Raw genomic sequence first — 243,296 nt, 5'->3', positions numbered from 1 at the left:
GCTACTCGCCGGGACAGCCGCCATTACAGGACCTGGGACGGGAATCTCCAGAAGAGGAGACGCTACTCGCCGGGACAGCCGCCATTACAGGACCTGGGACGGGAATCTCCAGAACAGGAGACACTACTCGCCGGGACAGCCGCCATTACAGGACCGAGGACACTAATCTCCAGAAGAGGAGACGCTACTCGCCGGGACAGCCGCCATTACAGGACCGAGGACACTAATCTCCAGAAGCGGAGACGCTACTCGCCGGGACAGCCGCCATTACAGGACCTGGGACGGGAATCTCCAGAACAGGAGACACTACTCGCCGGGACAGGCGCCATTACAGGACCGAGGACACATCTCCAGAAGAGGAGACTCTATTGCAGGACGGGGGACACTACTCTCCAGGAAAAGAGACGCTGCGTGCCAAGACATGCCATACATGCAGGGACCTCTTACACCACACTGCTATACAACAAGAGACACTGCTCACCAGGACAGGCTCCACTGCAGGTGCAGATAACTCTAACACACTGCTCTGCAGAAAAGGAGATGCAATTCACCAGGACATTCTCTACCCGAGTGACGCTAACACACTACTCTCCAGAAAAGCAGACACTACTCACCAGGACAGGCTGTATTGCACACGCAATGCACAATAACACACTGCTCTCCAGAACAGGAGATACTGCAGTCTCTACTGCACATGCAGTGCACTATAGCACACTACTCTCTAGGAAAGGAGACATGACTCACCAGGACAGCCTCTACTGCGCAAGCAGTGCACTGTAACAGGACAGACTCTACTTCACACGCAGTGCACTGTAACAGGACAGACTCTACTTCACACCCAGTGCACTGTAACAGGACAGACTCTACTTCACACCCAGTGCACTGTAACAGGACAGACTCTACTTCACACGCAGTGCACTGTAACATCTGTTGAATGGGTTTACAGAGGACGCAATGCCTAAGACAGCGATCGTCACACTGTGGTGTAGTCTATGTTGCTTTAAGGCGCCAGCGATGTGAGTCATCACCGCGCATGCTTTAAGTAAAATGAAGCCTGCGCGGCACAGGTCAGAGCAGTGCCGGAGCCCCGAACATACAGCAACGTGTCTGTGTGCTCTTCATTACCAAGGGGCGGGGCCATGTCACAACATGAGCCCCCACAATACTGGCAACGAGGCGTGCATCTGCATGGTGAGGGCATTCACTTGCCGACCAGAACCGATACGCAACACATGTCGTAGTAACATCAACTACCATGCAGCTTTAGGGCGCACTGTGCAGGCCTGCTCCTGCTTGTACTGCAACAGAGTTCAGTGGATCAGAGGTACTCGCCATGCCATAGACCACCACTGTGACAGGTCCAGCTGCTGTGCCTGTAAGTTTGCAGCTTCTTTACTGGGGCACTTGTGCTCCTTCCCTTTGTTGTATTTTTCCTGTGGAGAGGGTCCTGCTGCAGTGAAACCTGTGGGTTTTCCATCACACCCATGCCCAGATAGTTGTGGTGGCCACAGGTTTGCTGCGAATGAGGTGGGGACACAAAATCTTTTTGGAAAGTGGTCCTTCAGCCCCTACCCTTGGCACATCATGGCAGCTGGTGGCCAGATTCCAGTGTCACTACCACGTGTTAACATATCTCTATGTGTAGGAAATATCTAGTGTGCTACAGCACATGGTTCTAGGAGGGGAATTGTTGTCAGTACCACGTGTTATGCGTATGTCTAGGTGTAGGAGATATCTAGTGTGCTAGAGCAGATAGTTCTAGGAGTGGCTTGTTGTCAGTACCACATGTTAGGCGTATGTCTATGTGTAGGAGAACTCTAGTGTGCTGGAGCACATGGATCTAGGAGGGGCATTGGTGTCAGTACCATGTGTCATGTGTATGTCTATGTGTAGGAGAAATCTACTGTGCTACAGTACGTGGTTCTAGGAGGGACACTGTTGACCGTACCATGTGTTATGCGTATATCTACGTGTAGGAAAAATCTAGTGTGCTAGAGCACCTGGTTCTAGGGGGGGGCATAGGTGTCAGTACCAAGTGTTATGCGTATGTCTATGTGAAAGAGGAATCTAGTGTGCTAGAGCACCTGCTTCTAGAAGGGACATTGGTGACAGTACCATGTCTTATGCGTGCACCTATGTGTAGGAGATATCTATTGTTCTAGAGCACATGGTTCTAGAAGGTTCATTGGTGTCCATAACATGTGCTATGCGTATGTCTAGGAGAAATCTACTGTGCTCGATCATGTGGTCCTAGGAGGGGCATTGGTGCCCGTACCATGTGTTATGCCTATGTTTACGTGTAGGAGAAATCTAGAGTCCTTGAGCACCCAGTTCTTGGCAGTTCATTGGTGTCAGTACCACATGTTATGTGTATGTCTATGTGTAGGAGAAATCTAGTGTGCTAGAGCACATGGTTATAGGAGTGGAATTGGTGTCAGTACCATGTGTTATGGGCATGTCTGTGTAGTCCATTGGAGTAAGTGATGCTCAATGTGTGTATCAATTGGGAGCCAAGAATACATTCCCCTACCCCTCTTTCCGGTGTTTCTACCTCCCCACGTCCATCCACAACCTCTTCTTAACCCTTGTCCCCCATTGGTTGCCTCGAGGTGGCCTGTTTGGATTGCACTTACAACTGAAGGCTGGGATGCTGTGAGCTTTAAACAGCTGGTGAGATAAACCTCTTTAGATGGTAAAGATGTCTGATGTATGTGCACATTCTTTCGCAAACCTGCTGTAAACGTATGTATGGAGTTAGACATGTAACAGACTCTGTAATTGTCTATATGCAGCTGTGCTCTGCTGAATACACGAGAACTCCTTTTCGACTCTGGTGCACCCAGTCTGAGTCATAAGTTCTGCCTTCCCTTGCACTTTGCAGACACTAGGTCGGGTTCAGAGTGGAGGTGGTTGCCTGCTCGATCCTGGCAGACTTAGTTTCTCCTAGTTCACAGCATGTTTGTATTTATTTCATGATAGGAAGGAACCTAAAATCAGAGTGTAATGGGTTAATGTTCTGCACTAGAAGTACAAGCAACTCAGATTATTTTAACCTCCTAATGCTCTATGCACAGTGTCCAACGCTGCAGCTTTTCGGCTGGTGCTTTTGGGAAGCTGCTGTCGTGGGATAATAAACACTGTGGGCCCGATTCAGGGAATAAATCTGCGCCGAAAATGGGGCACATGCGTGCAAAACGCACGCAAGCGCCCGTTTTCCCATTTATGGAATACATTGCGCATGGGTTACCTGAGACCTGTGTTGAATTCACGTGGGTCCAACATGTCACTGCGACATCACGAACGCCTTGCGTGAGACGCCCAGTGAAGGCACACACCATCCAGCGCAAACACCTAAAAAGGGGGCGGAACACGTGCAATGGGGAACAACAAGCGTAAATGTGGGTGTTACATGGGAAGTACCACAGTAAAATACTCGCTACGCCCACACGCGCGCTAACAACACGTATTCATGGAATTGAACAGGGCTCTCCTGTGCGCAGGAATAGACGCGATAATCCGGAAACACGTCTGCCAAGCAAAAGCAGGCATAAGCGTCACTGCGCACCTAAAACAATGCATAAAAAGCAAGCGCGAATACATACACACATATACAGCTATGATGAATGTACCATTCCTCGCAGCATTGCTCGTGGGACACCGCAGGAGGAGGAGGAGGATAGCCAGGCCCTGTATTTTTTTACCCAGGACCAGCCTTTTCGGGATGCCTGATGACCAGGTCTATGGCAGGTATAGGTTTCTACCTCATATCATCCTAGACCTGGGCCCTCATTACAACACCGGCACTAAACCATGGCGCTATTAGCACCATGGTTGGTGCCGGTATTGTAACGAGTCCGCCATGGTGAAATGGGGAAGTACCACCCCATTCCAAGGTTGGCGGGGCCGTACTTCCCCATTTCACCATGGCCCTTCCCCATTCCCATTTTTGCCCCATAGGGCATAATGGGAATGGGGAAAGGCGGTAATTACGGTACCGCAAATTGCGGTACCGTAATTATCGCCAGGGTCCCTTTGCGGGTCCCTGCAATAACGGCTGGTTCCAGCCGCCGTTGTGGGAATTAGGCGCTAAGGGATTACCGGTACCCTTACCGGTACTGGTAATCCCTTAGCACCAGGGTCGTAATGACCCCCCTGGTCACTGAATGGGAGGATGACCTCACATCACCCACCCTGTGCTCCCAAGCACTGAGCCCCTTGGAAAAGGTGCTCAATGTACTGCATTTTTTGGCCACTGGGTCATTTCAGCGGACAACTGCCATTGTTGGGGGTATTTTGCAGCCCACGCAGTCACACTGCCTACACCAGGTTTTGGCAATCATGACTGCACGCCCCTCAGTCTGCTCAGTCTGCAGGCACATATACATACCCAGAACACCTACAGAAAGGCAGGCCGTGGTCCAGGACTTTTATGGGGTGGCACACTTCCCCAAAGCGGTTGGTGCCATTGATTGCACCCATGTGGCCCTACGTCCACCTAGGGCCACAGAGCACATCTATCGGAATCGCAAGCACTGGCATTCCATCAACGTGCAGGTTGTATGTGATGCCAAGGGAATCATTACTTCTGTATATGCCAACTATTCAGGGTCCACCCATGATAGTTTCATATTCAGAATGTCACCCCTACAGCGTGCCCTTGAAGCTGGGAAGCATGGCAACACATGGCTCATTGGTGAGTACAAATGGCCCACCAATTGCATGCATGTGTCACGCAGACTAAACCACATCACTGACAACCCATCTCACCTCCACAGGGGACAGTGCCTACCCTCTGAGCACAAACATGATGACGCCAATACGGAACCCCACCACACAACCCCAGGTAAGATACAACGCAGCTTACATTGGAACTAGGGCCATAGTGGAGCGCACATTCGGAGTGCTAAAGTCACGCTGTTGCTCCCTTGACCACTCTGGTGGACAGCTACTGTATGCACCACCAATAGTGTGCAGGATCACAGTGGCAGCATGTGTCCTGCACAATGTTGCAACATAGCGTGGCGTACCGGTGGACATGGTGGTGGCCCCACATCTCCAACAACATGCGCGGCCACTGCACATGGGAGGGGAAAGGGCACGTGGCGAGGCTGCCCGTACCGAGCTTGTGGCACAATTTTTCACATAAAATCCAACCCCTGGGGGGTGCACACAGCCCTGGCACATGCCAGGTCACAATAGATGATGACAAAGGGACAACCATCTGTCCAAGCCTTCAAGCCTTACCAACCTGAGAATGTGGCCTCAGAAGTGACACATTGTCTGCATTCCCTAGCACTAAAAGCAACGCAATCTGGCGTGTACAAAAGGGACTCATGGAAGAAGGCGCTTCCAACCACCACCATGTCAAAGCAACCATCTAAAGGCTGGTATGTCACCTAAACTCCCACACAATTCATGTCACCTGCCCCACACAACGTTACATGGCATGCAATTCCCAAGCAGAGAAACAAATGGCCAACACATAACACTGCTGTCACAGAGTGATCAACAATCAACGGACCAAGTCCATGAATCAACCCACCATGTCAACTAAACCCAACAATGTACACAGGAACAATTGGCCAGTACAACATACAAGTCACACAGCACCCAACAGTGAAGCCCTCCTCCTGTGACCAGACATAATTGCAATCGTGCTACAATGTGCGGCGACTTGCGCATGTCACCCTTGTACATACGTGTGTCGCAGACACCAAGGGGATCATCAAATTGCATACAGCTATAAGGCCAAGACCAATGAAGACAGACAAACAAATAAATGAAGTTACCACACCAAAAAAGTATGGGACTACATGCACAAACCAAAAGGGACAAACAATCATTATCCCACTAGGGGTGTATACACATGTTGGACTTGAGACTGCCCACAGATATCATGGAAGCCCATTGCCAATGTATAAGTTACTTTCACACGATGCACTCCTTGTAAGCCCATGGAAATGGGAAGCAGGAGGCGCACATGTGTCTGGACCCCAAAGCACAAACAAGGAGGGTACCAACAAGAGACAAGCTTGCATGGGTCCAGCTGGAAACCACAGTGGATGCCTTCAGATGCCACACAAGGCAACACACTGTCACATAAATGCACAATAGACAGAAAAAGAAAAAAAAGATAAAAGTCAAAATTGCCCAGTTGGGACTTGGGGCTGGGGGGCACCCAGGAGCGAGGAGGTGCAGGGTGCACACCAACATCTACATGTGTGGATGATGTGTGAAAAGAAAACCCTCCATGGGTTAATGGGCCGCACGGCTATCAGGGATATGGAGACCTGTCGCTGCTGTCATCATACTCTGGTGGTGCATCTGAATTTGGAAGTGGCATGGGAGGTACACCACGTATGGTCCTGGTCTGGTCCTTGATGGCAGTGGCCATATGGGACTGAGATGCCTGCAGCTGCAACCTGATAGCTTGGAGGTCTCCATGAAACACCTCACGGGATGCACGCAGTTCCTCCATGATGGCACGAGTCATCAGTTGCAACTGCTGTTTAGACCACCTACTGCTGGATGCCTCGAGTGCAGCCAGTATTGTCCTGAGGGACCTATACTCCAACCTCAGGGCTTCCCTTTGGGCCCGACCCTCTACAGTCAAGGATGCGCGCAGATCCCTCAGGTCTGCCCGTCAGCTCCTGTTGCTGGCCAGCATGTTCAGCCTGTGTGAGGGGCACGTGGACCACAATGCCTGCTACTGGTGCTCTACCTATCTAGCAAAGGGATCATGATATTGGCCACCCTATCCATGCCCTTAGCCAACATTTCCTGTGAAGCAGCCTGTTGTAGTGCAACAGCATACATGGACTGCTCCCACACAGTAAAGGCAGTCGATGCACAGCCACTGCGTTGGTGGACCCCACGCCTGCCCTGGCCAAGGGAACCTGGGACCCTTCATGTGATGGTGCTGCCTGTGGCTGCAGGACTGCATTCCTTCCCTGATCAGCTGGCCCAAGCCCAGGAGTCAAGACTGTGGAGCGGGGCCCTGCAGCCGTAACCACCACAGACGGACGCATCAACACTGTCTGGCCCTGTGAGGGGTTTCCCCCCTTCAGACACTTGGGATGCAACAGGATCCACCCTCCATGCACTCACCTGCGACATCAGAGAGGCATCCATGTCTGTTTCACCACCAGAGCCATAGGCTTCTTCAGAGGCTGACTCAGACTGAGTCACGTCCAGGATGGCTTGCAAAACCAGTGGAATGTCATGGGCTACCACCCCACGTCCTCCACTGGTGGTGGGTCGTGGCTCACTATCCTGTACCTCCTCCTCTGCCTCCAGTGCCTCATCACCTGCACATAGACAGAAAAACACATGATTAGTCATGGAAACAGCATAGACCATACACATAGTCACCACAATGTCGACATGCAAGACATCAACCTGCCTTGTCACAATCACACACACGTACGCAGTGTCAATGAAAGTGATGGAAAGCATGAAAGAAGACATAGGGGCCCTCATTACAAGTCTGGCATTAAGGGGTTAACGGTGCCGTAAAGAGCGTTGGCGCCGTTAAACCCTTAACGCCAGATTACAAGCGGGTTGGTATTTTAACGCCTGCTTTTTGCAGGCGTTAAATTCCAAGCCGTAAATGGACCAGGCAGCTAATTACGGGACCGTAATTTACGGTGCCGTAATTAGTGCCTTCCCCATCCCCATTATGCCCTATGGGGCAAAAATGGGAATGGGGAAGGGGCCATGCTGAATGGGGAATTACTGCCCCACTCACCTTGTAATGGGGCGATAATTCCGCCATCCACCATGGCGGAGTTGGAAACTTAGCGGCATGGACCATGGTGCTAGTAGCACCATGGTCCTCCGCCAAGGTTGTAATGAGGGCCAGGGGGTCATTACGAGGTTGGAGGTAGCCATGGTGCTATTAGTGCCATGGCTAACCCTTACCGCATACCGGGTCCAGGTTCCCTGAATGGGGAATTACCGGGCCATTCCAACCTTGGAGGACCCGGTATTTCCCCATTCAGGGAACCCATCCCCATTCCCATTCGAGCCCCCATAGGGCTCAATGGGAATGGGGACCATGCTAACAACAGGCCCGTTAATAACGGGCCCGTTGTTAGCATGCTGGTCCTTCAGCGGCTCCCACTAAGTGCGCCTGGTAATACCAGCCGCCCTTAGCGGGACCCAATAAAGGACCTCATAATGCAGCAGCACCATTACCAGCGCCGTTAACCCCTGAAGGTGAGCGTCCCCAAATGGCACTACCCTCCCCCCAACGAGAGACAAAAATGGACTCTCCCACAATGGGAAAAAGGCTGGGACCAAGTGCGGGTGAGAGTAAATAGAGTTTTATCTAAGTCAAATAGGGCATGCAAAGGACTCTGCAAACTCTGAGAACGCTCTGTCTGACAATCGCAAAGACAGGCGTTTTTATTTACAAAACACGTCATTAGAACCTACACACTATAGGGGGCACATGATCATGGGGATTGGGTGGCGTCGACTAACTATAGGTGCAGCTGTGATGCATCGCTTCGTGGTTGGTGGACATCATCGCGGTGCCAACGTGGGGTGGGGAGGTCAGCCGGGCTCATCAGAGAGGTACCGGCAGGCCTGGCGTGGTCGGTGTCATTGATGAACGGTTTTCTTGGCTTTTTGCCCTTGTGGCCACACACACAACATTCATTCATTCATTTATATTGCTTCCAGTTGTCCTGTAAATCCTAGAATAGGTTATTCTAGAGGTTAATAAGACACAGGAGGAATGCACATTATGTGAAGTATGTGTCGATACATCAAGACACGGTTACTCCCATCCTGTTGACTGGGCATAATATGCCATGGGGTCTGGTCTCGGGGCATGGGGTGAGCTGGTCAGTTTTCAGGTCTCGTTAGAAGTATTGACAGATGCTCTTACACTGTGTTAGTATAATATTAGGTGTCTGTTTGACAAGGATCATTAATTTGGGGTGAACTGGTGGGCAATGGGACTGCCGAGGGTGCACCTCTGGCTGTGGCAGGGAGTTTAGGGTTAGGTTGTAAATACTTCAGGTGGCTGATCATGGCTGTGCAAGCTGCGGGGGAATGCGAATGCTTGAAGCGGCTCCAGTCAAGTTGGGGGAGGTGAGGCCGTGCAGCTTGCGCTTTAGCCTCCCCTGGCATGCCTTGGTGGGAGGGGGGATGGCATTGGGTGTGTGTGTGCGAACGATTTTCTACTTGCAAGCTGCACCTTATACAAAAGAGGAAGAAATGAGTACAATCCTTAGTCTAAAACGGAAATCATATGTTTACAGTATCTACACCTTTACATATTCATTTCGTGCATGCTAAATGACAATCCACCAGTAGTTTTGCCCATCACTAAAGATTAAGTATTCATATAATAGCAGCTTTCACATGAAAATGGTTTTAAACATTTGAGGTAGCATTAGGTTTGTTGAAGCACTCAGGAACGCGGAGCATTACAGTTAGAGATGGTAATACATTCTTCTCACATCGCTCATGATACTGCATGTATTTCTTTATACAATTTGTAAATGCTTACAGTGTTGCCGTGTTGGTGTTCCTTTGCACTTTAGCAGCATCGGTTAGTCATCACATAAGGACCTGGTATGGGTCTATTTACACCATATCTCAAGAGTAGACAGTATAAAGTCAGGTGCTATAGTTGTTTGTGCTTTACTTTGAGGTTTGAGCATGCTGTACATTTTACCAAATGATGGTACACTCACCAAGTCTTAAAGTGTCATTGGGTCTGGGTAAGGGGTCGTGTAGAAGAGACATTACCACACTGTATTATATATGTTGACAGTTTTGGTACAGGGTTGAGGCTTTGTTCTTTTGGGGACGAATTGCAGTTATTTTCCAAGCTGGCCCCGCTGTCCGGGTCACGCTGAGGACAGTGATTTACTGCGGAGGTGAATGATACAGTGTCTGTTCTGTGCTTGTGCATGTCTGACTGCTCGTGGGAATGGGCTTTGAGCGGATACGCCACGGAGCGGAGGCAACAGGGGTTGGAGAGAACTCTCTGTAGGTGGGGGCCATGCTGCAGTGTTCGTGGATTCATGTTAAAATGGAGTCCTGCCTTTCAAAATGGTTTCCAAGGCCTAGTATAATACAGTATGTTTGGTCGATGTGTCGGCCAGCGGTCAACCTGTCACCCGGGCCCAGGCGACAGGCGGGCCCCTGACGAGCCATGGACGTCACAAGGAGGGGATTGCAGGGGAGGGGGGTCTCTTGGACCTGTCCTCCCATACACCCCTTACCGCCAACCTCGTAATGACCCCCATGGACATGTGTGGGCAGGGCAAAAACACATTTGGTGCATGGTGCCCAGCACCTGCACCAACCATGGAGCACCTGAATGGCATAGTCCATATAGCAACATCCATGATGTAAACACACATATGCCACGTAGCATAGCCATGCTTTGATCTGCTAAAAGCATCAGATGTAACATGCATACCACTGTCACAGAGCCATGAATGAGGGATGTGACATGACATGTAACACAAAAACTCCATACACCTAAGTCCCACAAGGTGACAAGATGCAAGGCTGTAATTAAATGTTGAATGGAGAGACACACGTCCCATGAGTCCATGTCACATCGACACCAGTCAAGTCAAGTCAAAATGCATGTTTGAGGTGATCCCAGTGGATGTAAATGGGAGTGGCCTGTGCACCACAGGTGAACATCACACAAATAAAACACAACACACTGACAACCCATGGGAATGTAGCGGCCAGGTGGAAACGGAAGTGCATACAACATGTGTCAATAGCGTGAAGAGGGTTGTAGGTGTACATCCAACCTCCCCGTGGTGTATGGTGTGGATGCAGTGCATGTGTAAAACTGTCGGCTCAGGGGCCTGTGCCTGTGGACAGAGTTTGGGCAGGTGACTAGTGCATTCCAACATTTATCGTGGACGTCAGCAGGGGTGAGGAGTAGTGACAGCACAACACACGTCCAATCACCATAAGTGGCACCTGACCTGGATAAGGATCACCTCCAGTCCAAATCAGGCACGGAGCCCATACAAGAGGGAGGCCACTGTCCGAGAGAGACCCTCACCACAACTGATTGCAATGTCAGAAGTGATTGACCCCGAGTGAACAGTGAAGGTATGATCACAGTCCATGAGAGGTAAGCCAATGCGGATGATGGATTCAAAGTAACTGTGCCCATAGCTCCCAAATGTTCCTGTGGACATTGCACCATGAAGGAAATCAACAGCCGTACCCTCTGTGGCCCAATGCCAATATCACAGTCCTATGGAGATGCAGTACCCGCCCCCAAGACAAAAGAACAACCCACACAGTCCAGCTCAGGATGAGTTGCCGAGCACAGTGAGTAGGAGCACATATCTTTTGCTAGAAGACTTTGCAGTACCACACCACATGTATGACCAGTCCCCTGGAGACTGTGGGCTGCCGTGGGGAGGTGGGGAAAGGGAGGCCACCCCAGCGGAGGTTCCGCTGGCAGGGTGAACATTTGGAGATATCAGAGATGAGCAGAGAGAGGGACAATGTTGAGTGGCATGCGGTCACAGCCCATCAGACATCACAGGTTTGATCAAGAAGAGGGCCAAGAGGTCCCGGACAGAGGGTGTAACTGGAGGATTGAGCAGGTGTGCAAATGTCCATTGTCAGGGAGTGCAGCACATCACGCATGTGTAGGCTGCAGGACAAGTATCTGTCAGACCACCATGACAGGGTACACCCATGGTAGTCATGTGAAAGCATGCAGAACTGCCAGACAATGAACACACGGCCATGACGCAACATACACATGTCCTTGACATACACCCATCATCACTCACCAGACATTGCCTCATAATTTGGAAGGTCCCCCACACCCTGGATCAGCTCTGCATCAGTCATCTGACTAGTGATGTCCTCATGTGGAGTGAGTACTTCTTCCTCCGCTGCTGGTCCACCTCCAGTCACCAGAGTGGAGGAGTAGTTGGCACCCAGCTTATCTTTGGCTTGGTGCCGGAGGTCATTCCAGCGCTTCACTGCCTCAGAAGCTGTGAGCCTCTCAATGCCTAGGGCGCTGATGCGATCGGCGACACACTGCCATTGGGCCATACGCTGGGCGTGCGGATGAGTGCTACCTGCCCACACAAGCATGTCAGCCTCGTGTTCCTGCACGTAGTCCAAGAGGATCTGGATCTCCGCATCACTGAAGCTCCTCTTCCTCACCGTATGAGTCCCCTGTGTCATGCCTCCGGACTGAGCCTGTTTGCCTACTGTCTGCTTACCCTTCCTGCAGGGTTGTGCAGTCCCTGTGTGGCTGGGGCCACTTGGGTCAGTAGGGGCTGGAGCACTGGTGGCCGGGCTGAGGCATCAGCCATTGATGCCATGAGTGGAGGTGGCCCTGCAGGCATGTGTGCCTGTGTGCTGGTGGCAGGTCCCTGCAGCACACGCCTCCTGGCCTTGGTAACATGGACATGTGCCCCTTGGTCTCCCTGGGCCAGGGCCAGGGCCGGGACCAGTACAGGCATGGCAGGAGGACCCTGAGCCTGGGTGGCCGGTGCTGCAGCTGCCCCTGCAACTGCCGGACCCTGCCTGGTCTGGCCAGCAGATGGAACTGCTTGCCCTGGTTCACTGGCGCTGGTGGCAGGTCCCTGCACCACACGCCTCTTGGCCTTGGCAACATGGACATGTGCCCCTTGGTCTCCCTTGGCTGGGACCACTGCAGGCATGGCAGGAGGACCCTGAGCCTGGGTGGCTGGCGCTGCAGCTGCCCCTGCAGCTACAAGACCCTGTTGACAGGGGGGGCATGTCCCTCCCTCCATGGACCCGGGAACCCTGGATCCCTCGTCCACCTCTGCCAGTTCTAGCACCTCGGCTCCCTTGGCCACCTCTGCCAGCTCCAGCAGCTCAGCCCCCTCGGCCACCTTTGCTTCCCTTCCTACTTGTTCCCCTCCCAGTCATGGCACAGATGGAATGGTGCAATGGGGGTGCAGCAGACAATTGACCTGGGCTCTTGGAGTGAGTGAGCAGGGTACGTGATGTTAAACGTATATGCGTGCCCCAGCAAGGCTCAGTGTGACCCCTGGTGGAAAATGGACGGGTCACACAACGCTCAGGCACCCCAAAAACAAAAACCGAGGTGTAAGCAACCCCTTGGTAGCCCATGTGGGATGAAAATATTTCCCGCAGTACGCTGTGGCACCCAGCAACACAAAAAATGCGTACACGAGGAACACATAGGCTACTATGACCCCCAAAATGGGGTACGCGACACACGGGGGCAACCACAGAATGGAAAATGCGTGTGCAACTCACTGTCTGCCTCGTAGAAAGAAAAAAAAAAACACGCGCGTGTGCACATAGGCAACTACCCCGCCAAAACAAGTACGCACTGCCACAGTAGTGAACTATATGCGTGCGAACCGACAAAGAAGTAAAGTTCATGCGTCCGTCCGCACGAAAAGCACATACAGTGCACGGTTGTCCTGCACAGACCTTTAACCGGATACTGAATGGAAACGCCCAACATCCAGCACGCGTCACCTAACTTACGCGCTTAGGGCCTTTCCTCCGATTACACGCTAACTCGCTGTTTCCGCACGTGCGGGGTCACTCCGTTTCTGGCTGGCCACACGAAAGAACACGGTAGACCCACGCTCCTGCCTACAAAGCCATTTACCTGCCTCCAACTGCCCCGAGCTGCCTCCTAGAGCCACCTGCTGCTGCCAGCCCACTCTGTGGGCCTCATCACGACTTGGGCGGTAACGCCGGCGCTATCAGCGCCGGCGCTATCTGCCCTACCGCCAAACTCCCCGGCGCTAATAGTGCCGGATCACGAGTTCGCCGGTAATGTTAATCCCCATTCCCCATTGAGCCCATTTGGGAATGCCCCATTCCCCATTGGGCTCAATGGGGAAATTTCGCGCTAATACCGCCGGCGGATTTCCCGCCGGCGGTATGAGCACGAATTTTCAGCGGATTTCCCCCCAGCTCAGAGCTGGGGCGAAATCCGCCGAAGTCCTGATTTGGCGGACCCTTAAATCCGGCGGTAATAGCGCTACCGCCAGATTTAAGGGTTACCGGCAAAGTCGTGATGAGGCCCTGTGTGCCTGCTGCCCACATGCCCTGCATTTTGGTGCCTGCTCTGAAGCCATTGCCAGTGATCCTGTTGTTGTGACCATCTATGCTGATCCTGAAGACCCCTAACTACCATACCACTGCTCCAGAGCCCAGCCATAGGACCACCTTGCCCACCCACACCTGCCTCGGGGGTAGCCATGTCTGACCCAACACCATCTGAGGCAAGTGGCAACCCCCCCGGCAGCGCCAAAGAAGTTGACATCCTGGTGGAGCAAGTCCTGGGGCATTATGAAGCCCTCTTCCATGGACCATCAAAAGTCGGCAAGGAAGGACGGAGGAAGTTCTGGGTGGACATCGTGGGTGCCATCAACGCGGACAGGGTGGCATCCTGCAACTACCAACATGTCCATAAGCGCTGGGAGGACTACAGGTCCAGGACCGACAACAAGGCCTGGCGCCTCCTACAAGACTGGGGCTGTCCGAGTGGGGCGCCGGGGCCCATTGAGCACGGATGAAAAGAGGGTCCGAAGCGCATCGACCCAGCGCTGCACACCCAGGTCTTGGAGTTGGAGCTCCGTCCGGAGTCGACTGGTAAGTGTCCATGTGTTCTTATCCATCATAGTCCATGAGCATGTAGACGTGTGGTTGGTGTGTGCACCCTGCACTTATGTTTGGCATGCCTACTGTACAGATGTCCACGTGCATGTCCCAGGCACAGCTGCATGTGAGTTCATTGATGTATGTGTGACATCAATGATGTCTGTGTGTAAATGCCTGATGCGCGCATATATGTCACAACGTGCACATGTGTGCATCCCTGTGTGGGAATTGTGTCATGCCAGAGGTGTGACACGTGTGCATTTGGCAACATCATGGACATGCATGGTGTACATGTGCATGAGAAGCGAGTGTGTGAGTGGCGAACACTCCTGGATGTCTGTGACTCTTTGCTTTTGTATGTGGGAATGCCTCATGCTGCCAATTTCACTGCAAGTGCTCTCTGACTTGATGGATCCATGGCCTGCTTCATGACTGTCAAGTGATGTGTGTGAGTGAGATGTGTGTGTTCGATGATGCGTGTGAGGTGCATGCACAATTTGGATGTGCTGGCAGTCCCTTGTCCAAGGATGTGAATGTCTGGTGTGAATGACGGACATGATTTTTCATGTGTGAATGGCACCTCCCTGTGTGTAATTGTTAGGCAGAATCCTGTGCATTTCCCTTAGGGAGCACTGCAAAAAGATTAAGACTACAGGTGTTGGCAGTAAACCCAATTGTTAGCAGTCCGCACCACCCAGATTTACCTGGTAGCTGTGGCTGAGCAGTCAGACCTCTCTCAAGAAGAGTTAGGCAGTATATAGAGTATACACATTAGGTACCTAAAGACAGTAGCACAAGCAGACACTGACCAGAGCTTTGGTACAAAAGTATATAATTATTTATTTAAAAACACACTTGTAAAAATACAATGGCACTAATATGTCAAGCAAGTTCAAACACAGTCACTAGAAGTATATACACCTCCCTGATTAAATTATTCGACAAGTCTAAGTTAAGACACCACTTATTTGCAAACAGAGTTGAGCACGTAACCTTAGATGGCACTCCAATAATTCAGTTAAAAAGGGAGAGAAAAGGCAGAGTATGAAAATATCACAATACCAACACTTTTAAGGAACCACAGTAAGTCAAGAAAGGCAGGGTCTACTGTAGAGCAATAAGTTCATAGGCAAGGCCCACTCTGGGAGAGAGCAAGGCGGAATGTGCACCAGATCAAACAGTGGAAATGCACTTAAAGTCTTTGCAGAAAAGTCACAAAAGGAGTAGGAATAGTTCAGAAAATATAAGTTAGCAGGTCTGGGGCCACCCAGTATAGAGGACAAGGATTTAGGGGACACCTTGAGCACTCTGTAGAAAGGGAGGCCAGGCAGGACACAGTACCTTAAATGAGAAGGAAGCTCCAGCAGGGGCAGTTGTTCCCGGCAGTGGTTGCAGCTCAGTGTTCCAGTCAGAGGAAGAGAAGATCTCGTCGTAGAGGAAGTTTGGAGTCTTTGCACTGCCCAGGGATGAAACCAGCCGCGGAGTTCCCGATTAAAAGGGGCGGTCCTTTCATTCTCGGTCAAAAATTGTGAACTTGGCTATCTGGCCGCCGGGGTGCTTGGCACGGGCGATTCGACCAAGGCACACTTCTGGAAGCGAAAGAAGGCGAACTGGTTGTTCCTACCAGCACAAAGGGGGACAGACTCTCCAGATGAAGATCTTCCCTGTCGTTGGAAAGTGGCGAGTTCGTGCAGCAGGGCTTCACCGGTGGTGTCGTCGGGTTGCAGATAGCTCAGCTTCTTCCTCATCGGATTCTTAGGTCCTCTGGCGACTTCTGAATTCCAGTCCCAAAGGCCCTGCTTTTATGCAGAAAAACCCCCATTCATCAGCTTAGCTGTCAATCACACATGCTACTGGGCCAATCAGAGCAGAGTGTGACTTGAGTTGACAAGGCAACGCAGTACAGGGTGCCTAATCCCCCCTCCACTCCTCCTATGGAACCCAGACAGAGTGGCACCACTTGGAGGGCTTCTGTGGAGAAGCCCGCCAAAATAGTGGAACAAAGGGCTCGACCTTGGTCATAGTTACAAAGGCGAACACAAACGCCATTTTGGAACCGAGTTCTGGCAAAAAAAATCCCAACCGGTAAATGAATATTAAATAAATAAACCGGCGGGATGTTCAAGGCTATTTTAAAAAGTGGTAGCCTCGAACAATGGGAAAATCCTATAGGATTATATTCGCGGTCGAATATAAAAAGTAGTATCCACTGCCACCAGCCAGAAACTCATCGAGGGGGGATGGGACAGTGCCCCCTCGGGAACAGACCCAGGGGCAATCGAATTACCCCTACCAGTACTTCCACAATATGATGGTTTGTACTGGTTCTGTTCACAATTTGGGACTAGTAAAGCCAATGGTGACTTTACATGCCCTGGGAGACAGTAGTCAGTCCCAGGGTATGGAGTCTATGTTTGGGGGTCACATTTACACCCCTGTGTTACTGCACTTAGGGTGCTGTGTAAAACACATAGCAAAAACACATGAAGCCCTATGGAGTAAAAGACCCTATAGCCCATAAAACACATACAAAGTCAAAGGACACTCTCAAATCATGCCTAAGAGTGGGAGAAAAATAGTCTCACTCTTAGCAGGAGAAAAAAAGAAACCCCAAAAATCCAGCAAAGCTGCTGGGAGACTCACCCGGTTTGGGAAATTAGCCTCTAAAGAGAATTCTCCCTAACAGTATTGGACGGTGATGATGGTGACCTTTGACAGTGGCAATTATGTACTTTTGCATTGTGCCAAACACACATTGTTACGCTCCCTGGCTCCCACAGGGGCATCGGTCGGACCCGGACAGCTGCGGTCTCCACCAATGTGATGCGTAGTGCAGAGACGACTGACTGAACTGACTGGACTGGCCCTCCTAATCTTGTCTGTTTGATCCGTAGAAGTAATCTCCTTATATTCTTGAAAGATGAGCGCTCCATCCTGCGTGGATAGCAGGGTTGCGTTGATCCCAGTTACTTCACTGGTTTGAAGGCGTTGGGAGAGTTACGGAGAGTATTGACTCTGAGATTCCTGGCGTGGACCAGTAAGTATTAAGTTCATAGAGTTCAATATGTCCGATGTTCAGTCTTGTCCCCCCTTCCCTTCTTATCTTCTTATCTTGCAGCTGAGTTCGTGAGAAGATGACCTCGTAGCAGCTGGTGGCGCTCAGGTAAGAGTCTGTATTACCCGGTGTTGTCCGGTGAATGTTGCACGTGATTAATGTGTTGTTTTCTCTCTCTATACAGGTGCGGCACAAGGAGATGTGGAGAGTTATTGAATAATGCCTCCGGTGCTTATCAGGTAAGTCGCGGGACAAGAACATGTGGAGAGTTATAAAATAATGCCTCCGGTGGTAATCAGGTAAGTCTATGGTGGTGAGAGGTAATATTTGTTGGTTTTCTCGGCTCACCTTGTGTTTTCTTTTGTCCCCAGGTGCCGGAGTTCGGCAAAGAAATGATGGAGGCAGCGCCGACTCGAAAGATGCTATGAGGACTGGCGAGTATGGCGCGGCGCCACAGCTGGAGATGCGACGCGTTCCGAAATGAAGTTCTTTCCAGGTCCGGAGACGAGATGGATCCGGAAATCAGGTGAGGAATTCGAAATAAGTTTGATTTCTAACCTTGTCCTTTCTTTCCTCTTTTTTCTAGGAGCTCCGGATTCGAGGCGGGTGTGGCTGAAGACTGGATGCTGGCTGCAGGCACGGTGAGCGTTACGCTGCTGGATGCAGACTAACGCGAAGCGTGTGCTGCTGTTCGGGCGTGGTTTAAATAGCCTCCAAAGTAGTTCCAGGTAAGAAGTTCCCCAGAACCACACCCGAGTAAAAAATAGTCCCTGTAGTAAAATAGTCCCATCCAGGCCTCACGTTGGCCTGGACTCATTTGCAGCATGGTCTGCATGAGGTAAGTAAAGTCTATGAGCCTGGCGTCTATGTGACTGTCTTTTTTTAATATAATGGTTTTGTAGCTTATGGGGTTTTAATAAGTATCTGGATGCCTGCTCCCGGAGCTGATGGGCTTGGTCCTGATAACCGGGGGTAGGCATCATGACAGCACTCCCCCCCGCCCCAGGCCCCTCCTAAAGTTGCTCTTCCCCTTGGCCCTGGTTTATCTGGGAAGCTCCGATGAAATCTCTTCACTAACCGAGGTGCATGAACGTGGTCACTAGGCTCCCATGACCTTTCATGTGGTCCGTAGCCTTTCCAATCGATTAAATAAAAAAGTTTTGATTTAATCATCTTGGAGTCCAGGATATTTTTTACCTCAAATTCAGGCTCTCCATCTATCAAGATGGGGTCAGGTGGTTTGGTTAATCTTGTCCCTGGTTGAACTAGTTTTAAAAGCGAGACATGAAAGACAGGATGAATTCGCATATTAGAGGGTAGTTCCAATTTGACGGCCACCGGGTTGATAATGGCCTTAATGGTATAAGATCCCAAATATCTAGGATTAAAAGTTCGAGTTCCCTTCAGAGGTATGTGTTTTGTAGCCAGCCAAACCTGATCCCCAATCTGGTATTGTGGAGTTTCACTCCTATGTTTATCAGCATTTTTCTTGTATTTCTCTTTTGCTTGTTTCAAATGTTCTGTTGCCTCTTTAAAGGTTTGTCTAATAGTAAAGTGCAAATGACTGACTGCGGGCATTTCTAAGTGCTGAGGCGAATCGAGTTCAAAGGCTTGAGGGTGATGTCCGTATATGGTATAAAAGGGGCTTTGTCCGGTTCCTGAATGTACAGAGTTATTGTATGCATACTCGGAAATCCATAAAATATCTTTCCAATTGCTTTCGGTCTGGTGTAGCATGAAACGTAGGTACTGTTCAAGGGTCTGGTTGGTCCTCTCCGTTTGACCATCAGTGTGGATGGTGAGTGGTTGATAACCTTACGTCAATTTGTGCCAATTGACAACATTTCTTCCAAAATTGTGAAATGAATTGACTACCTCGGTCGGAGACCAATACGGAAGGAAATCCATGTATTCGAACAATGTTTTCGAGGAACTCCTTGGCCAAAATTGAAGCAGAAGGTAATCCCTTTAATGGAATAAAGTGGGCCATCTTGGAAAAAAGATCCACAATAACTAGAATGGTGTTAAATCCATTACATGGAGGTAGGTCTGTAATAAAGTCTAAAGACAAGGTGTGCCATGGTGTAGGTGGAATATCCAAAGGTTGTAAAAGGCCAGCTGGTTTTTCTTCTGACTTTTGTTTTGGGCGCAAATACTGCAAGACATCACAAATGACTTTACGTCTTTTCGCCAGGTGGGCCACCAGAATTGTCTTTTAATTTTAGCTTCAGTTTTTGCGATACCTGGATGTCCTTCCATCAGGGTGTCATGATAAGTGGAGATGACTAGTTCTTGTAGTTCCTTGAGCGGTAGGAATAGTCGCCCTTGATAGTAAGGTAGGTCATTGATGACTGAATAATCCGGGCCTTACTTTACCCAGTCCTGCAGGGCTGCTGGATCGAAGAGTTGTTGGATTTCTGAATTAATATCTTCGAGTGTCTGTAGAGTGGTTATGCCAAGAATTCTTTGTTCTGAAATTATAGGCACCGGTTCCGGGTTTACATATGCTTCTCCCATCCCTACTCGGGATAAGGCATCTGCCTTGCCATTTTTACAACCAGGTCGATAAGTGATTATGAAATCAAATTTCGGCAACGAACAGTGCCCATCGAAGTTGGCGCGATGATTGAGCTTTGGCTGTTTTTAAATACTGTAATCACCGATCACCGGAATTTGCAGTAATGGTATGCCTGGCACCAAGAAGATAATGCCGCCAAGCCTTGAAGGTGGATTTGATGGCTAATAGCTCCTTATCGGTAATCGCATAGTTTAACTCGGGTGCTGAGAACTTTCTGGACCAAAATGCTACTGGGTGAAGTTGACCGGTTTAAGGATCCTTGGGACAGGACAGCTCCCATGGCTAAACTGGATGCATCGGTTTCAACTATGTATGGAAGCTCGGGCGTGGATGCTTTAAGACAGGTGCAGACGTGAATTTTAATTTAAGCTCTTGGAAGGCCTTTTCAGCCTCTTCGGTCCACAAGAAGCGTTTGTTTTTTCGCAAAAGTGCTGTGATGGGGTGTACAACATGTGAGAAGTCCGGAATAAATCTGCGGTAGAAATTAGCAAATCCGAGCATGCTTTGTACCCCTTTAACTGAACTAGGTGATGGCCACTTGAGAATTGCGTCCACTTTTCGAGAGTCCATTCAGACTCCTTTTGGAGTCAGGATAAATCCAAGGAATTCAACTTCTGTAGCATGAAAACATTTTTTTTCAAATTTTGCATATAACTTGTGCTGGCGTAGTTTCTCAAGGACTGCACGAGCGTGCTTAACATGATCTGATTCTGAGGAGGAGTACACTAGAATATCGTCTATGTATACGACAACACAGACGTCAATAAGTTCACGAAGGACATCGTTCATGAAATACTGGAAGGCTGCTGGTGCATTGCACAACCCGAAGGGCATCACATGATATTCGAATAGGCCGTACTGAAAGGCAGTCTTCCATTTGTCGCCTTTCTTTACGCGTACCAGATGATAAGCCCCTCGGAGGTCTAATTTAGTGTAGATGCAAGCATCCTTTAATTGGGCTAGTAATTCGGGGATCAGAGGCAATGGGTAACGGTTTTTTACCGTAATCTGATTTAGTGCGCAGTAATCTATACACATTCTAAGGTCACCTTCCTTTTTAGGCACGAAGAATAAAGCTGAGGAAGCAGGAGACTTGGAGGGACGAATAAAGCCATTAGCAAAGTATTGGTCCAAGTATTGTCGTAGGTGAAGATTTTCAGGTTCCGTAAGGGCGTAGATTCTACTGCATGGAGGTTGTGCGCCGGGTATGAGGTCGATTTGACAATCGTATGAGGTGGTAATGTGTTGGCCTGTTCTTTTTGAAAAACATCCTGAAATTCTTGGTATTCTTGAGGTAAGTGCACGATTGGATTAGTGACTGGCCAAGCCTTTGTTCAAGGTTTTTTCCGGGTAACAGGTGTGTGCACAGTCCGGGAAGGTTATTCTCTTCTCTCGTCATTCAATACAAGGATTATGTGTTTCCAACCAAGGCATCCCCAGTATTATTTGGAACTGCGGGGCTGTCACAGTTATCCTTCTTTCTCACCTGTCTTGCTTGTTTTGTGGAATCATTTTCCGGGGTCTTCTTTCGTGCACTTTGGCACTTGTACCGGCCCGCTCGGCCGTCTTCGGGTTCCAGGATTCGTTCAGCTATCTTCGTCCAGGGCACGGGGAATTTCCAGGAACTCGGATCCAAGAGGCACACGGAGGAACCACGCGAGGTAAGGCAAAGGAACAGGAGATAGGGGGGAAGAGTAAGAAGGGAAGATCCAGGATACAAGGAGCAGAACAGTTCAAGAGCGAACTATGGCACACGTCAAGCCACATCTATCGGTAGCGTTGAGATGCGCGGAGCCGCAGGGGAGTGGCCAATTTATAGTACGTGCTGCATAGGACGTAAAGGTCGATAGACCGCGTCTTTTGAATACGGCCATGTTGGAAGTACCAGAGCATGTAACTCCCGACGTGCCAAGGACCAGGAAGACCAGAAGGGGCGTGATCGATGGATCATGACAGTGTGCCCCCTTCTAAAACCCGTTCCACCGGGTTTACCTGGATGAATTCGGTGGAACTTTCTGAGTAAGTCGGGAGAACTCAAATTCGAGACTGGTTCCCAAGTACGTTCGCTGGGTGGATAACCTTTCCATTCCACTAGATATTGAAGTCGACCTCGTCTATATCGGGAGTCACAAATACGAGAGACTTTATATTCCAACTGGTTATCAACAATTACAGGGCTAGGTCTAAGAGTAGACCGGTTGGTTTGGATGAAAGGTTTCAACAGAGCTTTGTGAAAGACTGGATGTATCTTCTTCCAAGAGTCTGGGAGTTGGAGTCGAAAAGCCACATGATTAATGATTTCTTTTATGGAAAAAGGCCCATAATACTGGGGGGCCAACTTATTCGGTCTGAGATGTCCTGGCAAAAGTTTCGATGATAGCCATACCTTGTCCCTGACAGAGTAGGAAGGCCCTGGTCGTCTCCTTGAGTCAGCATAGCGCTTAGTTTGGATTTGCGCATTCTCAAGGTGTTCCTTGGCTTTGTTGTGAATATTGATGAGTGTTTAAATCCAGGAATCGACAGTTGGAACAGGTGTTGGGTGTGGAAGAACAGAGGGTAAGACTGAAGGATGGAATCCTTGGCTGCAGAAAAAGGGGCTTGTTCCGATAGTCGAATGGTCTGAATTATTATAGGCAAATTCTGCCACTGGAATCAAAAGTGACCAATCATCCTGGACTTGGGTAGAGAAACAGCGAAGATATTGTTCGAGGGTTTGGTGCACTCGTTCTGTGATTCCATTGGTTTGGGGATGATAGCCCGAAGAAAGAGCTCGTTGAATTCCTAGTATCCTGCAGAGGTGTTTCCAAAATTGAGAGATATACTGTGGTCCTCTGTCTGAAATGATCTTGGAAGGGAGTCCATGCAGTCGGAATACGTGTTCCAAGAAAATACCAGCAAGTTCTGAGGAGGATGGTAATTTATATAGAGGAGTAAAGTGAGCCATATGAGTGAATAAATCAATGGTAACCATGATTGTGGTATAACCTCTGGACGGTGGTAATTCCACAATGAAGTCTGTGGCGATGAAATCCCATGGTCTTGTTGGTGATCTTGGTTGTAACAAGAGGCCTGCCGGTTTTTCGTTATCATGTTTATTTTGATTACAGACGGAACAGGATTGGATGTACTCTTGTACGTCGGTCTTCATCTTAGGCCACCAGAATTGCCTTTCGATCAAATGGAGGGTATTTGAAATCCCACAATGACCAGAATGAAGAGTATCATGGCAGAGTGTTATGATCCTTTGTTGTAGTTTCTGTGTGGGAATGACCAGGTTATTATCCTTGAACAAGTATCCATCCTTGGTTCTTAAATCCCATCGATTTCTTTCTGGTAGTCCCTTCCAAAGTTCTGAAGTTTGAGTTTGCATGCGTATATCTTCCAGGAGATTGTTTGCTTGAGCCACAAATATGGTATGAGGAAACATCTTGGGATAAGTCCGATCTTCCGGGGGTTCGTAGTCAGGTCGTCGAGAGAGGGCGTCAGCAATTATGTTTTGGGTTCCAGGAACATGGTGAATCTGAAACTGATATTGGGCAAAGAAGAAGGCCCAACGAGCTTGACGACTATTCCTACATTCCAAGGCTTGTAGAACTTGTAGGTTCCGATGATCCGTGCGGGCCTGGACCGGGAATTTAGCTCCTAGAAGTAGATGTCGCCATTCTGTGAAGGCCTGACGGATGGCTAGCAGTTCCTTCTCTAAGACGGAGTAATGGGTCTCACTTGGAGTCAATGTCTGAGAAAGGTAGGCAATGGGATGCTCCAGACTATCCTCGAATTGCTGTTTCAGAACTGCTCCAATGGCGTAATTGGAGGCGTCAGTCTCCACTATGAAGGGACGATTGAGATCAGGCTGAGCAAGGATGGGGGCTTGAGTAAACTCAGTCTTTAACTGTTGAAAGGCCTCTTCTTGTGTCTTGGTCCAGAGAAAGGGAACATCTTTCTTTAACAGGGCAATGATTGGTTGGACAATCTCGGAGAAGGAAGGTATGAATTTCCTATAGAAATTGGCCAAGCCCAAGAAAGATTGGATCTGTTTCACAGAGGTAGGTTTAGGCCAGGACAATATAGCCTTAATCTTGGATTGATCCATTCCGATGCCATTTGGAGTAAGGACAAAACCTAGGTAATGAACAGTAGAAGCATGGAAGATACATTTCTCAGGTTTCGCCAGAAGTTTATTTTCGCGTAAGCATTGTAGTACAGCCTTTACATGTTCTTCGTGTTTGAGAGGATCCCTTGAAAAGATGAGAATATCGTCCAGGTATACGATTACAAAGAGAAACAACATGTCTGAGAATACCCTATCCATGAATCGTTGAAAGACTGCGGGGGCATTAGCGAGTCCAAAGGGCATGACCAGATATTCAAAATGCCCAAAGGGTGTTCTAAAGGCTGTTTTCCACTCATCTCCAGCTCTGATACATATCAAATGGTAGGCCCCCCTGAGATCCAGCTTGGTGAATATAACTGCGCCTCTTACAGCCTCCAGGATGTCTGAGATCAAGGGCAATGGATAGCGATCCTTTAGGGTACACTGATTCAGACCTCGATAGTGCAGGCATGGTCTAAGTTCTTTGGTGTCTTTCTTGGGTACGAAGAACAAGGAAGCCCCTGAAGGAGATTTAGAGGGTCGTATAGTGCCGTTTGCTAAGTTTGTGTCCAGAGAATCGCGTAGGGCTTTTTTTTCAGGTTCTGACAGAATAAAAATCCTTCCAAAAGGAATTACTGCAGAGGGTTCTGTTTCGATCGCACAATCTTCCGGTCTATGTGGAGGTAATGCTTGAACAATGGCAGAGGAGAAGACATCGGAATATTCTTGGTATTCCTCCGGAATCCGAATGATGTTGGAAACTGAGATTGTTCCTTGATGAATTAGAGGAAGTTCTTCCGACGGAATAGGATCCACGATAGGGTGTATGCAGTGAGCCATGCAGAACTCTGAACCCAGGAACAAGGATCCCGCTGTCTAATTGATATAAGGGTTGTGTCTTTGAAGCCAGGGTATACCCAAAACCATGGGATAATGGGCTGACTTGATGATGTCAAGTTTTATCTTTTCTCTATGTTGGTTAATAGCAAGCTTGCGTTCCTTGGTCTGAAGAGTTATGGGTCCTGAAGAGAGGGGTCTTCCATCAATAGCTTCTACAGGTTGCATGATTGTCCGGGATTCGTAAGGGATATGATGTTTTAGAACCCATTCATGATCTATGAATACCCCCATCGCCCCACAATCGACCATTGCTAGAATGGGATGTACCTCTTTCTTGGATGTTGACAAGAAGACCTGTAGGATTACCAAGGAATTATGTCCAGGAGAGTTCAAGGATGGAATGGAGGTGGAGCACACTTCTCTCTCCCGAACCTGGGCTCCTTTTAGGATCGGGAGCTGGCATTTCCCGAGCGTCGTGGAGGGGCAATCGGACACTCTCTTACCAAATATTTGTGGGTCCACTGAAGGCCCCTAGTTGCATCGGTTCAGGCTCGTTGCTAGGACTAAGAACGGCTTTGGGGCTTGCGAGTGTTGTCCCTGAGCTTCTTTGAGTTGGTAACTTGGTCTTTCTTTTCTCAGCTCTTCTTTCCTGAATACGGAAGTCAATTTGTAACGCGAGATCCATCAGGGCTTGATAGGAATTTGGGCGAACCACTCTGGCGAGCTCATCCTTGATCTCTTAGTTTAATCCTCTTCTAAACAAGGTAAAACAAGCTTCTGAGGGCCAATCTGCTTCCTTTGCTAGTTGTTTGAAGCGAGTGACGTATGATAGCATATCCTGGGTACCCTGGTGGAAGTCTAATAGGCGTTCCTGGGCGCTGAAAAGCTGTTCTGGGCGGTTGAACATGGCTTTGAGGGCTGCTATAAATCCGTCATAATCATCCAGGAGAGCGTCCCCTGTGTTAATCAATGGGGTAGCCCAAGTTAATGCATTCCCGGAAAGATGTGAAATGATAGAGCCCACCTTAGCCCTGGGCGTAGAAAAATAGTAAGGTTTAAATGTAAAGTGGACCAAACAAGAATCTAGGAATCCATGAAGGTTCTTAGCTGAGCCGTCATACTTGTCAACAACCCCGCCTAGAATCACACTCTCCTTAGTAGCTGACTCACGGGATAATACCAGTCGTTTTCAGCTTTTAAGTTTTTCACTTCGGTCGTCAACTCTTGCATGCCACGCATGAGATCCTGTACAGCCGCTTCCATATCCGTATCAAAATCGGTCAGGTGGCGTCTCAATCTATCACAGTTATCCTTCTTTCTCACCTGTCTTGCTTGTTTTGCGGAATCCTTTTCCGGGGTCTTCTTTCGTGCACTTCGGCACTTGTACCGGCCCGCCCGGCCGTCTTCGGGTTCCAGGATTCGTTCAGCTATCTTCGTCCAGGGCACAGGGAATTTCCAGGAACTCGGATCCAAGAGGCACTCGGAGGAACCACGCGAGGTAAGGCAAAGGAACAGGAGATAGGGGGGAAGAGTAAGAAGGGAAGATCCAGGATACAAGGAGCAGAACAGTTCAAGAGCGAACTACGGCACACATCAAGCCACAGCTATCGGTAGCGTTGAGACGCGCGGAGCCGCAGGGGAGTGGCCAATTTATAGTACGTGCTGCATAGGACGTAAAGGTCGATAGACCGCGTCTTTTGAATACGGCAATGTTGGAAGTACCAGAGCATGTAACCCCGACGTGCCAAGAACCAGGAAGACCAGAAGGGGCGTGATCGATGGATCATGACAGGGGCTTTGATTAAATCGAACACAATAGTCTCTCGATGCCCATCTTGACCCAACAGTGTCATCTCTGTAGTGGAATGAATTACAGGCCCAGAGGCAATTTCAGTTCCATCGACTGTGGTGATGACATCTGAAGTGGTCTTTTTGCAAAGAGGTAGATTCATCCTTGAAGCCAATTCGTGGTCCATATAGTTTCCTACGGCCCCGCTATCGATGTATGCCCTTACTGCATGCATAAGTGATGGCTGCCTTGGATCAATTAGGACCATTGGTACAATTAGATGCAAGGTCTGAGTGTCCTTCTTTAACCTTGGCAAGCGGACCTCTACGCTTGTCGGGCATGGTCGTTTCCCGAATCAGGCTCTTTTTGGCTTTTGTCAGCGACTCTGACCACCTTTTTGGGTGGTTTTATAGGGCAATCCTGTAGAAAATGTCCCGAGGTTCCACAATGCAAACACAATTGCATCTGCCGTCTCTTTTCTCTTTCTTTTTGAGTTAAAGGTCGTTTAACCCCCCCCCCCCCGATCTGCATAGGTTCTGCTGCCTCTGTTCCTTTGGGGGTGATGTTGGGTTTAACCAACACCCGATTCTCGAACTTAGCCCGGTCAGCCTTTCTATTCTGAAGTCGGTGGTCTAACTGGACCACTAAGTCTATATATTCTGCACAATCCTGAGGTGGGTTCACAACTTGGGCCAAAACATCTTTAAGTTCTCCCGAAGTCCACGATGAAATAGTGTAATTCGTTTTACCTCAGGCCATCCGGTTTCCACCACCAACCTATTGAAGGTTGCGATATAGGTTAACAGATCCTGGTTACCTTGTCGTAGGGATAAAAGTTTGTTATCCAGGGCCTGTCCCTGGGAATGTCTGGCGAATAGTCTTTCCATGCTCATTTGAAAACCCTGAAAGTCCCTAAGGAGAGGATCATCCTCATTGACTAGTGGAATCGACCAATCAGCTGCACTGCCACTTAAATATGATAATACAAAGGCTACTTTGGCTTGATCATTTGGAATAGCTCCAGATCTGCATAAAAAGTGCAAGCGGCATTCGTTCATAAACACGGCAAACCTTTCTGGGTCCCCGGCAAAGCGTTCAGGTGGAGCCAAAGGAATAGCCCCTGGTAAAACCACTTGCACAGGATTGCTCGGTGAAACAGGAGTTGGATTTCCCCCGAGTACAGGTAGAGGTATTTGCCCAGCTTGGTTTTGCAGCAGTTGCCTAGCCAGATCATCAGTTCTCTCCTTTGAGACAATCAGTTCTCTCCTGAGGGCATTAGTCTCTTGCCGAGCGGCGTGCACCTCCGCCCTAAATTCCCCCAATAATTGGGCCAGTTGGTCAGTTTCTGAGGTTTCCATAACGCCCGGGTGGGGATTTGTAGAGAGGCGTCGCGTTCTGTTACGCTCACCTGACTCCCACAGGGGCGTCGGTCGGACCCGGACAGCTGCGCTCTCCACCAAAGTGATGCGTAGTGCAGAGACGACTGACTGGACTGGCCCTCCTAATCTTGTCTGCTTGATCTGTAGAAGTAATCTCCTTATATTCTTGAAAGATGAGCTCTCCATCCTGCGTGGATAGCAGGGGCGCGTTGATCCCAGTTACTTCACTGGTTTGAAGGCAATGGGAGAGTTCCGGAGAGTATTGACTCTGAAATTCCTAGCGTGGACCAGTAAGTATTAAGTTCATAGAGTTCGATATGTCCGATGTTCACTCTTGTTCCCTCTTTCCTTCTTATCTTGCAGCTGAGTTTGTGAGAAGATGACCTCGTAGCAGCTGGTGGCGCTCAGGTAAGAGTCTGTATTACCCGGCGTTGTCCGGTGAATGTTGCACGTGATTAACGTGTTTTTTTCTCTCTGTATACAGGCGCGGCACAAGGAGATGTGGAGAGTTATAAAATAATGCCTCCGGTGGTAATCAGGTAAGTCGTGGCACAGGAAGATGTGGAGAGTTATAAAATAATGCCTCCGGTGGTAATCAGGTAAGTCTATGGTGGTGAGAGGTAATATTTGTTGGTTTTCTCGGCTCACCTTGTGTTTTCTTTTGTCCCTAGGTACCGGAGTTCGGCGAAGAAATGATGGAGGCAGTGCCGACTCGAAAGATGCTATGAGAACCGGCGAGTATGGCGCGGCGCCGCAGCTGGAGATGCGACGCATTCCGAAATTAAGTTCTTTCCAGGTCCGGAGACGAGATGGATCCGGAAATCAGGTGAGGAATTCGAAATAAGTTTGATTTCTAACCTTGTCCTTTCTTTCCTCTTTTTTCTAGGAGCTCTGGATTGGAGGCGGGTGTGGCTGAAGACTGGATGCTGGCTGCAGGCACAGTGAGCGTTACACTGCTGGATGCAGACTAACGCGAAGCGTGTGCTGCTGTTCGGGCGTGGTTTAAATAGCCTCCAAAGTAGTTCCAGGTAAGAAGTTCCCCAGAACCACACCCGAGTAAAAAATAGTCCCTGTAGTAAAATAGTCCCATCCAGGCCTCACGTTGGCCTGGACTCATTTGCAGCATGGTCTGCATGAGCTAAGTAAAGTCTATGAGCCTGGCGCCTATGGCGCCAGGACTGATTCTTATGATGAGCCTGGCGCCTAATGCGCCAGGACTGAACCCAAACAGCCCCCAGCCAGGGCTGTTGGGGTTTTAATAAGTATCTGGATGCCTGCTCCCGGAGCTGATGGGCTTGGTCCTGATGCCTGGGGGTAGGCATCATGACACATATGTCCAGTATCCTGATGTATGTGTTCTATGTTTCCCTATCCACAGCGACAATGGAAGAAGAGGGATGCCTCCACCAGGCGTAGATGCAAGGCCCAGGTACGCTCCCAGGGACCGTCATCTTCCGGGAGTGAGGAGATTGGTGCTGCGTCAGAGACAATGGCAGCAGCTGCTGAAGAGAGGCCCAAGAGGCGAAGTTGGTCATGGGCTCCTCGACAGTGGGAGGGACAGGTGAGCCGGCACAGGGGCAATCCAATGCAGAAGACAGTGGGGAGTCATCCAGGTTGGTGGTGGAGGAGGAGGAGGCGGTCACATTAGCCCAGCCCATGGAGCACAGCAGGGGTGATGACATAGGTGTGACTGCTGCAGTCCAGAGTCAGGGACCGGAGGCAGTGCTGGTCGCCGTGGAGGTTCCTGTGCCTAATCCTGCCCCTGGTACTGCGACTGCAGCAGTATGCACATGTAGGCATGCCCCATGCTGTACCTGACTGCATGTGGCGGATGTATCCACAGAAACAGATCTTCAACTACCTGCGGATGAAGCAATTTGTGACTGGGTGGAACCGGTGTTAGCCATTATTGCAAGCTGTACAGGCAGCATTCGTGATGATGTGCAGGCTTCCAATCGGTGGCTCGCATATCATCACTATGAGGTCTGTCGCCTCATTAACTGGCTAGCACAGTTCATGGTCACGAATGTGCTACGTGTGCAGGCCACTGCTGTGACCTCTTCCTCCTCTGTGCGCCAGTTGTCCTCCCTGCCGTCTTGCAGCCCAGATACCACCGAGGCCCCCTGTGTACCTGTCCCAACCCCGGCGGCCAGTCTGGTGGAGACCACATCCCTGCCAGAGTCGGGAGTCGACGGAGGATCAGCAGAGGTGGTCACCGCAGCAACAGGACCAATGGCAATGGAGGAAGTGCAGGCACCAAGCAGTAGGGCACGTGCACAACAGGCACCAGGCTTTTTGGCGTCAGCAGGCTCGACGTAAGAGGTCAACAGGACTCAGGGCTCTCAACATCAGAGGGGCAGGTATCAGCCGTTGGGCAGGAGGGAAACGTGGACCGTACCACAAGGATGTCTTCCGTGTTGCAGCGAATTGGCCAGCAGATCGGAGCAGGCACAGGGGGGGCACGACTCACCATCGCCAGGGCGGAGAACACCCTGTGTTAGGCGGAGCGGCGGGCCGAGTCCCTCGAGTAGTCTCGCAGGGAGTTTGAGAGGAGCACAATGGAGTCCTTGCTGGCCTTCGAGGGGAGAGCACAGGCCCGCCACAGGGAAATTGACGCAGAGCTCGATGATGCCCTGGACGAAACTCCTGAGGGGAAATGGTGAGTCATAGGACTAGCCCGCTGCCTTTGTATATAGTTCTTTAGGAGTAGGTTTCATTTGTTATTTTTTTTTCATTTGGAGTTCATGGACTTTGCTCCACATCTTGTAAATATTTTTTCTTCATGGAGTTCATCAATGTTTTGGGATCATGGACCCTGGATATTTGTACATAGTTGGATATTTCTTATTTTTTTTTTAACCTTTTTGTTCACCATGGAGTAATGGTGTCTTATGATTTGTTTTTAGAATTTGAGATGCATCAATGGATAAGGACCACATTTTTCAGGTTTTAATTTTTTACATCCAATTATTTTTTGTTTTCACTTTCACTTTTATTTGGATTTCATTCATCATGATTTTACTGGTTGTATTTTTCTGGGTGTGAGTTTTATACATGTTCATTAATACATTTTCATACGTTTAAATCCAAGTGGTGTTTGCTCTCAATGGTTTGGTGGATGTTTCACTTTTCCTTGACTCTGTTACATGTCCCTGCTGTTGTGCAATGTTGTTCATGTGTGTGCAAACATACATGCATGCATGTGTGTTTGGTGATTCCCATGCTATGGTGCATGTACTGGGGAGCAGGACCAATGGCTGGGTGTTGGGGTGCACCGTGGGGGCGCAGTGTGTGGTGGCATTTTAGTGGAAATATGCTACATGATTGCATGTTAGGGCAATGTGTTGGGGGCTGGGGGGCATGAGTCGGGGCATGCCTGCAGGTTGGCGTCACTGGTGGGGGAAATGAGTCGTGGCCAGCCTGCAGGTTGCCGTCACTGGTGGGGGTGGGGGACGTGAGTCGGGGCCTGCCAGCAGGTTACCGTCACTGGTGAGGTTGGGGGACATGAGTCGAGGCCTGCCTGCGGGGTATGGTCACGGGTGTTGGGGGGGCCCTTATGGTGTGGGATGCCTGCAGGGTATGGTCATGGGTGTTGGGGGGGCCCTTGTGGTGTGAGCTGCCTGCGGGGTACAGTTATGGGTCTTGGGGGGCCCTTGTGATGTGGGCTGCCTGTGGGGTATGGTCACCGGTGATGGGGGGGCCCTTGTGGTGTGGGCTGCCTGTGGGGTATGGTAACGGGTCTTGGGGGGAACCTTGTGGTGTGGGCTGCCTGCGGGGTACAGTTATGGGTCTTGGGGGGCCCTTGTGATGTGGGCTGCCTGTGGGGTATGGTCACCGGTGTTGGGGGGGGGCCCTTGTGGTGTGGGCTGCCTGCGGGGTATGGTCACAAGTCTTGGGGGGGGCATTGTGGTGTGGGCTGCCTGCAGGGCATGGTCACGGGTCTTGGGGGGACCCTTGTGGTGTGGGCTGCCTGTGGGGTATGGTCACAGGTGTTGGGGGACCCTTGTGGTGTGGGCTGCCTGCGGGGTATGGTCACAGGTTTTGGGGAGCCATTGTGGTGTGGGCTGCCTGTGGGGTATGTCACAGGTCTTGGGGGGCCCTTGTGGATTGAGCTGCCTGCAGAGTATGGTCATGGGTGTGGGGGGGGCCCTTGTGGTGTGGGCTGCCTGGGGGGTATGGTAACAGGTCTTGGGGGAACCTTGTGGTGTGGGCTGCCTGCGGGGTATGGTCACCGGTGATGGGGGGGCCCTTGTGGTGTGGGCTGCCTGCGGGGTATGGTAACGGGTCTTGGGGGGAAACTTGTGGTGTGGGCTGCCTGCAGGGTATGGTCACCGGTGTTGGGGGGGCCCTTGTGGTGTGAGCTGCCTGCGGGGTACAGTTATGGGTCTTGGGGGGCCCTTGTGATGTGGGCTGCCTGTGGGGTATGGTCACCGGTGATGGGGGGGCCCTTGTGGTGTGAGCTGCCTGCGGGGTACAGTTATGGGTCTTGGGGGGCCCTTGTGATGTGGGCTGCCTGTGGGGTATGGTCACCGGTGATGGGGGGGCCCTTGTGGTGTGGGCTGCCTGCGGGGTATGGTAACGGGTCTTGGGGGGAACCTTGTGGTGTGGGCTGCCTGCGGGTTACAGTTATGGGTCTTGGGGGGCCCTTGTGATGTGGGCTGCCTGTGGGGTATGGTCACCGGTGTTGGGGGGGGGGCCCTTGTGGTGTGGGCTGCCTGCGGGGTATGGTCACAAGTCTTGGGGGGGCCATTGTGGTGTGGGCTGCCTGCAGGGCATGGTCACAGGTCTTGGGGGGACCCTTGTGGTGTGGGCTGCCTGTGGGGTATGGTCACAGGTGTTGGGGGACCCTTGTGGTGTGGGCTGCCTGCAGGGTATGGTCACAGGTTTTGGGGAGCCATTGTGGTGTGGGCTGCCTGTGGGGTATGTCACAGGTCTTGGGGGGGCCCTTGTGGATTGAGCTGCCTGCAGAGTATGGTCATGGGTGTTGGGGGGGCCCTTGTGGTGTGGGCTGCCTGGGGGGTATGGTAACAGGTCTTGGGGGAACCTTGTGGTGTGGGCTGCCTGCGGGGTATGGTCACCGGTGATGGGGGGGCCCTTGTGGTGTGGGCTGCCTGCGGGGTATGGTAACGGGTCTTGGGGGGAAACTTGTGGTGTGGGCTGCCTGCGGGGTACAGTTATGGGTCTTGGGGGGCCCTTGTGATGTGGGCTGCCTGTGGGGTATGGTCACCAGTGTTGGGGGGGGCCCTTGTGGTGTGGGCTGCCTGCGGGGTATGGTCACAAGTCTTGGGGGGGCCATTGTGGTGTGGGCTGCCTGCAGGGCATGGTCACGGGTCTTGGGGGGACCCTTGTAGTGTGGGCTGCCTGTGGGGTATGGTCACAGGTGTTGGGGGACCCTTGTGGTGTGGGCTGCCTGCGGGGTATGGTCACAGGTTTTGGGGGGCCATTGTGGTGTGGGCTGCCTGTGGGGTATGTCACAGGTCTTGGGGGGGGCCCTTGTGGATTGGGCTGCCTGCAGAGTATGGTCATGGGTCTTGGGGAGGGCCCTTGTGGTGTGGGCTGCCTGCGTGGTGTGTTCGCAGCTGATGGCTGCATGCGCAGGCCTTTCCACGCAATTTGGCTGGTGCGAGCGGGGTACCCAATTTTGCGGGGTGTGGACGCGGTACGCGCAGGCCTTTCCATGCAATTTGGCTGATGCTAGCGGGGTACGTGATTTCACTGGGGAACGCATGTGCCTTTCCACGCAATTTGTCTGGTGCGAACTGGTTACGCGATTTCGCTAGGGTACGCGCAGGCCTTTCCACACGATTTGGCTGGTGCAAGCTTATTACGCAATTTTGCTAGGGTACGCGCAGGCCTTTCCACGCGATTTGGCTGGTGCAAGCAGGGTATGCGATTTCGTTGGGGTGCAGACGGAGTACACGCGGCCCTTTCCACGCGATTTGGCTGGTGCGAGCGGGGTATGCTCCGATTTTTCACATGATTACGATGGGGGGCGGCAGGGGGATTGTGTTGGGCCACGGATGGTGCGGGGCCTTGCGCCGTATTGGGCATTTCACTGGCTTTTTCCTGTGCACTGGGGCGTGTTGGGGGCGTTACTGGCGCTTGTTAGGGAGAATTCTCCTTTCATGGCTCATTTCCCTTACCTAGCGAGTCCCTCAGCAGTTTTGCTGGATCTCTGGAGTTATTTCTTTCCACTTGGTAAAAGTGTGAGCTTTTCCCCCACTCTTACTTGTGTTTTGCTATGTGTTTCTACCTGTTTTTGGGATTGTGGGCTCTGGAGTACACCACTTCAGTAGCCCCCTTATTTGTGTGTGTCACAAGGCACCTTCTGTGCAGTGGCACAGGGTTGTCATTCAGACTCCCACCGACTCCATTTCTGAGGTGACTACTGTCCCCAAGAAAAGGGTAAAGTTACCATTAACTTTACTTAGTCAAATTTAACCACAGATCCAGTACACAACATCTTACATGGATTGCTGGAAGGGTTAACTCTTAACTCTTTCTATCTGTACCTCCTAGAACATTGTTTCGCTCTTTTAACATTTAGACATGGCTGGTGGCAGCGGTATCTACCCTAATTTTCTACCGCGGTTATCTTATATAACCGTGGTAACATTATAGGCTATTGTGTTAGCCTCAAACCTAAACCCGCTTGACCAAATGCCTTTTCTTTTGGCTCCGGTGCGGTTTATTCGCCATTTCTTTTTGTTAAAATCCTTGTGTTTTACTTTGCGCGGCAAACCTGGTTTGCCTTCTTTGTTCGCTGTCTTTTGGCGGGCTTCTACCTAGAAGCCCTCCTCAAGGCGCCTGGGTGTCTAAGTGGGCTGAATGTAAGGGAGGGGTGTAGTCACCCCCTGCACAGGGTATCCTAGGAAACCCAAGTCACACTTTGTCATGATTGGTCAAGGTGGTTGTCCGGGCTGGACAACCCCCCTGCTGGGTGATTGACAGCCAGGCTGTGTGAATGAGGGTTTTGTGCATAAAAGGCAGGTCTCTTGGGCTGAAAGTCAGAGAGTCGCCACTGGAACTACAAGGAACCAACGAGAAGTGGAGGAAAGGTCGACTGCTGCAACTACCCCGTACCGGGGAAGCCCTGCTGCAGTCCTGAGCTATCTACCCTTCAATGACTAAGAGGAGATCCAGTCCGGAGTCTTCTTCCCTTGAGCCTGGTGGGGATAACCAGCTCATCTTCTTCAGTCAGAGGTCGCCTTCATGGTCGAAATCACTGCACACTGCTGTAGTGGTCCGGATAGCCACCTGAAGAGCCTCTCCTGGTTTTAAGGAGCGCACCTTTTATTTGTTGTCACTGCTGCCGGTCTCAACCCTGTGTGGTGCGGACCCCCTCATCGTCCTTCTTGCTAAAGCTTCAGGAAAGCGTGCGTCTGCGGGAAACCAACAGGAACAACTGCCGTGGCACCAGCTTCGTTCTTTGAGAAAGGTACTGTGTCCTATTTGAGGAATCTTGGGGTGAAATCCCTAATCCTCTACAATAAGGCTTGTCCTTACTTTTCCCTCCATCTTATAACTTTTGCTTCCGAACATTGACAATATCGAAGTACTCTTGGCAACGTTGAATCTCGAACTGTCTGACTATGTGATCCTCGACAACAGGCACCCGGTGTCACTTCACTTTGGCTCCGGCTCTTTGACTCTTGAATTCCTGTCTATGTGTGTTCCGAGATTCTGTCTGCCTAACCAATATATTGCCTGTGATTTTTGCCTCCAACTCTCTCTGGGTATCTCGGGTGCTAAGTGTGTTTTTACCCCGGTAGCATTTCTTGCCACGGATACGCGTTTAACTAGTAGACCGAACTGTCAGAAGTGATCGCAATTGTATTCACGGTAACGCGTTCTGTTTCGTAACACCGGTCCATTCAAACACAGGGTACTTAACCTCGAATAATACTGTACAAAGTGAATTGGTTAGTTGTAGTATATTTTACGTGTGGTTTTTGAATTAATAGAAATGTTGTGTTAATAACAAATGGTTTAAAAATAAATGTACTTATATTTTTCTACCTGAAACCTTGAGTCAGTGTTTGCTTGAGTCACAGTAATTGTGGTCCCTTTGTGTAATCTCTGTTACTGCTCATATATCTTGAGATAAGCCTGGCTGCTCCGCTACTGCTACCACTGTAACTTAGTAGTACAGGCTTGTACCAAAGGTAAAACTTGTATTGCCACATGTAGTCTTAATTGTGTGTAGTGGTCCCTAAGGGCACTGCACAGGATTCTGCCTAACACTGGTGTACAGCAGTGAGGATTTGGAAGTAGAGTGATTACACTTAGCGTGCTGCTATTGCTTGGGTTCAACTAACCACAAGGTTAACACCACTAAATTCTATTTAACTAAGGAATCATGTCAAATATGGAAAGCTACACTGAAGAGGGTCTTGTGAACTACACTGCTGAGGTTTTGCGAACCATGTGTAGGGAGAGGAGTCTCTCTGGTAAAAGAAAGAAATCTGAATTGATTGCAAAGTTAATGGAAAAGCAAAGTCTGGAGAGTGGGTCAGAAGGGCCTACCCCTCCAGCAAGTGTGGATACTGATGTTTCTGATTCTGATAGTGTTCATTTGGAGAAAGTAGATGAGTCCTTGTTAGGAAACCCTACAACTCCTTTGCCTGCTGAGAAAGCACAACCTCTGTCCACTGGGACCCCCACAGGTCCTACACTTACTCCTGAGTTGATTGCACTTGAGAAAATGAGACTTGAATTAGAAGTGAAATGTATTGATTCACAAACTGCCATGAAACATCAAGAGTTAAGGCTCAGAGAAATGGAGCTGAACCATGAACTAGAGATGAAGAAATTGTCTGTAGAAAATGCGTCTCTCCCAGAGTCTTCTAGGTCTTCCAGCCCTAAGAGAACCCTATGCCAAAGGAAATGATTGGTATGTATGAGACTAAACTTGATGTTTTGGATTGGTTAGCAATGTTTGAGTACAATCATGGGATTCAAGGTATCTGAGGGAATCAGCTGATTCCTTGGCTTTTCTCTAGGCTTCCCCCTGTTGCAAGTGATACTGTAATGGAGTTGGGAGAGGAGGATAAACAGGATTATGAGTGTGTGAAGCTAGCATTAATAGCTGGATTTGGGAAGACCCCTTCCCAGTATCTTAAGAGGTTAAGAACCCTCAAAAAGCATGATGGTACCCCTTGGGCTACCTGGGTTTGTGAATGTTTGAAAAACTTAGATGGTTGGGTTAAGGGTTACAAAGTTAACACTTATGAAGGTTTGAGGAATCTTGTAATGTTGGAGTCTATTTTTGGATGTCAGTTCCCCTGAGCTTAGACAGCACTTGGCTGGTTCAAAGGAGACAGATCCTAAGAAACTGGCTAAGGCTGCTGACTTGTGGGGTGCCAACAGGGCCACTCACAAGGATTCTGGGGCAACTCAGAAAAAGGATGAAGGAAAGCAGCCAAAGAAAGACAACTCCAACAAGAGAATTCCAATAATTCCACCCCAAAAGAGGGCCCCAAACATAACCAGGGTAAGCCACATGGGAAACCGAATCAGGCTTGTGTCCCAAACCAGATGGAGGTCAGTGTAAGCCCCCAGTTCAGAGAGCATTTGGGAAATGCTTTGTTTGTTGGCTACCTGACCATGTGAAAGGAGATCCCAGATGTAAGGGTAAACCTTCAGGGATCAACACTGTCTCCTTAGCCTTCTACCAGGGGGATGAAGTACCTATGTCCAGTTGAAACTTTCAGTTACTAGCTGATGAGCCCATGAGAGTCTCAGCTAGTGTTTCTTTAGTGTCCTTGGGTCTTTGGGAACAACAGAATTTAGATGTCTATAAGGCAATCCCAGATAATAATAAAGAGTATTACAAAGATAGTGTTCTTGTGAATGGTCAGGAGACCCCTGCCATCAGAGACACTGGAGCCAGCATAACTGTGGTTGATGAATGTTTTTTCAAGGTGGAGGATGTTGCTAAGGCACCCAAACACTTAACCAAGTTAGTTGGAGGGCCTGTGCAAATGGTTCCCCAGTTACCAGCTCTCATCCAGTGTAATGACATGACTGTCAGGATACCTGTAAGCATGCAAAATAACGTACCTGGGAGGGTTCTGCTGGGTAATGACCTTACAACTCTTGGAGTTGTGTCTAGTACCCCCAGGGCCCCCAGCAGATGGAAGCAGGAGCTCACAAGGTCTGCAAGGGAGAGAACCTTGAGAGGCTCTCCTGGGGACATGATAGAGGAAACTATCACCCCAAGTCCACAGGACTTACTTGCTGCCATTGCAGGGCAAGGAAAGACCAAGGGGAAACCCAAGTCTGCCAGCAAGAAACCAGCAAGTCCTCCTGTGGCCAGACTGCCCAAAGTCACACTTGTGACTCCCACACCAGCTAAGGCTGAGTGTGAGGTTCAACCCTGTATGGTTAAACTAGATATTGAGGAATCAGATCTAGAAGAGGATCTTACCTTGGTAGGAGAGCTGGACCCTGTTGACCATCCTGAGCTGCAGTCTTTACTGGCAGAAGGTGGACCCAACAGAGAAGATTTCAGTAAGGGACAACGAGAATGTCCTACCTTGGAAGGTCTTCACGAACGGGCAACTTCTCAGCTCAATGGGACTGAGCCTGGGAAGTATTGGTTGCACTGGGAAGATGGCCTCTTCTACAGTGAACCAACTAAGTCAACCCCTGGAGACTGCAAAAGACTTGTAGTACCTCTAGTGAGCCGACTCCAGTTTCTGCAGTTAGCCCACGAGATACCTTTGGCTGGTCACTTAAGTTTTAAGAAGAACAAGTAAAGGCTCTCTCTGTACTTCTATTGGCCTAAGATGGGTTCAGAAGTTGACAAATTCTGCAGAGGCTGTCACACTGGCCAAACATCTGGCAAGGGTGGATCCAAGAATGTGGCACCCTTAGTGCCTCTCCCAGTGGTATGAGTTCCTTTTGAGAGGGTCGGGATTGACATCGTTGGTCCTCTTGACCCTCCCACATCTTCAGACAACAGGTTTATCCTGGTTGTAGTGGATCATGCCACTAGATTTCCTGAAGCCATACCTATGAGGACTGTTACGGCTCCAGCTGTGGCTAAGGCCCTACTTGGTATTTTTTACCAGAGTAGGTTTTCCTAAGGAGGTGATATCTGACAGGGGATCACATTTTATGTCCAACTACAGGCAGGCCATGTGGAAAACCTGTGGAGTTACCTACAAGTTCTCAACTGCCTACCATCCCCAAACCAATGGATTGGTAGAGAGGTTTAACAGAACTATGAAGAGCATGATAGGTGCTTTAGAAGAACCCCTTAAAAGAAAGTGGGACCTTCTACTGCCATGTTTTCTCTTTGCATATAGAGAAGTCCCTCTGGAGGGAGTAGGATGTAGTCCCTTTGAACTTCTTTATGGCCATCTAGTCATAGGTCCATTGGCCCTGATTAAGGAGGGGTTGGAGAGTGCTCCTTCTCCCAAGCCAGTCAGAGTGACTGACTATGTGATAGGTCTCCGGAGGAGAATGTCACACATGGTGGCAGAGGCAACTGATAACTTGAAGGCTGGTCAGGCTCTGGTCAAACATTGGCATAAACAGAAGGCTAACATGGTTGAGTTTACTCAAGACCAGCTTCTTCTTGTTATAGTCCCCACAAGGCAGAGGGCCATGCAGGACAAATGGATAGGACCCTTCAAGGTTGTGGGTAAAATTGGAGAGGTGAACTATCTGGTGGACTTAGACAAACCTAAGGAGGCTCCCAGAGTCTTTCACACCAACCGTTTGAAGGCATATGTCTCTCGACCTGACATAGGAGCTTTGCTTCTAGCTTCAGCACAGGAGGAGGAGAGTGAACCTCTGCCTGACCTCCTCAGAGGCTTACCTTTAGAGGAGCAAGTGGAAGGAGTAAATCTCTCTTCCAGTCTCACATCTGACCAGAAGGATGAGTATAAGTTACTGTTGAATCAGTTTGCCTCCCTGTTCTCACTTTCACCAGGCTTAACCCCTTGGGGCCATCATGATGTACTCACTGGTGTGTGTCTGCCTGTCAAAAGTAGGGGTTACAGAATGTCTGACAATGTAAGAACCCATATAAGGAATGAGGGCAGTAAGATGCTTGATCTCGGGGTTATAGAGCCCTCTACTAGTCCATGGTCTAGCCCAGTTGTGCTTGTACCAAAGGCAGGATCCCAGGAGTTGAGATTCTGAGTGGACTATAGCGCTCTAAATGCAGTCCCCACGACTGATGCCCATCCTTTACCTAGGACAGATGAGCTGATGGACAAACCTGGTGCAGCCAAGTACCTCAGCACCTTTGACCTAACGCCAGGTTATTGGCAAATAGCCCTGACAGACCATGCCAAGGAGAAAACTGCATTTTCTACCCCAGCTGGCCTATACCAATTCAAGGTAATGCCTTTTGGATTAAAGAATGCACCTGCTACATTTCAGAGGATAGTCAATCAAGTTCTGAATGGGATGGAGGACTTGTGTGGCATACTTGGATGACATTGCAGTGTTCAGCCCTACATGGAAAGAACCTATTGAACACCTAGGCTATGTATTGCAGACTCTGGAGCAGGCCCATCTGACCATAAAGGCAAGCAAATGTCAAATTGGTCAGAGTTCAGTGGTCTACCTTGGACATGAGGTAGGAGGAGGTGACATAAGGCCATTGCCTAGCAAAGTACAAGCTGTACAAACCTGGGCCACCCCTACTACTCAGACCCAAGTGAAAGCCTTTTTAGGTCTCATTGGGTATTACAGGAACTTCATAGAGAACTATGGGACCATAGCTTCTCCCTTGAATGTCATCTCTTCTCCCAAATTTCCTAAAAAGGTCAAGTGGAATGAGGAGTGCAATCAAGCCTTTAAAGGTCTGAAGAAAGCCCTTTGTCAAGCTCCAGTCCTAAGAGCTCCTGACTATCACCAACCCTTCATCGTACAAACTGATGCTTCAAATGTAGGTATAGGTGCAGTCCTTAGTCAACTGGATGAGAAAGGTAGGGAACACCCCCATTTGTTTCATCAGCAGGAAGTTAAAGGATACTGAGACAAGGTGGGCAACAAGAGAAGGTGAATGTTTTGCTATTGTGTGGGCACTGAAGAGGTTTAGACCATACTTGTATGGATCTACCTTCACCATTCAGACTGACCATCAACCCTTGAGATGGCTGATGCAAATGAAAGGGGAAAACCCAAAGTTACTCGGATGGTCAATCTGCCTCCAAGGATTTGATTTTTCCATTGAGCACAGAGCAGAAAGTCACCACCAAAATGCTGATGGTCTCTCTAGGATGTTTGTAACTGACTAAAGGTATGAGAACCACCCAGGAGTGGATTAAATCCTCCTGTCCCTTAGTCTGGGGGGGAGGGCAAGTGTTAGGGAGAATTCTCATTTCATGGCTAATTTCCCTTACCTAGTGAGTCCCTCAGCAGCTTTGCTGGATCTTTGGAGTTATTTCTTTCCACTTGGTAAGAGTGTGAGCTTTTCCCCCACTCTGTGTTTTGCTATGTGTTTCTACCTGTTTTTGGGATTGTGGGCTCTGGAGTACACCACTTCAGTAGCCCCCTTCTTTGTGGGTGTCAGACAGCACCTTCTGTGCAGTGGCACAGGGTTGTCGTTCAGACTCCCACCGACTCCATTTCTGAGGCGACTACTGTCCCCCAGAAAAGGGTAAAGTTAACATTAACTTTACTTAGTCAAATTTAACCACAGATCCAGTACACAGCATCTTATATAGAGTGCTGGAAGGGTTAACTCTTAACTCTTTCTATCTGTACCTCCTAGAGCATTGTTTCGCTCTTTTAACATTTAGATGTGGCAGTGGTATCTACCCTAACTTTCTACTGCGGGTATCTTATATAACCGTGGTAACAATATAGGCTATTGTGTTAACCTCAAACTTAAACCTGCTTGACCAAATGCTTTTTCCTTTGGCTCCGGTGCGGTTTATTCGCCATTTTTGTTAAAATCCTTCTTGTGTTTTACTTTGCGCAGCACACCAGGTTTGCCTTCTTTGTTCGCTGTCTTTTGGCGGGCTTCTACCTAGAAGCCCTCCTCAAGGCGCCTGGGTGTCTAGCTGGGCTGAATGTGAGGGAGGGGTGTAGTCACTCCCTACACAGGGTATCCTAGGAAACCCAAGTCGCACTTTGTCATGATTGGGCAAGGTGGTTGTCTGGGCTGGACAACCCCCCTGCTGGATGATTGACAGCCAGGCTGTGTGAATGGGGGTTTTGCGCATAAAAGGCAGGTCCCCTTGGGCTGGAAGTCAGAGAGCCGCCACTGGAACTACAAGGAACCAACGAGAAGTGGAGGAAAGGTCGACTGCTGCAACTACCCCGTACCGGTAAAGCCCTGCTGCAGTCCTGAGCTATCTACCCTTCAACGACTAAGAGGAGATCCAGTCCGGAGTCTTCTTCCCTTGAGCCTGGTGGGGATAACCAGCTCATCTTCTTCATTCAGAGGTCGCCTTCATGGTCGAAATCGCTGCACACTGCTGTAGAGGTCCGGATAGCCACCTGAAGAGCCTCTCCTGGTTTTAAGGAGCGCACCTTTTATTCGTTGTTGCTGCTGCCGGTCTCATCCCTGTGTGGTGCGGACCCCCTCATCGTCCTTCTTGCTGAAGTTGCAGGAAAGCGTGGGTCTGCGGGAAACCAACAGGAACAACTGCCGTGGCACCAGCTTCGTTCTTTGAGAAAGGTATTGTGTCCTATTTGAGGAATCTTGGGTGAAATCCCTATTCCTCTACACCAGGGGTGCACAACTGATTTTGACAGAGGGCCGAAAGTACCTTACATGAGGGCTATAGTGGGCCGAAAAGTAAAAGTGGGCGGGGCGGTAGGCGGGACATGTCAGGAGGCTTTTTCAACCCCCAATTTGTATTAAACACATGGAAAAAGATGTTTTTGAGGGGTAACGATTTTTATTGCATTTCAAACTTACATTTTGTACTACACATTTTCCATTGCTATCATTTATTTCGATTTAGTTATTGTATATCGTCTGTTTAATTAAGTTATATATATTTTATGGACCCTTGATTGGACATTCCGTTATTTTGGACTGCTATAGTTTGCTGTTTGGGTTACCCAAGAGGAGTATGGCCTTCAATGAGTCAGGTTTCCTCAAAAAAGCAAAGGATGTACATCTCCTAACTGCCTGTTTTAGCTTTATTATTGGGTTCACTCTTGGAGTGCAACACTATGCCCCATGACTCCCATCCCCAACCAAACACTATGCCCCATGGCCCCCTCACCCCCAACCAAACACTATGCCCCATGGCTCCCATCCCCAACCAAACACTATGCCCCATGGCCCCCTCACCCCCAACCAAACACTATGCCCCATGGCCCCCTCACCCCCAACCAAACACTATGCCCCATGGGCCCCTCACCCCCAACCAAACACTATGCCCCATGGGCCCCTCACCCCCAACCAAACACTATGCCCCATGGCCCCCTCACCCCCAACCAAACACTATGCCCCATGGCTCCCATCCCCAACCAAACACTATGGGCCTCATTACGACCCAGGCGGTAAGTTACCGCCTGGGTCGTACCTTTACCACCATGGCGTAAACTACGTTTACGCCATGGTGGTTGGCGGACTTACCGCCCCATTCCGAGGTGAGTGGGGCGGTAAGTCCCCATTTACCCATTTACCCTTCCCCATTCCCATTTTTGCCCCATAGGGCATAATGGGAGTGGGGAAGGCGTTAATCACGCCACCGTAAATTACGGTGGTGTAATTAACAACAAGGTCCCTTAGCGCCATGGATTTTAACACCTGCTAAAAGCATTTGTTAAAACCTCCATGGCGCTAAGGGACCTCGTAATCAGGCGGTAAGGGTTGGCGCTGTTTACGCCGCCGTAAACCCCTTACCGCCTGGGTCGTAATGAGGCCCTATGCCCCATGGCCCCCTCACCCCCAACCAAACACTATGCCCCATGGCCCCCTCACCCCCAACCAAACACTATGCCCCATGGGCCCCTCACCCCCAACCAAACACTATGCCCCATGGGCCCCTCACCCCCAACCAAACACTATGCCCCATGGCCCCCTCACCCCCAACCAAACACTATGCCCCATGGCCCTCTCACCCCCAACCAAACACTATGCCCCATGGCTCCCACCCCAACCAAACACTATGCCCCATGGCCCCCACCCCCAACCAAACACTATGCCCCCTGTCCCTCACCCCCCAAGCAAACACTATGCCCCCTGTCCCTCACCCCAACCAAACACTATGCCCCATGGCCCCCTCACCCCCAACCAAACACTATGCCCCATGGCCCCCACCCCCAACCAAACACTATGCCCCCTGTCCCTCACCACCCAAGCAAACACTATGCCCCCCGTCCTTCACCCCCAACCAAACACTATGCCCCATGGCCCCCTCACCCCCAACCAAACACTATGCCCCATGGCCCCCTCACCCCGAACCAAACACTATGCCCCATGGCCCCTTCACCCCCAACCAAACACTATGCCCCATGGGCCCCTCACCCCCAACCAAACACTATGCCCCATGGCTCCCATCCCCAACCAAACACTATGCCCCATGGCCCCCACCCCCAACCAAACACTATGCCCCATGGCCCCCAGCCCCAACCAAACACTATGCCCCCTGTCCCTCACCCCCAACCAAACACTATGCCCCATGGCCCCCTCACCCCCAACCAAACACTATGCCCCATGGCCCCCTCACCCCCAACCAAACACTATGCCCCATGGCCCCCACCCCCAACCAAACACTATGCCCCCTGTCCCTCACCCCCCAAGCAAACACTATGCCCCCTGTCCCTCACCCCCAACCAAACACTATGCCCCATGGCCCCCTCACCCCCAACCAAACACTATGCCCCATGGCCCCCTCACCCCCAACCAAACACTATGCCCCATGGGCCCCTCACCCCCAACCAAACACTATGCCCCATGGCTCCCACCCCCAACCAAACACTATGCCCCATGGCCCCACCCCCAACCAAACACTATGCCCCCTGTCCCTCACCCCCCAAGCAAACACTATGCCCCCTGTCCCTCACCCCCAACCAAACACTATGCCCCATGGCCCCCTCACCCCCAACCAAACACTATGCCCCAAGGCCCCCTCACCCCCAACCAAACACTATGCCCCATGGGCCCCTCACCCCCAACCAAACACTATGCCCCAAACACACTCAAGCATGCACCCATACAGACCTGAACCCCCCACCCCCCAAATCAGCACACACACACACACACACTCAAGCATGCACTCATACAGACCCGAACCCCCACCCCCCAAACTCAGCACACACACAAACATGCACCCATACAGACCCAAACCCCCCACCCCCCAAATCAGCAAACTCTCAAACAAGCACCCATACAGACCCGAACCCCCACCCCCAACTCAGCACACACACAAACATGCACCCATACAGACCCGAACCCCCCACCCCCCAGCTCCAAACCTCCACCCCCAACTCAGCACACACACACTCAAGCATGCACCCATACAGACCCGAACCCCCCACCCCCTCCAACTCAGCACACACACAAACATGCACCCATACAGACCCGAACCCCCCACCCCCCCAAATCAGCAAACTTTCAAACAAGCACCCATGCAGACCCGAACCCCCACCCCAACACAGCACACAAAAAACATTCAAATCAAAACATTCATACACATCCGACACCCCCCGACCCCCGCATCTCAACATACTCAAAATACATTCAAACACAAACATTCATACACATCAGACACACACCCCCACCCCCGCATCTCAACATACACACAAAATACATTCAAACACAAACATTCATACACACAAACATAAAGCAAAACAAACCCGACACACAAACACAAACAGATCACTTACCGGAGACGTGCTGGAAGGCAGGCAGGTAAGCGCAGGTAAGCTGGAAGTCGCTGGAATCGCACTACGGCTGGCATGGTCCAAGGCTGAAATGCCTTCCGGCATCAAGCCTTATGGGCCACGCCAGCCGTAGTGCTGGCCCTCCATTGGTGCAGCACACACGCATTACATGGCTCGTAGGAGCAACGTGATGCGTGTGTGCTGAGCCAATGAGGGCCAGTGTTTTCACCGGCCCGGAAGACAACAAAGACTTAGGAAAGTCTTTGTGCCTCGCGGGCCGGTCAAAAGGGCATGGCGGGCCGCAACTGGCCCGCGGGCCGTATGTTGTGCACCCATGCTCTACACTAAGGCTTGTCCTTATTTTTCTCTCCATCTTATAACTTTTGCTTCCGAACATTGATAATATCGAAGTACTATTGGCAACGTTGAATCTCAAACTGTCTGACTGTGTGATCCTCGACAACATGCACCCGGTGTCACTTGACTTTGGCTCTAGCCCTTTGACTCTTTGCCTGTGATTTTTGCCCCCAACTCTCTCTGGGTATCTCGGGTGCTAAGTGTGTTTTTACCCCGGTAGCATTTCTTGCCGCGGATACGCGTATCACTAGTAGACCGAACTGTCAAAAGTGATCACAATTGTATTCACGGTAACGCGTTCTGTTCATAACACCGGTCCATTCAAACAGAGGGTACTTACCTCGAATAATACTGTACAAAGTGAATTGGTTAGTTGTAGTATATTTTACATGTGGTTTTAGAATTAATAGAAGTGTTGTGTTAATAACAAATGGTTTAAAAATAAATGTACTTATATTTTTCTACCTGAAACCTTGAGTCAGTGTTTGCTTGAGACACAGTAATTGTGGTCCCTTTGTGTAATCTCTGCTACTGCTCATATACTCTTGAGATAAGCCTGGCTGCTCCGCTACTGCTACCACTGTAACTTAGTAGTACAGGCTTGTACCAAAGGTAAAACTTGTATTGCCACCTGTAGTCTTAATTGTGTGTAGTGGTCCCTAAGGGCACTGCACAGGATTCTGCCTAACAGCACTGCTTGCTGTTCATTGCACCAGGGCTACTGATGCCTTGGGAAATCCATGAATACGCGTGCTGCGCAATTGCTGGTTAGCGCCAGAAGGCACACGTTCCTTCTTGGCACGCAGTGCTTGCGCTGCTTCTGCGCTGGATTCTATAATTTGGCCCTGTTTACAGAAGAGTAATGGCAGAGCTTGTATATTGTTGGTTATGAAGGCTCTGCATCAATGAAGCTTTCTTGTTCCAATCACCTGCTTTTTGATCTCTGACATCATCTCAGGATTAATACCAGTTTGACATACTTATGACAACGCAAATAACTGCACAGCTTCTTTCCTGTATGATCCTTTCGTGGCTGTAAATGCAGCTTTACTTACACTTCATACACTTTTACAGCCTTTGCTGTGTCCGTGATCAAGGAGATGCCATCAGCTGAGGAACCCATTTAAAGTGCACCTCAGCGGGTGTCTGCCCAGCACGGATCCTTTGATGACGGTTCAGAGTTAAGGTGTGAGTGAAGATATTTCTGCATTCTGTGCACTAATGGGGCTTCACCCCTGAATGGATCCTCTGATGCCGGTCCAGTTGTGAGCTGTAAGTAAACCTTTGTTCACAGTCGGAGCACTGGTATTGTCACTCTTCAGTATGGACCTTTTGATGGCTGCTCAGCGCAGAGCTCTGTGTGAAGCGTTTCTCACACTTTGAGCACTGGTATGGTCGCTATCCTGTATGGGTCATCTGATGGCTACTATTCAGACCTGAGTGAATCCTTTCCCACACTCTGTGCACTGATATGGTCATTCCCCAGTATGGATCTTGTGATGGCTGTGCAGTGTTGAGCTCTGTGTGGAGCTTATCCCACACTCTGTACACTGGTATGGTCGCCCCCCAGTATGGATCTTCTGATGCTTACACAGTTCTGAGCTCTGAAGGAAGTTTTTATCACACTGTACACTGGTGTGGTTTCTCTTTAGTGTGAGATGCCTGATGAGACCTCAGGTTTGTTGCCTGATTAAAGCGCTTAGCGCATTCTGTGCACCTATAGGGTTTCTCACCAGTATGGGTCTGTCCATGCCTCTGCAAGGATAAGTTGGCACTAAATCCTTTCTTGCACTCTGTACACTGTAATCGTCGCTCAGCAGTATGGCTCTTGACGGGAGAGATTTGAGCTGAAACTAAAGCTTTTCTCACACTCTGAGCACTTGAACAGTCTTTACCCTGCGTGGGATTTCTGATGTATTCTCAGGTGTGTCGCCCAATTAAAGTGCTTATCACGTTCCGTGCACTCGTAGGACCTCTCCCCAGCCTGGATCCCCTGATGTCTGCTCGTTCCTTGTTGAAAGAAGCAGACGCCCATTGTATTATTTCATGTCATCAAACAGCCTAAACAATGAATAGACCTAGTGCCGAACTGTTCATTCTCTTTTTAGACCCACTCACGTATTGATTGATCCTGAGTGGAGCCATTTGTGTATTGCCTCAGCTAAATGCTAAGACTGGAAAGCAGGAATTATAAACTCCAGAATAGTTGAATGCTCAATAAATATAACAGTATAACCACTTCTGAGGCTTCACCAGTTAGAAGCTAGAAACAGACAAAATATACTTGTTTGAAGAATACTACATGCACAACAGGGGGCAACACTTCAAGTTGCAAGCTACTAGCCAGGCATAAAAAGGCACTCCCCACCTCGATTTTACACATCACACAATGGGCCTCATCACGAGTTGGGCAGTAACGCCGGCAGTATTACTACTGGCGCCATTAGCCCTACCACCAAACCCCCCAGCGCTATTAGCGCCGGATCACGAGATTGGTGGAACTGTTAGTGCCCATTCCCCATTGGGCCCATTCGGGAATTCCTCATTCCCCATTGGGCCCAATGGAGAAAATGGGCGCTATTATCGCCGGCGGGAAATCCGCCGGCGGTAATAGTGTCGAAAATTGGCAAATTTGCCGCAGTTTTCCCCCCAGCTTAGAGCTGGGGGGAAATCCGCCAAGGCTATGATCTGGCAGACCCTTAAATGTGGCAGTAATAACGTTACCGCCGCATTTAAGGGTTACCGCCAAACTCGTGATGAGGCCTAATGTCTTAATTCTCAAGAGTCAATTATCACTAGCTAATGGTGAGTGTAAAGGTTGAGCCCTGTGCACATTATAGAGTACAAATCTAGTGAAATGTGCCCCGTCCCCATACATTAATAGGTGAGACCGGGGTATGAAAATCACTTTCACTAGTTGAAGCATTTTTTGAGTATAGGAAATGTGTTGCTGAACTATAGACTTGTTATTGTCATCGAAGAGGAGGTAGAATGGAGCATCTATCTCAGTGCCAAACCTCATCAATGGCTGAAGGCCAGGTACCATAAAGACAGGAGTTAAACAAAAACGTAGTCATTCTTTTCCTTAAAACGTACCAATCCTTCACACTGCACAGATTATCAAGGAGAGTGTTCCAGTGGTTGGCAGATGGATTAGCATCTCCTACAAGGATAGATTTCCCCTAGGGCTTCCAAGTGAAATCTGGTCGAGAACGAGAGCGAAGCTCGAGCGTTGTGTTCTGTCACAAGGATCCCTGCAATGGAATACACCCTGTAGTTGATAGCCACCCAGTGTCCTTTGACACCACATGCACCATCAGAAAATGATTGGATATAGAATTTCAATGTTTTAAGACACTGGGGGGTCATTACAAGTACGGCGGTCTGGAAATAAGGGTGCCAGGAGCAAAGTACTGGCACCTTTTCCGGACTGCTGTACTACAACTGTGCCTGCCAGCGCCCATGCGTGGCAGGTCTGACCTGCCGGGCGCATCAGCCCCGGTAGGCACAGTTGTCATGGAAGCACCGGCATCGTTACTAATGGTGCCGGTGCTTCAGAGTTCCTATTTTCATGGAGTCCGTCCACAGGAATGGGGACTAACATTTTCCGGTACCTGATATCCCAGTGGCATCGGGATCTTAGGCGGCGGAAAGGGTGTTAGTCTGCCGGCAACGTGCTGATAGCACCAGCGGGTTACTGCTGGACTTGTAATGACCCCCACTGTTTCTTAAATAAATAAAAAGGTCTGATTCGGGAAGGTAGTCATTCCTCTTTGGGTACATGCAGACGCAGCTGGTCAGTTCTTTTAATTGATGGAATGTAAATATTTCTCATAAATATGTGCGCAAGTGACAAGAGTCTGGCGAGTGTGCCCCAACCAATGAAGTCCTGTTCCAGGGAGTCCTGCCTCAAAAACATTTTTAAAACAATGCAACAGCACACTTTCTTTGAAAAATTGGGTAAAACAACATACAGTTTACAAAAGTGCCATGCCACTGTAAGAACTTTTATCGAAAAAAGCACGAAAATATAGAAAAACTCATGGAGCAAAACATGGACTCCCAACATTTGAACGTGCAGTAAAAATCGGAAGATGGCTGCCAGAGAAGGGGCTTAGGGAGAGGGCAGACATTGGCTGGGGGCAGTATGACCCAGAGCCCAGTCATTGGTTTAAAGGAGAAAGACAGTTTGTAAGTGCAAGTGAAACTGTTTCTTCTTTTACCAAGGATTCCCGGCCTGACGACAGGGAATATTCATGAGCATGTGAATCCATGCCAGACCCCATGCTGGAGAACGGCCTATATGTGCTACATTCACTAAGGTCCCTGCCCGGTTTAGAAAGTACCACAACCAGACCCTCCAGCATAGAAATCAGAAGCCTGTCCAAATACAACTCCTCAATAAATACTTCCAGGAGCTTATGGGTGAGTAGCTCCTTGTAAACCCTGTACACTGTCACAGTCAGTCTGTCTATCCCCGGCGCTTTACCCAATCCCAGACTGTCAAATGATGCCTACGGGTTTAGTAGAAGTTACAAATGTAAAAATAAATAAATGACCATTCAACATCCTAAAATAAAATGCATCAAGAGATTTGTTTTGCTCGTCCCTTACCTTATTCAAGTTTGCTTCCTCTAACCATGCATTGGCCTGGGCATAGTCAAATGCCTCTCACGGAGCATACAATTCCTTGCAGAATGTTTGAAAAACCTCACAAATTCTTCTGGATAAGTGAACAACCCACCATCTGCATCGCCCACATCTGCACATGGCCTGCTCCAAAGGCAATACAGACTCTCTGTCCTTGCCAAGAAGAGCCCACATTCAAGCCTACGTCTCTGTGGCATCAAACAACTCAGCAGAACTCTTCAAAATCTGCAAGGAGCTGGCCAATGCTGCTGCAGTCTCTACCTCTCCTGTTCCCTCCCAGCCTTCTGTACAGCCTTGGCTTCCCATTTCATTTCTAAAACTCAGGACATCCTTGCCACCCTCTCCTCCTCCACTCCTGGCCCACCTGTGGCCGTCTCTCCTCCTTCCGGCTCTACCTTTCCCTTGTTCACCCCGGAGGATGTTTCTACTCAATTCCGATCTATGAAAGTCTTGTCAAAACAGGTTCTCCCCTGTTCATCTAGAGCCATCAAGGACCACATCAACACCCTTGCTCCACCCTTGGCAGATTTCTGCAATCACGCCTTTGTTACTGGAACCTTCACCTCCCCCTTAAGCACTCCCTTATGCCCCCCTCCTAAAAAAGCCATCAGCCAATCCTTCCTCTCAGGCTATCACCCGATCTCTATCACTCCTTTCCTGGGCAAACTCTTGGAAAAGCTGCCATCTCTCAGCTTAATCTGCACACTGAATCTGGTGGTTGTCTCCACGACCACCAGTCTGGCTTCAGAGCTGCCAGAAGCATGGAAACTGCTCTCCTGAACACTCATGACCTAACCTTGATTATAACCTTCCTTTTGTCCTCATTCTCCTCGATCTTTCCTCTGCTTTTAATACGGTCAACCATGCCCTCCTGCTCAATCGCCTCTGTGATAACCTGGGTATCACTGATTAGGAGCTGGCCTGGCTGACCTCCTTTCTCACTGACCGACCCTCTCGGGTCCAACTGGGGTCTTTCCTCTCTTCTATCTCTCTCTCTACTTGTCTTGTTCCCCAGTGGTCTAACCTTTCTCCCTGGATTTTCAACCAATACCTGGCACCTCTTGCAAATCACACTGACACTGAGGCGCATCAGAACACTGTGCAGTGTGAGAGCCTGGCACTGAGGCGCGTCAGAACACTGTGCAGTGTGAGAGCCTGGCGCTGCGGTGCAGCAGAGCGCTGTGCAGGGTGCGAGCATGACATTGAGGTGCACCAAAACACTGCAGAATGTGAGCATGACACTGAGGTGCATCAGAGTGCTGTGCAGAATGCGAGCATGGCCCCACAGTGCATCAGAACACTGTGCAGAATGTGAGCATGGCACCTCGTGCATCAGAGCACTGTGCAGAGTGTGAGAATGGCACTGCGGTGCATCAGAGTGCTGTGCAGGATGCGAGCATGGCCCCACAGAGCATCAGAACACTGTGCAGAGTGCGAGCATGACATTGAGGTGCACCAAAACACTGCAGAATGTGAGCATGACACTGAGGTGCATCAGAGTGCTGTGCAGGATGCGAGCATGGCCCCACAGTGCATCAGAACACTGTGCAGAGTGCGAGCATGGCACTGCAGTGCATCAGAGCACTGTGCAGAGTGGGAACATGGCACTGAGGTGCATCAGAGCACTGTGCAGAGTGCAAGCATGGCACTGCGGTGCATCAGAGAGCTGTTCAGGGTGCAAGCATGGCACTGCGGTACATTAGAGCGCTGTGCAGTGTGCGAGCATGACATTGAGGTGCATCAAAACACTGTGCAGAATGTGAGCATGACACTGCGGTGCATCAGAGCACAGTGCAGAATGCAAGCATGGCCCCACAGTGCATCAGAACACTGTGCAGAATGTGAGCATGGCACCTCGTGCATCAGAACACTGTGCAGAGTGCGAGCATGGCACTGCATCAGAGCGCTGTGCAGAGTGGGAACATGGCACTGAGGTGCATCAGAGTGCTGTGCAGGGTGCGACCATGGCACCTTGGTGCATTAGAGCACTGTGCAGAATGCGAGCATGGCACTGAGGTGCATCAGAGCACTGTGCAGGGTGCAAGAAGGGCACTGAGGTGCATCAGAGCGCTGTGCAGGGTGCGAGCATGGCACCTTGGTGCATCAGAGCACTGTGCAGAATGCGAGCATGGCACTGAGGTGCATCAGAGCACTGTGCAGAGTACAAGCACGGAACTGAGGTGCATCAGAGCACTGTGCAGAGTGGGAGAATGGCACTGTGGTGCATCAGAGCGCTGTGCAGAGTTGGAGAATGGCACTGTGGTGCATCAGAGCACTGCAAAGTGCGAGCATGGCACTGCCATGCATCGGAGCGCTGTGCAGGGTGCGAGCATGGCCCTGAGGTGTATCAGAGCACTGTGCAGAGTGCGATCATGGCACTGCGGTGCATCAGAGAGCTGTGCAGGGTGCAAGCATGGCACCTTGGTGCATCAGAGCACTGTGCAGAGTGCGAGCATGGCCCCACAGTGCATCAGAACACTGTGCAGAGTGCAAGCATGGCACTATGGTGCATCAGAGCACTGTGCAGGGTGCGAGCATGGCACTGAGGTGCATCAGAGCACTGTGCAGAGTGCAAGCATGTCACTGTGGTTCATCATGCTGTGCAGAGTGCAAACATGGCACTGCGATGCATCAGAGGGCTGTGAAGGGTGCAAGCATGGCACTGAGGTGCATAAGAGCACTGTGCAGAGTCCAAGCATGGCACTGAGGTGCATCAGAGCACTGTGCAGAGTCCAAGCATGGCACCTTCGTGCATCAGAGCACTGTGCAGAGTGCAAGCATGACCTCACAGTGCATCAGAACACTGTGCAGAGTGCAAGCACGGGACTGCAGTGCATCATAGCACTGTGCAGAATTCGAGCATAGCCCAGCATTACCTCACAACACTGTGCAGAGTGCTAGCTGTAAGAAAGGCATGCTATCAAATAGTAAAACAGACACAAGTGATCACAGTTCAAGGGTGTTTATTTAACTTCAATTGGGTTTGAAAAATGCCTATCTGAACCTAAATCTAAAGATGGGAGCAAGCTACGACCATCAAATAATAATAACAGTCCTAGTTGAGTCTGTCAAAATAAAAGGGCCTACACTAATAAACCTATTGCCAGTCCTTACTTCTAAATACAAATAGTGTTGGAAACAATGTTCTGCAAAATAAAGTGTTCACGAAATGATATGTCAGGATATTCAAGTAGTTGGCTCCCCCCCACATTTTCCGCACAGGACAAGGCGGCACATTCGAGTTTAGCACACTCTCTGGCTTCTCTAGCACAAAGATGTAGTTCAAAACCTCAACATCAGGGCCTTCTGTGCCAAAGTCTCTTTGCCATTCAAAGTCTCTTATTTCAGGGGGCCTGATGCAACACAACAAACATTAATGTATGTTCCTTTCTTCTTAGATTTCACACATACAACTTCTCATGTGATTTACTGTTCACCCTGGGACCCCACCGCCGTGCTCAGACCCACTTTCAGACAAAACGTTCAATTGGTCTCCCTCTGTTGCACTCAGACAAAACGTATCTACTTTCGACTGTGCGCAGGATTTTGATTGACCCGTCTCAGGACCACTTTGATTCACAATTACTCGTTCTCTTCTTGATATAACATTTTCTTACTTTCACTTTGCCAATTCTCAGCAGAATACCTTACAGAGACTTTGAACTGAGCACCTACACAGTGCCGGACCAATCTGTCAAAAGGTATTGTATCTAGATTTTAAAGGTCAAGTACTCATCGGCAGTTCAACTTTACTTGCGTCTCTTATCACAAGCGTTTTAACAATGTTCGTTCCAGCGCTCGCCATACAATGTTGTTGCTTGCAACCTTGGCTTTAAGACAGACCAGTCTTGTATCGGTCTCCCGAACTCACCAGCTGTGTTTATTTCAATGAAGCAGCTTTGTTCTTGGAGCCAAGGACGATACCACAGTGGCTACTGATTCTCCCCACCTTGATTAACACGGGAGGGCCCCAGGTATCTCCAACACATAATGCAGGGTTCTTCAGCCTGATTTCCTGGTCTTACGATTACGGTTCTTTGTCGAAAATATCAATGGAATTTCCCTCCTTGCGATCCCCTTTGGTTTTGCTGCCTTTCCTCTCTTACTCAGCTGCTGTCTCCTTGTGTGCTTTGCCTCGCACAGAGTGTGCTCTCGAGCTCTGCCTTTTATCCGAGGGGGAAGTGTAATGGAAGTCAGGTGTGAGTGATTGTCGATAATAGCCTGACCTCACCTGGCCATAGTATTGGGACATGTCAGGTACATAACTCAGGTGTTAGTCTGTTTTCCCTTAGAGCGGGCTGTCAGTGAGAAAGTGTGTTGTAAAAGGGGGAGCGCTTTGCAGAGTGTGAGCATGCATCATGGTGCATGAGTGCACTGTGCAGAGTGCAAGCATGGCACTGCGGTGCACCAGAGCGATGTGCCGGGTGTGAGCATAGCACTACAATGCATCAGAGTGCTCTGCAGAGTGTGAACATGGCCCTGTGGTGCATCAATGCACTATGCAGTGTGAGCATGGCACTGCGGTGCATCTGTGCACTTTGCAGAGTGAAAGCCTGGCACCGCGATGCAGCAGAGCACTGTGCAGATTGCAAACATGGCACCACATTGCATCAGCACAAAGTGTGAAATGGCGCTGAGGTGCATCAGAGCACAGTCCAGAGTGCGAGTATGGCTCTGTGGTGCATCAGGGCATTGTGCAGAGTGTGAGCATGGCAACTGTGTTGCATCAGAGCGCTGTGCAGAGTGTGAGCAAGGCACCGAGGTGCCTCACATCACTGTGCAGAGTGCAAGCATGGCACCACGGTGCATCAGAGTGATTTGCATAATGGGACCATGGCACCGCTGTGCATCAGAGCACTGTATAGATTGCGAACATAGCATTGCAATGCATCAGATTGCAAGCATGGCCCTGCAGTGCATCAAAACCCTGTGCAGAGTGCGAGCATGGCACCATGGTGCATCAGAGCACTGTGCAGAGTGCAACCATGGACAAGATATGCATCAGACTGCCATACAGAGTATGAACATGGTCCCAAAGCCCATTAAGTCACTGTGCATAGTATGAACATGGCACTGAGGTGCATCCATGCGCTGTACAGTGTGTGAACATGTCAGAAAAACAAAAAGGGTGACTGGTAAAGCCTTGATCACCCAGGCTGCCACAAATACTATCCTCCAGAAATTATCAAGGCCTACATATCAGTCAAACCAGACCATGCTAGCTGCACAGCAAAATTAATCAAAGAAAATAATTTTACTTTTCTATATCAAAAGTTAAAAATACAAAAATTGTAGATTGTTTATTTACACATTCAAAAGAATGTGCCTCCACATAAATACAGATAACAAATGATCAGACATCTATAGAATCCAAAACATCAATATGAAACATTCTCAAACCGTAGAAAAAAAACAACACAACATATATGTGTATGTATGTCATACATTAAACATATACAAATGAACACCCCTTTCAACTTGGGGGAAGCAAAACTCATTTACAAATTTTTTCACAGCACCTGCACCTATTTGGCAATGTGTATATTTCTTATGATATATAGTCTAGCTATGTGCAACCATCATCAAGACAAAAACAGTACTTGATTTCAAGCCCACCAGTGATAACCTGTGTTCATATGCGTCTTATATGAGGGGTCAGCAATGAGAGACAGACACAAGGTTGTTGTATCTTTACGTGAATATATTTTTAATAAATAGAAAATGGGTTGGAAAAACACTTCTCTAGCCCTATTCTAAAGAGGAACTTCCCTACCTACAAACTAAAACTAAGGATCTGTCGGTGTCAGGATGTCAATAACAGAAAAGCTATCCTTGTGTCCAAAACAATAAGAATGACTCCAACTAAAATGTTCTCTTGGGTAAAGACCCTTGGATCCAGAAGGTTGTCCATTCACTTGAATTCTTAAATACAATGACAAAAAGTCTCTTTAGCTAACAGTTCTTTAGTGTCTTCAATGGACTCACAAAGTTCTTGTTCAACTAAAACGTTCTGTTCATGCAAAACGTTCTGTAACAGTTTGTCTGTAAAATGTCTTGTATCTTGGAAGATTACCTGGCATACTCCCCTGCCAGGAATCTTTATACAATGTTCAGCTGCCTGCTGTACTCACCTGTCAGGACTTCTTTTAGGGTTCTCGGATCACCTGGTGTACTCTACTGCCAGGAACCTTGTACCATTTTCACTGCCTGGTATGCTCGCCTGCCAGGATTTATGTGTTTCAAAGTTACTTAATACAAATTCAGCTGCCTGGGGTATTCACCTGCCAGAGCTCTTATGTGGTTCACAGTTTCTTAATATACCACAATAGAATATACCATATGGTGCTTCTTTCTGTGGTCATATTCAACTCACATGTACTTGCTCAAACTTCTTCCCCACATTGGCATTTCATGCATCTGTATTGGATTGGTATTTGCCTTTATACTTTGTCTTGTCTGAATTCAAACATTCTTCCTTTTGAATCTTGCCTTTGTACTTTGCCTTGGATGCATTCAAACAAACTTTGCCTTTCTATATTTTCTGCATTAGGAATCATGTACCATTCAATCACTTGTTGGCACAGTTGTCAGAATGCCCCTGGGTCCACAAATGCTTTGGTCCGACTCACCACGTTCGAGTGTGCAGATGCTCCCCCAGCATCCGGCGCAGCTCTGCAGTCACACGCCAGTGCTCCTTCTCGGCCAGGGATAAAGTCTGCTGCCTCGTCGAGAGACCTTACCTCCCGGGGCTCCTGCCCTGCTCCCTGCATCCACTGCATTAGCACCTCGATCTTACCGCAACTTTTGAGCCCTGCACTAGCACTCTATTTGATCGTGCTCCAGCATTTAACTTACATTTCTCTTCTGATTGTACTACTAGCATTTTAGTTGATTGTGCCCTAGCATTGAACCCACATCTAATTTAACTGTGCTTTTAGCATTTTAGTGATTGTGCCCTAGCATTGAACCACATCTCATTTAACTGTGCTTTTAGCATTTTAGGGATTGTATCCCAGCATTTGAGCCCACATGTCATCCAACTGTGCTCTAGCATTCTAGTGATTGTGCCCTAGCATGTGAGCCCACATTTCTTCTAATTTGTGCCATTAGCATTCTAGCGATTGTGCCCTAGCACCTGAGCCCACATTTCACCTAATTGCGCTTTAGCATTCTAGTGTTTGTGCTTTAGCACTCTAGTTGATTGTGCCCTAGCAGATTAGCTGTGCATGTATTAGCATCTTAATCAACTGTGCCATAGCACGTTTTAGTTGATTATGCATTAGCATTTCATTTGACTGTGTAATAGCACTCAAGCCCAGATTTCACCCGTCTGCGTACCAACACTTGAGCATGCTACATACCGCTGCGCTGGTTCACGTTCCAACCCAGTGATACAGTATTACTGAAGCCCCTCCCTGCCCGATCCAAACTCAGACATGTTAACCTTGACCCTCGTCATCATGTTTCCATTCTGCGTGGTCACCCATGACATCCCATGCACAGGGTCACACTTCATCGCACACCCCAATGGCCTTAGCAGACCAGCATGCCAAAGACACCATCCTATCCCCTGTCCTACCCCATTCCTACCCAACATAACCCCCTTCCAGTCTGCCTTCACCAAGTCTCAAAGCACAGCAGATTCATCCAGCATCCAAAAAGTAACACAGACCACCCTCCCTGGCATGCCCACCTTCAAGAATCTCACTACCAGTAAATCTTACCCCAGCATAGGCACATCAAGACTCGACCGCCTCAGATTCAGAACACATATCTTCCCGACCTTTCCCAAGTCAGACAAGAAAAAAAAACAGCACCAAACCAGCCACTCATCTCACACACCCTATACCACCTAATGACCAGACCACTCCCTGCCCCAACGCCTCCTCCCCTCGCACCCTCATTAGAAAACCTTGTCATACATCTGAAACAATCAAAGGCGCACTAATCAACGCGAGATCCTTAGTCGCCCACGCCTTAGATATAGCCGACATTGTCTCCCTCAATGAACTTGTTTTCATAGCCATCACCGAGAATTGGCTCCACCCAGCCTCCGGCCCCGCACTAGCGCTAGCTATAGCTATACCCAACGACTATACAATCTACCGCGCAGACAGACAAACAGCCAAAGGTGGCGAGTAGCCATTATCGCAAAAAGCTCTCTTAACATAAGGCATATACAAAACCAATCTCTCCCATCCGCAGAACTGCTCATCATCAAACTATCCACCACCCACCTTATCTATAGACCACCAGGCCCCTTACTATCCTCTAACAACGACATAGCTCTCCTACTCTCAAACAACACCAAACCCAACTCACTACTACTCATCCTAGGCGACTTTAATTTAGGTTTCAACGATCAGAAAGATGGCAAAGCAAACACCATCGCCAACGCCATTTCTGAATTTGGACTCCCCCATCACATTTCACAACCCACACACAACAAAGGTTGCATCCTTGACTGGTTAGCTGATCTCAATTGCAATACCACCATCCTCTCCAACACACCATGCGCCTGGACCGACCACCACCTCATCACTTTCACCATCAACAAAGGCACTGAAATACCTGGGGTTCTCTTCCTAATGCTCCACCTACATTCACAAGAAATAGTAAAAACATCACAGTAGAGAAACTCCTCCCTCTACTCCAACCGATCATTGACCTCTCACCTACCAACACTAACCCCACTGAACTAGTAGAATTCTACAATACAACCATCCTTAAGGCCATAAACACCATAGCACCATTTAAACTACAGAAAGCCAAACCACGCACGCACCTCAATTCTTGGTTCACCCCTGAACTAAAAACGCTCCGTAAAACTAAAAGACAAGCTGAACTAGCATGGAAACAGACCCCTTCCACCAACAACAAGACATCCTACGCACTTGCATCCAATATCTACAAGTCAGCAATCATCCAGACCAAAAAAAAAACATGTATAATGAAAGAATCTGTAACGCCAAATTCAATACCAAAGAGCTTTTCAACATCCTGAGAGACCTTGAATCCCCCTCCCCCATTCCAGATACATGCACCAAAGACATCGCTTGGTGTACAAACATACAAGAAGCACTCCTAGGCAAAATTGCCATGCTACAAGCCAAAATTGAGTCAAAGAAAGAAAGCCTCACCTTCGCTGATAACCCCACCCCCTCCACCCACACACCACAAATGGACGATAACAATCTATTTGAATTCTCTGCCATAACTACCAAAGAGGTTGAAGACATAATTAACTCGCTGAAACCTTCCAAATGCCAAGGTGATATCTGCCCAGCCCCAGTCATCAAAGACGCAGCCAAACATCTTGCTCCCTTCCTCACATCCCTCATTAACTCATCGTTCGCATCGAGCACAGTGCCTAACAACCTTAAGAACACTTGGGTTCTACCCCTACTCAAGAAGCCCACTCTTGACCCTAGTGTCCCAACCAACTACAGACGCATCACGACAGTTCCGTTCCTCCTAAAATTCCTTGACAGAGCTGCCTACCTACAGATACAGAACCACCTTGAGAAAAACAATTTACTAGGTCTCAGACAATCAGGCTTCCGTCCTAAACACGGCACTGAGACTGCTCTGATTGACCTCAAGACACAAATGGACAACATCAAAGACAATGGCAAACTTGCACTCCTTCTCGACTTGTCGGCTGCCTTCGACCTGGTCAACCATGACATCCTTTGTAAACATCTAACCTCAGCAGCCAAATTCTCATACAAAGCCAATGCCTGGATCCAGTCCTTCTTGAATAACAGATCCATGAGAGTTTTTGCACCCACAGCCTCTGCCAAACCAGCCCCAGTCACATGCGGTGTCCCTTAGGGCTCCTGCGTTTCCCCCACACTATACAACATGTTTACTAAACCCCTCTTTGAAATACTGGACCGTCTGGGTGTCATCTACACGAATTATGCAGATGACACTCAAATACTTATCCCACTAACAAGCGACTACTCCACTGACAACACAGCACTCAATAACATCTACTCCATTATTCAAGAATGGATGGCCAAGCACGGCCTATGTCTCAACGCAAGAATGAGCTTCTTCTCCTAGGCTCCCAACCCAGACTCAATAAACTGGATAAATTATACCAGACATTCACTATCGACGTAAACAACATCTCTGTCTCCAACAGTGTCAAAACCCTCGGGATCTACCTCGACTCATCCCTCACACTGACAAGACAGATTAACGCCATCTCATCCACCACTGCTTACACTTGTAAGCTTATCAATGCCAGCAGACCGTACCCCTCACCCTCCAACTGTGCCACATTAGCTAAAGCGTTAGTTCTTTCCAAAGTCGACGGCTGTAATGCTCTATATCTGGGTACCAGGCAAAAAAAACATTAACAAGCTGCAAGTTATCCAAAGTAACGCCCTACGAGCAGCTCTGAACATACCCAAACATGAACACATATCCGACACCAGACGCTCCTGTCAATGGCTATCTATACCTCAGAGAATTGAACATAAAACGCTCTCACTCACACACAAGTGCCTATCCAACCAAGCACCCAAATATCTATCAGACAACTTCACACACCACATCCCATCCCGCCCAACCAGATCAGCTCAAACACACTACCTAACTATCCCCAGATACAAACTCCAAAAAGCAGGAGGCTCAAGCTTTCCCGTGCTTGCCACCCAACTCTGGAACTCACTACCACTGGATCTTGGATCTGAACCGTCCTTCCACCGATACAGAAACAGCGCCAAATCCTGGTTACTGACCAAAGAAGCCTAGAACTCCCAACTCTACAGTGTTTTTATCATACCTATTGCCTGCGACCATGTAAATTCAATCTTATTATAACTGACTTGTGCTTGCCACACCTGTACATTACATGTAACTGTTTGACAATGCTCTAAACGTTTGGTACTGTCCATCTATGGACCATGTTGTATTATATTGATATGTTTGTAATCTACTCAAGGGTCTGGATGCCTCAGGGCCAGGCGGCGCTATACATATAATAAACTAAACTAAACACAGCATCTCTCTCCCTATCCTGGCAGCCTTCTCCGTTTCACCAGCTCTCTCAGTGTGCCTCACACTTAGGAGACCCAGCGTGGATGGCAAGGTCTGCTTCTGCACTGCTTGCTGCACCTCTCTGCTCCATAATACGGTTTCCATTTTTAAACGTCCCTCTCATTGCAGGTTTGGAAAAACAACTATAACACATGTTGGACTTCAAGCTCCTGTCACTTTGCACAAAATCCCTTGTCCTCCTCCTAGTCTCAGTGTCTGAGTGGTAATGGGAGTCGAAGTCCATAACTTTCTTTGGGCTTTTAACTCCTGGATGATTTTTCTCACGGATTTCACAAAAAGGCCCATCAGGATTAGAGCTCACGGTTACCTTTGGACTCTTAAATGTTTTTTCTCCTGGACTTTACATGAAGGCACAATAAGAACAAAAAGGTGTTCGGTCATGTAACCGCACCCAGGGTCAGGATCATGTAGCGGCTGCTGTTCCCTGGCCAAATGGGAGGTTCCCACCGGGGAATCCATGACGACTCCATTGGATTTATCACATACTCTTCCCTTAAAGACTCGGCTTCCCGCGCTAAGGCTAACTCTTGTGTTATAATCGGTAGCCTACCCCATATGCAGAAGGGGTGCCTTAGTCTGTATTTCCCACTTCCAAATAGGATCTTCTGAGGAAAACCCTTCTTCTTGCCATGAGTAACTTGGGGAGTATGGAAGAGATTTTATTGGCATTTTTCTGGATTGTTTTGAAGTCTGTGCCAATTATATTTTTTGGAAAGTCCTGGAATAACAGCAGTGTTCATTTAAGTGGCCTCCCCTTGAACCATAATGGTGACTGGGGTTCTATGATAAATCTCATCTCCATGTACTCAAGTGACCTTGATCACGGTTCCCCTTCTCGGCTCACTGGAAGACACTAAATTAGCTTTTGCTGCCGTCTGCCTACTCCCGAGTCAATTAAGACTCTAACCGGGACTCTGCTCATTACTGTGAAATCCTGGGTTTTAAATGGGAGTGCTGGAGAAAGAAAATGACTAGTTGTTTCCAACGATGTCTCATTTAAATCATCTCCCTCCCAATGTCTTCCTACTACACAGCCAATTTCCATTGGTTCTTCCTTCTTATTGGAAGGGTATTGTCGAGCCAGGTGTCCTAGTTGCCCTCACGAGAAACACACCATGGATGGGGGGTCTTGGGACTTGTCCCTTTTCAGGTCTTAACTCCCCCTCTCTCTAATAATCACAGGCTTCCTTTCTCCTTTGGGCGTATCCCTCATTATCGGTTTAGAAGGACCCTCTTGGTTTTTATCTTTAACTGAATAAGGGGGGAGGAGGGGACTGGAAATTCCTCGTGTCCCTTTTAAGCTCCTCGGCTTTATGGAGACTCTTTAAATGACGGTTGGCTTCCGCAAAGGTCTGGGCTGTCTTGTAGCAAAGGTTAAACTGGGTTTGTTCAACTGAAGAACCACCTTTTGCAAGTAAAAAGGCAAGGGATTTATGAATTGTTCTATGGCGAGTGTTTCTAATACCTCCGGTAGATACTTTTTCCCTAGCCGTAGAGAAAGTATTTTGCACTCTGGCCGCTAGCTGCACTGGTGTTTCATCAGGGTTCAACTTGATACTTCTGAGCTTTTCTTTATAAAAATTGTCTGTTTGGCTTACCTTTTTCAACAACCCTTGTTTGATTTCATCAAATTCCTAGAGGGTTCAATAACCGATAAGAGTTATGAATTACTCCTCTCAGTAAGGTAGCCAGGTAACAGGTTTTTTATTCATTCTCCAAATGAAATTGTCAGGCACGATGTTCAAAATTGAGGAAAATGTTCCCTAGGTCTTGCCCTTCTCTATAATGTTGTAAGACCCTGTATAGTAATATAGGTCTATGGGAAGTTGCAGCAATTATATCCAGCCCAGCTTGGCATCTGGCCTTTTCCTGGATCTGATGGGCAGTCAGCTGGGCTATAAGACCTTCTAGGGTTGCCATTTCGATATTCTCTTCAGGACCTTCTCCCTCAATAAAAGAACTTTCTTGCTCAAACTGGACTGTAGCAAGGTCTCTAGCTGGTGGGTTGAGGAAGAACAATACCTCTCCATCTCTCTCAGTGTCTATTTCTATTGGTTCACTTATCCCCTGTGAACGAACAGGATCTGGTAACTCTTCATGTTTAACTAGGACTCAGGCGGGCCTACTGAGACTAGGGTTGATACTTTAAGAGGGGCTTGGAGGCAGATCTATCTCTGCTCCAACTACCAAACTTAACTTACTGTTGGGTCTTACATTCTAGTCTGCCAACTTGAAGGTATCTAACAAAGGCCAACCATGGCAAATAAGCTTTTGGTGATGTACAGGGAAAGCAAATCTTGTCAAGCTATTTTGTTTACGCTTACAACAGTGTCGTGGGGATTAATTTCAAGTACAACATTTTCTTCCTCTAGCTGCAGGATGATAAGCTGCATTATAGCAGTGGGTTTCCAATTTGTGTCAACCGGTTCAGCATCCCACTTCTAACACCATATGTGATGGGTCTTAAAAGAGAGACGGCCACAAGGTTGTTGTATCTCTAAGTAAAGACATTTATATTCAGTAATATTGGGTTGGAAAAACGCCTCTCCAGCCCTATTCTAAGGAGGAACTTTCCTACCTAGAAACTAAAACTAAGGATCCGTCTGTGTCAGGTTGTCAGTAACTGAAAAGCCGTCCTTGTGTCCAAAACAACCTATCCTGACCCTCAAACCTATAAACAAACAAAAGGTGCAAGAACATGGCCCTCATTACGAGTCGGGCGGTACGGGGTTAACGGCACCGGTAAAGGTGCCGGTGCTGTCAACCCTGTACCGCCCGATTACGAGTTCCCGTTGCGGGACCCGTTCTGCACGTCTGGTTTCACCAGACGTGCAGACCAGGTCCCACGAGGGGAAGAGGGCGCAAACAACAGGCCATCTTGTAATGGCCCGTTGTTTGCTCCCTCTCCCATTCAGCCCTATGGGGGGCTGAAATGGGGAAGGACCGGGTCCGGGTCCTTAGAGGGAGGAATTACCGGGCCTTCCGAACTCGGAATGGCCCGGTAGGTCCTCATTCTGAGGACCCAGACGTGATTTCGGCGACAGCCAATGCCGCCAATAGCGGCATGGCTACCGCCGAACTCGTAATGAGGGCCCATGTCTTTTAACTTGATGTTAGAAAGTATTCAAAAAGAAAGGTTTAAGAATCACTACAACTAATGTTCTCCAAGGTAAAGACCCAGATCCAGAAGGTGGTCTCCTTCCCCTGAATTCCTAAACAGGATGGCAAAATGTGTCTTTCGCTAACAGTTCCTTGGTGTCTTTAATGGACTCAAAAAGTTTTGTTCAACTAAAAAGTTCAGTTCAAGCAAAATGTTCTGCAACAGTCTTTCTGTAAATGTTCTTGTATGTAGATTACATTGTATACCTTTAACTCTCCCGCTCACTGCAGGTTTGGAAAAACAACTAGTCTGCATGTTTTAATTTGAGCTCCTGTCATTTTAAATCCATTGTCCTCCTCCTAGTCTCAGTGCCTGAGTGGTAATGGGAGTCGAAGTCCATAACTTTCTTTGGGCTTTTCACTCCTGGATGGTTTCTCCTCACGGATTTCACAAAAAGGCCCATCAGGATTAGAGATCACGGTTACCTTTGGACTCTTAAATGGCTTTTCTCCAGGACTTTACATACAGGCACATTAAGAACAAGAGCTGTTACGTATGAGTTATGGGTGTTTGCGTGGAAATTGGTGGCTGGAATAGAATGAGGTAGAAAAAAGGTTTCTTGACTTCTTCTACACGGGGGAATCATTATCTGACAATAGGCCATTCAGGTCTTGTGGTGCAGGGGATGTTTCTCATGGGAAAGCGGAGTTCAGTGGAGCATTATCAGTACATCTTCCTGTAGCAGTGTTCTACTAGGAGGTCCTCTAATAATGGTGTGTACTTTCCTATGTTGCCCATATGAACAATTGATGGGCAGTGTGCACATACGACACAAATGAACACAGGATCTTATTGGTGGGTTTGAAATCAAGTATAGTGTTTGTCTTGATGAAGGCCGCACATAACTGTACTATAGTTCATTTATAAAAAATATATACATTGCTAAATAGGTGCAAGTGCTGTGAAAAAACCTTAATTGAGTTTTGGTGAGGTGTTTAATTGTATATGTTGAATGTCCTACTATTGTTTGTAACTATATAAGTTGTGTTTTTCCTGCAGTGTGAGACCGTTTCTTATTGATGTTTTGGATTTTTTTGTTATTGTCAGTTGTCACCAGAGTAAGAGTAGGTGTCATTATGTATTAGTTTTGTCACCCTATAGATGCTTGATCATTTGTTTATCTGTTTATGGGGATGCACATTTCTTTGAATGTGTAAATTAGCAATCTACAATTTTTGTATTTTGAACTTTTGATATAGAAAAATAAAAATAATTGTCTTTGAATAATTTGGCCACGCCTCTAGCATGGTCTGGTTTGTCTGACACGTATGGAGTGTGAACATGCAATCAGGGGGATTAGAGTGCTGTACAAAGTTGGGCATAGAGTGCTGTACAAAGTTGGGCATAGTACCAACATGGATCAGTGTGCTGTACAGAAAGCAACACACTGAGGTGCATAAGAGCACTGTACAGAGTGCAAACATGCAGTTGAGGTACATGAGAGGGCTGCATTGTATGTGTGGCCATGCAAAACAAAGGAGATGATTGCTGGAAGGTTTGGAATTAATCCTAACCTCTGGTATTGCTCCAGGCAACCCTCCAGACCACTGTTCTTCAGCCTGGAAAGCCATTGCAGAAGGGGAAAAGACCATATGCAAATCAAGCTTGGTCCCACCCCAGTTGTTCCCATGCAGAGGGGACCTGGCCTAGCAGTTTGGGCTCGGCAGCCCCCATTTGTGGGAGCAGTGCTCCAGATAAGATTTGGAAGTGGGAGTATTTTACGCCCCATTTTTTAAAGTTGGGAGTAAAATGATTTTTTAGGGAGTAAAAATGTAAGTCCAATTCCCAATGAGAGTATTTTATAAGCAAGTACAAATATGTTTTAACTGAAAAACTGATTATTTTTTGTAATATGTATTTCTTTGCCCTTTGTTATTCATACACATTAAAAGATACATGTTTACGTCTTCCAATTAGGCTGTTGAAATAGTAGTTTCTTCCTGTGGTACCATGTGCACTACTGGTGCAAACATATCCATGGAGCTGTATGGGTGAAAGCAGGAGCGCACGATTCTACATGTCTTATTCCTATTTTTTGTTGGGAGTATTTTTACTCCCTATTTTTATTTTTTGGGAGTATTTGCCAATTTTTGGTGTGTAAAACTGGCTGATACACACCTTATCTGTAAGGCTGGGTGGGAGTATCTGACTGATTTGCATATGGCTGGACCCCTTTTGCAATGGCGCAGACAGGCTAAAAACAGTGGTATGGAAGGTTGCCCAGAGCAGTGCCAGTGGCTCAGATTCATTCAAAACCTACACCCACCACTTTTCTGGTTATAGTGTGTGGGCATTGCACTGAGGTGCATCGGTGTACTATAGACAAAGCGAGCAAGGCACAGAGGTGTATCAGAGCACTGTACAGAGTGTGAATATGTAATTGAGGTGCATCAGAGTGCTAATGCTTTGTGCGAAGCTGTACTCACAAGTGAGCATGGCACAGAGGTGCATCTGAGCCCTGTACAGCGAGTGAGCATGGCACTAAGGTGCATCAGAGCATTGTACAGTTTGACACACAAATTAAAAACAAATAAAAATGAATACAAACAGGGTACAATAAAACAAGTACCAACACACCCTATTCCATAGCCACATTTCAGTATTTTGCAGAATTTCAGGAGATCAGCTACCTGACGAAGAAAAGGATTCCAGCAGAAGACAGCATCTCCAGAGAAGGCTCTTGAGTGTAGAGTCCTGCCAACTCCGAACTGAGAATGTCCCTGAACCCACAAGATATGACCAATTTATTGGCAAAACTAACTGGGTGTCTGGGAGTGAAACACCGTAGGCGTTAGACAAGTGGGGTCTTAAAGATTATCTTTCAGAGTCAGTGCAAGCTATTCCACAATTGAGTTGCTGTAGTAGAGCAAACCCGTCCACCCAGTCGCGAACGGCGAAAGGGGGGCACAGATAGCAAACCTGCTGAGCGCAAAGGGCGGTTAGGAACGTACCACTCAAATTTAACACAGCTACTCTGCCCCATGACCATGCAAGGCCTGGTGACCAATGCAAAGCACCTTAAATTGAACTCGCTGTGCCACCAGAAGCCAATGGAGAGAACGAAGTACAGGGGATATGTGGACCGACCCATAAGGAGTACCCGTTGCCAGCTTGGCTGCAGCGCTGTAATCTGCAATCAGCCCCTTAGGTTGTGCAAGGTACAGATAATTACAGTAGTCCAACCTGCTAAGAATCATCGCTGCTACTACAGGTGGACGCAGCAGGGGAGAAATCAGGTGGAGCACTTTCCTAAGAATTTTTCAACTGGAAGGGCGCCTGCTGGCATACCGAGGAGACTTGGGGGCCCAGAGACAGATTGACCGACATAATCACGCCAAGATGTTTTACCTTTGTAGAAGGAGCAGAGAGCGGGCCCAGAGAAGGCAGCCAGAAAGAGGAGATCCAGGGTGAAGGATTGGGGGGTAACACACCACCAACACCTCGGTTTTGTCCCCATTCAGTTTCAGCCAATTTTGCCCCATCCATTGTCCCACTGCAGTCAGGCACTTATGCAAGCATGCCGACACCTCAGCCTGATCTAGATCTAAACGGATTAGTAACTGGGTATCAACGACATACGAATAGCACCTGATGCCGTAGGAGCGGATGAGGCAAATCAGCAGAAAGATGTAGATGTTAAAAAGGATAGGGGACAAAGCAGAACCCTGAGGAACACCACAGCGAAGAAGAGAAGATTTACAAAGAAAGAAAGGAGGGGGGGGGGGTGAAATAGTTTGGGATCTGTCTTCCAATAAAGAGCCAAACCAGGCCAATACCCAGCTCGATATACCGATCTAGCCCAGGCGGGTGAGCAGAGTAGCATGATCCACCACTGTGTCGAACGCAGCTGAGAGATCTAAGAGAATCAGGGCGCCAACACCCCCAGTCCCCCATCAGTCAACCAGACTGACCATGTCGACCTGTACGGAGACAAGAACACTTTCTGTCCCCCTAGCAGGGCGAAAACTAGACTGGGCTGGGTAGAGCATCCTGGATGACTCAACAAAGGAAGACAGCAGAGGAGACACCAGTGATTCAAGCAGTTTCATAAGACATGGTAAAAGAGAAATAGGGTGAAAAGTAGACGGAGAGGGATCAAGAGATGGCTTCTTCAAAAGAGGGATGACAAGGGCAGCCTTCAGCTCAGATGGAATAAATCCTGACTGGCAGGAGAGATTAACAGCGGTGGTGATTTCGCCCATCAGGTCAACATTTGAGATTTTATAGTCTATTGTATACTTTTCACTAAAAGGTTAAGACATAATTCAATAATACAATTGTTGCATTGTACCAGACCCAAAATGATGTTCTTTTCAGGACACAAAAGAAATTGCATGATAACACCACCTGCTGATAGTGATTGTTTGACAAGATTGTGTGTGATGTGCTACTAAAAAAAGGAAATAAATTAAATAGTTTAAAAAGAAAGGGAGAGGGGTTACATTTTTAGTTTTTTTGTCTTGAAAGATAGGTCTGTGTGCAAGTCAGAATTACTAAAGCAGCCACACTTATGAGGAAAATGTGTCGCAGGCAATTATAAAAAGGTTTATTATGCAGTCATAATTGTGTATTCTCAAGAGCCACAGGCCCCACCCAAGTGCTGGCTGTTGCAGGTCGGAGAGGTCAGAAATGAGAGGCAGACACGTGCTTACCGCCTGATGTACTTCTTTCACCAGGGCTTCCTTTTAAAGTGTTCTCAATATCTTTCAGTGTAGCACAGTTGCATTCCTGCACTCTATATACTCTCTTGGCGTGAGGTACTACTTGTTCCAACTCTCCCCACATTCACATTTTCATATATGGAGACTGCTTCAAGTTTTGTCTTTTAATTCCTTCATTAACATTCATTGGTTTGTGGCAATACTTGCTCCAAATCTTCCCCATATTGACATCTCATACATGAGGATTTGTGCACATTTTGTCTTGGTTTTCTACTTGGTCAGTATTCAAATAAAGTTCTTAATGGTTTCCACACCTTTGGTATGCCCCAGGGTTCCCAACAGCTCTAGGCGGACTGCAGTGTCTGGTAGTTCCTCCGGTACGTGGCGCGTTGTTGCAGTGAAGCTTTCACCTCAGGATGGCGTTCTCTGCTCTGCAGATCGTCTCTCAGCTCCTCTGCTGTCTCCATGTGCATCCACCGGTAAACCTGCTGCTTTTGGTTTTGACCGGGCTGCCAGCAGCTCTTCTGTTATTGCCAGTGGCCCAGCGGTCCTCTACAGGTGCCTGCAGGATCTTCTGTGGCCTCCCACCACGCCAGTAAACGTCGCCTGCAAGCGGCAGCTAGAGAACACCTGCTCTCATCAGCGCGGTCTGCTCCCGTGCCTCTGCTTCATTCCGTTCAGTTTCTCTCTGCGTTACAGATGCCAACACCATTTTAAAATGTCCCATGTATTGACTCCTTCTTCCTCTAGTACTTGAGGCTTTATGGGTGTTGGAGTCCATAGAGTTTATAGGACTTCTAAGGTGATTTTGTTTGGGATTTTTGTTAAGCACAAAAACATCAGAGAAAGGAAGTTTTATGTGTGGGTTTTGTACATATGAGGTATGAATGTTATCCTGCCTAGAATGTCTGGTAAGAAGGGGTTTTTACAACTGTAGGGATTTGTATAATGACAGCATGCCATCAGGAATTTAGGAATTATAGGGTTTTCTTCACATGGAAGGAAGAATACGGAGTCTCTCCTGATGGGGTCACCATATATCCTCGACAGCCATCTCCTCCCATGTGATTATCCCTCATAATGTCACCCCCAGGGTCAGGATCAGGTAGTGGCTGCCATCCCCTGGCCCCATGCGGGTAGATCTCAGGCTAGGAATCAGTGATGACGCCACAGGATTCATCACACAGGGGGGTAGCTAACATGGCAGGAGTGAGAGGGAGATGTAAGTAAAATCTCCCATTTTTAATGGGAATCTGGCTCTCCCACTGTCTTACCAGACATCCACGTCAGCTCCCAGGCTCTACTCTGACAAAACTGCTGCAGTCAAAAGCATATCAATTGCAAGAAATACACCTTAATGCACTACGCTGAACAGCAGTAGCGTCATAGCATTTTAAATAATATATATTGTTACCCAGCCAAATGGTATACTTTTATCAACTGTGTAAAGATGACAGAAGGAGAGGAACATGTCAGAGTTCAGCAATATATAAAACACGCTTTCTCCTGGATTTAGCCAGAATCTGACATTACTCAGCATATAACATGTTGTGTTGTAGACAAGAAGTGAGTGCACTTGCCGATAATATCGTATTACTGTAGGGCTGGAAACAATCTATTTGGGGCAACAAGCTCTCGCTATGTTTCTTACACCCATCCCGCATGGTTCAATGTTGCCGGGCACTCACTTGTCTGCAATACTACATTTTAGATGCTAGGAGGCTGGAAGCCCGATTTGTGTCTTCACGAGTTCTGAGGTGTAATTAATCAAGTTAAAGCATGTTGAACAGGCTGTAGCAAAGGTTGGACCAGATGAAGTCTCCAACTGAGCATAAAAGGTAGCATGGTCAGCTGCTGCTGATTTTTTTATCTATACCTGCGTATAGTAGCACATACGTTTGGAGGGTGTTTTGGTCGCAGATTGAAGATCCCGTCCTCCTTGACTTTGGCTGAGGAAGACCTATCAGTGGAGTCCAAACTAGGGCAATTAGTGAAGCCAGTGTGGCTTGGTGGATAGGTTAACATAACAGGCCTGGTAGAAGATAGATCCCGGGTTTCTGCACTTGTTAGGCACCTAGTTGTCCTTAGCATCAGCGTATACGATGCAATGGTGTTATTAATGATTATAGGCACACCTCTTATCGTGACAGCCTAGTGGTGCCTACAGCATTTCTGATGTTGACGATGGGTCTCAGGTGAATTTTGGGATTAACTGTGATTTATGCTGACTGTATGATTTTTCTGTCAATTTATATATTTCTCTGTTACTTCTATCTTGTTTGAATGACTACGTGCACATGTGTATGCTGGATTTTTAACTATGAATGCAAAGATCAGTTTTAAACTCTTGTGATGTCAGCACTTATGGTTTGTGTTAATCGTGGGTTTATCTGGGTTGGTTCATGGGTGGCTCCGGGGCCACATGTGCATGGGACGATGTCCTACTGATACACAGACAGTAATCGGTGCATGCCAAGTGTCACTAACTAATTTCATATACTTGCTAAGTCCTGGAAAAAGCATCTTCTATATGTTACTTGCCCTCGACTCTCCTGGTGAAACAGGGTGCCCTGGTGTTTTCCAGAGTTCAGCAATATATACATGCAGGAAGCGCCAAGATCTCTGGAAATCTACATAGGCGTGAGCCCGCTTAGTTGGCAAAGGTGCATGCTTTCTCTTCTGCCACTCTACAGTAAAGTGGATGCACAGTAACTATTTGCTGTGAACATTCCTAAGCCTGCAAAAGCGAGTAAAGTGAAAAGGAAAAAAAAACAACAAAGCCCCCCCTTCTCACCCAACATCCCTAATGGAAGCACACTCATGTTTCTAAATAAATGCGCTGAAACCTAGCACTCAAAATCATCTAATATTTTATTTTACTATATAAGTCTTGGCGTAAGTAGTCAGTGGGGCTCATTACAAGTCCCCTGGTATCCCGCTATATTACGGTGTGGCAGAGACGCAGCAAATCCCCAATCCCATGGAGTCGCATAGGACTCCATGGAATGAGGATGCCTCAATCACTGGTGCTGGTGATTGCAGTAATTGTCTGCTAGCTGAAATACCGGTAGGTCAGGCCTGCCGTTAGGTCACAGCCCCTACCAGAAGACAGAGTTTGTTAGTTCGGAAAGGTGCCGGTACACATTGTTACAGGCACCTTATTTCTAGCCCGGCAAATTCATAATGAGCCTCAACGACATTTTGCATTCCGATGCATTATAAATGCAGTATTACAAGGAATAGAATGCAATTTGGTGCGAGCCTAAACATCGGGATGGTTTATTACTTCATGTTTCACAGGGCACAACTCGAGATGTCTGCAAACTACCCTATGGTTTGTACTACTTGTGGATTTGAACACACCCCAGACAGCCTGTGATAGTCACCTGCTAGTAGTTATTGTTTCACATTTGTAAGTGCCTTTGATGTGAATTCCGCTTTTGGTGACTTTGACCTCTTGCCATGAAGAGGAGTATCTCCCCCCTCAAGGAGAAGATCACAAATTCTTTATGAGAAAACAAAAGGAGCTTTCTATTTTTCCGTTTGTCTGCTTGACATATCTGGGGGCTGTGGTCAGAGAAAAAACACATACAGCCCAAATGTCAAATTTAGCTTGTCCAGCAGTCAAAGAGTAGAAAGACTGCAGTGATTCTGTGAAACTGTTGCGTTTCTCTTTAACCTTCCCTTCTAATGACGGGAGGAAATGGCCTGTCCAAGGAAATTGGCATGTGCATTTCATTGAGAACAAGTATATATATTTTAGCTCAGACACTGGTCTTTGTTGTTAATGAGTTGCAAGAATGCTGACATGGTACATTATAAAAAAGGTAATTATTAATAACAATCAATCAATCTTCCAGGTGCTGTTAACCATCTCAATCCACATAAAACAAAACACATCTTAGGTGTATTCATCTTACAAACGATATCCACCCTTCATGAATTCTTTCTTCACAAAATACTGTACAATGGTTACAATTGTATTTTACTTTTCCAAAACATTTCTGTTTGTTCTTGGAATACATACAAATGTGCTGCATCGTCTCCACACTGAACAGGTAGATCCAACCTGAATCATGCATAGTGTATTGGTCTCATTCACAAAATGAGACAGAGGCCTCTCTTTGTGTGCCTAAAATGTAGGTTTTAAGACTTCAAACTAACGTGCTCGAAATTGATCTCAATATCTAGTGTATTGTGTAATCAAGAACAGAGTCACTGAAATGCTCCCTCGTATCTCACTATGTGTTTCCAAATGCATTCCTTGAATGTCTTTCTGTGCGCCTTTTTGAATAATGTTAATTATTAATTTGACTTGAATAGCACATGTGTTCTTCTAAAAAGATTATTCAAAGAAATGTGTTTTGGCTTGGCTTGCTCATACCCATGTCTTCAATTGTTTGCAGCTGGCATCTTTCTGCTTGGGTGTTCTGGCTTGGCTTGATCATACCCATGTCTTCACTTGTTTGCAGTTGGCATCTTTTTGCTTGGGTGTTCTGGCTTGGCTTCCTCATACCCATGTCTTCAGTTGTTTGCAGTTGGCATCTTTTTGCTTGGGTGTTCTGGCTTGGCTTGATCATACCCATGTCTTCACTTGTTTGCAGTTGGCATCTTTTTGCTTGGGTGTTCTGGCTTGGCTTGGCTTGATCATACCCATGTCTTCACTTGTTTGCAGTTGGCATCTTTTTGCTTGGGTGTTCTGGCTTGGCTTCCTCATACCCATGTCTTCAGTTGTTTCTAGCTGGCATCTTTTTGCTTGGGTGTTCTGGCTTGCTCATACCCATGTCTTCAGTTGTTTGCAGCTGGCATCTTTCTGCTTGGGTGTTCTGGCTTGCTCAAACCCATGTCTTCAGTTGTTTGCAGCTGGCATCTTTCTGCTTGGGTGTTCTGGCTTGGCTTGCTCATACCCATGTCTTCAGTTGTTTGCAGCTGGCATCTTTCTGCTTGGGTGTTCTGGCTTGGCTTGCTCATACCCATGTCTTCAGTTGTTTGCAGCTGGCATCTTTTTGCTTGGGTGTTCTGGCTTGGCTTGCTCATACCCATGTCTTCAGTTGTTTGCAGATGGCATCTTTCTGCTTGGGTGTTCTGGCTTGGCTTGCTCATACCCGTCTTCAGTTGTTTGCAGCTGGCATCTTTCTGCTTGGGTGTTCTGGCTTGGCTTGCTCATACCCATGTCTTCAGTTGTTTGCAGCTGGCATCTTTCTGCTTGGGTGTTCTGGCTTGCTCATACCCATGTCTTCAGTTGTTTGCAGCTGGCATCTTTCTGCTTGGGTGTTCTGGCTTGCTCATACCCATGTCTTCAGTTGTTTGCAGCTGGCATCTTTCTGCTTGGGTGTTCTGGCTTGGCTTGCTCATACCCATGTCTTCAGTTGTTTGCAGCTGGCATGTTTTTGCTTGGGTGTTCTGGCTTGGCTTGCTCATACCCGTCTTCAGTTGTTTGCAGCTGGCATCTTTCTGCTTGGGTGTTCTGGCTTGGCTTGCTCATACCCATGTCTTCAGTTGTTTGCAGCTGGCATCTTTCTGCTTGGGTGTTCTGGCTTGGCTTGCTCATACCCATGTCTTCAGTTGTTTGCATCTGGCATCTTTTTGCTTGAGTGTTCTGGCTTGGCTTGCCCATACCCATGTCTTCAGTTGTTTGCAGCTGGCATCTTTCTGCTTGGGTGTTCTGGCTTGGCTTGCTCATACCCATGTCTTCAGTTGTTTGCAGCTGGCATCTTTCTGCTTGGGTGTTCTGGCTTGCTCATACCCATGTCTTCAGTTGTTTGCAGCTGGCATCTTTCTGCTTGGGTGTTCTGGCTTGCTCATACCCATGTCTTCAGTTGTTTGCAGCTGGCATCTTTCTGCTTGGGTGTTCTGGCTTGGCTTGCTCATACCCATGTCTTCAGTTGTTTGCAGCTGGCATCTTTCTGCTTGGGTGTTCTGGCTTGCTCATACCCATGTCTTCAGTTGTTTGCAGTTGGCATCTTTCTGCTTGGGTGTTCTGGCTTGGCTTGCTCATACCCATGTCTTCAGTTGTTTGCAGCTGGCATCTTTTTGGTTGGGTGTTCTGGCTTGGCTTCCTCATACCAATGTCTTCAGTTGTTTGCAGCTGGCATCTTTCTGCTTGGGTGTTCTGGCTTGGCTTGCTCATACCCATGTCTTCAGTTGTTTGCAGCTGGCATCTTTCTGCTTGGGTGTTCTGGCTTGGCTTGCTCAAACCCATGTTTTCAGTTGTTTGCAGCTGGCATCTTTCTGCTTGGGTGTTCTGGCTTGCTCATACCCATGTCTTCAGTTGTTTGCAGCTGGCATCTTTCTGCTTGGGTGTTCTGGCTTGCTCATACCCATGTCTTCAGTTGTTTGCAGTTGGCATCTTTCTGCTTGGGTGTTCTGGCTTGGCTTGCTCATACCCATGTCTTCAGTTGTTTGCAGCTGGCATCTTTCTGCTTGGGTGTTCTGGCTTGGCTTGCTCATACCCATGTCTTCAGTTGTTTGCAGCTGGCATCTTTCTGCTTGGGTGTTCTGGCTTGGCTTGCTCATACCCGTCTTCAGTTGTTTGCAGCTGGCATCTTTCTGCTTGGGTGTTCTGGCTTGGCTTGCTCATACCCATGTCTTCAGTTGTTTGCAGCTGGCATCTTTCTGCTTGGGTGTTCTGGCTTGCTCATACCCATGTCTTCAGTTGTTTGCAGCTGGCATCTTTCTGCTTGGGTGTTCTGGCTTGGCTTGCTCATACCCGTCTTCAGTTGTTTGCAGCTGGCATCCTTCTGCTTGGGTGTTCTGGCTTGGCTTGCTCATACCCGTCTTCAGTTGTTTGCAGCCGGCATCTTTTTGCTTCTCCCATCTTCAGACCTTCTGGATTTCTTCTCTCTTCGGATCTTCTAGGCTTCTCTCTCTGCTCTGTCTGCACAGCTCTGGGTCAGAATCTCAACCTCCTTCTTGGCTGTTTTTTAGGCTGCTCTCTCAATTCCATCTTATGCCCTCTCTTTATAATGTCATCTCAAGTGCCAAATGCAGAGTGTTACATTTCTTTACTGGGTGCAGCTGTGGCCTCGGTGTCCCTTTTTTTAAAAATTCATAGTTATCTTATTCATTAAAAACTTCCCTTCACAATTGGGTCCTATTTGGGCCCCGTATTACCTTATCAGCCACTTGACGATTTCAGTGTCCTGTTGGTTATTTTATCAGATAAACGTCCCTATATAATTGGGTCCTACCCTTGTCTATCTTAGCTTATTCCTCAATGAGATTTGAGAAGGGACTTTTCCCAAACTGGGTATTTCCAGACTCTGTTAGCAAATTGCAAGATAACCTTCTTGGCCTTCCAGTTACTGAAAGTTAAATGCTGGATTTTCATTTGGCATGTTAGGCCCTTCACCACCCATCTTAATATATGCATCTAACCAATATTCACAAGAAGCAATCTTTTTCTAAGCACTTTAAAAAGGTGTACATGTATGTATTGAATTCGTAGCAACCCGAGGCCTTGTGCTGGCACTATAGTAATGATCTACGTTTCTCTAGTGAAGGCATAACCTCGGTATAGTACCATGTTTATGTACCCCATTGTTCTAAACTGGCTCTTTCCAATCTATATGTGAGAGTATGCATACCAGGTCTCACATGTATGCTGTACACACTTCTAATCAGCCAGATTCCCTTATATAGCCCTGCTCCTGGTCAAAATTCGGAATGTCATGGTTTCCATTTGGACTTCCATCATACAAAAGGCATAATACATGACACCTTGATGCCAAGCATGATGTGCGTAAGATTTACACATCTGCAAATGAGACCTTTTACCAGAGTGCCAACTAGATTCCAGGAAGAGCCTCCCGCTTGCATCAGAGCTAGGGGAATTAAGCCATCACGTTCTTCAGCAGCAGGTTATCTTTTGGGAGAAACTTGTAGTGCTTTCATCTCTAGGAATCCTCCATGTCTGAAAGCGCTCTCCATACGGCCGATGTTGAGATTTGAGGCTCAACGGAAGCTTTTATTGCAGTCTGGGCATTGCTAGGGCTTTCCCCCTGTGTGGGTCAGATCCTAGATCAGACTCGAGCTGCAAGAGAAGCTTGTTGAACACTCTGTACACTGGTACAGTTGCTCCACAGTATGGCCAGTGTGGCTTTTCTGATGCTGGGACAGATTCAAGATCTGGATGAAGCTTTTCTCACACTCTGTACACTGGTATGGTTTCTCTCCTCGGTGGGGTCTCTGATGAGTCAGCATAATTGATGCACAATTAAAGTGCTTACCACATTCTGTGCACCCATAGAGCTTCTCCCCAGTAACTCCCCACAAACTTTTCTTGAAATCTGTGAATGCATAGGGCTTCTCGCCAAAATGTGACCTTTGATGGTAGCTGAGGGTTGAAGGGATATTGAAGCTTTCCTCGCACTCTGTCCATGGATATGGCTTCTCGCCTGTATGGATCACCTGATGATTGGACAGACTTCAGCTACTAGTGAAGCATTTCTCACATTCCGTACATTGGTTTTGTCGCTCCCCAGTGTGGCTCCTCTTATGCCGGTACAGACATGCATGATGAGTGAACAGTTTCCCACACTCCAAGCACTGGAGTGTCTTTCCCTGTGTGGGATCTCTCAAACTCTCAGGTATGATGCCTGATTAAAGTGCTTATCGCATTCCGTACACCCGTTGGACTTCTCAACAGCATGGATATTCTGATGACGGCTCATCCTCTGTTGAAAGAAGCAAAGGGCACATGTTATAATAAAATGTCACTGGACAGCCTGAAAAATCTGTATACCTAGTGCAGAACTGTTCATTTTACTCCACACTCACATCTCACTGGGTGATCCAGAGTGAAGACATTCGAGTCTTGCCTCACATCTGTTTTGGTTTAACACCAATATAAACCATTCTGATAATTTGCCAAATGTACACAATATACTTGCTGGAAGAATTCTACACTGATTTACATGTACAATATAGGAGCACACATCTAGTTGAATGCACCCCACCCCAGCCCTCATGCACAAATTGGTTAGGCACTGTTTGATGCAGTGTCTTTCAGTGCAGGAAGTCTAGCTAAGACATACAGAATTATAGAGGAGCAGCCACAGGAATATATTCCACTTAGAGCGCAACCGGATAGACCTTCAGAGGGAAGCTCGAGCTGAACATAAAACCTGCAGGGTAATATACACCTAAGCTAATCGGCATCCTGCTATTTTGTCTTCCATTTTGCACACTATGTGCCGTCCCTTGAGACCAGCACAGCAGGGGTTGGAGAGTAACAACAGGAGGAGGTCCTGCAGTTTGGACGAGATAGAACATACAAAATAAGGTTAACCAATCCTTCCTCCCTCCCTCCTTCCCTCCCTTCCTCCCTCCCTCCCTCCCTGGCACGGATATGAGTCAATGGGGAGTAAGAAGCAAGGTGGGGTAAAGGAGTGTGGAGTAGGTTTAAATAGAGAGGGGTGCAGTGCATAGCAGATGGGTAGCAATCTCTACAGAAATGTTATGAAAAGTAGATGTTTCAGTTAGGGTTTTTATTGATAAAGGCTGATAATGAAAAGAAATGAAACGGTAATGCTGGGGTTTATTGAAGCACAGAGCACAGGTGCCTTCGTCAAACAGTGGCCACGTGGATAACACAAAGAATCATATCAGAAGGTCACCCTTGCAAAATGTCTCTTCTCATTGTAATACCATTTCTTTCCTCATCCTGGGCTCCTCATTGACATTCATAAGCATTGAACACCTCAACACATGTGCGAGATCCTAGAGCACCTTTCAACATAGGAGAGAAAACTCTCCTTACATGTGCAATAATAAATAACTTCTCATGAGGTTAAGTTAGTTACTTACCTGTAACTATTGTTCTCCTGCATGGGTCTGGCATGGATTCACAGGCCCATGAATAATCCCCGTCGTCAGGCTGGGAATCCTCGGTAAAAGAAAAAAAAACGTTTCACTTTAAAAATGAATTTCTCCTCTAAACCAATCACTATCCTATGGGTCATACTGCCCCCATCCAATGACAGCCTTCTCCCTTTGCCCCACCCCTGGTAGGCATCTTTAGATTTGGTAAGCACGTAAAATGGCACTATGAACCAAGAACCAGGGAGGTTTGCACGTGAATCCATGACAAACCCATGCTAGAGAACAATATTTACAGGCAAGTAACTTAAAACTTCTCCAGCATGGGGGTCTGGCGATTCACATGCTCATAAATAACGATTACACAGCAGTACATATACACAACCACAGGAGCTGGCAAGGCTCGACAGAAGCAATAAGCACTCACCCCTGGAACAGACTTGCCTCACACAAACAGGTTGTGTAGCACCAGCTGGCCAACTCGGGACTCCTCCCTGCAATCCCCGTTGACGCAGTGGAACCTTGTGAAGGCGTGCATGGACCTCCACGTTGCAGCCCTGCAGATGTCGAGCAGAGGCACACCAGAGAGAAACGTGGTCGCTGCTGCAATGGCTCTGGTGGAATGGGCTCTCGGAATGCCTGGCAGCCAGTCGTTGAGTGCATGATGCAGCAGGAGAGCCACCTGGAGATTGAGGCCTTCAACAAGGCCTTTCCCTGATTTACAGATCCAAAGTTGACGAGCAACTGAGAAGTCTTCCGAAAATCCTTTGTACGTGCCACGTAGAATTTCAAGGCACAAGCAGCGAATGCAAGGCCCAGAAAGGTAGCACCAAAGGTTTGTTGAGGTGGAATTCCAATGGTACCTTTGGCATAAAGGTAGGGTGTGTACACCGTACTAGCCTTGAAGCATGGAAAGACAAGTAAGGCTGATTGCAAGACAGGGCCTGAATCTCCCCGACCCACCTGGCCGAGATGATAGCCACGAGGAAATCCTTCTACCCGAGAGTAACTTCAGCTGAGCCCGATGCATAGGTTCGAAGAGCGCTCCCATGAGCTAAATCAGCACAACATTAAGCTCCCAAGCTGTGGCAGAATGCTTCACCCTACACTACAACTCTCATAATTCCTCCCCACTGTTTTTCGCAAAACCACTCAGACGAAGAAGAGGCAAGTCAGAGCCATGAAGATTGCCCATAGGAAGGGAGTTGTTTCTTACCTGTAACTCCATTTCTCTAGCGTTGGTATGTTTCATGGATTCACATGCTTGCATATTTCCCGTCGTCAGGCTCGGAAACATCAGTAACTTTAATATAGTGGTTTTCCTATGGAAAAACTTCGACACCTTGAGTGTCCCATCAACGTCTTTATGGGCGATTTAGGCAGCACCAATGGGACGTCCAGTATATAGCGCCGCCCCACGGCTTCCCTTCAGATTTTAACCTCTCCAAAACAAGAGGACGTTTGCCTGAAGGTGGAGGCTGGAGGGCACATGTGAATCCATGAAAGATACCAAAGCTGGAGAAATGGAGTTACAGGTAAGAAACTACTCCCTTCTCCAGCATTGGATCTTTCATGGATTCACATGCTGTGAATAGACTACGTAGCAGTAAGAAGACCTGGCAGTGCATAACAGGCAAACGGGACTCGTACGAAAGGCAATATAAACCACAACAGAAAGATAATACCTTCAGTCATTATACCAGAAACGCATGTGTAACAGACAAACCCCGGAAGCTGCAGGGCTTACCTTACTGGAACAGACGTTGAAGCACTGCACGTCCTCAGAATGTTGTTGAAGCAGGCAGTAGTGTCTGGTGAACATGTACGGCACAGCCCACCTCGCTGCCTGGCAAATGTCACTGAGCGGTATGCCCGCACACAGGGCTGCCGACAACCCAGTGGCTCGCATAGAATGAGCCCTGGGGGTCGACTGTAGAGGCTGGTTGGCCTTATTGTCTCAGAATGAAATCGTAGATGACACCCATCTGGAAATGCCTTGCTTCAAAAATCGGCTTCCCCCTGTTGGGAGGGGCCAAAAGCCACAAAGAGTTGTCTAGATGTCCTGAACAAACAAGTCCTCTCCAAATAGAACTTCAACGCCCTCTTGACATCCAAGGAATGCAACTCTTTCTCCGCTGGAGAGGAAGCCTTAGGGAAAAAACATTGGCAAAGCCATTGTGGCAATCTTGTGAAAGTCAGACGGAATATTAGGAATAAAATGAGGGTTCATAGCCAGGAGAACCTTGTCCCTCATTAAACACAGGTATGGAAGGTCAATTACGAGAGCCTGCAGTTCCAAGACCCGCCTGCCAGAAATAATAGCTGCTAGAAAAGCAACCTTCCAGGTGAGAAATTTAATGGCAGCCGTTGACATTGGCTCAAACAGTGGTTTCATGAGGCCGCGAGCACCAAGTTGAGGCTCCAAATCGGAGAAAATTTCTTCTTTGGGGGAAAAGTCCTGAAAAGGCCCTAGAGGAAATGCTTCATCAGAACTGGGACGTAGAGTTGCGCCGCCGTGTGAACCTGGAAATGGCCATCAACTGGACCTTAGAGGACAATGTCAGACCCTCCTTCGCAAACATGAGAAGTTAAGGAAGGAGTTGTGGAGGAGAAACCCGCAACGGCTGTAAGCCAGGACGCCGAGAACTCCAGGCACAGACTCTTTTCCACTTACGGGTGTAAGATGCGTTGGTAGACGGTGCCCTTGCTGCAGCCAAGATGCAGCAATATGCCTGAGGAATGGTCAGACTTCCAAATTCAGAGTGGTCAGGAGCCATGCTGCTAGGCGGAGAGAGCCTGTGTCGTGATGCCACACCATCCCTTGGTCCTGTGAAAGATGATCTGGTTCTGAACTTTAACGGGGCGGGTCGTCCCTCGCTAGATGAAGGTGGTCTGAAAACCAAGTCTGCCTGGGCCAGAACAGGGCCAGCAGGATGATCTTGCATGGAACCTTGCGAATCATCTGAATCATTTTCCTGACCAGTGGAAACAGAAGGAAGGCGTAGGCGAACAGGTCCGTCTACGGGATCGAAAGCACGTCCCCTTTCAAGTCCGGATGAGACATTCTGCTGGCGAAGAGACTGCACTACTTGTTCTCGGGGCTGGCAAAAAAGTCCTGAGGAGGAGTCCCCCACTTTTCGAAGATCTTTGCCACTAGGTCGCCCCCAGCCTCCACTCGTGCATCTGCATGGACTCCCTGCGGAGAGCATCTGCTTGAATGTTTTGAATCCCGGGTAGGTAAAACGCCTGTAGCTGCACCCTGTGGGCCACGGCCCAGATTGTCTGAGCCTCCCGGGACAGGAGGCGTGAATGCGTGCCCCCCTGCTTGCGTAGATAAAACATAGTCGTGGTGTTGTCGGTGAGAATCCGAACCACTGAGTCTTGAACAAAGGGAAGAAAAGACTTCAGCGCCCAATGAACCGCCTCAATTCCAGAATGTTAATATTGCAACGCTTACCTCTGCTGCCCTGCAGGAGTGCCAGGTCCGCACTGTCAGAAGTAGATTCCCCAGGCGCTGGGTTTAGTAGCCTTTGAGGTGGGATGCTGGACCCAAATCACTCTCTCCCCCTCTGCGTCACTGAATGGCAGTTGCCCAGCGTGCAGTATGGTTGGGAGTGATTTGGTGGGACCCTCAACGTGGTGGTGGTCAGATGGTTGACAGTCAAGGAGTGGGTCTGCAAGTAAACAAGAGGATGACGCAAGTATACCCTGTGTGAACTATCGCCCCCACCACCCCATGTTCCCCATGTGCACTGGTGTAGGCTGGCTGGTGGTCTGGCTCACCTTACAGGTAGTTGGCACGAGGCTTGAGGACCGGCATCCGGGTCTAGTTGCTTCAGTGGTGGTGGCCCAGACCTGCTGCGGCGCACTGGATGCGGTTGGTAAGTGTCTTTATGTGTGACCTTGTTGAGCAGCGGGTCCTGCTGGAATTTGTCCTTTTGTATAGTCTCTTGTGGTTGCAGTATCCTTCTGTAAGGTCTATAGCAATGTCTATAATGTCCGTTTACTAACTGTCGCCTTTCTTCCATTGTAGATGCAGCGAAACTAAAGGCTGATGTGGCGAAATGGAATGCTGATGCAGCGAAACTGAACAAGCCCCATGAGAGTGGGGCAAGCCTTTCAGGTGAACAGGTTGTGATAGCAGCTGCATGCAGGCTTTGCAAATGCTGCAGAGATAATGCTCACAGTGTTCTCTCTCTCTTTTCAGGTCCGGTATGCTGTATATCAGAAGAGTTCCTCTGGGGTCACAATGACTTCAGGATGCGGCTCGGATAGGTCCGACAGCGGGCAGTGAACAGCTGGAGCTGCTAAAGCTGGAAAGCAGGTCCGTACGGCGTGCCGACAAAGCGTGTGGGATACTGCTCTGATTACTTACCGGTAATCTTCATTACTCCTAGTCCTACTCTTCCTTGTCACAGTACTTAACTCATGAGGCCCCTGCCTCCGACACAGGACCTTCTTCTATTTCTTTAAATCCCTATAACTCCTCCCCCACATCCATGTCACTCAGTTTCATATTACCAAGCCGGAGCATGGGACCTTCCCCGCAGGGAGGGTTAGGACGGTTGTCAGTACTGTGACGAGGAAGAGTAAGACTAGGAGTAATGAAGATTACCAGTAAGTAATCAGAGAATTACCTCCACGTCCACTCTTCCTCATCCCAGTACTTACCTCATGAGGTATACCAAAGCAGCAACGGGGAAAAGGTCCCAATGAGACACAGAGCCAAAAACAGTGCAGCAAAACACACACCCACAATAACTCTTAATTCAAATCCCCACAGACAAAACTCCAACCACGAAGGAACCAACCCCCGAGTGGGAAAAACTCAACCGATAGCGGTTGATGAAAAGGCCTAGACCAGCCAAGGCGGCAGCCATAGAAACCTCTTGCAGAGAAAACCCTCCTTGCATCGACCCAGGAAGCCGCCAAACCCCTGGCGGACCGCCCCGGATCGTGTGCAGGCACAGGCAGGCCAGAAGCCACGAGACCCTGGAGATCACAACCCGGAATCACCGGAAAATGGAAACCACAGATGCGTTATGCCCAGCCCCAGCCGGACCACAAGCAATCAGAAGACTATCAGATTGGTGGAAAAAAGCAAACTTAGCCAAATACTCCAACACGTCCCGCCAGACATAATGTTAAGCCAAGCCACCTCCTCAGGCATTCTCAGATCAAGAAAGAAGTCAGGGAGAACCAGATCCTGAGAGGTGTGAAAACCGAGATACAACTTAAGGGAGGAACTTCGGACCACACCTCAGCACCACCGAGTCGGGCAGCACCCTCAGGAAAGGAGGGTGACATAAGAGCCCCAATCCCCCCAAGTCTACAGGCAGAAGCGAGGGCAATAAGAAAAGCAGATTTCAGTGTAAGATGTTTGATATCAATCTCGGAAATGGGCTCAAAAGGAGGCCCTTGAAGGAACCGTAATACAAGAGGGAGATCCCAAGGGGGGAGCCCTTTATCAGCACAAAGACGGGAAGAAGAATAACCCTGGAGCAACTTCCCCACCAACACCTCCCCGTCCAAGTGACCATCGGAGTCCCCCAAAAGGAATTACATAGAGGCCCGCTGAGAGCGAAGCCTGGAAATAAAACTGCCAGGCGCCTGTCAAAACCCCTCCTGGAGGAACTGAAGGATAGCAGAGAGGCCAGAACGCAGGGTAGGTATCCAAGACCGCCCATACCTGTGTCGGAAATGACCCCAATGCCTGCCGAACACCTTCAGAGTGGAGGGTCTGAGAGCATCCATTATGGACTCAACTACTGTCATGATGCCTACCCCCGAGGATCCAGACCAAGTCCAGCAACCCCAGAGGCAGGCATCAAGTTATTTCAAGCAAGCCCAACAACCCCTACTAGGGGCTATTTGGGTGCAGTCCTGGCGCCTATTGCGCCAGGCTCATATGGATAGTCAGTCCTGGCGCCAGGAACATAGGGTAAAACATACCTGCTGCAGACCATGCTGCAAACTTACCTGCTGCAAGAGCTCCAAGCCAAAGGAGGCTTGGAGGGACTACTTTAGCTAGGGACTATTTTTTTTTACTCGGGTGGGGCTGGGGAGGAATACTTACCTGGGACTACTTTGAAGGCTATTTAAACCACGTCCAAGGAGCAGCACACGCTTCGCGTTATTCTGCATCCAGCACTCACTGTGCCTGCAAGCCTGCATCCAGTCTTCTGCCATGCCCGTCTCGAGTCTGCAGCTCCTAGAAAAAGGGAGAAAGAAGGAGAAAAGGTTAGAACAAGAGCAGAGAGGGAGAAGGTGAAAGTGGATCTAGGTCATCTGGCCTAAGCCCCGCCCACATGGTGCCTTCCTGCCTGTCGCTCTTTTTCACCACTTAGCAAGCCCCGCCCACATGGTGCCTTCCTGATGGCCGCTCTGTTCCCCTACTTAAGAAGCCCTCCAGCCTCTTTTCCTTTGCAGATGGGGAGCAGGTGCAAGTGGATCTAGGTCACCTGGCCTAAGCCCCGCCCACCTGGTGCCTTCCTGCCTGCCGCTCTTTTTCACCACTTAGCAAGCCCCGCCCACCTGGTGCCTTCCTGAATCATGCTGTTCCCATCTTCATCTTGTATCCTGGCTTTCAACATTATGTGTTACTACTGACTTCTGCCAATTGTATTTGCTCCCCACTCTTGCTTCTCCACTCTTTTTGACTGCTTACTCTCTGTTCTCTCCTCCTTTCCCATCTCCCTTTTCTTATCTCCTCCCCTTACTTTCTTCTTTGCACTTACTCTATTAGAATTGTCCCTGGACCTAATATGATAGCAACCTCGTGTGTTTCCTCCACCCTCCCATTACTGTTTTTTCCTCCTCAGGCCTCCTCCAGCACTATCTGAAACGTCGTCAGGCCTAGTATCATAGTCGCTTGTTTTGTTCCTCCCCACCCTTTCTGCACCCTTCTCCCTCACCTTTTGTTTTTCTCTGGCTCTACCAGAAATGTTGTCAGGCCTAGTACGGTAGTTGCTGGTCTGTTTCCATTTCCTTCCCACTTTCTCCCTCCCTTCCTTATCTATGTCTTAGCTCTTGCACTATCTGAAATGTCGTCAGGCCGAGTACAATAGTTAATTTCTCATCCTTACTGTTCATGGCCAGTAAGAATGTCATTGTATTTTCACTTGTTTCCTCCCTTGCCTTGAAGCGCTTTGAAATACAATGTGTATAGGCGCTATATAAATAAACTATCATATCAGCAATACCTTTCATCCTTATCTGGATTCCCGATCCATCGCGCCTTCGAGCTGGAAGAAAGAAGTTATTTTCTGCGCGTCGCCTCGCCTGCTGCAGCGCCGCCGCGCTGAACTCACCAGCCTTCGCAGCATCTTCACATTTCACTGCATCCTTCTGCATGTTCCCGCCACACTCCGGCACCTAAGGGGAAGACAAGAACAGCAAGGTGAGCCAAGGGAATACACAGAGGTAATATTAGTTACCCCCCATAGACTTACCTGATTTTACCGCCGGAGGCATTATTCCCCAAGACTTCATACTTTCTCTCAGCGCCTGAATAAGGGAGAAAGCAACAGGTTACATATTGACATTATTTTATCGAACTGTGTTGGATAATACAAATCCTTACCTGAATGTTACCGGCTGCCACAAGGAACTCTTCGCTAGAGTCAAGCTGCAACCTGCAAGGAATCGGACAAGAGTGAAAGTCAGACATTTGAACTCTTACGAACTATATACTTACGGCGTCTTGCCAGAAATATCAGAGTCAATATTGTTCTGGAACTCACCAATTCCTTCGAACCAGTGGAGCAACTGGTTATCTACGCGCCCCTGCACTCAAAGCAGGATGGAGAGCTCATCTTTCCTAAACATCAGGTGAGACTATAAGAGGGGACATTAAAGGTGGTCAGTGGGGAGAACAGCGGGGGTGGGGGTTAACACTCAACTCCACGGGTGGTTAACTCCCTTTCTCCATTTGCAGACGAATACTCCTACGGGCCAAGCAAACGAAGTTAAGTGGGCTAGTCCAGTCTGTCATCTCGGCACTACGCGTAACATTGGTGGAGACCACAGCTGTCCAGTTCAGATTGACGCCCCCGTGGGAGCCAGGTGAGCGTAACAACTACAGGATCTGAGAACCCCTGAGATATCAACCTAGACTGAGCAATAGCCACACTGCCCATTGCATCTGGTGGACTTCCAACCGCAGATCCCCTTGAAGGGGACACGGCCACCTCAGAACCAGCCTAGGTTCCTAGGACCGAAGCTCCAACAGAGAGGGGAGCCAACTCTGGCGGGACCAGAACAGAGCTAACAACAACACAGTCACCCTGGACAATCTCATGCCCCAAACCACACGGGGCAGAAGGGGAATAGGCGGCAAGGCATAAAGGAAAACCCCAAGGCCACTGTACAGAGAGGGCGTCCATCCCCCAACTTCATAAGGGAACTTCTGCTGAGGCCGGGGACGCAAACAGGTCTAGAACCGGGGACCCTAATCTGACAGGTCACCGCAAAGACCTGGGCCGACAGGACCAGTTCCGCAGATGAGTGAAACCAGCGTCTGAGAAGATCCGCTTAAACATTGTCCACCCCTCTGATATGTGAGCCTACCAGAGACATCAGATGAGATTCCTCCCAGGTGCCTATCAGCGCTGCCAGAGCATTCAAGGAGCAGCCGGAACCCCTTTTGCAGTTGACATATGCCAAGGCTGTCGTATTGTCCGATCGGACCAAAACCGCCAGCCGTCCAGCAACTCCTCGAAGTACACCAGAGCTTGGATAATGGCACAACTCTTGCCAATTGGATGATCGCTGGCTCTCCCCAGATCTCACAACCCTTGAGCTGAGAGAACCCCCAATGTAGACCCCCCCCCAACCCATTCTTCTGGCATCGGTAGTAAGAGAGGCCACAGTAGGAAGGACCAGGCACACCTCAGCCTGTAGACCTGAAACCCCCCGCCACCATAGCAGGGAGACTCGCAGCGCTGGGGACACTGAAAACAAAACTACGAAAGCCGAGACGTCGGGAGCCAGTGGGAGAGCGTATAAGACACCAGGGGACGTAACTGAAGACGGGCTCAAGGAACTGGAAAACACGCAAGACACCACGTGCCCCGTAACTTCAGCAACAGGCGACCCGAGACATACTGCCTTCTGAGAACCCAGCCCAGAACAGCCAGCAAGCGCCCCCCCCCCTGCACAACATCCAGAGTATATTCCGCAAAGCCCCCACGTTGAAGCGCTCCGTCTGGACAAGCAGTGCAGGGCCTTCAGACCCATAAGCAGGTGACATCCTAGAAGGCATAGGGACCAGGAACACCTGCAAGTAGAAAACTTGACCCTGAACAGGGAGAGGAATGGGCAAGACGGTAACCCACAACAACCATTCGGAGAGAACGGACCAACGTCCTAACCATGCAAAAATATGGACAGGAGGAGACAGGAACGGCAACTGATACCCCCCCCCCCCCTCCGGAAGGAGCCCATTACCCAGGAAGCCGAACCACACCGGTCCCATACACCTCTGAGAAGATAGAGACGAGGAGCCAGGGAAAACCGCCAGTCACTGCACTTGCACCAGAGGAAAATCACAGGACTCTGAAGCAGGCCTGCGCCACAATATAACAGCATGCTTGTCAGCCGACAAAAAGATCCGACCTATCAAAAGGAAGATACAGGACAGCCCAGAAGTCCAGCAGACCATGGTCCCCTCAGCCGACAGAGAAGCCACCAGGCTGGCGTCAAAAGGGTAGAGTACTGTCACAAAGCGGGAAAAAGCAATCCATCCCGGATTGCAGACATCAAAGGCAACCCCCTACCTGGAGTATGCCTATACTGGAAAACCCACTGAAGTGACATCCCCCTCCACCGGCACCAGGGGCTCTGAGAACCCCTCTGAGCACAGACATGTGCCACCATGTGCCTGCATCCTGGGCTGTGTGTGTCTGAGGAGCGGGTGGTATGTGACATGCCTGCGACAGAACAGAGCCCCTGCACTTTCAAATACTCTCTGCCACTGTCACCCCACGACAAGAAGCAGAGAGGCCTCACAACAAAAGGGAAGGCTAGCCCATACTTCCAAGTGCTTGCCATCATTTCCAATAAAAATGTGTACACAGAGCATGAGGAAACGGCCTGTCGAATCTAGATGGCCAAAACAGGAGGAGAGGGGAAAAACATCAAGCCCAGCCCTCCCCTCTACTTACCTTCCCCCGGGCCGTGCAGGACCCGGGACACAATGCTCACGCTGCAGTCCAGAGCCCAGCAAAGAACCGAGCGAAGCAATCCGGCTCAGCTGTGACCGCAAGCCCCGCAGGGGGCCCAGGAGTCGTGCCGCACCTGAGGGAGCCGAGGGCCACGCCACACAGCCCCCCCCCACCAGGAGGCCAGCAATCAGTGCTCCCCAATGCCCCGCACCGGGAAGAAAAAGTCCAAAAATTAAACTGAGTGACTTGGATGTGGGGGAGGAGTTATTGGATGTGGGGGAGGAGTTACAGGGATTTAAAGAAATAGAAGAAGGTTCTGTGTCGGGTACTGTGATAAGGAAGAGTGGACGTGGAGGTGGTGATAATGGAACTTGCAGGGATAAGCGTTACAGTGCCTGGTTTGCAGCCAGAGAGAATGCAAAGCGTTGGGTGCGGCCCAGGGCGGGGTTTAAATAGCCCTGGGCTCCACCCAGCGCCACTAGACCACCATGGATTGTGGTACATGGATGTCTGGGGGCCATCTTAGGTCCTATGTGGCATCCTGATGTGGGTGCCATCTTGGTGTGGGCTGCAGTGCCCATACACTGTTGCTTTCGCCAGCCATTTGCTGGGTCCAAATCATGCCTACTGTGTGTGCCTGATCTAGGATCATGGTGTCAGCATGTGTTTGTGTTGGGATCATGACAGATATGCAACAACGCCTCCTCGGGGGACCACAGACCTTGCACAAGAAACTAGTCCAAGTGCCCACCGCAACCGACTTGGGAGGCATCCATGACGATGGTATAGCGAAAGTCCGGTTCCACCAAGGCCATGCCTGCCATGAGGTTGCTGCCGTGAGTCCACCAACGCAGGGCCGCTGCCAGGGCCGGGGAGACGGTCTGCGACCATTGGGATGCGAGAAACCCCTGTACAGGCCGCATGAACAGCCGACAATTGGAGATGAGTGGGATGCAGGACGCCATGGTACGAGAAGAGACATGTGCACTCGGACCATCACCGAAATTCCTGGTACAAAGGAGCCCACCAGGGACAGCAGTTTCTCGATCCTTTCTTGAGCCAGTTGGACCTGATTGGGCGCGGTTTGGAAACGAGCACCCAGAAACACAATTTCCCTGGAGGGCGTGAGACAGGATTTTGCAAAGTTGACCGCAAAGCCCAGACTCTAACAGGAGCACAGCTGCGCTGAGTGATGTGGACGTCTGCTGACGTGTCATCCCTCCGACCAACCAGTCGTCCAGGTATGGATACACATAGTGCCCTTCCCTGCGGAGGTAAGCCGCCACCGGTGCCAGGCACTTGGTGAATGTCCTGGGAGCCGATTTCAGGCCTAAGTGAAGAACCCGAAACTGGTAATCCTCGTCGCCTACCATGAACCTTAGGAACTTGGGCTGCATGGGGATGTGAAAATATGCGTCCGAGATCCAATGACGGCAACAAAAAAAAAAAACGGCTAAACCGAGCGAATGACATCCTGCAATGTTAGCATCCTGAACTTTTGGTGTTTTACATCTTTGTTGAGGGGCCGCAGGTCCATAATAAGGCGCCACTTGCCGTTCGGCTTCTTGATGACGAAAAACCGGGAGTATGTGGCTTTCCCTTTTTCTGATGCCCAAACCTTTTTGATAGCCCCTTTCTCCAAGACCCGCAGGTGTGGCTGAGTTATTCGCACTGGTGGAATAGGAAGAGGCAGAAGCCTGAACTCCGGGTGGCCGTTTTGGACTGCATCGAGCACCCATATGTTCGTTGTGATTAAACGTCACTCCTCGACATGGTGCGACAACCTCCCCCCTAGGCGACTGCCCTTGTGGCAGTCATTGTTGAGGCTTGGACTGACGGCCTCTTGAGAGGAAGAGGAGGACCCCCTCTTCCTTTGTCCTTGATATTTCTTACTCCACTGCGTGGACTGGAAAATCCGCCAGAAACCCTGGGTGAAATAGGTAGACCGACCGCAGCCTTTATCGCAGGAGCCTGCAAACCTGGCATTCCCAGAGACCCCCCCCCCCCCCCCGAAAGGAGCAAAAAGGGGGAAATCGACTGACTTCCCTGCAGGGTAGTCAAAGACCTTGCAGTATCAGAGTCCTTCATGTTTTTGAGTGTGTTGTCAATCTTCGCTCCAAAAAGCTGATCCCCCTCACATGGCATGTCCAATACCTTGTGCTGAACCTCCGGCCTGAAGTCAGTACAGCGCAGCCAGGCCTGCCGTCGGAGCACCACACCATTATTGATCTGCTTAAACCCAGACTCTGCCAGGTCAACCGCCATATTGATACAGTGGTTCGACACTTCCTCCCCCTCACGAACCAAAAGCATCGCCTCCTTCAGTTGTTGCTCCGGCAGGTGGTCCAGCCACAGCTCACGAGCATCCAACTGGCTCAGAAGAGATTGCAACGTCGTTAGCACCTGCACCGAGAAGACTGACTGCAGAGTGACCAAAGGATATTGAGGCGGGCCAGCCCCCAGGCCCCTTGACATGGACTGAAGAACCGGCTGCAGCCCAAACACCAAAGCATCCAGAAAAGGTCTTAATCCAACTCATATTGCAAGGGAGACTCATGCTGGAGAATGTCCATCGGAAATCGACGTGAAACCAGCCCTCGGTTGCCACAGCGTAATTCCAGACGACGGCGGGCCCACCGCCATCACCACCGGGGAGGCCGCCGATGGGGCAGTCACCGATGAAGCCGTCAATAGCACCAGAGTCCACTGGACCGACACCAGTGGGACTGTCGATGGGGCCGTCAACTTTGGGGTCTTCGACGGGGCCACACATCAAAACCTTCGCCATCGGAAGGTCTGTCGTCGAGGAGGACGTCGCCGGTGGAACCGATGACAATAGTTCAGGTATCAGCACGGTCTTTGGCACCGACCCATCCTTAACCTCAGAAGACCCCTTTGACGAAGACTTGGAACGTTGTCTGGAGGACTCAAGGCCCGAAGAAGAATGGCTTCTTTCCTTAGATGTCGACTTATGCGACGAGGCAGAGGAATGAGGCCGGGATCTCGCTCTATCCGTCGTAGAGACCTTACGATAAGGGTTCCATGTCATTTCATCACAGGATGTTTTTTCGCTGGGTTTTTTTACCGCAAATATTTTAATGAAAAAACCCATCGAATTATTTTACAATTATTTTGGCGGGGGAACCCCCCCAAACACCCATTCCCTTTAATTTTTTCTATTCCCAATCATCCACAACACATAAATATAATTTTCTAACCCCCAACCCCAAAAAATTCAATGTTTTTTTTCGTTAAAAATTTTGCGGTAAAAAAACCTGTCAAAAAACATTCCACGATGAAAGGACGTTGTACCACGTGAAGGTTCTGCCGACTTCTCCAGCCGTGCCGAGTCCTTCGGCTTGTCCTTCCTGGATGCTGCAGCCGCCGAAGGTGCACCTCCACCCAAATCAGACGCCGGCCTGGCTCCCGAGCATGGCTTCGTAGGTGTTGGCTCAGCCAAGCGCGCCCTCTGGTGCAATGACGACCGCTTGGTCGAAGCTGTAGAGGACATGCCCCCACGGGCAGAGCCTACCTCTGACCCCAGATAGGCCCCCTCATTTAGCCAGCAAATCAACCGCTGATTGCAGTCCTTGAAAGAATTGTTGGCGGAGTGATTGCGGTACAGGCAGTACAAACAGTCATCATGGCCATCCCCATAATACACATTTTTTGGTCTGCCGGTAGCACATGGCCAAAACAACAGACCCACAAATGACATGGCGGGCCCAGAAGCACTGGAACCAGCGAGAACTGCGTTGACAAGAAGAGCAAAAATACTTGGTGCAAACACGAGGGGATCCAACAGTTTGGTAGACGGTTGAAATCTGAAGGGATACCGCAGGGGCAGGGCTATATACTGGACGTACCATTGGTGCTGCCTAAAGCACCCATGAAGAAGTCGATAGGCCAAGTTTTTCCATAGGAAAACCACTATATTAAAGTTACTGAGGTTTCACAGCCTGATGATGGGAAATATTCACAGCATGTGAATCCATGAAAGATCCAATGCTGGAGAAACAATGTATCATGGATTCCTATAGGTAGCCTCCGTTTTGTCCCATTAACAAGGTTAGGCAGAGTCAGGCAGGGCTGGACAACCACTCACACCCGACTCATGTTAATTCTCCCAGCCAGTATAAAAGGTGGAGTACACAGGCACACTTTGAGCGAGCTGGGGATGCTGGAGGAAGCATGGAGGCCAGGAGGAAGGAACTAAAGCTGGATGAACCCTGGAAGGCCTGAGGAAGAAGGACTGCCAAAATACTGAGCCTGTGAGTACAGGGAAAGCTGCAGTATGGCGAGAGAGCTCTGTCTTCAGGGTGCAAAACCAGGGGCAGCTGGGGTTACCTGTCAGTGCCCAAGCCAAAGCTCCTACCCTGGGTCAAATACTAAAGCCCAGGCCTTTGAGGGGCAGGTGGCGAGTCCCTGACCTCAAGAAACATCCTATTTTAAAATCTGCAGCTCCCAAAACCGCCAGAATGCTGTTTTAGGGGAGCTGGTGAAGTGGGAGCGAAATAAGAACATTGCATTATGGAACTTGAAGTCCAGAGACTTTTTCATGGCTGAACTTTTGAGCAAGGTAGTGCATGAGAAGTAGCAGTACTTCCAGGGTGACGGAGAACCAGGCAGAGCAGAGCAACAGGCCGAGGGATGGAACCAAGGTATGGAGAAACCTTGGACACCCCGGTGAGAGATCGTTACCGCCGAAGGACCTTGAAGGTTGCACAAGGAAGCCTAGGTTGAGGCCCAGTCTCAGAAAAGGGAAGCCTGGGAGGCCTAGTGGAAAAATGAACTTTATGTGCAAAGCGGGAGGGTTCGAGCCCGGCTGAGGGAGACCCATGAGAAGTTAAGTGAACAAACTGTGATGGTAAATATAAGTAAGAAATGACTCGGACGAGACAAGAAAAAAACCACTTGTGTTTTAAAGATACCAGCCACCCTCCCGTGTGAACAGCAGCGTTAGGGAGGTGCAGCGGTAGTTCTGCCATCAACCTTGACTTCAGGATCAAAGCCGCGAAAAACAAAAATGAATTAAAATAGCCGGTGTGTTGATGAAAGCAATGAAAGTCTGGTCTGTGTTAAATGAAACTTGATGGCAACAGTATCCAACAAATGAAGGTTGCGCCTGTGCCGATAAGACGCGAGAGAAAGCAAAGCATTATAAAGAACTGAAAACTAAAGATACAAAGTGACGGAGTGGTTCAGCGAAAGAAGATTGCTTAATCGAAAGTCTCTGTGAAATGTCTAATGCCATAGAAGTGGCGGTAAGAGAAAGAAACTGAGATGCAAGATTTCAACTGTTAGGTTTGATCCCAGCATAGGGACACCAGGATGTGAGAGATATCTTTGAACTTTGAAATAAGTACTGTGCTCGAAACTACATCTACCATGAAGCCTTGGTGTAGGAGAGAAAAAGTTAAATTTTAGGAAAGAAAATCGATGTGGTCATGCCGAGGTAAAAGCAAAAGTCTTGCAGTGTCGAAAGTCTTCGACAGCGGAAGGAAAGTAAAAGGAGGCTTAAGCCTGACGGAGGGAAGCCTATGTAGGCCCACAAATTGGGATTGAAAGGTTTGAGCCCGGCGGAGGGAAACCTGTACTGAACTGTGGTAACCAGAAGGACACAAACTCTTGTTGAACTGTATTACAAGCTAAAAGGTGACCTGGGTTGGAGTGAGAGAAAGCCGAGAGGTCCAGCGGATAAACTAGTGCACTTTCGTGGAAGGCCAAGTGGACCCTGGTCCACAAAACAAACTGCATCCTTGCGTCCGAAGCCATAGTGTTTCAAGGTCCAAGTGTGCCACCTTACCCTGTGCTACAAAATGTGGGAAAGGGAGTTTACTCAGCCATCCTGACCTTTCTTTTGAACACCGATTTTCCTTTTTGCAATACACATTTATTGTATTAGAAAGAGGGCAGGCATTAGGTTTATCAGTATAGGCCATTATATTTAGACTAAAGACTGGCTAGGGTAGTATTTTCTTTTTGTTTGATGGTTGAGAATACTCCCATCTTAGTTATAGGGCAAGATAGGAGTTTTGAAACTTGCAGCTCGTGCCAGCGTCTACTTGTGATACCATGCCTTTTTCACATCACCCATAACAATGCCCTAAGAGCAGCTGTAAACATTTCCAAGAGGGATCATATCTATACTGCTAGAAAGAAAGTTCACTGGCTACCTATCCGAGAAAGAATCATCTTCAAAACTATGGCCACTACTTACAAATGCCTGTCGGACACAGCCCCAGGATACAGCTCTCAAAAATATAAAGTCCAATCGGCTAAACCTACACGATCCTCTTACTTATTGGATCCAGGTTAGACTATTGCAATGCCCTTTTTGTTGGAACCTCCTCATACAACATTACATCTCAGCACACTGGCTTCCTATCCAGGAGCGGATCATCTTCAAGTCACTTTCAGTCACGCACAAATGTCTCTCCAACTCGGCACCCAAATGTCACAGAAATTCTTCAAATCCCACTCCACCAGACCTACGTGCCTAGCATTTATCAGCTGCCCAGTCCTGGCCGGTAAGAACTGAACCGCTCAAATCCTGAGAGCTCCTCGGTCAAATTACCCATCTCTAACTGCTGCACCTTAACCATCTACCTCATATACAGGCCACCTGGCCCAATTGGCGCATTCGAGGCAGACCTATCGAGCCTCATAGCCAACAATACAAAAGACATCTCAAATACTATTACTAGGCGACCTGAATCTTGGTCTGAACGACCCGGATGACAAACCAGCACAAGCCATAGCCAGCATGCAAGCTGAACACGGCCAAACCCAAAAAGTGCACACCCCTACCCATAACAAAGGCAGGACCCTGGAATGGATCGCCACCTTGAACTGCGATACCACCATCACCAAAAGCACTCCTCAACACTGGACAGACCACTACCTCATTGACTTCACATTGTCTCTCAAAGAAGTCTGCAAAGAAAACACCATGGCACCACCACTGCCCACTAGAGCAAAAAAAATATATAATTCCTGACAACCTACTACCACTCTTACTGCCAACCCTTAATGCTCTCCCCGACCACCTAAACCCAGAATGCCTAGTATAAATTTACAACAAAGCCATGAAAAAAGGACTAGAAATCATTGCCCCACAAAAAATGCAAAAAAGCAAACAACAAGCTAACCTGAACACCTGGTTCACCCCCCCCCCATGTGAAAGAACTAAGAATGCGCAAAAGGAAATTAGAAAGTCAATGGCACAATACTCCCACAGAAGAGAACAAACTACAACTCAAACTCTTCGCTAACAATTACAAAAAATAAATACTTCTCACAAAAAAAAAACCTATTCAATGATAGAATCGGAAATTCCAGCTCCAACACCAGAGAACTATTTGCTATACTAAGGGAACTAGAATCCCCCATATCCCCACCAGATAACATAATCAAAGAGAAACAATGGTGCACCAGTGTCCAAAACGCTCTAACCAACAAAATCAAAACTCTACAAACCAAAAATTGCACAGAAAAAAGACTCCCTAACCCCCAACGCATCATCTCCCAGTAATCACGCCAAAACAACCAACCCATCAGGCCCGAATCCTTTCAGATTCACTAAAATATCCATCCTAGAAACAGAAAGCGTTGTAGCCTCACTTAAACCATCCAACTGTAAAGGCGACAACTGCCTACCCCAGATTATCAAAGATGCTGCCAGGGACCTAGCTCCCTTTGTAACCAAACTAATCAATGCATCCTTCTACTCCAACAACATACCAAGCAATCTCAAAGAATCATGGGTTCTGCCTCTCCTCAAGAAGCAAACCCTAGACCCCGCTATTCCCACTAATTACAGGCCCATCACCACGGTACCGTTCCTGTTAAAGATAATAGACAGAGTAGCATACCTACAAATTCAGCAATATCTAGAAACTCACAAACTCCTAGGGTCCTGCCAATCTGGATTCAGACCACAGCACGGTACGGAGACAGCTCTAATCAATCATAAAACCCAGATCAACGAAAAAGGAAACACTGCCATGCTACTCCTCCTCGACCTGTCGGTGGCCTTCGACCTGGTGGATCACACAATCTTGTGCGAACATCTGGCCTCGGCTGCCCACTTCTCGAAAGAGGCCATAGCCTGGATCCAATCATTCCTGGACAATCGAACCATGAGAGTCTTCGCGCCTCTAACCTCAGCAGACCCCATCAAAATAACCTGTGTGCGGTGTACCCCAGGGCTCCTGCGTCTCCCCTACCCTCTACAACATCTTTACCAAGCCCTTATTTGACAAATTGGACAGACTGGGTGTCACATACACCAATTATACCGATGACACCCAGATCCTCATACCCCTTTCAGGCAACTTCGACTCAAATACGGCCCTGGTAAACAAAATATACCTCATCATTCAGGCATGGATGGCCACACACGGCTTATGCCTGAACGATGAGAAAACCGAAATCCTGCTCCTTGGCTCTAACGCCAATCTGAAAAAACTCAGCCCCAACTACAAGGCTATCAACATCGATGGCAACATCATCACAGTTGCCAAAACAGTGAAAACTCTAAGCTTTCACCTAGATTCCGCCTTGTCTCTAAAAAAAACAAGTACATTCATTAGCATCTTCTACGGCATACATGTGCAAGCTAATCAGGGCAAGTAGAGCATTCCTCTCCCAAGCTAGCTGCATCATCATCACCAATGCCCCAATACTCTCCAGACTCGATTATTGTAATGCCATGTATCTAGGAGCCAACACATACATAACCGACAAACTTCAAACACTGCAAAACAATGCACTCAGAACAGCCCTTAAGTTACCCTCCAAGGAACACATCTCTTACAAAAGAAGAGAACACAAATGGCTCAAAATATGTGACCGCATCTCACTCAAAACGTCATCCCTCACTTTCAAATGCCTAAACAATGCAGCCCCCCTATCTTGCAACCAGAATAGCAAAGACAACTTCCACCCGTCCCACCAGAATGATAAATTCTTACTGCCTACAAATACCCCCATTCAGACTAAAGAAAACGGGCGGCAGTAGCTTCCCTATCATGGCAGCCCAACACTGAAACGCCCTCCCACTCAACATCAGAACAGACCAATCCTACTATAGTTTTAGGCATAACACTCTCACCTGGTTACGATCCAATGACCCTCAAGACTGGCCTGTCTCCTCTCCCACTTACAAACCATAGCCAACCTGACTGTATATATATGTACATCCCTTAGATGATCTACCGATATGTAATTAACTGTATGTATATATGTATATATATATGTAGATATTTTATGCAATGTAATGCTGTGCCTTATACTTATATATGTCCCCTATCAAGCAACTAAGTTTTTACAAACAAACAAACTGGAGCGTGCCCTCCCCACTCATCTCCGTTCAGAACAATCTTACTGGACCTTCAGGAAACATCTTAAGACCTCGTTATTTTCTAACTAAGTGACTGCTCCTTAATACCCTTGCTTGACCTACTTGCAACATATGCTAATTATCTTGCAAAACTATAATCAGAGCCTTGATGCCTCTATAATCAGAGCCTTGATGCCTCTGGGTTTAGCACATAGATAAATAAAAATAAACATTTCTTGAGGATGGTGAGTGTGGAGGAAAGACAAAAATCCAAAGGAAGCACATTTCAGACCAAGGAGCTAAAAGTGACAATGAATGAAAACGAGGGGATGTGCAAGGGTATGTAGAGAGGTGAGCAAAACCTGGAAAGAGGAGCAAAGAGAATGTGATGGTTGATACAAAGAAATGATGAAAGAGAAATAGTGAGGAGGAAGAGCATGAAGACATCTGAAAAGACAGACATAGAAAATGAGCAGTGAAGAAATACTAGCTGGAGTAGCCAAGATTGAATACACTATGGACAGCATGAGGGAAAATACAAGGTAAAGGAGGAAGGGCATCATTAAATGAACCAACATAAAGTGAACAGCAATAATTCAGTTGAGCAAGAACTAAGTTTGATGAAGACGTTTAGTTCAGGAAAAAGTCAGTAAGTGACAGGGTATTAAAAAGCTGGAACTGACAAATGCGAACGGTAGAAAATATTTGTGCCTGGTGCGAAAGTGTGGAGTCAAAACTAATACCAGGATTACACGCTCCTTCCAAAAAGGGAAGAACAAATATATAGCTATACGAGGGGCTATTGAAGTGGATGTCTGTCTTTTTGAAATTAAGTTTAAAAATAATTAGATGACATCCATGATTCATTGAAAGGTTTCCATCCCTTTCTTTTGGTGTGGATAACACAGCTGTTGACATATGCGAGATTGCACCCAGTCTGTAGTGGCAGTTTCAGTTCCCTCTGGTGTCATCCTATTCTCTGACATGTAGGATAAGCCGAGGTCCCTGCAGCGGACACATGACGCTAGCAGCTATTGCAAGCTATGACCAGTAGTCACAGTGTCTCTCACACTCACACTCTCTATCATGCTTTGTGAGTACTGTGGCCCAATCACTCCAAAGACTGAGCATGACGACGCTGATGAAGAGTGTGGATCAAGACCAGTAATTCAAAGAAGAGCTGCACCCTGGAGCTGTGGTCAGAGCAGTCCAATCGCGAAGAAAGTCATCCAGATGAAGCCAAGAGACTGGCTCAGATCAAAAAGCAAAAGCCATTGGCACTCTGGAGTCAGTTTGATAGATGTGAAGTGACCAGAAGTTACTGTTCGATGCCACCAAAGCACTCAGACCCCTGTGATAATCCCGAGGGTATTCTCACTCCTATTCCCCATGGTTCCTCTGTGCAGGTGGCCAGGGAAAGGCTATCACTCTTGGATCCCGACCCTGGGGGATGGACAAGCGATGGTGGAGGGTCTGTGGGAAGTGGGATGCGCTTGGGAGAGACATGGTATCCCTTTTCCTACTGACCAACCCACCCTTCCCCGCCTTCATGGGGTATCATAAATCAACTCCCCTGACTTTCTCCTATATAACTACTAAAAGTACTGAGACGAGGAGGAGGCAACCGGGAGTAATGAAGACTAGTTGCTTTTACCACTCTGGTACTGGGACGAGGAAGAGGCATGCTGAGAGTTGTAAAGGTCAGGCATGTCCCCTTAATGATGGTCAGGCAAGGCTAATTGTACCTTCGCAACTGCAGCCTGCCAAAGGCCTGCAGGTGTATACAAAGCCCCATCAGAGAGAAGTAAGGGGAGAACAGTGGCAGTAAAGGTGCAGCAGCAGAGAGGCCAAGAGAAGTAGTGGGGAGCTGTACATTTGGAACACGCTAACGGTTCAAAGAAGAGCGGCACGAGAGCTGGGGCTGTGTGGAACCGAATGAACATTGAAAGGGGATCCATGCCAGGAGGCTTCCCCTTTTTCTGCTGTTTCGAAGTGCTTGTTCTCCTGGGGACAGAAGCCGACCCAGGAGTGCCTGAGGGGCAGGAAGTAGAGCCCCGAGGCAAATACCTGACGGCCAAGAGATATGCGCTGCAGGAACTCACAATGAAGCAACCAGTGAGTTTCTAAGAAAGCAGAAACCTGGTATGCAAGTGTTTGGTCTTACACGCAAGATTATATTGTATGGAGTGGTCGCGTGAAAGTTCTCGAAGGTCTCAGATCCGAATCCTTCCTAACCAGCGAAAAATGGAACTTAATAATCTTTAAACAAGTGAGAATGACAATGCATTACTTACCGTAAAAGCATTTCTGATGGTTGTATCTGCTTAGATTCACATGCTGTGCATAGTGCGACATCCAGTGGTCACTGCGGAGTATTGCATTTTGTTTTCCGTAGTCGAAAAAGGGGACGTCGACAAGGCGTGTCTGTAACACTATCCCTATAGTGACGTGCAGTGTACCCACAATCCCTCACGCGTCGAGGTCCCTCTGTTTGTATTTATTCTGCCCAGAGGGAGCCTATTAGACGTGAGTACAGAAAAGAGAGATATAGAAGAAAGTCTATGTTCCTTCCTCCGAGCGGGGAGGAAGGGTGGGCGCACATGAATCTAAGCAGATACAACCATCAGAAATGCTTTTACGGTAAGTAATGCATTGTCTTCTGATGTTTGTTAATCTGCTTAGAATCACATGCTGTGCATAGACTAGCGAGCAGTACCCGGAGTTGGAGGTGGGTTGTGTGAAGGAACAGTAGAGAAAAGATGTCTTAATACTGCTTGTCCCACCTGGGAATCAGATCTAGAGTGGGTATCTAGACAGTAGTGTTTTGTAAAGGTGTGAACAGAACTCCAGGTTGCCGCCTTGCAAATGGACTCAAGGGGGGCATTTGCAATGAAAGCTATGGAAGCCCCTGTGCCTCGAGTGGAGTGTGCTCTTGGCTTGAAGGGTAGTTCTCTCTTAGCAAGAGAGAAACAGAGGGTGATGCATTGTACAATTCATCTAGAAATAGTGGATTTTGAAACTGCATCTCCTTCTCTTCCTGCTGCCACTGAGACAAAGAACTGGTTAGTCTTTCTCAATGGTCTAGTTCTTTCCATATAAAACATAACCGCTCTGCGAACATCCAGTGTATGCAGGCTTCTTTCCCCTATGTTAGAAGGGTTCTGGAAGAACGTTGGCAGTTCAATAGACTGTTTGACGTGGAATTTTGAGATAAATTTAGGTGCAAACCTAGGATGTGTACGCAACACCACTTTATCTTTGTGAACTGTTACAAAGGGGTCTAGTATAGAGAGCGCTTGTAGTTCACTTACTCTCCTAACGGAGGTGATGGCTATTAGAAAAGCAGTCTTAAGCGTGACGTCTTTAAGAGTTGCTTTGTGCATGGGTTCTAACGGTGACCCCATGAGTCTTGTTAGTACCACATTTAGGTCCCATCCGGGAGCAGGGTTAGCTATGGGAGGGTGAATCCTCTTCACCCCTTCCATGAAGGCTTTAATAACTGGAACCTTCCACCATGACAATTTAAGTTGGGAAGTGGTGTATGCGGAAAGTGCTGCTAAATGGACCTTAATAGAGTTAAACACCAAACCTGAGTCTAGAAGGTGAGTTAGGTAAAGAATAATTTGTGTTGGAGAGCAGTCAACTGGGTTGATGCTCTTTCCTCTACACCAGATGACAAATCTTTTCCATTTGCTAGAATAGCAGTGGCGAGTGTTCGGCTTTCTAGCCTCCCTGAGAATGTCCATGCATCGGAGCTGTAGGTGCCCAAATTCTATGTCCTCAGGAGCCAGGCTGCTAAATTCATGTTCTGAGGGCATGGGTGCAGAGTCCTGCCCTTGTTTTGTGACAGCATGTTGTAGTGGCAGGGAAGTTTCACTGGAGGGGATAGGGACATGTCCATCAGGTGCGCGAACCATGGCTGTCGGGCCCACATGGGGTCCACCAGTATCATGGTAACTTGTTCTTTGTGTAACTTGTGTACTATCTTGTTGAGAAGGGGAGTCAGGGGAAAAGCGTAAACAAATTTCCCTGACCATGGTATCGATAGACCGTTCCCCTTGGATTGGTTCTGGGGGTACCTGGAGGCGTAAACTTGGCATTGGGAGTTCTCTAGAGTTGCGAACAGGTCTATTTCTGGGAATCCCCATTACGTAAAGACGTTGAAGACGATGTCTTCGTGTAACCGCCATTCGTACTCCACTGGTAGAGGGAAATCTCTGCTGAGTTCGTCTGCCAGCAGATTGAGTTCCCCTGGTACATGTTGTGACAATAGGAACATGTGTTTGAGAGCCCACTTCCAGATGTTCTGGGCCAGCTTGGACAATCCTGGAGAGTGAGTTCCCCCCTGCTTGTTGATGTAGTACAGGGCTATGGTGCTGTCTGTGAGGACCATCCCGGTCTTCCCTTGCAGGTGAGTCTGGAAGGCTTTCAGTGCTTTGAAAACAGCTAGTAGCTCCAGTAAGTTTAAGTGCTTGGATGCTACGTTCGGAGTCCAGACTTTGTGAGCAGTCTGATGGGATAGTTGAGCTCCCCATCCTGTGATGTGGTTAGAGTGGCTTCCACTGCGGGGGTGCGAATGGTTTCCCTATTAACAGGTTTTTCTTCGACCACCACCGTAGCGAGAGAACCAGTGCCTGCAAGACCACCACTAGATCGTCCCATTGTCCGCTGGCCTGACACCATTGGCTGTTGAGCCACTCTTGCATTGGGCGCATGCGCAGGTGCACGTGAGGTACCAAATAAATACATGACGCCATCATTCCTAGTAAGCGCATTGCCTTGTGTACCGTCACCTCTCGACCGGGCACATATTGAGGGATCTGAAACAGCATGTTTTGGACCCTCTCGTTGGAGGTGAAGACGAGGCCGTCCTTTGTTCGAATTAGAGCCCCTAGGAATTGTTTGATCTGGCTGAGGTCTAAACTGGACTTCCTCTCGTTGATGGAGAAGCCCTGTCGAAACAAAAGGTCTACAGTCTTTTGGGTATTTGAGAAGCATGTTTCGTAAGAATCCCGTTATGAGCCAATCGTCGAGGTAAGGGTATACCGGGATGGACCACCTCCGCAGGTGGGCCACTGCCACTGCCAGTACCTTCGTGAATACTCTTGGCGCTGACGCGATGCCGAAGGGTAGCACTCTGAACTGGTAGTGTTTGCCTTCTATCGTGAATCTGAGGTATTTTCTGTGTGCTGGCAACATTAAAATATGAAAGTATGCATCTTTCATGTCCAATGTTGTCATGTAATCTCCTTGGGACAACAGGGGGATTACTTCCTGTAGAGTCACCATACGAAATTTTTGAGGCTTGACAAATTTGTTCGCTGGGCGCAGATCTAATACAGGGCACATGGTTAAGTCCTTTTTGGGTACAAGGAAGTACACTGAATAAATACCTTCCGTTACCTTGGATAGAGGCACGACCTCTATGGCTCCTTTTTCTTGCAGTTGGTCCACTTCTTGAAGAAGGCTGGCGAGGTGTTCCGGTGACATGCGTCATCCCCTTGGGGGTCTGTATGTAGGGGATTTGCTGAATTCTATGCAGTAGCCGTGGGCTATAGTTGATAATACCCAGCGGTCTGATGTTATACCCTCCCATGCTTGAAGAAAGGATGTTAACCGGCCCCCGACCGGAGAAGCATGGGAGGGGACCCGAATCTTGGAGTCATTTGGTGTTAGTGGCTTGGGAACCTCTAGGGGTGGAACCCCGACCTTTTCCCCTGCCACGACGTTGTCCTCTCTGGCTATACTGGCCAATGGCGCCTTGGTTGGGGGACCAGTTACCTGCAGTGTATTGCTGCTGTTGCTGCTGCTGCTGCTGCTGCTGCTGGCGTTGGCCTCGAATAAACCATTGGTTGCCATAACCACGTCTATTGGGAGGCCTAGACATTTGATCTAATGTTTTGATGGTATCAAATTCCTTCTTTGCATTTTCTAAGGCCTCATCCACAGCTTTCCCAAAGAGGTTTGTATCTTCTATGGGTTTATTGATAAGAGATGCCAGCGTCTCAGGCTTAAAACCTGAATTCCGTAGCCATACATGGCGTTTTAACAGGACCCCTTGGACTAGGGAACACCCAGCCGTTTCCTCTGCATCCAGAGTGTTCTTGATGATGCTTTGGTTGACTAGGGTCCCTTCAGTCACAGTAGCTAGTAGACGAGTACGTAGGGGTTCTGGTACTTCTTCAATTTCTTTACGTAGTTTGGCCCATTGTGCATGCGCGTAACTTGCCAGCAAAGAGTTGTTATTGGCAATTCTTGCGGAAAAGGCCGCTGAGGCTGTGATTCTCTTCCCTAGGGCATATAATTTTTTGACCTCCTTGTCTGGGGGTGCCTCTCTAGTTGACAGTGGGACCCCAGCCCTCTCCCTAGTGTTGGTTACCACTAGGGAATCTGGCACAGAGTGACCCCCTAAAGTACAGGGGGTCTGCTGGGGAAGGGCTGAATAGTTTTTCTATTCTGGGGTTCACCCCTCTGATCAGCACAGGAGTGGCTAAAGAAGGAGTAATCCTTCTTTTGATCGAGGCAAGGAGGGGAATGGTCTGGCTTACGGGGGGTTTTTCTTTAATGATTTTCTCAACAAAATCGATGTCTGGAGAAAGTTCCCCGGTTTCAATTTCAAAATGCGCCGCTGCCTTGCGCAGAAGCGCATTAAAGGTGGGCTGATCATCTATGGGCGAGGTATTTCTCACAGGCGAGTCTTTAGGAGGGGATAGATTTAAGGCTCCAGGGTCTGAGGACACTGATGGGGACTGCCAAGGCTGTGAGGCGCCTTCGTCTGGGTCTCCTTCGAAGCCCCCCCTCCTCCCTATCAGGGTTGATTTCAAAGTCTTCTCCCTGAGGATTTTCCTCTTCTTCATAGTCCAAGAACTCCTCCTCCTCCTGAGGGTGGGGGTCTTCTCCAGTGAGATCATATAAATCTAGCTCTTCTGGTTCAGTTAGCCTGGGATGCTTGGCCCTGGGAGTCTCTTCAAGTCCCTCTCGTGACCTTTTGGTTGGAAGGTTTTGGGTTTCTATAAACCTTTCCATCCTGTCCATACAGAACTGGAGTCTCTCTAGGGTTTCTTGAGGTACTCCTGAGCGGTCAGGGGGAGGGAAGCGAGGGTTTTCCGTTGAAAAACATTTCGACCTGTCCCATAATGTCGAAGCAAGGCTCCCCTCGCCTTCGGAAAAATCTTCCAGCAGGCTAGGTGTCCCTCTCAACGAAGCGGGAAGTTCCTGTCTCCCTTCTGGTCTTTTCGGCGTCTCCCGGGGCCTATGAGCAATAGCAGACGTGTCTTTCGGCGTCCGTCTTTGGCCATCGGTTGAAATGATCCTTGCTAGGCTTTCGACAATTGTGCTGCCTGTCGAGGGTAACTCAGTCGTCGCCGAGCAGGCGTCGATTGCTCTTTGCCGACGGGCGCTATCCTTCGGTGCGCGTCGTCCGGCGTTTTGGTGTTAGCGCCCTTATCTTGGGGTAGCCCGGTCGCAGGTCGCGTTTGCGAGGGGGGCTTCAGACTCTTACGGTCTGAGGAGATAGCCGGTGGAACCTGCGACTCTGCTGGCGCTGAGGCCCTCTTCATTTTAGACAACGAGGAGCCATGGGAAGTGTGTTTGTGTCCTTGTCGCCGGGGTGTTCATCCCCATAAGCAGGGCGTGAGCCGAGCTTGTCGGGCCGGGGAGGCGGACTTCGAGGAGCGTGAACGCTCCTTAGCGGGGTGTACGACTTCCGAAACGGACGTCGTGTCGTCACATTCCTCGTCACTTTCAGCAGCGGCAGGTGATGAATCTGACCTAGACATGGCGTAGGCCGCCCACCTTTTGACCCTACGGTCTTTTAAAGTTTTGGGCTTAAGTAGCTGACAAGCCGCACAGCCTTCCTCCTTGTGGTCGAGGGGCAAGCAACGGTTACACCGTTTATGCTTGTCTTTCCAGGTAAATTTGCCATTGCAACGCGGGCAAAACCTAAAGGGTGTCCTCTCCATAGCTGAAGGACAAATAGCATGTGACAACGACCCCGAAAGAAAGGGAGGGGAAAAGGAAAGGCATTCTCGAAGAGAAAACAATGTCCCATGACCCCACTCTCCCTACTGTATTTGGCCGTCGAGGCCAGGCCATGTGTTCGACGAACGCCGAGTAACCTCCTTCGTCGAAGACACCGCCGCCAGGATCTTGATCGGTGGTGAACAGTCTCTTGTACGACGTTGAAGGAGGGGATTATATATAAGAAGTTATGAGTGACCAAAGGTCTAATAAAGTTGTTATGCAATGTCTCTCGAGGAGCTCCGCGTATAGGCGACCAATATCTGGGCAGAAAAAAACAATCTGAGGGACCTCGACACATGAGGGATTGCGGGTACACTGCACGTCACTATAGGGATAGTGTTACAGACACGCCTTGTCGACGTCCCCTTTTTCGACTACGAAAAACAAAATGCAATACTCCGCAGTGACCACTGGATGTCGGACTATGCACAGCATTTGATTCTAAGCAGATTAGCAAACATCAGAAACTTTGTTATGGAGTGGTCGCGTGTACATGAAAGCAGGTTTTCGAAGGTCTCAGTGCTGGGCATATTTAAAGGCAAATTACAGACACGTTACATCAAAGTGAATTGAATACAACAACAAAATGATTTAAGGGAAAACCTTTGACAATTTTTGAATGTCAAACTGAAAACCAAGCTTAACAAAAATATATCTAACATTTTTCTTCAGTGTGGTATTCAAATTATGCTTATGAAGCTTTACAATTTAAATAAATCCACCATGTGTCAACTTTAGTACAATTGAAATAAATTCATTGTGTGTCAAATTCAGAAGTGAATGAAACTTAAATGGCAGACAAAATCTATGTTGAACAAACTTTGAATCAAAGAAACTAATATATTAAAGAGCCTTAACATGAACAGATTAACAAAGCAAGTAAACCCAGTGTACATTGGATGAGCGAAGGGAACTTTGAAGATTAACTTTATCGAGTGAATCAAAATGAACTGCCATTTTCTGCCAAGACATTTTTGTTGCACAAAGACTAATCTTATACAGAAGGTGCAAGATTGGCATAGAACTTTAAGAAAACTGGGTAACACCATTATATCATTGAAAGTGCATCTTGGGGAAGGTAACCTTGAGGTCTGAACTACTTATCGACTTGAAGACAGAGCCTCAATATATTTTTGGTCCCGATTCACAGAACGTTTTACTATGGGTTTGCACCAGTATAAAACGCTTCTGTGAATCAGGCCCAGGTGAAACTGTGTTTTGGAACTTTGGCAAGAGAATTTGAACTCAGGACAATCCTGTGACTTTTATTAGGACTGCTTTATACTTGTCTGAGAGTCTTTATCTAAGGGTGTGCTGACACTGTTACTTGGCTATTTACTGCCATTATTTATGCGAACGCAGCACTGCGAGCGCCCGCTCTTGCTGCTTGGTCTGCTCCCAGGAGGAGCGGAGCTTCACTTGGTCACGTGACGGATCACATGACTTCTACACGAAGCTCATATTGTCGGCACAATCACCCTTGTGGCGTTAAGCCCTGGAAGCTGTAAGGGCTGGGGCCACTGTTTAGCTGTGACCTGTGCCCTTGCCCCTGGGAACAACCCTCTGACTTGCCGACAGCTGATTGCCAAGTAAACGTGCGAGTACTATAAGACTATACAAAACTTCCAGACTGCTACCCTGGTTATCCTCATTATTTCAACTTCTTAAGTACACAGAGTGAGGGAGGAGAGTCGGACTCTGGCAGCTCCTCAAGCTGTCAGGCGTCCTTACCCTGTGAATCTGGACAACACAATTTTGTTTGGACTACTGGCTGCTATTTAGGAACTCTGCTGCCTATACGTCCTTAAATACTAACACCTATTTTATATTCAGAAGCATAACTCTAATATTTCTTAGTTTTAGATTTATTTGTGGATGTTCTGATATTAGTGCTGTGATTCTACATCCTTATTTCATGATCTAATTTAACTCGTATCCCTACTCAGTGCATTTTATTGAAATAAAATGTTTTTATCTTTGATATTATTGAAACCTGTGATTTATATAGAGGTGACATTCTTCCCTTGTTGGTTTGGGAACTGTCCATCTCATCCCTAGCCTCCCTCTCTGGTTCTCTAGTTCTCTCTGTGGATTTGTATTTGAATGACACATAGGGGTCTTAGAAGTCAATCAGCCACTACCCTTGATTCTCTGAAATCTGGCGAGGAGCTTCTTTCTCCAGATTCTAAAGAAGGTATTCTTCCTCAATCTTTCGCCACGGTCTCCCTAGGCAAACAGGACACTATCCAGGCTGAATTCCTTAGCACCCAAATCCTAGGTCCCCCAGGGGCTAATACTATTGTACATGTCCAGATCCATCCTCGGGACAAGAATGAGATCTTTAATACTATGGGTATTATTCCACGTACTCTGGGTGACAATAGCTGTATCTTTAATGGAAACCAGGACATCTCCATTGATGCTCAGGAAGAGCGACTAGCGGCTCCTCTAGCCCTTAATTTGGGTAATAAGGGTAGTTCCTTTGTGGGGGTTCCCCACAGTGTTGAACCAGACAATGCAATGGTGAATGCTCCCAAATGACTCCTACTGCTTTACGGCTAAATACATCGCTGCTTGCCGCCCAGTTGGTTGCCCCTGAACCTAAGCCTACAAATATCTCTGCTGTTATTAGTGCCCCTATTGCTCACAATCTTCTCATCTGAAAGATTATAACAATCACATGACCTCTCCCCCTAAGTTTTTTTTTTGGGGGGGGTGTCCTCCCCCCAGGTGGAATGGCAAACCAGACTTCAGATACACATTTGAATCTCTCTGTTCGGTCTTTAAAAGTCCCTTAAGGAAACCAATGCTTAATTCCTCTCAAAATAAACCTAAGCTAGGCTCCTTGGGGGAACCCATTCCGGGGAACGACATTTCTAACTACTTTGGGAAAAGAACAGCCACTAGCACGCTAATTAAACCTCCCCCTTCGGTCCTTTCAGTGGTCACTTTAGATCACTTGCATTTGGCAGAGGTGGTGAAAAGACTGGACACTGAGGGGGCCTCACATAATGATATTGATGATATTCGTATCATCGAATGTGCAGACAAAGCAATTGCTGAAAGCAGGTTAAAAATTAGACCGACTGATACTAATAATGTACCCAGCAGACATGTGATGCTTCATTCATGGGCTCTCCATCTGAACACAAACTTTATTGATGAGTACACTGAAAAGCAAAACTGGTTGAGAGAGGAGTCTTCTCCCAAAGCCGATAAAGGAACATCCCAGTGACTCTTTGCTGCATCACACTCTTAAAGAGGCTGATGAAAGGATAAGGCTTACTCAACCTACTGTTTCCGCTTTAAACATGGTGTTGAGCTTTTGTTAGTCTCTATGATAACATTTGGGCAGAGGTTAGATCTCATTCTCTCCTACTCTCGGAAATCTATGAGAGGCTAGAGGGGCTTGTTAGGTTTGAAGAGTTGGTGAAGATTATCAGGGAAGATAATCCTACAATTACCAAGCATTGCTCCGCTTCTCCAATGCCGCCTCAGCCAAACTCTGAGGGGAAACCTACTTTAATGGCCACGGGTTCGGCAACGGCTAGTGTCATTGGGCAAGATTTATACAAGATCCCTCGCCCTTTTCCCGCTCACCTTTCTGGGTTGGTTGTATCTGCTCAAGTTGCAACGATATTCTCTCTGCAGATTGAGGGAGAGGCCACTGCATATGTCTTAGGGGTAAAAGAATCGCAAAACACAAAGAAGGATGCTGCCCCTATAGATCTAACTAATTCGGCTGCCATGCCCAAGGACATTTTAGAGAGGTTGACTCCTCAATCTTCCTCGATATCTGCACCTGCAGTTGTATATCACCCCAATATTTCTGATGAGTCTAAATGTGACAAGGGAGCTGATACTATTTCTATTCCAGGTTCAATAGTTGTGCACAATCTGGAGAACGATCCTGTTCTCAGACTTGACGAAAGAAAACCTCCTCTAAGAGCCTTTCCCCAGTAGGTAAAACATTTCTTCAACAAATTAAGAAAACCAAAAATCAGAAAAATATTTAAAAAATGAATTTGTTTACAAATAAAGTTTTCAAAAATGTGGTTCTACCTACGCTCTTTTTTCCCCTTTGCTGCAACTGTGCCTCCTAAGGGGGTTTTGCCATCTGGGGGAGAAGGGGCGCCTTTCCCTATGGCTGTTACTGCTGGTATTTTGGCTAGTGAGGTCAATCCACTCCCTTGAAAACAGCTATAGGTATTCAGACAGATTCTCCTGTAAATATATCTGCTCCTGATGATAGCAACGGCTCTATGGCCCCAGCCATTGCTGACTCGGTTCAGGGTACAACCATGAGGTCTCTGACCCTGTAAAAAGTGGACTGGGTATTTCTAATTCTCAAAAAGAAAACCCTACTGAAACTTCTTCCTCTGTGAACTTACCATGTTCCCTCCATGTTAATCTTTGATGTGGCAAAACAACTTCTTCTGGATATATATATAGTGAAGTCCACCCTTTTGGTGGACATCAACCCGACTGCGGGTCCTGATCAGCCCAGTGGTGTTGACACTTGCTCTCTCCAAATACCTGGCCAATCAACTCCTTCTTCAGACACTCATATCAGCCTGCCCCAATCAGTTATGGGGGGCCGTATGGTGGGATTCAGAGCAGTGGGGGATCTCTATGTTCCTGGGATTTTGGGCTCTGCCCACTCAAAACCTATCAATTTAGGACCCATGGGTAGCCAGGAAAGATTTCCGATGGGCCCCCATTTAGTTCAGAAAGGGACTATACTACGGAGTGCAAGGGGCCCGGAGTCCCAAGATAATCCACTAAATCAATTTAGTAAGGATATCTCGGACTCCCTGCCTCAAACCTTAGGAAATAAAGAACACCTGGATATCCTACAACTTGTAAGTCTCTGGGGTAGTGACATGCTCATGCGTCTTAACCGAGGGAATATCCTTAAAATTCTACATCAAATTCCAACACTATCTTTGGTCTCCAGCTATGATCTAGAAAGGGGTTTTTTTCCCCCCTAAGGGCCGTAATAGATCTCAGCAATATTGTTCTGAAATCATAATGGGAGAAATAGAGGGTTTTAAGGAGCTTGGTTTCAAAATAAAATTGGTAAAACCAAGTCAACCACTCTATTTGCATGAAAGATCTGAAGAGTATAGGGGAAATCTGACTATGGTTTACCACCCGGAAAGGCTCTCTCAACCTCAACGGAGGCATTTCTAGGCCAGGAATCACGGAGACGCTCGAAATTGGGCCCAGGTTACCTCTGGACTATGGAACTGAGTTTTTACTATAAGTCCAGTCTCTGTAACAGAGAAAACAGACTAATAAATTGGCTTTCATGTCCTGGAATACAAGGGGAAATGTACATCTCCTCACTAATACTAATACAGTAGATTTGATTAAAGGTACTGATTGTTTCTATCTGCATGAAACCTGGTTGCTCCAGTCTCCCTTCATTGATGGCTTCGGAATCTACTCTCAAAATGCTAAACCTAGTGTGGGGGGCGGGGGGATGAAGAGAGCCTCAGGGGGTCTACTTAGTGGGCTAAGGTGTTCTCTGGGCTTCCGAAGTATGATTATCCCTGATATGTCATTTGGGGTTCTGGCAGTGGAAACTGCATCTAGAGAGGGATTGATTGACATTCTACTGATTAACATTTATTGGCATCAAGGACTAGCTGTCCTCTCGTCCTTTTTGGACAGCCTAATGGCATTGATCCTAGCCAGGAGATCTGTGACTATTAGGGGTAAAGTTATTTTGGCAGGTGATTTGAATTCTGATTGTTCTACGTCCTCTGACATGGACTATGGGGACCTGGGACAAGATTTGGAGGCGTCTGATCGGGGGGGAGAGGGGGTTGAGGTCAGAAACATGTTTGGGGTAGACTTTGGAATCTCTCTATGGAATCGGTGGGTTTGATGTGTTTGAATGGTACTTATGATTCTACCCATCCTCTCCCCCTTACTTGGCAGAGAGGTCCTTCAACCTCTACTATAGACTATTTCTATGTAGACCATTCTCTGTTACCTCTCTCATCTGAAGTCCAGGTACTCTTTAATTCCTGGAGTGATCATGGGTGCCTGACTCTTTCTTCCCTGTAAAGAATTGCCCTCTGGGGGTCCTCGAATCTTAAAAACGGTGGGACAAGGTACGGGGGTACGCTGCTCGCCCTGAAACATCAGTCTTCTCAATGGCCAACTCCTCTCCTCGCTAAACCGTACTTCTCTTTTGTGGAAACAGGTGGTCTTTAATACTCAACAATATGATATATTTTTGAATGTTCTCCATAGTAGTTTTAACGAGACACTTAGAAAGGGATGCTCTAAAAAAGACCATCTCCACAGGTTCGATGAGGAGCTTGCTAGAGAAAAGACCAACGTACATAAACTCCTTAGAGAAACCCAATTGACCAGGCCGCCAGAAGCGCTAAGATTAAATCTATACGTCAAAAATATAAAAACTATCGTGTAGCAAAAAAATTCTCTAAGTGGGGGCTACCGGCAGGCCTACTCAATCTGATTATGGCCATGTATGAGAATTTGGGGGTCCATATAAGGATTAATCTAGAAGGGACCCTCTTGAGAAGAATTAGAGCACGTATAGGGGTAAGACAGGGCTGCTCTTTGGCCCCATGCCTTTTTATTTGATATCTGGCAGATACGGGGGAATTCCTTAGGGATGCAGGACTGGTGAGCGCAAAATTGGGAGATCTAAGGTCTTCGTGGTTGGCATATCCTGACGATTTTCTCCTTTTTGATCAGACCAAAGCCGGCTTACAAAGACTTATATGCAAGTTCGAAGAATATGCTATAATAAATGGGTTAAAAATCAACCCTAGTAAAACTCGCATCATGGTCTTCTCAAAAGGAAAAAAGGGAACAAACAAGTCTGGAAAATTGGCGGGGAACAGATTGTTAGAGTTCAAAAAATTGTCTATTTGGGATTGATTCTGGCTCAACCCTCGGTTGGTGAACTCTGACATTCTATCAGATATAAAGCCTTACCTCTTATTTCTCAGACTATTAACATAAGTATGGTAGGTTCTCTTTTAAGCCGGTGGTCGACTTTTTCAAAGGAAAGGTTTTTCCCGAAATTAATATATGGCATGGAATTACACTACTTGGATGTCCATACTTTTTGGGATTCTCTTGAGGGTATCTTTTGTAGAAAGGTTATGAAACTTCCCAATAGTATTCTAACAGTGGCTATAAGGTTTGAATTAGGCTTTGTATCACTGCAAGCTAAAAGCCTTTGGCGGGTGCTGGCACTTTTTCGTTCTCTGCTCTGTCCTGAAGAGGACTTGTTTTATGTCGATTTGGGCAATGTTCTTCTCTCACAAGGTTGCTTGGATTGCAATGTTTACCTTCTGAAATTCAGAGACCTCTGTGATGGGACTCTATTAGATCTGTCTACGGACAGGGATACTCCGATGACTAATCCAGACAAAGTGAAAAAGCTCCTCTATTCCCATGACTAGATTAGTACAACCGAAACATTTCATTCATATCCTTCTCTCTGTGATTTAAAATTCGAACATAAGAAGAGAGGTACTATGTCCTTTATCTTGACACAATTTCCCAATCGCTATTATTACTCTCTCTCCTTTTGAAATTTAGGTGGAATATTCTCCCTACTAAGGTAGTCTTACACAGAAGGAAAGCAACTAAAGATCTAAATGTCCTCTGTCGTTTGTGTCATGCGACAGGGGTCACTGAAACTCTCCGACATTTGTTTTTAGACTGTGTTGCACTGAAAGATTTAAGGGCACTTTTATCTTGGAAAACTCAATACTTTGGGACTTCTGTGGGCGGAAATGTTTATATGGTCAAGATGTCTCAATCTCAAATGTTAGAGGGCCTTGCGGTTGCAGGTTTTTATCAAATCTCTAGATCTTTACGCATCCTTGGTTTGAGTCTCTTGTTTATATGCTTTTTCAACTACAGGCCTTCTACCTCTGCAATGACTCTACTATTTGAACTATATTAGTTAACTATGAGTGTCTGTTTTGTCCTGTCCTGTATGTACTCAGAAGTCACATTGAATTTTTACATTGAATTTACACGAAACTTGTTTTTTTATATCTCTGTGCAATGATTGTATATGCTATGTATACATTTTAGAAGGTGTTTAAGGTTTTTGTTGTACTGCTAATCTACAGATATGCGTTTTCTCTGTTTTCTATTCATTAAATGTAATTGTAAAGGTTTCTTATGTAAACCATACACAAATAAAATAAGAAATAAATAAAAAAATGCTTTTGAAAGTTAGCTGAACCGAAGCTGGGTTCAGGACAGAGCTCTAAACTTTATGCTGACACCGTTTTGTTTGTTGCTGACATCCCTAACTTTGTGTCCAAAACCTATACTTGCCCTCACAAATAATCTTTACAGACAAATTCCTAAACTGAACTCTTGGACTTTTGACTTTCCTTAGTTTTGGCTTAGTAGGGAAATCCCACCATAGTATAGGGCAAGATAGGCCTTCAACAATCCTGACATTCAAGTTAATAAATATCTTCTATTTGAATTTTGAGTCTGTTGTCTGCGTCCTTCTTTATGATGCCTTCACACTCCACTCGACAGCCTGGGACTTGGCCGGACACTGGATCACCAGGACAAAAAGGGAGCCTGTGGCCTCTTCACAGTCAGGAAGGGACTACCCAGGGCTTTTAAAGGGATCAGCATTCTGAACCGCTCAGCCAGATTGTAGTGATGATACCCAAAAAACAGGGGTCTCTAAAATCATAACTAGGCAAGAGCAGGGTCGGTCACATACCAGATCATTGTCTTGTGACTGGACCTGCCCCAGAACTGAAAAGGTGTATTTTTTGGTTTTTATATATTGCGCAACATCGTAAGCAAGCCACTTCAAAGCTCAAGTGCCCGGGTGGGGAGGAAATGGAAGGAGAAAAAGGGGTCTATAACTATGACACACTGCAGGTGGCATTTAGGGATATCAAACAAAACAAGTAAAGCGACAGCTCCGGTAACAGAGGCAGTCCAGATTATTAGCAGCTAAGTGACTTCTTGCATGCGTGTACTCCCAAGAGGGGTTTTTCTAGCAACCAAATCTTGAGCTCCCTTTTGAGTTTAGGGTAGTGTTACAGGCTCCGGAAAAAAATACAGCCTGACAGGGACACAGTCATCTCTGCTCCCATCTCCCATTGAAGCTCTATTGCTGCTCCACAGGCAGTTTCCAGCATACTGTGGCCCTGGCGCATGGCATCACCCAGGCACGCTTCTCCTGCATCCCTTTACAGGTGTCCTTCACCGTGATGAGAGATGTGCCACCACATTGCCTTCCCCACAGACCCTGTAGTCCTAAATCAGTTCATGGCCGGAATTCCAAGCAATTGTGGGCTTTCCAAAAGTGGTTGGAGAACTGGACTGCAGACGTATGGCCAGCCCAACAGATAAGGTGTGTATTAGCCAATTTTACTAGTCCCAGAAATTAAAAATAGGGACTAAAAATACTCCCAACAAAAAATAAGAAAGCCATGTAGAACCTTGTGGCCCTGTGTTCCGCCACACACCTCCATGGATATGTTTGGACCAGTAGTGCAGGTAGTACCACAGGAAGAAACTATTATTATTACTGCCTGATCCAAAGAGGGAAACATGTATCTTTTAATGTGCATACATAACTGAGTGCAAATAAATATTAGAAAACCATTTCCATTTTCCAGTTAAAACACATTTTTAACTCACTTACAAAAATCAAGTCCAATTATCAACAAGAGTTTTTTTTATGTTCCCTAAAAGGTTATTTTATTTCCAACTTTAAAAAATAAGGAGTAAAATACTCCCAATTCAAAAAATCTAGAGCACTGCGGGTGGCCAGTGTACCTCCCATGGCACACAAGCATGTCTTCATCAACGGACACATGCAGCACTCGACCCATGTGCAGATGGTCTGTGATGCAGACATGCTCTTCACACACATGACAGATTGTCGGGCTCCACCCAGGACTCCATGGCCCTAGCCCAGAGCAACCCAACACAATCATGGAGGGACAAATGCAATGCATGGCTGCTGGGCATGTACATGACAAAACATCCAACGTATAACATTAAGATAGAGGCGTTATGTCGACAGTTCAAGATACTCGAAGATTTTAAAGTTGATCAATCATCATGTAAAAAATGAATTCATTATATCACAAACAATTTATTATATTACAAACACAAATGTTCTCTAAAACATACATATACTAGAATAACAAAGCATTGGTGATTGTATGGTGTATTGCAACAATCTACACAAGTGAAATAGATAGTATACAGACACAAGAAGTTGTCAGAATGTTCGATACAATAGATGGATTCCGGTTAAAAAAGAAATGAAGAACTCGGTTATCGGTTGATGTTCTATACTCTAGTTCGTCTTGTGCCTATGTAATATACAGGTTATGGTCTCGACATGTTTCTGTTCTTTTCTAGTAAATAGCAAACATTCTTCAGGAGGTTTCACCCAATTCACTTTCTATCACTGTGATTTTAGCCATCACTGGGCTTTGATAGATATTATATTCTCTCTTGACCTGTCAGTATAAAATCAAATGAAATAGTGTAAGCTATGAATGCTTTTGGTCTATTTCGGTTCATACATTGAACAAGGAACCCAAGTTTACAGGTATTTACCTGAACTCGTTCTGTGGCAAACAACACTGGAAGTTATTGTTGGGAAGACTTTTGTGTAGTCTTTTCTTGCACTCTATAAACAAGCATAAATAAAATGCTTTTATTGTCGCCTATTCAACTATAATGCTACTTATCTCTACCGTACTTCCGTAGTGCCATACAACCACCTGTTGGCTGGGTCTCTTGATTTTACTCTGGGTCTTGGCTCCCGGGGATGGTGAGGAGAAGACCTGGATTCTGAAGTCAAAGCAATGGGGAATGTAATGTCAATTAAGCACTGTATGGTATTATACGATGTTCTAATAATCGTGAATGTCCTATATTACTGGCATGACAATACATCACCACACAAGCGCATAACCAGTGCATAGCTGAACACACACGTCACTGCTTGGAACCGAACCAGAAGTCACTGTGCATTCAGAAAGGGGTTGGGGGTTGACGGTGGATGTCACCCCCCTAGTGGGGGCCCAGCACTGACTTGTACAAGCATCAGAACAAAAGGACAGTCAAGACCAATCCACCTCCAACTCTTTGTGATGGCCATTACTGCCCCTTCAGCGGATTACTACCACTAGCTGCCAAAGCACAGACTGCACTCTGCTAACAACTCAGGGCGCCCAGATGAGTGGGGGAAGCCCCCCAGCCATTAGAATGACTGAACAGTGATGAATCAAGGTTTTTCCTCGATTCACACACCTAACATACCTCCGACTCCTACTGGCAGCAAAGTGAGAGACTGACCGTGCACTGAACGAGAGGCGCAGCTGGTCAAGCCGGCGCAGCAAGATGTGCTGTCAGCGTGGAGAGAGAAAACTACTTCTCAGCTGCAGGGAAAAGGCTTCAGCTTCCCAACCAAAATAGCAGAGTGGTAGAATTCTTACCTCCCATGTAAAGAGACCTTGGTTTAACTCCTCTTTAAGGTCCTGGGAAAATTGAATTTAAATGGAAAAAAAACTACAAATCCACAAGGACATGGTGAAATAAAATAAAAGCTTATTTAACAGAGCAAGGGGAAGGGTATGTGGCTTGGAGCCCAAGGAGAGTGAATGCAAAACTGCTCAGCTCCTTGTAGACATGCAGATCCGCTGCTGGTTGCTGCAGCTGGCTGATCCGAATCGACAGACAGATGCGTAGCACAGAGGGGCTGGGACTGTGGTATGGCAGAGATTTGGGCATCAGAAGTACCACCCACCACCCCATTTTTGGAACAGCAATGTTGCCCAATAAGGCTGCAACGCCACATCAGCGCCATACGATGTGTGCTCCGCTGAGGGGATCAAGCAGGGTGTGCAGTGGTCTAGCACCATGAGTGGGAGCCCTCCCTCTACCATCCCCGTGGCTGTGAAGAGGTGAAGATCCTGTCCTAGGGGGGCAAATGCGTAGCATGGCGGGAAGCCCGAGGCAGTTTACACAGCGTGGCATACCTGCAGTGTGAGGTCTATCCGTAGGGGCTCAGGCCATCAGAGTTCAATCTATGTTCTTGTTTTGGGAGGCAGTGGCATGATTGGATCGTTCCCCACCTGCAGCACCCTCACCTGTACTTCCCACGCACATGGTGCACTGCAGGTGCTATGACAACTGCTTGGATACCCCTTTCGGAGTGTGAGGAGATGTGTCATAGCGGGCCAACCATATTTACTGGGACGATGGGGTCACACTGCAAGCAAATCACACTGCAAGCAGATGAAGATGGATAGGTTCACACAGAGCAATCAAGGAAATCAAGCCCCTGGGAAAGCTTCCTCAATGACCCAAGTGAAGGTGCCGGTGGGAAATCCAAAAGATGCCACACAACAAGATGGGGCTGTGCTGGAGGCAATTGCGCCCCTCAGGATATCCTTGGAAGCCAAGGTAGAAGTTGGCGTGGACGTATACCTACTGCGACAGGACATCCGAAACCTCTGACAAGGTCACTGAACAAGGCAGGAGCATCACTGAGATGTGGGGCACGCCTACAACGTTGCTACAACAAATGAAGGAACTCCAGGAAAAGACCTGGTTTATGCAGGACACAGTGGAGAAGGCGGAGGGACAGGCTCGGCAGAACAACAGCCGTATTTGTTGGCCTTCCGAAGGGTGAGGAAGGAGGCGATGCTACGAACTACGTGGAAAACATGCTCTTGCAATTAATGGGGCCTCATAAGCTGTCGCAGTGATTTGTGGTAGAAAGGGCACATCAGATCCTGTCTAGGAGACCTCCTCCAGAGGCACGCCCTCAAGCTATCATAGCGCAGCTCTTTAACTTCAAGGGCAAGGAATTAATACTTAGAAATGCACGTGAAGGCGGCAGAATACATGGCTGGAATAGGGCCCTGGCAGTCTTCCCAGATTATACGTGGCAGGTGCAGGTACGACGTAGGACCTTTGATAAGGTAACGTTTGCCTTGAGATGAGCACTGGTTCGCTAGATGCTTTTTTTCCCAGCAAAGCTTCAAATCCAACATGATAGCAAAGCCTTGGTTTTTTGACACACCAGAGGAAATAGGATGCTGGATGAAACAGCAAGGGATGGCGTAACACCTACAGGACGGCTCAGAGGCAAATCTTGGGCAAGGGCCTCAGAAGCAAGATAGACAGCCCAGTTCATTCAATGTGCAACGTGGAAGTGACATTGAGAAAAGGGATTCTGCAAAACCGAGAGATGCACGCAGTAAGGCCAACAGTCTTGTACCAGTATGCTTAACTGATGTCTCTGGAACCTCCTCCACTTACAACTATCCTCCGTCAAATACTGGGTGTCCCGGTGGAAATGCCTGGCAGCCTACTGTGGAGATGGACATTGCTAAAAAGATACTGATGGCTTTGCTACGCAGTGCAGTCGGCACAAGGATGTTCTTGAGCTGTAGTAGTCTGGAGAAAAGAAAATGTAACCCTCCCGCATTTATTATATTTGGGGAACTGATCTGCACTTGTACGGACTGGTCAGTAGCTGCACACTTACTGGTTGGGTGGTATTTTGGTTACCTGAACCCTCCATCCGGTTTCAATGTGCACTTGAGCAGCTTAGCTCAAGGCCCCTCGGAAGGCTTATAGCCATTGAGTACAGTGTGGTTTGTTTGTGGTTATAAAGTTTTGTTTATGGTTGTATGCTTATATGCAAGGGTTTTATGGGGAAGATGTGAGGGATGGATATAAGGGTCAATGCTGTGCTTCAACTTGGGGGGTTGTTGGTGATACGATTTGGTTTATCGATGGAGGTCACTTGCCTGATCGTTAATATTTCAAATGCTCCCCTGGCTCAGCGGTTGGAAACGGACTTTGAAGGAATGTCGGTGCCAGTTAAGTGTAGATCATGGAATGTACGTGGTATGAATGATTTCACGAAAAGATGCAGAATCCGAACCTACCTGAGGAAATCGAGAATAGATCTAGCATTCCTTCAGGAGACGCAGCTCCTCTCGGACAAGCTTAGTGGCTTGCTAAGGAAATGGGGAGGACAGGGGTATGGATCGTCTTATCCTGCACACGCTAGCGACAGTTTTGATAGCGGATGCTGTCCGAATAAAGGTGGAAACCGTGCTTTCTGATCTCGAGTGGAGATGTGTTATTGTGCAGGGTAAGATGGAGGGTGGGAAGATATGCCTTATAAATAAATATGCTCCTAATGTGGACACACCAGAGTTCTTTCCCAAAGTATTGACAAGATGCAGCAAAGTTAGAGGCTATATGGCTGTGGGGCAGCGACTCCAATTGTACCTTGGACCCAATCCTTTTACTTTATATTATTTATAAGGCGCAAGCAAGTGGTCCGGAGTCATACGGGCACCTAAACCTTTAGGGGATGGACAATCACAAGGTTAAGTGACAACAGCAGCTACTACTCTGGGTAAATAGGTGAGTTTTGAGTTCGTAAAAATCTCCACTGTAGCGCAGTTTCTTAACACCACAGGAAGGGCATACCATTTGATTGGGGCTGCCATCCAAAAAGCACCCCTTTTTACTAATTCCAAAGAGGTTTTCGGTGTGTGCAACTTTTTGTCATTATTTGACTGCAAGCTGCATGCCATATGATTGGTTTTGAGTCTTTTGGCAATATATGCCGGGTAGAGGTCTATCAACGATTTATAAGTGATGACACGTAGTCTACGATCGGCAGCCAGTGAAGTTTTCTCCTAACTCTGACACATGCATGAACTTACGTAAACCCATAATTGCTCTGATGGTGCTGTTCTGCATCACTTGGAGTTTGGCTAGCTCGGTTTTTCCAACTCCGATGAGGAGGGAGCAGCAATAGTTTATTTTGGCAGAGATGATAGCTCGGGCAATGGTTTCACAACCCTTTAGAGATAAGAAAGGCCGGATATGTGCAAGCAGCTTGATATAGTAGGCTGAAGCGGACACCAAGCCGTTAATGTGGTCAGACATGCTCAGTGTCTGATTGAATTTAACACCTAAGATTTTTATTTTGTCCTTTGTCGGAATATTACAATCTGAAATGTAAAAGAATTTATATTCTGTCGTATTAGTTAGTCTGGGTCTGGTTCCAATAAACATGAGTTCGGTCTTACCATGGTTCAGTGCCATGCCATGCCTGTCTATCCAATCATGAATGAGATCATATATTTCGGAGACTGTCTTGGCGTCCTTAGCATAGTAGCCAGTAAGTGGAAGAAGACATTGTGAATCATCTGCATAATTCGAAAAGCAGATCTTTTCCTCCAGCAGATTGAAAAAAGGGGGCTGTGAAAAAAAAGCGCTGCACCCTGGGGAACCCCATAGGTAACTAAGATGGGTTCGGCTTCTGCTTGTTTACTGCAAACACGCATGGTCCTCAACCCCAGAAAGGACAGCATCCAGTCCTTTGCTAGTGTGCTGACATTAGCTAGATTTTGTAGTCTATCCAGGAGAAGTGGGTGGCCCACTAAATCAAACACAGATTATAAATCTAGGGACATCAATAGCATTGTTTTACCCTCATTAATGTTGGTCATCATGTTCGATTTTAGTTCTAACAGGGCTGATTCCATGCTAAAACCTGGCCGAAATCCTGATTGTGCTTTGTTCAGGATAGGATGGTCTTTTATATGCCGTAGAAGTTGATCATAGACTACTCTGTCCATAATCTTTAAAATGAACAGAGAATTGGAAATGGGTCGATAAGTTTGTTGCATTTTTTGGATCCAGGTTTGATTTTATTAGCAGAGGGTTAAGCCAGGAGGCCTTCAGTCTAGTGGGAACCTTGCCTTCCTTAAATAAGGCATTGACAATCCTCGTTATGGAGCTAATAAGGAACTCTGAACACACCTTAATGGCTGTGGCTGGAAACTGATCTCTTTACAAAGAGAGGACTTGAGTTTAGCCAAAGTGATCCACAGTTTGTCCTCCGATATACTCCTAAAGTCATACTTAGGTATGCCAGGCAGAGTAATGGATGGTTGATCATGGACCGCCTTATAAGGGTCTATAGCTCGTAGGTTTCTAATTTGGGCGTTACCATTTTTTATTTTAGTAGTTTTAGCAATCAGAACATCTTGTATTTGCTTACACCACTCTTGATCTTTAACAATGGATTACTGAACTATCAGGTTTTTCCAATTTTCTGAGAATAGCGAATATTTCCTTAGAGCCATGTTGGGCAGTTTGGATAAGTCCTTCTAATGAATTCTTTTTGGCTTTTATAACTGCCATTTTGAATTTGTTAGCTATTAGGTCTTTTGGATCATTCCTCCAGAGATTAAAGTCACCCATAATAAGCCTTTTTGCCCCTTCAACTTGGGATAGAACAAACGGGGTGCAGTCGAAAGAATGGACTGGGTAATTTGGGTTTGGTGGGGATGCATGTGGTGGGTGAGGACTCCATGCTGCAGTGTCTTCTCTTTTTATTCAAATCCCCATGAGCTATATACAAGATTCAATTACTTTTTTGTGAATGGGGAATATCTACACATGTGCAGTGGGGTAAACTATCTGGAGAGGACATCGTCAGACCATTCACCTGTGCCGATGGGAGTACACATATATCCTGATAGAGCGCAGATTCCATTGTGGAGACTTTGTTCTGAGGGGCTGAGAGATGGTGACTATAAAGATATGTTGGAGACAGAAATAGAATTATATTTTGAGATCAATCAGGGCTCAAATGGCAATGGGGGTGTGGAATTGGAGCCTCTAAAGTTGTGATAAGAGTGGTTTGCTTGTCTGCCATGTGCGGGGTGCAGGCTTCCTTGAAATGATCGCTGGAGAAAACTGAGATGGAGATAGCCTTAATTGAGGAGGTGTGGGTGGCCCTGTGGGACAGGAAGTGGAACTGAACATCCCGGGGGTGAAGTGCATGCAAAACTGGGAAGCGCTGGGGAAGCATGACTGCAGTGTTTACACAAGCAACTTGCATCAGGATGGGAGCTGGCAAGGATCAACAAGAATGAGCCTCTGCATAATCCATTCATGCAAGTACGTGCTCGGGAGGGACTTGAGGTTTATACCCAGATGGACATTAAGATACCCATGATAATTATTATGGTTCCCAGTACGTGGGGCATCCCCCCACGAGTGTAACAAGAGGCGGAAGCCATGCTGGCATTAATTTATCTCCCTACACTTACTGCAGCGCAGAGTTGAACGAACCTTTAAACTTACTCCAAATTGAGGATATGATCAGGTGTCTCCCAAAATGGAAAATATCAGACCTGGATGGGCTTCCTTCTGAATTTGTAAAAAGCTATGAAGCTATGTTCGCGAGCAAGTTACTGATGGTGTTTCAACATGCATTTGATTTTGTCATGCTCCCTGGGTCAATGAGGTAAGCGTTGATAATTACTGTTCCCAAACAAGTCAAAGATCAGCACAATATGGGCTCCTATCGCCCTCTTTCCACGCTGAAGACAGATGTGAAGATTCTTAGCTCCTTGACAGACAATCGAATGCAAAGGGTTGTTAAACATTTGGTATATCCGGACCAGCTCGTGTTTATACCTTGTAGGAATATGTCACATAATTTAAGGGACCTACATCTTGTTATCGTTTGCAGACAGTCCCTACCTCTCCACTGTGCGGGAACGTCCCTAGATGCTGAGAAAGCATTTGACTCTGTGAAATGGGATTGAAGTGGGCTACTTTGAAGAGATTCAACCTGGGTCCAGCGATCATACGCTGGCTAAGATTGTTGTACACCTCTGACAGTTAGGATTAAAACGGGGAAACTTGCATCAGACAGCTGGAAAGTGAGTAGGGGATCTAGGCAACGCCGGCCGTTGACTCTGACCCAAGCCTTTGGCATGCATGCTTCTTAGAGACATCAGGGTTTTGCTTTATTATTTCCTTGTTGTGCTGACCTGCGCACTCTGCGCCTACTTCCCTCCTGCCACCTTCCTCTCTCCCAGCCTGCCCTCTGCAGGCTGACTGGTGATATCGCAGCCTCCCCCCATCCAGGAACATCACACTCCCAGGGCACCCCGCTACCCTTGCAGCCCCCTCGGCGAAGGACCCTGAGGCTAAGAACAGCCCCTGAGAAGCAGCTCCAGATGGTGTCAGCGGTGGAAGCAGTAAGCCGGTAGCGACTGACCAGGTAGGTGTGGTGCATACAGGGGCGGGGGATGGGAGTTGTTAAGACGGATTTCTGAACTCTGTCCTGGAGGCGCAGAGGTTCAGAAGGCCAGCCTAGTTTCTTGGAACAGGGTAACCGGACAAGCCAGACCAATCAAGGTAGCGATCGCGGCGGTCAAGACTAGGTCTCACAACAAGGACACTTACGAATTACTCCAAACAGGCGTTATATTAAAAATATAGACACATTTATTACAAGGCCTCTGTAACATTGACCATAGCGAAGAATCACGATAAAACTCAAGTAAACCAATACATCACACTCAATACAATATATATACAATACCAAACGAGTCTAAAGAGTTAGAGGCACGAAATATGTAGACCACCTAGATGGGGAGGTAAACAGGCAGTGCAAATAATCGTTCGACCCAGTTCGCCAGCAGAGGCCACCTAACTAGAAGGAAGTTAGGAGCCCTACGAAGAGTGGAGCCTTGTGCTCAAAAGTACCTGCACACGCTGGTGCCAAAGAGCCAGGGAAAGTCTCTTCAAGGAATTCAGGCAGTTCAGTTTGGTGAACAAACAACGGCGAACAGATCCCCGCTACTCAAGCGCCGCCTTCACTTGCAGGCAGACGCGGGGCGCGAGTGCGAGAAAAGCCTGCTGTTTTAACACAGCGAAGAAAAGCTACAGGCTACTGCAGGAGGGCGACCGGTTCCTAGCGTTGCTACTCACCGGTCCCAGATGCAGGCAGACCCAGGCTTCTCCGCGTCAGTTTCAGCGCTGGCAGGTTTAGATACGAGCAGGCGACGTCTCAGCGTCGTGTAGTTCCGCGGCAGCAAAAGTTGAGTTTAAGATGTCCCAAACGAAGTGAACCCGCACAGATTGTTACCACAGCAGGGCAACGATGCGGCCGTGTGTATTTCAGCCCGATGTACACTCCTCACTTAAGACCTGGGAACGCCAAGTGTACGAATCGTGTGAGAGTGTCAGGGACTCGAAATACAACACAACCTGACGGCGGTAACAGAGGAAGACTCCTGTGTAGGCTGGTTAGTCCACTGGATGGCCCAGGGACGCTTCCGAAAGCTTACTTGCAGGAGATAGTGAAGATGCCGAGAATAGTTGTTCCCACTATTCCAATGGGTCGAAGCACCAGTACAGGCCTTCTCGTTCGATCAGAGGTAGAAAGGGTTTCACAAAGCGACAGCAGTGCAGAGGAGCAGTCCTTCAGCGGGTCACCAGCGATTCCTCGGTTCAGCCTCGTAGTTGCAGGCTACTTGGCTCCTTATCCTTTGTTCGTGAGAAATCAGGAGATCGACATGGTAGTGGTGTTTACAGCCTCCTCTTATCCACGGTTCCCTTCGCGCCAAAACGTAGGGGACCCAATGGAAGATCTGCTCACAAAACACTCACACCATACGTGGACCTATCACGGACCACTGTGGTCCCAGGCACTCAAAGCACACTAGACTTTCTGGCATCCAGGATGTTTATTGGGACCAGACATCCCAGCCCATATTCCTGTTTTGCAGGAAAGTACATGCCCAAATAAGGAAGGCCCGGGGTCGGCTCGACCTGGGGAAGGTGAAGGGGGCAAGACGGTCAACGGACAGGACAAAGAACCTCGTGGCATGGCCATCTTGGAAGCCAGACCACCTATTCGAGCCAAACGCGGGAATGCGGATTTACAGGGCAAGAAAGGGTTCAAACATAAGAGAAACGATCGCTGCCACCAGTCCCGTCCATGACATACTTGCACAGTTTGTTTACAATCCAAGGAGAGTGTCTAGGGCCTGTAGAATGACTAGAGACCCAAGAGCGCGGTAATGTAAGTTACAGTGCACTCTTGTGCCATGTTGCGCGAAAGCTGCAACATGAGAAAAGAACCTACAGAAAACTATGTTTCCTGGTACTGAGTGTCTTAAGGGCATGTCAGTTTCACCGTAAGAAGTGAGCGAAGGCCCAGAGGAGTGCGGCATAAGGCTGCGCTTCTCTGGCAAAGTCGTGATCAGGGTGCAAAACAACAGCAAAAAGTTTGGGGGTTGCCACATGCAAGGAACATTTCCTACAATTATGAAATCTTTCCTAACAGGAGTCACTGCAATCACTGCACCCCACTACTTCTCTAATTCCTTTTTTTCCCATTTCATTGCACATTATGCCCCTGTGACCCCAAAAAACTTGGAAGCCACTCGCAACCGTGATTCAACCCAAATAACCCAGGATCACGGGAAGCCACTCGCAATCGTGATTCAACCAAAATAACCCTGGATCATGGGAAGCCACTTGCAACCGTATATCTATCAACCTGAAAAAACACCAAAAAAGAATAGATAGACCATGCCACGTCAAAGAATCAGATGACGCGAGAGAACACAACGAGAGGATATACATAAGGGAACCACAGCTGACCCCTACTGCGACACACTCCAGATCATCTGGACGTACAGCCACGACCACCACAGGAAAAAGAGTCACCCAGAGAACAAGACCAAAATCACTCTACCTCACACCATACCTGGCAACAACTGGATCAACAGAACAGATGCCCGTACACAACAGCAGGATACTAGCACCCCATAGGAAAAAGACAAAGAATGAGAATCTGCACCCTCACTCCTTACATCACTAAATCCCAAGAGAACCGCCAACACCATCCTGAATCGGAAGAGGAGCCCGAAATGCCATGAACCCAATTAGAAACCTAACCAACCTGTTCAGAGTGTTCTGTTATTGTTGTTTCATTGTTGAACAACCAAAAGACGATAAGGAGAACCACCAACAAAAACACTCAGATGCAAACCAGAACAAATCTACTACAAAAAGAAAACTACACTGCAACCTAATCAATGCCAGATCCATGTCCAAACACGCAACCGAAATCTACAACCTACTCTGCGATGGGGGAATCAATATCCTATCCATCACAGAAACCTGGCTAGATGAAAACTACCAAGTCATACTACACAGCTGACAACTTCAAATGCAAGCAGGCAAACAGAAAAGGTAAAATATGGGGAGGGCTTGCAGTGGCCTACAAAGAACACCTAAATTCAAAACGTTGGAGCCTTTAAACATCCAGAACTGCAAATCCCGGTGGGCGCTGTTGCGCGCAACGAACATGGCTGCCTAAGAGGAGAGCTCTGGCTCGAACATAAATCCTGCTCCTAATAAATCCTTTCAGCGCCACTCCAGATGCTAAAAAAAAGGAAGATTCATGAGGCAGAAGATCTCCTGAACAAGCCCCTGAAGAATCGAGCGAATACGTGCAGGAAAAGCCACAATTTCCGTCTGGAAGTATTTTGGCAGACAAGAGGGGTTGACGCGGCCACCCGCCAGCTCCACAGAACATCTACTGTGTGCCGGAGGTGCGCTGGGAAGAGCGGGCCACAGTGGGGGAGCGGCGCAGCGGTAACTCTCATACCGCGTCGCCCGAGAAGCGAAGAGCAGTGCGGCCGTCCCCAGCCTGGGACGGTGAGAGGCCGCCAGTGGAGAGCGCAGACAACCGAAGTTGGTTAAACACAAGGAGAGGAAGGCGGAAGGCCGGCAGAGCAGCCGAAGGAGCATTATACAGCTCTCGCGGCCATGCTGCGCGCGGCGCCGCAGCCAGTGGGCTGGCCCCTTCTCCCCCCGCGTTGGTACACTGAGGAGGCCATGGAGGAGCAACGCAGAGACACGCAGGGGGATCGTATCACTACCCTCACACCAAGTAAGTGGAGCGGGGAGGGGGGGGGCCCCCACGGCGACAAACACCAGTGCCACGGCAAAACCCATGGAGTGAGACCATGGGGAAGCTCCGTAATAGATCCCATAAACTGCTGCTGGTACAGGAATTGAATGCTTGCAGTGCCCTGTATGCACAACACACGAAACGTGGTGGGGTTCATTGAGGATGCCCCATAGTGGTTGCTGTGGCCTGGAGCTGGCGCGACTGAGAGGGCGTAAGGGGCTGCATCCCCCCAGCACTTGGTGGTGCTCGCCGATCAAGATAATACACCCTTATGTAGTGTGGCTACCGGTGCACTACAAACATCCCGGAAAACAAGGGCAGAGCTAGGCGGCTCCCACCAAGCTGAACCCCATCAATCCCGGCGGGGTGCAGTGGGGCACCCCACTGTGAACCAGGTGGAGGCATTCATTTTGATCAAACTTTCGGGGCCCACCCGGTAAAGATCCTGGCTCCATAGAAAGCATGAATAAAAATTGAGGAAGGAGGGTGTGAAGAAGGCCAAACGCTTCCACACTATCCGCCCTTTTTCTCTTCCCTGAACAATTACATGGCTGTCTATAATACGTGGGAGAACACAGTCCACTCTAAAGCCGTACACCACAAGACCTGGGACGCACCGAGAGGAAAGGCACAGGAGGGGAAAAAGACTGGCCCGATGGACTCCTTCGCCAGCTCCCAGCCACACAGGGCGGCCGCTGGTGTGCCACAGGAACCCGACAAACAAGGGGAAGATCCCTTAGACCGCCTAGCAACACTGGTCCAAAATGGATTCATGGCAGTCAATGTCAAACTGGATGACATAGTCGCAACAATTGGATCCCTGAAAGCACGAGTGGAGAAGGAGAGCACGCGTATCACGGAAGCAGAGAGCAGGATAAGTACAAATGAAGACAATTTCACAGCATGGCCGAGACATAGCCCACCTGCAGACAGAGCTACGAAAAACTCAAAATAAGTGCGAAGATTTAGAATCAAGATCTCAAAGGAATAAAATCCGGATTGTTGGTATTGCAGAAGCCTTTGGCAAGGGCGACATGGAGAGACAAGTGGAAAACCTGGAGAGATATCCTGGGAGCAGAATCTTTCTCCGAACATTTCCTCGTGGATAGGGCCCACCGCACTCTGGCACCACTACCGAAACCCGGGGCACCTCCCCGCACCATAATAGCACGTCTCCTTAATTACAGAGACAGGGATGCGATACTCACTGTCCAGAGAGAAAGGCACTCTACATTTTGAACACAGCAGAATCCACATATACCCAGATTTCTCCGCTGGTATACAGGCACAGAGGCGATCCTACGAACTGGTGAAAAAACAACTGCAGATATGCAACGTACCATATGCCCTCATCTTCCCAGCGAAAATGAGAATCCAACATGGTGGAAGTGCTCACTTTTTTGAAAACCCCACAGAAGCCATGTCATACGTGGAGGCCTCTATCCCACTACCTCCCAGAGTCCGGGTAATCGATCAGAACGCCAGACCACAAACCGAGATGAGATATGAGACTCAGCGGACTGACCAGAGTAAACCATCTGCCCCAGTCACAGGAAAAAAATGAATACTTGCAGAGTGTGGCCTGAACACAGGTTATGGCAGTTTCAAGCCGTGAGCCTCTATCGGGGTAAGCCAGAGCCCCCAGGTGCTGATGCCAACGAGTTTGTTGTTGTTGTGGTTCGATAGGGTTATCATTCCTCTAGTTGGGGGAGGGTTGTGGGTAGGGGGGAGGGAGAATTGGGAGTTATGTTAAAAAGGACTTGACGACCACAGAAGATGCCACACATACTATTGTATTGGGTCACAGGGCTTGCAAATGAAACTATGTGCCTGCCCCCGTTGAGCCTGCCTTGCCCATTTCCACCCTGTACCCCGGTAACCAACCAACACCCCCAGACAAATAGATGATAGTAGCTTAGCATTCATGAGCTGGAACATAAGAGGTCTAGGTAACCACAAAAAAATGAGGCAGATACAATTATACGTGGAACGGCACGACATTAAAGTCTTATGCCTACAAGAGACCTATGCCCGTTCAGAACAATGCAAAAAGTTTGCTAGACAATGGGAGCCTCAAAGATTCTTTACCAATTACTCAACCCAAAGTCGAGGTCTCCTAACTGTGATACACAAAAGCCTTAAGTTTTCATGTAGCCACTCACTGATAGGCCCGCAGGGGAGGTATGTGCTAATCCATGGCAACCTACAAAATCAGCCGTTAGTCATCTTAAACATCTACGGGCCAAACATTGATGACCCCGATTTCTACTTACACTTAACCTCAGTGATAGAGAGTTACCCCCTGGTCCCGATCATATGGGGAGGGGACTTCAATACAATACTTGACGTCAACCTAGACAGGTCAGGCTCCAGGCCCCACCAACTATCCAGGGCTGCCTATGCAATCTTGACCACGTTTCCTCGCTTGGCAGTCATAGACGCATGGCGACTTATGTACCCTGACTCCCGTGCATACTCCTACTATTCCACAGTACATGATTCACATTCCAGGATAGATAGGTGGCTTGTATCAGACATATTGGTCAGGTGCCTATCCCACCAGAAGATCCTTCCTAGAACCCTGTCTGATCACTCACCGGTGATTATCTCATTAAACTGGGGCCAAGACTATAATAAAACAAGAAAGTGGAGAATGAGACCCCATGCCCTACTCGACCAAGCCTTCGCATCTGAACTCGAGTCCTCCATCGAGGAGTTCTTTGAAATTAATTCTGGCTCGGTCACATCACAGGCCACCCTCTGGGAATCATTTAAATCATACATCAGGGGCGTTGCCATCTCCAAAGGGTGTGGGATCCTGAAGGAACTCCGCGCAGAAATCGCTAGCAGTGAGTCGACCCCATCTACCCTGGAGGCTCAATATGCCGTTGATCAGACCCCTGAAACGTTGGCACATCTGGGAACGGAGCTAGACACATACCGCACGTTAGCAGAACGAGAGGTCAAATTCTTAGACAGCCCACATTCGGTTAGGAGATATGGCGAGGGGGAACGGCCTGGTCGACTGCTTGCCAGGTTGATTCACCGAGAATTCGGAGCCCCCAACATACCAGCGATAGAGACTGGACAGAACACTAGCCACGTCCCCTCAGGATATCAACTCTGAATTCCTATCATTCTACACCTCCTTATATTCTAAAGTTGATGGCCCCCAGATATCTGAAATCGACTCCTATTTAGAAAGCCTCACACTCTCGGTCCTTTACGCTGACGCTAGCATCTCCCTTGAAAGGCTGTTCATGCCATAAGACCTCACTGAAGCTATTGAATCATTGGCATCAGGTAAGGCCCCTGGCCCAGATGGTCTCCCCATCGACCTGTATAAACGTTTTAAAACGCTCCTAGTTCCACACCTGTTGGCCCTATGGGGGGAGGCTTGTGAGGAGGGCATTCTCCCTCCCTCGCTCCGAGGTGATGATAACGATCCTTCTAAAGCCGTGCAAAAACCCCACTCAATGCGGCTCATACCGCCCCTTTCACTAATCAACAGTGACGTCAAAATATTTGCGAAAGTACTAGCTCTCCGACTGGCCTCGTTTATGCCCCACATCATTCATCCTGATCAGGCGGGGTTTGTCCCGGGCAGATCCACTTCTCTGAACCTGAGAAGACTCTTTAACGTGACCAGCAGGATTGGTCCGGAGGTACAGGCGGTGGCGGCCACCCTAGATATGCAGAAGGCATTCGACTCTGTGTCTTGGGAATACCTCTGGCGACTCCTTGAGAAATGTAACTTTGGCCCCAACTTTCGCACGTGGGTGCGGCTGCTTTATACTGACCCTTCAGCCAAGGTCCGCACAGAAGATAGATGTTGCTCCCCCTTTCCGATAGCCAGGGGTACACGGCAGGGCTGCCCTATCTCCCAGTTGATATTCGCCATAGCCATGGAACCCTTCGCCGACATGATGCGCCAATCACACTCTCATAGAGGCCTGCGTACTTCAAGTCAAACTGATATAGTTTCCCTGTATGCTGACGATACCCTCCTTTATATTCGCTGCCCGGAAACCAACCTTGCCCCATTCTTGGAGGACATGGTGCACTTCGGACACATGTCTGGACTAAGAGTGAATTGCTCTAAATCCGTCCTATTCCCACTCACAGACTCCACACTACCCCCCTCCGACGTATGTGGGTTCACGTGGACCCAATCCAACATTACTTACCTGGGGATGGCGGTCTCCCGGCACACAGCGAAGCTGCGCGAAGACAACTATTGAAATTACCTCACACACTTAGATACTAAAACTGAGAGTTGGAATAGACTCCCTATTTCCTTGGCGGGTCGGATAGGAATACTTAAAATGGTGGTACTGCCCCAACTACTTCACTGATTCTCAAATCTTCCCCTATGGCCAGGTGATGAGTTCTTCCGGTCACTGCGCCACATAACCAATACCTTCCTATGGCACTCCGGTGTGGTCCGTCTCAAGTTGACAACACTAACCACCCCTAAGGAACGGGGCGTATTCAGCGCTCCCGATTTTGTCAGATATTGGCTGGTGGCCCAGGCACAATTCACCTCTTACTGGTTTAACACCACTGACCCCCCCCCCCTCCACATGCCCGTCTAGAGAAACGAACGGTCAGTGACCGGGAACTTGGGTCCCTTATTCTTAAACCTGCTCCGGCTGACCCCGATTCGGCTAATCCGGTTACTAGCACATCCTTAGCTCTCACTAAGATCTGGAAGCTAGTTGAAACACCACACCCCTTCCACGGGGACCTGCCGCTCTGGAACTTCTTCCCCGATGTCCCAAATATCCCACAATCCATGGTGTCCCGTTGGGCCGGCGCAGGCTTCTTGGCACTCCAGGATATCTACAAACAGGGCAAATTCCTCAAATGGGCAGACCTCCCAATTCCCCTCAAGCGAAAGCCTTCAGCGTGGTTGCAATACTCTTCCCTCCGGAAAAATCTCAAGGCCAGGTACCCCAACTTCCCTGCAATACCATCAGACGAGCCCATAATTGAAAAGCTGTGCTCATTTGACTACTTTAGGGGAAAGGTATCAAGGCTCTATACCCTATTGCAAACCAAGGCTACCCCCTCTTTCAGTAAACTACGACATAGGTGGGAGGAGGACTTTGGAGTCGAGATCACAGATGAACACTGGTCCCAGATGTGTGCTCGCACTCACAACGTATCATAAAACTCCCGGTTCAAATAATACAATTTAAAGTGTTGCACAGATATGATATGATATGATATGGCATTTGTAACGCGCCTATACACAAGTGTTTCAAGGCGCGACGAGGCAGGGAGGGGGGAACAAGGGGAAGACAGACAACGATCCTACTAGGCCAGGTGTCATTCAGACCGCGCAAGTGCAGGGGTAGGGGGAAGGGAAAAAGTGCAAGGGGAAGGGGGAGGGGAGGGGGGAGTGCAGTACAAATAGTAGAATAGAAATAAAATAATAATAAATAGGGCCAGCTGGTGGCAAGTGCAAGTGCAGACAAGTGCTGGGGGGGGGGGCTGTAGTGATACAGAGACAGTCCCGCAGTGCAGGGGTTGCCAGGGAGGCAGTGCAAGTGAAGAGTGACTGGGCCCAGGACCGAGGTCGATGAGAGTGGCCCAGTTGCAGAATCAGTGCAGTTTTGGTGAAGAATTTAGCAGGGGAGAGGGAGAGAGAAAGCAGAAGTGAAGAGGAATGTTTTGAGGTGCTTCCGGAACCGGAGGTGGTTCTCCTCAAGTTTCAGGGAGGCAGGAAGGCTGTTCCAGAGGGAGGCCCCTGCCGCGGAGAGAGATCTACCCCCAGCTCGTTGCTTCGAGAAGCGGCGGACCCTGAGGGAGTTGGAGACGGATGAGCGTAGGGCTCGGGAAGGAAGATATTTAGGAAGAGAGAGTTGAAGGTATTTAGGCCCCAGGCCCCAGAAGGCCTTGTGGACAATGCAGAGGGTTTTGAACTTAATCCTCGCAGCCACTGGGAGCCAATGTAGAGATTTCAGTCCTGGAGAGATACGGTCCCTGGGCTTGAGGCCAAGGACAAGTCTCGCAGATTGTTCTGGATGAGTTGCAGAGGGCGGAGAGTGGAGGCAGGCAGATTAAGATAGAGGGTGTTACAGTAGTCCAGCTTCGAGAGAACCAGGGCTCGGGAGACAGTGAGCTTCTGGGGGAAGGAGAGGAAGGGAAGAATACCTCTGAGGAGGTGCAGCTGGTAATGTGACTTCTTAGAGACGTCAGATATATGAGGAGAGAAGGAGAGTGTGGAGTCGAAGATGACCCCGAGATTTTTTGCCTTGCAGGTAGGAGCAGGAAGAGGGCCAAGAGAGGCCGGCCAGAGAGCTGCAGGGAAGGAGGGAGCGGGTGTGCCGATGAGTAGGATCTCAGTCTTACTAGCATTAAGGCAGAGGTCATTGGCAGCACACCATTCCTGGATAGCAGACAGACAGTCAGAGATGAGGGAGGGAGAGGAGGAGGCCGAGGGTAGCCTGAAAATGAGCTGGGTATCGTCCGCATAGCACTGAAAGTTGGGGCAGAGGGCGGCGATGCGGTGGGCAAGGAGTGCCAGATACTGGTTGAACAGCCAGGGAGAGAGATTAGATCCCTGGGGAACGCCACAGGTGGAGAAAAAGATGTCAGAGAGGAAGGACCCAAGTTGGACCTGGGAGGGTCGATTGGAAAGGAAAGAGGTCAGCCACGCCAGAGCCTGACCAGTGATACCCAGGTTATCACGGAGACGGTTGAGCAGGATGGCATGGTTGACAGTGTCAAAGGCAGAAGAGAGATCGAGCAGAATGAGAACACACGGAGTGTTGGAGTCGAGGTTCAAGAGCAGGTCCTCACGGATGTTCAGGAGCGCAGTTTCTGGCCGCTCTGAAGCCAGATTGATGGTCATGGAGACTATCAACAGCTTCAGCATGGAGGTTAAGCTGGGAGATGGCCAGTTTCTCCAGGAGCTTCCCCAGGAAGGGAGTGATGGAGATTGGGCGATAGTTAGCCGGACAGGAGGGGTCGGCTGAGGGTTTCTTAAGGAGAGGGTGCACAAGGGAGTGCTTGAGGGGGGATGGGAAGACTCCAGAGGCGAAGGAGTGGTTGCAAAAGTCAGCCAGGGCAGGAGCCAGGGAGTCGATGTGGTCCTTGATAGTTTTGGAGGAACAGGGGTGAATCTGTTTAGACGAGACTTTCATAGATCGGACTTGTCTGGAAACCTCGTCAGCAGAAAAAAGGGGAAAGTCAGAGAAGGAGGGAGGAGGGGTGGCTGCAGAAGGGCCAGAGGAAGAGCAGGGAAGAGAGGGGGGGAGGTGATAGGAGGAGAGTGAGGACATGATGTCCTGAGTTTTAGAGATGAAGTGGGAGGCCAGTGCAGTGCAGAGGGCCTGGGAGGGGACAGGAGAGGTGGAGACTGCAGCAGGGTTGGCAAGCTCCTTGCAGATTTTAAAGAGTTCAGCCGAGTTGTTAGATGCCGCAGAGATGCATGCTTGGATAAGGGCTCTCTTCTTGGTGAGAACAGAGAGATGGTATTGCCTTTGGAGCAGGTGGCAGGCCAGTTTGTCAGAGGATGAACATGAAGCACGCCATTTCCTCTCTGCCACCCTGCACTTGCGTTTTAGGGTGACGAGATCCGAATCATACCAGGAGTTACATTTGGCTTTGGGCTTCAGGCGGATTTTCATGACAGGGGCAAGGATATCAAGAGTATCAGATATAGCAGAGTGGAGCAAGGAGAGGGCTGTGTCAGGGTGGGAGTCAGCCGAAGGGCGGTGGGGGGGGGGGCGAGAAGGTGGCAGCGAAAGCCGCAACTGACACGCGCTTCATGGGTCGGATGACCGAGAAGGTGGGTGGCAATGATGAGGGTGGCTTTGCCTGTGGGGTAGGGAGGGTGAGGTGGGAGGATAGGAGAAAGTGATCACTCCAGGAGAGAGGAGTGGAGAGAGGGACAGAGAGGGGAAGGTCAGAAGAGATCAGAGCATCAAGAGTGTGCCCTGCAGAATGAGTAGACCCAGACGGGAGAATAGAGAGTGAGAGAGAGTCGCAGAGGTCACGAAAGAGTCCAGTGGGGGGACATGAGGCATCTAGGTGGATGTTGAAGTCACCAAGAAAGAGGAGTTGAGTGGTAGAGGACAGGAGTGAGGAGGAGAGGTCAGCCCACTCAGAGAGGAAGGAGGAAATTTGACCAGGTGGCCGATAGATAGTAGCCACGGTAAGGGAATGGCTAGGAGAGAGAGAGAGAGAGAGTCGGCAGACAAGACATTCAAAAGAGGAGTAGGTCTGCGTAGGAGTGACAGTGGCACGAATCCACTCAGGGAAGATAAGGGCTACCCCCCCCCTGCACGGTTGGGTCTGGGCAAGGAGAGGATCTTGTAGCCATCAGGTAGGAGTGTGTCAAAGCTGGTGACAGAGCTGGCCGTGAACCATGTCTCAGTAAGACCGAGGACGTCAAGGTCCAGTTCCTCAAGAAGGTGACAGATATCAGAGGAATGCCTGATGGCAGAGCGAGCGTTGAGTGTGGCAATGTGGAGAAGGTTGCCATCCTTGAAGGATTTCCGGGGAGGGGTACAGATCAGAGGTACGCCCTGCGGAGGTGTAGAAGAGGGAGGTGAAGAAGGAGCAAGAGAGGGGGCAGGGAGGGAGGGTAGAGGTAAGGTAGCCGAGGACAGATGAGGGGGGACAGCAGGAGAGGAAAGGAAGTTGATGAGGCGTGGGAAGCGAGGTGAAGGTTGGCCTGAGGGCCTTGGACCAGGACAGTCCCATTAGCGTAGACATTAATGATGGCCTTAGAGGAGAGGAAGGAGGCCAAGAGGACATCCCAACGGGTGCCACCATTAATGGGAGAAGAGGAGAAAGGAGAGAGCACAGAGACCATATGAAGGGTCCATAGGTCAGGCGAGGGCACGAAAAAGAGGATGTCAGTAAGAGTTTCCTTGGAGCAGGCACTAGTGTAGGTGTCAGCGATAGGGAGGCCTGGGTTGGAGACCAGGATGTCCTTTTTAAACTTTTTCCTACCAGATTTAGTGAGGAGAGCAGGATAGTCAATAGAGAAGCAGTTAGAGAAGATAGGCGAGATAGAGAGCACCATGGAGTAGGGGGAAAGGGGGGGGGGAGACAGACGAAGCAAGAGCACGAAGGCAGTAAGTGAGCGGCAAGCCCAGGTTTACCACATTTAGACAGTGAGTGCGTATTAGGTAAAAAATGGCACCTAAGTTTGAGAATCCTGTGAGGGGGGAAAAAACCAAGTTTACCACATTTAGACAGTGAGTGCGTATTAGGTAAAAAATGCCACCTAAGTTTGAGAATCCTGCGAGGGGGTAAAAACCAAGTTTACCACATTTAGACAATGAGTGCGTATTAGGTAAAAAATGCCACCTAAGTTTGAGAATCCTGTGAGGGGGAAAAAAACAAGTTTACCACATTTAGACAGTGAGTGCGTATTAGGTAAAAAATGCCACCTAAGTTTGAGAATCCTGCGAGGGGGAAAGAAAAACAAGTGTACCACAACTATGGGACACGAGCAGGTGGCGAGAGAGTCCAGGCGCCTGGCGTCCCCTGGGGACACCTGCAGACACACAGGGAGCCGCAACCGTAGGAGCCGCCCTTTGCCTAATGGGCCCTTAGCCCATCACACCCCTTAGACACCCCTTAGATACCATCACACCCCAGGCAGACTACACCATATGTATAGCGAGCTTCCTTCCAGCTGCCCTAGATGCGGTGCGGATCATGCCCCTTACATCCATATGATCTGGAGCTGCCCGTGGCTCACGCAATATTGGACCGAGATATGTACCACATTGTCCACCATACTGGATTATACCATAGATCCATCGCCAATGCGATGCCTCTTGCACGACCTACCCCGACTGGGTCGGGACCCCAAAAAGCTAGCAGGACTCTGCATGTTATTAGCCGTCCGCTGCATCTTGATGAACTGGCTCCGACCCAGAGCACCCACGTATGCGCAATGGCTCAGGACGGTCACGTGGGCACACGACACCGAGGAGGCCTGGGGAGCAATGCAACACCCGCACTCAAGGCCGAAAGACATTTGGCGAAGGTTTCGCAACTATATGTCCGCCACTACCTCAAACTCGGACACTGAATCCTCTATTCCTGCCATTTCTCCACACAATTGTCATCCCTTGAATAGTGAACCTTAGGCTTCGCACCCATGTAATTACCTAGTTCCTGGACCACCTCGATATACCCAAAAACCAGCACTTTACTATGTAACATGTAATTTTGTAATGATATGTCCTGTTATGCTGTGTGCATCACTACTGTTGTGTTGTCGTCAAGTCAAATAATTTTTTAAAAAAATAAATAAGAACTGCGAATCCCTCATCCTCCACCTTACCAAGGGACCACAATAAAACCTCACATTCATACTAGTCTACAGGCCTCCGACCTACGACGCCACCTTCACAGACACCTTCATAGAAGCAGTCACTAGTCTAGTCAGCAAACGGGACCATATGATCATTCTCGGGGACTTCAACATATGTTTTGAAGAAGAGAACCCCCAACTCGCCGAAAACTTTAACCAAACAACTTTAGACCATGAACCTTCGACAGATGGTGAAAGGAGCGACACACTGCAGGACACACCCTGGATACAATCTTCGCCAAATAAAACCTGATCACGACAGCACCTCCCAACCAAATACCATGGAGGGACCACATCATCATCCCTTTTGTGATTCAATCATCATCAGACCCATCAAAAAATCCACTAAAATACCCACCAATCTGGAAAAGAAACTGGAAAACCATCAGGAATAGTAACCAGAAGAACAACTAGAAGCGACAAAGCCAACTGTAATGTCACTGGATACGACAGACGGAAAAGCAAACCTCATCCAGATTGCAGAAACAATAGATACCACCTGCCAGAAAAACGCTTCACCCCATCAAGAAAGAAAGCAATGGCTCGATGGTTTACACCTCACCTAAATGCAATGAAAATAACCAACCGTAAACTAGAGCATGATTGGAGGAAAAACTACGACCAAGACAAGAGTAAGATACTGAATACAGATAAGAGAGTACAAATACAAAATTCTGAAAGCAAAAAAGAAGCACTATGACGACCGGATCAGGAAAGCCACTAACACTCAAAAGAGAGTTATTCAACATTGTAAATGAGATGAGAAACACACCCAGATGCAACAACTCACCAGTGCCCTCCCAAAAACTATGCAATGATCTCGCAGATCACTTCAAGAACAAAATCACCAGCATTCACAAAGTCATAAAAAGCAGACCAATCGATCAAACAATCCATCGGCTACCACCAACCCCTAGACCACAAAGCAAAGTGTGATGCTTCCAACAGATATCAAGAGAAAAACTACTAAGCCTGGTTAAAAACAGTAACAAGGCAGGTTCCCCAATGGACCCCTGCCCTCCAGACATCTATAAATCCATCCTTGCACAGATAACACCATTGGAATACTACCTAAACCTCTTCAATCAAATCACTTACAACAAGGAGAGTACCAAGAACATTCAAAACTGCCTACATTAAACCTCTGCTCAAGGACACAATGGGCAAAATGGCAGACCTCACAAACCATAGACCAATCTCAAACATCCCATACCTGGCAAAACTATTAGAAACCTACGTCTATGAACAACTACTGGAGCACGTTGAAAAATAAAAAAGATCTACTGGACCAGATGCAAGTAGGCTTCAGACCATTGAGAGGAACAGACGATCTAAAAATGAATGCAGCCTCCAACACCAATTCAGCACTGATATTGCTGGATCTCTCAGCGGCCTTCGACAGTCAACCACAACATCCTATAAAAAGACTGGAAGATCTAGAACTCACTGACACAGCGCTTATCTGCATCAAATCCTTCCTTTCGGAAAGAACAAAAACAGTTTGGTTAAAACCTTTCAAATCCACACCATGGGACACCACATGCAGAGTACGCCCAAGGCTCATCGTTATCACCAGTACTCTTCAATATCTACATGACTCCGTTAATCAACCTCATCAAAAAATACAGACCAACATGGAACAAGTTAATTACCTGTAACTGTTGTTCTCCAGCATGGGTCTGGCATTGATTCACATGCTCATGAATATTCCCAGTCGTCAGGCTGGGAATCCTCGGTAAAGAAAAAATTCTGTTTCAGTTTCTTTTCTGAACTGTCTTTCTCCTAACAACCAATCACTGGTCTCTGGGTCATACTGTCCCCAGCCAATGATTGCCCTCTACCTAAGCCCCTCCTCTGCAGCCATCTTCAGATTTGGTAGCACGTAAAGTGGCAGTAGGACCAAGAGACGAGCCGCAGAGGGGTAGGCGGGAGGGTTCGCATGTGAATCCATGCCAGACCCATGCTGGAGAACAACAGTTACACGTAAGTAACTTGTTCCTTCTCCAGCATGGGGTCTGGCATGGATTCACATGCTCATGAATAAAGAATACATAGTAGTACACCTGCACAACCACAGGAGGTGGCAAGGCTCAACATTAAGCATCTCTTACCTCCTCACCGGGCTCACCTTCACGCTAACAGGTTGCGCAGCACTGCTTGGCCGACTCTGGACTCCTCCCTGGAATGCAGACGCAGTAAAATCTCGTGAAGGTGTGCGTCGACCTCCACGTAGCAGCCCTGCAGATGTCCAGCAGGGGCACACCAGACAGGAACGCCGTAGTTGCAGCGATCGCTCTGGTCAAATGGGCTCTAGGACGGCCAGGCAACGGTCGGGTTGCCAACCAGTGACAATGGGTGATGCAGCCGGAGAGCCACCTGGAAATGGAAGCCTTGGAGAGGGCCTTCCCTTGGTTCTGAGGGCCAAAGTTCACAAACAACTGTGATGTCTTCCGAAAACTCTTTGTGCGGTCCACGTAGAACTTCAGCACTGTAGCCACATCCAGCGAGTGCAAAGTCCACTCAGCCGGCGACGAAGGCGACAGGAAGAAAACAGGTAACACCAAGGGCTTGTTGAGATAGAAGTCCGACAGCACATTGGGCATGAAGGAGGGGTGGGTCCGCAGTATTACCCTCATTTCGTGAAAAGTTAAGTACAGAGGTTTACAGGCGAGGGCTTGGATCTCTCCCACTCGTCGTACAGAGGTGATGGCCACAAGAAACGCTGTCTTCCACAACAGGAATTTCAGTGGCACCGAATGCATAGGCTCAAACGGGGGACCCATGAGCCTAGTGAGCACCACATTGAGCTTACACGCCGGGGCCGGAGCCTTCACCGGCGGGAACGAGCGGAAAAGTCCTTTCATGAACTCCTTCAAAAGGCGGTGAGACCACAGCAACAACCACCCCGGTGATCTGGTGTAGTGGGAGATAGCCGCCCGATTAATCTTGATGAAAGCGTGCGCCAGCCCCGCTTTGGCCAGCAACAGCAAGTACGGCAGAACCTGAGGGGCCGTAATCCATAGAGGGTTTATCTTCTGTGCACGGCACCAGACGGTGAACCTCTTCAATTTATGTCCGTAGCACTTCAATGTGGACGAAGCCCTGGCCTTGGCAAGTACCTCCTTGCAGTTCGCCGGGATCAGCGTCCATCGGAAGCCTGACTGGAGGGGACGCTGACAAGTCCAGAAGGTCCGGGTTGTCTCAGCCACGCCGGTGCGACAAGGATCATCCTGCACCGGGACCGTCTGAGTTGATTGATGAGTCGCAGAAGCAACGGCAACGGAGGGAACGCATAGAGAAACAGGCCGTCCCAGGGGAAAGAGAACGCATCCCCCATGCTCCCCGGCTGGGGAAACCTGCTGGTGAACCTCCAGCACTTGGTGTTCGTCGGCGTCACAAACAGATCAGTGGGGATTGCCCCATCGTCAGAACAGAAGATCCACTTGATCCTGCCGAAGCTCCCACACGTGGCACGAGCGCAACTCCCTGCCCAGGTAGTCAGCGATGATGTTCTTCACTCCTGCCAGATGACACGGGACAAGGAAAATACCCTGGACCATTGCCTGTGCCATAGGTCCTGTGCCTCTCTGGAGAGTGCTGGGGATCTGGTGCACCCCTGCTTCCGGATGTTGAACATTGTGGTGGTGTTGTCCGTGAAGACCCGTAGGTGTTGTCCGTGAAGACCCGTACCACCTTGCCCTTGAGGGACGAGAGGAAAGACTTGAGGGCGCAAAACACTGCCCGAAGCTCCAGAATGTTGATATGCAACGACTTCTCCTCCGGTCGCCACAGGCCTCTTGCGTGGAGATCTCCGATGTGCGCGTCCCCATCCTTTCAGGGAGGCGTCTGTCGTGACCGTCTCCTGATGAGGTGCGGTCTGGAAGTCTGTGCCCGATGCGCGCAGACACCCCACCACCGTATCGCTTGACCGAACGTCTCGTCGAGAGAGAGAGATCTTGTCCTCAAAAGCATCCTGATACCTGGATCCACTGTGCGTAGAGGTACTCTTGCAGTGACCGCATCCGCAGCCTGCACAGCCGAATGAGGTATATGCATGGCGACATCATGCCAAGAAGGGATTTGATGGACCTCACCCTTGCGATCTTTAGGGTCAACAGCCGTTGCACCTTGCCCAAGATGGCCGCTATCCTCTCCTCCGAAAGGGGACGCCAGGTACGACGCCGTGTTGAGTCGGGACCCCAGAACAGTGCGTCTTGCGATGGCACCAAGCAAGACTTGGCATAGTTCACAGAGAAACCCAGTTCCATCAGCAGCCGGACGGTTTCTGCCGTGTGAGCGACGGCGATCGCCCTCAATTTCGCTCGGATGAGCCAGTCGTCCAGGTAGAGGTAAACGTGGATCCCTCAGAGACGCAGCCGCGCTGCCACCAGCACCAGACCCTTGGTGCTGACTTTAAACCCAAGGGAAGGGCCTTGAACTGATAGTGCTGCCCTTGGACCACGAAGCGCAGGAACTTGCAGTGCCCCTTGTGGATGGGGATGTGAAAGTAAGCGTCCTCAAAGTCCAGCGTCGACAGGAAGTCCCCTTCTTCCATCTGTCCCAGCACGTACTGAAGGGTGACCATCCGAAACTTCTGGGACCTGATGTACTTGTTCAAGTGGCGGAGGTCCAGGATGGGCCGCCACCCGCCCGTTTTCTTCTTAACGAGAAAGTACACTCCAGAGCCCTGGAGCCTCTTTGGAACGAGTTCTATCGCGCCCTTTTTCAGCATGGCCCGCACCTCCAGCAGAAGCTGGGGGACGTGGTTTTCCTGCCTGGCCACAGGTGGTATACGCGGACACTTCCGTAGGAATTCCAGAGTGTGTCGGTGGGCCAGCGCGTCCTGCACCCAACGGTCGGTGGAGATGGTCTTCCACACGCCGATGAAGTTCGCCAGCCGGCCTCCCACTGTGGTGCGCGGGTGGGGGGCCAGACGTCCCAGCCGGTTCAGTCCTGCTTCGCTGTGGCGGCGCCGCCTTGGAAACCTTGGCGACGACGGCGACCTCCTCCAAGCTTGCTGCGGTCCCTGTAGGCCTCCTGGGTCGAAGAGTGGGACGTTGACGGTACGAAGATATGAAGCCACCGAAACCTTTGGAGGAACCCTGGGCCTTTCCTCCTGAAGGTCCGAAAGGACGGCCGTCGCTGCTGAAGCGTGCCAAAAGCGTGCGCCGTCTCCGTATCTGCCTTGATGACCTGGAGACTCATACAGTCTTGCCAAACAAGTTCTCTGTCGAAGGGCATGTCCAACACCTTGGACTGCACATCCTGGTGGAAGTTGGTGGCCTTCAACCAGCTCCGCCGACGAAGGCAAACGTTGTTGCCCATCTGGCAGAATCCAGAGTCGGCGATGTCCATGGCTACCGTGATGGCATGGTCCGACGCCACCTCGCCTTCCTGCAGAATCTCCAGCGCTTCCGCTCTCTTCTCGTCAGGCAGAAAGTCATTTCCGCTCTCTTCTCGTCAGGCATTGGCAGCCTGGATAGTCGTCGCTGCCGACGAGATGACTCGTCGTCCCATGGTGTCCAGCTTCTTTCCCTCGCTGTCCGGGGGGGAGGGATGTCAATGCAGACGAACCCGCAGACTTCTTCCTACCCGCCGCCGAGACCACCGAATCCGGGGAAGGCTGTGATCTCAAGCACTTGGGTGCAGAGTCTGGCACCCTGTACTTTCCAACAGCGGGATAGACAGCACGGTCTTCCTCTTAGCCTCCCGGCGCTGGTACAGGAAGCCCTCCTCCTTTTCCTCTGGAGTCAGCTGGAACAACTCTGAGGACCGCGACATCATGGCGTGAAACGAGCCAATCTCATCGGGCGGCGAGGCTCTGGATGGCGGGGACAGGAGATGCACTCCGCCGCTGTCGTCGTCCGTACCCGTCGTAGCTGTATCCGGTTCCGTCACATCCCACGGTGGGAGGCGGGGGGAGGGGGGGGCGGCAATGGATGGTAAGGAGGTGGAGGATGAACTCTCTTCCTCTTGTGCGGGGGTTCCCCCCATCGGCCCAGGTGTCGTGGGGTCTCTCGCCGGCGACAGGGGCATCCTTGTCCGAATTTCGGAGCACAGAGTGTGAAGTGCCTGAAGGATGTCTACCGAGATGTCCGCCGGAGGCAGCCGTGGCTGCTGCTGTGGTTGTAGTGGAAGAGACGGTGGCAGAGGCGTAGTGTCCTCCGGCTCCTGAACGCCCTGCTCCTCCTCGTCAGTGTCTCTGTCACTCTCTACATCTGCCTCGTCGGGGTCCCTCCCGTAGGACCTGGCCTCGATGGATCTTTGGTCGAAGACGGTCTTGAGAACAGCAAGCTCCTCCTCGGAGAAGATGTCTGTGCCCTGTAGGACTACCGTGCCCCCCCTTCTTCTCGATCAGGGGAGACGTCTCATGAGATAACCAGCATCGTCTTCACTGGTGTCTTCTCTACAGGCTGAAATGACGATTCCCTCCTGGCCAGCAGGGAAACTCTCGCTTTGGGACCTGTGTCCTGTGAACCCGTATCAATGGCCTTCGCCAGGGACGCCACCACTCCTTCAATGGAGGTTTTCGCCGGGTTAATCTGGGCCTTAACAATCTTGGTCGTGCTTGGGGCCTTCACCGTGGGGGGGGGGGGGGGGTCAGCGTCACTCTCCCCTTTGGCCTTCTCCATTGGAGCCGACTGGGACTTCTCCAGAAGTTTACCCGGGTGCTCAGACTTCCTTTTCTTCGCAGAGCCAGACCGTTGGCTCGTGGTCGAAGGTGCCGGAGATGCTGCGCCTGTCCTGGCCACCGAGGAGCCCGCACCAACGGCACTCCCGGTGCCCGCGGACTCGCTGTGCTTTGCCTTCTGTTGGGCCCCCATCGCCGGGTGGCCTCAAAGGTCTTAGAAGACCGCTCGGATTTCTTCTTGCGGCTGGGTGATCGGGACTCACCCGCCTGGAGCCACTTGGTAAGCCGTTTGCGACGGTTATTCATGGTGCGGGTAACCATGTCCTTGCAGAACACACAGGACTCCTCCACGTGCGTCTGGTCGGTGTGCAGGCAGTAGAGGCACATGAGTGCCCATCGTCCAGGAAAATGTTCCATAGGCCGCATCCAAGGCAAATCCTGAACAGAGGCATTGAGTGTCCTCCATCTTCAGCCATGTCCTAGGCCTCCAAGAATCTTCTGGAATCCTCCAAGAAGGTAACTCGACAAATCGCCCTTGAGGGGCGTAGAAAGCTCAGAAAAACGGGTTCCCATTAGTCGGATAAAGGATCAATGGAGCTTGAGGCTCGATTGACCGAAACAAATAAGAGCAAACTCTTAGAACAATCGTAAACGCAGTAAAAGCTCGAGAGTTGTAGCACGAGGACTCCCAACACTTGAACGTGCAGTAAAAATCTGATGATGGCACCCAGAGGAGGGGCTTAGGTAGAAGGCAGTCATTGGCTGGGGGCAGTATGACCCAGAGACCAGTGATTGGTTGTTAGGAGAAAGACTGTTCAGAAGTGAAACTGAAACAGATTTTTTCTTTACCGAGGATTCCCAGCCTGACGCCGGGGAATATTCACGAGTATGTGAATCCATGCCAGACCCCATGCTGGAGAAGAGTGATAAAGTAGTCGTATGATGGGAGTAGAATTAATTTGTTCTTTGACCTTCAACGTGAGAAGATGATTCCTGCAGCACCAACGTGATGGAAGACGGACAGATTGGGCTGGAACCAATGGCCTGGCATCCCTTATGGGGCAGGCAGATCATGTATAGGCGCACACCAACCAGCTGCGCAGGATTTTACTATATGTATTGCGTCATTTATGACGATGGTCTTCCTTATAAGATTCTGCTTGTACAAATTTTTGGCAGAACATTCTTGGCAGCAGAGTTCTTTGCCAATCATCTCATCTGCGTGCAAGATTAAAACAGGTTATCCTTACAAGATCGACTTGGGCCTTTCTTCCCTAGCGGGTTGTATTCTCTCTGGTGTGAGAATTCAGGGGCTTGCCTTCACTAGGCACACCCCACTAAGAACCACCAAATGAACTGGAGTAATGCACCTGACCCTCCCCAATAGATAAGACAACACCGGAAGGCTATCGAAGATGACGATTAAACATTCCCTGCGGATCCCGCTCAGGCCAGTGAACGCGCCACCCAGCCAGAGAAAGGGCTGGTACTTCGATATCAGACAGCCTAACGAACCTCAGAGACGCTTAGGCATCACAACCGACGAGGCATAACCCAGAAAAAGTAACCAGGGGGAAGAAAAAGATCACAAATACCACAGGTCACGTAGCAAGATGAACCTCATAGGCAGGAAATCTGAGGCACTTAAATGGATTTCGGGGGTCGGAACCTCTGATGCACAGGGAAGGATACCGGGATAGGGAGACGGATTTTAGATGTAGGAAATGTGATACACTGAGATGGAACTCAAGACAGGGGGAAGTGAGACGCACTCTAATGGATTTGCGGGGTGGAAGGTGTTACCCACCTGGATGGACTTCGGGGGTAGGAAGTGAACTTGAGGGTGCGAGATGCGACACATTTGGATGGAGTTTCAAGTGGGGAGGAGGTGTACGAAAAAATTGGCTTGATAGCCAGAGTGGGGAGAGTAGTCTACTGGGGGTGAACTCCTGGGGAGAGGGGGTGGCGCACCAGGATATGCCGGTGGGTAGAAGGTGTAGAGAAGTTGTGCAGACTTAAGGGGTAGGAGTTGTGGATCGGGAGCAGGTGAGCTCTAGTGCCTTAGCGACCCTCCTGTGTCACGTAAAAAAATGTTTAGGCCCTTCCAGCAGCCGCTGCGTCTGTGTGGAGATTCTCTCCGAGCCCCCTCTGCTGCTTCCATTTCCCCAGCGTCCGCCTCCCTAGCCCACCCACCTCCCCTTATTGGACCATCCGAGGGCTAGTTTTGTGAGCAACGCAGCGCGAGCACCATGATGGTGCCCATTCCCATCCGGAGCAGGTGAGCTCTAGTGCCTTAGCGACGCTCCTGGGTCACGTAAAATTTGTTTTTAGGCCCTTCTAGTAGCCCCAGAGCCCGTGTGCAGCCTCTCTCCCAGCCCCTCCCCTGCTTCCATTTCCCTGTTGTGCGCTTCCTCCCGCCTCCCTAGGCCTCCCACTTCCCCTGATTGGACCATCTGGCTGTCATAAGTGACCCTTCCAGGGCAGCCCTCTGACCGTGCAGCCCGTGCGGCTAAGGGCCCCAAGGCAAAGGGCGGCTCCTACAGAGGCGGCTCCAGATCGTGTCTGCAGGGGTCAGCAGGGAAAGCAAGTGGCCAGCCATCAACCAGCAATGACTAGGACCAATACGGTAGGAGTGGCCTGGGTTGGGAGCAGAGCAATTACTCTGCCCTGGAATCCTAGCCGCTTAGCAAACCTATCTAAAACACTGATTAGCTCCCACTGCCACCCTAAATCTAGCTGTGTTTAGGACTGTACTCAACATTTCCAATTGACTCTCAAATCTAGCTGTGTTTAGGATTGTACTGAACTATTCCAATTGACCCTCAAATCTAGCTCTATGTAGGATTGCACTCAATTGTCCTGTTAGGCGTAGGCCTGTCTCCCACTATACAGGAATCTCAAATCTAGCTGTGTTTAGGATTATTCTCAACTGTTCCAATTGACCCTCAAATCTAGCTCTATGTAGGATTGCACTCAATTGTCCTGTTAGACATAGGCCTCTCTCCCACTATACAGGAATCTCAAATCTAGCTGTGTTTGAAATTGTACTCAACTGTTCCAATTGATTCTCAAAGCTAGCTGGGTTTGGGATTTTACTCAATTGTTCTGTTAGGCGTAGGCCTCTCTCCCACTGTACAGGAATCCCAAATCAAGCAGTGCTGGGATTGTACTCAGCTGTTCCGTTAGGTGCAGGCCTCTGTCCCACCATACACAACGTTCCTATGTGACTGACCAACTCACACCTAGAGAGCATTACTGTAGAGCGAGACAGACATCACTGGCTCATTACTGTGGAGTGATACTGTGATTAGGGGCTCGCGCCTCATAAGATGACAGTGACTCTTAATTACACACATTAGGACAACTCTGTAGTTAATAGTTATCCTCCACAACCCACATAGCTAGCTCACCGTAATGAACCTCTTCCAGGGAGACAGACATTAAGAACAGCTACCGACAACACTCAACGATATAACCCTATCTACCTCCCCAACCTCACTCAAGACAATGACTGAACAAGTCGGAAACACCAGCTGACAACACCAACTACAGACAGAACACAAACTTGTAGCGGAGAATTCTACACACCCAGTACTACACCACCAGACCAAAGCAAAAATGAACTCGGCATCAGACAAAATAAAGACCAAAACAACTCTCAAGCTTAAAATGCCGCGCAAACAACCTATACCGAGGGAAAGGGAAAGAAATGAAAGAAGAAGACACACCAGAACGGCAACAAAGACTCACAACTGCAGAACAGACTCCCACAGACAGGAACGAAAACCAAACCAACGCTGAGAGAAGAGACAAATCCCTCTACTTAACTCCATACCTCGCAAACAACCGCTCACCAGAACAAACCAACCAAACGCTAGAATCAACAACAGCAGACAACCCAACACAACCCTGCAGAAGAAGGACGGACAACACTAGAAACAACAAAAACATAATCGCCGCAATAACACCTTACATCACCAAAACAAGAGGAACTTCCACTCGACACCCACAACTCTTGGAAGAAGAACCTGAAGAAAACAAAAACCCGAGACAGAAGCTAAAAGAACTTTTCGAAGACACAGGCGCAACTGTACCAACACCTCAACTAGAGATCGACCAGAAAGGAAACCTCTACACCAATCAGAAGACAACCCCTACAATAAAGCCCAAACCAAACCACACTGCTAAACTCCACTGCAATCTAATAAACGTAAGATCCCTGTCAAAACACTCCGAGATCTTTGACCCACTTGATGACGACGACATTGACATCCTATTCATCTCAGAAACATGGCTGGACAACTACAAAATCACACTCCAAAGCTGCCTCCCAAACAACTTCAAATGCCTTCAAGTAAACAGGAAAAATAAAAAAAAGGAGGAGGCATTGCAATATCATTACAGGGACACCTGAAAATAAAAACCGACAAACCTCTCAACATCAACAACTGTGAATAGATGGTCATACACCCATCAGCAAACCCAAAAACCAACATCACATTCGTCCTGGTGTACAGACCACCGACATACGATACAACCTTCGTCGACAACTTCATAGAAGCCATCACCAAAATAGCCATCAAGCATGAACATCTAATCATCCTGGGGGACAGCAACATCTGGTTTGAAGAAAGTCATGCCAACTCCCAAAACTCACCGTAACTTACAACCATGAAACTACAACAGCTGGTCAAAGGGGCAACACACTCGGCGAGACACACCCTCGACGCAATCTTCGCCAAGGAAAAATGTATCACCACCGCACCACCAATACAAATACTATGGAGCGACCATCTCATCAGCCCATTTGTGATCAGACTACCAACTCAAGTCTGCACCCTACCCCCCCAAACTCACAACCACCACAAAAAGAAACTGGAAAAGCGTTAAAGCAAGCAACCTATTCCAACAACTGGAGATGACCAAGCCCTCAACTATAGCACTAGAGCTGGCTGAGCTAGACGGGAAAGCGGAGCTACTACACAAATGGATTGCTGATACAATTGATAAGATCGCCCAGGAAAAACCATTCACCCCATTAACAAAAAACAAAAAAAAGAGCAATGGCAAAATGGTTCACCCCACTACTAAACACCATGAAAAAGGAAAATGGAACTGGAATGGAGGAAAGAATACAACCCAGACAAAAAAAATACTGCTCCAGAAACAAATCTGCGCATACAAGAAGGTAATACAAAAGGCGAAGAGAAGGCATTATTATGACAGAATCACCAAATGCCACTGACACAAAAAGAAAAGTTAATCATTACAGAAATGAGAAACCCACCAGGTTGTGACAACACCCCAAACCTCTCAAGAGAAACTTTGCAACGACCTGGCAGACCACTTCAAGAACAAAATCAACGAAATCCGACAAATCATACAAAGCAGACCAACCAACCACAACATGCAACCAACCGGACCTAACAGAGCCACAGCACAAACTCCAAAACTTCCCTGAAATATCAGCAGAGGCATTCGTCTCGTTGGTAAAACACAGCAAGAAAGCAGGATCACCAATGGATCCCTGCCATCTACAAATCAATTCTCACACAAGGAACGCCATGAGATTACAGAAACCTCCTAAATCTCTCACTAACAGGAACTGTACCAAGAACCTTCAAATCAGCATACATCAAATTGCTTTTAAAAAACAAGTGGCGACGTAGAAGACCTCTCGAACTACAGTCCGATCTCAAACACTCCATATCCAGCTATATACAAATTAACCCAAGAACACGCAGAAAAACCGCACCTGCTAGACCAAGCACAAGTCGGTTTCAGACCCGCAAGAGGAACATAAACAGCATTATTATCCATCTGGGACGACCTAAAAACAAACGCGGACTCCGACACAACCTCAGCCTTGATTCTGCTCGACCTCTCCGCAGCGTTTGACACCGTTAGCCACGACACCCTAACCAAAAGACTAGAAGACATAGGCATAACGGACATGGCACTACTCTGGATTAATTAATTCCTAGCAGACAGAAACCGTATAGATAAAACCCTTCAAATCCACCCCACGAGTTGACTGTGGAGTACCACAAGGGTCCTAACCATCACCACTGTACTTCAACATCTACCAAACTCCAGTAATCAGAATCTTCAAAATACAACATTACATGCTACAACTATGCAGATGACACTCAAATTATCTACAAAATCGAAGACACTCAAGCCGATCACTCAACTCTAATCGAGTGTCAAAAAGAAGTCTTTAACTGGATGAATGCCAACAACTTGAAAATCAACCCAGGAAAGACAGAAAACAGGATTATATCCAAAAACCAAGAGAACACCACCTACATTCTATGGCCAATGGAAATGGGAACCGCACCAACACCATCTAAGGTAGTAAAAAATCTGGAAGTCCTGATGGACAACACCCTAACCCTAGAACCACAAATAAATGCAATCAAGAAATGCTTCTTCCTCCTCCACACGGCAAGAAGAATCCTACCTTTCCTGTCCTTCACCCACAAAACACTCTCAATCGTCGCCCTCACCATGTCAAGAATCGACTATGCAAACAGATACCAGAATACCTCCTGAAGAAACTACAACGGATCCAAATAACAGCAGCCAGACTGCTCCTCAAACTATCCAGAAGAGACCACAACACCCCAGCCCTAAAAACACTACACTGGCTCCCTGTCAAACATCGCATCACCTTCAAAACAATGTGCATAACACACAGGGCAATCAGCGGACAAGGAGCTGAATTCCTACAAAAGAAAATAATCTACAAGCCAACGAGACTCCTCAGATCAAGCAACGAAATCCGCCTGGAACAAAAAAAACATACCTTAAGAAAAAACTCGGGGGCACCTCCTTCTCCCACTTAGCCGCAAAAACCTGGAACAACATCCCGAAAGAAATAAGAAACTCCAAAGACCACCTACAATTAAGTAAATTACTAAAAACCTGGCTCTTCAACACCACAGATTCAAAATGAAAAACCGAAACAACAGGACGCGAAACACAAAGAAAAGATGACTAAATTTAGGATGACAATGACAACACCCAGAACCGACCAGAGAAACCCGTACTACAACAAGAGAGACAATGCCAAGTCGAATAGGACACAGGCGATACCCATGAGGACAGAAAGCAGCATCCGTAGCCAACTCCAGCCAACAACCTCACCCACCCCATAATTGCTACCAGGAAGCATACCTGTATAAAGTTGTGTGAATGTGGGCACTTGCCACACTTAAACTAAGTCATGGGCATTGGCATGGGCATTAATCATATGGAGCTGTGAACGAAGGCAGGGACCGGCCCTGGACGTAATTGCAAGCACTGGCATGTGCCACGTTTCCAAGGGGCTAGGAGCGATAGCATGCATAAACAAATGAATAAGATGCTTAATGGCAACCACCCGCCACATATGGATTGAGTAGCCTTGGCTAGTGGAAGCCGCGCACCGACTGGACTGGGAATGCTCTCTGGGCCAGATTTGAAGAGATGCACAAACGCATGCCTGCCCCGCATAGGTAGGTTGCCAAGGCCGAACTTGGGTAAGATTATGAATGTGAGTGGATGCCATGTGTGAAATGGACTATGAGTATCGGACGGCCTAGATCAGGACGGAGGCAGAGACGCTGCTGCACCCCTCATGGAGAGAATGCAGAAATTTAACACCCCAGTTCCAGACAGCAACGCCAACTAACCAATCCACTAACAATTTCACCCCTCTGCATACACCTCTCAAACTCTAACCAAACACAACCACAAGCCTACAACACAACAATCTGCACAAACTTCACTACACCAACAACAAAACAAACCACACAGTCTCTCACAACAGCAAACGAGGACAACTGATCGTAAAAGACCCCAAGCACAGCCAACTGACCCACCGGGCTGAGGCCGCTAAGAGCACATCACTGCTCTCTTGCACTTTTCCAGCTTACTCCCACTAACTCACCCCCCCTCCCCTTGCTTTCAGAACCACCAGAGAGCCAGGGGACCACTCCGGTGGTGACAGCGCGCGGTACAAATATCCTTTAACATTAACATCGCTTGAATGGATTTCAAGGACCTTCATCAACAATCGTTACTAACAAACTCACTCTTCAGCATACTCCTTGCAAACTCTGAACTTGACACAACCAGACCTCTACAGCACCACAACCCGCACCTACTTCACAACAACAAAACAAACCGCACATAACCTTGCACAACAGCACATGACGGCCAACCCCCGAAAACCACACCTAGGCTCAGTGAACGGTGTCTCCAAACTGAAGCTGCCAACTGCACATTACAGCTCTCTTGCTCTTTTTCCCGCGCAATCCTAACCACCCACCCTTCCGCCTTGCATTACAGATGTGAGCACCTGGAGACTATGCAAGTGGCATTGGGGAGCAATATAAAAACCTTTAACATTAACATATGTGGATCACATGCTTATGTATGTTCAGGATCCGACACTGAATCTGCCAATATTGATTGAAGTGCTAGAAAACTTTGGGCATCAGTCTGGAATGAAGATACATGTTGAGAAGTCCTGCATATTTTCACTGGCATCTATGGTGCAGGTGACCGTTATGGATCTGCCTGTACTCCAGATTAGGTGGGCGCAAGACACCTTCACGTACCTCAGCATCAAAATAAGGAGGAACGTTAATGATGCAACACCCTTGCCGCTATCTCGGGGATTGAAAAGTCAGCCGAATTTTGGAAGAAGCTTTGTCACTAGTAGGTAAAATAGCATTGACTAAAATGGTGATCCTTCCTAGGCTGATATGACATGCATTACTTACCGTAACAGCATTTCTGATGAGTGTATCTGCTTGGATTCACATGCTGTGCATATGGTCCGACATCCAGTGGTAACCCCATAGTATTGCATCTTGTCTTTTGAGGATCGAAAGGGGACGTCAGCATAGGAGTGTCTGTAACATTATCCCTAGCGTGACGTGTATTGTTCCCAAAATCCCTCATGCGTCGAGGTCCCTCCGATTGTATTTTTTTGCCATGAGGGAGCCCAATGACTATCTTGAGTGAGTACATAAAAGTGAGAAAGTAGTAAGACGTCTATGTTCCTTCCACCCTGTTAGGCAGAATCCTGTGCAGTGCCCTTAGGGACCACTACACACAATTAAGACTACAAGTGGTAATACAAGTTCACCTTTGGTACAAGCTTGTACTACACTGTTAAAGTGGTAGCAGTAGCGGAGCAGCCAGACTTATCTCAAGAGCAAATGAGCAGTAGTAGAGATTACACCAAGGACCACAATTACGATGACTCAAGCAAACACTGACTCAAGGTTTTTGGTTTCAAAAGTAAACGTACATTTATTTCTAGACCATCTGTTCGTAAAACACTTCACTTCTAGTACTTCAAAGCCACACGTAAAATACACTACACACAACCAATTCACTTTGTGTAACACAATTCAAGGTAAGTACCTTTGGTTTTGACAGACCGGTGTTGGGAAACAGACATTACCGGGGGGACAGATGCGATCACTTTTTGACAGTAATGACAGTTCGGTCTTAATAAAGATACACGTACCCGCGGAAAGAAATGTTACTGGAGTTAAAACACACTTAGCACATGAATCAACACAAGAGAGTTGGAGATAAAAATCATAGGCAATACTTTTGTCAAGGCAGATAGAATCAGAGGACACTTTCCTACAAGTGAATAAAAGTCAATAGGCCTGCGCCAGTGTCAAGTGGAACAGGGTTCCTGTTGTCGAGGATCACACGGTTAGTACAGTTCACGATTCGAGATTGCCAGGAGTACTTGGATATTGTCAAAAGAGGAAGCAAAAGTTATAAGAAGGAGGGAAGATAAGGACAAGCCTTTAGTGAGGAAACAGGGGTTCGTCCAGTTCCTCGAGGAACACAGTACCTTATTCAAAGTGAAGAAGAGCTGGTGCTACGGTAGTTGTTCCTGGTAGTTCCTGCAGACTCACGGTTCCCGTGTCTTCAGTCGTGGAGACAAGAAGGAGGACGTCTGGAGCGATGTGCACTACCCAGGGATGAGGCCAGCAGCAGCAAAAGCAACAGTGAATAAAATGTGCGCTCCTTTAAAAACACGAGAGGCTCTTCAGGTGGCTATCCGGACCACTACAGCAGTGTGCAGCGATTTTGACCAAGAAGAGGATCCTCTGCCTGTGGAAGATGAGCTGGTTGATCCCACCAGGCTCAAGGGAAGACGACTCCGGACTGGATCTTCTCTTGTCGTTGAAGGGTAGATAGCTCAGGACTGCAGCAGGGCTCCACCGGGACTCAGTAGTTGCAGCAGCCATCTTCATCTCCGCTTCTCTTCGGTTCCTTGCAGTTCCAGTGGCGACTTCCAGCCCAAGAGTCCTGCCTTTTATGCGAAAATCCCCCATTCACACAGCCTGGCTGTTGTATGGGAGGACCGGTCTGGAAGACCGCCCCCCTACCCCACATCTCCCTCCTACGTGAGGCTTACGACTCGTCGGCAGCCACCTATGCTCCTGGGTCCCAGAGGCAGAATGGCTGCTGATCGACACATGGGGCCGCACGGATCATCACACAGTACAACCTAGACTCCATTTTATGACACACCTAGACTCCATTTTTAGTATGCTAACAGCCCAGGCCTATGTGGAACAGCCTGCCTGCAGAAGCCGCAGCTCACCCCCATTCGATCGTGCACAGCGGGCCTGCTCTCCCCCAGCCTCTGCCCCATGGCAGCTCCGGTTAAGGCTCGTTCTCACAAGCAACTAGATGCAAACAAGTAACAGAACAAACACTGTATCATTTACCTTCCGCAGTACATCATTGCCCTGGCGGTGACCTGACTTTTAGTTGGGGTCTGGGAAAAAACAAAGTTGTGCCCATCAAATATGCATGGACCCTCCCCAGACCCACACACCCACGATATATGGTGCTCATGACCCCCCAACCCTGTCCCCCAGCCGAAGGGTTAAACATGAATGTTATACCCCTGTGCCTCCCAGTCCCATGTATGCTGCTAAAGCCTTTGCGAAAAAGTTTATAACCCATAATGCTGATAACTCATATTGAAATGATACGACCCTTGCCACCCCAGTTCATCTTTGTGTAGTGGTGTCAGACGTATGTATTCTCGACACCACCCCTTACTGACCAATGTTTGCTGCTATTGTAAAAAGGGTAACGAAAAAGCAATATATAAAATGCTTGCGTATGATGTGATAGAAAATGTTGTAATGCATGTGAGCCACCTAAGGCACTGAGCCATTATTACTGTAATCAAAATGTTAGTTTAACACGTTGTTTCCTCGCTCTTGAGTATATACACCCGCCTGATTATAAGCTTAATGTTGCATTTTTTCACTGAGCTCCATGCATTGACCAACCTGGTACTACCTCACGCTTTTGTATGTTCGCCTTCCTCATGAGTTTCAAGCATCAGACTGACTAACGTTATATAATTTAAATGCCAATGAAAACATCCACTTTATGGACCTAGTAAATGTGAGCACATGCGAACGGTAGAAATGTGCGATTTACCTAATGCCCCCCAGTCCTAGCAACCCGTCCTATCTAATAGTATTTGTGCAGCCCAGTAAATAGAGACTCGCATAAAGTTACAAGGCCATCTCCCCCTCCTCCCACCAAGGCCCACCGGGGCTTGCTGGTGTTAGAAAAGTACAGCTTCACCTCCCTGCATTCCTGCTTGACCTGCATCAAGTATTTACCTCCCCATGCCAGAGGCCGGCATAAAATCACTGTGTACCGCTATGGACAGGCCAAGTAAATTACTAGGCACCCAGTCCCAAATCCCGCCGCCTTTGAGGTGCCAGCTATGTGCCCCCACTGACCCAATGGTATTTTAGTCTGCCCCAAACTTAACGGGCCATGGAGACAGTTATTCGCCCTTGTACTAACATACCATAAAAACCATCATTTACTACATCTAACAGAATAGAATAATAAACGTAGCTTAACCCGTGCCCCCAGAGGAGGCACCTGACTCAGGAGATTGGGTCCCTCTGTTAAAGGCAACTTTATGGTGATGTATTAAAAAAGCCTTGTATTGCACACTGTTTTCTTGTGTCCCCTCCCTGGTATAGATTGATGTATTGCAGGATTTATAGGGTAACTTGACATAGAATGTTGCGATGAGCGAGTATGAATGGCCACAAGGGAAAAGTGTTAGCACTGCAGTATTGTATCTACATGGACAGCTCGCGAACTGACACCCCACCCCCGATGAGCCCAGCTGTTAGGACACCTACCTGTGCTGGGCGGCGGGGCCCTGGGGGGCGTACTGGTTCCTGGCGTTTGTACCCACGTCTTAGATTGTGGGGAAGACGCGTCGCTCCGGGCACAGTTTCCCGGCGGATTTGCTCTGTCCTGGCCCGTGTGGGGCACGGTTGTCGTTCGCGCATCGGTTCGAACGGGTTTGCGTTCCAAACCTCGTTCGCGCGGCGACGCCTACTCGCGCATGCGCATTGCCGCGCGATTCAAGCCTCGTTCTCACACAGGACCGCTATTTAAGCAATCCGAATTGGTATTCCCATCGCGTCTCAACGCGGTTGGTTCCCTTCCGCCACGCTCCCTGGTTCCGTGATCCGTTGGTCCTGATCCAGTGCCTGGGCCTTGTCCTTTCTTGCCCCTACTCCCCTCTCTGGCCTTTCCTTTCCCTTCCTGTCCTCCTGTGTACTCCTGTCTCCTTCCTGGGGGCCCTCCCTGCTTCCATCCTTGCCTGTATTGCCCGCCTCCTGCTGAGTCTCCTGTGGCCCTGGACTGCCTCTCCAGCTCCCCGTCTTGTTACCTTGGACCCCGGCTTACCTGCACCTGTATCTTAGACTCTTTGCTTACCGGCGTTGATTCCTTGGACTCTCAGCTTGCCGGTATAAGCTACCTTATACCATCCTGGATAACTGCTTGGGATACTTTGCCGATACCTGTCAACAACATCTACGACCTTCCCAGTCAGTGCTTGCACTGTTCTGACGCCACGTTAATCTTGGGAAGCGTCATCCGTGGCGTCAGGAGCGGGCCCCAGTTCAATCCTGTATTACAGGACGGATCCGGGGTTGGTTCTTTACGTTACTACTCTTCAGTTGCGAAGACTTCATCAGCTACGAGTCTACCTCTACCACGACCTGGCTACCTCAGCACGCAAGACTTCTGGTGATACAGGTACGCCCCGTCCTCGGGATACGCAACTTAACAGATTGAGACGCCTTATCCCCAGTTCTGTGACGGAGATGGAGGAATCCCAGGTGATCCATGACGAAGTTAGAGCTTTAAGGGCAGAAATGGCGGTATTACGTCAGGAGAATCTCAATCTCCGCCAGATGGTTATGCAAGGAAACCCTGTGGAGACACCCATGGCTACCACCGCATCCATGAAGTTTGATGGTGATCCTAGGCGTGTGGCGGAATTCTGCAACCATTGCAGGATACATTTTCTGTTCCGGGCATCACATTTCACACAAGAAAAGGCTAAGATTGGCTACATATTGGGAAACCTAACTGGAAGTGCCTTGGCTTGGGCTTCTCCCTTGGTATCAGCTAACAGCCCCATTCTCAACGATTTCGTGGCATTTGAGAAAGCGTTTTTGGAGGTATTCCAATCTCCCAATTTGGCAGTTACGGCACAGAATCAGTTGATGGATTTAAAACAAGGATCCAGTGATATCATCACATATATAAGTCGGTTTCGTCAATTGGCTACGGACTCTCAATGGCCCGAAGTAACGCAGAAGACCCTGTTCAGACGTGGCCTAAGAGAAGAATACAAAGACGAGCTACTTCACATACCCGAACCTGAGACTCTGCCGTTGCTCCAGGAACAGGTCCTGCGTATTGATCATCGCCTGGCCGAACGAAGAGGCGAAAGACGTCGGTTAGAGAGGTTCCTTCCCCGACCTCTTCCTCAGGCTGGAAGTGCACCCGTCAGTTCAGAGATGGGTCTAGAACCCATGCAGCTAGGAGCACTCAGAGGACCATTATCGGAGGCTGAGAAAAGACGCAGGAGAAGTCTCCGTCTTTGTTTGTATTGTGGTACAGCTGGACATTTTCTCAGCGCTTGTCCGTTGCGACCAAACAAGAAGGTGGGAAACTAGGAGGCCTGTCGCGACAGAGGAAGGCAGTGACAGGCCCTTCGATCTCTTCAGTCCTTCCCATTCCTGTGACGACCCATCCACCCATGACTCCGGTGGCTCTTATGGCTCTTCAGATCCGGGTTACCTGGCAGAGTAAATCAGTGATCGTAATGGGTCTTCTGGATTGTGGAGCCTCAGGTAATTATGTGGACTTTGAATTTTCCAAGAAGAACGGGATACCGCTGCTTGACAAGGATTGTGTTACCTTGGTGGAGGTAATTGATGGAACCCCGTTGGCCTCCGGTCCAGTTCGTCAACATACCGGAATTCTACAACTCCAGATAGCCGAACACCACGAACTGATTTCTCTTGACGTGATTAAATCACCCTCATACCCGATAATACTGGGGTTACCGTGGCTATTACATCATAATCCCATTATTGATTGGGTTTCCCGTACCCTGACCTTTGCTTCCAATCGATGTAGTCGGGAGTGTAACACCTTCGGACCTAGCACCGGATCTTCCACGATTGCTACTCAGACAGAAGGATCAGGACCACTTCAAGTATGTACCTTGTCTTCGGTACCTTCCGACTACAACGATTACCATGAGGTATTTTCTGAACCTGGTACCATACCTCTGCCACCACACAGAGACTTTGATTGTGCCATAGATCTACTACCCGATGCAGTAATTCCTCATGGCAAATTGTATTCTCTATCACCCCACGAGAGGGAGGTCCTGCAGGAATACTTGGATGACTGTCTTCGGAAAGGTTATATAACACCATCTAAGTCACCTGCGGGATTCCCTTTGTTCTTTGTGAAAAAGAAGGAGGGCACTTTACGGCCTTGTGTGGACTATAGGCAATTAAATGACATCACACGAAAGGATCGATATCCATTGCCCCTGATACGCAACATTATGGAGTCTTTACGGGATGCCCGTATATTTTCTAAATTGGATCTCCGAGGGGCATACCATCTAGTACGTATCAAGCCGGGCGATGAGTGGAAAACGGCTTTTAAGACCACAGCAGGGCATTTCGAGTATCGTGTAATGCCGTTTGGTCTGTGCAACGCTCCAGCCGTTTTTCAACGGCTGATGGATGACATTTTCTCGGATTTGATTGGTGTGTCCGTATGGGTCTATCTCGATGATATCTTGATATTCTCCAAAGAGAAAGAGGAACATCTACGTCATGTGAAGGAGGTCCTTGGTCGGTTACATCACAATCATTTATACGCCAAAGCGGAGAAATGTCTCTTTCATCAGAGGACTATCGAATTTCTTGGATATGTTATTAGTGAATCCGGAATACACATGGATCCTGCCAAGGTAAGGGCGATTCAGGAATGGAGACAACCTTACGATCTGAAATCTCTTCAGCGTTTCTTAGGATTCGCCAATTTTTACCGGCGTTTCATACCTGCCTATTCGGAAGTAGCCGCGCCTTTGTCTGATTTGACCAGCAACAAGACTCCGTTCAGATGGACTACAGCAGCAACCAATGCTTTCAAGAGACTGAAGGAGGCATACAGTTCTTCCCCAATTTTACATCATCCGGATGAGAACAGGCCATTCATCGTGGAGGCGGATGCTTCCGATTTTGCGGTTGGGGCTGTTCTTCTTCAAGACGATCCTCAGATAGGATTGGAGGTTCCTGTTGCCTATTATTCCCGGAAGCTAACATCCAGCGAACGGAATTATGCAATCATTGAAAAGGAGTTATTGGCCATAAAGATTGCATTCGAGGAATGGCGTCACCATCTTCTGGGAGGAAGATTCTCTGTGGAAGTACGTACTGATCACCGGAACCTACAGTATCTACGTTCCTTACAGTGTCGTACTTCTCGTTTGGCTCGTTGGGCCTTGTTCTTCTCCCAGTTTGATTTCATGATTTCCTACATCCCTCAGTCACGTAATTTGAAGGCTGACGCTCTCTCCCGCTCCTTGGAAAACAACGTTGAGCCAGATCATCGAACTCAACAATTACTTCCTTCCAAACACTTTTTGTTGGTCATAACTCAATGCTTGGATACCATTCTACGGGACACTCAAAAGGACCCCAAGTATTCCTTATTTCTTCAACACCCTTCTATTAGGGAGAACGGTGGTCTACTTTTCTTTCACACTCGGTTATACCTCCCCACTGAAGTACTTCGGACCGCCGTCCTGCAAGCATTACACGACTCTAAGATCGGGGGACATCGCGGCATTCGATCCACTCAGGAACTGGTTTCTCGTCAATTTTGGTGGCCAGGATGGGCCAGGCAGACAAGAGAATATGTGGAATGTTGCCCAGTGTGTGCCCAGGTCAAGATTCCACGAAAGAAACCCATAGGACTTCTCCAACCCACCGAGAGAGCACCTTATCCTTGGCATACTATTGCCACCGATTTCATCGTGGACCTCCCTCCCTCGGAAGAAAATACATGCATCATGGTAGTCATCGATAGTTTTTCTAAACTAGCCCATTTCATTCCATTCCGGAAGGTACCTTCAGCCGGTAGTATGGCTCAGGCCTTTTTACATTCTGTTTATCGCTTACATGGACTTCCTGAGAAGATTATTTCAGACCGTGGATCACAGTTCATTTCTGCCTTTTGGAAACAACTCTGCCGTCACTTGGGTGTCCAGCGTGCTCTCAGTTCCGGCTATCATCCACAAACCAATGGCCTGACCGAGCGGACAAATCAGACTTTGGAGCAATACTTACGCTGTTTTTCCAATGCTTCTCAATCCAACTGGGCAAAACATCTGGATCTAGCTGAGGTGGCTTATAACAATTCCAAACACTCGGCCACTGGAATGAGTCCTTTCTATTGTTCCTCAGGTCTACATCCCAAATTGATTCCGTTTCATCCTGTTCCTTCCAGTACAGTTCCCTCCGCTGATCAAATGGTTGCTGTCATCCAGAAGAATCAGACACAGGCCACAGGAGCTCTCGCCAAGGCGTGTGCGAGTATGAAGGCACAGGCTGATAGAGGTAGGAGTAGTGAACCAGCTTTTCTGGTTGGGGACATGGTATGGCTCTCTTCTAGAAACTTACCAGTACGCAATCTCCCAACTAAATTAGCACCCCGTTTTCTGGGACCTTTTCGGGTAGTTAGACGGATCTCTTCTGTAGCTTTCAAATTGGATTTGCCGCAGTCTTGGCGGATTCACCCCGTCTTCCATGTGTCTCTCCTCAAGCCGTTTCGGTCTGATCCGTACGGTCGTTCACATTCTCGGCCTGCGGCCATTGATGTGGGGGGCACTCCGGAATTCGAGGTACAAGAGATTTGTGACTCCCGTTTCTTCCGGGGTAGGCTTCAGTTCTTGGTGGACTGGAAGGGTTACCCTGCTTGTGATCGGACTTGGGAACCCTGTGTGAACATTCATGCCCCCCGTCTACTACGGGAATATTTTCGTAGGAATCCTTGGAAGCCGGGTGCTCCGGGTCTTTCTGGTGGGGAGCATAGTGTTAGGACACCTACCTGTGCTGGGCGGCGGGGCCCTGGGGGGCGTACTGGTTCCTGGCGTTTGTACCCACGTCTTAGATTGTGGGGAAGACGCGTCGCTCCGGGCACAGTTTCCCGGCGGATTTGCTCTGTCCTGGCCCGTGTGGGGCACGGTTGTCGTTCGCGCATCGGTTCGAACGGGTTTGCGTTCCAAACCTCGTTCGCGCGGCGACGCCTACTCGCGCATGCGCATTGCCGCGCGATTCAAGCCTCGTTCTCACACAGGACCGCTATTTAAGCAATCCGAATTGGTATTCCCATCGCGTCTCAACGCGGTTGGTTCCCTTCCGCCACGCTCCCTGGTTCCGTGATCCGTTGGTCCTGATCCAGTGCCTGGGCCTTGTCCTTTCTTGCCCCTACTCCCCTCTCTGGCCTTTCCTTTCCCTTCCTGTCCTCCTGTGTACTCCTGTCTCCTTCCTGGGGGCCCTCCCTGCTTCCATCCTTGCCTGTATTGCCCGCCTCCTGCTGAGTCTCCTGTGGCCCTGGACTGCCTCTCCAGCTCCCCGTCTTGTTACCTTGGACCCCGGCTTACCTGCACCTGTATCTTAGACTCTTTGCTTACCGGCGTTGATTCCTTGGACTCTCAGCTTGCCGGTATAAGCTACCTTATACCATCCTGGATAACTGCTTGGGATACTTTGCCGATACCTGTCAACAACATCTACGACCTTCCCAGTCAGTGCTTGCACTGTTCTGACGCCACGTTAATCTTGGGAAGCGTCATCCGTGGCGTCAGGAGCGGGCCCCAGTTCAATCCTGTATTACAGGACGGATCCGGGGTTGGTTCTTTACGTTACTACTCTTCAGTTGCGAAGACTTCATCAGCTACGAGTCTACCTCTACCACGACCTGGCTACCTCAGCACGCAAGACTTCTGGTGATACAGGTACGCCCCGTCCTCGGGATACGCAACTTAACACCAGCTGACCCAAGCACTCTGATGCCACCACGTGGATCTTCACCAATCCTGGAATACTACACCTAAATATTACATAGTAGCTAGTCGTCGCCACCCAATCCCCAAGACTATGTGCCCCCTATAGCGTATCTCGTGCAGGACGTGTCTTTGTAATAAATATGACTGTCTTTGCTATTGTCAGACAGAGCGCTCTCAGAGTTTGCAGAGTCCTTTGCATGCCCTATGCTAATTTAGATAAAAACCTTTTGTATCTCACCCGCACTTGGTCTTGGCCTCATTCCCTTCTGGGGTGTGTCCATTATTGCTTCTTATTGAACGGGTTAACTGCCTTATTGGGGACGCTCACTTTCACTGTCAATCACACAGCAGGGAGGGTGTCCGGCCCGGACAACCACCTCAGCCAATCACGACAAAGTGCGACTTGGGTTTCCAAGGATACCTTGTGCAGGGGGGGTGACTACACCCCTCCCTCACATTCAGCCCACCTAGATACCCAGGCGCCAAAAGGAGGGCTTCTTGAAAGAAGCCGGCCAAAAGATGGTGAACAAAGAAGGCAAACCTGTTTTGCCGCGCAAAGTAAAACACAAGAAGGACTTTAACAAAAAGAAATGGCGAATAAACCCAACCGGATGCCAAAAGAACGAGTATTTGGTCAAGCGGGATTATGTTCGAGGCTAATATAATAGCCTGGAACAGTACCACGTTTATATAGTATAATCGCGGTAGAAAAGGTAGGGTAGATACCACTGCCACCAGCCAAGTAACAGCAAGACAAAGCTCAGAGAGGCACAGACAAAAAGGGATAGGAGTTAACCCTTTCCAGTACTCCATGTAATATGGGGTGTAATGGGTCTGTAGTTTTTAAATGACTATGTAAAGTAAATGGCAACTTTACCTGTTTTCTGGGGGACAGTAGTCAGCCCCAGAAAATTGAGTCAGTGGTAAGTCTCAAAGACAACTCTGTCACTGCACTGAAGGTGCTGTGTAACACAAATGAAAGTGGAGTTCATGGAGTGGTGTCCTCCAGAGCCCACAAACAGTAAAAATACACATGGCAAAACACATGTAAGAGTGGGAAAAATGCTCACTCTTACCAAGTGGAAAAGGTAAACTCCAGAAATCCAGCAAAGCTGTTGAGGGACTCACTAGGAGGGGGAAATAAGCCATAGAATGAGAATTCTCCCTAACACTCCCAAGCGGGGAGGAAGGGTGGGCGCATGTGAATCTAAGCAGATACAATAATCAGAAATGCTATTACGGTAAGTAATGCATGTCTTCTGATGCTTGTTAATCTGCTTAGAATCACATGCTGTGCATAGACTATCAAGCAGTACCCAGAGTTGGAGATGGGTTGTGAGAAGGAACAGTAGTGAAAAGATGTCTTAGTACTGCCTGTCCCACCTGGGAATCAGATCTAGAGTGAGCATCTAGACAGTAGGGTTTTGTAAAGGTGTGTACAGAACTCCAGGTTGCCGCTTTGCAAATGGACTCTAGGGGAACATTTGCAATGAAAGCTATGGAAACCCCAGTGCCTCGAGTAGAATGTGCTCTAGGCTTGAAGGGCAGTTCTCTCTTAGCAAGAGAGAACCAGAGTGTGATGCATTTGACAATCCACTTTGAGATTGCGGACTTAGAGATAGGATCCCCTTCTCTACCAGCTGCCACTGAAACGAAAAACTGGTTTGTCTTTCTTAGTGGTTTGGTTCTTTCCAGGTAAAACATGACTGCCCTGCGCACATCAAGAGTGTGTAGGCTTCTTTCAGCCACGGTAGTGGGGTTCTGGAAGAAATTAGGTGGGGTTCTTGAGGAAAATAGGCAGTTCTATCGATTGGTTCACATGGAACTTGGAAATAAATGTAGGCACAAACCGAGGGTGAGTGCGCAGAACCACCTTATCTCTGTGAACTGTAACAAAAGGGTCTAGAACTGAAAAGGCCTGTAGTTCACTAACTCTTCTTATGGAAGTAATAGCCACTATGAAGGCTGTCTTATAGGTAAGATCCTGGAGACTTTCTTTATGCATAGGTTCAAAGGGAGACCCCATAAGTCTAGTCAATACCACATTTAGGTTCCATCCGGGAGCCGGGTTAGAAATGGGGGGGGTGAATCCTCTTAACCCCTTCCATGAAAGCCTTAATAACTGGTACCTTCCACCACAACACCTTCTGTTGTGCTGTAGTGTAGGCTGAGAGAGCAGCCAAGTGAACGGTCAGTGAATTAAAAACCAGCCCCGAGTCTAGTAAAAGGAGTCAGGTACAATACGATGTGCGTGGGAGAGCAGTCAATGGGATTGACGCCCTTGGAATTGCACCAGATAACAAAGCATTTCCATTTACTGAAATAGCAATATCGGGTGTTAGGTTTCCTCGCTTCCCCGAGTATGTCCATGCATCTCTGAGGGAGTTAAAGGTGCCCGAACTCTATGACCTCAGGAGCCAGGCCGCTAAATTCAGAGTTTGCGGGCATGGGTGAAGTGTTTCTCCCCTGTCATGGTGACTGTTTTTTGGTGCATCTTGTGCACAATCTTGTTGAGCAGGAGAGTCAGGGGGAAAAGTGTCAACAAATTTCCCTGACCATGCGATCCAGAGACAGTTTCCCTTGGAGCGGTTCTGGGGGTACCTAGAGGCGTAGTCTTGGCATTGAGCGTTCTCCAGAGTTGCGAACAAGTCGATCTTGGGGAGCCCCATAGCGCGAAAACGTTGGAGACGATGTCTACGTGTAGTCGCCATTCGTACTCTACGGGCAGTGGGAAATCTCTGCTGAGCAAGTCTGCCGGAAGATGGAGTTCCCCTGAAACGTGTTGGGACAACAGGAACATCCTGTGTTTGAGAGCACATATCCAAATGTTCTGGGACAGCTTGGATAGCCCTGGAGAGTGTGCCCCTTGCTTGTTCAGGTAGTACATGGCTGTGATGCTGTCTGTCAAGATCAGGACTGTCTTCCCCTGTAACTGTGTCTGAAAGGCTTTCAGTGCTTTGAATACAGCTAATAGCTCTAACAGATTAAAGTGGTTTGGCGCTACTTGTGGGGCCCACATGCCGTGCGCCATTTGCTGGAGCAGGTGAGCCCCCCCCCCACCCTGTGAGAGATGAGTCTGTCGTGAGAGTAGCTTCTAATGCGGGGGTGGTGAAGGTTTTCCCCTCCAAGAGGTTTTCCCTCGACCACCACTGCAGAGAGACAATGAGGGCTGACGGGACAACTACCAGATCTTCCCATTGTCCGCTGGCCTGACACCACTGGCTGTTGAGCCACTCTTGCATTGGACACATGCGCAGCCGCGCGTGAGGAACTAAATAAATGCAGGACGCCATAATTCCCAACAGTCGCATGGTGTTACGTACCGTCACTTCCCGACTGGCTACATACTGAGGGATTTGAAACAGCAGGTTTTTAACCCTCTCGTTGGAGGGAAAGAAGAGGCCGTCTTCTGTCCGAATTAGAGGCCCTAGAAACTGTTTGACTTGAGTCTAAGCGGGATTTCTTCTCATTGATGGAGTATCCCAGACCGAATAAGAGGTCTATTGTCTTCTGAGTGTTCAATAGTAATGCTCCGTAGGATTCCCCTGTTATGAGCCAGTCGTCGAGGTAAGCTAAACCGGGACGGATAGTCTGCGCAGGTGCTCTGCCGCTACTGCCAGTACCTTTGTAAACACCCTTGGCGCCGAGGCAATGCCGAAGGGGAGTACTTTGAACTGATAGTGCTTGTCCTCTATCATGAACCTTAAGTATTTTCTGTGTGCTGGCAACATTGAAATATGAAAGTATGCATCTTTCATTTCCAGTGTTGCCATGTAATCCCCTTGTTTCAACAGCGGGATCACTTCCTGTATAGTGACCATACGAAACTTTTGAGGTTTGACAAACTTGTTCGCTGGGCGCAAGTCTTGCACAGGGCGCATGGCGAGATCCTTCTTGGGTACAAGGAAGTACACTGAATAAATACCCTTGTTTACCTGTAGAATAGGGACGACTTCTATGGCGCCCTTTGTGAGAAGGATCTCCACCTCTTGCAGTAGGATACACAGGTGTTCCGGAGTCAGGAGTCTTGATTTTGTTGGTCTGAATTGAGGTGGTTGGCAAAATTCTTTGCAGTACCCGTGGGCAACGGTCTTGAGAACCCACCGGTCTGTTGTCATCCCCTCTCATGCAGTGAGGAAAGATGTTATACACCCCCCTGACCGGGGTTGCATGGGAGGGGACCTGGGTCTGCATGTCATTTCTGACCAAAGGCTGGGATGCCTCTGGGAGTGGAACCTCGGCCTCTACCCTTCCCACGCTGTGGCCTCTGGGTGGATAGTTGGTTGAGGTATTAGACCCTTGTCCTAAATTCCAGTTGTGGCCTGCACCATACTGGTTTTGGGGAAAACGAGATTCCGCATGAAAGGACCGGCGTGAGCCTCCCCCTCTCTGGGGAGAAGGTGTCTGGGTAATCTTTTTGGCTGTTTCAAGTGCTTCGTCCACTGCCTTGCCAAACAAGTTGGTCTCCTTAACGGGTTTGTTTATTAAGGCTGCCTGGGTCTCAGACTTGAAACCAGAGTTCCTCAGCCAGGCATGTCGCTTGAGCAAGGTACCTTGTGCCAAGGTTCTACCCGCTGTTTCAGCAGCGTCAAGAGTGTTCTTAAGCACATTCTGATTCACTTGCTTGCCCTCTGATACGATGGCGAGCAGCTTAGCCCGCATAGGTTCTGGTACTTATTTAAAGCCTTCTTGCAGGAGGTTCCACTGGACATCTGCATAACTGGCCAATAGAGTTGTGTTATTGGCAATTCAAGTGGAGAACGCAGCAGCAGTTGTAACCCTCTTCCCAATGCATACAGTCTTTTGGATTCTTTATCCGGTGGGGCCTCCCCGTAGACAGGGGAACACCAGCCAGTTTTCTAGTAGTGGTAACCACTAGAGAATCTGGAGTGGCATGGCCTTTGATATAGGCAGTGTCTGTAGGAGAAGGACGAAACAACTTGTCCACCCTAGGCGTCAACAGTAAAGGTGCCAGTCTCCTCTTGATAGTTTAACAAAGGGATGGCCTGACTGGCCGGAAGTTTTTCCTTGAGGATGTCCACCACAAAATTAGAATCCAGTAAGGCTTTGTGTGGCGATTTGAAAATGTTCAGCCGCCTTTTTCAAGATGGCGTCAAAACGCCATTTGATCATCTACAGGGGAGGCTTGGCGGACTGGAGTGGAGGGGGGGGGGGGGTGAATCCATGCACAGGGCATCGGGGTCTGGAGTGGGAGTAGGAGACGCCCAAGGTTGAGCATCAACCTGGCTGCTGTCTTCCCAATTGTCCATAGGATCTACCTGGTCATCCACATCCTAATCCACCCCAAAGCGGGCCTCCTTATCTGGCACATATGAGTCCACATTGATATCATCATCTGTGAGGTCATAGGTATACTCCTCATGTGGATCCTCCAAGGTCCTTTGAAACTTGGACACAGCTGTAAAAGGAAGTTCTTCCCGAGGTCTCTTGTGAGGAAACTTTTCAGAATAAGAAACACATTTCTCTAGTCTGTCCATACATCCCTCAAATTTCTCCCTAGTCCCTGGAAATGAACCAGCGTCGTCCAGATGAGAAAAGGGTTAATCTTCTGTGGAAAGTCGAGATTTGTCCCCTAGCGTGCTGTATAAAAAGGCACAGGATTCTCAACGTAGTCCTTGTGGGGTTTGGGCCACTCTGGCGCGTCTTTTGGCGCGTCTCTAGGCCGCTCCTTGTGTTTTGCCGTCTCTTTCGACCGTTCCTTCAGTCTAACTGCAGAGGCAATCCGTGCGATACTATCGCCAATGCTCCGGGAAACGGGGCAAGGAGGCGTGTGGACCGGAGCGGTGGATTTCGGCACCATCGAGGCCTTAAGCGGCATCCGCGCTTCCTCCTGGAGTGTCTCGACATCTGCGTGTGTTTTAGTGCTACGCCCTTTACTTTAGTATGCCCAGTCGCAGGCCGCAGCTGCAGTTGCGGGGAAGGCTGCCGATCATAAAGATCAGTGGATCCTGTTGAAGATTTGGACTGGTCCATTGGCGCTTTGGTACGCTTTGACGGTACCGCCGAAACAGAACCTCGGATTGTGTATTTGGTGTCTGAGTTTTGTGCGCCCCCGTCACTGGGTTTTTTCCCCATAGCAACACTCGCGTCATGCCTGCCGGGGTCGGAAGCTGCGGATCGAGAACTCTCTGCCGTTAGGTCAAGGCATCCATATCGGAGGCCTGGTCATCGCTAGTCCCCCCCCAATCACTATCGGCGGTTGCGAAGGCGGGAGAACAACTTTCGGCCTACGACATGCCGTAGGCCGGCCAGCGCTTCAGACGGCACTCCTTAATCGTCTTGGGACGCAAGAGTTTACAAGCCGCACAAGCCACTTCGTTGTGTTCATGGGGAAGACAGTTGTTGCACCTCCGGTGCTAGTCTTTCACAGATATTTGGCCCTACATGAGGGGCAAAATCTAAACAGTGTCTTGTCCATAGCGCAAGACAGGTATAGCGATGACAAAACCCAGGGAGTAAAGGGGGTGAAAGAGGAAAGGCATACTTGTAAAGAATATGGCCACCGACCCCACTCTCCGAACTGTAAGGGCCGGCCAGAAGGCCCAGCCACATAGACGGCAGCGCCACCGGATCAACAACAGGCGTCGAATGTCACAGCAATCTTCGCCGTTGCACAGGATTCAATGGTCGAAGTGACTTAACGGGAATAACGACCAAAGTCGATAATTATGACAATAACGCTATCTCTATGTAAGAGCTCCGCATTAGGGCGACAAGTAATCTGGGCAAAAAAAAAAAATCTGAGGGACCTCAACACGTGAGGGATTTTGGGTACACTACACGTCACGTTAGGGATAGTGTTACAGACATTCCTATGCCGAAGTCCCCTTTCGATCCTCGAAAGACAAGGAACAAGTTACTTACCTGTAACTTGTTCTCCAGCATGGGTCTGGCATGGATTCACATGCTCATGAATATTCCCCGTCGTCAGGCTGGGAACCCTCTGTAAAGAAAAATGTTGAGCCTTGCCACCTCCAGTGGTTGTGCATGTGTGTACTGCTTTGTATTCTTTATTCATGAGCATGTATACCCCATGCTGGAGAAGAAACAAGTTACTTATGGCGGTTGCGACGGCGGGAGAAGAACTTTCAACCTATGACATGCCGTAGGCCGCCCACCGCTTAAGACGGCGCTCCTTACTTATTAACTCCTTGACCAGACAGTGTGACCATAACGACGACCATCCCGGAGCCCTGGTGTAGCGGTAGATAGCCGCCAGATGAACCTTGATGGAAGCAAGAGCCAGACCTGTTTTGGCCAGCGACAGCAAATACGACAGCCCTGGAGAGCCATAATTCATAGAGGGTCAATCTTCTGTGCACGGCACCAGACGGCGAACCTCTTCCACTTATGTCCGTAGCATTTCAGTGTAGACGAAGCCCTGTCCTTGGCAAGCACCTCCTTGCAGTGCGCTGGGATATTGTATCCCCCAAACACTAGCGATGCAGGAGCCAGGCCTGCAAGTTCAGCAACCCTGGACTGTGGTGCAGAATCGCGCCTCCTTCTCTGGCGAGAAGATCTGCAGCCGCCGGTAGCTTGACTGGAGGGGATGCCGACAAGTCCAGAAGGTCCTGGTACCATATCTGCCTCGGCCACGCCGGTGCGACGGGGATCCTCCTGCACCGGGACCGTCTGAGTTGATTGACTAGTTGAAGAAGCAACGGCAGCGGAGGGAACGCATACAGGAACAGGCCGTACCAGGGGAATGAGAATGCGTCCCCCCAAGCTCCCCAGCTGGGGAAACCTGCTGGCGAACCTCCGGCACTTGGTGTTTGTCACCGTCGCAAAAAGATCGATCTGGGGATTGTCCCATCATCGGAACAGAAGATCCACTTGGTCCTGCCGAGGCTCCCACTCGTGGCAAGAGCACAGCTCCCTGCTGAGGGGGTCAGCGACAGTGTTCGTCACTCCTGCCAGCTGAAACGGGACGAGTGTTAGGCAGAATCCCGTGCAGTTGCCTTAGGGAGCACTACACAAGATTAGGACTACAGGTGAGAGCAATAAATCCCTTTTGGTATCAGTCTGTACCACAAAGATTTAGTTGGTAGCTGTGGCTGAGCAGTCAGACTTGTCTCAAGAGGGAGATGAGCAGTATTCAGGGTTTACACATTAGGCCTACAGTACTATGGAACAAGGAAACACTGACCAAAGCTTTGTATTAAAAAGTAGATCTATATTTATTATATACACTTCTAATAAAACACATGTATCACAGTCATCGAGCAAGTTAAATTAAGTCACAGGAAAAATATACACACTCCCAAGTTAAATTGTAGGCCCAGTGAACCAGAGTGAAAACTGAGCAAAACGGCACAGTGAAAACCACACACAAGGCGTGTTCTAATAATTTCTCACATGGGAGGGAAAACACAAGTTATTCAGAAATACCTTCTTACACACCCTAGCAACACTTCCCCTAAGTGTGTGAACCAGTTAAGTCAGACAGTGCATTAGTATAGCATATACTTAAATGAAAACTGAGCAAAATGGCATTTCACAAGGTTTAGCAATGGGAAGGAAAGGGTAGTTATAAGAAACAGAAGCACCAACACAGTTCGAGTTGAAAATCAATCTAAAGAGGGCAGATCTAACAAATGTAGCCAGAGTCAATAGGCCTGTGCCAGAGTCAGTGGTACAGGGAAAGAGCCCAGGAGCGAAATGTTCTTGTAGCTGCAGTCAGTTCTTTGGTTAACGATTTTGAAAAGGTGGATGCAGAGAGCGAAAGACAATGTTAAGAGAGAGGGGCGGCCAACCCAACAGGTAGGTAAAGGATTTAAAACACCTTTAGTGCTACCGTGAAGAAAGGGCGGCCTGGCGGAACAATGTACCTTTAAATTGAAGAAGTGGCTCCTGCGGTGGCGGTTGTTCCTGGTAGTTCCTGCAGTTTGGGGGATCCCGCAGAGGAAGAGAGGCTCTCGTTGTGGAGGAAGGTTCGAGTTACTGCACTACCCAGGGATGAAACCAGCCACAGTGCTGTCCGACGTATAAAAAAGGTACGCTCCTTTAAATTGCGGTCCAGCTGGACTGGTGCCTGGCTATCCGGCCTACGAGTACAGAGTACGGGAGATTCGACCAAGGCAGGTCCGGGAAGGCAATTGGCAAACTGGTTGGCCCCACCAGCTCAAGGGAAGAAGGTTCTTGCAGATGAAGATCGCCTCTCGTCGTGTGGAGAAAAGTGGTGAGACGCTGCAGCAGGGCTTCACCAGTGGTTCAGTCGTTGCAGAGGTCTTTGGCTTCTCTCCTCTTCGGCTTCTTAGTTCCAGTGGTGACGTCTTGCTCTTCCAGTCCTCAGGACCCTGCTTTTATGCAAAAAGATCCCCATTCATACAGCCTAGCTGTCACTCACACAGTGGAGTGGTCATCTTGGCGGGAGACCCTCCAGTCTATCAAGATAGAGTGCGACATGGGTTGCGGAGGCAACCCTGTCCAGGGGTCCTACTCCCCCTCCCACACAACGGACCCACCCCAGACTCAGTGGCGCCGAAAGGAGGGCTTCATGGCAGAAGCCCGTCAAAAGGACGAACAAAGGATCCCCGACCTGGGTTAGGAGTTTAGAGAAAGAACAAGTTACTCTCTTACCTTGTAACGTTCTTTCGATGGGATGGTCCGACGACGTATTCCATATCTATGACAGGTAATGTCCACAGCTGTGCTGCTTCGGAAAATTTTCGGCGTCTGCGTCCTGCGTCGATGACGTTGATGCGCCGTCCTCGAGGACCTCCCACGACGGCCGACGTCACCCGATGTGATAAGTAGGACGCACGACGCCCGTAGCCTCAGTTGTAGTTTTTTCCCCAGAACGTGTGACACCAGTCTATGCCAGTCAGACACACAAGGCCTTGCGGTAACGTAAGCTGCAATCGCATAAGAAATTCTGCAGCGGGGAAGGTAGGGAGGGAGCGATATGGAATAAGTCGTCGGACCATCCCATCGAAAGAACGTTACAAGGTAAGAGAGTAACTTGTTCTTCGAGGGGATTGGGTCCTCCGACGTATTCCATATCTATGACAGACTCCCACTCCCAAAGCAGTACCAAGCAAGGAGGTGGGAAAGAATTTAGAATACAAATTTAGCATGCCCAATTAAATTGCGGATTAAAGGACTGCCTTGCCAAAGGCCAGATCCTGCCCTCGGATGGAATCGAGAGAGTAGTGACGTACAAAAGTATGTACGGAAGCCCAGGTGGCTGCATCACAGATGTTGCGAATAGGAACACCCCTCTGTAGGGCAGTAGATGCAGCCATGCCCCTGGTAGAATGGGCCCGCAAGGCAGCCGGAGGGTCCTTACCCGCCAAGCGGTAACACTCGGAGATGGCCAAAATAATCCAACGAGACAAAGTCTGTTTCGTCACAGCTTGTCCCAAACGCTTTCCAGCGTAACCAATGAAGAGTTGATCGTCCACTCTGACCCGGGACATGCGTGAAACATAAAAGCTTAATGCTCTCTTAGGATCAAGCCTATGGAGCTCTCCTCTTCCTTACCAGGATGTGGAGGAGGATAGAACGCCAGAAGAACCACCTTCTGGCTCAAATGAAATTCCGAAACCACCTTCGGAAGAAAGAAGAAGAAGGACGAACTCTAAGGACAACCCTGTCCTTATGAAACACAGTGAAGGGTGGCTTAACTGAAAGTGCCTGTAACTCACTCACTCTGCGAGCGGAAGTAACCGCAACCGAAAAAAGTTTTCAGAATTAACAATCTCAAAGGGCAAGAGTGCAACGGCTCAAACGGAGCACCCATCAGAAACTTGAGAACAAGGTTCAAATCCCAACCGGGCACCAGGAAAGGCGCCGGAGGGAACACATTAGTGAGCCCTTTCAAGAACTAAGAAATTAAAGGAATTTTAAAGTAAGAACACTCTTCAGACGAGCGCTTAAAGATACACAGCGCCGCCAGGTAACCTTTAATGGTACCCACTTGCAGGCCCCTGTGGGCCAAAGAAAGCAAAAAAGACAGAACCATGGGAATGTCACATGCCAAAGGATCCACATTCTGAACCCTGCACCAGTCGCAGAACTTACGCCAACGCCAACGGCAACGGTACAGGGACTTTGTTGCTGGCCGTCTGGCCGAGAGCAATACCTCCATCACGTCTTCAGGGAGGTCCCAATCCTTATACCTCAACCTTTCAGAAGCCAAGCGTGAAGGTTGAGGGATCCGACCTCTGGATGGAGAACCTGACCCTCCTCCCGTGAGAGCAGATCGTCTCGGTATGGAAGACGACGTGGAGGGCAGATGGACAAGTCGAGAAGGTCCGGGTACCACGTCCTCCGAGCCCACGCCGGAGCAATGAGGATCATCCGGGAACCGAACCTCCGTAACCTCCGCAACCTCCGCAGCACTTGTGGGATGACGGAGACTGGAGGAAATGCGTACAGCAGTGGGAATGACCACTCCACCACGAACGCGTCTCCTAAGGCTCCTCTTGGAGGAAATTCCCGCAAGAAGAACCTCTCGCACTTCCGGTTGACACTGGAGGCGAAGAGATCCACTTGAGGGGTCCCCCAAAGGGTGAAGATCTCCAGGAGAATCTCCTGAGCCAGTTCCCACTCGTGAGAGGTCGCGCTCTGTCTGCTCAGAGCGTCCACGGTCACGTTTTTGTCTCCGGCCAGATGAACTGCCGAGATCGAAACCTCCTGCTGGATGGCCCAGAACTCGAGCTGCATCGCCTCCCTGCACAGAGGAAGTGCCCCTGCCCCCCCTTTTTGTTGAGATAGTGCATGGCCACTGTGTTGTCCGTCAGAATCAGGACATTCTTTCCCCGCAGTCGGCAGGAAAGCCTTCAGGGCTAGCCTGATGGCCCGCAGCTCCAACAGATTGATATGGAGTCTGGACTCCGATGGAGACCAACGTCTGCTGACTGTCAGCTCGTTGGCATGAGCTCCCCCATCCCGTGAGGGATGCATCCGTCACGATCGTCACCTCCAGCTAGGGAAGCAAAAACGGAGCCCCCTTCATCAGATTGCCTTCGACGACCCACCACAGAAGGTCCTGGGCGACCGAGGGCGGCACCTGGACAGATGATCCAGGGCTTGCTCGGGAGAGCGCGCCGTTATCAACCAATCGTCCAGGTAGGGGTAGACGTGAATCCCCCCTTGCCTGAGATACGCTGCCACCACCATCATGAGCTTGGTGAAAACCCTTGGGGCGGAGGTCAATCCGAACGGCAGGACCCGAAACTGAAAGTGCGAGCCGCCAAACGCGAACCTCAGGTACTTCTTGTGCTTGGGATGGATCGGCACATGGAAGTAAGCATCCTTGAGGTCGAGAGACACCAACCAGTCCTGGAGTTGAATGGCCTGGAGGACTTGAGAAAGAGTAACCATCTTGAACTTGTCCTTCCTGAGGAGTTTGTTCAAACCGCGCAAGTCCATGATGGGTCTCAATCCCCCGTCTTTCTTCGAAATCAAAAAATAAGGGTAATACCATCCCTTGTTCCTCTCCGCTACAGGCACCAGTTCTATGACGCCTTTCTCCAGCAGGGATTGAATTTCCTGCGCAAGGAGCGGATCCGGACTCTTCAAAGAGAAGCTCCCTGGTGGATTGTCGTGAGGCCTCTGCCTAAAGGGAAGACAGTAGCCATGGGTTATGATCTCCAGAACCCACACATCTGAAGTAATGGCGCGCCACTCTACAAGATGCTGCGCCAGCCTTCCCCCAACCGGCGAAGCATGGGCCTCATGACTGAGAGGTAGCTGCTGCGGCGTTGCCTGAGGGCAAAGAGGCAACTGCCCGAGCGGCCTTGGCACCTCGAGTACCTTGTTTACCACCTCTGGTACTCCTACGGCCTCTTTGACTGCCAGCTCCTCTCGCTTTACTGAAGGATGAGTAATAACGAAAGCAACCACCCCTCCACTGCTGTCCCCTAGGACGAAAAGGCGGAGGTTGTCGAACTGCAGCGCCCAACGATTTCGCAGCAGCCTTTGAGGTCTGCAACCTCTCAAGGCTCTCGTCAGCCTTGCTGCCAAAAAGATGCTCACCGTCAAAGGGCATGTTGAGGAGCCGGGACTGTACATCAGGAGCAAAGCCCGTCTTCCGCAACCACGCAAACCTGCGTATTACGTTGCTCGCCGCCATGGACCGGCTGACGCAATCTGCCATGTCCAAACCCGACTGAACGGACTCACACATGGCGTCCTTGCCATCCTGGACCATAGCAAGGAAACCATCCCGTTCTTCCCCTTCGGGAATATGTTCAGCCGCTAATGCAACACAGTTCCACAGAGTGTGTGTGAAACGAGACAAGGCACATACGGAGTTGGCCGCCTGAAGCGCCATACCACCTGAAGAAAACACTTTCTTCGCCCAACCATCGAAACGTTTGTCGTCCCTATCCGGAGGGATGGTAGGATACGACGCCTGTTTTGTCGGGCCGTAGCCGCCTACACCACCAAACTCTCCGGAGTGGGGTGTCTGGACAAGTAGCCAGGGTCGCTACTGGCTGGACGGTATTTTCGCGACACAGACTTGCCCACTGCCGGGAGACTCTCCGGAGCAGTCCAAGTCGCCACCACCCTTCTCTGTAGAGCCATGTGAAATGGCAGTACCGGGTCAGTTGGTGGACCAACGTCAAGGATGTCAGTCATATCATCCTGCACAAATTCCCCTGGGGGAGCAGACCAACCCATGTACTCGGTGACCCGAGACATAAGGCGCCGATATGAAGAGTTGGCATGTGTGCCAGGCTCAGGCCTACAAAACTCCACCTCCGGAGAGGTGTCCAGTCCACTGGCATCATGCAGTGCCTGCCTCAGGTCATCGAATTGGCTATGGCCCGAAAGGAGCTCATCCGGCACCGAAACCGGTACCATGTCCTCATCCGAACCCTCCTCCACCTCTGAAATATATTCCAGTCGATTAGAGGCAGGAATCCGCGGAACCAAGCCATGCCTGACCTTGGCCAGAGCCTTCCGAGGGACATCCCCCATACCACGGGGTCCCTCCGACGCCACTGCCTCGAAAGGCGTCGAGGGCGCCGAACAAGTCGGCGCCGGCGTCGACAAAAATGGCGTCGACGTCGAGCGAATCGGCGTCGATGAAAGCCGCACCGCCGCTAGTATCGGCGGCGTCGACACAGTCCTCGACGCCGGAGCGCCAAGCGTGTCTCTCGACGACCTAGACGCCGACAGCGTCGCCGGCCCCCTCAAAGCTGGAGCCTCGAGAGGGGTCGTCGACGACCTCAGCGCCACAGGCGTCGACGTCTTCCTCGAAGACGGCACAGGCTCACGTGGTCTCGAGCGCGTCGAGGACCGGGACCTGGCATGGGCATGGCGAGAACGGCTACCCTTGTCCGAGCGGGACCTCTCCCGCGAGCCGTGCCGACCACTCGAGCCCGAGAGCGAGCGAGTGGTGTCTCTCGACCGATGCCGACCGACCCCACTCGGAGGCGCGGACGGACCGGTGCCCTGCGATTCTAAGATCGCCAGCATTTTCTTCCCGAAGGAAGCCCATTCCTCCGGTGTCGCTTGGAGGGAGGGGTAAGCGACCCGCCGACGGGCGGAGTCCTCGGAAGAGGACGGGGAAGGCGACCGAGGCCGACGCTTCCGGGAATGCCTCGAAGAGGCAGAGGAATGGCGAGACCGACTCCTGGAAGGGGACCCACGGAACTCCCGACGACGACGCAGAGAGTCGCCTCTCGAGTCGTCTGTAGAAAGCCCCGCAGACCTCGACTTCCGGGGCTTGGACACCCTACCTACCGACAGCTTCTTCTTGCGTTCCTGCAAGGCCTTGGCCTTGAGCGACTGACAGTCGACACAGTCGTCCGTGTCGTGGGCCTCCCCGAGGCACCAGAGGCAGGCGTCGTGCGAATCGGTGACCGACATCTTCGAACCACAGTCGCCGCACTTCTTAAAGCCCGGACGCAGGGTGGAAGACGAGGTAGACATCGTATTCAGAAGAACACCAACAACAGGTTCGAAGAACCAAGAACAAACCGAACTCCAAAGAGAAGAGGCGTACCGAGAGTCACGAAGCGAACACGTTCGCGGAAAAAACAGAACTGAGGCTATGGGCGCCGTGCGTCCTACTTATCACATCGGGTGACTTCGGCCGTCGGGGGAGGTCCTCGAGGACAGCGCATCGACGCAGGACGCAGACGCCGAAAATTTTCCGAAGCAGCACAGCTGTGGACATTACCCGTCATAGATATGGAATACGTCGGAGGACCCAATCCCCTCGAAGAAGTTATATTAAAGTTCTGGCAAATAAAACCTACCGGAGTAAAGTTAATATTAAAATAAACCGGCGGTATGTTAAAGGCTGTCAGAAAAAGTGGTAGCCTCGAACAATGGGAAAATCCCATAGGAAAATATTCACGGTCGAATATTTATGGTAGTAACCAATGCCACCAGCCAGAAACTTTAGAGAGAGGGACTTTACGGTATCCCCTCGAAAATAAACCTAAGGGAAAAACTATTAACCCTTTCCAGTTACCTCCATAGTAAGATGGGTTGTACTGGTTAAGTTAATAAAAATTGACTTGTAAAGTCAATGGGGACTTTACATGCCCTGGGAGACAGTAGTCAGTCCCAGGGTATGGAGTCTATGTTTGGGGGTCGCTGCGACACACCTGTGTCACTGCACGGAGGGTGCTGTGTAACATGTGAATAAAGATGGTTCCTATGGGGGTGAGAAAATCCCATAGACATTAAACACAAAAATAGCCTAGAACACACATAGCAAACATGCCTAAGAGTGGGAAAAAGAGTCTCACTCTTAGCATGTGAAAAGAAACAAACCCTTCAAATCCAGCAAAGCTGCTGGGGGATTCTATAGGTAAGGGAAATTAGCCATAGAATGAGAATTCTCCCTAACAACAAGGAACATCCCCTGGGCAACGGCCCACCGCCATAGGTCCTGCGCCTCTCTGGAGAGTGCAGGGGATCTGGTGTACCCCCCCCCCCTGCTTCCGGATGTAGAACATTGTGGTGGTGTTGTCCGTGAAGACCCGTACCACCTTGCCCTTGAGGGACGGAAGGAAAGACTTGAGGGCCCAAAACAGTGCCCGCAGCTCCAGTACGTTGATATGCAACAACTTCTCCTCTGGCAGCCACAGGCCTCTTGCGTGGAGACTTCCGGTGTGCACGCCCCATCCTTCCAGGGAGGCGTCCGTTGTTACAGTCTACTGATGAGGTGGGGCCTGGAAGTCTGCGCCCGCCGACAGATGCGCGCAGACTCCCCACCACTGTATCACTCGACGGAAACTCTCGTCGAGAGTGATCTTGTCCTCGAAGCTTCCCGATACCTGTATCCAACAGGCGTCAAGGAACTCGTGCAGTGGGCGCATCCGTAACCTGCACAGCCGAATTAGTTATGTGCATGATGACATCATGCCGAGAAGGGACTTGATGGACCTCACCCTTGCGATCTTCTGGGTCAACAGCCGTTGTACCTTGCCCAGGATGGCCGCTATACTCTCCTCCGACGTGTTGAGCCGAGACCCCAGAAACAGTGCGTCTTGCGATGGCACCAAGCAGGACTTTGCATAGTTCACTGAGAACCCCAGCTCCTTCAGCAGCTAGACAGTCTTCGCCGTCTGTTTGACGGTGTTCACTCTCGATTTCACTGGGATGAGCCAGTCGTCTAGGTAGGTGTAAACATGGAGTCGTAGACACAGCCGTGCCGCAACCGGCGCCAGGCACTTTGTGAAAACCCTTGGCGCCGACTTCAATCCGAAGGGCAGGGCCTTGAACTGGTAATGTTGCCATTGAACCATGAAGCGCAGAAACTTGCGGTGTCCCTTGTGAATGGGGTTTCGGAAATAGGCATTCTCCAAGTCCAGCGACAACAGAAAATCCCCTTCTTCCAGCTGTCCTAGCACGTGCTGAAGTGTGACCATCCGAAACGTCTGGGATTTGATGTACTTGTTCAGACGGCGGAGGTCTAGGATGGGCCTCCAACCGCCAGTCTTCTTCTTGACGATGAAGTACCGAGAGTACACTCCGGAGCCTTTTTGGGACGAGCTCTATTGCGCCCTTCTTCAGCATGGCTCGCACCTCCAGCAGAAGCTGAGGGACGTGGTTTTCTTGCCTGGTCACTGGTGGTATGCAAGGACACTTTTGTTAGAATTCCAGGGAGTATCCGTGGGCCAGAGCGTCCAGCACCCAACAGTCGGTGGAGATGGACTTCCACACGCTGATGAAGTTTGCCAGCCGGCCTCCCACCGGGGTGCGCGGGTGGGGGCCCGACGTCACGGCCTGTTCTATCTTGCTTCGTCTTGGAGGCGGCGCCTTGGGGACTTTGGCGGCGACCTCCTCTAGACTTGTTGCGGCCCCTGTAGGCCTCCTGGGCCGAAGAGCGGGATGGTTGACGATAGGACGAAGAGCTTCCACCGAAGCCTTTGGAGGAACCTTGGGATTTACCTCCGGAAGTCCGAAATGACGGCCGTCGCTGTTCGTGCCCAAGGCACGAGCCATGTTGGTGTCCACCTTGATGGCCTGAAGGGCCTCGTCCACGGTCCTTCCAAACAAATTGTCCCTGTCGAAGGGCATGTCCAACACCCTCGACTGCACATCCTGGTGAAATTTAGTGGGCCTTAACCACCCTCGCCGACGAAGGCTAACACTGTTGCCCATTTGGCAGAATCCCGTGTCGACAATGTCCGTGGCCACTGTAATGGCACGGTCCGATGCCCCCTCGCCCTCCTGCAGGATCTCGAACGCTTCCGCTCTCTTGTCATCGGGAAGGAAGTCCAGGAGGGGAGCGATTTTAAACCAGAGCTCCCTGTTGTAGCGCGCCACGATGGCGAGGGCCGCCTTGATGGTCGTCGCCACTGATGTGATGACTCATCGTCCCATGGGGGGGAAGGTGGCAGGTCGTTGATGCGGAAGAGCCAGAAGATTTTTCTCGCCGCCACCGAGACCACTGAATCCGGGGAAGGCTGGGACCTCAAACACTTGGGTGCAAAGTCCGGCACCCTGTACTTTTTCTCGTAACGGTCCCTCTTCGCCAGGGCCGAGGATGGGTGCTTCATAAGGGACAGTCCCTCGTCCCAAATGTTGTCCAATAGCAGGATCGAAAGTACGGTCTTCCTCTTAACCTTGTGGCGTTGGTACAGGAAACCCTCTTTCTTCTTTTCCTCGGGGGTCAGTTGAAACAGTTCCGAGGACCTAGAGATCATGGCATGGAACAAGCCTATCTTGTCAGACGGTGAGGCTCTGGGCGGCAGAGACGGAAGGTTTCCTAACCTGCTGTCGTCTGTGCCCGTTGTCGCCTGGTCTGTATCCTCCCTCGTAGGAGGGGTGGGGCGACAAGGCGGGTGAGGGTGAATTCTCCTTCACAGGGGGCGCGCCTGATGGCCCTTGTGCCGCCGGATTCTCTGGTGCCGTGGAATCTTCCGTCGGCAGAAGGGGGTATCCTCGTCTGAATTTCAGAGCACAAGGTGTGAAGTGCCTAGAGAATGTCCACCTAAATGTCCACTGGGGGTAGAGGTGGTTGCTGAGGTGGCGGAAGTGGGAGCGACGGAGGCAGTGGTGTAGGCTTCTCCAACTCCTCCACGGCCTGCGCCTCCTCGTCGCCACTCTCGACGTCTCCCTCATCAGAGTCGCTCCCACAGGACTTGGCCTTGACAAACTTCTCTGCCAAAATGGTCTGAAGAGTAGAAAGCTCCTCCTCAGAGGAGATGTCTGTGCCTGTTAGAGAGAATTCTCATTTGTGGCTAATTTCCCTTACCTAGTGAGTCCCTCAGCAGCTTTGCTGGATTTCTGGGGTTTATTTTTTCCACCTGGTAAGAGTGTGAACCTTTTTCCCACTCTTACATGTGTTTTGCCATGTGTATTCCAACTGTTGGTGTGATCTTGGGCTCTGGAGCCAGACCACTCCATGAGCCCAACCTTTTGTGTGTGTTACACAGCACCTTCAGTGCAGTGACACGGGGTTGTCTCTAAGACTGCCACTGACTCCATTTTTCTGGGGCTGACTACTGTCCCCCAGAAACAGGTAAAGTTGACATTTACTTTATGTAGTCATTTAAACTGCAGACCCAGTACACCCCATCTTGCATGGAGTACTGGAAAGGGTTAATTCCTACTCCTTTTTGTCTGCGCCTCCTGGAGCTTTGTTTCACTCCCTTAACACTAAGACTTGGCTGGTGGCAGTGGTACCTACCCTATCTTTTCAACCGCGATTATATTATATAAACATGGTGCTGTTTTAGGCTATTGTATTAGCCTCTAACTCAAACCTGCTAAACCAAATACTTTTTAATTTGGCTCTGGTCAGGTTTTATCGTCATATCTTTTTGGTAACATCCTTCTTGTGTTTTACTTTGCGCGGCAAACAAGGGTTGCCTTCTTTGTTCACTGACCTTTGGCGGGCTTCTGTCCAGAAGCCCTCCTTTGGCGTCTGGGTGTCTAGGTGGGCTGAACAACCCCCCCCCCCCGCAGAGTGATTGACAGCCAGGCTGTGTGAATGGGGGATGTTGGCCTAAAAGGCAGGACTCTTGGGCTGGAAGTAAGAGTCGCCACTGGAACTACAAGGAACCGAAGAGAAGAAGATGACTACCTTATCTTTGTGGACTGTAGCAAAAGGGGTCTAGAACAGAAAGAGCCTGTAGTTCGCTAACGTGATAGCCACTAGGAAGGATGTTTTATAAGTCAGATCTTTCAGACTTGCTTCATGCATAGGCTCAAAGGGAGCTCCCATGAGCCTGGTCAAAACCACATTCAGATCCCACCCAGGGGCTGGATGAGAGATGGGAGGATAAATCATCTTAACCCCTTCCATAAAGGCCTTAATTACTGGTATCTTCCACCACAAAACTTTTTGTTAAGATGTGGTGTAGGCTGACAGTGCAGCCAGATGAACCTTTAGGGAATTGAAAACTAACCCAGAGTCCAACAGGTGAGTTAGGTAGAACACAATGTGTGTGGGTGAGCAATCGATGGGATTGACGCCCTTGGAATTGCACCAGAAGACAAACCGTTTCCATGTGCTGGCATAGCAATAACGCGTGTTAGGCTTTCTCGCTTCCCTGAGTATGTCCATGCATCTCTGAGGGAGTTGCAGATGTCCAAACTCTATGACCTCAGTAGCCAGGCTGCTAAGTTCAGAGTTTGTGGGCATGGGTGTAAGGTCTCCCCCCTGTCCTGAGACAACATGTTGTACGGGCAGGGCAGCTTGACTGGTGGGGAGAGGGACATTTCCATCAGGTGAGCGAACCAGGGTTGGCGGGCCCACATGGGGGCCACCAGTATCATGGTGACTGGTTCCTAGTGCACCATCTTGTTGAGAAGGGGAGTCGGGGGGGGGGGGGGAAGCGTAGACAAACTTCCCAGACCAAGTTATCCAGAGACCGTTCCCCTTGGATCGGTTCTGGGGGTACCTGGAGGCGTAGTCTTGGCATTGGGTGTTCTCCTGAGTAGCGAACAGGTCGATCTCTGGGAAACTGGAGAAAAAGAGACCTAGGCAATTGTGCCTTCGGTGTGGGCCGCACACCCCAAATTCCCGGGAATTTGGGGTGTGCGGCCCACACCGAAGGCACAATTGCCTAGGTCTCTTTTTCTCCATGTTCACTTTCTGTGCCCAACACGGTGGCACACGATAGTGGGCTGCACCCTACTAATTAATTTATTTACAAAATAACAATTTACCAGAAACAAAATATACCATTAAGAAAAGAAGCTGTGCACTCTCGCCCCTCTTTTTTCGATCTCTGGGAAACCCCATTCTGCGAAGACGTTGGACACAATTTCTTTGTGCAGTCGCCATTCGTACTCTTCTGGCAGAGGAAAGTCTCTGCTGAGCATGTCTGCCAGAAGATTGAGTCCCCCTGGAACGTGTTGGGAGAACAAAAACATCTTGTGTTTGAGAGCCCATATGCAAATGTTTTGGGACAGCTTGGATAGCCCTGGAGAGTGAGTGCTCCCCTGTTTGTTCAGGTAATACATTGCTGCAGTGCTGTCTGTTAGAATCAGCACGGTCTTGCCTTGTAGCTGCACCTGAAAGGCTTTCAATGCTTTGACTACCGCTAGTAGCTCCAGTAAGTTTATATGGTTGGACGCTACTTGAGGGGACCACACTCCGTGTGCTGTCTGCTGAAGCAGGCAAGCCCCCCCCCCACCCCGTGAGAGATGCGTCTGTCGTTAGAGTGGCTTTCACTGCAGGGGTGGTGAAGGTCTTCCCCTTCAAGAGGTTTTCTCTTGACCACCACTGCAGAGAGAGAACGAGGGCTGGCGAGACAACTAACAGATCTTCCCATTGTCCGCTGGCCAGACACCACTGGCTGTTGAGCCACTCTTGCATGAGACGCAGGCGCAGCTGCGCGTGGGGAACCAAGTATATGCATGACGCCATCATCCCTAGCAAACGCATTGCTTTGCGTACTGTCACCTCCCGACTGGCTACATATTGAGGAATCTGAGAGAGCATGTTCTGAACCCTCTCGCTGGAGGGGAAGACAAGGCCGTCTTCCGTCCCAATTAGCGCTCCCAGGAATTGTTTTACTTGGCTGGGGACTAAACTGGATTTCTTTTCGTTGATTGAAAAACCCAGGCTGAAGAGTAGATCTACTGTTTTTTGGGTGTTCGAAAAACAAGTGTCGAATGAGTCCCTCGTGATGAGCCAGTCGTTGAGGTAAGGGTAAACCGGGACTGATAGTCTGCGCAGGTGTGCTGTTGCCACTGCCAGGACTTTGGTAACACTCTTGGCGCTGAGGCGATGCCGAAGGGGAGAACTTTGAACTGGTAGTGTTTGTCCTGAATCATGAACCTTAGGTATTTTCTGTGCGCTGGCAACATTGAAATATGAAAGTATGCATCTTTCATATCCAATGTTGCCATGAAGTCCCCCTGTTTCAGCAATGGGATCACCTCCTGCAATGTTACCATGCAAGACTTTTGGGGTTTATGAACTTGTTCACTGGGCGCAGGTCTAGAACAGGACGCATGGTGAGATCCTTTTTGGGTACAAGGAAGTACACTGAATAGATACCCTTGTTTACCTGAAGAATCGGGACGGCTTCTATAGCGTCCTTACCCATCAGAGCTTCCACCTCTTGGATCAGGATTTGCAGATGGTCCTGTGAAAGGCATTGTGTTCGCGGCGGGCTGAACTGTGGAGGTCGGGCGAATTCCGAGCAAAAACCGTGGGCGACCGTCTTGAAGACCCACTGGTCTGAAGTTATCCCCTCCCATGCCTTGAGGAAAGATGTTAATCGCCCCCCGACCGGGGAGACATGGGAGGGGATCTGGACTCGGTGGTCATTTCTGACCAGAGGCTGAGGCTCCTCTGTGATTGGGGCCTCTTCCTCTACCTTTGCCGCGTTTCTGACCCCTTTGGGGGTAGTAGGTAGGGCTTCCGGATGCTTGGTTCGTGTTGGAGTTACCCGTGCCGTAGTTGTTTTGGCAGGCACAGACTTGTCCTCGAAAGACCTGCCGAGAATTATTGCCCCTTTGGGAGGAGGGGTTTTGTGTAATCTGGTGCAAAGACCTTATAGTCTCGTGCTCCTTCTTGGCCGTCTCCAACGCTTCATCCACTGCTTCCCCGAAGAGGTTAGTCTCCTCGATGGGTTTATTAATAAGAGATGCCCGAGTCTCAGGTCTGAAGCCCGATGTCCGCAGCCATGCGTGTCTTTTTAGAAGAATGCCTTGCGCAAGAGACCTGCCTGCTGTTACTGCAGTGTCCAGGGTGTTCTTGACCACATTTTGATTAACCAGTCTTCCCTCCGAAACAATGGCGAGAAGCTTTGTTCTGGTGGGTTCAGGAACCTCCTGGAGGCCTTCTTGGAGTAAGTTCCATTGGGCATCAGCATAGCTTGCTAATAGGGTAGTATTATTGGTGTATGCAGTTGATGTGACACGTTTGCCCAGGTCATATAACCTCTAAGACTCCTTGTTCCGGCGGTGATTCTCCCGTGGCAAGGGTTACCCCTGCCCTCTATCGAGTGGTAATCACGACCAGTGAGTCTGGAATGGCATGCCCTTTGATATACAGAGGGTCTGTCAGAGAAGGTTGAAATAATTTTTCGACTCTTGGGTTCCCCGCCTGCGTTTGAGCAGGTGTAACCAAAGATGGGGCTACCCGCTTCTCTGAACAGAGTTAAGGAGGGGGATGGATTGACTCACTGGAGGTTTTTCTTTGATAATATCCTCCACGAAATCCTGCTCCGGTACCGCCTCTTGGGTGGCAATCTTGAAATATTCTGCCGATTTTTTCAACATGGAGTTGAAAGCCATTTGGTCATCCACAGGGGAGGCCTGGCGAGCAGGGGTGGAGGGAGGAGAATCCAGGATTACAATATCAGTGTCTTGATCTTGTGTCCAAGGGTTTTCACCTTCCGGCTGGGTCTCCTCCCAGGTATCTGTCGTGTCCTGTTGGTCCTCCTCATAGTTAGAGAAAGGAAGCTTCCTCTTCCTCATTATAGATATCTCTATAAGTATCTATATGGACCAAGTCTTCTTGAAGGTTAGGGTCTACCCGTGCTTTTTTCGGGGGTGGATGATCTGAAGAGGCGATAATCCGCTCCAGCTGATCCATACAACACTCAAACTTTTCTGTAGTCCATTTAGAGGATCCGAACGGGCCGGTGGTAGGAGAAGTGTCATTCTCCACCCTTGGCGTCGCCGGGAACCTCTAAGGGTGTCGGAGAGAGTCTCTTGACTATCTACATAAGTCCAATCGGAATCTGCAACATAATCCGCCGGAAACTTTCCCGCAGCCTGACCCATACTTTTTGGCGGGGCCGGGATAAAAGCCACCGTCGCCGCGATCCTTGCGATGCTACCTTGAATAGACGCTGAATCGTCGACAGACAAAGAAAGACCATCCGTGCCACCAGGAGGTTCAGCGGACGGGTTTCCGGGTAGAGGCCTAGTCGTAACTTTGGGTCCTATAGAGGCCTTGGAACCTGTCGAAACGTCGGGTTTGCGACTTTCGACCTGTGTAAAATTAGGAGTAGCACCCTTAGTCTTTTTTAATTGCCCAGTCGCCATGCGCTGCTGCGAATGCGGGGAAGGCCTTGGATCAGAGCGATCTGTGGGAACCAGCGAAGATTTCAGCAGCCCCATTAGCGCTTTCGCCTTTTTCGACGCAACTGTCGAAATTGACATAGGGGTTGTGTGCTTAGTGTTGCGGTGCGATTGTACGCCCCTGTCACCAGGTGTAGTCCCTGTAGCAAGACCAGAGACGAGCCTGGATAGTGTTACAGACACGCCTATGCCGACGTCCCCTTTCGGTCCCCGAAAGACAAGATGCAATACTCCGCTGTTACCATTGGAGTTCCAAAAGCAGTCAGTCAGGTAAACCTAAACCCTCCTCTCCTAAAACCCAAAAATCTAGTGGGGATAAGTCATCTGTGGGTGGGAATAAGAGTAGTGGTCCACCTGCTGTAAAGCAGGCTCCCAGTGGTTCCAGTACCGTACCCCGCACTTGTTGGGATAGTGGGGCTCTGGATCACAGAAGGGGTGACTCCAAGTGTAAAGGTAAGGCACTTGGAGTACAGGCTGTCAGCCTGAGCTACCCTTACCCCATTGTCTGAGGTGGACACCACTGTCCTCCCCTCCTCTACAGGAATCACATTTGGTGCTCATGTAGAAATTTCCTTAGTGTCCCTTGGGGCCTGGGACCAGTACGCAGAAGTACTGGCGACTATCCCACAGAACACTCGTAGGTTTTTGAGAAGTGTCCTCTTGAATGGCCAGCCTTCTTCTGGCTTGAGAGACACTGGGGCAAGCATGACAGTGGTGGACAGGACCCTGCTCAAGCCAGAGGACTATGTAGGTGCTCCTCTGAGAACCACCAGGTTAGCTGGTGGGCCTCCCAAATTATCGCCTGTAGCCTTAGTCACACTCATGATTCGAGACAAGACAGCAAAGCTTCTTGTTCTGGTTCAGGACAATGTCCCTGCTAACATTCTGTTAGGTAATGATCTAGTAGAGTTGGGGTTGATCTCGGATGGTCTTCCCCTGACTGCTGCTGCAGTCACTAGGTCACAGGTGACACGGGGTCTGGCTGTGAATCAGGTACCCAAGCCAAGGGCGAGGCCTAAGGCAAGAAGAAGGAAGAACAAGAAGGCGACCTCTGTGCAGGGGGCTCCTTCTCTTCCTTCTGTTCCTACACCACCCATTGGGATCCATGCTCCGGACGGGCTGGGTCCAGTGGAAAACCCAAACTCAACTCCTGAGGGAGAAGAAACAGAAGACTCTCCTGTGGGAGAGGTTCTCAACCCGGAGGATCATCCCGACCTTCAATGCTTGTTAGCTGAAGGGGGACCCTCCCGAGCAGACTTCTGTAAGGGACAGAGAGTGCCACTCTCTCTCAGGTCTGAGGAAACCGGTCCTGTCCCAGGCACAAGGAGAAGTGCCTAGGACATTCCGGATCTATTGGGAGGGTGAGCTCCTTGTTAGTGAGCCCACTAAGCCTGAACCTGGTGCCCTCAAGAGGTTGGTGGTACCCCAGGTTTACAGGCCCTTCCTACTATGCCGGGCTAATATCAAAGTCTATATTACTGGAGGTGTCCCCCCCCTCACCCCCCCCAATAGGCAACTAGTTATTGAAGGCCTTTATACTCTTGGGGACGCCCAATCGCTATGATCTGTAGTATCTTACTCAATAATAAGAACCATAACGATCAGAGTGAATGGGACCCGAGGTTGATGTTTCAGGATGAATAGTGGGAAAAGGCTTGCAACTATACGAAATTAAAACATTTATTTCAGACTCATCCAATTTAACGCCCTACATAGGATGTATTTAACACCACAGAGAATACATAATATAACCCAGAAATCTCAGATCTCTGCCCACGTTGTGGGAAGGCGGAGTCGTAATTTCTCCACATGCGGTGGCACCGTCCCAAACTTAGTTATTTTTGGGGTGGAGTGGCGTCTAGATTGGCTGGCATGGGAGCTATTTGGATAAGCAAAACAGCCTTTATTTGCCTACTGGGTCCATTTCGGATGGAAAACAGAAGCAGCTGCATAGAATGGTGGACCTGGTCCTGGCAAAGAGGCATACTACTAGGTCCTGGTACAACCCGAATGGCCCCAGAATAACAGACTGGTTTAGAGACCTTGCCAGGTGAGCTAATGCGGAATTGGCGGCCTTGATCAGAATTGAATCCATGTATGAAAATGTGGCTGTGTCGCATAGACTGGAGTGGGCATTGCTGTTGGGTGGATTGCTTTCCCCCTCCGATTATAAATGCCTGTGAAGTAATACAAGTGCAAAAGGGGCTGATGAATATTATCTGGGCAGAGGGATAGGCTGGAACTAGGGCGGATGACCCCCTTTCTTCTGAAGCACAGGACATGTGGGTGGGTGTTGAGGACCGGGGAGAGGGGAGGGAGGATGTTTAGTTTTCAGAGTCATTATATTTTAATTCCATGTTCGTTCTCCCCATTACTGTTACTTGGAATCGCCATTGTGATATGTGATGCTGTGGATGCTATGTTAAAACCAATAAAGGCATTTAAAAAAAGAAAACGAGCAAGAGGAACACAGATAACTATACCTACCCACTACACAAGAGGAACAAACTAGACAAACCAGACAAGCCCTTATGTAGTTAAGTTCATTGGAATCCTTAATTGATCAACTGATAAACTGGTCATTGACGGGGATTATCTACTTTGGGAGCTCTATGATGTAAGCAAAGCTTCCATCAATGGGGACGCTGAACAGTTCCACCAATCTGGAGTTGGCTAGTGGAGAAAGGATGGTATAAAAGGAGAATCTGTTTATTTATTGGACATTTGTATGGCACCTATACACAGGTGTTTCCAGGCGCCACAAGGCAAGATGGGAGGAGGAGGGAGAGGGTGTACATGGAAATCTCAGAATTAGAACAAAAACGGTTAAATTGGCCTTGTGACAATCCTACCGTTCAAGTGCATGACAAGGTGTTAAGTGCAAGGGGGAGGGGGTAAAGGGAGAGGTGCAGGAGTGGGGTGCCCTAAGGGTGGAAGCGTGCAAGTGTTGGGTAGGCCAAGGCAGCAAGTGGCAGGGGAAGGGCAGGGAAGGGTGAGTGCGTGGATATGGATGACCAGGTTTGGCTAGTCCAGGAAAGACAATTTATCTCAGCTGGGGACTGGTTCCGTCTCGCTGGTTTGGAGGAAACTGTGGCGAAGAAGTCTGAAACAGTGGAAGGAAGGCTGCCATGTGCCTGGTAGCTACGCTGCTGTGGTGAAGTGGAGAAGAAGCCGGAAGCACAGATGAAAGGTTACCTTGTGTCTTCCTAGTAGCTATGCTGAAATGGAAAGGAAGCCTGAAGCAGAGAAAGGAAGGCTGCCTTGCGCCTGGTAGCTACGCTGCTGAAGTGGAGCAGTCTGAAGCAGGGTAAGAAAAGCAGTCTTGTGCCTGGTAGCTACGCTGATGTGCTGATGTGGCGAGGAAGCCAGAGGCAGGGGAAGGAAGGCTGGCTTGTGCCTGGTAGCTGCGCTGCTGTGTCAAAGGGGCGAGGAAGCCGGAGGCAGGGGAAGGAAGGCTGCCTTGTGCCTGGTAGCTACGCTGATGAAGTGGCGAGGAAGCCTGAAGCCCAGTAGTTATCCTGCTATGCTGAGGAGGGACACCCGAGGGAGCCCAGCCGAACCCAGAGGGGGAGAAGAGGCCAATACCCCTCTGATCCAGGAGTGCAAAGGAGCTGGAAGAAAGGTCGCCCACGCTAGCCTATGGAAGGGGATAGGCAACCTAAGGTTCCTCAGTCAAGAAAGGACTGGGGTCAGCCTGACTATTCCTGTAGGGCGAGAGGAGTCATGTAAAAGACGTATTGTTCAGAGCAATAAAGAGGCGAGAAGGGGAACGCACAGTATGAAGGAGTCACGTTAAGAGAATAAGCCCATTCTCGGAGTTCAAGATACAACAAGAGGGGGCGAGAGTGAAAATACCCCAAGAGAGGAGAGAAAGAAAAGATACCCAAAAGAGAGGAACGAGCAGGCCTCCAGATAAGGTGCGTACTAGGCCTTTTTACGCATGAAAATCTTGTAAATACGACAGGTTTATTATTTTCCTGTGTACATTTAGACATAGGTTTAGAGCAGAAGGCAGTGCAAAGGTCAGGTTACTTGATAGAAACCAGAAGGCTTCTTTTGATTTTTATCTACATGGATGCAATTGCAAGCCACCTCTGAAACAGAACATATTTCTTCTACCCAACCAGAGACCTCCGATCAGGAGACAAACTCTTGGTAAACGTCCCCCGGAAAAAACGCACTTCTAAAGGAGACAGGAGGTTCTCTGTGTTTGGTCCCAAGTTGTGGAACCAGCTGCCCATTGGTATACGTTCATGCACCACACTGGCAAGGTTCAGAAAAGAACAAAAACCTTTTGCATTTAAATAAATCCAAGTACTCAGGGCGATTATAGGCCCTCACAGCTAAATATCCTACACCTAGTGAACACCTGCGCCCGAATGCAGTTTTCTGCCTGGTGCGCGTAAGATATTACTCAAATCAAATCAAATCTTTGAAGCCTTTCAAAGAAAGAAACTGCACACTGTGATAAAAAGGAATGTGTTTTTTTTCATTCAGCTTCTGTGTTGATGCTCATGGAGCAGCCAGAAGCACTGTGCATATTTATTTTAGGATTGTATAATTAATAAGATGGAAAACTAAGTTGCAATTGAGAATTCATATTTTATAACAAATTAGGCTTTTTTTCCAGTGAAAGCAAACCAGCATTGCACAATTGTACTTTTCAGAGTTCCGGTGCTGTGCATAATCATGCGGAGGCACATTTTCACACTTCTAATATAATTTACACTCCAATTATAAAAACGAGTGTAAAATGATGACTGTGCAAAGTCTAGTTAACATCAATTCAACCTTGCAGTCAATGGGGTACATTACTATAAATGGTCAGTGGCAGCAGTCTTTGCTCAAGGGTGAGTGATTGTCACTATACCAGTTACAGGTGTTCTAGCCTCTGAAATCTTCAAACCTACAATTAAAACATCCAAAACCTGACTCTCCAGAAAGTGCAAGCGCTGTTCAAAAATAAACAAACAAATGAAAGGTACATTAGTAATTGAAATAGAAACTCAGCAAAAACTGTCCCTGTGATAATCCAGATAGGTATTTAACTTAATGTAGCGCTTCATGAATGGTTCGTCCATCATCTAGTTACTGTGATTATTATACCTCAGTCGATACTCAGTTAACCGACCTCTGAAGGATGTTAGCCAATAAGATAGCTCAGCCGGTTGAGCACTAGTTGCTGCAATCTGTAGGTTGCAGGTTTGAATCCGGCAAGGCCAACGTAGCCTTTCATTCTTTTGAGGTCCATAAGGATTACCGACTTTGGATTGGTGATAATTGTGATAAATACGTTGTATGTACAGTGCTTTGCCAAAAGCGCTATATAAATAACCATTTGACCATTAGATTAGATATAGAATTTAGCATGGAGTCCTTGCCTCTCTGCACTGTTGTATCATAACATTGGCATACCATTAGGTAGTAATAGCTCCAGAAAATGAGGACTTTCATTAAACATCAAAAGACAATTCTGCTATCGAACCTTAAAACACACAATACAATTCATGTTTGCTTTATTATGTAATTGGCTAGGTTTTTGTGATTTCAACATTTAGATATATACAGGAGAGATCAAATGGCTAGAACTTAGAGAAAAAATGAAAGATGTATTCTGTAACAATGCAGAAAGCTGCCGCATAGTAATGATTTCCATACAGTTTTGGCGCACGTCCGCTGGATGTCACATACATTTTACTCTCTTGCAAAGGAGAAAAGTCATTTTTACTCTTAAAATCACATTTACTCTCAAAGTTTAAAAATAGTGAGTAAAATACTCCGACTTCCAAATCTTATCTGGAGCACTGGGAACGAGAGTCAAGAGACCCTGGAGCAGGGATAAAAGAGAAACATGAGGGAAATACCATGAGTGCTGTAAGGATGCAGGAAGGTAGGATCAGACACAAAAGTGGCATATTTCTGGCTATACACTTTTATTAAACAATAAACGGGTTGGAAAAATGCCTCTCTATCCCCAACTTCTAGGAGTGGTTTCCCTGCCTCAAAAGAAAAATAAGGAATGCGTCAGGATGTCAAAACAAAATGTCCGTTACCGTTGTGTCCCAAAACACTAACGACCTCAATCAACTGTGTAGGGTTGCTTTCTTCCAAAGTAAAGTGTTCATGCTAACTCTTGCCAACAGAAAAGTTACCACTGTCTTGGGTGATCTAATAGACAAGAGAAATGTTCTACCAGGTAAAGGTCAGATTTCTAGGGGTTTGCTCTCCTTTATCCTGGATTTCTTCTGGGTCTACTTTCCTTTGGGTCATAAAGACCTTGCATTGTCTCAGATAAACCTCACTGTATTTAATATCTTCACGACGGTGCGGGTCGCAGACTTGTATTTCTTCAGAATACCGGCTTGGTGTTATTTCCCTATCAAGAATAGGTTGTCCATCAAAACAGTCTCTGGTCTGCATGTTCCTCGATCCTCCTATTCTCATGGGTACAAGTCCCAGACTCGCGACGGATGAACATATCTTGGTACACTTTCCTGCCAAGTAAATGTCCAGCTTGGTCCGTCTTTCTCTCTCAGGGTCCCAGGCGCTCTTATTCTTTGGCTTTCATATGGGTGCGAGTCCCAGACTCGCAATGTTCTCTTGCAATTACTATCTTGAATCGCGCTCTGACTTGTGTACGAGCGCAATAGAAATAAAATATCAATTCAAGCCAAGCATCTGCTCCTCTCTGTAGCAAATCTGTATTATTCAGGGTCCCAGACACCCTTTCTCTCTTATTATTGTCTCTCTTGCCAAGTGTATGAACCCTTCTGCACTTTCTCAACTTCTCCTGGGGTCCCAGACCCTCTCAACTCTCTTGTTCTTGTTGCTTCCCGACACCTCTTGGATCTTCAACTCTGCCCACGTACCCGTTTCTCCGGTGCGCATCCTCCGTGCAGCAGTGCTTCCTTCTGGGACTCCAGGAGCTCTCAGTTGCATGCTTCAGGCCACAACGATCAGTTCCTCTTCAGTTTCCCATTGGCGGCCACTCCGCCAGTCCCATCTACCTTTGCGGAACAGTGCTTACTTCCCAGCATCTTCCCAGGCTTCGGGACGCCTGGAGGTTCTTTCGGGCAGCACACAAGGAGATCTTCCTCATCTGCCTGCTTACTCGATCCCACTCTGCGCACAGTGTCTCCTGCATTAGTCTGTGGTACGCTGGGGCAGCGCCTGCCCAGCTTCCTCAACCGAGGACTGCTCTCTCCATCTTGCTTTCCCCTCTACGTTTTTTTTATTTCACCGGGCCAACCGATACTGTCAACGACTAGACCGTTCATTCCAGTTCTCTGAAGTAAACATACTCCTGTTCGTCTTCTTCGTCACAGTAGTGATGCTAGAGCTACATGGGAAGCATTTGGTCTTTCCGAGGTTATGTAAGGAAGGCATGGTATCAAACAGTGAAGATAGACACAAGTGATGACAGTTCAAGGGTGTTTATTAAACTTCAATAGGTTGGTAGAACGCCTACCTAAACCAAAATCTAAGGATGGGAGCTAGCTATGACCATCAAATAATAATAATAATAATAATGCATTCCTAGTGCAGGTGCAGACTCTGTCAAAATAAAAGGGCCTGTACTAATAAACCTATTGCCAATCCTTACTTCTAAATACAAAAGGGTGTGGGACAATTGTGTATGCAAAAGAAAAGGGTTCAAGAAATAATATGTCAGGATAGTTGTGCATGTGGTCAATTCCCCACGTGTTCAGCACAGGACAAGACGGCACGTTCGAGCTTCACACACACTCTGGCTTCTCTGCCATGAGGATACAGTTCAAAGCATAGGTATCGGGGCCTTCTACCGAAGCCTCTTTTCCAATATTACCAAGGGCCTTTCGTAACAAACAAGCACCAAAGTTCCTTTCCTATCAGGGTTTTCACATTCATAAATCCTCACTTCGAGTGCTTATCATGGGTCTCCCTCGTTCAGGCTCAGACTCCTTTAGCACAATGTTCACAATTGGTCTCCCTCGATCGGGCTCGGAACATCGTTTTCCTACGTGTATCAAAAAACAAAAGACTTTTGAATGTGCGATGGGTTTTGCTTAAACCGTCGCAGGACCACTTCGATTCACTTCATTTCTCATTATCAATCTTCTACTTTCGTTTCTGTCACTTCTTGGCTAGATACCTTATAGAGACCTTCGATTGAGCACCCGCACGTAGTGCCGGACCAATGTCACTGGTATTGTATCTTTTTCTGTTCAAACATTCATCAGCAATTAAGCTTTCCTCATGCCTTTCATCACACGCGTTACCAATCTTCGTTCTTGCGCTCCTTATACAATATTGCAGCTTGCAACCTTGACTTCAACACAGACCGGTCTTGCATCGGTCTCCCCAACTCACCGGCTGTGTTGATCTCTCTGGTACAGCTTTGATCTTGGAGCAAAGGACAGTACCACATAGGCTGCTGTTCCTCCCTGACTCGGTCAGTCGTGCAGGAGGGCCCCGGGTAATACAGGATTCTTCAGTTTGGTTTCCTGGCCTTTGATTTTTAATCTGAAGGGGTCCAGAAAGTAACGGTTTCTCACCGGAAAGGTCAAGGTTATCTCCCTCCTTGGTTTGCCGTCTTCCTTCCCTCGTTCAGCTGCCGTCGGGAAAATACTGTTCCTTTGTGTGCTTTTATGCTCTGCCTTTTATCCATGTGGGGAGGCTTAATGGCAGTCAGGTGTGAGTGGTTACCAGTAATTGCCCGACCATAGTAGTGCGACATGTCGGGTACAATTTTCGGGTGCAAGTCGGTTTTCTCTCAGAGCAGGCTGTCCGTAGGAAAGTGTTTGTGAAGGGAAATGGGGTTGGGGGGGGGGATGGGGGGGGGTACGAGTTCCTAAATACCCTAACGGGTAGGAAACGGTATTACAGGGAGGGGGATACTGCGTCTAGACCCCTCACCCAGATGATCCTCCTGCACTGGTCCCCCACCACCACCAGGGTCTAGATCCAAAGGCGATGGCCTTGCTCTGGCCACCCGAGAGACCCCCAGAGACTAGCAGCTGAGACACCTTCTGATTTCTGACAGTTATTAGTCAGCTCTATCATATTAAGCAGTTTAGCCTTACAATAACAGATAGTAATACTGCCTGTAGAAAGTGGTGAGGGAGAAGTTGATTTGGGAAGGAGGGATGGTCTACTAAGGTGGGTGGGATACCACATTCTCTTGGAATGGTCGTCCCTAATCCCATAAGATGCTTTCTCTCCCATGTGATCCCTCCCCGTGTACCACCCCAGGGGGACTATTGTACTGTGGATGCACTGCCATGGCCCCTGGGAAAGGTCTCCCCGCTGAGGAACGACCTCCCCAGATTCATCACAGTGGGGGAGAAAGAGCGTGACGCCCTAGAGTAGGAAAGAAACACTTTGGAGTGGGGTAAACAAGTAAAAATAGCACCTAGAGTAGGGAATGAAGAAAGACGGAAATAGCCAAGTAAGACTTTGTTTGGAACTATATTTGGGGTATGCCGTGGTTATTCCAACAGTAATTATTTAGAAGTAATTTACTTTGAAGTAATTACTTCAAAAACACTTTGGGCCTCATCACTAGTTGGGTGGTATTCCGGCAAAAATACACTGGAATACCGCCCAACGCAATTACTGTTACCGCCACTTGGTCCAGCGGTATTACCGCCATATTACAAGTGGAGGTGGCGGTGTAAGTCCTATTTCTATTGAGTTTATAGGACTCAATGGGTAATTTTTTGCAGAATTACTGCGGTGGTAATTACACTGCGCCAATTGCACCCAAAGTCGGCAGATTTACCTTTACCTCGCAGCTGGAGGTGAATCCTCCAACTTTCCGCCTAACTCATAGTTGGGCAGTACGGTAATGCGGCGGTAACTGTATTACTGCCGTATTTTAACGCACCTCCCAACTAGTGATCAGGCCCCTTCAATTATATAGGGGGTTGTGGGTTAAGGGGTTGAAGGAGTGGGGAGTGGTTTGGGGTACGCTGCTAGTGTAAAATAATCAAAGTATTACTTCGAGGTACTTGCCGTCAGACAAATGACATGAAACCATATTGGGAACACTTGGCCGTTATACCGCCATCTGGAGAACTTTCCACCCAGAGGACCCAGAATTTGAGGACACCTGGATCAGAAGCAGTCAACCATCCTAGCTGTCAAACCCTTTAGACATATGTGTTTGTTTTTCTAGTAAACGCAGGGCAGTATAGGGTTTGGGCTAGGGACTTTATGTTTTGATTCATCCTGGTAGGAATACCCTTTCCATGAACTTTTGTGTTTTAGAATAGGAAACATATCACTTAAGAGTTAGTATTCATCATTTTAGTTTGTTATTTTCTTTGAAGCTGGCCAGAAGGTGAGACTACCTTTAAGAAAAGAAAGATCTGATAACATATTTCAGAGTCCGAGTCCCAATTGTGGCTTACCACAAATTCCACTACCACCTCAGCAAACCCTACAACGGATTCCAGATAGGGACCAGTTTGAAGTACTCACAACAAATATGAATGGCGTACCATCACATTTATTTACTATTATATTTGCACCATCAAATTGGCCACAACCACCGCCATGCATGTCAGTCAGACCACTTGTACAGTAACCCATCATACCTTTCGTGGCCATATGCCCATCCATCACAATGGCACGTGTGACCAGGAAGTCAAGTATAGCTGACATGTCCAGCATCATAGCCTCACTCTTCCAGACAAAAAGAATGTAGGCCATGCGGGCCAGAGGACTTGAACACCTGTCCACGCAGGTCACAGGATGAATAGAGACATGCCAAGGGACACAGTGAGCCCTGCCAATCCATCATGCACTGAAGCTACTTGCGCCTCATGAGATTACCCCACTGAGCCTAAAATAAACACAATGCACGCGCCATGGACCTATACATGGATGACACACATTGTAATCAGATAGTTGCTTGCAAGGGTGTCACCTGTCTGCCACAGATGCACAGGTTGAATAGTCCGCACTTTCCAGCACCAAACAATGCATAATTCCACACAAGCATGGAACTCCTGCTGTACCATCCAGCATGCCCACAAAGGTATAAGAGTGTAAACCAACCATTGCACTCCCCAGGTGATGCTGGTGCTCCATCTGCCATTAGCTAATGGCGCCACTATGCAATCCTGCAAATCAACATCAGCAGTGCTACAACAATGCCCACACTCTCGCCAGCATGGAAAGGGTCTTTGGTGGACTCATGCTGTCGCACTGTCCATGTACAGTCCACCTACCTCAACCACACATAGAAGGGGTGCAACATCATTGTTAGGTGCTGAATGTTCACAATGTCACCATCAGACACAAAAACCCAATACCTGATGATGGCATCGAAGATACAGACGATGATGATGCCAATGGAATTGAAAGATAACATTGATGGCCTGGTTCTTTGTGATGAAGTTGTGAACAACTTTTTCTGATACATGTGAGAGCATCTCTGCACCACCCTACTCCCCCACTCCTCTGATCAGATTACCACCTAAGGACATGCAACACCTTACATGTAAGCCGCTTCTTTCAATGAACATGGAATGGAGGGTGGGAATCAGCTGCTTCCTGTGAGTGGGTGAGAAATGTATTGCCCAGAGTCCATGAATATAGCATCCAAGGCAAAGTCCATGGGTGAGGAGGCCAGGATGAGGTCCAGAAAGTACAGGTAGTAACAGTGCACAAGCAAATCTGTCCATCTGTAGAGCACACACAAGTAGAAGTCCAAATCAGAATGGAGACGTCACATAAGGTGGGCAACATTGGAGGGTGGATTACCAGCCCAGTCATGGCTGCTTCTCCAGCGGGTCTCCATAAGGTAGGGGATATCGGAGGGTGGATTACCAGCACAGTCATGGCTGCTTCTCCAGCGGCCCCCCATAATGTAGGGGACATTGGAGGGTGGATTACCAGCCCAGTCATGGCCGCTTCTCCAGCGGGACCCCACAAGGTAGGGGACATTGGAGGGTGGATTACCAGCCCAGTCATGGCTGCTTCTCGCATGGGTCCCCATAAGGTAGGGAACATTTGAGGGTGGATTACCAGCCCAGTCACGGCTGCTTCTCCAGCGGGTCCCCATAAGGTTGGAGGACAACGGAGGGTGGATTACCAGCCCAGTCATGGCTGCTTCTCCAGCGGGTCTCCATAAGGTAGAGGACATTGGAGGGTGGATTACCAGCCCAGTCATGGCTGCTTCTCCAGCGGGTCTCCATAAGGTAGGGGACATTGGAGAATGGATTACCAGCCCAGTCATGGCTGCTTCTCCAGCGGGTCTCCATAAGGTAGGGGACAACGGAGGGTGGATTACCAGCCCAGTCATGGCTGCTTCTCCAGCGGGTCTCCATAAGGTAGGGGACATTGGAGGGTGGATTACCAGCCCAGTCATGGCTGCTTCTCCAGCGGGTCTCCATAAGGTAGGGGACAACGGAGGGTGGATTACCAGCCCAGTCATGGCTGCTTCTCCAGCGGGTCTCCATAAGGTAGGGGACATTGGAGGGTGGATTACCAGCCCAGTCATGGCTGCTTCTCCAGCGGGTCCCCATAAGGTTGGAGGACAACGGAGGGTGGATTACCAGCCCAGTCATGGCTGCTTCTCCAGCGGGTCTCCATAAGGTAGGGGACATTGGAGGGTGGATTACCAGCCCAGTCATGGCTGCTTCTCCAGCGGGTCTCCATAAGGTAGGGGACAACGGAGGGTGGATTACCAGCCCAGTCATGGCTGCTTCTCCAGCGGGTCTCCATAAGGTAGGGGACATTGGAGGGTGGATTACCAGCCCAGTCATGGCTGCTTCTCCAGCGGGCCCCCATAATGTAGGGGACATTGGAGGGTGGATTACCAGCCCAGTCATCGCTGCTTCTCCAGCGAATGCCCCCATAAGGTAGGGAACATTGGAGGTTGGATTACCAGCCCAGTCATGGCCGCTTCTCCAGCGGGACCCCACAGGGTAGGAGCTATTGGAGGGTGGATTACCAGCCCAGTCATGGCTGCTTCTCGCATGGGTCCCCATAATGTAGGGGACATTGGAGGGTGGATTACCAGCCCAGTCATGGCTGCTTCTCGCATGGGTCCCCATAAGGTAGGGGACATTGGAGGGTGGATTACCAGCCTAGTCATGGCTGCTTCTCCAGCGGGACCCCTCTATTTTGTGTTGGAGGGCAGAGAATCCACAGCCACACAGGGACCCGTCTGGATTAGGTCTCACTGGGGACTGCTGTACGAGGGGGGAAATCATGCACCAGAGGTGGTGGTGGTGGTGGTGTACCCTTAATCATAATTTCATGCATTAGGGTAAGGAACCTTTTTGCATTGGCTAGGCAACCGCTGACTGGCACCGGTGTAGTGCAGGGGACTGCTCTGGGGCCAGTCACACATCCTCTCCTGCAACAGCCACATCTGCTGCAGAGGACTGCTCTGGGACCAGTCACACATCCTTCCCGGCACCAGTGTAGGCCTCCACAGCGGCCACAGTGGTAGCAGAGACCTGCTCTTGGACATCCTCTCTGGCCTCAGGATAGGCCTCCACAGTGACTGATGCTCTGAGGCCAGTCAGGCATCCTCCCTGGCACCAGTGTAGGCCTCCACAGCGGCCACTGCAGTAGCAGAGGCCTGCTCTGGAGCCAGTCACGCATCCTCCCTGGCACCAGTGTAGGCCTCTACAGGGGCCACTGCAGTAGCGGAGGCGTGCTATGGAGCCAGTCACAAATCCTCCCTGGCACCAGTGTAGGCCTCCACAGCAGCCACTGTGGTAGCAGAGACCTGCTCTTGGATATCCTCTCTGGCCTCAGGATAGGGCTCCACAGCGACTGTTGCAGAGGCCTGCTGAGGCCATTTGGGCATCCTCCCTGCCTTTAGTGCAGACCTTTGATACCAGTTCAGCCACTGGATCCCTGGTAAACTGAGAAGCATGCCTTGCCTGATCAGAGGCCTCTACAGATGCTACAGATGAGCTGCTATGGAGACCTGCTCTGGTGCAAGCAAGCATCCTTCCAGGTCCCTCGTCTTGCTGTCCCTGCCTCTTCAAGCAGATTTGCCCTCAGGCAGTTGGCTGCCACCAATTCGTGGTGTACATCCTCCAGGGACTGTGGACATCACCCAACTTTGGCCAAAAGAGCCAAGGGGGTTTGAAGTATTTCCCTCCTACTAGCCCTTACCCATGCCTGGGCCGTCTCCATTGGCTGACATTTTATGAATTTGTCTGTCCAAAATACCACCAGCCGCAGGGGCAGGTGGAATGGGTACAGTAGTAAAGTAGTAGTCGTAAAATCATTAAGTGGGCACAAACCCATTACTACAAAGAATTGTTTCAAGGCACTATTCACAACAACAACAAGTAAAATATAAAATAAAACAGCTGATCCATCTTCCCAAGCTAATTAACTGCGGAACGTATGTTTCCCAAAGGGCTGGAGATGCTACAGGTCTGTTGCCCACTGGGATGCTTTCCATGGGTTCCTGGAGGAGGTGCAGCACACTCCCTACCTGCCCTGGACAGAGATGGCTCCACTATCACCATGGTGGCCTCAGCTGTGGGGTGTCCATGGGACCACAGTGGTGGGGTCCTGGTTACATTTGCCATGCAGCTGCGAGGTTCTGGCTGGGGGGAATCAATGGCATCATATGGCGGTGGCACAGGGTCCGGTGGAGCTGCACCCTTTTACAGCCCATATGCATGCTTGATAGCGAGGTGACCTGTGCACTGTATTTCTGGAGCAACGTGTACTCACAGTAATGGGCATGTGAAGCCATAGAACTTGCCATGAGACGGCAATGCACAAGGTGCCAGCATGGCATTACCCAGGTGGAACATGGATGAATATCGCCCGCACCTTTACCAAAGGGCATGTAACACTGCCCCTCCAGACAGACATTGCCCTATGATGGATTTGTTCCGTCTTCCTGCATGTGACCTTACTCCAGCACTCGCAGCCTCAAAGGAGCCATGGAAAGATGTTCCTATTTTTGCAACACTGTCCTGTACCGATGTCTAGATAAAATAGATTCCACAGTGTAGTGGCTGACATACGGCACTCCATGTAACCATATAAGCTACTCAAGTGATTTGGAGGACATGGCACAGGGTGTAATTCTACAACAGCAATCGCATGCTAACAGGTCACCTCCATGATGTTGCCATTTGCAATACACAGTGATCATAGCTGGCCCCAATACCCCGTTCTTGCGGTTTGTGGCAGAAAGGTTATACATGCAATCTGCACATTCCATGGGGCATTTAGGATGGATTTCTGTAGTGTCCCCCTGCCTCTGATTGGTGTCTAGACCATGGGTATTCCCTGGCATTCCATAATGATAAGATATGGCATTTATAGCGCGCCTACAGACAAATGTTTCAAGGCGAAGTGTGCAAGCCTATGGTTTGGTAATGGCAGAGGAAGAATGAGAGGTGGTACTGGGCCTCCCATTCCATGGCCTCAACCCCCTGCCCCCTGAATGGCTGACAATGATTTACTCCGTAAAGGAATGGGCGCAGGAGAGTCGTCTACATTGGTCAGTGCTACCTGTTGCTGAAGTTTTCCAGACAGCACCTTGAGAGTGGGATTTAAAATGTAAAGACTTTTTCCTAATTCTATTCTCCAAAATCTGTACGCAGGCATATATGCTGCCATTTGAGAGCACCCTCCTCCCCCACCCCAGCTCTGTCTCATCAAGCAGTCAGTCCATGTTGTTGTGGACTTAGTGTTGCATGGGTGCTGCAGCGGTATCAGACTAGTCATGAGTGGACAATATCAAGTCACACGGGTCCTCATTTTCAGAAAGTGCTGTTGCATGTGTATGCATGTGTACTCAGATTTTGTATTGTTTTCTTGCTTTGTACTGGCACTAGGGATTATGGGTCACGTGACAGGATGGGCTTTGACTGGTTATAGGTCAAAGGTTCGAATGCAAAGGATCGAATTACAAAAGGGTTGAATCAAAAGGACCTAAAACAAAAGGGTCGACATTTTTTGCGTGTTTTTTTTTGGGTGGCGGGGGGTGAGCTGGTACTACCCCAAACCCCCCTTTATGTGGTAAACCCCACCTTTTTTCAAAAGCGGAAATGCAAAACAAAATATTTAAAAAGCACCACCCTTTTGTTTTAGGTCAAATTGACTCGACCCTATGGCATTCGATCCTTTTGGATTCGAACCTTTGCCCGGACACTGCTTTTTGACTTATATACCTTCTGATGCAACAAGGCCCATGTCTTGAAGGTCAACTTGCATGTGACATCTGTTAAATGTTCCTTATGTTACCTCACTGAGAGTGAACCACACATTAATCTACAGACCTATGACTAATGCAACTGGCAACACGCTGAGGCAACAGCATGCATGTCACAGCGGCCATTGGTAGTGCACTGCTTTCCAAGTGCACGTTGGCCCACCTGTCACCCAGTTTGCTACAGTAGGTGCCTGCTCACACTCCATGCACATGGAAATCAATGGGTGTGCATGTACACGTTGGCATACACAGCCATATGCCCCCATGTAGTAGAGACTCCATGTCCATGGTGGGATCATAAAGGGGTGCAGGCCACTGGTGCCCGCGGTGACTGCTCAGCACTTTTCTGGAAAGGTCAATATACCAACAGATGTGATTGGATTAATACGTGTGCTCAGGGGGGGTTCACATGCACGTGTTTCATCTCACGTGTGGATGGGAAGTAGTGGTATGTGGACACTGGCACATTCACCTTTCCATCACGGACATGCATATGTGCGATCAGCACAGATGAGGGCGTCTTGGGGACACGTGACCGTTTTTTGCTGGTCTTGGATACTCGAACACTTTCCTCAGGAGATGTTGGATGACGATGGCCCATAAATGCAGTGGATTCACTTCCAGCCCCAGTCTCGACTACTTCAATTCCTTCAAGGGTGCCGACATCCATGACAGCCAGTGTCTACCCCTCCCATGGTGTCTGTCCATGGGTTGTGGTGATGAGCCATTGTCAGGCACTCCTGTATGATGTTTCTGACCAGCTTCCGGACACACCTCTTTAGAACCTGCCAGCACTTCTAGATCTGGGCCACGCTGCAAGGTGTTGCTGCTACGTCATATACATTTTTCAAAGTAGGCTTCGTACAAGGCAGTCAGCCTCTTTCATGACTTCCTCCACCACAACCTTCAGCTCCACATCTGTGAACTTGGTACTATGCTGCTGCAGCATGATATGATATGGTATTTATAACACGCCTTTACACAAGTGTTTCTAGGTGCCACGCGACGAGAGGGATAACAAGACAAACAATCTTACTAGGTGTGACATTCAGATTGTGCAAGTGCAACGAGAAGTGCAGGGTAGGGGTACGGGGGGGGGGAGTGCAGTCAAGGCAGCAGAGCTCTGAGTAAGTGTGAGGGACATCAGACGACTACACTGATGCAGCCCCAGACTGGAAGAGCTAGGTAGGCCAGAAGGCAGTGCAGGGTGACTGGCCAGTGGGAGGGGGTTTGGTACCTTGTGTGACTGAGGGCAACCATGCCACCAGTCAGGATGAGCAGACAGGTAGATTAGGAGAGGAGAGGGAGAGAGAAGGAAAAAGAGAAGATGAAGGTCCAGCTCAAGTCTGAGAGGGGCAGGGAGGCCATTCCAGAGGGAAGTACCTGCAGACGAGGGATATCTACTTCCCACTCTGTTTGGAGAAGCGTCTGACCCGCAGAGAACTTGAGGTAGCTGAGCGGAGGGCTCTAAAAGGAAGGTATTTGGGAACAGAGTGTTGGATATAGAGGACCACAGTGCATGAAAGCCTTGTGGATGATGCAAATGGTCTTGAACTTGATCCCCGCAGCCAGTGGAGAGATTTCAGAGCAGCAAAGGAATGAGTGCAGAAATCGGCCAAAGCTGTAGCGAGGGAGAAAATGTTTTCCTTAATAGTTCTGGAGGAGCAGAGGAGCACCTGTTTGGACAAAACTTTCATAGAAGACTGGGCTTGTCTACAAAGATCAAGAGGTAGGAGAAAAAAAAAAGGGGGGGGGGTTTCCAGAGGGGGCCTGAGAGAGGGAGCGAGCGATGAGCAGAGGAGCATAGCGTGGACAGATGTCTTGAGTTTTGGTGGTGAAATGAGAAGGCATGGCCGTACAGAGGGCCTGGGAAGGAACAGGAGAGGTAAAGACAGCTGTCGGATTTATCAGCATCTTGCAGATTTTAAAAAGTTTGGCCGTGCTGGTATAGGCCGCAGAGAGAATGTGGGCCCTCTTCTTGGAGAAGACGGAAAGTCTATTGCCTTTGGAGCAGGCGGCATGCCAGTTGAGGATGTGCCTGAAGCCCTCCACTTCCGCTTGGCCGCTCTGAACTTGCGTTTCAGAGGTCAGGTCAGAGTCATACCAAGAATTGTACTTGGAGGCAGGCTTCAGACGGATCCTCATGACAGGGGCAAGGATATCTAGAGCAAGGTTGTCCACAATGCGGCCCTCCAAGCCATTTCATGTGGCCCGCGAGGATGTACTGAAAACATTGCACAAATAAATAAACCAGGCGGAGGACTGCTACTGCCTCTGGTGCCCCCTAAAAGTCTGGGGGGGGCACCAGAGGCAGTAACAGTCCTCCGCCCGGTTTATTTATGTATTTGCCCAATGTTGGTCGAACCAACATTGCAGAAATAAATTCATTAATCGGGTCCACAGACCCGGCAAACATTGAACAAATAAATAAATAAATCAGGCCATGGCGGAGGACTGTTACTGCCTCTGCCACGGCCCGGTTTATTTATTTGTTCAATGTTTGTCGGGTCCGTGGATCCGATTCATTTATTTATTTCTGCAATGTTGGGTCCGACCAACATTGCAGAAATAAAATAATTAATCGGGTCCACGGACCCGACAAACATTGAACAAATAAATTAAAAATCGGGCCATGGCCTGTAACTGCCTCTGGTGCCAGGGCAGGCCACGTCCCGGTTTGAGGGGTGCCGAGTACGCGGGTGCTCCCCCCCAGCCCCCCCAAACCGGAGAGAAGAGACGCAGTATGGATGGCCCTTTGTTCCATCCATACTGTGTCTCTCTCTGGTGGCCCGGGTAAAAAACGAGGTTTAAAAATTGAGGGACGGATGCAAAGCAAGATGCTCTTGTTTTCCATCTGTCCCTCAATTTCTAAAAATTGTTTTGGTTTGGGTATACTTCTACATCTGTGTGCATGGATGTAGAAGTACATCCAACCCAAAACGATTCTTAGAAATGGAGGCACAGATGCAAAGCAAGTCTGTCCCTCAATGTCTAAAAATCTTTTTGGGTTGGATGTATTTGTACATCTGTGCGCCCCTCTTGGCAAGAGGGGTGCACAGATGTAGGAGGTACACCCAACCCAAAACGATTTTCAGAAATGGAGGCACAGATGCAAAGCAAGTCTGTCCCTCAATTTCTAAAAATCGTTTTGGGTTGAGTGTATTTGTACATCTGTGCACCCCTCTTGCATTGCATCTACGGGGGAGGTGGCAGGGAGAGGGCAAATGAGACTGCATGTTTCTGAGTGTGTACGTGGTGAGGGTGAATGCTATACTATGGGCGGGGAACGGAGGCGTTGAGGGAGGTAACTCCCCTGAATTCTAAGGAAGGTAACAGCGTGGGGAGGGTGGGAGTGTGGGGTGAGGTGGGCAGTATAATTCGGCCTTTTGACCACACAAATCGGCCGAAATAAATCAGTCTTTTTTGTATTTGTTCTTCAAAATGCAAAATTATCACATAGAACCCAGTATGGACCTTGCCATACTGTTGACCTTGTTCAGTGCAATAGCATTCAATGGGACAGTTCTTGCAGGGCCTAATTGTGCAGAGCTAATGGGCTTCTACATTTCTTATTGACAAGGCCCTAGCACTTCTCAGCAGATTTATTTATTTTATTGGTTATTTATAAAGCGCATAATATACCAAGAGGGATCAAACCTGTGTTGCTCCATGTCGTCTTGCTTCCAAGGCGAGCTCGTTGCCCCCGAGCTATCCTCCCGAGACTCTGAAGATCTGAAGTACATTTAATGATACAGAACCAGAACTATTCATAAGTCGGTTCCCCTGCCCGATTTATTGATTTGTTCAATGTTTGTCGGGTCCGTGGACACGATTAATTTCTTTATTTCTGCAATGTTGGGTCCGACCAATAAACCGGGCTGTGGCGGAGGACTTTTACTGCCTCAGGTGCCCCCTGGAATTGGATTATGCTTCTTTCATTACCACAGAAGTAATGAATGTGTATTACAGAGATAAGCTGGCATATGTATTGGGCACACTGCACATGCTCAGGCAGCATCAATCATGCTTTGTAGAAGATATGATATGGCATTTATAATGCACCTATCACACAAGTGTTTCGAGGCGCGACGAGGCAAGGGAGGGGGAACAACGGGAAGACAGACAACGATCTTACTAGGCCAGGTGTCATTCAGTTCGCGCAAGTGCATGGGAAGGGGGAAAAGGAGAGGGGAAAGTGCAGTACAAGGGGTAGTAGAAAAAATAAGATAATAAATAGCCAGAGGTGGCAAGTGCAGACATAAGTGCTGGTACGGGGACTGAAGGGAGACAGAAAACAGTCCCCAGGTGCAGGGGTTGCCAGGGAGGCAGTGCAGGTGTGCAGCTGGCAGTGTCTGGGCCCGAGATCAGGCAGGGTGGCCAGGTAACCAGTGCAGTTTCAGCCAGGAATTCAGCAGGGGAGAGAAAGCAGAAGCAAAGAGGAAGGTTTTGAGGTACTTCCGGGACCAGAGATGGTTCTCCTCAAGTTTCAGGGAGGTAGGAAGGCTGTTCCAGAGTGAGGCCCCTGCCGAAGAGAGAGATCTACCAACAACTCGTTGCTTGGAGAAGCGACTGACCCTGAGGAAGTTGGAGGCGGATGAGAGAAGGGCTCGGGAAGGAAGATATTTAGGAAGAGAGAGTTGAAGGTATTTCGGCCCCAGGCCTCAGAAGGCCTTGTGGACAATGCAGAGGGTTTTGACCTTAATCCTCGTAGCCACTGGGAGCCAGTGCAGAGATTTCAGTCCTGGAGAGATACGATCCCTGGGCTTGAGGCCAAGGACAAGTCTCACAGTCCTATTCTGGATAAATTGTAGAGGGCGGAGAGGCAGGCAGACTTAGATAGAGGCTGTTACAATAGTCCAGCCTAGAGAGAACCAGGACTCTGGAGACAGTGAGCTTCTGGGGGAAGGAGTGGAAGGAAAGAATGCCTCTGAGGAGGTGCAGCTGGTAGTGTGACTTCTTAGAGATGTCAGAGATGTGAGGAGAGAAGGAGAGTGTGGAGTCGAAGATGACTCAGTGGTTTTTAGCCTCAAAGGTGGGAGCAGGAGGAGGGCCAAGAGAGGCCAGTCAGAGAGCTACAGGGAAGGAGGGAGCCGGTGTGCCGATGAGGAGAATCTCAGTCTTGCTGGCATTAAGGCAGAGGAGAGAGGTTAGACCCCTGGGGGACACCACAGGTAGAGTAGAAGACAGAGGAGAGGAAGGTCCCCAGTTGGACCTGGGAGGGTCGGTCAGAGAGGAAAGAGGTCAGCGACACCAGAGCCTGACCAGTGATACCCAGGTTATCACGGAGACGGTTGAGCAGGATGGCATGGTTGACAGTATCAAAAGCAGAAGAGAGATCAAGCAGGATGAGGATGCAAGGGGTGTTAGGATCAATGTTGGAGAGCAGGTCTTCACGGATGTTCAGGAGATCAGTTTCCGTGCTTCTGGCAGCTCTGAAGCCAGACTGATGGTCATGAAGACAACCAACAGATTCAGTATGGAGATTCAGCTGGGAGATGGCCAGTTTCTCCAGGAGCTTGCCCAGGAAGGGAGTGATAGAGATTTGGAGAAAGTTAGCCAGGCAAGTGGGGTCAGCAGAGGGTTTCTTAAGAAGGGGGCGCACAAGGGAGTGCTTCGGGGGGATGGAGAGACTCCAGTTGCGAAGGGGTGGTTGCAGAAATCAGCCAGGGCAAGAGCCAGGGAGGCAATGTGGTCCTTGATAGTTTTAGAAGAACAGGAGTAAACCTGTTTTGACGAGACTTTCATAGATCAGACTAGTCTAGAAACCTCGTCTGCAGAGAAAAGGGGAAAGGAAGAGAAGGAGGGATGGCTGCAGAAGGGCCAGAGGAGGAGCAGGGAGTAGGGGGAGGGAGAGGATAGGAGGAGAGTGCGGACAGGGTGTCCTGAGTTTTTGAGACGAAATGAGAGGCAAGTGCCGCACAGAGGGTCTTGGAAGGAACAGGAGAGGTAGAGGCTGCGGCAGGATTGGCCAGTTCCTTGCAGATTAGGACAATGCTGGCCTAAATTGGGAACAGCCATCATAGACATGTTGCTACAGAGGCATATTTTGGGCACAACCAGCACACTAATGTGTTACATCAGTGACAGTGCTGTCTTACACTGGACAGATTGATCACTAAAATGTGTTCTACAATGTTCTTGGCTGCTGTTTTCTGCTGTTGGTGACATGGAATGGACATGTTCCCCTTCAGAACTGATTGTAAACTTATGGCTTTTTGGTCACTTTTCCTGCTGTAAAATGCACGCTTTTCAGCCCCATATTTGGAAATATGACCCCCCCCACCCCAAACCCTCCTTAGATCATTATGGCTCCCTCGCTACGCTCGGTCACCCCCACTATTTCAGAGAAATATCAACACATACACACTGGAAGAAATCACAAGAAACTAACCTTTGATCACTGCCCCCGACACCAAAAGCTATCTTTGGGACTGCATGGCTATGCCTGTGATGCTATTGTGTCAAAGGTCACACACCATCGCTTTTGAATATACTGCTTTGGGTGAGGATGTTCACTTTTGGCTCGCCGGCCCACCGGTGACAAAAAGTTAATGCTTCGGCCCCACATTCAAAAAGGTTGGACAGGCCTGATATAGATCATTGGAGATAGAGAGATGAAGGTTGGAGAGGGTTGTGTCAGAATGGGAGTCAGCCGCAGGGGTAGGAGGAGGAGAGAAAGTAGAGGCGAAGGAAGGTGGCAGTTCTGAGGTAGGTTTTGCCATGGGGACAGACAGTTTCAGGTGAGAGGAAAGCAGAAAGTGGCCAGTCCAAGAGAGTGGAGTAGTGAGAGGATTAGAGGGGTATGTCTAGAGATGAGAACATCCAAAGTGTGTCGGACCAGAGGGAAGAATAGAGAGGGAGAGTCAGTCACAAAGGTTGCGGAAAAGCTAACAGTGGTCAGTGGAGTCCAAGCGGATGCTAAAATCCCAGAGGAAGGCAAGAAGAGAGGAGAGATCAGCCCATTCAGAGAGGAAAAGGGTGACCTGGACCTGATCAGGTGGCCTGTAGATTGTGGCCAGAGTCGGAGAGAGGCCAGGAGAGATGGAGAGCCAGGCATTCAAAGGAGGAGTAAGCCTGGGTGGGAATGTTGGGAGGCAGGACCCACTCAGGATTGATCAGGGCCACGCCACCTCACCTCTGGGTGCTCCAAAGGAGGTTGGATGTGGTATACATGGATGGTTGTGCCAGGAGCAGGCAGGTTGGGTGTATATAGGGATACAGCAATCTGGGTTTTGCGGGTGTGTCAGGGCAAAGCAAATGGTGTCACTTATGTGGGGGCCAGCTGAAGTCGGGGAGGAGGGGCGAGAGGCGGAGGGGAGGGCTCAGGTCATGTTAAAATCAGGGGGCCAGGAGCACGAGTCAAGGGGCAGATGGCATCAGTGGGAGCTCAGGTTTTCTTTTCAATTTGTTTTTGCGCCCACAGTGATTTTCGCTGGCCTGGGATTACTGCTGTGGGGGCCTCAGGATGGGCTTAGGGGGCTCCGCTCTTTGCCATGCTCCGATGAGCACTGCGTTGCCTCTTACCATATCTATGCTAGGAGTGGCATGGATCCAAAAAGCATGCCACAGCGTAATTATGCAGAATAAACATGAGGTATATACGCCTCTCTTTTATGCTCCGAGTGAACTTCCAAGGTGGTACAACCGTTCCTCCTTGAAAACCTGAAAATGATATAAATGGGCAGAAATAAGGCGTGTATACGTTTACACCGGGATAATTGTAAAGCCCATCCGTGGCATATTTTATGCCACCGCCAAAATGTGCTCCCAGATGTTTTATATGGGAACATGTACAGTCTCTGGCCAGAATAAGACACTGGGTGGGCATAAAGTGTAATAGGTGTGTCAAGATAACTAAGCAAATGTGAAGGACACTTTAAGGGAGGGTTGGTTACAGAAGTATAAAGCCCTGGAAAATGATTGTGCAAGTACTAAAAGAAGGTGGAACATTTTGTAGACTGTGAAAGAGCCACTGCCCACAAGGGTTGAGAAATTAAAGCAAGAAAGCAGTGGAGGAGTATATAAGAGGTGGTTATGGAGGGTGAAAGAACTGGGAAAACGGATGCAGCTTTGGGATTCACCATACCCACAGCTCGGAGCTTTCATTTCCTGGCCACAGGATCCTGAAGCTCCACTGGCGCTATAGCACAGTGAGCTGCAGGTGCTGAGATCCCCAAAAGCGGATAATAAAACAGCACGACGAGTCAGAAAAGGAGAAAGAAGGGGCAATATCCCAATGAAGGCCAACTCTACAGACGCCAAGGCATAAATTAGTTTTCTAAAATTGATTTGCAGAATTTGCTAATTAAAACGTTTTTGATTAGCAAACAAACTGATTTGATTAGCTATTCGGTACTAACATTTAGAAGTTATGTGTACCAAAATCATAAAATTAGCAACAATAGAGCAATTGTGTGTACGGCTGAAGTAAGGCAGTGAGAGGGTCTGTAAAATGTGAAAGGTTTGGTGCATGAACGGACACAAATAAAAACATGATAAAAAGGCCCTGAAAACAATTCAGTACAAAGCTCTGTGCAGCTGGGTGCTGTCAGTGTTGCACAGTTCAGTGTCCTGTATTTTGTATGCTTCACCCATAATTTGCCATGTAAGGAGAAATTCAGAGATTTCGGAAAACCAAAAGGTAAACAAAAGTGAAGGGGAAATCATAGCCTGAGACTGAATACGTAGTATGGTTTTGTGATAGGCTGAGTAATTGTCAACTTCAGGTGGATAAGATGGCCCTTGCCGACATTGATCTTAACTGTTTACAATATACCGCTAATTACCTTTTTCGATGGGGAGGGTAGGGCCGCTAACGGTTCTCAAGACCGAATCAGGTAAGCACAAGTGCAGCATTCCAGCCCGCACACCCATGAAAGTGATATTTATTACTATTAGTATTTGGAGCTGCCATCTGGGGTTCTGATACTTTCTTTGTTTGTTTTTAAGGGGATCAGGCTTTGCACAATTCATGCTTCCCTTAAAAAGAAATTATCCATATTTCTGCGATTGGAAAGGAGGTGTGCAAGTGAGCGAGCAGGGGGCTGAGGTTTGGCACTCCAGTGGAGACATGGCTTGGGACTCTGCCTCCAAGCACAGGGTGAAGGCTGGGCAAATGTGCAGCGGACTGGCTTGAAATGCAGGCAGCTCCTTGAGATTCGACTTGCATTCCCAGTCTCTGGATTTGTCAGCTCTCTTCTGAAAGTGCCATTATATAATGCAATCATAATCATAGAGCAGATCGATCTCTGGAGCCAACTACAGTGTTTAGTATTGCAGTAGATCTGTAGCTGTACAAACTGGATGGAACTATTGATCACTACTTTGCGTAAACTTCTAGTAATCTGTGTGTATTCATCACGTAATAGGAAAGAAAGTAAGCAACTAAGCAGCGTGGATAGTAGCAGGCAGAGACCTGGGCCATCTCACTTTCAGGGTAGCTGGTATAAAGCAACAGGGTGACAAGACCGAATGTCAAGGACATGTGTTGAGCACCAGTTGCACAGATATACAGCCAGCAGGTCACCAAACCATGCCATTAAAAGTATTTGGCCATGTGATCATGCACATTTCAAAAGTGTTCACTCGTCAATATGATGCACTTTCCCCAACAAAATGAAATATAGTTTATACTAGGAGATGTAGATACACTAACTTAAGCTTTACTGAAAAACATGGCGACAATGTGTTTTACAGTAGCAATACTGTAATTATGTATTATGTAACAACTTAAATCTTTAGGAAGGGAATTGCAGGACTGTCTTTAAAAAAAAATAAAGTTAACACCTACTGGTCTTTGCCAGACAGGATATAGTTATCTTAATAAATGTATCATCTCAATGACTTCTACTTTGCAATTATTTCAAAAAACAGAAACTTTCCTAGCACTCCCACACAGGTCTTTGGCAATTTTAAAAGTGGAGGAGATAATTACTGTGGCTCTATGTCCCATTAGCCACTTTGGACTTGCAGTGAACAAATAAAAGAGGGTGGAGGGAGCCCCAGTGGCAAGAGAGGATTACCGGGTGAGTTGTGCTTTCACTGAACAAGGTAATTTAAATAGCAAGTTGTGCTACACAAGTGTCAATTTAATTAGCAAATCTATAAAATTGCATAGCAAATTGCTATGCGACACTGCTTATTTTATGCCTTGGACGACATGTCCCTGGTAGGTATTGGGAAACCAAAGGCATATGTTTGTTAACAGACTGTGCTGAACATTATTCAATGACAGCCTGGGAAGGGAAACTCAGAACCCTGGCTGGGAGAAGACACTTTGAACTTATAGAGGAGCAAGATTCCTTAATTGAATATTATACCTGATCTTGGACTGTCCGATAAATCAAAGAATATAAATATGATTTTCCTCGCATGAATAGACTTACAGACACACACGATCATACTGTTCAGAGCTGGCTGCACCAATTCAGTGAGAATGAAGATTTTGCTCCAGATGAAGGGAAAGAATTCCCAAAACACGTAGAGCTGAAAATATGATTAAAATTTGAATATTTTGACTAAATTGGAACAGATCGCGAAAGACCAATTAATATTTTGCTTGTTTGCTATTTATATTGTTTCATGTAAATTTTGAAAATCCACCTAAAATATAATTTACTTTATGAATCTACTCGTCCTAAATGATTGACTGTATACAATTTATCTCAGACATTTGTACCGCAGCCACCTGGGCATCGCAGCATACTTCATGCAACACTATCGTCTGCAAGTTGGGGACTCGCACTCAACACCCCCTGGATCTACAGTCTTAAACAGTGCCAAGCATTGGTTATGATATTGATGGTTGATCATCATTAAACAATGTGCAGTCGCAATGCTATGTGTGGTTCCAGGTACAATATGAGCGTACTGCTTGGCACATCCTCAGAGTACGCACTGGCAGTAGGAAAGTGGGCGAGGAGGTAATGTTTCAATTACCTGCCAGTAATTATTCACAATTTGTGCCTTCCTGTCACAGTCTTCGATCACCGCCTGCCCAGGAAGAATAAGGAGCCCCTGGAGCACAGGCTATAAAACAGGCTGTCTGAGAGGATGTCATCTCGCTATTTTTATAGGAAGGGGAGGAGTTCAAAAAAGGAACGAGGAACGCTTTCATTGTTGGTGATCTCAAGTTAGGTCTACATGACCCCAATGATCAGAAAGCCTGCGCCCTGAAGGACACTGTCCGAATTGGGCTTCTCCCACTGTATCTCGACTCCCACCCACAATATAGGCAGAATCCTCGATTGGATAAAGGACTTCAATTGTAATATCAACACCCTAACACCCCTTGCGATTGGACCGACCATCATCTTATCCAGTTCAATATTAATGAAACTGTCTCATCTACCCCACAAACCACTCAAGTACCAGCCATGATGACCAGGAACAAACGTAATCCAACCCTTGATAAACTCATCCCACTACTGCAGCCAATCACTAATCCCACCACAACCTCATCAGACCCCACAGTACTAGTCGACTTATACAATCACACCATTCTCAAGGTGATCAATACACTAGCGCCCATGAAACTACGCAAATCTAAACCACGCACCCACCTCAATACCTGGTACACTCCCCACCTCCAGTCCCTCAGGAAAATCAAAAGAATGTCCGAGTCACTATGGAAAAAACACTCCCACTGCAGCTTCCTTTAACTACAAAATAGCTATAATCCAAGCCAAGAAAGATAACTGTAATGACCGTATTTCTAAAGCAGAGTCCAACACCAAGGAACTTTTCAATATCCTGAAGGAGCTAGAATCACCTGTTATGCCTCCAGACACATGCATTAAAGACACCAAATGGTGTACTAATATACAGAAAGCTCTCCAAGACAAAACCAAGTAGTAATGAAGAAATCCCTCATCTCTAACAGTGACTTCACTCTGAACTCACAGTCCTCGACAATGTGCACACAACCCCAATTTAATTTCTCTCCACTCTCCATAAAAGAGGTCGAAACCATTATCCAAAAACTTAAACCTAACTGTCAAGGTGATGCATGTCATGCCCCCCTTGTCAAGGAAGCTGCCAAGGAACTAGCCCCCTTTAGTACATCTGTCATCAACACTTCATTCAAATCTAGCATAGTACCCAACAACTTGAAAGATGCGTGGGTACAACCGCTTCTAAAAAAAACCTTCTCTCAACCCAAACAACCCAGCTAACTACAGACCCATTATGACGGTCCCATTTCTTCTAAAAATACTTGACAGTGCTGCTTATCTGCAGATACAACAATATCTTGAAACCAACAACCTTCTAGGTCTGAGGCAATCCGGCTTCAGACCTAGACATGGAACCAAAACTGCCCTTATCCATTTTAAGACCCAAATCCAGATGCTGAAAGACAATGGCAAAGTAGCTTTACTCCTCTTACTCAACCTATCAGCAGCTTTTGATTTGGTAGACCATAAAATCTTATGCAAACACCCATCTTCAGCTGCAAACTTCTGAGACCAAGCCAACGCTTGGATTGAGTCGTTCCTTAATAACAGATCCATTGCACCGTCTGCTTCTGCTTCACCAACCCCCGTCACCTGTGGGGTGCCCCAAGGTTCTTGTGTGTCCCCCACTCTCTACAATGTATTCACCAAGCCTCTTTTTGATGAGCTTGATTATCTGAGTGTCATCTACACCAATTACGCAGATGAGGACAAGACAGAGCTGCTCCTTTTGGGATCGCCGGCCAACCTGAGTAATCTGAGCGCATCATTCTCTTCCTTTAACATTGATGGCAACTTAATTAAAGTCGCCACGGTGGTGCAAACACTAGGGATTTATATAGACTCGGCATCAACATTAACTAGACAAACTAATGCCCTAGCTTCCTCTTCCGCCCACACTTGTAAGCTTATTACAGCTTGCCGACCGTACCTCTCTCCAGCCAATTGCATCACACTATCTAGAGCCCTAGTCCTCTCTAAGTTAGATTATTGCAATGCACTTTATCTCGGCACATCATAACAAAACCTTAACAAAAGAATAGCTTACAAAACCATGTCTCTCACTCACAAGTGCGTATCTAACCAAGCCCTCCCCATCTACCTGCCCAACACTATTTCTCGCCACACATCCTCACGACCTATCAGATCCACCATGAGGCACTGTCAATATACCCCGTTTCAGGCAACAACGTGCAGGTGGAGCCAGCTTCCCTGTCCTAGAAGCCAGAAAATGGAATGCCCTCCCGCTCTCCATAAGGGAAGAACAGTCTTACCACGCATTTAGGAATAAGACCAAAGCTTGGCTCTACGAGCAAGATAGGCTACCGATTGCTTGAATTATCTCCTACTATGTAATTCTGATGTATATATCCTAATGTGCTCCATTCATTGACCGTTTCTTGTATCTTGTGTATCATTATACATTGTCTGTATATCGTAACATGTAAGTTAAGCGCCCAGTTGCCCAAGGGCACGGTGCGCTCTATAAATAAACAAAGCTTTACACATTTATTTGATAGGTCCCTCTGTTTAGGATGCAAAGGTGATAGGTCACCTCAAGGTCAAGAAATGGGACTCGGAAGGCTATGTCTAATAAAGTCCTGCTGATGAGATTGCAATTTTTTAGAGTCTTTTGAAAGCAAATCCCAGGTGCCCTAAAAAAGCTGGTTTAATAGTAATCACATTTTGCACAAATCAACACATTAACGAATGTCGTCTGGCAAAAAGAAAAATATGGCGATTGTAATTGTGGCGCAATAATGCAGGACAGGGTGGCTAGTGTCACAAAGACTCTGGTGACTGGGGACAAGATCATGACCTTTTTTTATGGAAGCATTGAACTTCAACCTGTTGGCATTCATCCAGTCATTGGCCGCTAACATGAACATTGTAAATGTGTTGTGAACAGAGCTAGGAATGGCACTCAGTCAATCCAGAATTCAGCCAATATGTAGAAATGAATACTGAAGGCAGGTCTAAAATAATCTGCACTCCCCACTAGAACTTTGCGAGTTGCAAATAACTACTGGCAAGTAAGAAAGGGTGTTCTGTGTGTATTGTAACGAAGGCATGGTATCAAACAGTAAGACAGACACAAGTGATCACAGTTCAAGGGTGTTTGGTTTTAAACACCTATAGTATCCTAAATCTAAAGTTAGGAGCAAGCTATCAAATAATAATGCAGTCCTAGTGGTGTCTTGTCAAAATAAAAGGGCCTATACGACCTATCGCCAATACTTACTTCTAAATACAAAGTGTGGAAAACAATGTTATGCAAAAGAAAAGTGTTCAAGAAATGATATGTAGGGATATTCAAGGCGGTTGGCTTCCCTTCCCCACGTTTTCAGCACGGGACAAGGCGGCACACTCTAGCTTAGCACACCCTCTGGCTGCTCTACCACGAGGATGCAGGTCAAGACGCCAACATCAGAGACTTATGTGCCCAAGTCTCTTTGCCATTAAAAGTCTTATTTCAGAGGGCCTGATGCAACATGACAAAACAGTAGAGCTCCTTTCTTCTCACGATTTTCACTTCTACAACTTATTTGGTGATTTACTGTCACCCCAGGTTTCCCTCTGCCAGGCTCAGGGCCACTTTAACACAAAACCTTCAATTGGTCTCCCTCTGCCGGGCTCAAACCAAATTCATGTACTTTTCCAAACTTTCTCTATTTCATTAAAATCGAAGACTTTCGACTGTGCGCAGGACTTTGCTTGACCCGTCGCAGGACTATTTCAATACACACGTATTTGTTCTCTTTCAATTGGTCTCCCTCCGTTGGGCTCGGACCAAATGTATCTAGTTATCACTTCACAGCTGGATACCTTACAGAGACCTTCAAATCAGGCTCCTGGTATCTCCGACACACAATGCAGGATTCTTCAGCCTGGTTTCCTGGTCTTATGCTTTCTATTCTCGAGGTCTCTGAAAAGCAATGGTTCCTTGTCGAAAAGGTCAAGGGAATTTCCCTTCTTGTGATCCCCTTCGGTTTTGCCGTCTTTCACCTCTTGCTCAGCTGCCATCTCAAAACCGCCGTTTCCTCGTGTGCTTTGACTAGCTCAGAGTGTGCTCTTGCCTTTTATCCATGTGGGGAAGTGAAATGGAAGTCAGCTATGAGCGATTGTCGATAATTGCCTGACCTCGCCAGACCATAGTATTGGGACATGTCATGTACACAGCTTGGGTGTTAGTCCGTTTTCCCGTATAGCGGTTTGTCCGTGATAAAGTGTGTTGTAAAAAGGGAGCGCGTGGGGGGTAGAGTTCCTAAATATCCTACCGGGTAGGATGGGGTGAAGGTGTTACATGGAAGGGGATACTGCGTCTCCCCCCACCCCCACTTCCTCTCCCCAGTTATTGCACCTGTAGCTCCTTCAATCCAGTCATAGCTTGATCTGGATGTCTTAAGGAATCTGAGGGGGTGGGGTCCTCTCCAGGGAACATGCATGAGGAAGGAGGTTCTTTGCAAATAAGGGTCTTCGTTTCTGTGCTGTCAGATCAGTCCACCTTTGTGAATTAACCTTTTTCACTGGGTAATATAGTAACCTTTCAAACACTAGCAGCTGAAAGTAATTGGTGAAGCGGCCTGCCTACGGGCATCACTGCAGTTTGAATTACATTCAGGTGTGGGGTATCCAGGCCTGCTTTACGTTACCTTCCCCTGTTTGCAGAAATGTCTTTGACCTCGCACAGAATACACTGGTTTCAGGCTTGGTATATTTATGAAGGAATAAGTGACTGTGGTGGAAACATGAATGTGGAGCAACAGTCTTGTTTCTCTTAAAAGTTTTTTGTGTAATTATAGCAGAAGTCGAGGAAAATGTCCATGTGTGTGACTATTCGGTTACTGCGTTGGTAGAATCTGCATAGCACAACGGTTAAAGCATTGGAGTATAAGACCCAGGGCTGAGAGTTCTATGCCCACCCAAGGCTGAATCTTGTGAGTGGGCATCCCATTTATCCTATTTCTTTACAATAAAAAATAAAAACACTGCAGAAGTGTAGATGCACAGCCACTTGTACTAGACTATCATACGGGGATCGCTGGGATGTCATTGCTACAAGGACCCAGTCCTCTGGAAGTGGAGAGAGACTTTAGGGCTATGGCAGTATCTCCATTGCAAGGCAGAAGATAGAACTAGTCTGAGCATTTTAACTGGTGGTACAGCCCCCAGGAGGTTGCCATGTCTGTTCCCTCTTGCCAGCACATGTATCTTGCTCCTCTGGCATCACAGGGCTTGCAGACTGGTTTATGAGGCTTTGGTTCCTCAAAACCCCATGTTCTGGGTGCTTTTTGTTCAAAAATGCTTAATCAAAGGGTCACAGGGATGTTTCCAGGGATGGTCATTTAACCAAAATGTCAGGGGGAGAGGAAGTGACATCACACGACCTTTGACCTCCATGACGACACAGGAAGTGATGTCATTTGACCCCCAACCCCAAGTGACATCACAGGAGGCGGTATGTAAGGTCATTTGATCCTGCACAAAAAATAACATCACAGGAAGTGATGGTACACAACCTTTCACCCCTTGACATCACAGGAAGTGATGGTACACAACCCTTGACATCACAGGAAGTGGCATCACATAGCATTGTCCTTCATTACACCAAGACAAATATGATGAGATCACTGTAATACGATATACATTTCAAACAAGAATGCATCACCATATGTAGCGTTATTAAGGCCCATATTACCACAGAAGTGTATGAACCCAAATCCCCTCTTTATGTGGATCCACCCTGTTATTTCACCATGACCACAGAGCAAAACAACATTCTGGGGGGACAGGGGAAAGCCAGGATATAAGAAGAGAAGGGGACATGTGTTCTTATGGTCGATGGCATACAGTCTTCAATGATTTTCGAGTTTGCCTACAGCATTTTCTTCTCATTCGACAAGCTACCTTGAGGGTAACATCTCAGGAGGATGTGTTGGGTTGTACTGTTTGGACTACATCATTCCAGCAAAAACAACCAGATGTCTCTGTTCATCTCCTTCAGAACCTAGAGCCACGTTTAAGATGTGTTTCATTAGTGCCTTGGCAAATCAAAAGGTATACAGGAAGATGATCAGGTAGCACTAAGAGCTTGCTGTGATGAATCCAATGGAGCGGCGGTAACCTTCTCCCATGTAGCCAGGGGACGGCAGCCGCTACCTGATCCTGACCCTGGCAGCGGCTATATGTGGGAGGATCACATGGCAGGAGACAGCCTGCGGGGAGATGTTGTGGCTTCTTTGGTCATTGGATGAGATATGGCATCCCCCCATTTGCCCTTGAAGATGATCCTTTATACCCAATACCCTCATGGCCTATTGCCATACATCTACACCCCCTTCTAGGGAGAAGAAAACCTTTCCCAAAACCCTATAGACCAAACTTCCATCACTGGTCTAAAATGTAGAAGCTCCAAGACCACCTTTTCCAGTTCTAATTATTCATCATATAGAACTGATCTACCATTCAGAACTATTGAAAGTGATTTTCCAAGCAACTTACATCAACCGTCAACAATGGACTCCTTTTCCCACAATCACCCAAATACTTGGAAGAGCAAAAGGGAAAGAGCAATTCAGAGCGGAAGGAGCCACAAGCTCAATGAGCGCTTTAGTTGTTTTCATAAAACACCAGTGCCCAGGAAATGTAAAAACCAGAGGCAAAGTTTTATGAGCTGCTGCTGCTGTTTGAGAGAAGAAGTCTCACATCTCTGAGGCTCGAGAAGCTTGGAAAAACTAACCAGTGTGACAGAACAGAGTGGCTCACCATGCAGGGATAAGAGAAACGTAGGACGTTCCGCAAACAGGCGAGGAGTCTGTGGAAGAATCCCGGGTGTTTGCCTACCGCAGAAAGCAGTGCCTTACCTACCGGAGCCTTAACCAAGGCAGGCGTGCGTCAGTGAAGCCACAGGACACACCAGAGCAAACAGAGCAGTCTTGAGAGAAGAGCGGGCGGTACACTTTGCCGCTAGAGCTTGAATGAGAGCGAGAACAACAACAGCTGGTGAGTCAACCCCAGGGCGTTTCAGCAACTGCACCAAACACAAACAAACAATTAAAGCCACAGGAGAGAAAACAAAGAGTGATTGAGAAACAAGAAAGTGTATTGAAAAGAATACCCCTATCAGGATGTGGCTGCATGGAATGCAAATACGTGGGGAACCCAAACCGAATGTTGTATCAAGAAGATATACTACACCAGAAGGAGTATCCACAACTGGGGGAAGTAAAGAGAAACAGTGTGTGAATACAAAACGCCCTGGCAGGAGAGTATACTGGACAGTTGCAAGTCTACAATAAGTCAAAGTCTACAATAAGTCATAAGAGGAAATATAGAAATGTGCTAATAAAAGAAGGAACTTTTTAAAGAAGTGGAACTACAAGGCTAAGCAGCTTTGTAAATAACAGTACTGTTGTGGGCCAAGAAAGACACAAATAACCATTAGACAAATAATTATTTGTATGGAGGAGGAATCCAGGGGAAGGGAGCCACCCTCTTCGATCAAGACTCTTTGGTCCTTGGAGAAAAACTGATGGTTATAGACATTTCCATATACACATAGTTTATAGTGGGAGGGTCCGAATAGAACTTATGGGCACAAGGACAGTTTTGATTTTGACATCCCGACACAGATGCTTGGTTTTAGGTAGGGAAACCACTCTTAGAGCAGGGTCAGAGGCCTTTTCCCAACCCTTTTATTTTCAAGACAAGTCTATAACCAAAAGCATGGCTAACTTGTGTCCGAGTTTCATTCCTGACTGTTCACAATGCATAACTCATGAGGAACAGAAACATTTCAAATTCTTATTTCTATAAATTACTACCATTGCTCTTAATTGTTCAGTTTCATGTACACATCCCATTTTATTTATTTGGCAGTAATAAGGCACACTGTACAACAAGAAGAGTAAATTGAGAACCTGGAAATCCACGCATGAATGGGGGGTTTCTGCATTGCCATTCTAGTGCTGCATCCTTGAACAAACCCCTAAAAAGGAGAGTACTATGCAGTTTGCTGCCTGCAAACCTGCTGTGCCAAGCACACATGTAAAGGATGGGAGGATATACTTGCATCTTGAAAACCAAGATCAAGACGCCATCTGCTTCCTTGTACTCTCGTGAGGCTTCTGGTGTAAGACTTGTTCTTGTGTGATTTTGGTTGCAAACACAATAGTTCAAAGAGTGATAGACGTACAGTGCATTACTGTGTGATGCCAACTTCACTACCAAAAGCCTCATGACTCCTGCTCCCATACTTTAAGAAAACAATTCCCGTCTGCATTTTGCATCCCTCCCACACTCAAGAACAGCCTTTATATATACCTAGGTTGTTCCTACACATTCAATATCCCCTACGCCCTGTACCTCTCCATAGAGGTACACATTCCTTAAAAGTTAGCAATATTGTATCCATATTTTGGTAATGCCCAACAGTTGCTCCTCCTTCACTATTCTGATCATAAGACCTAAAATTAAGTTTCTTACCAGATTGAGCAGAACAATGGCTTGACAGACTTGTCCAGTGCTGCAGTTTCAATGGCAAAAACAGTTGGGCTGTGAACAAATGGTACATGCCTTTCTTGATGTAAGTGTGAAGATTCTGGTAGGGAGGCAGGTCGTTGCTTAGTTGTCTGGAAACCACAGAGAATGGCTGTGAGTGTTCAATGGGAATAGATCAAGACACAGAACTCTGGTATTGGAGCTGCAGGTGTCTGCCAGAGAAGAGACTGCCAGTAGGCCAGGTGTGGTTTTGATGTCATAGAACACGGACTCTGGTGCCAATGGTGGTTTTACAGGAATATACTGACTGGGTGCATCATCGTTGCTTGGTTGACTACAAATCAATAAGAGCCTGGCTGAGTAGAAGGTGCGATTTGGATTACAGAACTGTGGGAGCAGCTAGTGGCTGGCTAAAAGGAAGACGTTGTTTACATGGTTCATTGACATTCAAGAAGAGGCAGGCGGGGTAGCAAATGTTTCCATGACATGAAACTCTGGCTGACTAAGCAAGCAGATGCTGATGAGTACTCATTCCTTGGGGTGTCTTGAAATTGTAAGACTGGCAGCTTGGCAGATGCTTTGGACAATTCTTCTAGTAGTGCCAGTCTGCCTTCACAGGAAAATACTGATTGATGTCTCGCTGTTGCTTTGACTCAGAATAGGAAGCTGGCAGTGTGACAGTGGCACATGCAGCCTTTAAGAGAGCACACGTGGCTGGCTTTAAGTGGATATGGTGCCTGTCTTACTTTGAGATTTTTGGTCTGTTTTTGCTTAGCCGACTGCTAAACAAAAGGATGCTGACAAAACAACAGCATAGCACACTGTATTTTGAAAGTAGAGACAGAAACTGGCTGAAGTGCATCAGCGCTGGAGCATGGCTGACTTCATGGGAAGAAGCTGGTAGCGTAGGACAGTGGCAGGTGGTTTTGTATGTGGTGCTGATTAGGTCTGCGTGACTTGAAAAGACGAGCTTAACTGGAAAGTGAGCTACAACCTAGGGCACCATCAAGGAAGATCATGGTTCATCTTGAGGATACTTCCTGTGCCGCAGGTCAGCAAATCTGACAATGGCTTCACTCAAATCGATCTGCTGAACCTCCATAGGTTCACATGCCATTATCAACAAATCACTAAGTCTCTCGTCTCCACATCTATTTTGCAAAAAGTTTTTCACTCTTTTCAAAGAAGAAAAGAACCGCTCATTTGTTGCTGTTGTAATCGGCAACGCAAGTACCAGATTCAACAGGTTTAGTACCTCAGAAAACCCTCGAGGATGATAAAGAAGACAGTGCATGACAGAGTGAATCCCTGGCGTGTTCTTGTTAGATAAAAAGCTCATTGCAGTGTCAAGCTCTGCAGTCAAATTAGCGTAATTTACTCGGGTTCCTGGGTAGTGGTCAGCAATAACCAGTGCAGATGACAAGTCCAAGAAATTTTTAGCCCTTGGATTGAACATGCCAGCAGCTGTGATGAGCCCCATGTTATCTGTAAAACGAGCATCTAACTCACTAACAAACCTATCCAGGGTGGAGAAAAACACCTCTTTCTTTAACCGTTCAGTCTGTGGCATTCTATCCTCAGAGTGCTCATAATGGCTAGGCCTCTTCCCTACAGTAGTACTAACATAGTATTCGGTTAGTTTGTTGCTCAGTTGGTGCTGCCTTAATGGTAAAGGTCTTGGGTTGCGGTCTTCATTTGTTTCAATACCACACTTTTCTGCCAATTCTGTTGCCTCATTGACGATTTCCATCCAATAGCATTCTTGTCGAAGGTTGATGAGTTCAGTTCTTGTCACTTGACTCAGTTCGCACACATTCAGCAAATCGAGATCCTTTCTCTGAAGTTCTTCAGATAATACATTAATCTTTCGGAGAATCACTTCCATACTTAGCAAAGTTAGCAAAAACTCAAAGCTCTGAATATTTTGGAGAAGTCCTCTGGCTTCTGAACTAGACTGCTTGTCACATTGCTGTGATTCTATTGCATCGAGAACAACAACAATGGTCTCAAATCGAAGCAGTACTTTTCTAACAGTACTGTACCAATAAAACCATCTAGTGCCATGAAGTATTTCAAATTCATATACTTGCAGACCACTTTCTTTTTGAGCTTTTGCAAAGAGTTCGTGTCGAGGAGAACTTTGCGAAAGGAACACATAAACAGCCTGCAAAGATGAGAAAAAATCTTTTACTGCTTGTATGTTAGTGATAGTTTGCACTAACGCCAGGTTTAGACAATGTGCATGAGAGTGAATATAAATAGCCTGTGGAGCAATTTCTTTGATTTTGGCTTGCACGCCATTGAAACAGCCACTCATAACGGATGCCCCATCATAGCATTGGGCCACACAGTTCTTCCAGTCAAGGCCGGCTTTGCGTATAGAATCGTCAATTGATGCAGCTAAACTGGAGGCATCCAACTTCTCCATGTAGTAACATCCCATGGCTTTTTCCTGAATGTTCCCATCTACATCTACAAACCGGATCACAAAACTCAGCTGCTCTTTATGTGAAATGTCGTTGGTTTCATCCACTAACAATGCAAAGTGCTTTGTCACTTGCCTAGCAATATTCTCGCGTACAAGATCCGCCACAACGGAGATCATGTCATTTTGATAATCTGGAGAGGTGTACTGCCCATATCGTCCAGCCATTTTGACTTTAAGATGTTCATTATTATCATAAATCCTATTGAATATTTCAATGAAGTTCCCTTTATTGTGGGAATCTTCGGATTCATCTGTAGCTCGGAATGCAAGCCCTTGAGAACCCAAGAGACATACAACCTTTAGTAACTGATGCACATGTTGACGATTCTCTTTAGCCTCTTGGTCTGGACCCCTTACTAGCCTGGAAACAATGAACTGTTCAAGGTCTGTAGTCGGCATCTGCATACTCCCATCACTGCACAACCAAGAGCTGCCTGTGCTATCACCAAGGAAGGACCGGTCTGTAAAACAAGCACCAGAACGGGGATTGTCAAAAATGCCAACATGGGAAGAATAATCCTCAATATCAGGATCGAAAGAACATTCCGAGTTATCCTGGAAAGATGAACTATTGCTTAGGTCAGCATCACATGAAACTTTAACACCAATGTCTGCACGTGACCAAGAGACTTCAGTGTCCACTACAAATGAAGGACAAGCTATGTCAGCCAAGGAAGGAGGAGCTTCAGTCTTAGCTAGGGACAGAGTATGCAAATTGTCATCACATGACGATCTCTGACCAATGTCAGCGCATGTAGATATTGATGCACTGTCTGCACGTGAAGCAGCAGCTCTGCTGCCAGCAAGAGTTGATGTACTGGAAGATGGTTGGACAACATGTACAGCTGTGCTTGATCTGCCAGTCAAGGAATCATCAGAAGACAACCTTTTTCGCTTGCTTGGGTCAGAACCTGTGTCAGCTGTTCTTGGTTTTTGAGCAAATAGATCAAGTATTGACCTCTGTTTCGGATCCTTAGATTTTCTTGTATGTGTAGACATGTTCTTCCTTTAAGTACTTTCAAGCAAATGACGGATTCCTCTGTGTCCTCCCCACTTGTTTTGTTCTTCACTCTTCTTCAGGAGACTTCAGCTGCATATCAAATAAGAGGAACACATCTGAAATGTATTGTTTTGGCTTAGAAATAACATTCATATAGATACACACACACACACACATCTATATTAGTGATCATTACAGCAATTCACAAATGTGTTCGCTTTACTATCTAGCAATGGCAATAGTCAGATCTGAATGGTGGTGTATGATAGCTAAAATAAATGGCCTGGCAGGCAAAGAACGATGGTCGGGAGGGTTGCCCAGAGCAATGCCAGAGGTTAAGATTAATTCTAAACATTCCAACCATCATCTCTTGGGTTTGCTTTGGTGTATGATAGCTAACAGAAGTTTGAAAAGCCTAAAAGGACAACAGGAAGCCTCAATTACCTGACAGATGAGACAGCTTGTGACAGGGTCTGAGTTAGCGAAGGGTTAAGAGTATACTGGATGACCTGCATAGCGGCCATTAGCTTACCTCCCTGGCTTCATGCAAGTATGTAACACTAACCGCAAGGGCATATTAATGTTTCAGCAGTATATACTTGAGCACAGAATTCAAGTATTTTTCTTTTTGTAGCTTACTTGTAGGCCAGACTCGGGTTAAAGTTTAGATTTGAAAGCTGAATATAGTTTTAACAACTGCCCCTAAAAACCTACCAAAAAGAAAAAAAAACATAGGTCCTGAGAACGGACTGAAGTGAAGCAGGTTTTTAGTATCATACAGTTTGAAGTTAATTGTATGGCATTCCCTGATTAATTGGAAGAGACACAGCGATCCTTAGAATTAGAACTAGGCCAAAGATGCAATGCAGAAATAGATAAGGACTAACTGAACGTTATCATAGGTTATCCATTTTCAAGAAGTGGCTTCTAGTTCATTTACCTCCCACAGTGGTCACGGATAAGGCTGGATGTCAGCTGCTCAATGGTGGAACTGTTTACTGAAGTCTGAGAACACAGAAAGAACTCCCACAAGAAGATGCAAGTCTGAAAATAAAAAAATATCAGAATGGAAGAATAATTTGCGCAACACCACACCATATTCATTTTATGCACGAAGGACAGAACGACCCCCAATTTAAGGAGGCCAAGTAAACAATATATGATCAGATGAAACGGTCAGTGAAACGTCTGATTATTATAAGGGAGGAAGTAGCTCCTGGGTTTCAGTTGCTTTGGGCACCCTCGTTTCTACATCCCCGTGTAATCTCCCGACTACCAGATAAATAGCACCACCCATGCCGAGACTCGCTGACCCAGGAGGGTGGACCACAGGCAAGCGGGGTCCACATGGGCTTTATTTCCATGTGGGGGGGGGAGGGAGTTGTTAGTGGTCACATGCCCACCCAATGCAATGGGCTACCACACTGACTCACTTTCCAAGTGGTCATTTAAGGATTTCCAGACCAGCGATAATCTGGGGCTTCTCAGACTCTCCTGCTAGTGTTTTATCTAAAATGTTACCAGATGCATCTAGGCTACAATTTCGGGGGTGAGGCTAACCCTTAAAATGTTGGGAGAGGCGCTACCTTCAGAGACTGTGGGAGATGAGCAAACATACTTGTGTGGGGACATCTTAACTTTTTACACATTCCAAGGTTACTATTCAAGTACAGTTTCAATGTTACAAGCCGTTTACTCTCCTCTACATCCAAAAGCATCTACTTAAAAACTGCTGTGATAATGTGTGGTCTCCTGGCCACCCCCCAGCCTTCAAATCACTCCCCTGACATGCAACTACTAAGCCCACGTCACGATTTTAACTGCCTAACATATACATATGAATGGAAGTGCCAACAATGAAACGTTTTACATCAGTAACTGCTGGGTCTTGTCAGCTGTAAAGCCTCAGACAGTTTATTGTATTTGTCCATGTCCTGCTAAGGCTATGTAAGTCAGCCTGGTCAAGTCAACATGTCTAGCACAAACTTTTCCGGGGGTGGGGAAGGGTGCTGTTCCAAGTTAAATCGCCACCCGCTGATGGGTTGCAGGTGGCTGCTGTATACCAGGCGCAAGTAGCCAGCGCACCAGAAATCTAACTTCCAAATGAATTACATAGTAAGCTTTTGTCCATTATGTCCGAGTCATTATCTTTCGATATGTACAAATTAAACTCTACTTTGCCATCAAAAATCAAATACAGGGCAATGTTATTTAAATTGTTGGGCTGGCCCCTGTAGAGGGCCAAGAAGATGGCATGGATGGGGGGGGTCTATAAAGAGAGAATCCAGGGACTCCTTCCACTTGAATATATAAGGAGACAGTTCTGGTATTGGGGGTTGGCAGGTTAGTAACAATATATTTGTTTTCACCGAAGGCTCAGCAAAATAAAGTTTTGCTACCACCGTTAAGAGTATGTCACTTTCTGGGTTGGGCATCAAAAGACTAACGTGGTCAGTCTTACCAAAGTAACCTTAACGTTTAACCCTAAAGTTACTCTTCCATTGGAGTATGAATCAAATATGCATACAAAGCAAGCACCACTCTAAATATCAAGCTGTAACATGCATGTCCCTCATAGAAGGCCTTTAGAGAACTACACAGAGCGCAGCAAGCACCTTGTGAGAGTCTATGGAGACCGTGCAGCGCGGTGCCTTTAGGAGATGCAACGCTTTTCCTGTTGCTCTTCAGGGTTTCCCCGAAATGCAAGTTTTGAAAATAGCACACACTTATCGTGCATGCAAATCTAAATGTGCATATTACTCAGTCAAACAAGTCGTATTCAATGCGCCTGAGCAGGTATATGCTTTGTAATGGTGTTATGAATATATGATGCCCAACTACTGACACATGAAGACATTTGGCCAATATTTACAGTGCTCTTTGTGTGTGCACTGAGTCAATACTGCAGCTCACTTTGCACCTGTGCCAAGCTATGATAGAGGACGCCTATGCCATCTGCTTTAGAAGGCGGTCCCGCCGCATCACCCTCCTCTTCCAGGGGTCTACTCAAGGCTGGGAGAAGAAATCCCCCGCAGGAACAATAAGTGAATTAATTTCCAGCTGCTAAGGACCCTGCTTCCATATTCCAAAAAAAAAAAAAAAAAAAAAAAAAAAAAACCACCAGCAACCACTGGCCCTCGGACTGTGTTCGGAATAGGGTTAAGGGAGCCCAGGGACTGCGGTGGGAGCAGGATGGGCAAGAGCCATGGGATAGTGATGGGAGCAGGGTACAGTGACGGCGCAGAATAGTTCATAGCCATTTGTACATATTATCCATTTGGCATTTGGGGTGGGTGGGCAGCCTGCCCAAGTTCTGCACAGGGGGGCCCAGGCCAAAAAAGGTTTGAAGACCACTGCTCTAGAGCCACATATAAATGCCCTAATCAAGAAATGCTTCTTTCTCCTGCAAGCCGCTAAAAAGGATCCTACCATTCACCAACAAAACAATTACCATCATCGATCTCGTAACGTCCAGACTAGACTACGCCAATAGCTTATATCTAGGCATGCCTGAACAACTTCTAAAAAACTCTGATCCATACAAAATGCAGCGGACATCCTGCTCCTTAAACTACCTCGAAGAGAAAACATCACCCCAGCACTGAAAACGCTACACTGGCTACCCAGGCTACCCATCAAACAGCAAATAAAGTTCAAATCAATGTGCATAACGCACACAGCAATGCACGACCAAGGCGCAGAGTTCCTTAGAAGAAAGATAAACATACACAGCACAACAACGCCCCTCAGATCCATACAACAAAAGAAAACTGAGGATCCTCTTTCTCTCACCTTGCACCAAAAACCTGGAACGAATTACCAAAGAACATACTTAACACAAGACTAAACTAAACCTACGATTCAGGAAACTACTCAAATCCTGGCTCTTCATCCCATAACTAGAAAGAATGCCTTTAAGAGGCATACACAGCGGAAACAATGCTAAGAGAGACAACCGATTCCCTAAGCCTTCGACCCTCAATAGAAGGGATATAACGATCTACAACCTATTCACTTACCAATTGAAAGATAGACAACCTAGAACCATACGAAAGAACGGCCACAGATCAATCAGGAAGGAAGACAAGGATCTTTCCATAAGACTTTGGGCCACAGTGTAATCACAGGCAGCAATGGACCAGTGTCAGTAAATAGATAGGAAGGAGCGGGTGAATGGTAATACAGCACCACTATCAGAGTGGGGGATAATGTTCGCCCAACCGGGTGTACTAAACTCAAATAACTCAGCTGGGAACCAGCCACGCCATCGCCCTAGAAACTAGATGATCAGGAAAGGAAAGAGAAAGAATATACTTACCCCGTAGGACAACCGGATACAAGAATTAAGAGACATAACCCACTAACCAAAAGCTCACATTTCAGCATAATTAACTCACAAAAACTCACACAACCACTTCTGACAGCAAACCGCAAGCACTTCACCACACTGTAACAACATACAATCAACACAAATCGCACAAACAACACACAAGGACTAACATCTATCCGATATTCACACCCAAGCTCAGCACATGGTGAAAACCGAACTGAAGCTACCAACAGGACACCACCTTCTCACTTTCCTACGCTCTCTTCACCCCACTAACCCACGCCCTTTTTTGCAGATCCGCCCGAGCACCTGGAGACCAATTCCATTGGTGATGGTGCACTATATAAATACTTTTAATATTATCAATCCGTGATGTGTTTGTCACAGGTTTCCACTTGTATCTTCCCCCCTCCATCATCATTTCCTGATCACTATTCATACTTCCCATGTAGTGCTCCACTCAACGTTGCAATAACTTATGTGCAGCGTTTCTGGTAGAAGCACACAACCTTCTCCTAAATAAATAACAAGCCTTGGCAATGCTAACAGTTTGGGCTTTTGTGTAGGCATGGGGAAGGCACTGTAGTATAGTATAACCTGGGCATTGATGGCAGCAGGTGGAAAAAGGTGCACATACTAAAATGTGTGGCTTTGCCAGTTTTGTTTTAACAGGACTTTGGTGAAGGACACATTGGGCCTCATTACAAGTCCGCTGGTACCGGCGGGTTGCCGCAGGACGTGCAATATTTACAGATTCCTGGCTTGCCGAAAACACAGTGGGATTACAACCCCAGTGTTCTGGGAAGTCAGGCGCCGGTAAATTGTTAATCCCCATTTTATTCCAACTGGACTCAATGGAAATGGGGACCACGGAAACAGTGGCACCGTTAAAAACAGTGCTGGTGCTTTTGTGAAACTCTGCAAGCAGGTGCCGTTCCGCCCACCAGTTCTGACCCTGGCGGGCAGGACGGCACCCGCCCAGAGTCGTACTGTGCCAGTCTGGAAACACTGGGGTTGGTAGACTTACCAGCACCACTGTTTCCGGACCGGCACAGTTGTAATGAGGCCCATAGTGCTTACCAATCGAGTGGCTGAAGGAAGGCCCAGTAAAAATGTGTATTACAACCGTAGCGGGTTTACAGCTCCAATTTAGTTATTGGGCCTCATTACAAGTTTGCCAGGATGCCAGCAAACGGTTGCCAGTATCCTGGCAGCAAATGTGCCAGGATGCCAGCAAACGGTTGCCAGTATCCTGGCAGCAAATGTGCCAGGATGCCAGCAAACGGTTTTACCAGCACTTGGTCTGGCAGTATTACGAGTGCCGGTAATGGTTATAAATACCCATTCCATGGAGTCCCACTCCCTGGGGGGGATTTGACAGTATTACCAGCACTTAGCTGGAGGTAAATGAGATGCCCCACAAGCAAACTCATACACCACCCAATAGTCCAAACTAAATAAATATAATTGTAATAGTCGCTGGCCCCCTGCCATAAAGGCCACCTCAGCCATTGCTACATATATATACACAACAGGAACACACACAGCATGCAGGGAATGATGGGCTCATGTTTATTGGGAACATGGAAACTACAACCCCTAGATTCCAATGCGTTGTTGGCTAAAGGACCAGGGAAGGTGCAGCAATGACTGCTGATCACCAACAATGCAGTAGGCAGGGGCCTAAAGTGTCCCGAAAGTATCCAAAAAGTGAGGCTGAGCTGGGGCCCTCCGGTCCCACCACTTGACAGCGGGTCATTGTCCCGCCACAGCCACGACGGGAGATGAGATTGTCCCGCCGAAAGTAGTGCAGGGCAGTCACGGCTTCACTCAAACGAGTTCGAAGCTGGGCTGGCACTTGTGTTAGTCACAGCTCAGCATCCGCACCCACCATTAACACTCCTTTGTCTCCACTCCTTGTTGTGCCATTTACAGCGTAGGGCTGTGTAACAGGCACAACTGGAGTGGAGACAAAAGGGTGTTAATGTTTGACCTATTAACCCCATGACAGGACTCAAAAGGTGCCCAGCCTTCTATTCCACAGCTTGGTTGGGACAGACGCCAGGGGAAGCAGGACAACCAGGGGGCAGCATCGCTCGGCAGGAGAGGCACACAACGCAGGGGCAGTGACAGATGTCAGTATAAGTACAGGCGAAGGGACAGGTGAGGGAAAGCGGGAGGCTTATGAGGGGACAGAGGAGGAGTTCAAAGGAAGGAAGGAGTGAGTCTGGGAAGTTATTTTAGGGGCCATTATAGCATTTGCATGAACAGAGCTGAGAACAGATCCAGAGAACTCTGGCCTATCAGTGGAACCCAAAACAAACACACTGCTTCTGTCCTGCTCCTCCCCTGCTCCCACCCTCTCTCTTCCTCACACGGTCATAACCGTCTCTTATAACACCCCCTGCAAGCAGGCATCGCAGCCTTCACTCCAGAGAACACCCCAGTGCATTTAAAGACAGAACCATTTGTTTGTTTTTGTTTGCTTGTTGGGGTTGGGGGATACGAGAGCCCCCAGAAGTGCGTTTTCATAGCCAACATTTTCACCTTCCTTACCCTGTCGGCAGCACACCCACTGGGCTCTGCAACCATTCCCTGGCCGCATTGGGTGTCAGTAGTATGCAAACATTTTTATGTCGAGCCCCCTGAGAAAAAAGTTGTTGGTAGGACCCCCTCCGCAAATGCAAGGACTGCTTGTATGTTATATTAAAAAGCAGTCAACTTCCTCTTTTTAAAAAGTCTCACCCTGAACAGTGCAATTAAATGATTTGCCCAGGAACACACATTTAACTTGTACCATAAGTGATGCAGTATGCGCCCAGTTCTTCTTCTTAATTATCGGATGCGTGGGCAGACCCACGCAGGCGCTTCCCCATCCTAAAGGATGATGTGCACCAGTCCCACCAATCAATACTTGGCTGACATAAACTCACAACTCCTCCCACCGCCCCCTCTGCCTCACAAAATCCAACATCACACTGTTCCTCCTCCTACCCCTGACCCGTCACCTCCCAGCCTTCCCACTCAGCTCAGGCACTCCCAGCGCAGATAATGGAACCCTCATCAATTCTCTCTCTGCAACATGCCTCTCACACCTAAGCAGAAAATGCCCCACAGTCTCAGGCACCCCACTCAGTTGTGTAGACGAGACCACCCCGTTCACTTTTACATTTTACATACTCTTCTTTAGGCCACGCCTTCAAATAATTATAGGCCACGCCCATAAGGCAAGCCCAGCCCCCCCCTCCTCAATGTCTTACCCCACTTAAAGCACTGCACTCACCTCGCTCCACCCTGCCCGTCCTCCCACCCCCCACCCACGCGCTCTGGGAGGTCTCTCGTCAATGTTCTCAGAAATGCCTGGGCAGCCCACAGTGCCCTGATCAGCAGAGCACGCGATGGGGCCGGTGCACACCGGCCATCACGCGCGCAACGCTGGCCCGCACACGATGAGCTAGCGGGGCGGTAAGTGCGTGGCGGGAAAAGCGTCCGCCGCTATTTATAATGAATGAGAGCACGTGACCGCTCACACGTGACTCCGCACGCAGCCCATAGTGACGAGGTGACGTCACAGCCGGAATCACGGCGACTTATGTTCTTTAGTGGCTTGTGGCGCCTCCTCCACGTGTGGCTTCTCAAGAGGCGCCTGCGTGGGACCCCCACGCATTCCTTAATTAGAAGACACCACCTCCCCAGCAGGGGACTGTAAAGGCTCTCCCTGGGAACACGTAGTGCCTGCTCTCTCCCCAGTCATGACATGTTTAATGTGCTGGGGCAACACGTGACTGAATCCATAGATGCTAGCTTTTCTTACAGCGCCTTGAGGGCCTCCCGTGCCTTCACCAGGCGCCAGTGGGCCGCACACACGCTTGGCTTCCCTCGCCACTGGGGCCGAGCATATACCTATGTGTAGAGAGCTGTTTTCACTACAATGTTGCAGTCGAGTCATCCCACTTCACTGAGAAAGGGCACATTCAAGCCAGACGCACAGTTCACTCACAGCGGTTTGGTTTCACTCGAAGGGACATTTTCAGATGAAAAGAGGAAAAATTGAATTGGCCAATTGAATTCAATTGGGATTATGAATATTTTAGGATGGACAAAGTAAAAAATTGCTAAATTGTCAGAAATATAGGGAGTTTCCTGCCTGAATAGAGAGGGTTATAATATGATAGGTCATTATAACGCGCTTAATACCCAGAGGGTTCTAAGCGCGGACCCGGGGATCGAAACTGCTGTGTTGCTTCCTGTCGTCTTGCTCCCAAGGCGAGCACGTTGCCCCTAAGCTATCATCTATAGCCAATGTGGCATGAAAACTGTCATTCACCTATTTAAAATAGTTTGGAGAAGTATGTCTAGTTTTTCCCTTGATGCTCTATGAGTGCTCCCTGCTGAGGATAGGTGTGTAGTGGGAAGTTGTGTAGTGGGAAAGACACTGTGTGCTCTTGTGCAACACCATGCATTCAATAATCACAGGAGTCACGTATTGTTTGTTTGTTTATTATTTGTAATGCGCACCAGACCCAAGGGTATCCGGGCGCAACAGCTACAAGAATATGCAAAGCTTAGTTACAGAAAATCATACAATAAAATACATTACTTACATGGCAGGATAAACCGATATTTACAGATATTGTGGCCATTGTACATGCAAGTGAAATTACTGCAATTAGGTATTAGTAGTTGCATTTTAGTTACTCAGGCAAGGATCTTGCCTCATGCAGATTAATGATCTGTGGATTTTAACCACAGGATAGTATTTCTTCTGAAATTATGGTAAGGCTGGTCTACTCTCAGTGTAAGAGGCAGGGAGTTCCATAGTTTGGCCGCTTTAACAGGGATACTATTACCTCCAATCGTGGATAGTTTAAATCTGGGGATATACAAACAGTCCTGATTTACTAATCTGGATGGTCTTAGGGATGTCCTTTTGTGGAATCTCTTAGAGAGGTACATCGGTGCAGCATTATTGAGAGATTTATGGTTAAGTGAGGCAGTTTTTAGTAAGATTTTATCGTTTGTCCATAGCCAGTTGCTCTGTCGTCTACTCTCAGAAATTTGCTCTCTTCTGGAAAGGCCGCTCTAAGGGCATTGTTTTGTAGGGTTTGGATTCTTGTGATGATGGATTTGTTAGCGCCTATGTATAGGGCATTACAATAATCCAGACGGGACAGAATGAGGGCTCTGGCTAGGATGGTACAACTATTGTTCAAGAGAAATGGCTTACCTGTTCTAATAAGTTTACAAGTGTACGCCGTGGACGACGCTAGTGTGTTGACCCGTTTAGAGAAGGACAAAGTAGAGTCGAGGTAAAAGCCTAGTGTTTTAACCTCCTGGGCTACCTTGATGCCTTTATTCACAGCAGCCTCAAATTGCCTACCGCGCAGGATTTCCAAAGCGCATGTGCATCACGCATTCCTATTGGTCCATGTGATATGATATGGCATTTGAAACGCGCCTTTACACAAGTGTTTCAAGGCACGACGAGGCAAGGAAGGGGAACAAAGGGAGAACAGAGACAAAGATCTTATTAGGCCAAGTGTCATTTAGATTGCGCAGGGGAGGGGGAGGGGTAAAGTGCCATGGGAAAGGCGAGAGGTAGTGCTGTACATGGGATCAAAACAATAACACAAAGTGCCAGCCATGAGGTGGCAGGTGCAAGGGTAAGTGCAACAGCAGGTGTCCAAAAGTGCAGGTAGGGGGACTACCAGTACAGATACAGACCAAGGGGCAAGGGTTGCCGGGAGGCAGTGCAGGTATGCAACTGGGCGGACAGGAACCTGGGCCAGAAATCAGAGGGTAGCCAGGTGACCAGTGCAGTATCAGACAGGAAATCAGCAGGGGAGAGGAAGAGAGAAGGGAGAAGCAAAGAGGAAGGTCTTGAGGTACTTCCAGAACCAGAGATGGTTCTCATGTTTCAGAGAGGCAGGGAGGCTGTTCCAGAGGGAGGCCCCGCCCAAAGAAAGAGATCTGCCCCTCACTCTTTGTTTGGAAAAGCGACTGACCCTGAGGGAGTTGGAGTAGAAGGAGCAAAGAGCTCGAGTAGGGTGGTATTTACGAACAGAGAGCTGGAGGTATTGAGGACCCAGGCTCCAGAAGGCCTTGCGGACAATACAGAGGGTCTTGAACTTAATCCTTGCAGCCACTGGGATTGATTTCAGTACTGGAGGGATACGATCCCTGGGCTTGAGGCGTAGGACAAGTATCGCAGTCCTCTTCTGGATGAGTTGCAGAGGGCGGAGAGTAGAAGCAGGCAGATTTAGAAATAGGCTGTTTCAGTAGTCCAGCCTAGAATGAACTAGAGCTCTAGAGACACTAGCTTCTGGGGGAAGGAGAGGAAAAGAAGAATACCTCTGAGGAGGTGCAGTTGGTAGTTTGACTTCTTAGAGACATCAGAGATGTGAGGAGAAAAGGAGAGTGTGCTTCATGATGGAGCTCCATGGCTCTGTTAGTGAACCGTGTCCTCTCCAGGACACATCTTCCCCAATCGAGCAAAACAAAAGTCACTTACAGTTCTGTTCTCATATTTCTTCGATTAGGCGCACAGGTCTTCTGATGCATCTTGTTGGCCTTTCTTGATGTTCTTCCTGCTCCTCTTCAGCTTCTTCTCTCAACGGCCCATCATATGATGCTGCTGAGTTCTCTACCTTTTCACATTCTTGATTCTCTTCCTTGTGTAACTTGAAATGGGAGGCATTTCAAGTGATTACTTACATGGGGGAGCAAGCAGTTAGCGTTGCTCCATTCATGTGAGATATCGTCAAATAGTCTGGATCGAATCTTGAATCCAGCTTCTTGTCTTGCCATCTGCATACAAGTACCTTGTACCCTATTTGAGCGCCAGCATTCTTGGCTCGTCTCCTGCTGTCGGCCTATGTCTTCATGTCCTGTTTCTTGCAGGTATCCACCTCTCAAACCTGTTTCGCGTCCTCACTTAGGTCACATGCAAGGTGTGGAAGTCTGGTCTTTGTCCGTTTGCCAAATAATTCTGAGGGACACTTTACAGTCGTGCTATGTGGCGAGTTCCTGTAGTCTCTGAGCATGTTAAAACAATACTGGTAAATACACTTGCACACCAAGGTAGATGTAATTTTAGTGGTTAGGTAAAGAATTTTCGAATAGTATGTATACAGAATTCGAGGTGCGGGGGAGAAAAGTCTCAACCTTGGTATCTAGGCTGGATACATACAAGAAACAATGAAGAAATCCAAATAGGATAGCCACGTCCCCTGCACACTATCTGACAGGCCAATTAGGCTAATGGAGATAGGAATCCGAAGATTACTTAATTAGTTATGAATCATTTAAATTTCAAATGTAGACAATTTCAATAAATACAATAGAAAAAAATATGTTGGTCATTAGAAACAAATTTTGCTTTTAATTTGTATCTTGATAAGCCCAACGCGTTTCGAGTCATGCAAACTCTTCATCAGGGGCAGCATGTTCAAACTCTTTTGGATTAATAAATTGGATGCTATGACCCCACTTGGAATCAATGAAGATTACTACTTAGGGCCATTTTTATAAACTATACCATTACTAAGGCAGCCTTACACCCAACATCTCTAACAGGACCAAATTTTCTTAAAGAGGGTTCACCTGTATATATTTTTCAGAGCCCCATCGGTGGTTTTCTATGCTTGTATCACAATGTCTATGTTGGCCATTTGTTTGGCATTTCGAATGTACACTCATTATCTTCTATGGGATTAGTAACAGGACAACATTTTCTTAAAGAGGGTTCACCTGTATATATTTTTCAGAGCCCCATCTGTGGTTTTCTATGCTTGCATCGCTATGTCTATGTTGGCCATTTTTTGGCATTCAGAATGTACACCCATTATCTTCTATGGGGCTAGTGACCAGATTATTTTCAAATGACTGTATTCATCATTTTCAGCAAATATTTTTTTACGTTATTACCAAGAAATGTAAATAATAGCTACAGCATTGAGAAATTGATGATATATATCAAATGTATGGGTTTTAATGACAGTACTGCTGATATCTTTAATGCATTTGTATACAACACATTAATCCATAAGGTTGAGATGAGTCTAATCTAACCTACTCTGTCCACATTAACATTGACTTCCTTATAAACCTACACTAAATCATCTCTATAGGACATGCCCCCGCTCCACATATACTCCGCCATTGGAGTACATCTACGCACATCTTGCGTCACCATGTGTGACGTCATGTGGTACTAATTTAGATACGTTTTCTCCTTTAAATTCCAACTTACGTGGATACATTGACTTGTTTACATCGATTCGCACATGCACAGGTGACATCTTGCTATCTGCATGGCACCGCTGACACTGGCCTGAGTGACGTCACACCTCATTAGAGTATACCAATGCACATCTCGCTTCACCATGAGTGACGTCATGCGGTATTAATTTAGATAGTTTCCTTCTCTATATTCCAACTTATGTTGATACAGCGACTTGTTTACATGTTTACATATATCTGGCTTCACCATGAGTGAAGTCATGTAGCATTAATTAAAATAGGTATCCTTCTCTATATTCCAACTTACGTTGATACAGCGACTTGTTTACATTGACTTGCGCATGCGCGGGTGACGTCATGCTATTTGCATGGTGCCGGTGACGCATGCGTGAGTGACGTCACACCCGCTTACGGTATAAATTCACAGCCGCGGCGAGGGAAGCTCACACAGCTGTGTGCTCCCGCCGCGCCTGGACGTCTCTTGGCCTACTGGTAAAGAATCGAGTGAGTATTATATTTGGGGACTAGTTATTATATGGAGATCTAAAACTCCTTTAGGTGTTACATACTACAATATTATTCTCTTTAGATTGGAGGGAATTACGTTCTGCATCTGTCTTCTACTACCAAGCGAACGTGAACTAAGATCCCTAGTGATCGCCCGACTGGGTCTCATTGACTGATTGCTCAGCCATTTCGTTCTTAACATCCTTACTTGGTAAGATTATAATCTCCCCATCCGATTGATTCTAATTCGAATATCACCTCGATCAGATCACAGATTGTACTAATTTCACTCCGGGGGCATGTCCACTTACTTCTGATTGACACCTTGGCTCTATTGTTGCTAAACTCTCACACCATCTAACATTTTTTCACAACAGTACTCCTTCGGTGAATGAGTTAAGATTGAGACAGTGTTATCCACTTGTTGAACAGAATGTACAGTTCAATATCTCATATATAATGGCAGAATAGTTTTACATAATTTACTGTAAACACGAAATTGACCATGTAAATGTGTTGACATTTTTGACAGTACAAAAGCTAAATATATTATATGTAATTTTCCTTTCTGTAGAAATTGTTTGATGAACATGCTGCCCCTGATGAAGAGTTCTCATGACTCGAAACGCGTTGGGCTTATCAAGATACAAATTAAATGCAAAATTTGTTTCTAATGACCCAAATTTTTTTTTCTATTGTATTTATTGAAATTGTCTACATTTGAAATTTAAATGATTCATAACTAATTAAGTAATCTTCGGATTCCTATCTCCATTAGGCTAATTGGCCTGTCAGATAGTGTGCAGGGGACGTGGCTATCCTATTTGGATTTCTTCATTTTTTCGTCTCTGAGCATGTTACACAGGGCTTGGTTGAGTGGCATGGAACGTAGCTCATTCTGTTGGAGAACTCTCTTCAGACTGCCTATGAATCGCACCACCATGCCATTTGCCTGTGGCCATAGTGGATGGACCTTTCTGTGGTGGATGCCCATGTAGTGCAAGAATTTTGTGAATTCCAGGCTGCTGAATAGCAGACCATTGTTCAACTTAAGGACTTCTGCAATGCCCCATGCAGAGAAGATGTTGTTCAGCACCGGAATAATGGTCCTGGCTGCTGTAGATGGTACCATGCGTACTAGAGGAAATTGGAAATATGAATCCATGATGACTAGCCAATATTTGTTGTCCTCAAAGGGCCCAGAGAAGTCAATTGCAAGATGTGTCCATGGGAGCTCTGGCATGTTAGACATCTTTGTAGGTTCTGAGTGATTATGTCTAGATGTGCTCAGACACAGGTGGCAAGCACTGATCCTACGTTCCACCATCTGGTCTATCCCTGGGAACCACATAGTATCTCTCATTTGTCTTTTTGTGGCCACGACCCCACAGTGCTAGATCTACGACCTGTTGCAGCAAGTCCATGGGAATCACTATTCGGTGTCCTCGCATGACAAGCTCTTCTGTCGATATCGACAGCTCTTCACGTATGTTCCTGAAGTCCTGCAGTTCCACTATAGCGCAATCTCTGTCTTGACTGCTTGAGAAGTCTGTGTCTCTTCACCTTCCGGACCTGATCAAGTCTTGCACCCTCTTTAGCAAGCCATCTTGTCTTGTGTGATCCAAGATAGTTGTTGGCGTAATGGCCCTTGGGGGCCCATGATGGGTGAAGAAGTTGGCATACTCCTCTGTCATTGAGTCATCGGTGGACGTGTCTAGTAGTGGGTGTTGAGACATGAAGTCTGCTGGGTTGTATTCCCTTCCCGGTTTGTGAACAATTGTGAAGTCAAATCCCTGCAGTTGCAGGCCCCATCTTTCTAACAGTGATGGCATCTTGCATTGAGAGTTGCCGTAGATGGTCACCAGGGCTTGGTGATCTGTCACGATAATGAATGGCTTGTTGAGAAGGAACATCTGAAAGTGCTTGCAAGCCCATGCAACGGCAAGTCCTTCTTGGTCAGGTTGCGAGTATCTTGTGTCTACTTCTGATAGGCTCTTGCTAGCATAGGCAATCAGTGTCCTGTGAGATTCTCGCCCTGGTCGATGTTGTGCCAGAATCGCCCGTAGGCCAACCGGACAAGCGTCAACAGTCACTTCTGTGCACATATTCTGATCGAAATATGTCATGCTGTCATATATCGCCCTTGGAAAGTATGGAGCCGATGGACGATATGGAAGAAGGACTAGACTCAGAGAACTGCGAGGTGCCGGCTAGTCTTTCTGTTGTACTACCTACAAGTACCTGAGAATGGAAAACACCTGTGCATTGCAACTTTCTAGCTGCCTACGTGAGTTCTCAACGCTCGCCCTCTGCCTTCGTTTTCCCTCTGTGTCTACCCTGCTTCCCTTCCTTGTTTGTCTGCCCGTGTCCTTCCGTTACCACTGTTCGCGGTTACCCCCTC

General features: G+C 48.4%; 1 protein-coding gene and 1 pseudogene across 2 annotated transcripts; both read right to left on the bottom strand.

Annotated features, from left to right (window-relative positions):
• Window positions 1–47,628: 47,628 nt before the first annotated feature.
• Window positions 47,629–74,800, bottom strand: LOC138487562 (zinc finger protein 420-like; annotated as a pseudogene).
• On the bottom strand, window positions 73,811–228,863 carry LOC138489437 (zinc finger MYM-type protein 1-like). Of its 2 annotated transcripts, XR_011274796.1 has the most exons (3): window positions 228,758–228,863; window positions 224,315–227,907; window positions 73,811–78,752 (listed from the first exon to the last, which is right to left on the bottom strand). XR_011274796.1 is itself a non-coding variant. In XM_069617157.1 (2 exons), the coding sequence occupies exon 2, from the start codon at window positions 227,814–227,816 to the stop codon at window positions 225,345–225,347; it is 2,472 nt and encodes an 823-aa protein (XP_069473258.1). In that variant the 5' UTR covers window positions 227,817–227,907; window positions 228,758–228,863; the 3' UTR covers window positions 223,666–225,344. The 2 variants fall into 2 exon arrangements, 1 of the variants encoding a protein (XP_069473258.1); XM_069617157.1 differs by lacking the exon at window positions 73,811–78,752 and having other exon boundaries at window positions 223,666–227,907.
• Between the last annotated feature and the right edge of the window lie 14,433 nt (window positions 228,864–243,296).

This window comes from Ambystoma mexicanum, chromosome 9 (assembly GCF_040938575.1).
Source record: "Ambystoma mexicanum isolate Mex_15411 chromosome 9, UKY_AmexF1_1, whole genome shotgun sequence".
NCBI lineage: Eukaryota > Metazoa > Chordata > Amphibia > Caudata > Ambystomatidae > Ambystoma > Ambystoma mexicanum.
The sequence above is the reverse complement of the archived record's forward strand: the minus strand, read 5'-3'. Positions and strand labels throughout refer to the sequence as shown.

Coding starts and splice junctions, on each gene's coding strand:
- LOC138489437 (XM_069617157.1), bottom strand. CDS start 227,816: ATGTCTACACATACAAGAAAATCTAAGGATCCGAAACAGAGGTCAATA.